This window comes from Miniopterus schreibersii, assembly GCF_964146895.1.
Source record: "Miniopterus schreibersii genome assembly, chromosome: 19".
Lineage (NCBI taxonomy): Eukaryota > Metazoa > Chordata > Mammalia > Chiroptera > Miniopteridae > Miniopterus > Miniopterus schreibersii.
Window position 1 is genome coordinate 2168416 of NC_138119.1, and position 247570 is coordinate 2415985.

The following is a 247570-nucleotide window of genomic DNA, read 5'->3' on the forward strand; positions in this document are numbered from 1 at the left end:
CTCATCTCTAACCATTTGGATTGAAACACTCCCCAGCCACAGGGCTGCACTAATTGAATGAGATATATGGGGGGAAACGCCTTACTGCACGCTTGACACATAGTAGGTCCTCGGCAAATACTGATGCTCTCCTCTCAGAGGCAACCTGAGCCGCCCTAACCCCCGCCTTAGGCTCTAAGCGGCGCTGTTGACGCTGCTGATTTTGAGTCACTGGTGAGTCTCCGTTGCTTTTCAGTTCTCCATTCACGAGGCCCCCGGTTCCCCGGCCTCCGTTCTCTCGGGGAAGATGACGGGGGGGCCAGAGTTTTCTGACGAAACGTCGGAGTCAGGAAGAGCAAGAACGTCCGTGTTCCCAGCAGGTTCCGTCTTCTGAATTCCAGGCCCCGTAGAGGAAACGAGCTCATTTGTGGTCCATCAAAACCGAAAGAGAAAAGACGACTTCCCCTGGTCACTGCTAAGAAATCTCCTTAACTGTTCTGCAAGGGCTTCCAGAATCGAGACGAAAAAGGAGAGGAAAAACACGGTGTTTCCACACGTCTCACGTCAATAGAAGGATGCTGACCCCGTGCTCGTAAACAGGGTAAGGAAGCAAAGGCCTCGTTGGAGCCTAATTGTTTCATAATTAAGGGACTGGAAGCGGATGCTGTCAGCGGTTTGCTGCAGAGAGGTTGGAGGCTTGAACTAACTCAATTATTTGCCAGACCTCCTTAAAATATATATAGCAGGCACCAAAAACATTTTCATTTTTTAATATTGCCAGGACTGCTCTAACGTCTAATAAATAGTAAAGGTGTGATTTTTTTTTCTTTTTGTGGATATTACATTTATTTAGTATGTTTCAGTTAAGGTAACTAAAATCAAAACGACTTGTGTAGATAAGTCAATGTAACATTGTATCCACAAGCAATATGTGTACACATGATACACCATGTAAAAAACAAGATCAGGGTACACGCCCGGCTTGTGGGCTCGATCCCTATAGGGGGCGTGCAGGAGGCAGCCGACTGATGTTTCCCTCTCACATCAACGTTTCTCTCTCCCTCTTCCTTGCGCTCTCTGTAAAAAAAAATTAAAATAAAATAAATCAGAAATAAAAAGGTTAGGATGCAAACTAGAACATGGTATATGCTCAAGATCATTGCAGAACTCGTCCTTCTGTGAAAACACACACCCCTGGGTGATTAAGACTTTAAGGATTTCTTAAGTCTCCTGCCCTCGGACCATCTTCTGCTTGGCCGAGTTGCCATGGACGGTTCCCACTGAGTTACATCCCGGCTGGACAGTGCAAAGGGGTTGAGGCCGGACTCCAGCACACAGGTTGCTTCCACTAGGAAGACCCTTATCAAAGTGCTTGGAAATGAAGAAAAGGAGACGGCGGAAGTGAATCAGGAACAACCGTCACCCACAGTTTTTCACGAGCTGGCCCAGTGGCCTCCCCAAGTCCTAGAAAGCGGCACCTCTCCCTTGGGCTGACGGCTCTGGGTCTCACCTTCTGCTCCCTGTTTAATAGAAACAAGAAGAGAGTTTTTCCATCTAAGTTTTGCTTATAAATCTTTACTTCTCCTTGGGAAAAAATTATTTTTTTTTTTAAATTTCTCATCATTGCTAGAAACACAAAACAATGTGGTTTTCTCCACTGGAAAAAAATATGAATCTTTCAATGTCTCTCTATTGAGGAAATCAGGCTAAAAGATTGTTTCACGCCATTACCATCACCAAGCGATGTAACCGAACTCCAGAAGGACCCCTTCACAGATGACATTCAGTGTCAAGTTTGTTCAGAGCCATTTATAACGAAGTTTCAGTGGATGAAGGTCATAAGTAAACAATCCAGATGCTTAAGCAAATTCCAGCGTCAGCACTCACCCTGCCAGGGTCTCATATGCATTGAGACTTTGACTCAATGGCTCCCTTTGTGTGGGCCGGTTGTTGACACTGGCCCGCGACAGGCGATGGCATTGCGCAAGAGGCCAGTGTGCCAAGGTGCGCGGCCTGAGAGCCAGCCCTCTCAACCGCCCTCAAAAAACCTAATTCTCTAAAACCAGTTCAAACGTTAGCTAGTCCAGTAAGGTTCTGACCTGGAGCCACAGAAGGTCCATTTCAGTCTACTCTGCAAACCTGTCCATGTCTAACGTGGCTCTGTATTGCTTCCCAGAAAAAAGACATCACCTTACTACTTAAGGAACCCGGTTTCCCCTTCAAATCGTCATTGAATTTTAGACTCAGTACCTTTGGAATTATCTCACCCACCCATTTTGTGTTCCCGTCCAGAAAACTGAGCCCAGAGCATTTACGTGACTTACTGAAACCGTGCAGCATGTTCACTGCAGACCTGGGGCCAGAACTGGACTCCCGGGTCTCATGTTCTCTTCATTAGGAGCCGAAGTCGCTCTGAAGCCCGTCACACCTGTCTGTGCCCTTTACTAAAAGCTGCCTCTTGCTCACTCACATCAGGAATCTACTCGGCGTGTCAGAGAAGCGAGAGGCCCACATGAGGGTGAGAGCCTTGGCCCGACGAGAGTATGTGTTCTTATTGTATCTGCAGATGCTTGTCCACATTCGGCTGGAGGTCGCAACACTGATATTTTTGAACGGTCAAAACGTCCCCCGTGGATCTGCAGCACTGACAGGGCACCGTGTGTCTGAACACCAGCGGAGAGCGAGGCCAGGGCCTGGCGGCAGCTGCCACAAACATGAAACAGCCTCACGGCAAAGCAGTTCCCAGATGGCCGCAGGCCGGCAGGATCTGAACTTTTCCCCACGGCTCCACCGTCTCGTCAAGGGTCCGGCTGTGCATTCATTCAAGTTTGGTTTCTTTGTTTGGTTTTTCTGCCCATTCCAAAATACACATGGAGTAGTCTGGAGATCCTCCTAGAAACCGGTAACGCCAGCCCCGGCTGCCGCAGGGTGTGTGACACCACTAAGGCTCGAGAGACCCACCAAATGTCTAAAACGCAGTGTCTCTCCCCAAAACCCACTGTTACCACAGTGCGGTGCTCAGCCCTCCCCGGTTCCATCCCCATGCCCCATCCCAACTCTCCGCGGAGGACCTTTGCCGCCCAGCATCACATGGGAACTCCTGAGAAGCACAAGCTTGTGGTCCACCCAGACCCACAGAGTCGGACACACCGGGGGTGGGCCCGCATCTCCCTTCTTAAGGAGGCCTCCAGCTGAGTCTCGATCACACCGAGGTCTGAGGACCACCAGGCTGGCCCACACCCTTCACTTTATCGTAGGTAACACCAGAAGCGTGGGGCCTTAGGGGTTGATGAGATTAAAAAAAAGTCTAAAACAGCCGCTGTGAGGAATGCAAGGGATGCTCTGAAGAGAGGTAATCGTTTTAATGGAGAAGTTTGAAGTCTAAGTATCCTGGGATGTTCTGTCATCCCTAACAAAGGGACTGACACAGCATGAAAGTATGGCTGTGGTGGCAAATATTCATTGGAAAGGATTTTATGAGCGAACATCCTTACTCGTTTACAAGCGTCTGGTGCCTCCTCGCTTCTTTCCCATGCCTCATGTGTGGACGTCCCACAGTCACCCAGGGAGCCGGCGACCACTAATTCCATTTTATGGATGAAGAAGCTGAGGTTTGAAGGGTTGCCCAAGGTCACAATTAGAAAGTAGCAGCGCCAGGATTAAAATTCGGGTTTCTGATCCAATGCACAGCTGTTCTTTCTACCAAAGGTGCCCTGAGGAGGGCACAGGAGACATGGCAAGTCCCGTAGCTCTACTGTCTCCAAACGTCAAGCTGTGTTAGGAGAAAAGATGTAAATATACAGAGTAGGTGATTCGTGATAACAAGCACTTTGAGAATAAAGGGAGCCGCGTGTAGAGCAAATGCAGCAGGAATTTAGAGAAGAGATTCGCATGCGCTGAAGAACAGCCTCGTGGAAGGCACGGGGGATTTAGTAGAAGAAAAAGGCAATTTGGACGGTGGGTGGGGAAGAGTTGCTCCTCCCAGAGGCTGCAGGATAAATCGGGAGCAAAGCTTTCGTTACGTCAGGAAGCACGGCTTCTTCAGGAAGCAGGAATGAGACTAGGTCCAGCAGGAGATCCACAACGGGCCCCCCAGGAGCGAGAGCTGAGGCCCACCGGAGGCCAGCGCGAGGAGCCTGAGCTTGCGCGTGACCCAAGGCTAAGGTGCCACCCATCCTGGGCCAGGCCACAGCCACGGCCCCACTCGCCAGTCAAGCTTATTTCACTCTCACAGGCTCAGCCGTTGTCCCCCGAACACACCCTCAGGCCAGGGCTGCTGGATCCAGCCTCCCTGCTTTACCTCGGGGTGCACGTGTTGAACCCAGATCACCAGCCGCGAGCCCTTCCCCTGCGCTGGTGTAGGAGGACTTGCCCCACCGGGCTGTTCTGGAAACTGAGTGTGTCCATGTGTGTAAAGAATTTACACTACCTGGCGCCTGGCAAGTTCTCCCTCAGTGTTATTATCGCTATTATTTGACATTTGAGAAGGCAGATCGAGTGGTGGGAAACTTCTCAGGGATAGAGCAGAGGCGTATTGTTGTTTTCAAAATGATTTCTAGCGCCGAGAACCAAAAGTTGGTGACCGTCCCTTTGCCGCAGCCAGCTGAGCGCTGTCGGGAGAAAAGGCCGGTGCGCGGTCGTTACTAGCGGGGAGGGCGGCTGAGTCAGGATTTCCAGTCCGCTGAGCTGCACGTGTTCTCAACAGGCCCTGAGCAAGCCGGGGCAGGGCAAGCTTCGTGACGCGGGGAGAGAAACGGTTGTGGGAAAACAAACCCTGGTGGTGCAGAGTGAGGGATGCGAGCCACTGGCTGACGACGGGCGAGGGCCGGTCATGCAGCGTGTGGGTCCCCTGTACCGACTGTAACGGCAGGTCCCTCCCCTCCCGACCCCCAGGCGTCACTCAGTTCTGCACACTCGTGTCCACCAATGAAACTCCGAGGGGTATGTTCCTAGCAGCACAGTTTACAATAGCTAAGATCTGGAAACAGCCCAAGTGCCCATCGGTAGCTGAGTGGACAAAAAAGCTGTGGGACATTCACACCATGGATACTACGCAGCTGTAATGAAGAATCTCGTACCCTTTGGGACAGCATGGAGGGACCTGGAGAATATTATGCTGAGTGAAATGAGCCAGGCAGCCAAAGAAAAATATCACATGATCTCGCTTATACGTGGAATCTAAAGGACTTAACAAACTGCTGAACAGAACAGATTCAATGACGTGGAAGCATAGATGAGACTGACGAATGTCAGAGGGATGGAGGAGAGCGTGTGGGTGGAGGGGGAGAGAGTAACCGAAGAATTTATATGGATATATGCACAACCCAAGGACACGGACCATGGTGGGGAGAGGGACTGGGGAGGAGGAAGGAACGGGGTGGAACGGGTCATTGGGGAGAAAAAGGGACATCTGTAATATTTTAAACAATAATAAAACTTTAAAAAAAAAAAAGAAGAAGAAGAAGCTCCGAGGGTCACAACAGGCCGAGTACCGGTGCCGCTGAGAACCATGCGGGTGGTCATCTCAGTGGCACTGTCCACCACCGGCTGTCACAGCCGCGGTAATCGTCCCAACCAGGCTGCTTCCGGAGGATCAATCGTTTGAAGGCGGGGGGATTTGGGGAGCTTTTGGCTCCTCCCCCTCCCCGCTCAGGAAGGCCAGCCCTTTGCCGCTGTCACCCAAGCAGAGGCGGCCAGGGTCCCAGTGCTGATTGACCGCAGCTCCCCGCTTTTCCACGTGCCGAGTAGTTGAACGGCACAGCACCGGCCCAGATGCTCCCCGGGCTCCCCGGGCTCCCCAGTCTGTGGTGCATCACACACACACACACACACACACACACACACACACAGCAGTATTAGTGTTGGGAGACCTTGATCTGAGTCATCACTTTTATGAAGAATGTCCCTCCCTTCACGGGGCTCCTGTTTTCTTTAGGGGATCGCACCGGGTTTCAGGAATAGCGCTGCCTTGGTAACGAAGGAGGCGATCGTCCAACCGAGTGCGGCCGTGGGTGTCTGCCCCGCGCCCCGGAGCAAAGAGGAAAGCTCCGGGAAATAACACGAAACTCGACGCGCCCCCTCTGCGGGTAGCTCGCCCGCGTTCCGCTGGGAGACCACTGTCCTGCCTGTGCCCTGGGCGCCAGCACCCGCCCCCCCCCCGGGTGGCTCCTCGGGGCTCACTGAGGATTCACGCGTCTGACCAGCGACACAGTGGGGTAACTGCAAAGAATGGGAGGTGTTTTAAATTCCAGGGAAATGTCTGAGCTGGAAAGGAAACCTGGGGGGCAGGGCAGGGCCTGCGGAGCAGCTGACCACACTGATGTCATCGCTGTGGCGTGTCACCCCGGCGAGAGCGCTGGAACGGCTGGACTCCCTGGAACCGCAGGGTCAGGTCCAGGCAGAGCGAGCTCCGCGTTTCATCAGGGTAATAGCTGTAATCTCTGCAGTCCCCAGGGAGCTCTATAGTCAAGGATCTTGGGGAGCATCTGCCAACGGTTCGTCTTGGCAGAGGCCTGCGCGTTGCAGGGTGGACAATCTGCTTCTTTCTAACCCGCGCTGTGCTCTCGCTCAGAGCTGCTGCAAGGGCTGTGCCTATCAAGCCATGCGCAGAAATAGTGCCCTCTTTAATATTAAATATTAAATCGTGCATTTATTTTAAAAAGAGAAGTTTGAAGCGGCATGATTAGCTTCGTGTTCTGGAATTTGGCGTTGAGGCCTCCCCGGAATTCTCCGGCCGCTGGAGACCGAGCTGGGAGCTAAGAATAACGCAGGACGTGAACTTGGTCCCCTCTGTGGTCCAGGCCACGTCCCCGAGCGGAGGAGCGTGTGGCAGAGCTGGCCTAAAGCAATGCCTTTACCAAGAGTGGGAAACGCTCCGGCCTGTGGCCAACCCAACGACCCGTCAGTCCCAGGCGGGAACTCGAAATCCAAACATCCAGAAATGGGGTTTGAGACAGACCTGTCTTCTGCAAAAGGTGCTATAAGCAGAATGCTGTCTTAGGTCCCTATGATATTTCTGTGACTACCAGAGAGAGGGAGGGGGCAGGGTGCTTCCACCAGCATGGTGAAAATGGCATCGTTTTCCCAGGAAAGTTTATAATCAGTAGTTTTCATTTTGCCCAGAAAAGAGATAGAATCACGAGATTTTAGAGCAGGAAGGGGTATGGGGTAGCAGCTGAACCAATCTCCGTATTTTACAAGAATAAAAATGTAGACAAACATGTTCCCCCCCAGCAGTCAGCCCGTTAGGAACAGGTTTCCACGGAAGGGGCAGAAGCTGGGTAGAGCAAGGGCATAGCCCTTCCTGAGGAGGGTGGAGCTCTTGCTGTCCCAGGACCAAACTGGACCCCAGGACCAAGATCCTAAAAGGGGAAACAAGGAAGCTGGTGGGGCACAGAAGGAAACCAGACCAGCATCCGTCCGTGACCCAGATCATACGCCTTTACTTGAATCTACCCTGCAAGGTTGCAAACAAAAAGTGTGGAACCCAGGTCTAAAATGAGTTCAAAAAGTTATAATCTGATGCCCAACAAGATTCCACGTGCGTCTCTGGGAGCCTCAGAAGTGCTCCTATAAAACGTGGCAGTGAAAGTGCCTTTCGCCGAACACGGGCCTCTGCCCTGGGCTCTCCCATCCTAACGTGAGACGGGACAGGAATGAATGGAGAGAATGGATGAAACCAAGAGGAAGCGCCCTACAGGCTTTTCCGTTTGAATCTAGAACAGTAAAATACTGTTAAAAATATGGGTTTTTTTGACAATGAAAGAACGCCACTTCCCCAACTCTCAGACAGAGCTGCAGTCTCACACTGGCGCTAAAAATTCCCCTCGCAGCTGCTGCTACCCAAGTTCACGTCCTGCGCTATTCTTAGCTCCGGCTCGGTCTCCAGCAGCCGGAGAATTCCGGGGAATCCTCAACGCCAAATTCCAGGACACGAGGCTGATGACGCCGCTTCAGACTTCTCTTTTTAAAATAAATGCCTGGTTTAATATTCTCCCTACAGACTGTAATAACAAGATCCAAGAGAAAATAAATACGTAAAATAAAAAATAAAATAATTGCTTGATTTTAGATTTTAGTTATTGAAAGAATGCTGCTTTTAAATATACTGTAGGCTAAAACAGAGATTTTTTTCTATAGCAAACTCTTAAAATAATGAAAGTTTATAATAGGGATGACAATGGGGCTGATATACATAAATGTATATACTTATAAATCTTTTTTAAAGAAGCATCAGATATATATGCTTATTCCAGTACCAAATATATGATTCCAGTACCAAACTTCCTACCCCCCCCCAAAAAAATTAACATTTCACCTAGTAAAGCAACTTGATCAATAAATATGACAGGCGATACTGAGTGCATTTTTCAATTTCAGATCAACTAGTTACTTTGATCAAATGTTTATTAAGCACCTTCTCTGGGCCAGCACTAAGTGCTTGTGAACAAAACAGACAAAAATCCCAGGCTTCATGAGGTTTACATCCTAGTAGGGAGAGACAGAAAACACGAAATAGGCGTGAAAAAAATAAAGAAATTTCATCGCGTCTCCACATTTACACTGAGGGTCGTGAGCAGAGTAGTGACGTGATGGGACCCAGGCTTTCCAGCAGGGAGCCGGTTGGGGGGTTAGAGGTGATAAGCGGTGGGCTGTGCTGGGGAGCTCGACCCGCATCGATCGGATAACCCGCCGACGAAAGGCGGGCGCGTGAGGTTTCCTGACCGATGGGCTGCGGAGCGTGAGAGAAAGAGGAGACCCGGGTGCCCCCAGGAATCTGGCTCTGAGCGAGGAAAGGGCCGTGTGCCAGCCCCTGCACCCGAGACGCGTGGGGAAGACGCAAGTACAGAGGCCGTTTCCGATCTGTGCGTGAAGCTTGAGCCACCGGTGAGCTCGTCGGGTGGGGCCTCAAGAAGGCCGTGGACAGAGGCGCTGTTCCCAAGAGCTTCGCTGCACAGGGAAGCCAAGAAGTGGGGGGCACCTGTGCAGGGGGGAGGGGACGCTCTGAGTAGAGAAATGGAAAGACAGGGATAGGAAACTGTGAGGAGCCTTCAGAAGAGCCGAAAAGCGGAAACGACCCAAGTACCCATCAGCGGACGACTAGATAAATAAAATGTGACATATCCACACAATGCAATGCTATATGGCAATAAAAATATATGAAGTCTCGATATGGGCTACAACACGGACGGACTTTGAAAAACATTATTCCAGGTAAAAGAAGTCAGAGACCAAAGGCCATCTGTTGTATGAAATGCCCAGAGCAGGCAAATCTAGCGACAGAAAGCAGACCAGTGCTGGCCGGGGCTGTGCCGCGGGGAGGCTGGGCGTGATGGCAGGGGTGTGGGTTTCCTTTTGCAGTAATAACAATGTTCTATAATTGACTGCGGAAAAGCTGCGCAGCTCTGAAAAACCCTAATGGATGAATTGTGTAGTATGTGAATTATAGCTCAATAAAGCTGATCTTTTAAAAAAGAAACTTTGTGTGAGTCTGGGTGGGCTTTGGCCACCGGGCGGGATATGTTTTCTGAGCCTTGTAGCCTTACCACAGGTGGGAATTACCTGAATTCCATCTCTGTTCACACAGCTAAATGCTCCAAAGATGTCTTTGCTTGAAAGCCATGGAAAAGGCGTGCCTCCCACGCCAAGAATGCCGGGATGGGTTTAAATGTATAGAATTACTAAGAGCACAGTCACTTTCCATTAGGAAAAAAAACCGATTCTCTCTCAAATAACCATGCTCACAGCGAAAGCCTGGCTATTAAACTCACGCGGCTATTTTATTTTTAACAGCACCACCCATTACCTGGAGGCAGTTTGCCTTGGTTGAGACACTCACTCCGTTTCTTATAGGAAGCAGGCATCTCCCCTGTGCTCAATTCGCAAGCTCATTAAATGTTTATGTGGCAAACGCACAAACGCCTGGTTCGCTTAGGAGGAGCAAATAAAAACCGAATACGTCTTTAGCTAAATGCCACAGGTCCAGAGACGTGAAAGGAGAAATTTAATTCAGAAAGCTCCCCGAGTTTTCGGTTCAAACATTTTCTCCCGGGAGAGGCCTCCCTTGGCTGCTCAAACTGCAGCAGCTACACGCCCACGGCCTCCACCACCCCAACCAGCAACTCCCCTGAAAGCCCCGATTTGTTTCCTCCGCAGCACCGAACACTGTCGGAAACCGGGCTGATGTGTTTGCTTTTCTCGTATTGGTTTCTCGCAGCTGAAATCTAAGATCCAGGAGAGCAGTCACGGTGTCCACAGGGCTCAGGACCCCAGCGCCAGCCCCGGGTGCAGTGGCCTGGTCCGTGGTAAACACACAGAAATGCCATTTGCAAGCGTGAAGGCCACCGTGCCACGCAATCGTTTCTTTAGGGTGCACGGCACTGAAAAGGCTCACGCTGTGAACAGAGGCTCCGACCTCAGGAGACGTTCAGTCATCGCTGGATTCCTCACAACAGGTTTGAAACCAAGATGTTGTCACTCGAGTGAGTCATCCTTTCCAACCAACCCCACGGGCACCGACACCTCACCGGCCGGCACGCAGGTGAAATGAGGCTGTAATTCCCACCGTGGGCCGGCGGAGTCCACGCCAGTTCCTCAGGGAAGGGATCCTTCTCTTACGTGAGTTGACCGCTCAGTGAAGCATGAGCTTCGGCTCACGTTCCATTGACACTACGGGAAATGTTTTCACCCCGAAATCTACCGTCCAGATCGACCTGAATACTTGGAGGGGTGGTCGATTAGCTAGTCACTTAGGTGTGTTTTACCTGAGAGTAACAATTCTGTGACTGTAGGAAGGAAGGAGAAAAGGGGGAGGGAGGGGCGAGATGGGGGCCCGGCAGGTAGTGAGGGTGCAGGTGGGAACCAAGACCTCCGTGCCCACTTGGGTGAGAGCGGGAATAAAACAGGCCGTGGCGTGGGATTAATTGCCAGAGCCGGCCACGAGCTCCAAATGTACCAGCACTAACAGCTCTGGCAGAAAGAGCCAGGAGCTCTAGACAGAGGTTGGAGCGTGAGCGGCCATAATATCGCTGTTCAAGCAAGGATTCTCAACTGAGATTCCAATACCTTATCGCAGGGACTTTAGAAATATCTCTTTTCATGGTGCTGAATTTACACTTTGATGATGGAATAGCCACTGTGTGTTGAAAGCTCTTCCCTGGGCCACACCAGTCCCAGAGAGCCAGGGACACCGTCCAGGAGACCGTGGCAATTGCAATTAGCTTTGTCTCTTGAGCGCTCAGCCTTGAGGGTGGTCCACTCCTAAAAGTCAAGTTTGTTTCCATTCCTGTAGATCCCAAGGGCCACCCCCCCCCCCCAAACACACTCCCACCCTGTGCTAGAATCCCCTGCTCTTCCTCGGGTGGCCTTGTCTACAGCAGCCGCTGATTCGGTCATGCTGGGGCCTCCTGCGGACTCTTCTCTGCCCAGCTTGGGGCTGGGTCCTCTCCAGTCTTCAGCGTTGGGAAGTCACCGTTTCTCCTCTCTATAAACGATGTGGCATTTGGGGGCTGCCATTCGCCATGGCCTCTCTGTACGTCTCCCCTGTTGTGAAATCTGCCCACCACGTGTCCGCATTCCGTCGTTCAGCCCGTGAGTCTGCACTGGGGAGACGTGTGGGAAAGCCGGGAAGGCCCCCGGTCACACAAAGCTCAGCAAGGGCTGAAAGCGTGAGCACGCCCGCTGGCCCCGCACCGACTGCCTTCCATAGCCCCGCGAGACGTAATCCGCACTCAGCCGTCCATCCTATAAGCGCATTTCGATCCTTTCTTACACGCTCAGATTTGGTCAGCTCAAAGAAAGGAAAATGGATCTGCCCCACACCCTAAAAGGGTCTGATTTTTATTTCATTCCTACCCATTCCCAAAAGAGATGTGCCAATAAAGGCGGGAGTGAGAATATAGTGTGATAAAAATCAAATGTCGAATGGGCCAACCGTAGTAAGTTAATAAAGCCTTGGACAAAATTAACCAGAGATAGTCATCTGGCCTGACCTTTCCTTCCCAACTGAATTACTATTGTTCTCCTGGCCAGCGGCCGCCTTTTGAGGGCCGGGCACCATAGCGGGGCCATAATGGCTTAGGGTTTCGTCTTCGAGAAAGCCAAGGTCCACGAGCAACCGAGCAGACTGCTCTTCGGAATTTCGCTTAGAAGGAAATTTTCATTTAAATTGTGTGTGTTTTTAAAATTTCTCTTCTGAAAGCATTTTTCTGTTACATGATTAAAATCAGGTATGTGCAAAATCGGATATTTTTGTTGCCGAGAGTTTTGAAAATGAGCGATGGACAACCGGCGTGGGTATGAAGTGTGGCTCTCTCTGCACGGTCAGGACTGGACCCCAGACCCTCCATCTCACGGGAAATCGGGCTCTAATTGGCCTCTGGCTCAAGGGAGTTCCTGCAGATCCGTTGTGGCAACTGTATTTCTTGGAACGTAGTGTTCCCTTCAGTTCTCACCCCACCCACGCCACTGCCTGACTGTGAAATACAATTCGCTCAGCCTCTGCCCTGGGCAGACATGAGGCAATCCAACTCCTACATTAGGCTCTCACCAGAGAGGAGGGAGGGGAGGGGAGGGGAGGGGAGGGGAGGGGAGGGGAGGGGAGGGGAGGGGAGGGGAGGGGAGGGGAGGGGAGGGGAGGGGAGGGGGGAGGGGAGGGGAGGGGAGGGGGGAGGGGAGGGGAGGGGAGGGGAGGGGGAGGGGAGGGGAGGGGAGGGGGGAGGGGAGGGGAGGGGGAGGGGAGATGGAGAGGGGAGGGGAGGGGGAGGGGATAGGGGGGAGGGGAGATGGGGAGGGGAGGGAGGAGGGGGAGAGATGGGGAGGGGAGATGGAGAGGGGAGGAGGGGAGATGGAGAGGGGAGGGGAGGGGGAGGGGATATGGGGGAGGGGAGATGGGGAGGGGAGGGAGGAGGGGGAGGGGATGGGGAGGGGAGATGGAGAGGGGAGGAGGGGAGATGGGGAGGGGAGATGGGGAGGGGAGATGGGGAGGGGAGATGGGGAGGGGAGATGGGGAGGGGAGGGGAGAGGAGGGTGGGGGAGGGAGGGAGAGGATACAGTGATAAGAAAGGTTTTTCACACTATACTAAAATAAAGTAAAACTTCTAAATAAAAGTTTGGCAGTTTTGCTTTCCTCCCTTTTTTATTTATTTTATTTACCTTCTGTGCTAGGTTTCTTTTTAAAGCCCTGCCGGAGGCACGCCATCATCCCTGCACCCACCTCTCCAAAGGGAGACCCATTAAATATTTTAGAAGTCAGCTTTCGGCCGGCATCTCTCAAAACGCACACTCACTTCCCCAGATCTTCAGGCGAGAATTGCAACGGCCTGAGACCCAGTCTGCCGGACGCCCGCCGAGCCTTCGCCCTGCAGTGGGCTGGGCTGAAGGGCGGGCTCCCTGCAGCTGCCCCTTCGGGCTCCGCCCTGTGAGTCCACTTGAACGCAGCCGGGGCCCAGCCTGGCTTTCAGAGGGATGGCTCTGCCCAGAAGCCGACCTAATGAATATTTTACTGATTTCCATCATGACAAAGAGCCAGACCAAGCCTCCCAAGAGCGCCATAGCCAGCCTCACGGAAAGACTGCCAGACAGAGAATGTTTCCATTAAAAGAATTGCTCTCTCTGTTCAAGTTGGTCTGTCTATGCCTCAGTTTCCCCATGTTGGAAACGGACACACCTGATCGCTTCTTGGTCCGCAGAGAAAGATGGGACTCTGAACAAGTCACTTACAGTATTGGGTTATACATGTTGAAAGATACATTCAGCAAATGTGAAAGTCCTGAAAGAACTAATAATATGCCCCCAACATTTCACAGCCCTTTCTAAGGACTTGGCCTGTACAATAAGGTAATAAATAATAATAATAATAGTTGCCATTTATTCAGGAACTGTTATGCTCCATGACCATCCTGACCTAATGTCATTTAACCTTGATCAGAAAATTTTATGAGCACTGTTGTCAGTCTCAGTTTCTCTGAACCATTAAGTGACTTTTCAAAGTCCATCTACCCAGCACATGGAAAAGTTGGAATATAAGCCCACGTCTCTCTCTGATTCCAAAACCACCCACATTTATTCAATCCCTAATGGTGGAGTTTCAAGATTTCAATGTATGTGAACTGGTTAAGGGTCATTAATACACATATAGTGAGAAATACATAGCATGCGTGTACATACATGTAGATACGCAAAGCCTTTGAGTACCGCGTGTCTTACACAATACGCTGGGGATTTCTAAGCCTGCGCTGGACGATTTGGTACGTGTGTCCTTCTGTCATCTGCTGAGGAGTCTGTACCTGGGAAGATTAATCAGTTTGCCTTTAATGATTTAGAAAATGATTTCTATATGATTTCCCTTCGCTTCCCTACCCCCACCCTGACCCATTCTGTCTGCTAACTAACCCATGGTTGGTTGTCCGGCTCTACAAGACTCAAATACCCCGCTCAGCTGAGCATCCCATCTGCCGGGATAACTTGGCAGAACTGAGGCCCTCGCTCTGCCCTGAGCCTGGCTCTGGTGACTCAGCACTTGCACACAGTGTTTACTTGTCTCCTGTTTACCTCCTGGCTTCACCGCTAACAAGAGTTCATTGTCTCGTCCGTCTGTCCCTAGCACACAGCACCCTGCCGGTCACACAGGCAGCAGATGTTCGTGGAGAGATGAATGAGCACATGGCCAGGGCTCCCACTTAGGAGTGACACCCGCTTACAGGTCCCTGTCCAGGTACCAGAGGGCATTCCCGTGGTGGCCTGAGCTGTTCTCTGGGCCTTCTTAGGGAATGCAGGTATATTTGAGATCTAGATATTAGAGCTAGGAACCTCCGTGTCGACCTTCAGGAATCTAGCATGACTCTGGGATCAGTGACTTCTTTCTGGGGAGCACAGCTCCTCAACGATCAGCCTCCACTCCTCTGTTTGCGTGTGTGGTCCCAGTACCGATGCAAGCGTATTTGTCCTGCTATCCCAACAAGAAACTGAGATTCAAACTTAAGGAGAAAGTACCAGGGGATGCAAACATTTCAGTAACCAGAAGGGGCCTCACTCGGTATTTCTTTGTGGAAACCTAGGGCAAAACCTTCCAGCTGCTCAACTGTTAAATCTTGCAATCAGTTACTCTTGCAACTAAAATCACCAGCGTGGGCAGGAATAGAAGAAATAATTTTTCAAAACAAAAAGCAGAGCAAGCTCATCCATAAGGTTCCTTTAAGAAATTCTGCTTTTTAAAAAACATGTACTGTGCCAAGAGGGGTGACTTCGACTTCTATTCCACGTTAGTGGGTAGTCACTCTATATTTGCAGGATCTTTAAAATAAGTACATTTTTAAATGAACTAAAACAAATAAAGGCACAACTGAAAACTGTAAAAAAAAAAAAAAAAAGCAAAGCGAGCTCAACATTTTCAGGTTGAGGGAGCAGCTGAGTCCACACGGGAAGCAGGCCGGACAATTTAAACCTCCAGCTTGCATGTGCTGTCGCAGACAGGGACACCGGTCCAGATACCCCCGAGCTCAGGCACATTCTTGGGTCCAGATATTTTAAATATCACCTTGAATCGGCCGGCTGAAAATGAAAGCGTCCAGGGAAGGCAGCAGCGAGGACCAGCCTTTCTGAAAACACCCGAAACCCGAAAACAATGCAGAGGAAGCTTCCTTGCCCAGCCAACAAAGGAAGGGAAGTGAGTCAGGGAAATGAGCGCCCACAAACGCTCGGACCCAAACCAGACGCGCTCGATGGGCCGCGATGCTCCTGTGGGCTCCGCCCGGCACGAGCGGGCCCCACGCGGTGGAGGGTGAAGGGCCCAGCGCCTGGGCCACCCGCCGTCCTTGCTCTGGGGCAACGGCCCACGTGGAGGTTCAGCCTCTGCCTTTCCCGGTTTACCGCAAAGCTCACGCGCTTCGTGATGCTGTTTCCACGGGCACCTGCCCGGTGAGGCAGAGGAAACCCAAGTCCAAGCCCCGGAGAGGCTCCACGTTATTTCTCCAGCTGTGCGCACAGGAGGGAAATCAGTCACCGGACGCTTTCATTTTGTTTGATGGGTGTTGGGGGGGTTACTTTGCTATGTGTGTTTGGTTTGTTAATAGGGTTTTTTTGGGTTTTTTTATCTGTGGCTATTTCTATAGGCTACTGGATACCTGAGGCTGTGTCCAGGAAACAGCTGACTCCTTTATCTCCAAAAGGCCCCATCGGTTCCGCTAAATATTCTTTTCAGTAAATGCAGCAGTTGTCGGAATTCTAGGAAACTGAAACTGCAAAAAAGCTGTGTGGTGTTCAGAGAAAGCAGCGTGATTAACACGCACATGTGCTGTCTGCTGGAGGAATTCTTTAGGGGGGCGGGGGGCTAATGGTGTACCCCCGAAATGCCTCACTCACAGAAAAGTTACAGTCTTTAAACAAATTCCCAAGGGGAAAAAAAGGGGAAAAAAACCTATTAACCCACCCCACAAGTCATCAGAATGATCACGCTTGTGTTCGCACATCAGGTACCATTCATGGCAGGTCGTGATGGGTGTCGTTGAACCTTGTGCTGTGGTGTCTCCCTACAACTAGGCAAAAATAGGGGTCAGGTGGCGTATGGGGACCAGAAAGTCCTAGGTTTAATCCTGGTTCCCTGCTCACTGGATCTGAAGCCCCTCCATAGGTTATTTACTCTTTCCGAGCGTTGATGTTGGCGAAGTAGGTCTACAAAGCACCTGGCACAACACTGGAAAAGCAAATAGGTAAAAACCATCATCATTCAACAACTATTCACTGAGTGTCCACTGGGCACCGGGACTGTTGCGAGCACCTGGAATACAAACAAAACCACGTGGAACGGCACCCACTTTCCTCCCTCAACCGATGGCAGCTTCCATCTGCTCAGCCCAAGAGTCTTAGCGTTACCGTGAATCCTCTCTTTTCTCAAACCCCGTATCTAACCTCAGGAAATCCTGTTGATTTTACTTTAAAATACACCCACGGTGCCCCCCTGCTACCACCTTGGCTCAAGCTGACGTCATCTCTCAACTGGGTTACGGCCACAGCCTCCCACCCGGGCGCCCTGCCCCATCCTTGCAAAGCATGCTAAGTCGTGCCACCTCTCTGCTCCAAACACCTCGCTGCCCTCTTACCCGACACGGAGGAAAAGCCAAAGTCCTTACGACGGCCGACAAGCCCCTGCCTGAGCTGAAACCTGTTACATTTCCCGCCGCATCACCTGTTGACATTCCCTTCGTTCCTCCTGGTCTAATCAACCCTGTCCTTGCTCCTAACACACGCCAGATATAGTCCACCTCAGGGCCTTTGCGCAGGTGTTTCCTGATATGCTCCTTCCATTGGTATCCTCGTGGCCAACGCCCACGGGCCCTTCCAGGCTTTGTTATTCAAATGCTCCCTTCTCCTTGAGGCCACCGGATGGCCCAGTTCTACAATGCAACTTGTCGCCCGTTTGTAGTCCTTGCTCTGTTTTCTTTCCATAGCAGTTATCACCAGGGCTGTCCTGAGAATGTGCCTCTCAGGCATCCAGCTCCAGGAGCATAACTGGCCAAGGGTCCCAGCTGTCAGCTGTGAGCTTCATCCCTGTATGTGCATCCAGACCCTTCCTCTCCTGGGCTGCTCCGCGCCAGTGACTGAGTAATGGCCAGCACCCTAACGCAGGCTCGTTCCTGGGACACACTGGACTCTCTGGCGGCTGACATGGGCGCCAAGACTCCGTGGCGTCGGCCACCTCCCTTAGCCGGCTGTTTCCTCGTGGCTCAGCCTCCCTCTCTCCTTCCTTCACTCGGTCAGACTTGCCCCAGGGCCTGACCACTCCCCGGGCTTCCCCAGCTCCAGAGTCTTCCTGCCACCTCCCTTTCTCTCGGACGGTCATTCTGCTAATAAATCCAACACATTTACCCCGTCCTGGCATTGCTTTCTTAGAGGACTCAGACGTACTCAGCTTCTCACCTCCTATATTTTGCTTGCTTATGATATTTATCTTCTATTGTCTACTAAATATATAAGAAATGTTATTTATCCGCGTATCCCGAACGCCTGGCAGACTGCCTGACGCATCATAGGTGCTCAGTAAATACATGCAGAATAAATGTATAACATCTGCTTTAAATAACAGCAACGATCACTATTATCAACTAAATAAATGGATGAACACACGACGCCACCCATCGGTGGTCCCAACTCTGCTCCCTCCCCAATTCCTGATATTCCCCTTCTCTAGAAGCCCTTTGAGTCTTCCCAGCAGAAAGGAGATCTGAGAGGTAAGTTGTTCTTAGGAAAAGATCCAGACTGATAACTGGATGGAGGCCCATCTGCTCTGGGCAGCAGATACACAGTTCTGTCTGAGATGTTTATCGCCACTGCCCTCCTGTCCTTAATTGCAGCCAGAATCTGCAGATAAACAAAATCAAAAGCTTTGAAAGTTTGATTTTTTTTTTAAGCTTGAATATCCATCCAATAGTAATCGAAGCTGGCCCACACCTCACCAAGTCCCCTGTTCTCTGGTCTCCCTAAGCATCTTCTGAGGATGTGGGAGCAAGGACAGTCCACCCTCAGTTACGATTTCAGACTGGACACTGGTGGGTTTCGCCTTAGGCTCTAAGGCTGGGGGCTCCCGATGACAACCTGCAGAAACCTTTTCTCACAAGGGCCACTGACTTTATCCAGAGGGGAATCCCACAGGGTTCTGGCCAAGGTTCTGAGAACCCCATGGAGCAGGAGGCTGGGGGTCCAGCTGTTTCTCCCAAAGCCCAGTCCAGCCTTCAGCCTGTCCTCACCTTCCCTGTTGCCCTGGGGGGGCCTGAGGAGTGGCTGTTACGGAGCCAGACCATCCGGGTTCCAATCCCAGCCTTGCTACTTATTAGCTGTGCAAAATTGCCTCTCTGAGCCTGTTTCCTCATTTGTAAAACAGGACCAATAGCATCTGTCTCCCAGCACCTTGCAAGATAAACAGGACATAAAGCATTGCATGTGGAGAGTACTGAACAAATATCAGCTATTAGTATCACTGACAGGGACGCTGCAGAGGAAATTAAACTGCGTGTTCAATGCTAAGGTCGGCCTTTAAGCTCTTCGGCTGAATGTTGATAGGAAGGTGTCTGACAGCCCGGCCGGCATGGCTCAGTGGTTGAGCGTCCACCTATGAACCAGGAGGTCGCGATTCGATTCCCGGTCGGGGCACGTGCCTGGGTTTCGGGCTCGATCCCCGGTCGGGGGCATGTGGGAGGCAGCCGATCAATGACTCTCTCTCATCATTGAGGTTTCTCTCTCTCTCCCTCTCCCTTCCTCTCTCAAAAATCAATAAAAACATATTTTTTTAAAAAGAAAATAAAGGCGTCTGATAGGGTCCAAACACATAGCGATGAGGGCGACGGTGGTAAGGATTCACCGCTTCAAAACTGAATCGAAGACGCGGCCGGGGAGAGAAACCGCAGCCCACGGTCAGGCTCCCAGCCTCGGCTCGGCGCTCAGCGTGTCACTGGGCCTGGCTTCTCTTGGCTAAAGGGCAAAGGCACGGCCAGGGCCGGACCGCGTGAGCCACGGAACGTCTCTCCGGGCCCCCGAAGCCTCTCCCCTTCTTGCACAACCGGCGAGGTCAACGCGGGCACCTTCCTGAAAGCCAAGTGTCATTTCTGAACCAGGTCCAAGAAGGACCTGCATTCCACCGAGATCCAGGCCGAGAAGTCACGGGGTGGTACTTGCGGCTGGCACTGCACCCAACGCGGCTGGGGGGCCAGGAACTCCGCGGAGCCCCGCTAACACCTGTGGCTTCTCCGTGACCTAGAGATCCCAAAGTCCCAAACAGACTGCTGAGCGGGAGGGGGGGCGGGAGGGGAGGGGGACGGCAGGCCTGCCCCGGGTCAGTCAGTTCGCCGCTGCAGCAAGTTCTACAGCACCACCGGATCTTATATGACTATCTATAGCCAATCAGAGGAAGGCAGGCAGCAGGGCCTTGCCGGGGCAAGGGGAGGCCCCGTTTTCACACGGCCTGGAGGGGAGGGCAGGTGACCCCACTTTATACAAACACAGGCAGATCCCACCGCAGGGGCGGCTGGGGGTGGCCGGAGCCGGGGCTGATGGAAGCCCGGGCGTGGGCTCCCGGTGCCAGTCCCGGGAAACGCCGGCCGGCGTGGGGAAGGAACAGTTAATCAGAAATGCGCCTTGCTGTCTGTGCACATTACAACAAAGGGCTGGCAGCTCCTGGAGGAAAGGGCTTGGGAGCTGCCGCTCAGACTTGTCAGTCAGCTGGAGCCAGCAGCCGCACCGCCTGCCCAGCACACCCTCATTACATGTGTCTGTCTGGCCTGATCTGGACGTGCATCTGCTCCCCGGCCGGCCGGCCGGCGCTGCTCCTCCCCACCGGCGCCCCGGGCGGATCTCTCCTGCTCCCCCGTCGCCCCTGCCCCTCTCCCCGGGGAGGCTGCTGATCTATGGTCGCTGGGGACTCCCGCACCGTCGGCCCGTGCCCGGTCCCTGACTTCTAGGATGGAAGAAACGGAGCTGCTGAAGGAGAGGCTCCAGGCCATCACAGTAAGTCTGCGCGCTCGCGGCTCCCGGGCGGCTGCTTCCCGGGGCGGCGCTGCGAGCCGGCCCTGCCCGGGAGCCGGGCCCGCGCGTGGAAGACCAGAGCTGTCATCCTCAGGGACGCGCCCCGCCGCTCTCCTAACCCCCGTGACCCCTCTCAGCCCCGGGCTTCTGAACCCGAGAGCGGGGTAAATGGGCTTGATTTCTGTAAAACGCAGGAAGCTTTTGAGGCAGTTTCGTTGCTCTTCTATTCGCTTAGAAACACAGTTTTTCCTGAACTTTACATGTGACAGGCATGAGACCAAAAGGCAGGTTCCCGGCTTGGAGGCTGTTTAAATTAGTACAGAAAAAGTTAACATCTCTGACAGAGGAGGAGAGGAGAAATGAAACAAACAACTGGAAACTTTTTCTCTGTGGCGTGGTGGTATGTTCCAGAAAGCCTGGCAAACTGAAAATGAATGTTGTTCGTAAGCTGAGCGTTAAACAGGAGAAAACTGGGCAGAAGCACGTATCAGATTAGGTCTCAGATATCGGCTTCCAGCGAGTCGCACACTGGATAAGCCCCCGGCCGAGGAATGCGGGGCGGGCGGGGCAGTGGATTTGGAAAATATTTCCTTAATACCGGGAAGGAAAATAATGCGTTTTTTTATGTTTGTTCTGGGAAGGAGTCGAAGCAAGAAATGAATTACTTTCCTTAAATAATCCGGCTTTTTTAAATTTAATTTTATTAAATCCTGTTTGGCAGTAACCGGGGATTCTGCAGCACCATTTATCATTAGCTACCACTTAGGAGATATGTTTTTATAAAGAGAAGAAACTTTGGAGACTGGCACCCCAGGGTCTCAGCATTTTCTGCCACTGTTGGGGAGAAATGGGTGCTTCTTAAAAACTGATGCTAAATCCGGGGCTGGGGGGAGGTACTTTTCTTTGCTCTTCAAATTCTCCCGGCATAAATAATAACAATAATAACGCGAAACCCAGCTGGGGGTTTTATTAAATGGATACAGTGTCTCAGGTCCACCCAGAGAGGACCCAGTAAGTTGAAACATTTTCTCAGCCAATGGTAAGGAGCCATTGGGTGAGGCTGGCACTTTTCCATAAGATGACGCTGGTGAAATGTCTAACTTCTAATTAGTGCAATTCCCTTTCTTCGGAAAACTTCGGTGTGGACGGTTGCTTGTTTTGGTTTGTTCTTTCTCCGTTGTCAGCCCCGGCCTCCGGCCCGGCTGCCCCCCACGAGGGACAGGAACCGGGCCGCTGTGTTGGTTTTGGCCGGGGCCTCTGGCACCGCAGCTGCTGTCTACAGGGTGCTTGGTGAGACCGCGTGAGCTGCGTGGGCACAGGCTCCGCTTCCCCGAGCGTCTGTCTCCTGATTAACTAGATGAAACGGCCGATCCTACGAAACACACCGGCAGCCCCTCGCTCCGCAGTCTCCTCGCCGCGCCCTGGCTCCCTCCATCGCGCCCTGTGGCTCTCACTGACCGGCGCTGGTTCTAGACGGGGGACTGCGGACGGGTCTTGGGGGGGGGACTTTTCACCGAGGTGCCGGACGCAGGTGGGGCAAGACTCCCTGTGCCTCCCAAGCAGACAAGAGAGTAGGTAGACCCCTCAACATACTGGCATGCGCTTTGGGGGACGATTAAAAAAAAACAGGACTTTTTCGGCTATTCCGTTAGCCTCAGCACATCCCATTAGAAAGGATTAAGCAAGTCTCCAAAGTAAGGCGGTAAGGAGGGCTGTCTGGGAAGGAATAGGTTTGCATAAAGGTCGCAGGGAAAAAACTGAGGAAAGTTTACGGGAACCAATTTCCACTAGCCGAGTCCAGTCACCAGGCTAAGCGCAGGCACATTTGTCACCACCTAGGGGAAAACTGGAGCAGTGCTGTATCCATGGAAACAACACAGGCACTCGCCTCCCTCCCCACACCCTGGGAAAGCCAGCTTTCTGCACCCGCCTCACCCAGGAAGCCACCGCGGCTGTGCCCCTGCCCCTGGAAAAACGCATGCGTGCGCGCACACACACACACGCACACACACGTATGCGCATGCACACACAAACACACATGCACACACATGCACATATACCCATGTGCTTGCACACACACAAATGCACATGCGCACACACAGTATCCAGGGAGTCTGCAAGGATTGCTTCCCTTTGGGAAGTACTTCAACTCTTCAAAACCTCTGACCCAGGGACCCTCTTCTCATTTTAACTCTTTCCCTCCTGTTTCCCGACACACCAGAACCATTTTTAGGTACATGCTTCAAGAACAAAATCATAAGACAATCGCTGGATGTTTCCAAGCACAGCAACTCCTAGATGTTACTTTGTTACAAAGAGGGGAAAATCTTTTTACAGTTTAAAATCTATTTGATGTTTACATTGAAATGTTTTCCTCCCATTCCTGGCCGCGAAAGGAAACAGTCTCCACCCCCGAAGGTATCCCACCTGGTTTTGGGAACCCAAAGTCATTATTCCCACTGCAGGGAACCCCAGCCCGTCACTGGGCTGAACCACGGGGCAGTCTTCATGTTCCTCTTAGAACAACAAAGATTAAACACAGCAAGGAGGTGGAATGTGGCACCGGGGCTCTCGGCCCGAAAACCCAGTCGCCCTGAGGGTGCCATCCGTTGCCCGTCTCAGGAAATCCAGTCTCAGATTCTCACAGAAAGCGAAGGCGGCGCGGCTTCTGTTTCGCCGGCTGCGGGCGCGCACATCCCCCTTTTGCTACTTTCTCCCCGCGCCCGCTCTTCCTGCGGCCGTGGCCAGGGGACCTCTCAGCCTCGGAGCTCAGCTTTCAGCCAGAGCTGCTTCAAACTGATTAAGCAGCAAGTCCTCTGATTTAAAAGTCTCTTGAGGCTCAAGTCAGTACGTAGTTTAACAAGTGGCTGATTTTTATACAGAAGGAGAGCTACCGAGGGAGACTAGTAACTGAAATTGACTTGGACGCGAATGGAACAGGGACTGCGGGCACCCAGGTCCCCAGTGCTCTCAGGAGCAGAGAGGTGAAGACTCACAGGGGTTCCTCTCTGCAAGCACAGGTGGCCCCACTAAAGAACAGGGAGCCCTGGCCGGGCGGCTCCGTCGGTCGAAGGGTCGTCCCCATACACCAAAAGGTTGCAGGTTCGAGTCCCAGTCGGGGCACATACCTAGGCTGCTGGCGATCCCACGACCGGGCGGGGGGGGGGGGGCAACGGATAGATGTTTCTCCCTCACAGCTGTATTTCTCTTTCTCTCTCTCTCCCTTCCTCTCTCTCTAAAGTCAATAAACATATCCTCGGATGAAGCTAAAAAAAACCCAAAAAACCAGGGAAAGGGCCCCAGGTGAATTCCCCTCAGAAATAAAAGATCCCGTAAGCATTAGTCATATCCTGCAAGCTCTTAACATCTTCCTGCTCAAGGAACACACAGTCTTATCTCCACTCCGACCCGGGTGTTAGAAAATACTGTTACTGAGTGATATGGGAAGGCGCGAACAGGAAAACCCCGGGACCCCAAGCTGGCCTCCCAAAACAGGTGCCGGTGGGGGGCCGGCCAGAAGAACTGAGCTCGTGAATGAGTTTGCAGAGGAGAGACCAGCTGGGGAGAGGGGCCGGAACGTGGCCCAGGTTTCATTCTCATCAAGGCTTCCCTGGAGCCGGGAAGATGTGAGCTCTCAAGCCGTTCTCTCGCTCCCTATTCACTGCACGGCTGCTGAGCACCGGCTCCGTCCGAGGCCTTCTGCGTGTAAACGTGCAGAGGAATTAATGGATCCGGGGCTGGGTTGTTATTCAAGGTAGAGCCGCCGGGAGGGGCCTCAGAGAGACCACGATTGTCGGTCAAAACGCAGACAATCGTGATCATCACGGGAGCGAGCGCCCGCCCAGCGCCGGGTCCACCGGGAAAGGGGCCCCAGAAAGTTCTGACCGCGGAACCTGAGCTCCCAGAGCCAGCCCCGCGGCCCGGCTGCTGGTGACGCCCGGTAATGAGGAGCTATCACATTTCCCGGGGCCACTCCCTGCCGCTTCCCACTCCCAAGGAATCCGTCCTAGGCTTGTAAACACAGGACTCTCGGAGGCGCGAAGTTGTTACATGAAACAGAAATCTGCCCGATGCCAAGCGCAGTGTTAAAACAGTAACCTCGGCACAGCAGGTTCGAGATGTTTCTTTAGCACGAGTGGCCCTGTCACTGGGCCCTCCAGCTCGGCTCATTTCCTTTTGGTCACTCTCTGGGGGGATCTTCTAGCAGTTAAGACGGTTCACGACCTCCCAGCAGGACCTGCTGCATCCCCTGTGGCCAGGACACAGGGAAAGTGTGGGGACCGTGGCTCAAAAAGCATTCAGAGTTTCAAGATAGCAGCCGCAGAGCGTTAAACGAAACGCTGGGCCCCTCGGAGCGGGGAGCCTTGTGGGACGTCACAGGTCACCCGCCCCAGAAGCTGGCCCTGCTTCCGTCTCCCAGGCCGGCCGCACACACCTTCCCCTGGTCGTCCTGCCTGTGCCAACCAGAGAGTGGGAACGAGAGCAAGCCTGGCTGACTGCTGACTAAAGGGAGGCACAGAGTGCATTTGGACCATTGCACGGTTTAGCGTTGTCAGAACTTTTTTTAATATGTTTTTACTAATTTAGAGAGAGAGGAAGGGAAAGGGAGAGATAGAAACATCAATCGGCTGCGTCCTGCACGCCCCTTACTGGGGATCGAGCCTGGAACCCGGGCATGTGCCCTGACCAGGAATCGAACGAGAGACCTCTTGGTTCCTGGGTCGACACTCAGCCACCGAGCCCCTCCAGCGGGGCTGGAAGGACTTGTTAAAGCAATAGCTGCTCAAAGAAGGCATCCGGCACCTCTGCCCAGGGTCAAGACAGTTACAGGGCAAACTCCCAATCTGTCAGGAGCATCGGAAGACATTCACACAAAGGTGGCCCGTGGAGATGTGGGAACGTCCTACGTGGAGAAGGCCTGGGCCAGGATGTTTGAACAATGAGGCCTCCGCACAGTTTTCCACGGCACTGTCCTGGGATGACACGCTCCTCCCAGGGAAGGAAAAGTTTCTTCAAACACACAGGCCCTGGGCACCTCTGCCAAGCACAACAGCCCACCCCAAAGGAGACCACGTGATGGGGAGCCTGACTGTGAGCTCATTAAGGAAACGGCTCTTTGATAACAGGGTAGGTTTTCCCGTGTGCCGCGGGGTGATAGTGCTGCTCCGAGGAGCCCGGGGCCGATGATGGGGCCCCAGGACCGTCCAGAGGGAGAGCCGCTGCTGGGGAAACTCTCAGAGAAACCAGCCAGCTGGGCGCCCAAGTTTAACCAGCATCTGAGCGGGGGACACTTGGCTTCGTGCAAAAACTCCTGATCCCAGCCTCAAAGGGCAGAGCTTCTCTTAAAATCAAATAAGAATATTTAACTTTACCTAGAACTTTATTTTATTTTTTTACCCTCACGAGAGGGTATTTTTTCCATTGCTTTTTAGAGTGTGGGAGGGAGGGGTGGAGAGAGAGAGAAACATCAATGTGAGAGAGAGACATAGACTAATTGCCTCCAGCACATGCCCCAACCAGGGCCGGGGATCGAGCCTGCAACCCAAGTACATGCCTTTGGCCGGAATCAAACCCGGGACCTTTCAGTTCACGGGATCACGCTCTAACCGCTGAGCCACACCAGCTAGGGCTGAGAATATTTTAATAAAGTAGTAAATAAGTCTATAAATTGTCCTCCTCCCTCAAATGAAGCCCCTCCGAGTCTGAGCAGCTCTGTTTTGGGTTCTCTGTTTCCTCTTGGGCCTCGATTTCCCCGGAACAACATTTGTTCAACCCTCTCCAGGATCAAGATTATGCTCCTTAATTAACAACACGGAAGAAAATAGGAGTGGAAAAGTTCATTCATCTGTTGCATTAACATTGCTCCGCGTATCCCAACAGGGGTCTAATTAATGCCTTTATCTTTTTCTCCGGACAAAACTTCACCTTACATGTTTACTGACACGCACGTCCATGTGCCCCCGGTGTTTTCCCATCTCCCCCGACGGTTACCTCATTTAACTTGTTCAATTAGGTCGCACCTCCGTCTCTTCCCTCTGGCTTCAGTGAGCTCATCGGGACACTCCCAGTGACAGGAGACGATTCGGTTTGGTCTTGTTAGTAGCTGTGCTCTTTCCTTCTTATCTGAGATCATTTGCAATTGTGAAACCATTTCCACGTGTAAATAAAGGGCCCGTGCTTCACCATCTGCCTTCCCTCTTGAAATGTTCAAGTTTTCAAGATTTTCCCCCCAATAATTTTTAAGATCTGTGTTCATCGAGATCTAGTAAACCTCTAAGTCCGCCCAGATCCTTTCCTGGGAATGTAGTGTTAGCACGTCCCTGCCATTCAAGGTTATTCCATCATGTTCACAGCTCCAGGGAGCTGCAAGGTTGGTAGTATTTAAATGCAAGTAAGAGCTTCTAGTATGGCTCTTTCGGCACCTTAAACAATAAAAAGTGTCAGTCAAGCCAGCTATAAAGTTGTGAGAGTCGGCTTCTAGCAGAATGAGTTTGAAACCATTCGACTAATTGATTCGGCTCAATTCACCAAGTGCTATTGGAAATAATAGTTGATAATAGCTGATTGGTCCCAACACAAGAGTCCCTGTGGGTTCCCTCCCTCACGAAGGAGCTTCGTGAAGGTTACGTCTTTAACTCTCCCTTTCTTTTCATAAAAACGTCCCCTGCCACGCTCGGACAGTCTCCTGGCCTCAGCTCTCCCTTCCCAAACTCCCGCGTCTTTATCTCGAGCTCTGACCCCTCTTCTCGTCTCTGTCCGCCCAACATTCCAACTGCCTGCCCCAAAGACACGCCACCTCACTGTCCCAAAGACACCTCACGCCTGGTGTGGACCCACCAGCTCCCTCCCAAACTTTCTTCCTTCCCCAACGTCCTGCTTGATTAGTGAGTCCGCTCTCCTACGCCCTCTCCTGCATCCATTTGTCATCAGTCGCCAGGTCCTGCCAATTTAACTCCTTGCACCTCTGACCTCCACACCCTCTGCTGCCTCTTGTTCAAGCGTTCAAGGCCTACGCGTGAGCTGTAGCCTAACTGACGATCCCCCGGGTCCCCCTCCCTCCTGCAATACCTACGGCACAGTGAGGGACACTAACTTCTTAAAACGTGGTCTTCACCCTATCGCTCCTCTCCCTCTGACACCCTTCGTTTCTCCCAGTGTCCGTACATAAATTCCAAACCCCTTGCCCTGCCATTCGACCGTCTCTATTGAGGACCTAGCCTCAGAATGGCAACCTGGATTTCAGACTTGCTGCCCCAAATAATGCCCCACTTTTCTTCCAGGCCTTTGCCCACATTGAGCCCTTGACGTGAACCCCCGTTCTCCCCTATCCCCAGCTCCACAGGGACTGCCCAACCCACCGCGCTGAGGCTCCCGCAAAGCCTCTCCTGAGCAGGGCCACCAGAGGCAACCCCTCAGGCCTCCCAGCGCCTGCGTGTGCCTCAGTAATGACACGGATCCCTTCGTTTCTTAGGCTATAGCTACTTGTACAGATGACTTGCTTTCTTCGTGAGGGTGTAAGCTCCTCAGCGGAAGCATCTACTTCTAAGTAATTTTCAAACATTGCATAACTCCTAACGTGATCTCGAACATAGCATTTGTACTTAAATATTGGATAAACTAATAATTAAATAACTCAGGACCGGTCCTGCCTTCTCAACAGCTTTAGGCATTTTATAATATTGGCTCCATCAATATCAATAACATCTCTAAGATACATTTCTGAGTATCATGCTTACTTTGATCAAGTATGGGATTGAGTAATATCATTGATTCACTGATGGTCACAATAGCTTTATAGTTGTACAAGGTAAATAAATGTTCAGAATAATTAAGAGGTGGCCTTTTCCAGAACAGGAATTTGAGGGTGTTGACTGCTAAAATAGTCTTAAGTCAGACAACTCAAAATCTAGGCAATTGTTCTTTGAATGAAAAACCTTTGTTAGTTGACTTAGAAGTAAACAGAAACACAAGTTGTTCATAATGGTTGACACTGATGACCATCGGATGTGCCAGGTGCCTACAGAGATGCTCAAGCTTGCGGGGGAATTTGGGGAGGCAGCTGGCATTTCACATCTACGTGTCTCATGATGACTGGGGAAGGAATTAGCTGACGTGGTAACTTTTGGCGTAACTAGCAGTAGAGCCAGGCATATAACTCAAAGTTGACTTAGAGTATATTTCACCACATTATTTTCAATAATGCTCATATTCCTATGAAACCTGGCAGAAGGATAATGCCTTGCTGTTGATGAATATCTCGTGAGGAAAAGGAGCTCCTTTCTTAGAGTAGAATCACACCTACAACCTTATAAAATTACCTTCCTAGCTACCTGGGTGATAGGAGCGGGCATGGCCTTACTGCTGAGCGACAAAACACTGGATTCCTTAGCAACCCTCCTGCAAGCCCGGTGTTGCCAAAACACCAGAGACGCCCTGCCCTGCCTCCAGCCACGACCTTCGTTACCTTACTCCCAGCCCCGAGATGAAACCAGCCCAAGCCCACTGTCGCAGGGCTGGGGAGGCTTTGCTGGGGCCAGCAGCCACTGGTGCACACACTAGGTGCTCTTCTCTGCGGGCCGTCCACGGAGAGTGGAGTGTGGCTGCCCACCAGCACGCAGGGAGCTGAACGGTGCCCCCCTCCGAGGAGAGGCCCCTCCTGCTGCTGGCGGGCGTTCCCCAGCGGAGAGGGCGACGAGGGAAGCTGTGAGGAGCCGCGCTAATGTGGCACCTAGAACTCAGAGACCGGGGATTCTGCTCAAACCCTGCAAAAGCTGCAGAGGACAGCACCCAGCAGACCACCAAGAATTGTCTGTCCCCAAATATTAACAGTGCCAAGGCGGAGACACTGTGGTGTGCAAGATATCTTAATATACGAATCTCTGAAAGAAAGACTATGACCATCTATCTCCATGATAATTACGACGCCTATAATCATTATTTAAAGTAAGAACAAACTTTTAAGTGTACAGACTGGGCACAGGGGAGGAAGATGCCTTCCTGATGAGTGTGCTCCTGAGAAAAGGCAGGAGGCTGGGTGAGGGGGGGGACAGACACCTTTGATGAAGCAATGATTCAGCATGTGGGTGCTGCCAGCTAAGGAGAGGGGGCCCCTGCAGGCCTGCCAGCTGGGTGGCCAGAGGTGACCTGGCAGCCAGGGGGTGGGAGGTGACCTGGTGGTGTCCCTGACTCATGCAGGGGACGAGCAGCGCTCACCAGGGTACAAGATTATGGGTTTCAGTCTCGGTAGGTGGAGGCCGCAGGGCCTTTTCTAACAGGGCACAGTGGTGACGTCAGGCCCCAAGTTCTCTGGCTGAGGCTGTGACAGTGTGGCCGGGGCTGGTGGTGTCCTGGCCGGGGGGTGGGCAGAGCACAGGGAAGGCGCCCCGAGGGTGGCGGCAGGGTCCTCCTCTCTGCACTGAAGCACCCAGAGCAGAGGCCCGGGCCTGGGCACGAGGGGAAGGCTGGCTCCGTTTCTCAGGATGGGCTCGAAGGCAGACGGCCCAGGCCCGGGGCTCTGCCTGCTCTTCTCCGTGTCCCGGGTCTCAAACCAGAGCGGCCCGTCGAACTTCGCTTGTCCTTTCTTGCATCGGCGGAGGGCCTCCAGCACGGTCTCCTTGGCACAGGGGTCGGGGCGCTCTTGGGGGCGCGGACACGAGTAAAGGTGCCCACTGCGCGCAGGTGGAGCGATGGTGATGGTCACCCGGCTCTGCGTGCGTCGGGGGTGGCGGGCATTCATCACCCTCCCCCAAGGGCAGGAACTACCCAGCCCCGGGGGGGTCGGGGGCAGTGGCCGGCTGGGAAGGCGCCTCCAAGCTTCGGGCATCTTCTGGCTGCAGAATCTGGCGTAGCCCGGGCCGGGCAGGGGCTGGGTCCCGACGCAGCGCTTCGGGTGGGCGCAGGAGACGGAGCCGCGCTCCCGGCCCCGCGGGCGAGGGGCGAGCCTGGGCTGCGGCAGCCGGTGCCCCCGGGCGGGGCGCCGCGGCGGGGCGGGGGCGGGGCCGAGGGACCTGCCCAGGTGGCCGCTCAGGTAGCTGCCCATGATCGCGGGGCGGCGGGGCGTCCAGGGGCGGTTCTCTCCCAGATGGTCCTGCCGCTTGGAGATTCCAGGCGGGTAGGGCCCGGCTGGCCGTTGGCGGCGGGGCGCAATGTCGGCGCGTGGGGCGCAAAGTCGGCGCGTGGGGCGCAAGGTCGGCGCGTGGGGCGCAAGGACGGCGCGTGGGGCGCAAGGACAGCGAGTGGGGCGCAAGGTCAGCGCGTGGGGCGCAAGGACGGCGAGTGGGGCGCAAGGTCGGAGCGTGGGGCGCAAGGACGGCGAGTGGGGCGCAAGGACGGCGCGTGGGGCGCAAGGGCGGCGCGTGGGGCGCAAGGGCGGCGCGTGGGGCGCAAGGGCGGCGCGTGGGGCCTGGCGCCCGGCCACCTGCTGTGTGTGCGGGTCCTGCGCGCACCTGGAGCTCGCGGGGCGCACGGCTCTCTGAGGCCAGGGGGACCCCCAGCTTCGCGCTGCTGCTGGGCGGGGGCGCTGGGCGCTGGGCTCTGGGCGCTGGGCAGAGGGGCCTGGGAGGCCTTGACTTCTGTACTTGACGTTGAAAGGGAGAAAATACCACCGTTTCTGCCAGGTTCTGTAAAAAAGTACAGACGATTGGCAGGCGGGCACCTTGTTTCATTATCGAGAAAACGGGCATCGCAGGCTGGAATGCTCTTCTCAGGCGCAGCCACGGGTTTCCCTCCAGTGGTGAGGATTCACCCCTCTGCGCCCCCGCTCCTGCCGCGCTTCGCAGCGCCGCCCGTGGGGAAGTGGTGACGTTCACTCGGGGTTTTATGTTTCAGCACCGACAGCGTGGGTTTAACGTGGCCTCTCACGTGATTTCCCGTGTTCACCCATCCACAGGGAGACGGTGTTCTCTCTGAAGGCCAAGGCCGCTCCTCGCCTTCCTTTCCCGCTGGTAACGCAGGGGTAGAGTGGGATTCCTACTGGTAACGTTGGATGGAGTGAGATTCCTACTGGTAACGCGGGGGTAGACTGGGATTCCTGCTGGTAACGCGGGGGTAGACTGGGATTCCTGCTGGTAACACGGGGGTAGACTGGGATTCCTGCTGGTAACACGGGGGTAGAGTGGGATTCCCGCTGGTAACGCAGGGGTAGAGTGGGATTCCTACTGGTAACACGGGGGTAGAGTGGGATTCCTACTGGTAACACGGGGGTAGAGTGGGATTCCTACTGGTAACACGGGGGTAGAGTGGGATTCCTACTGGTAACACGGGGGTAGAGTGGGATTCCTACTGGTATCGCTGGAGTAGAGTGGGATTCCTACTGGTAACATTGGATGGAGTGAGATTCCTACTGGTAACGTTGGATGGAGTGAGATTCCTACTGGTAACACGGGGGTAGAGTGGGATTCCTACTGGTAACGTTGGATGGAGTGAGGCACATTGTCCATTGTCATTGAAAACATCCAAGTTCAAAAGCAAAGCAGGGAAGATGCGGGAACTGACTGTAGATAGCGCTTAGGTTTGGGGGTTGGTTCAAGGGGCCGTCATCAATCTCTTCTTGTGAAAGTTCCCCTCGGGAGCCCACGCAGGAGGCAGCTGTTGGGCGGCCCCACGGCTGGGATGGGGGTGGGCAGGAAGGAAAAGCCCGGTATCGTCAAACCCAAGAGTGGGCAGCAGGCGCCACCCGGACCCGAGAGGTGGAGAGCGGAGTGGCGCGGACACGAACAGGCCTTGGTGAGAACAGCAGGTCCCCGAGGTCGGAGAGAGGCTAATGGTCTCGGGACGCAGGGCGCTGGGCAGCCGGTGGGTATGCGGAACGACATCCTGCCACTCTCCACTCACGGACGGATGTTTTTTATTTCATTTTTTGCCAATTCCTTATTGAAGGAATGATTCCCAGTATCCTATTTTCTTCTTAGGACATTTTTCAGGCTAGAACGACTCTCTGTAGATATCTAACTTATCCCTTAAGGTGGTAACAGCATCAGATTGAAGGGTCCAACGCCACTGGGTATGGATTTCTTACACTGTATTTTCTCCCAGTGGCTACAGAATTTCCCACATCCTATCTGCAATATATGACACCCAGTGGGTGTCATTCTGCTTGAGGCTAGTGACCCTCCGACAAACCGGCTTTCTGCTGGTAAATCAACATGTTCATTAGTTAAAACCCGTTTCCATGGCCAGTGAAGACATCTGTCTCTCTCGCACCACCGCGTAACGGATTTCGCTGGTCAGCCGATTTCGGAGATTAGCGAGTATCGGGGAGCTCAGCCAGGGTGCGCTCGTGGTGGACACCAAGGGACGACTAGAGACGTTACTGGTCGTCACTTCTCGGGGTAGCACCCAATGCGTAGAGGCCAGGGATGCTGTTAAACATCCGGCCACAGGACAGCCCCACAGCATAACCCTCGTGACGTTTCTGGGGCCACGTAACGTTTATGGAGAGTAAACAGTTCGTGGAAAATAACAACTTAAGGGGAACCGACATTAACGACATCTACGATGGCTTCCGAGTCCTTGACGTACGCATTTGACTAGTTCTCGCTTATTGTGTCACTTAGGGATGTTTTACAGTTTCCTGTTGACGTGTTAAGTTCATTCCAAGGTATTTTAGTTTCTTCATTTCCATTATAAGTAGGGTTCTTTCTTCCCTTATACCCTCTAATTGTGAAGTTTTTTAATATGTCAAATGAATTGGCTTCTATAAATTAACATGGGACTCCACTAATTATTTCTCTAATCTCCTTTCTCTTTTTTCATCTAACTTTATTGGCTACTACTGGAATTTAATTCAATTTAATATTTAAAATGCTAATAACGGTGGAGTTAGTAGATACCCTTTCCACACTAGGCATACTATTTACTTTTGAGCTGAGATTAATCTAGTTTATCAAGTTAGGGAATTCTCCTTTCATTTCTGTTATATTAAAATTAAAACAAAAACAAAAAAAACAGATGGTGAATTTTTTTCAAATGCCTTTTGGGAATCTGTGGAAATGAAAATATGAGTTTTCCCTTTAGATTTGCTGAAGGGATGAAGTGTGTTAATCATACCTGTATGGTTCCTAATACTGAACCATCCTCGAGATACTGAAAAAACTCTACACTTGGACAAAGTCCATATTTCTTCTGATTACTCTGCATTCTGTTTCTAATATTTTATTTAGCTTTCTTTTTTCCTAAATATTCTTGAGAGATATTGGCCCATTGTTTACTTTGGGGGAGGTCCCAATTTTTGGTGGGTTTTGGTTTCATTACCTTGCCTCCAAAAAAAAGGAATTTGGGAGCTTTTGTTCTCGTGAAAAAAAATTTAATCAATAAAAATCCAATGTAAACAGGTAAAAACAGTTATTGTACTTTAGTTTATTAAACAGGGTTTTGTGTATTGATGTAGTAACCACCAACTTATCCTTAATTTCTAAAGGAGAAACAAATGCCAAGTCTAAACTCCTAACTTAGAATAAAATTCCTATTTAGGCAAAAAAGAAAAAAATCCTGGTGCTGCCACTTATTAGTGTGAGAGCTTGGATTAGTTAGTTAACCCCCTAAACTTGCTTTTCCTCTCCTGTGAAAGAAAAACTATTACAATGGCTCTTTGTAACCATGACTATGCGGTGAAATATTACAGTAGATCTTGTTATTACAACCATTGAGTGAAACGGTGCCCATAGAAACTTACCAAAATGTCTGGCACGCCAAATTTAAAATATTGCTGGTACTTGCTCAGTCACAGCCTGGAGATACAGTGGAGAACTGACTCATGAGTTTTCAGAGATTTTATCCAAGGAAAAGAAGCAGCCTACCCATTGTTTTTCCAAAAAAGCAGCTTACGGAATTTAAAAAACAACACTGGTGAAGTCATATTTTCTTCTTACACACAAAGACGGACATGACACAAAGTTGGAGAGCAACGTGTTGATTTTCTCCAACAAATATACCTGAGTTTATACATCAAAGAAGAGCTCTTATCTTCAAAGGGGCCACACCAGGAAGCCGAGCCCTGGTTTCAACAAGGCTGCCAAGAATTTTTGGAGCCCTTCCTTCTAAACCACCCTCTGAGCCTGCTTCAGGTTCTTGGAGGTGTCTTCGCCGGCAGCACCCTTTTATACTTTGGGAGCTCTCGCTTTTGAAAGCAGATTTTAAAACCAACTTTTTTTTTTTTAATGTATCTTTATTATTGAAAGTATTACAGCCCCCACTGATCCCCTCCACCCCGCATCCGTTCCACCCCCAGGCCTTCCCTGTACTATTGGCTGTGTCCGAGGTAAAACCAACTCTTGTCAATAAGACGGACACTAACGTCACAGCTGGTAAAAAAATTAACAATAATAAGTGAAAATAAGGAAACAAGGGCCCTTTTGCATAGCTTGTAAAATGCCTCAAACAATTCCAGAGCAGGAATCTCTAAAACATTTCACACTGACAGGACTGTGTGGCTGCCTTCTGGGCGGTTAACAGGCTGTGTGTTTATTTGGTGAATTTTGTTAAACAGACACTTACAGAGCCCTGTGTGTCAATCCCTGTCCGAGGAGCCTTCGCACCTATCGGCTCATTTAATGCGCCTGTCATAGGAGGGAGATGGTTTTATTACCCACATTGTATAGATGAGGTGAACTGAGGCCCAGAGAGCTTAAGGATTTTGTCCCAGGACACAGAGCTTGTAGGTGGCGGAGCCAGAGGCTGAACCCAGGCTAGTTAGTATATGTGCTACTTTTTCTAAAGAGTACAGGCCATGTGCCTTACCCGCTATGTTCCTGGGTTTCTCGAGGTGGTGCAATTTAAACTTGGTGGACGACACTGCCTCTCTCCATGAATTTCTTTAACCTCTGTGTTGACAGCCGTGACCCAGCCCCTTTCTCTCCATCCGCCCATAGCAAGTTCCACAGGGAGGAAAGGCCCCGGCCTTTCCCGCCGCGGGAGCCTGTCCTGTTCTCCCGCAGACACAGACCGCTTTCCTCCCGCTCTCTCCGGGACCCGGCTCTCTCCTCACAAGGTTCCTCGTGCCCAGTTCAAAACTCCCCCCTTAAAGTCCCGGTCCCCGTCGCACCGCTCGGCAGCTCAATCTTTTTTTTTTTTTTTCCTTTCGTGATTATCAATTTTTGTAAAAGTTGTCAATTACAGTTCACACCCAGTACCGTCCTGCCTGTGTCAGGCGCTCAGCAGCGGCCACACAGCCCTGCACGTCACGAAGTGGCCCCTGAGACCTCCGGCACCCGCCCGGCCCCTCACTGTCCCCACAGTCCCTGGGCTGCGACCCCTGTCCCTGTGGCTGTTCTCAGCCGGTGCTCCGTAGCTCGGCCTTGCTGGGCTCCCGGGGAAGACAGAACAGAGAGGGTAAGGAAAGGCGTTGGGCATGAGAGCCTTGCTGAGCTCTTTCTAGAAAAGCAGTGTATTGCTCTCCGTGGGCAAAACACATAACCACATAAAACACAGATAACACATAAAACACAGATAACACACAAAACACAGATAACACATAAGCTACCAAGCGTCACGCGCTCCGACTCGCTCGCTTGGCTCCCCTTCGCCTTGAGATGGGAGTTTCCAAAGCAGCTCACACCGATGCCCACAGGCCCCGCTGGCCAGCCGCTCGGTAACGACACCCCGAGGAAACAGATTTAAGCAAACTGAAAAGATGACGCCGGAACTTTTTCCTTTCAGGATAAAAGAAAAATACAGGAAGAAATCTCCCAGAAGCGCCTGCAGATAGAAGAAGAGAAGCTAACCCACCAGCATTTGAAGGTAACTTATGTCTTTAATTTCGTTCCAACGACTCTGTGTTCAGATATCCTCATGGCGCTTGACTGTCAACAGGAAATACGCTTTAGGAAGGAAAATGTCCCAGCGCAGTCCCACTGACACCCCAATAACCACAGGGGAGGCCGACAGGCCAGCGATGCCTGCCTGTGAGATGAATCCGTTTGAGCAGAGACAGGGGGAATAGGAATTACGGTATTATTATGACTTGTTACACTTTATTCCTGAATTTCTTCATTTTCTTGGATGGACGTGAGACTTCAGCCTGACGGTCCGGCCCAGGCAGAGCACAGTCTTGCCTAACCTCCCAGGGGGCGGGTCCCGCTAGGAAGTCCCTTTTGAAATCAGTGAAAGGCCCGGTTTCCCCCGGGGTCTCAGGACAGACACCGTCTGGGGAGGACGCTGGATTCGAAAGCTCGGCGCAGCGGGTCCCGTGTTGCCTGGGTGCGGGTTAGGGTTTTTGTTTTATTTTGTTTTGACAGAACATGAGATCATAACCAGAAATAAAGCTCCGTTTTAAAATCAGACTTCACATCTTCCATGGGTGTGGTCGCCTTGTCATTAACGAACACCCAGTATCAGCGTCTTGTTACGTGGCTTAGTCCCAGGACCTGGGTGACAGACAGGAGCTCCCTGGGAACAGGGCCCAGCTGCGCAGGGTGGCTGGGCTGCCATCCGCCACGTGATGAGCCCTCGGGGAAACCTTGCCCACGCTCGTGCGGCCCACAGACCCGGGTCAAAGCGGCCGAGCTTGGCCAAGCCCATCTGTCTGCTGGACGGGGAGCCGCCTCAGAGCAGGAATGTCATGCGATTCCAGCGGCCCTCGCTCTCGGGGTCTGTCTGTGCCTTTCTTTGCTCCTGCATGAACTGAGATGTTTCCGATGTCTGACGGGTCGTTTCAAAGCCCGGCTGGCCCGCCATCCTTACCATGTCACACTGAGTTTGCTTGAGGGGTAGACACAGCCAAGAATGCCGTGTGTACGCCCGGGGGGAAAAAAAATCGATGAAATGGAAACAAACTTTACAAAGGTGCTTCAGCGCAACTCGACTGAAGTCAAAAGTCAAATTTACAACAGTTTTTGAGACAGGCCATTTCTAACTCCAGAATCAGTGCTGCGGTCCCGCCTTCCCTCCCTCCCCACCTCTCTCACACACACATTTACACACAATTTGGCCTCACAGTGAACGAATTACTGCTTCTCAGTAAAAGGCTCACTCGCCAGCATCCAGCAATTCGTAGCGTTTCGGAGCAGCAGTGGAGACCAGGTGTGCACTGCTCAGAGACACCTGGCGGGGGGGCTGCTGGGGCCCTGCCCCTCCCGGTGGCACCAGGCGCCCTGGCCCAGGGCTGAGGGTGCTGTCGCCGCCTCAAGTGCGCACTGACCCAACGGGGCGGGATGGGGAACTGCCCTTTCTCCCCATCTGCAGTGGCCCCAGAGCGCTAACTTACGTAGGTGCACACAGGGCCTTTCCGTCAATAAATATTTCTCTCATTTTATGTTTCTATTGATTTCTTAGAGGAAGAGAGAGAAAAAAACATCGAAGCGAAAGAGAAGCATCGATTGGTTGCCTCCCCGATGCACCTCGACCAGGGACTGAACCCACAACCCGGGCGTGTGCCCTGACCAGGAATCCAACCGGCAAACTTTCAGTGCACAGGACACTGCTCTCCCCACTGAGCCACCCCAGCCAGGACAATAAGTACTTCTTAAGCACCTGATATGTGCAAGGTGCTAAGCAGGACACTAAAAATATAAAGTCCTATCTGTGTCCTCAAAATGGTAGCTGACACTTAAACCCATAACGAGACTTATACCACAATGAACACTGCCTGCGAGGCCGAGGGGACACCGGGGAAAGGGCATCTGTTTCAATAAGGGGACATTCTCCCAGCTCTGCAGAAAGGGTTGGCCGTACCAAACAGCAACAAGGCCCCCTGCCAGAACACACTGCAAAAAAGGGGACAAGCATTTTAAAAATCGCTTCCGAAATGCGTGCTCCAAGCCGAGAAAGCGGCCTCGGCCTCTGCGGTTACCAGCATCCCTTCCATGTTCCTGCTCACCCACCTGTCCCCAAACATTCACCAGGTGTTCCTCCCGTAGCAGGAGCTCACGCATCTCGTAGAGTTGCGGTCACTCACGCGAAGCTCCTTCAGCTCCAGATCCCGCCATCGCACCGACGACGTGCCAGGCGGGGCACGTTTCCCAGGACGTTGGTAGCATTCGGACCCTCAGGGGTGTCTGAGATGTGTGCCCTGTGGGTCATCATGGTCCCTGTCCCAAGCCACCGAGAAACATGAAATACATTCAAACCTAGAAAACTTTTCTTTCCTGCCAGAACTTTAATTCATGGCGGATACCTCACGTCTACTGAGCTGGTGTGTAGAAGGTAGAAGGGCTTCGGGAACCTTTCCTCTTTAGAGGAAAAAAACTGCCCAAAGTAACTAGAAAATATAAATAAATATATATATACTTTAAAAACTGCCAAAAGGGCCCAGCCTGTGTGGCCCAGTGGGTATAGCATCGTCCTGTGCACCGACCGGAAGGTTGTGGGTTCAATTCCTGGTCAAGGGCACACACCTGGATTGCAGGTTAGATCCCCAGGGCTGGTGCAGGAGGCATCCAATCCATGTGTCTCTCTCACGTCGATGTTTCTCTCTCCCCCCTCTCCCTTCCACTCTCTCTGAAATCAATGGAAAAAAATATCCTTGAGTGAAGATTAAAAACAATAATAATAATAACAAAATAAACTACCAAAATGTCTGTGACTCACACGTCACTTATATTTTCATTTAGCTAATCTGGCCTTTGATTCCAAATGTCACTGTTGTGAAATAGAGCCTATTATGTCCATTAACCTCATATACTTAAGTCTACATCGTGACATAAAAGCAAAATAGCTGTGTTTTGATTACTGTAATATTGAACCGTATCATTTTGATTGCACATCCAAATTACAGGTTTTACACTTAGATGCAAGGGGTAAATGACAATTTGTGGATGAAGGACAAAGTTTTATAAGGCTCAGATGAAAATTACTCTCATTCCCAACCAGACTGAGAACCACAAATGCGGCCCCAACTTAACATAATCATGTCACGAGACTCATTCTCTGTCCACAATTCAGCATCTTGGACCAGCCCAGCCAAATGACTCTTTCAGTGACAGGGGTGTCAGTGACCAAAACTCTCCCTCCAGGTGGCTCTAAGGGCTGTAAGTCCTTTGATAGGTATCACCTGTCTCCTTTACTATTCATCAGCTATCATCACCATCCATCAAACAAAAATAAATTAAAATCAAGGTAAATTCTTAAACTGCTGACACCCTGAGATTCTCTTGGCATCTCTGACCTTGGGAGATGAGTTTGACCTTTGGGAATAGTATTCACTGTGTCTGTGAGAAAGCATTTCTACAGACAGCTCAGCAGCTATAATTAGAGGTTAGAGAGCTCGGGATAGACGCTCTGGCTGCAAACTGCTCTCATGGGCCTGTTGGCCACATGCACCTGCTTGACCTCTGAGAGGCCAACGCCAACGCGATGACCTGGGAGGAGGTCGTTACTCAGTCCGGTGGTTTCCAAACGGTGTTCTGTGCACTCACGGAAATGCCAGATGCAGCGAGAAAGAATAATTTCTCTTCAATGTCCATGAATGCCCGGCCGGCGTGGCTCAGTGGTTGAGCATCGATCCATGAACCAGGAGGTCAGGGGGTCAATTCCCAGTCAGGGTGCATGCTCGGGCTGCGGGCTTGATCCCCAGTAGGGGGCGTACAGGAGGCAGCCAATCAATGTTTCTCTCTCTCCCTCTCCCTTCTCTCTCTAAAAAAAATCAATAAAAACATATTTTTAAAAAAAAAACCAGGGTAAGTAGGCTTTTAATTTATACACACACACACACACACGTATACATTCATGCTTGAAACCCTGTACTTGAGAGCACCAGGAGATCCTGGGGTTGTGGACTGGGTTAAGCAAACATTTTTCTGTTTCCCGACATCAGAAAAAGGCCCTGCGGGAGAGATGGCTTCTGGATGGAGTGAGCAGCGGGAAGGAGCAGGAAGAGATGAAGAGGCAGAACCAGCAGGACCAGCGCCAGATCCAGGTCCTGGAGCAGAGCATCCTCAGGTACGGCCCCCGCTGCGAGGCTCCCACCCACCCGTATTCTGCCTTCGTCCCGTGTTGCATGTACAGGAGCCACACGCCCTGACGGTCAGGGGATGGAACCTGCAACCCAGGTCCATGCCCTTGACCGGGAATTGAACCCGAGAGCCTTCGGCCCGCTGGCCAACACTCTAGCCACTGAGCCACACCAGCCGGGGCTCGGGTCTCCTGAAACGACCTGCTCAGGAAGCTGCTCTTGCCAACTCCACACAGCACCACGTTTTCTGGTTGGCTCTGCCTGGCCCCCGAGCCCACGAGCAGGCTCAGCCCCTCTCCTCCCCCAAACCCGGAGCGTCGTCTGTCACCTGACTTAGGTGTCTGCCCGGGGGCCTGGCGGACGGCAGATCTTATCCTCGCGTTTAGGGACACACCCACGTCTCTCTCCCCCTCCCTCCCTCCCACTCTCTCTAAAAGTCAATGGAAAAAGTATCCTCAGGTGACGATTAACAACAAAAAATCAAAATCAAAAGGAACCCCAGGCACCGATGCAGAAATAGAAAGGCTGACGGGTTTGTTGCTGGTTACGGTTCCTCAAAGTCTAACTCGGCCTCGTCCCTGCCCACGTGGAGCCCCCGCGAACGCTCCCATCCCCGTGCGCGAGACACTTGTCCCCCAGAGGAGCAGACGTCTCCTCAGACAGAGAGGCAGCTGCTCGGAAGCCCCCGGACCCGCCGGCCGCGTCCAGCGTCTCACGGCAGCGACGCGGACAAGCTGCTCTTTTGTGACGACATAAGAGGGAAGAAAAAGGGGGAAAAAGGGAAAAGGGGAGGGAAAAAACCACCATTTGTTTCTTCTTAAATTCGCCGTTGCCTAGAAACACTCGAGAAATTAATCTGCTGTTGCCTAGAAACCCGCGAGACGTTACCCCGAGGCAGGCCCGGAGGCACGGCGTCCCCAGCGTGTTCCGCGCCCTCCGTGGTGAGCTCGTGGGTTCGCCGGATTAGCAACAGTCCATCTGTTGTTGTTCTTAACTTCCCAGATACTCTGATTATTTAGGAGCTTTTTTAATTCAACGGAAGGAGCTAAGTAAACCAAACTTCCAGGAAAGAGGGGGAAGAAACCTACCCACCAGTGCCGCCCCCCAAAAATGCCCAATACGGTGCCTACCACACAGTGGGATATGTGACTACACAGCTTAATAAATGAATGAATGAAAAAAGTAGATGATGGACGGACGGACGGATGGATGGATGGGCTTGAAAACACCACTGGTTTAAGGGGACCAGGTAGATATAGACTAGACAGTGGCTTAAACATTAATGAACTAAAAAGAAAAGTCTTGAAATTCTTTATAAAATTAAAACAAAGAATAATCACCCAACTATCTGAGTCAAGGGCAAAGTCACAAGGCAGGGGATGCCCCTGGCTTGGGGGCAATTGTTGCTGACACGTTCGAGCACCGACCTTCCATTCCATTATCCCTGCCGCCCAGCAGTCTCTCTTGCCCGCACCTGCCAACCTCACCTGCGTGCCAGTAGAAATAGCTTGAGTTGGTTTGCTGTGGCTCAGCGGTTGAGCATCGCCTTGTGCACCAAGAGGTCGCTGGTTCGATTCCCGGTCAGGACACCCGCCCAGGTTTCTGGCTGGATCCCCAGTAGGGGGCAGGCAGGAGGCAGCCAATCAGTGACTCTCGTTCATCATTGATGTTTCTCTCTCTCCCGCCCTCTCCCTTTCTCTCTCTGAAATCAATAAAAATATTAAAAAAAAAAAAAAAAGTGAGTTCAAGGGCAGAGACCCGTTGTGTGGAAGGAGGGCGCAGGCTGGCTCATTCCCCAGGAGAGTCCGTGGCCCCATCCACCAGCTCAGAAGACGTCCACACCGCCCTGGTCATGCATCTCGTCTACCAGGAGGCAAACGTCACCCAGTTCATTTAGACCCCCCGGGGCCAAGCGGCCCTTGTGGGTTATCGCTGTTACATTAGGTTTGGACTCGGTCTTCAAATAATAGAGTCCTGTTCTTGGTGTCCAATGTGAACAATTGACACTGGAAGCCAAGCTGAGATGAAGGGGGTGGAAAGGAGAGAACACAGTGGCTGCTCTGTAACCCTGTCGGAGAAAAATGCGAAGGGTTATAAGGCACAAAGCTGGTAATTATGTCCGATAGAGAGTCAATGGCCAGAGGCGTCCCTGAATATGTTTCATCGTTTCATTATATGATTACAAGTAGTTTATTCACTAAAAATATTTTTCCCCTACGACTTATTAGTTTTTAAATATGTCTTTATTGATTTCAGAGAGAGGAAGGGAGAGGGAGAGAGAGATAGAAACATCAATGATGAGAGTCACTGATCGGCTGCCTCCTGCACGGCCTCCACTGGGGATCGAGCCTGCAACCCAGGCACGTGCCCTGACCGGGAATCGAACCACGATCTCCTGGATCTGAGGTCAATGCTCAACTGCTGAGCCATGCCCAGCAGGGCACAACTTATTTTTTTAAAAAGCTTTCCAAATTCAAGGATAAGAGCATCTGGAGTCAGCTTGCCATGTCCTGGCTACGACAGTGCTTGAAGGTCACTTGGGAAACTCAAGTCACCTCCGTAGAGGGCAACCTGAATGATCATTACAACCATTTAGCTCTATTAAGTGTGGGGCATGTCCTCCGCGGTTCTCTGCAGGCCCTAATTAAAAGCCGCACACCCAGCCTCCGCCCGCCAGAGCGCGTGAGAGGCCCCTAAGCGACCGAGTCGCCGCGTCACGCCAACCTCCAGGGTGTGCGTCTACTTGCATCTGTTTGAAAATTGTTTGTCCCTTGCACCTGAAAGTACCCGAGTCCCTGCAAACCAGTTGGGCGCCCGCATTGTCATGGCCAAGGAAACCCTTCACTCACAAAATATTGTTCCGATTACAAGGGTTTGCTTTTCCCTTAAATCATTCTTTCCTGGCATTACCTGCCTGCAACACTTTCCAGTCACGACGACATGACCTGCCCATGAGGCAATTACTAATGTCCACAGCATTGCATGTGGTGACGAGAGTCCCCGTGCGGAAGCTCCTCCCGTGTCACTGTGAATTATTCAGCTTTTCTAACACCTGCTCTGTTGCCGGTGGTCAGAGCCCACTCGCTTGTTCAGTGTCATTGGTGGCTTCTGGCCACCCTGAGGCCGCTGTGTTTTCTGTCCTGCTCCTGTGTTCAGGGGTAGGCGCAGCGGGTCTGGCTCAGGGCGAACCTGGCGCTGGCTGTTCGCAAGTGCCCTTTGCGTCTCCGGCCACTCTCCCGCGCAGGTGGCCGTGTGCGCCCTGGGTCCGATCTTCCGTGTTATTGCTACACACGTGCCTTTGGCAAGGGCTGGCTGTAAGGCGATTCTCGCGCTTCATCCATGCAGAGAAGTATTCTTTTTGTCTTTTCTGAAATTTGATCTCAGCTGGTGAATAAAATGTGCCTGTCGTGTAGTAAGTGCTCAATAAAAGCCACTCCATATGAACTAGCTCATGTCAACACAAACCATGTCGGATTGGACAGGCCACTTAGAGACTTGTAAATTCTCTGCCCACCAGGAGCAAAGGCTGATTTTTTTTTTTCCTGTTTTTACTGGCTAACTACCCAAAAATGCAAGATACCAATGAGTAATTCTGCAAACCAGTGGGGGGGAAATGATGAAAAAGCTCATAAAATCGGTCACACTGAGATTCATCCCCAAGAGGTTACGCAGTAGTTGGGATGCTGGTTTGATGTTTTACGAGACTCCAGGACAGCAGTGGCCTGAACAAGATGAGAAAGGTTCACTCCTGTCACACACATGACAATCCTGGCTGGGAGTCATCCAAGGGGACGCGGGCGGCCTCGTCACGGGAGATAAGTGAGACAGAGTCTCTGTCTGTCCTGTCACTGTGCCCCTCCCAAGCGATGCCCTTGGCCGTATGGTCCCCGATAGCTCCCGCCACCACCTCCAAATTCCAGCCTAGGAAGGGAAGATAAATGGAGCACAAACAGCTCTATTTTAAGGATATGACCTGAAAACTGCAGAGGTCACTTCTGCTAATACTCCATTAGCCAGACTTTAGTCACATGGCACCATTTAAATGCAAGGGGGCTGGGAAATGTAGTCCGTGGCAGGATAGCCGGGGGGACACAGGAAACCCAGGGACTTCTGTTAGTGAAGAGAACCGGAGAAATGGGTGGGGGGAGGGTTGTCAACACAGACTAACATATTTTTCATTTATCAAGTAAATAACATTTATGAAACAAACACCAGCCCCATAAACATTTAAAAAATTTTGACGATGCTGGGGTGAGGCTTTGGTTTTCTGTCTAGAACAGGGTTTTCAAGGACAGCGAGTCCCTGAACTATGTTAGCAACTGCTTGTTCTAAAATCACTGATATTAAAATGGAAAATCATTGGAGCTTCATCCCCATACACCAAGGCTGTGGGTTCGATCCCCGGTCAGGGCACATACAAGAATCACCAATGAGAGTATCCATAAGTGGAACAGCAGATCCATATTTCCATCTTTCTCTCTCTCCCCCCCTCCTCTCTCTCTAAAATAAATAAACTTTTATTAAATTTATTTTTTTAATTGGAGATCCAATCCCCAGATGGCGGGTAGGTTTTCTCCCTCCCTGGGGCTTTCAGAGCCGGCCCGCCCTCCCGAGCAGGCTGGGAAGCGAAGGGACAGCCAGTCATTATTGAGAAATACCTTTTTTGTCACACCCTGTGCCAGAGGCTTACAAACATGACCTCATCTGTCTCCTCAAGAAAACCCTCTGTGAATACTATTATCCCCCAAATGAGGAAACTAAGGCTTGGAGAGAGGGGTTCAATAACTAAGCCAAGCTGCCAGCTTGGATGGGCTCACTTTCCATTTCCATGGGTAGAGCTGGGAGGGGGGAAAAAAGTGGAACTTCACAGAAAAAATCATAAAACATAGGTAAGCCACCAGCCACTCCCCGGTCTCCACGATTCCTGGGGAAGAAGGGAAAGCAGGTCCTTAGCCCAGAGGAGGGTCAGGGTCACCGCTGCTCAGCACTCCGCCCGGGTCCAGCACCTGCTGGAGGCAAACGCGTCTGAGAGCCTGTGGGTCCCAAAGACTCTGCCTCCTCTCTGTCTAGCTTGGGGGGGGGGGGTCACCTTAGCAATTCCATCACCTGGTCTCAGAGGCACCTGGGCAGTGGCACAGCCCGGGTCTAATGCCCGCTGACTCAGGCCACCCCAGAGACGGCCGTGGGCCCCGTCTGGGTGGAGCCTTCGTTCTAATGAGAGAGCTCGGGCTCCCAGGACACAAATAATGCGTCAGTCCTTTCAAAGTCTGCAGTGAAACCACCATAAACGCCATTTCAAAGACAGCGCTGGTGATTACATCCAACGGCACGATTATATCAAATCGCACCAGCCAGCTCCCTGTTTCACCCCTAAAGCGTCCACCACTCGGAACGACAGTCACGGCTGAAGCAAAGAGCCTCCTGCAAAGCAGCCCCAGCTTAGGAAACCCAGGCTCCCCGAAGGAGGCTGCTCGAGGCGCCCGTCAAATCCAGGCCCCAGCAGCCCAGGAAGGACACGGACAGAGCCTGGACTCTAACCCTGACCAGGCGACTAGGCCGCCAAGCAGGGAAATCCCTCGTCTGACAAAATCCCCCTAAATAAGGCACAGACAGAAATATTCGCTTTATAGGTGATGAGTCTGCACTTTTACATGTGGGTGGACGCCCCCCCACACACCCAGCATTTCAATCCCTGCTTTCCGGTGCCCTCCCTGGGGCCTGGCGTTGCTCATCCGTCGAACGGGAGAGCGGCGCTCGTGGGCTCATCGCGAGGACCGAGCAGGCAGGTGCCTGGGACAGGGTGACGCTCTGTACCTGTTACCCGCGGCTCTGAAGGCTGACAGGTGTCGCCGTGACATAGGACATACGCTTTTGGATTTTTCCTGGACTGGCCTGAGTTCCAGTCTGTTTGGCCCCTAACGGCAAACTCCGCCGGGCCGTGCTGGCCCCTGTTGAACTCCAAAATGGAAAGAGAGAAGGGGACCCTGGGGCAGCAGAAAGGCCGCCTTCCAAAGTTACCCCTTCTGGGCGCGTCCCGCGTTTATGTTCTGTCTTTTTTCTGGGACAAAAAAATGTCACGCTGCAGTTGGACTGGGGACATTGTCTGGTTATGAGTGAGAGAGGTTTGGGGACATTATTTCCTGATGACTAAAGGGGGGTTATTACTAGACCAGAGCACGAAATGAAAGCTACCTGCTTTCACCTGGGGAACTCTCAAAAATAACCCTCTTTTCCCCAGCAAATAGCCAAGGAGAAGGAAGATCGCATTAATGGACAGCACTACGAATCCTTTCTCATGTCCTCTGATGATCTAAACTGTCACCTGACACCCGCCCACCACTGGGAGGGGCTCACTCATCCTTGGGGCCCTCCTGGCGGCCCGGAGGCACCCAGGAGGACAGTCCCCTTTCTCTGCCGCCTGGTTCTCGCCAGACTGAGTCAGCATCCCCAAGAACTCAATTCCCGTTCGGAAAGGTAACACCTTCCGAAGATGGGGACGGTGGCACTTAGGGAAATTCTACCCCGTCTGCCGAGAGATAAGCATGTGAAGGTTAGAGAGCCACCCCCAGCGGCCTCCCCAAAAGCTCCCACATAAAAACAATTTGAGTTTTAGATATATACCCATACACATACATATGCTAAACTTTTTAACTATACACACATATGAATATGAGCGTGTGCATGTGCATGTGTATATGGATGTATATAGATACGCGTGTGTGTAGAGACACATACACAGAGATATACGTCTACACACACGCAGGAGATGGAAAACTATCGCCCAGGATCAGATCTAGCCCAATGTTTGGCCTGTTTTCGTAGAGCCACAAGCTAGGAATTACTTTCACATTCGTGAAAAGTGGTAAAAGGAAAATAAAAAAGTTGAAAGCACCACAGAAACCGAGTGTGACGGTGGGTGGGAGGCTATGCTCCCAGGCACTTGCCCACAGCAGCCCGAGGAAAGCTGACGCGAGGGGGAGAGATGCTGGAGAGCGATGCCCAGGCACTGTCTTAAGCAGTAAAAAGTACATCTTTTTGTTACCAGACTTGAAAAAGAGATCCAAGACCTCGAAAGGGCTGAACTGCGAATCTCGACCAACGAGGAGGCAATTCTGAAGAAACTAAAATCCGTCGAGAGGACAACGGAAGACATCATACGGGTGAGCCTCAACTGGTCCTAAAGCCCGGTTCCTTCTCGGCGCGAGTCCCCCAGAGGGGACGCAGTCCTCCGAGGGCCCGCCGTCCGCGTTCGCTCGGCCGACTGTATCCATCACACAGATTTCTTTTCTCTTCTAGTCCGTGAAGGCGGAACGGGAAGCGCCGTCGGGAGGTACGTTTCTGAGCATTCTTATGGGCATCTCCTTGGGACGTTTGCTGATAAGCCTCTGCAGCTTTTCTGTGATTATAAACATACTGTAGATGTACTTTGAACTAATATTAATTTTCCAGAGTCGATTGAAGACATCTATGCTAATATCCCCGACCTTCCAAAATCCTACGTACCTTCCCGGTTGAGGAAGGAAAGAAATGACGGACTAGAAGAGGATGAACACAGTAGAAAAGGTACCCGGGGACCCTGTCTCCCAAGGCAGGCTCTCAGGTTCAGATCTTACAACGTCAAACAGCAGCAGCTCCCTGTGACAGCCTGCTCCCAGGCTAAGCAGTGGCCCCCTTACAGTCCCCCATGAGGTGCGTGGGTCACCCCGCAGGCAGGGAACCGGTCACGGTGCTCACTCCACGCACTGCATTTCCTGGCAGACGAGGTCAGGACAGAGAAGACAGGGGCCGAAGGAAGCGGGCAGCTCTTAAAGCAGAGCCCCCTGCCCAAAATCCCTCTCCCGGCTTATTCCATCCAGTACACGCTCTCTCACGTCACTGGGGTCCTCCACGAAAATGAAAATATTCCCCTTGGGAAGCCTAGGCAGGGGCGTTGTTTACCCCCTCGGGGGCTGATTTTCATAAAGCAGCACCTCAGCGCCTCTGGGGAAACCAAGGCTAAGGTGGCGGCAGAGAGGGACCTTCGCCTTTTAGACCAGAAAGGGCCACACGGTGTCCCCGGGCACCGGCCACGCGCTCACTCGCTCAGCAGCTATGGGGCGAACGCGCTGTTTGCCCAGCTCGGCCTCACCCCCAGGCAGCCGTGAGTGAACCGTTAGGAAAAGCAGTGACACGTATCACACGAGGGGTGACGGTGCTGGGGAGAGAATGAAGCAGAGCCGCTGGGGGTGAGGGCGAGGGCTCCCCGATTTTAGCGGGGTGCCCAAGGCCAAGAGCCTTGGGGCGAGGAGGGAGAGAGGAAGCGGGGGGATGGCTCAAAGGGAAGGTGGGGGACACGCAGCCGGCATGGCCCTCGTCTCACGGTCATTTTGCCCATGATCCTATTAGCTTGACGATACCGGTTGAAATCCCAGCCGAGGGGGCCTTGCCTGGGCCGCGTGACACAGCCCTCGGCTCCCCGCATCGCGGGCTCTCTGCAGCCCCGGCTTCGGGACAGCTGAGAGCCCTGTTTTCAGCCCTTTCTCTACTTGAAGGCAGCCGTGGAAATGAAAAGCGACATCAGACAGGAGGAGAGGCCTGTGAGCCCAGGCTCGCCCCAGCTCCGGTGCCAGTTTGACACTGGAGCCGCCTCCCCCCTGAGAACGTTAGGGGCGCCCCCTGGTTGCACCTGTCGGCGAGGACGGTGCTCAGGAAAACGCGTGGGCCGCGCTAGGCCTTCGCCTCCGGTGACGCGCAGTGTGACACAGCCTTCCTAAGGAGGGAGAAGGCCCGACTCCCCCCGCCCCCAGTCACGTAAATGAGTGAAATGTGCCTCGTTGGGTTTATTGATTAGAAAGAACCTGTCTTTGGGTCCCGGGTGAAAAGCCTCGCTGTTCGAAACCATCCCCCCTCTCCTCCGGCCCTGCCCAGTTTCACTCATTTCCCACGAAAGCCTGTGTCACTACGGTCTGGGTCGCTGGGTAGTTGGTGAGTAGAATCGGGAATCAAAGACCCAGGCCTCCCCCGTGAGAGCCACCAAGGGGGCAGGTGTACTGTAGAGAGAAAGGGTGAACAGGCAGGCTAGTGACAGGGAACGTTCCCTAAACCAGTGCTCGGATCTGTCTCTCCAGCCTTGTACGCCATGGAAATTAAAGTCGAGAGAGACCTGAAGACCGGAGAAAGCACAGTGCTCTCTTCCATCCCTCTGCCGTCCGATGACTTCACGGGCGCCGGGGTAAAAGTCTACGACGACGGGAGGAAGTCAGTGTACGCGGTGGGCTCTGACCGCGGGCCGGCGCTCAACGGCACCGACGGGCTGGCCCCCGTGGAGGTGGAGGACCTCCTAAGACAAGCTTCGGAGAGAAACTCTCGGTCCCCGACGGAGTACCACGAGCCCGTCTACGCCAACCCGTTCTGCAGGCCCGCCACCCCGCAGAGAGAGCGCGCCGTCCCCGGACCAAACTTCCAGGACAGGATCAAGACGAGAGCGAACGGGCTGGGAAGCGACAGGAACGACTCCGTCCACCACGCGGACAACGGGCTTTCGGACGACAGGGGCAACAGCTTGAATCGAGGCAGCCCCGCCCGGCCCACCCCTCACCCCCGATCCACGACCACCCCGAGGGCAGAGGAGACGCCCCACGCCCCGCACAAGAGGCCGCCGGCTCCTTGGGGGGGCTCGGAGGGGATGCAGGAGGAGCGCTCGCCCTCCCCGAAGGCGAGGCCCAGCCCCCGAGGCCGGGGCCCTTCCCCGGCCCGCCCCGAGGACGAGGACGAGGGAGACGTGAGATACAACATCATGCATTCCCTGCCTCCTGACGCGGATGGCGCGGGACCCGTGACCATGATTTTCATGGGGTACCAGCAGGCAGACGACTACGAGAAGGGGCCGCTGGCGGGGTACGACGGGGTCATCCACGCCGAGCTGGTGGTCATTGACGAGGAGGCGGAGGCGGAGAGAGACGCCGGGAAGCCCTCCCCGCACCCGACGGCCAGACCCATGCCGCTTCCCAGGACAAGGACCGAGGCCAACGCCCGCGAGAACACCCGCCACCCCTGCCCGCACAAGAACTCCATGTCCCTGAGAGAGCAAGAAGAGAGCCTGGGCGGCCCCGCCCGCCACGCGCCCCGCGGCCCGCAGGTGGCCGGGGACGGCACGGAGGACCCGTCCCTAACAGGTAATAAAAATGACAGAGCCTGCAAGTGCTGTCTACTCATGTGACAGCCGGGTCCCCGCGTTGTTAACAAACCCTCTCGCGCTCCGCTTTTCTGGCCGCCCCTAGACTAACAGACACTAAGATTTATTATTAACCCTGATTCCATTGTCACCGTAAGGGAGTCGGTCAATTCGAAAGACAAGGAAAAATTTTTTTTTAATCGTGGCCTTATTGGGATATCGCATTGACTGATGTGAGCAACTTGAAATTCACCTGCAGTCGGGGTGCGGCCCTGCGTGTGAATGTATTTCGCTCCCTAAGAAGCTGGATCATCAGTATCTTACCTTTTCCCTGCAGAGCCTCACGCCCAGCCACGTGCGTGTGCCTCTCTGTGCTTTCAGCTTCCCACTTAAGCTAACTAATTGCCTTACTTTTGCGAGAAGGAACCAGAAACAAACTTTATTTTCGGTGTGATATTTTATTGCATTGCTCTATCTTGTTTCTACTTTTGTCGTTTTATTAACTTTATTTCCTTAATTTTTCTATATTTTAAAATAGGATGGCGATTTATCTGCCGTGCATTATCTGCAACATTTTATTTTGCACAGTCTTCCCTAACTCAGCAAATGTATTTTTTCTATTTTCCATATATTTGCACTTATAGTCTCTGTCAAGTTTTATGGCTGTCTAGCTTCCTTAGTATTGAGTGGAAAACACGGCTATTTTTCTACAGAAGTGGCAGCTCTTCGATTTTAGATTCCTCGTTAGCACTTGAACAGTGTGTTCTACTCATCACTTATAAAGACGAAATAAGAATCTGACAAAATCCATCATAAAAGCGGTAGTTGCTTTGCTGAAGACATAGTCAACGTACCCAGACATACAGGCACTGGAGATATGAAAGGGACAGTCATTTAAAATGTCTCTAATAGAAGAATTCTCATTAAAAAGCAATAACTATGGAGCCCCAGCTAGCCTAGCAAGCAGGCCTGGCGATTCCACAGAAGTGCACCAGTGCCTGTGTAATTTAGGAGGGTTTCTTCCTCGCACCCCATAAACCCAGTAATACAACGAGGCAGATCTCTCGCCATCTTTTGCGTAGTTAAATAAGGCTCGCCGACTGTAGTTTAAACGCTGACATCTTCCTAAATCCGAGCTCAGTGGCGTGTCCCCCCCAGTGGAAACCTGCTAAAACGGAACGTTCCTCTCCGTTTAGAGAATGAGCTTTGCCTGCTGAGCAAACTGTGTACCTTAAATTCATTTTTAAAACAGCATGGGAGACAGAATGAGGGGAGCCTGCTGTGCACCGTCGGGAGCTGGGACACGGCCCGCCCCAAAGCCTCCCGCTTTTTAATGTGGGCCTTAGCTCCCCCTGAACACCCCGACCCCCCTCCCCGACCGCGTCAACACATTGACCTCATAGAAAAAGGCAGGACGTGACTCATGTTTCCAGACAACACTAATCACGGCACTGAGCTAAAATAATGAAAACAGGAAGACATATTCCAGACCGAGTAACAATGCAAGGTTCCTCACTATCGGTCCAAGCATCTTATAAACAGAATGCTCCAAATTCCTTGCCTCCCATCACCATATTGTCTTAGGTTGTTTTCTGATTCAGCGCATGGGTTACGGAGCTGATACGTTTCGATGGGGGGTTTTCAGGAAGCGTGATCATATTGACATAGGCCCTCGGGGGCATCCGCAGACATAGACTGTACAGCCCTATGCTCCTCGACGTCACAAGCACCGAGTAGGCTGAGCTGCTCCTCCCAGCCCCCCAAAATGCTGTTGTTGGTACCTGAAAATTCACTACTTCAATCACTCCCTTTATTTATGGAATAGCCCCCCTACTAAATACCAACATTTCCGGGAGGGACTGTTGCTTTTCTCTTAGTGTGAATGTAGCTATGAAAGCCTTAGCTAACAGCAGTTTTTAACATGGGAAAGAGCACAGAGGAGGAATAGAAATGGACAAAGGTGGAGGCTGGAGACCCTACAGACCATAGTTTTCACTCAAACCTTTGAACAGGGTTATGTCTGCCTGCTGGTGTAAACGCAGCAGGATCATGATGGAAGATACAGCTCAGTGCTGGACCTCCCACCAGCGAGGGGCCCCAGCGAGCATTTACGGGCGCTTCACTACTGTCCCCACCACCTGGACGGCTGGCTTTCTCTGGTACCCTCACCAACGTGTCCTTGTACCTCTTCTAGCTCTGTTCTCCCCTCTTAGGGATGTCAGAGGCATTTCAGGGTGAAGAGATGGGGGACTCAGCACCAGGGATTCGCATGCTATCGCTGCCAATACTGCCAACCTGTGGCAACCGTTAGGAGCCAAGGGATGCTGGGAGTAAGGAGGCAAGCTTTCCTCCACCAAGTCCAACCAGCCAAGACTTTGAGTCTGAATTGCTATGGGGAAGGGAGGTAGGGTTCAGAGAAGTACAGAAAGAAATAAAACGGAGAGGTGATAGCCCGGGTTGGTTAGCTGTGCACCTCAGGGCCTTCCCATGGCCTACACGCTCTGGCCCCGCACCTCTACTTGACACTCACTCCACCTATTGCCACAGGAGTGGAGAAAGGAATTGGCACACTCTAACAATATAGGACTCTTTTCCCCTTAAGAAATGGGATAGTGAGAAATGGGACTGAATTACCCCATTCCCGAGGATGCACAGGTCAAAGAGGTCCTTTAAGAATTTCGTTGGCTGTCACATATGCTGTGTTCACTCTTCTCATTTTTCCCATCTTTATAGAAATAGGTTCCTTCTAGCTCTGAACCTGCTTCTGTCCTAAGTTAATCATAGCTTATTATTTCTACTATCTTTTTATGCTACTAAAACAATGCTCACACTGGTGGACAAAATCATCTGAGGTATGTTTCAAACTTTCCTGCATTCTATGAAATGGTCATTAGAGTGAAAACTAAGGCTTTTTTTTAATAACTTTTTTTTCCCCTTTAATTTGCAGCTTTAAGGATGAGAATGGCAAAGCTGGGGAAAAAAGTCATCTGAGAGGTGTACCATCTACGTAAACATCCTTTGGAGAAGAAACTAAGAAGTGTTTGCAACTTTCTCTCCTGGATATTTTGTTTCTATTTTTTCGCGATCCAAAAAATTTATAATTATACCCATATTAAGCCATGTGAATAAGCAGTAGTCATTATTTGGAAAAAAAATTGCAAAAAAGCTGGGAAAATGAACACTTAACTTTTCCAGTTACTTGACATGATTCAGTGGGGGTAAAAACCAGCATATTTTTATTGTATCGATACCAAAGCATTTCTAATAAGAGCTTGTTAAATTTAAGAATAAAGTTATTTAAAATAGCCTGATTATGTTCTATTCACTGGTATTGTAATTTTGCTAATACAAATGAGAGATCACAAGAGGCCACTGTCCCTCATCACAGAAACGTTCATCTTTAACTATGACAAGGAAACATGTCACCTCAACCCCACGAGGCTTTAAGACAACCACACCCTCCTGCTAAGGACCAGGTCGGCTGACTCGGTAGAGACTTCAACTCTTGGCATACATCCTATTACCCCACAAAGCAATGCAGATACGTGTCTGTGTGTGTTTTGCTTTAAACAGACATATTTATTATAAAGAATTTAAATAGGAAAATTCCAAAACAGGGTTTCATATTGAGCAATTACTTGCGGCTCTGAGTGCTCTTTACTCCTGTGGGGGTCCAGGTACCCGCTTAGCATCACTTCTCTTCATCATGAGGAATTCCGTTTTGTGTCCCTCACGGTGCATATGCCCCAATGACGAATCCTTAGATGCCTCCCACCCAAAAAGTCTTCATAGGAGCCCTCATTCTTGAAGGGCATTTTTTTGTTCGTGTAGAATTTTTGTCAACTGCGTTCTCCGTCAGCACTTGCAGGATGTTAGTCACTCTCGCTCTCTGGCCTCCACAGAGGCCTATGAGAAGTCAGACCTTGGAACGTAACGTTTGGATATAATGTTTCCCTTTTCTCTCTCCTTTCAAGATGGGCTCTGTGTGTTTTTTTAATACATCTTTATTGATTTCAGAGAGAGGAAGAGAGAGGGAGAGAAACATCAGTGATGAGTCATTGACCGGCTGCCTCCTGCACGCCCCCTGCTGGGGATCGAGCCCAAAACCGGGGCATGTGCCCTGACCCGGCCGAGAATCTCCTGGATCCTAGGTTGATGCTCAACTGCTGAGCCACACCAGCTGGGCACTCTGTATTTTTTTAATTTGTTAAAAGTATTACAGATGTCGCCTATTTCATTGATCCCCTCCACCAGGGATCTGCCCCACCCCCGGCCCCCAGGCCTTCTCCACACTATTGCCTGTGTCCAGGGTTATGCACTTTTTACTATCTCCCGTGCTCTGTATTTTTTGCTTCCAAGGGTTCAACTATGACTTGCATAAGCCTGTCTTCAGATTTATGAACCAGTAACATTATCAAATTTCATCAAGTTTGGGGATTTTCTATCTATTAGATCCAGAGAGTCTCCTCTCCTGAGATAATACCAAAGATGTTATCATTTAGCAGGTCCCTGACGTCCAATTATTTTCCAAGATTTTGTCCTCTCTTCAAATAGATCATTTCTATTAATCTACCTTCAGATCCACTGGCTCTTTTTTCTGCCATCTCCATTCTAATATTAATTCTATCCAGTGAATTTCTTCAAATACTTTTTTCAGCTCTTCAATTCTATACGGTCCTATTGCATCGATTCCATGTCTATGCATCTGTTCATTTGTAGCAAGCATATGGCTCAGTCAACCAGAGCTGTGGCCAACCAAGACTTGGGGTCCCCTCTCTAGCGTTCTCCTTCCCGGAACCCCTCCCCTCCTGACAGGTGGCCCAGCCAGCAGTCCACGCCCGAGACTATAGCCCCTGCCACCCGGCAGGCACCACACACGGTTCACTGCAGCTGCTCTGAAGCTAAAACCGTGAAAACAGGGAGCTTCAAGCAACCGGCCTCCTGCACGCGGACTCTGCACCAGGGTCTCCCACTCCTGCTCACTCTCCGGGGATTTCGGGCAGCTGCTTTTTTAAACTTTAGAGTTTTCTGGAGGAGAGTCCATCTGACAAGATCTTCGCCTTTATTAGGTTCAGGAAATTCCCCAGAGTTTGATTTCCGTACACTTGTGTCTGACAGGGAATCCAAAACATTCGCTTAGCGCCCTACAGGAAACACAGACTGCAAGACAGTTTCTTTTGCACGTGACTAAGACGACATATGAAGAAGATGTACGTCTAAAGCTATACTCCCCCTAAACCAGAGGTATGTGACCAGGCATAACATGTAATTACATTCACTTCTTTGATAATAAAATAAGAAATTAAACTGATAAGTTTAGGACCAACAATTCCGCCGATCTTTCCACCCACAGGTATAACAATCCAAGAGGAGTAATAGGACCAATATTTGTTTTATTGAGGTGAAATTCACATAACAAAAAACAAGTTTACAGTGAACAATTCAGTGGCATTTCTTACACTCACGGTGTTGTACAACTAGCTGTGAATGTCCAAAACATTTCATCACCCCGAATAAAACGTTACACCCGTTACGCAATCACCCGCATTCCCTCCCCCCCGCAGCGCGAGGCCCTGGCAGCCCCCTTGCTGGCTTCCCCCGATTCCTCACAGCTGCCCTGTGGGAGGCTGCACCGGCGAAGGGATGGTCTCGGAGAAGGTGACCTGCCCACGGACCGGCAGCTTCTCAACCTGCAGGGTGGTCGGAACAGGATGGGGGGGAACGAGAGGGAGACAGGGAAGGCTCCGAGGACGAAGGTAATCCTGAGCCAGAACTTGATAGGCTAGCCTTTGCCAGAACAAGAGGAACCGAAAGGGCATTCGGGCACAGGGAGGAGCCGGGTGGGGGCTGGGCAAGGAGGAAAGAGGCAGGACCGGGCCCGGGCCAGTGTGGATCCCGCCCAGGCTGAGCGCTCAGGAGAAGCCTTCCTTTCATTGATGATCCCGCCTGGAGCGGATCATCTTAAACAAGGGCCCCTGTTCTCTCCTTCCTGTTTCAGCGGAGTCTACCCCAGTCACAATTCCCTAGAACCTGGTTCATCTTTTTCCCAGGAAAACATATTTATTTTTATTTTAGACAAGAACCCATCTTTAAGACAAACACTTATGATTCTGCTCACTGCTTGGACGACAGTGCTAAAGATATAAAGGCATTTAGTTTAATAATCACTCCTACCGAAAGAAATTTGTTTTTAAAAAAATAAACACCCGGGTTGTTTATGACAAAAGGGAAAGAAAAACTGAGAAAAATGAAGACTAGGCATTTTCAATGTGTGGATATCAACCACTCCTAAGCAGAAGAACATTAACTTGGTATTTCTGAAAAGGTTTGGTCTTTTAAGATTAAATGACAAAGGCCCCACTGGGCATCGCTACACCAATTGATGATGTATCCAAATACATCATCGGTAGAAGGAACAGTTAAATTATCTCAGCCTGCAAATCAGCAGGTTCACGTATTCAAGAACCAAACAAACTGAGGTCCAGCTTCTCCTCCCAAGAATTTGTCCTTGGCAGATATAGGATATAATTTATCAACAGAAATGTATTAGCCTTTAAGCCCCTTATAACTGAAAACTGGAGGAAACTATCTTAGCATACATTTAATTTTCTATGTTAAAAAAACTTTTTAAACGTACATTCAAAAGGAAAGTTGGGACTGTAAGTAGCCTGGTACTTATAGAATATGAAGAGAAAACGCACATTTCAACCCTAAGCTGCTTATGATAAAGTCTAACATAAGGAAGGAAAACAAACTTGCATTTCATTTCACCCAAAGACACAGGATACCAGGCTGAGGCTGTTATTTACGCCCTCAGGTTCTTGGGCCAACCGGAAACTGTAACATAATAATAGCGCCTAAAAAAGTAAAAGAGGCCTCCCCACACTTTTTGTTTTATTTTAAGAACGTCCACTTTTGCTTGTTTCCTGTGCCTAAGCCAGTTGCATTCATTTGCGACAGGGTCAGAGGATGGAAAGGGAAACATAAAGTTACTGTGATAAATAATCACAGTTACAAAACAAACAAATCGAATGTAAAAATAACGACGGACCTTAATTTCAGTTTCTAACCCGTAAACCCGACCCTCCCCCACCAAAAAAAAAAAAAAAGGCAGAATTTTTTCAGATAAAGATTAAGTCGGTGGGTTTTAAGGAAAATGCCATCCCAGGAGCCTCAGCCTGGAACAGGAACGAAGCCGGACTTGGTGTTACGGCGCCACCCACTGGCCGGGAGTCCCCAGAGCAGCCGTGAGAGACGCGAGGTCACCGCGGGAGGAAGAAACACCGATTATTCTAATTCATTAGAGCCCCGGGAGCTTTTGGCAGCACAGAACCACCCATGTCGCTTTATTACAAGGAAAGACAGTAACTTAGATACGTTCACAAGGACCTTATTCACTTTGAAATGCAAGTCTACAGCCTCCAAGGGCTGTCGGACTCAAATCTTAATGTCAAAGCGAGGAGCAAATAAAACGCCACCTCAGCTCTGTTGCTGAATCCACGAAGGCAGTTTTTAAGCAGAAGATGCGCACTTACGTTTCATAGCTAAGAAAGAAATTATAATATTCATAATAGATTTCAATGTCAACAAAACCTACAATGGGGTCAGCCCCATCTCCACCTTTACCAGGGAAGAAACGAGATACACAGAGCAAGGGATGTATCCCCCAAACTGGACTGAGAAACGCAGTTTCCCAAAAAGCCCTAGAAAATAGCAAAATTACGGGCTGTTCCCCAGAAAATGTCTACACGCTTTGAATAATTATGAAGGCAGTGTTTATTAAAATAGAGTTCATTTTCAAATGTAATAGAATCAGCTGTTAAAGTGTGTATACATTTGGGGGGGCTCCCTATAGATACTGTCTTAAAAGAACCACAGCACTTCTGTAGCTCAAAATATACTGTTCCTTTCTTTGTTTCCAAATAGTTCTTGTTTACTTTCTTAAACGCTAACACTCTTAAAATCTCAGCATAGAAATATTTGGGGGGAGGGGGGCTGGGAGGAGGTAGAAGAGGGTAAGGCGGGTAAATGGTGATGGAAAGAGACTTGACCTGGGGTGGTGAACACACAATACAGTGACCAGTTGATGTGAAATTGTGCACCTGAAATCTGTATAATTTTGTTTACCAGCATCACCCCAATACATTCAATAAAAAGGAGAGAAAAGAGAAATATCTAAGGGTCACTTCTCCTCGACCTTCTCGCACATAAAGGCTAGACATCGCGTCATAGTCCACGGGACCCTGCTGCTTGGTCACCTGAAGGCCAGAGGTCAGAATGCCTCTGTGTGCACGGCCTGGTCTCCACCTGGCGTCCACGTGAGAATCCACGGCCGCGCCCCAGGCTGTCAGTACAGGCCTCGGGTCTCCTGGGCTCCACGGGAACTGTTACCTGGTGGCAACGGCGAGGCCTCTGCTCACAGCCGGTTGATAGCAGATAAGAATATGATGAGGAAAGTCACGTTCCCACAGACATACACCGCTAACACCGCCTTTTTAAAAGCATGGCCCTGGAAGAAAAACCAACACATGGGAGAAAGAAACTTCCTGTCTTGAAGGCTTTGTCAAAGAATAAAAATAGGACTTACTTCTGCCTCAGCCATGGCAAATGGCTGCATAATCTGAATTCTAGTATCATCCAGTATTTCAACTGTCAAGAGCAGAAACAGACGTTGGTCAGGCGGGGGGGTGCAGGCGAACGCTCTCAGAACAAACCCCGACTGGCGGTGTTGGCTGGTTGTTTTCTCCCATTTCCAGCTCCCAAATATTGCAAACTTCCCAAATATTTAAGACTCTCACAAACTGGGACAAACACGTAAAATATGCTCTTTTTTCTAGTCAATAAACACCATATCAAACCCCTAACAATACAAGTTTAAGTACAAATGGTCTATAAACAGCAAGCCACAGCTCGGTGGTCATCAAAAGCCCCACATACGGATTCCTATCAAGAACCAAAAACTGGCAGGACTAACCAGCTCCCCAAAGCCACCGGCTCCTAAATTCAGAACATACACACTAGACAACAATGAGGTTTTTGTTTTTCGAAGGCCACCTTTATTCAACATTTGGGGAGGGTGGCGGCTGAAATCTAGACAGGACACAAAGGACACTTAGCCCAGAATCTGAGCTAGTTGAGCATCTCACCCGTTCTCTACTGATTCCTGCAGTCCTCATGGCCACAGGTCCAGCGCCCCGCCTGGGACTGAGACCAAATGGACCTCGCACTAGGCGGCTGGGCAAAGTGAGCACGTCCCCTCTGGCTCACTAAGTATGTGACGTGTAAGGCACCCTCAGTGGTAGCACAGGTCAGCTGGCCAGACGGGTAACATCTGTGGGCAGCTCTGCCCGTGTGGACTTTGGGCACCTCCACTTCCTCCATCCCAGGGGTCTCGGGTCCCGGCATTCGGGGCTCTGTGGACACCGGGCGGAGCCAGACCAGCGTGCACAGCCAAAGCTCTCACAAAGAAGACTTTCCCCCTAAAGCCCACAATTGCTCCCCTATATTTTACTCAAATTCTTACTACTAACAAATATGAACAAGAAAGGCAGGGAATTTCCACCCTTTCTCCCATTGACTAATCACAACAGAAATGTTTCACAAGCTGCTATGAATAGCGAACCATTAGAATCAAGAAATAATTATATTCCCCGCGTTTATATAAAAGCGATTCTACGTGACGGGGCTCCGTGAGCGGGTTACCTTTTTGAGAGAGCCGGTAAGCATGCACCTCCAGGACAATCTCGGCCCCCACGTGCCAGGCGACAAACCCAATCATCGTGTAGGTTTTCCACGGGCCGGGAAAGTTCAGTCCCGGTAAATCCATGCCCAGAAACATCGCTGCCACTACGCATATAACAAAACATACCTATATGTTTAAATGTCGTCGCCACTGAGAGGGAATTGTCTCTGTGTTTTTTAGTCTTATTATGAGACTAGAAAGAGTAAGATGAGAAATTACAATTATAATCTACCGGTTCTTAAAAAAGAAGCATTGAAACTTTGCAAAGAGTTTTAAGTCTGCGCTGTGGGAAGGGAGCCGAGCATGGAAACCAGTGAGGGCGGGGCTCCCCTCTCCCCCAAGAACCCCGCCGACTATGGAAATGCCCGGGGAGGAGGCCCCGGCTCAGGCAGTCCCCACACAAGGCATCAAAATCTAAAGTCAAACGCGACCTCTGCCAACCACCCTTCCTGGGAGGCACCATCGCATGGGAGGGACCTGGAGACAAAAGGCCAGGAACCCTGCCCCAGCCCAGCGCAGCCCAGCTCGCCGATGACCTTCAACTTGAGCTGCTAAAATGGTTGGCTGCCAGCAGAGTGTATTCTGCTTGCAGAGGCAAATGCTTTAAAAAAGTCTTACAAGGAGAGTTTTAAAGTCATTTTCAGAATCTTTTAAGTTTAAAACTGAAATAATGACTTAAATAGTCACCTCTAGAAATTACTTTCTAGATTCAATCTTTAAGGCTGATTTCTCCTCAACAACCAATTCCTCCAATTACCAATGCATCTAAAAATCATTTACGCCCAATTACAACTCACAGCGCGGACAACCAGCAATTATATATGAATGAGCGGCACCGCAGCGACTTACCTGCTATTATTCTAGCAGCTGTGCCCATCCCCCAGTGGGTCCAGTTGAACAGGTGCCTTCTGCCAAAATAAAGAAAAGCCGTCAGGATGCTTAAAAGGGCCGGATGACAATTAGCCCCCGAGAGAACAGAAAGCGTGCCATTTCCCTTATTGCCCAGGAATGACATATCCGAAGTCCATTGTCAAGCCTTTTAAGTAAATAGAATTTATCACTGAATTTTATAAAATGCAAAGTAAAAGAAAATAAAAAAATCAAATAAATAAAACGCAAAGTGCTTCCTCTTGAAGAGGGATTTGTTTGCGACTAACGATTCCGCAGGAGGAGCGCTTGCGTACCTGGGGTGGTGTAAAGGTGGTCTCAAGGCGGCCAGGAGGGGCTGCAGGACCGCCAACGTCAGCACCAGGCAGCCGAGGTAGGGGTGGTAACCTGCGCGCTGAGCAGAGCGACATCGCGAATTAGTGCTCCCGCTCCCGCCACCGATTCAAACACCCAAGTTAGAAACGATACACATCTAAGCATCCTTCATGGTCTCCTGTAGCCTTAAACAGTGATGGTGATGATGATGGTGATGATGATGGTGATGGTGATGGTGATGGCGATGGTGATGGCGATGGCGATGGCGATGGCGATGGTGATGGTGATGATAATGGTGATGTGATGATGGTGATGGTGATGGTGGTGGTGATGATGGTGGTGATGATGGTGATGGTGATGATGATGGTGATGATGATGGTGATGATGATGGTGATGATGATGGTGATGGTGATATGATGATGGTGATGGTGATGGTGATGTGATGGTGATGGTGGTGGTGATGATGGTGGTGGTGATGGTGATGGTGATGTGATGGTGATGTGATGGTGGTGGTGATGATGGTGGTGGTGATGGTGATGGTGATGTGATGGTGATGTGATGATGGTGATGGTAGTGGTGATGGTGGTGGTGATGGTGATGTGATGGTGATGTGATGATGGTGATGGTGGTGGTGGTGGTGATGATGGTGATGGTGATGGTGAGGTGATGGTGATGGTGAGGTGATGGTGATGGTGATGTGATGATGGTGATGGTGATGGTGATGATGATGGTGATGTGATGATGGTGATGTGATGGTGATGGTGGTGGTGATGATGGTGGTGGTGATGGTGATGTGATGGTGATGGTGGTGGTGATGGTGATGGTGGTGGTGACGGTGGTGACGACAGGCACCAATCACTGGGTGTCTACTTCATACCAGGCACATACCACGCACACTTTTACGCTCCACACTTGGTTATAAATAACCCACTTTTACAAATGGGGGAACTGAGGACCAGAGAAGCCAGTAACCATCCAAAGCCACCCCGTGTCAATGTGGCTGTGAGAGTCCATGCTCGGGCCGCTGCTTCTCCTCCGTCAGGGTGTCGGTCCACCGAGGACCAGGGCCTGTCGCGAGCACCCACCCCGACATATTGCAGCGATCGGGAGGAAAGGTCAGGAACCCCACTTTGGACACGTGAAGCCTGAGAATCTCGGACAGGTGAGTTCACGCCCTGAGTACACAGCTGAATGTAAGTCTCAAGCCAGGGGTGAGGTCTGAGCCGGAGATGAGCGTGTGGGACTAAGCCTCAGTTTCCCCATCTGTGACATGGGATTATTATAACTACTTCCTTTGAGGTTTTAAGTCCGATAATAACCGTGCAAAGCACGTAGCTGGTCACAGTGCGGGAACGCAGCGAATGGCAGGTCAGCGGTGATCGTGTTCACTAGAGACGACCACCTACGTGTGCGTGTGCCTTAAACGTCACGCTCTGAGTTTCCACCCCTCGATGGTGAGAAAGCTCACGAAGGACAGAGAGAGCATCTCTCCGTAACATTTGACACAGCCTAAAAACACGTTCCATTACCAAGGAGTCTGCAGACACGCTCACGCCACCCCTCACCCCCAACCAGGGGAAGGAGTCACCAGATGATTTTTTAAAAAGAGAAAAAGAGGCACATGCAGAAATATCTTTTTGCCCTTCATTTGAGAACCAACAGCAATCTCCTAGCGAATTTATAGAAAAACGCCCAGGTTAGGGTGCACTTACCCAGCTCCAGCCTCCCCGGTAGATGAAAGGCAGGGTGAAAGCGATGCAGGTGAGGGCGCAGGTGGTGAGCATGAGCGCGCGGTGCACCTGGGGGGAAGGACCGCGAGGGGAGAGGGACCCGTGTCAGGGGAGTCGGCGTTACCATGGGGACGGGATCAGGGGGTGAGGGTCCCTGAGGGCCGGCCCTGATGGGCACCTGGCGCGTGACACACGAAAGATAAGGTGTGTCCCGCTGTTCTGAGGGGCGCTGAGCGACTCGCTCAGGTTTCTATTGAGAGGCTGCCCCTCACCCCAGGCAAAGGGGCGACGTGGAAAGAAACGCTTCTCATTTCCAGTCCCACAGGCAGAGGAGACAGGTGACCCGACTGGTGAGTTAGGGATGGCCGGGCATTGACCGGCCCGGCACCCAGAGAGCAGACGCCGGCCTGGAACCGCAGTGAGCGCCCAGGACTCCTCGCTGCGCTCCCGCCTTCCTTGACCATCTGCACTCGGCGCTTAGTCACGCCGGTCAGGGTCATCTGGGCCCAAAGCCTGTGTTACGCGGGGTGCCCGCGGCCCGGGCGCGTTCGCCAGCCCAGCCTGACCCTTCCTACAGCTCGCTCTACTCCGATCTCTCTGGAGGATCCCACATCTGTTCTCAATTGGTTAGGAAGCTATTAGGCTTCCCAAACCACAACGATACCACCCACAAAAAGGGAAAGAAACCCGCGTGCTCGGCGTCTTTTCACGTAGCAACGTAAAATAGTACGGAAATCGCATTAAACTTTCCCTCCCGCCTACCTGAAACCACACTGATTCACCGAAGAAAGGCCTTGACAACACCGGCTTGAAGAACCGGGCGACGATTACGCCTATGCTGACGGTCGTCATCCACGCCACCAGCATCAAGACCCCTGCGGGTGAGACGACACAACAGGTGACACCACAGACGGGTCCGGCTGTTTCCCAATGACCCGGCCAAAGGCTCAGAAAAGACAAACAACCAGCAAAGTGCATTCAACTGACAGCATAACCTCAAAGCGCCCCGAATATCAAAGCTTTCCCTATCGCCACGGCGACTTCTGACAGCCGACGCTTCCACAGCCCTACTATGTGCGAGGCACTGTCTCCACAGTGTTCTCCGTGTACCAACCTAATTGATCTTTACAGCAATCCTGAGAAGCGGTTACAATGATTATCATTCCGGTTTTGCTGGACGGGGAAACTAAGGCACAGGCAAGTCCTGTAACCCGCCCAGAGTTACAAGGTCGGGATTTGAGCCCCATCTGACTTGAGCAATTGTGCTCTTACCACTGTACTGATAATACAGCCTGCGGTCACCTGGGACCCTCCTCACCTCTCGCTCCAAAAGACAATGAAAAACTAATAGGTGTCCCCGCCGGGTGGCTCCGCGGGTCAGAGGGTCGTCCTGGCAACCAAAAGGCCGCAGGCTCGGTTTCCCCGTCAGGGCCCGTGCCTGGGCCGCAGGCTCCATCCCTGGTGGGGGGTGCGGGAGGCAGCCCATCAATGTTTCTATCTCTCTCTCTCCCTTTCTCTCTCTCTAAAATCAATAAAAATATATTAAAAATAAATAAATGTTAAAAAAAAAAAATACTGCTACCTACAGGTGTTAATGGCCACACGGACACTTCAGAACACTCGCCGAGCCGTGTTCACCACCGCGCCCCGCCCGCCAGCGCCGAGCCCCGAGGCCCCGAGGCCGGGAAATCCCTTCCAGAGCTCACCGTGGGCCCTCAGAAGGGGCGGGGCCCGCGACGCGCCCGCGTCCCTCAGGTCATCTGCGACGGCGTGCTTTTCATAGGTGACCAGAGGCTGCTGGGAGTGCCTATAAATCCGACCTGAAATTATCAAAAGGAGGGAGAACAAAGGTGAAGAAGAATTAGTTCCCAGGAGTGAAGGAACAGAAAGGCCGCGTGAGACACGGAAGCGAAACTTCCTAAAATAATAGAAAACAAATTATCAACGGAGACGCCATTCCGATGCAAAAGCAACGCAATGCAGATGCCAGGTCACGTGGCCTCACAGAAAAAAATTAAAGAAACAATTCAGCCGACGGAGAGCGAGGGCTGGGGGCATGGAAGTCGTGCTGAGAGGCCCGTGAACAATGTTTAGTCACAATAATCACCGTCGATACGACCACAGATGATTGAAAGTGTCAAGCACAATCCTTGAGAGAGAACATGTGTAAACCGTAATCGAGAATCCTCGATTAAACGGACAGAATTGGGCCTGTGGGGAAGACAAACACATTGTGACACTGCCATGGGGCATGTGGGAGGTTGGGGCTGGGTTTGACTAAAACCAAACTCCCGGAGAAAAGTGATGCCAGCCGTCTGCGAGTGGATCATTACATTACTATTTATTATGCGCAGATTTGAACACATGGACGTACAGAGCTGCTCCAATGAGCTCGTACCTGTGAGCACGTAAGGGAGCGAGTTCATTCATTCTGAGGATCTACCCTGCGGAAACGCTCACCTTCTACCCAAAGATGTACGTACAGGAATGTTCACAGAAACTTTTTTAGGCCAAAAAAAATTGTAAACAAGCTCAGTGGTCATCATTAGGGGGATAAGTAAATAAATTATAAAAGATACATTATTTTTAGAACACAATGCGTGTCCAAAAGAATAGAAATAGTTAAGAAATTTGATATATTACAGGTATATATATGTGTGTGTGTGTATATGTGTGTGTGTATATGTGTGTGTGTGTGTGTGTGTGTATATATATATATATTTACACATGAATCTTTGTCCCAAACAAAAATATGTATTAGACCACAGGCTACAAGGTGGTAATTTCCAGAAAGAAATAACTTTACAGGAAACAAGCTATCCTATCTCTCAAAAATGCAACAAAACCAAAACTTAACAACAATAAGCTAGAAAAACAAATGGTCCACCTAGATATTTATAAAACTGCTTTTCTAAATAACCCTTGGGTTAAACAGGAAGCCAAATTAAATCACAAGCCTTCTTGAAAATGAGTGAAAGGAAGACACTTCGGATCAAAGCCCACGTGATGCAATCAAGGTTCTATTCAGAAGCTTTTATCTCTAAAAGCATTTCTTCAAAAAAAAAATAATAATAAGGCTTAAAGCACTGAAGTAGTCATTTCACTCAAGATGCATTTAAACCAACAACACATAACCTGGGAGATCAGAAAGAGGGACTGATTAAAAACAAAGGTAGAAATAAACAAACGAGTAAGTCTGAGTCTAAAACTCAGAAAAATCAAGTCGGCAAAAAGCCAATAAAATCGACTGAGTTTTTGACAAGTCTGACCACAAGATAAAAAAAAAAAAAAAATCACAAACAATATTAGAAATGAAAGGGGAGACATAGCTGCCAACCCAGAAGATAGTCTTTAAAATTACATGAAAATGCTACAGACGCTACTTAAGTCAGCTAAAAATATTTCGAAATCTAAATAAAATGGATGAATTTTGGGGAAAATCCAGAATTACAAAAATTGATCAAAGAAGTAGCAGTAACTCAGATCCCAGGGGAAAGATTTGCTCTCGGCAGGTTATCCCACGGGAGCCAGTATCCCCGGCAACACCCCAAAGTCACTGCCTCCAGCGTCCCTGCGTGGGCTCTGCCCCTGTCACTGGGGAGGCCCGAAGGTGCGGCTTCTTACCAAGTATTTATAGTTCTCCCTGGTCCAAATGCTGTTTACCAGCCAGAAATCACTCTTATCATGAGCATGTAGCCTCATCACATAGCCGACTCTACCTTTACCTAGTTTCCAGGGAAGCAAGGCTTGAAGGTCAACCAAGGTCAAACGGAAGATAAAAATGGAAAACGGTTTCGATAACTCTTTACCCACAAGTGTATATAGCTTAAAAATGAGCAGTTACAGTCGTCTCTCAAAAAAGGGTGGGGGAAGGAAGAACAGAGAGAAGAAAATATATCGAAAAGGTGGTTTTTATCATTACTCAGTACTGACCATCACTAGCTGCACCAGTTGCTAGGAATATGTAGTAGCTTGTGTTCAGATCAAATCTGTTCTTCACCCCAGGAAGGGTGATGTTTCTTCTGAAAGAACATTGCATAACACCGTCCTCCAGCCTCCAGGCCATGTCCTCGAGCGTGTCCTACAAACACACATAGGGGCCTCCTCAGTTCCAAAGGTTTGCTAAAAACAAGATGTGATCAGAATCCTTCCCCATCAGTTTCCTCTCTCGAAGGCCCTCGGTGCGTGTTTCGCCTGCATTGCCATTGTTTCTCCGCTTCCCCTTTGAAGGGTCCGGCAAACGTCGTCTCCCAGTTTATTTGTGTTTATCCCACTTGGCAAAAACATTATTTTTACTTTGAGTCCAAACCCCACAATTCCTCTCCCCAGGTGAGAAACTTGGGCAGATGTCAAACTCCATCTGGCCGCTCACACACACAAGAGAAAACATTAAAGAAACAATATAATTAGCAAGTAAAACCCCAGTGGCCACAATGCACCGGGCGGCCTCGGAGACGTTCCAGCCCAGCTGAGGGACTCAAACCCGGGGAAGCTGAGCAGAGAACAGGCCACCTCATCGGGCGGCAGCTCCTGGTCACTCGGAGCTCGTGCGCTGGTCAGCTGCCCTGAGAGGGAAACTTCCTACCTGCATAGGCCACCTTGGCACAGACGCGGGCAAGGGCCACCGAAGACGACTAACTGCCCAGGGCACTGAGCCCCTCTACCAGAAATGCTCCTCTTTGTCACTGGTCAAGAAACTCTTTGTAGCCTGGCCAGTGTGGCTCAGCGGTTGGGCATTGACCTCCGAACCAGGAGGTCGCGGTTTGATTCCCGGTGAGGCCCACTCGCGGGTTTCGGGCTCCATCCCCAGCAGGGGGCCTGCAGGAGGCAGCCGGTCAATGACTCTCTCCTCACTGACATTTCTATCTCTCTCCCTCTCCCTTCCTCTCTCTGAAATCAATAAAAATGTATTTTATAAAAAGAAGAAAGTCTTTGTGTCACTAACATAAACCTCTTCTTAAAAACCCGCCTGTAAGCTGTTGAGAAGGGTCGATGCTTTGACCTTCTCAACAAACCACAAAGCGTTTTTCTGTAAGAGGCGATCAAAAAGATTTAAGGGACAGGCAGGAACTCCATCTTCTCCTGCGAGAGAAGGCGTCTTGTGCTCCCTAACGCGCAGAAAGGGGGCCTGCTGGCCGGGGGCGGAGCTGCGGTTAGGAGACGGACAGGCCCAGAGGCGCGTGGGCAGCGCAGTGACCCGGTCAGTAAAACCGCACGAGTGCTGGGGATCTGCTCCCAGAGCCCGCGGCAGTGCTCTCGCTGCAAAAATAGGCCGAGCCTGAGAGACGGAGATGCCACCTGGGTGACTCCAGTCAGCATGTCACTGTCTGTGTATCAAAACATCACGGTGCACGCCTTCAATATATAAAATATAAAATAAATAAAATAAAATAAAATAAATAAAATAATAAAATAAATAAAATAATAAAATAAAATAAAATAAATAAAATAATAAAATAAAATAATAAAATAAAATAAAATAATAAAATAAAATAAAATAATAAAATAAAATAAATAAAATAAAATAATAAAATTAAATTAAATTAAATTAAATTAAAATAAAATAAAATAAAATAATAAAATAAAATATAAAATAATAAAATAAAATAAAATATAAAATATAAAATAAAATATAAAATAAAATAAAGTATAAAATAAAATAATAATAAAATAAAATAAAATAAATAAAATAATAAAATAATAAAATAAAATATAAAATAAAATAATAATAAAATAAAATAATAAAATAAAGGGCAGGAAAGTTTTCCCCAGAGTCTCATAGGACAGGAGCCTGGTGGTGAGGCCCCTGCTCGGGCTCTGCTACTACCGGCGGGTTCGAGGCGACCTTGCCGCACAGACACGAGGTGGACAGGCCAGGTGGGCAGAGGTTCCCCAACTTTCACACCTACCCGGGAGTCCAGCATGGGGTGGCTCCGCCCGGTCAGGTAGGAGGGACGAATGTGCACCGTCTGGTCCTCCCGGATACACAGGTAAGCATCATCGTCGCCCTGGGGGACAGCGGCAAAGGAAAAAAACTTAAAGGAATTTCAACATTTTATTTTTTTTAAGTCCTTAATAAAATTCAAATAGTATTTGATATTTTTAAAACATAATTTAATGGCAGTCTTAAATGATACTACGGATTCTAGAGAACTGGCTGTCTGATTTAATAATCAAAATGATTGTTATACTACGAAAGCAACACAATTTCAGTATTAAAACACAGGCTAAAGTAGACACACGTTTATCTGGCCGTAAACCCATCCCCAACTGAACACCACTCTTGATGTTTTCATGGATGTTCATCCAAATCTATTTGTATTTATACCTATGTTTTCTCTCCAAATAGAAAACCATTTGCTGATCTCTGGTTTAAACAAACAACGTGTGCTTCCTAGAATGTCCGTCATCCGTGAGCCATAAGAATTATTTTCTATACACCTCAGAAGTCAACCTATAGACACGCACACACTCGGAAAGAGACAGACAGAGAGAGACAGACAGAGAGAGACAGACGGACCAAGTGGCAGCTGCAGGTGAAGGGCTTACAGGTGTTAGTTGTATTCTTTCAACTTCCATGTAAATTTAAAATTTTTCAAAATAAAAGTTGGGGGTGGGGGGGAGGAAGAAGGACCCGAGAGGCGAATAAATTCCCCTGAACACCGGGGAAGACGGGGGCCGTGACCAGTGACACAGTCCACAGGTGGCCCGGGACAGCCGCCGACGGGAAGCAAGAAACGGGTCGCGGCCGGGGCCCGAAGCTGCTTGGCCGAGACGCTGCTCTAAGGCCCCCGCCCGGCCCTGCCGACTCCGGGACAAACAGCCGAACCTCGGTGGCCTGGGGCTCCCCCCGGCGACGGATCTCACTGCCGCGTGCGCGCGTGAGCGTGACCGGTACCCACCATCCACCTGTCGTGGGACAGCGCGAAGGACAGGTAGCCCTTGCCGGGGCCGCTCATCTCCACCAGCACGGCCGGGCCGTCTCGCCTGAAGGACAGAAAGAGGCAGGGGCGCTGCTCCGGGGCGCAGGCCGCAGGGCTCCGCACGCACAACTTGCGGCTCCCACAGTCTGAGGCGCTGAACTGGAAAATGACCGGGGGGGGGGTCTTAATTATCCAACAAGCAGGTCATCCCCAAAGACAGAGGAGCCCTCCCCCAGGCACAGGTTGTCCCGAGGCCACCTTTTCATAACAGGGTTCAATAAGGGTTCAGAAGACTTGTCCCGAATTAGAAACGACCTGGCAGTGGTTTCAGGTCGTGAACTTTTAAACTTAATTAGTTTTAATTAAAATTTGGAAGGCAGGTGAGCTGGACTGTAATTGTGCGCGATTATTAAATTCCCTTGAACAAAGAGAATATTTCACATGAGTGACGTTCCCCAGCAAAGTCTCCAGAAAATTCCGAGACATTGCTCAGGGAATATTTACGTCCACGCTGACGTTCTTGCCCAGAGGGTCTCCTCGAGCTTTCAGAGGTGGAATTTTAAAACAGCAACCACGCAAAACCTTCGCAAATGTTTGTGCTTAGATCCTGGGCTCTGCGTCGAGCATTCGGTTTGAATTTGGTATTAAAATAATAGAAGAGCCCTGGCCGGCGTGGCTCAGTGGCTGAGCAGTGTCCCAGGCACCGAGAGGTCGCGCGCAAAGCAGACGAGACAGGATTGGGGCCCTGGCGTATGTTCCTTCGTCTCTAGCACCCCGCTTGGAGGCAGCTTTCATCACACCCCCTCCCGGAACGAGAAGCCTCATTTATCGGAGCTGCCTTCGGTCAGACCCTCTGCCTAACGCGCGCTCCCCTCGGCGAGACACGTTTTCCCGCCCGTAATTCTCGGAACCGGGGCCTGCAGGGGATCCCAGCGGGTGAGCTGGCGGAGTTTCCGAGCTCCAGGGCCAAGAACCCCCCAGGACTCGGTGGCCTTCGTGCAACAAAATCCAAGAGCTACGCCGCTGCTTCCAGACTGTGCTCCAAATCCCGCCCGAATGCAGCTTAAGCTTTAAGCTCCCACCCCACACGTTTGATGTTTGGGGGTAGAAAGAAAAGGGAGAGAGAAAGGAAAGGAAAGGAGAGGAGAGGGAGGGAGGGAGGGGAGGGAGGGGGAGGGGAAAGGGACAGGGACAGAGTTCGTTGCTGCCAGTCCACCAATTTTCGGAGAAAAAGTGCCCACTGCTGGCACAGCTGTGTGTCAGTGTCGTGACCACGCCTGGAACGTGCAGGGTCTGGCACGCGCTTTATTCTGACCCGCAGGTCGCAGGGTTGCAGTGAAGGCTCCCTCAGTTCCCGCTGAGATCCCAAAACGAAAACACAGCCCCCACTGCTCAGCGCGGCTACTTCTCCCCCGCGTCCCGCGTCCCCGTCGCCCAGCTCGGGCCCAACCATTCCCGAGGAAGCTGCCCTTTGAGGCTGCACCTGGTGGAACCACGAGAGGCCACTTACTGGTCCGGTTAAGTGGGAGACGGGAGGTGAGGTTGACGCAGGCGCCAGCGTAGCTTCGGGTGTCGAAAAAGGAGGTGCTTTCGGCTGTGAGATGACAGGACTAGGAATCTTCACCCAGTAGGTTTTATACTTCTCGACAACCGTGGCCCTGGAATGTCGAACCGGGGAGGTTAGCGGAGCCCCGACGGCGGCCCAGCACCATCAGACCCAGACACTAAAGGGAAAAAGGAACGCCGTGGGGACACGCGACAGGAGGGCCACCAGGCCTCTGATGACGCCCTCTCCTCCTCTCCTCTCCGACTTGTCTGGGGGGCACCTATTCCCGATGCCAGGCCCAGAGACTAAACGGCACGAATTCCCCGGCTTGCAGACTACACAGGTAAAGACGATGCTACACTCGTCCCACGGGGCTGTCAGAGGGCGCGTGCAGCAGCCGCCAGAGCTAGGAGCACGAGGCTGCAGGAGCAACCCAACTATCAGCTGTGAGTGAGGTGACACCCCCCTCCCACGCCATGCCACGCCACGCCACGTCATGCCACGCCACGTCATGCCACGCCACGCCACACACGGGTGCCAAGCCGTGTGGCTGTGTGCCAGGCCTTGTGCACACAGTGGAGACAGGTCAGGGGGGCAGTTCTACCCTGAACATGCGCGTCCACCACACCACTCAGGACCCCCTCATCGCCCGACACGATGGCTCCTAGGAGTAGGGGGCAGGTCTTCTACCATCTAATCTGCAATTTGTAACACTGCAGAAAAAGTCATCCAAACTTCAGGGCTGGTATTTTTGTCCCCCCATATTCTCACACCAAATCTATAAAAGTCTTAGCCCAACAGGGGACAGACGCAAGGAGTACTGAGGGCTCCGGTTAGCGGCAAAGCTTCATTCACTCAACAAATGCCTAATAAACCCGTTGGGAGGCGGGCCCTGCGCTGGCTGCTGGGTGTAGGCCGGTGGAAAAACAAACAAACAAGCGGCAGGACTGCCTGCGTCGCGAGGCGCTGTGACCACTGCCCCAAACCGCTCCTCGCGGGCGGCTGTCCTTCAGGGAGCGTGAGAAACGACCCCGGCCATCCCCGCGTCGGGTACACGGGGTACGGAGCTGCTGCGTCTCGTCCATACTCACAGAAACCGGATGTGACTCGGGGCGCTGCTCGGGGCGTCCCAGAAGACTTTAATTTCTGTTTTCTTGTGCGCGTTTGTGTGGCTCACGGCCGACCCCTGAAAGAAATGGGAAAGACCTACCCGCCAGCCGCTCGCGAGCTCAGCGCGGCTGGAGCTAGTCGTGATCACACCTGAGCCATTCCTTCCTCCTGAACAGCCTTATTTCCCACTTTCCTTCACCCCGCGAATCCTACTCACCCTTTGGGCCCAGCTTTGGGTCAGCTCCTCCCAGGAGCCCTCTCTCCATTCCCTCGAGCCAGGTGCGGCACCCCAGGTATGCCCCCCCACCCGTGGGTGCTTCGACCCTGCATCTTCACATTGTTCTGCTCACGTGCCTGCCCCGCATCCGTGCTCTACCCATGTGCTACATGCCACACGTCCACACGCCGAACTCAGGTCTAAGGCTATGAGCTCTTCAGGAGCCAGGAGGAAGCCTTGGCCCTGGCTGGCGTGGCTCAGCCGGTTGAGCAGCCGTCTGGGCGCCTGAAGGTTCGACTTCCCGTCAGGGCCTGATCCCCAGCAGGGGGCGAGCAAGAGGCAGCCGATCGGCGTTAAACTCTCACCTCAGTGTTTCTCTCTCCCTCTCACTTCCTCTCTCTAAAAAATCATTTAAAAAAACATATTAAAAAAAAATAGAGTTATGTCTTGTTCACCCCCGTATCCCTCGTACCCAGGACGTTCCTGGTGTAATAAATGCTTACCTCTCTAGAACTCTACCTTCCACATTTACACCACCCGAAAACCAATAAAATAAGAGTCAATATTATATAAAATATCAAGAGCTATACACTCTTCAAGCTACTGCCCTCCCTTTCTTAAGACGCTGGTGTATAAAATATATTGCCGGTAGTAAAATTAAGGGGGGACAGATGGGTCACTGTGAATCTGTTTAGACGCCTGCAGTACGCGGGGGATCTCGTTTATCTTGCAAACGCCGCCCTGTTGTGAGGAGACCCGGGAAACGTACGGAAACCGGTTCCCCACGAGGCACAAACCTGTTTATCTCCACAAGTCAGAAGCTGGGACACCTGACTGTCGTTCAGCGTGAAGGAGCCGACGGGGGGGCCGTTCACGTCCTCGGCATCACGGGCCTCTAGGAGGAAGCCTTTAAATTCCGGCCCCGACAGAGTAACTGAGAAACAGACAGAGGGACAGGGGAGGGGCGTTAGCAGCACCCCCACGGGAAACTGTTCAGGGGAGGCGCGTGGGAGGCGCGTGGGACGTGGAATCCCGTGGTCACGGCCACGCTGCCCCGGAGAGGACACAGCAGAAATCGTCCCCCAGACCAAGTTCTAAACTGGGTTCCACGGGACGCTGATCCCGAGATGCGACCGGCATCCCCGTGGGAAAAGGTAGGCGACAGTCAGGCCCTGCGGCCAGACTCGTTTGGAAAGCGCCGGATGAAAGTAAACACTCGTTTCTTTCCTGTAACCTTCCCGGTCCTGCCGGGCGGCATGAGACTCCGAGAGCTATCACTGAACACGTAGCACAGAGCCTGTTAGCAGTTTGCATTTCTAGAGTTGCAGAAAATGGAGTCTGCAAGGCGCTATTCTAGACGCACCTTTAACAGCCAGCCTGCGCTTTGCGGAACGACCGAGGCACTGTGAGGTCACGTTTACCAAGAAGGAGTCGGGGAAAGGGGGAGAAAAGGTAAAGGTTTATTATGTCTTAAGCCAGATAAAATAAACTGTATTTGCCCTTCCTGGTGAGATAGTAGTATTGTTAATGAAGACGTTAAATATGATAAAAGCATATTTTAGAACCTGTCCTGAGCGGGGGGGGGGCACGTTACCCGAGCCACAGAGTCATCCGCAGCAGCTAAACGCAAAATCGGGAGGCGCGGGTTAGGGTGATGGCATCTTACCAAGATCGACGGTGAAGGGATTCCCCTGAAACTGAGAAACTCCAGTGGTAATAAAAATTCGATGTACACGAAAAGGACGAAACCCAAAACGTAAACCGCGAAGCCCAGCGAGGTACCTTCGATCCGGTCCCCCGGCGAGAACGTCGTCTGAGTCGCGGAAATGCGGTGAACGGGAGGATCGGGGCGGGCGTCGTGGTTGTGCTTAGGCGTCATGTCCTGGCAGGACACCGCCACTCTCCCGTCGGGGTAAGCAGCCACCCAACAGACATGCGACAGGAGCAGGAAGGCACCGAGGGCGAGTCCGGGGGCCGCCATCTCCAAAGCAAGGTTAAAGCGCCTTATTTTCTGATGTAATGAAAATGAAAGATGTGAGCTTCCGCACCACAGGACAGTAATTCTAGAGAACTACTTGCTTTCAAGAATCGGCTAACCGCCCGGCCGGTTGTTCAGTGGTTAGAGCGTCGGCCCACGGACTGAAGGGTCCCGGGTTCGATTCCGGCCACGGGCACTCCTGGCCCCAGTCGGGCAAGTGCAGGAGGCAACCAACCAATATTTCTCTCCCTCTCTCTCTCTCTCCCCCCCTCACTTCTACTCTCTCTGAAAAGCAACGTAAAAAAATGTCCTCAGGTGACGATTAAAAAATAATAATAATAAAAATAACCAGCTAACCAAAGTCTCAGAAAACGTAATACAGTAGAAGGGAGATGCTGCTGACGTCTGGCCAGGGCTGGAATCCCAGCTCCACTACCCGAAGGCCCTGAAAGCCTCGGCCCCGCTTTCTCTTAGGTCGGCTTCAACTCAACCGCACGTCCTTTCACGCTGACCGGGTCCCTTCCCGGGACATCTCAGCGTGAGACCCTAAATCTGACGCCAACATTCGCGTCCTGTTCACGCGACATCATGGCCCCCTCCGTGGACAGGGCAGGACGTGGAAGGGGAGCGAGTCTGGGGGGGACCCACGTCTCACGGTGATCGGTGTGAGTGGGGGCCAGCGGCGACCAAAGCTGACGTCTACATTCGCCGGATTCAGGATGTCGAGCCCGCCGGCCGGGCCGGGAAGCAAGGCGGAGGCTCCTTTCCTGGAAGCAGAGCTGCTGAAAGCAGGGAGGTTCGACTCCTAGACCGCGACTGCGCTCGGCAGAGCACTGCAAGGGGCCGATACATTGTAGCTGCCTTTACTTGCTGTCGCTACTAAGTTCCCACATCCCCAGCGGGCTGATGTCACCTGAACACTGCTGTGGTCAGACACCTGGAATTTTCACGTCGTGTTTCCTTCGGCCTCGAGTAATTTGTTCAAGCCTTCTCAAATAGTTCAGAAAAACTTGCTCCCCGGTTTTCCGGCGATTTATCTTGACCTTCATAGCAAACTTCTGTATCAAGAATCGAATTGAGTTTGATCGCTGAAGCTCAAATGACAGGGAAACTGAAAAACAGGTCAGTGTTTCCACTTCCCCCGACGGAAATGTTTCCAGCTCCATTGTCACAGTGGGAAGCGAAGGGAAAGATTTTTTTTAAAAAATTAATAACTGGATTTGTCAGGGCGGAAAAATAATGTTCCTTCTGCCCTTCGAAGTTCTTCCAGCTGGACTAATAATGAAATTAACAGGAGACGGATTCGCAGGAGGAAGACAAATGAAACTGCTGTACACACGGGAGAGATCCAGGGGCGCTGGGTAGCCGGTCATTTTGGTGGAAGCCGTCACCCTAAATACCAGCTAAAGACAAAAGACCTGCCCTGAGCCTGTCCATTGTCCTTCTGCACCTACAACAGCATACCTGGGAATGTCAGAGTGACCCCTCTTTTTCCAGACCCCTCAGGGCACAGCCTCCCACCGGTCAGACCGAGGAACCCCTCACTGTTACCTTGTTCTCTGTGTCCTGGGGACAAAAGGGGGCCACACGCGAACCTGACAAGCTCAGGGGAGGCCTGCGTGGCGGCCTTGCAAACCCAGAGACCTAAAGTAACCACAGAGGATGGTCGGAAATTAAAACTTTTTAACTAAAAGCAGTTTATGGCAGTTACTCTTGTCCTAGGCTGGTGTCTTCCCTCACAAAGGTCAATCTTTACCTGGACAGGGCCTGTCTATGGTCTTTTGCGTCAACATAACATTCTTTAGGAAGGTCTGGGCCAATTCCCTTTTCCGGACCCCTCGGGGCACGACCAACGCACTGGGGCAGAGACCACAAATCCTCTCATTGATATTTTTATCATGTTAATTGCTGACTACTAACTATCCCGTACTCACCGGCGTAAAAGATGTATCACTTCACTTTTTACCGAATCCCAGAGGCTTTCCCCCGCCTCCCTAATCTACCACCAGTGGGCTCCGTGTAACCCCCCTTACGTCTCCTCCTTGGATTTAAACGTACAAAATAAACTGCAAAACTGCCGTCCTCTGGAGCATTTTCTCAAATCTGTTGAGACTCTGCTTCCCGGCAACTGTCAGTTCGGCTCAAATAAACTCATAAAATTTCTTTACAGGTTTGCATGTGTCTTAGGTTGACTATCTAAAATGCCATCAACTGCTGTGCCCTGTGAGACAGTGAACAGTGTGGGCGAAGAAATCACAGATTCGGGCTGAACCCAGCCGGCCACCCCCCCCCCCCCGAAACCTCCGCTCAGTGCCCACCACAAGCAGGTCTTCCGTTGAAGGTCGACCTGAAGTCTCCCCTAATCCCACCAGCCCGATGGAACCACCCTCTTCTCAGAGACCCCCCTGCCCCCCCAAAATGCTTTGCTTTTTGCCAGTAAAGAATCTTCTCCCACTTTTCTCCCACAACCGGCAATGTGTCTTGGTGGCTTTGGGCAAGTTCCTGGAGGCGGCAAATGTATCCTGCACCCGATCCCATTTCACAACCGCCAGCAGACCGCCGGGAAGCAGCGCTGGAGCGACTGGTAGAGCTCACCACAGACCGTCCGCAAAAGCCTGGCTCGTGCGGTCGATCCAACCGGCCAAATTTTACTCCCCCCCCCCCCCCCCCGCACTACTCAAGCGCAGTCCTAGTGTCTCTCCACTTCTTTTTTTAATTCAGAGGGAATAGAAATAAAGAAATACTCCCGACAACTCATTTACAAATTGAAAAACTCCCACTGCCCCAGGGCAGCACGTCAGGGCGCAGAAAAATCAAGGGCGGAGGTTCAGCCTGGCACCCAGGAGGCCCCGGGAAAGTCGGAAGGCACACCAGGGGCGGGGGCGGGGGGAAGCCAAAAGTTCTACGTTAAAAGACTCTCTAAAAAGCGAGGCTCTAAGGCACCTTCGCACAGGTAATTATGTCATTAGGTGTAAATATAAAGGAGAGTTCCCGTCGTTTAAAATCAGAAGAGAAAAATTAAAAAGTGCATGAAAAAAGCCGCTGCCTTTTAGGATCCCAAACACGGTTCTACCCAGAGTCGCCCTTTCCTGGGGATCAAAGCTCGTTAGTCAGAGTCACGGGGACACGTTTTAACCGAGCTCGTCAGGGAGCCCTGGGGAGCTCAGCGCAAGCTCCAGGCACAGCCTGTTCGCAGGGCACCCGGCCCGGGTCCCCCTGCCCCCGGCCGCCCGGCCCTGTCACCTCGCTGCACCGAGTTTGCAAACGCTTTGCAAAGAGCTGGGACTCGAGCGAGTAAAGAGACACTTACCTTGAGAGGCCGGGCGGCCGGGCCGGCTTCCGGCTCTGCTACAGCTCGCGGCTCCCTTGGGCGGCTGGGCGGAGCCGGTTTACCCGGCGACCAGGGCGCCCCTCCCGGGCGGGGCTGCAGAACTGGATCGGCGGGACGGGCGCGGGGTAGGCTCCGCCACCGGACTGGGACGTTCTAGTTTATGCAAAGAAGCTTTTTTTTTTTTTTTTTTTTGCCAACTGGTCATTGTGTTTCTGAGGGAATTAGGCTTTTGTCTGTAACTACGAAAGCATTTGAAAATATGCCCTCGAATGCTAAGACACACAGAAGAGCCTCCTTGGCGTTAGCAGGGTTGCCAGATCCAGCAAATTAAAATATAAGACACTTGATTAATGTTGCGTTTCAGACAGCCAGTCGTTCTTTGGTGCACGTGCTGACCTATGCAATATTTGGTGCTAATTATACTAAAAAAAAAAAAAAAAAAAGACGACTCGTGGTTTTTCTGAAATTCCCATTTACCCTGGGTAACCCTGTATCTTATCTGGCAGCCCTGCCTGGGAAATAACAGTAAATGGCAAACTCTTTCAATTAAACTACAAAAGACATAAAGGAGTCTGATTGCAAAGAACTGAAACCTCTGGAAGTGTGAATGATTGAGAGCAAAAGCATTGTTTTATTTTGGAAAACTTACCCAGAAGTGGAGGAGTTTTGTTTCTTTTTAAGCCTTTAATCTTGTTGCTCACAAGACTCTTTTGCAAAAATAAGGGAGGGGCCCCGAGGGGACAACGTATCGGAAAGTATTAAACGCCAGCCTCAGGCCGCGACCAGCTCGTGCCGACTGGAAAGCAGACGGTCACAGGCGCCTTGGTCTGCGATGGCGGGCTGACGACCCACAATCCTGAACTCTCCAGGGCCATTTTCAGAGGAGATGAAGAGAGGGGGGACACACCATCACTTCAGCTGAAGAACGCGTCACAGTTAACGAAAGCCCCCCCTCTGCGGGATTTTAGAGAAGGGCTTTGAATAGAGATGACCCGGAGCCTGTTTTCTACCCACAGCCGCTTGGAAGGCAAAGGGAGGAAACCAGGTCAGCTGACCTTCAGCGCGACCTTGGGAAGCCTCAGGTGGCGCAGCTCCTGCGCTTATAATCAGGCCCCAGAGCCCGGACACTGTGAGTGTGGGGGCGGGGGGGGCGCCCATAAAACAAATAATCCTCACAACACGTTGTCACAGTCTCGGGTGGCACGTGGAAGCGGCTGAATTACGGGGCCCAGCACCGTCCAAAACCACCCGCTCCGGGCTTATCACTTCCCCGAAAGCCCCCGGCTCTGCTTCCCCTTATCGCTCCCTCCCAGAAGTTCACTTCCACCAGGCTCCGTCTTCACCGGCTACCGTCAGCTGTGACGGAGGAAACCAAACGGACTAAAATGTCCAGCGGAGCCTGGACTCGTGAAAAGCAGACCCTCCTGGGTCCCACATGAGGGCCTCGAAATTAGCCCTTCTCAGACATTTGACTTCAGAACCCCTTCAGGGCTCTAAAAAATTACTGTGAACCCCCCCCCCCGCCCCCAGAGACTTTTGTTTATGTGGGTAATATATACCAATACCCACTGTATTGAAAATTAAAAGAGAAGTATTTAAATATGTATTCACAAATTCGCTTTGAAATGAACAATGAACTCACTGCATGGTAACATAAAATGTTTCACTGTTGCTTTTGTGATTGTTTTAAAAAAAAAAAATAAGAGCTTAGTGATGAGTAGCGTTGTTTAAATTTTTGCAGATCTCTCTGTAGCCTGGCTTCACCTACGGCGGCTGAACTCCCAGAGCTGCTTCCTTCCTCCATCTGCTGCGACATCGTATAAAGCACGTAGCCCGTGGAAAAACCCCACCGCGCAGAAGGCAAATGCGCCCCGCGAATGAGGCACTGCAAGGGCGACCATCCGCCGAGCACCTCGGCCAAGGCACGGTGCCGTCCTAAGTCTCACAATGACCCCAAGCGGAAGGTGTTACGGGGGATCCTATGGCTGCGAATGCTACCGGGGGCAGGACATGGCCCAAAGCCGGCAGGGAAAGGTGGTGGACGGGCTCTAAGCCGGATCCGCTCACCTCCATCCTGAACCTCGCTGCCAAGGCTGCCTGAGGCCCGACGGACCAGACTTACCAACCTTCCTGTTACCCAGCACTTGGTGAAGGACCACATTACAGTCGGACCTCTCCGCCTGAGTGGACCTGCCTCACCTCCCTAAGCCCAAACCCGACATCTACGCTGGACTCGCCCTCGCGGGGCCTTCAATTAGGTCCATCTCGGCCAAACAGCCAAACGCATCCCCGCTGCTCCATCCTCCTGGCCCACTTCCCACCTGGGCTGTGGCTATTGTCCGCTAAGCGCCTCCGGTGTCCCGTCGGCCTAACCAGCCGCTGTGTTCATCCTTCCAAAGTACACATCACGTGACGCCCACTCGGAAAACCATCCCTTACTGCTTATCACCGAAGGAGCGAGTGTCCAGACTCCAGACGGGGGGTCAAACGGAACAATATCTGAAAGGCACAAGGCGCTGCCCAAAGGTAAGTATTTAATAAATGGTAGTTGAAAGCAAAAAAAAAAAAAATTGTAAGCATTGCTTTGTAAATCAAAGGCCCTGTCTCTCCAGCGCTATAAATAATAAATGGTTCCAAAATTGCCCATAGGCTTCTAACCAAACGCTGTTCACGAAACCCATCTCTCCCGTGTTCTCTGACACGGCCGTCCTCACAGTCCTCTCGCCCACCAGTTCAAGGTCACCTCACATAACGCTCCCTAAGTGAAGGGCGTAGAACTTCCCTCATAACCTTGTGTGGGGATCGCCTGAGATGACGTGTGGAGGGTGGTCGCTCCCCTGCCTGAAATTCTCCGGTAAGGGAGGGGATGCGCTGTGACGACCGATGCTCCTCCCTTCCCCTCGTGACCCTGTGGATCCTGCCGACAGTCCGGGTCGGAGCAGGCTTCCCGGAGCGTCGCTTTCATCAGCGTGCGCCGTGAGTCGCCGTTGCCTACAGCGTGAAACCCGCACTCTCCCTCGCCTGGCCGCGCCCTCGGCCTTCTCTCTGCTGCCCAGCAGGTGCCGGGACTCAGTCAGCTCCTCCGGGACAAGTAAAAGGGCCGTGTTCTCGGAAGTCAGACCTGCTTGGGCTGAAGTCCCAGCTCTGTTCTTTGGTAGCTGGTTGACTCGGGGAGTCGCTTCCCCTGCTAATCTCAGTTTCTTGGTTTGAAGGAAGGAGATAAGGGTATGTACGCGGGGCTATTGTGATGTTTCCATGAGATAATATCACCTCACACCGGCACCTTGAATGTCTTTAATGCCTTAACGCAAGGAGAGCAAACCCAAACTCCGTCTTAATGGAACTCGTTGGGAAATGCGAGCTGAAACGTGTGCCCAGAATACGGGACCCCAAAAACGACAGTGGACAGGGGTGGGGGGCAGTGGACGGGTGGAGCACTGATTGGATGAGTCTGGATGGAGCACAGAGCCTCCAGCGACTTCTGCGAGAGGGGCTGGCCCAGGCGCCTGGGGCCGCCTGGTGGGCCAAATGCCACCAACTCCACCCACTCCCTGAGGGCTCCCCAGGCTCCCCGGGAAATGCCTCCTCCCCTCGGCCGCCTCCCGTCGGTTACACTCCAGTCCCAGGTCCCACCCGCACTTGGGGTGTGGGGATACACCAGGCATCAGTACCAGGAGACAGAGACCCTTTTGGACCGTTCGGGAGTCTCTTCCTCAAACTGACTTATCAAAAACCAAGTCATTGGGGCCCCGGCAGGGCGGCTCCCGCGCTGGTTTAACAGAGGGCAGTGCGAGCGAGAAGCATATTTAATAACCGAGCCCCACGGGGGTCTGAATGCGCCGGGAGCCTGGAGGGGACGCAGGGGACAACCTGAGGCCGGCCTAAAATCCTCCGTGTCTGGCTGGGGACCGGCCCTGACAGGAAGCTCGCGTTTGACGCCAGTAACTGTGAACCTCCACCTGGGGGCAGCAGATGCCGGGAAACTGAGCACCACCCACCAGGCCGCGGAGGGCACATTTATCTTCCCGGGTGGCGGCCCATGTTTTTTTCTGTCTGATTATTGGAAGGAGAGGGAGGTAACTGGTGTCTTTCCACCCACCCGAAGCGCTCCCCACGCGGGTCACTGTGTTCCTCCCGCAATTCCTAGGTCAGGGAGGGTCTTAGGCGTCTCCTATCAAGTTCTAGCTGACGACCTTTCCGAGCAACATTAAATTACAACAGTGTCACACCTGGGCTGGTGCAAAGTCAGTCTAGTTCAGAGTTGGCACCATTGGGGGAAATCCCAGGGGGCGAGACAGTGTCAGATAAAAGGGGGAATGTTTTGTGTACAAACAAGAGATATTAAGGAGAAAGGCTTAGTGCCACAGGCACCCGTCTACAACACACTCCTATATCCACATGGGTACTGAACACAGGGTCAGAGTTAGCACGACCCTGAGGGGAGCTGTGTCCACTATAAATGCCGGTAGCCTCAATTATGTTTTCTAAACACTAGGGTTTGAAAAGAAGGTTTCACAACTGGAGGTAAGTGGGCCAACGGGGTGTTCTTCCACACCCGGGGCGGCCTCCACCACCTGACACAGCTGTCTGCTGAAATCTGCCAACGGGACGGTTAAAAATAAACAGGGACACCCTTAAGGGAGCCGAATGATGGACATAGCCTTCCGTACTCATTTGTCTAGATCAGCTGTCTCCAAACGTTTTTGCTCATGAGCCCTTAACAGAAATTTGAAATACTATGTATCCTTCACGAATTTTGTAAGAGGAGAGCCTAATATTTTTTAACACATTTAAAAGTTTATTTATCTGTGGGTTAATCTTACATTAGTGCTAGTGTGAGTCAGGGTTCGGCTATGCCCATTTTTCATTTATATTTATAGCACTAAAACACTTTGTTCTTATATATAAGTAGATGACAATGAAAGTTTTGTTAGGAAAACTTCAAATATATCAGGTTGGGGAACAATCTGAGAGATAAAAGGAATATCCTGAGAATGTTATTGGAGGCAAAAAAGAAGTGTTTCAAGGAGGGAGAGGGTAGCGATGTTGGGTGCCACTGAGACATCGAGTAAGGCAGGAAAAGAGATTTAGCATCCTGATGGTCACTGGCAACCTTAACAGGGGTCAGGGATGGGTACAGAGCAGCGATTCTCAACTGGAGGCAGCTTTGCCCAGCAGGGGTCATTGGGCAACGTCTGAAGACATTTTTTGGTTGTCACAGCTGGTTGCAGTCCTTAGCAGATGCCACAAAGGGGACAGAAGGGGAGGGAATTTAGGGTGCTAGCAGCAGTACTATTGAGCAACACATCATAGAACCTTAGCTGGGCAAGGAGGGGCGTGAATAAGGCAGACAGGCGAGAAGACAAAGCACGAGTTAACAAACATACTATGTAGGATAAAATTTTATCCAAGGCAAAATACAGATAGGGCCAGTGACTCCAATCTATGTTACAAATATGCGAGCTAAGATAGGAGATGTCCCAGAGTAGGGCATGCAGAACAAAGCTTTATCATCAATAAATGTGTAATAAGGGTCCCTTTGTGGTGGGCATCTGAGTTCAACCAGAGCTCAGGGTGAATTTTACAATGTTGTAGGGGTAGGGTTGAAAAATAGGCTTCACTGAGGAAACTCAAGGGGTCAGCAACAAGAACAATCACAGGTCCTGTGACTCTCTCATTTTCCCGATAAAGAAGCATGCGGGAGCCTGGGCCACCTGACGGACACTCCGCCCAATACTCGAGGGAAGAGGCCCGCCTGCTGTTGCTCTCCTGTCTTAGAGGGCAGGCAGGGCAGCCCCCTTATTAGATCCCAGACAACGTGAATGGCAGGCGGTCTGGATGGCATGCTGTTTGTTTAGGGGACATGATTGTGAAAGCTGGCTGGCCAGCACCTGAGGACAGACAGCAGAGACCACAGGAAGTCGTGGTTCCTGCGAGGGGGTAAAATGACGCCATCAGTCTAACAGGAAGCTGAGTCCAAGTGTGGCTTCTCCCTCAACTGAAGGGTGATTCCTGGTTCCCAATGGCCCTTTGGTTTAGGAAATCGAGAATGAGCTCTTGGGGTTGCTTTCGGACAATCTTGCTTCTTATGCCATGAAAGTCTAGCTACCGTTCAATAAATAACATTTAGGATAGCTTGTTGTAAGTGTATTTCAACAGGCTTCTCTCGCTTTATTTCTTCACCATCCTGTGTGGTTTTAAGAGAAAAGAACAGAGAACACGGTTTCGAAGTGAAGGGGGGGTCTTAGGAAACAGACCGTAATGCTGTTGGCACTTGCCAACTAACAACTTGCAAGTGTAACTTACAGAGACTATTTCTAGATGTGGCTTCCGATACAGAAGCCAAAACAGCCTGTACATAAGCACCTAAATTTCAGAATGGCAGCATATGCCATGAGGGTTTTTTCCTTAGGATGGGAAAAAAGTAGAAAACAGAGAGGAGAGAGAAGAGAAAATGTCCAATAAAGACTTTCCCCTTGGTTGGTTCAGGGTTCTAGAGTAAGATAATAGGAAACCTATGGAGCTGCTGCTGGGAAAGATGAAGGCCAGGATTCCTATAACGCTGTGAAAAGCCATACAAAACAGAAAGTTGAATGTGGCAGAGAAAGCTATCGAGTAGTCCTTTTTTTTTTTTAATATGTTTTTATTGATTTTAGGCAGGAAGGGAGGAGAGACAGAAACATTGACCAGCTGCCTCCTGCATGCCCCTTGCTGAGGACCTGAGCCTGCAACCTGGGCGTGTGCCCTGAGCGGGAATGGAACAGAGGACATCCTGGTACCTGGGACGATGTTCGACCAATTGAGCCGCAGCAGCCGGGCGGGGTTTTATTTTTAAACGTACTCCAAAGCTACCCAAACATATGCAACACTGAAATGAATGGCAACTCCTCTTTCTGACAGAACGCAACAATAGGTGCTGTGTCCACTACCTGGGGTCCAAGTTCCCCCCGGGAACAAGGATCTGCCGCTTGACTGAAAGTGTTGTAGTTAAGGGTATTGTGACCGCGTTTCACCCATTCGGACTGAATCTTTACCTAGTGATGCCAACCTGGAAGGGATCCCAGGCCATCTCTGAAACTGTGCTGTTTTATTCTACAAAAAAATTAGTTGTACGGCCTCATCTGTCCCCCTTGTCTCTGTGTAATCCGTAACACCTGGCGGCCACGCCTGGAGATGAATTAACCCTAGAAACTAGTTCCCCTCTACTACCAGTATTTTCTCTGTAACCAAAGAAGCCATCCTTCGCCTTGAAAGAACATGTAACCTGTGCTCATGGAATAAACTTTCCAAAGTGCTGATTCATTCCGTGTAACCTTCAAGTTTCGCCGATTATCCACTAGGCTGCATCCACAATATTCAGACCCCGTATCGCTGCGTGAGCAGGAAAACGATTCCCACGGCCACTGTAAACTGAGAAGAGGGCTTTTTTTAAACCTCAGGCAATTAAAATAGATTGGCCTTTGCAGTCACACCCCTGACCTTCCTCTGAGTTCACTCGATCGGCAGTGACACACGTCAGTCAAGTGTTCTGGTAAATGGGGTTGTGCTGGTCACTAAGCTGAGAGTTGACAGAGCAAGTACCACTCCTAGATGATGCGCCATCCGAGTTTATTTCCCCACAATGCACTGTGCGATGCCCTGTGGCATAAATACCCACGCTGAGGATTAGCCAGAGTACCTGCGTTTTCAGTTCTGGCTTCGTATTACCGCTTGAACACCTACCCCCAGGAGGGAGACCCACTTAGCTGCTGAGAACTGAATAATGCCTGAGTCTATAGAGCTTTGAAACAAGAAAGCAACCAGTAATGACGCGGTAAGACTGTAGCCCTGTCTCAACATCATTTAAATACTGTAATTCAGCCACACTGAGTCAAAGGGCACAACGGCTCACTTTAGCACTATTTCCAGAACGCCTCCATAGTCCTACTTCACAGTAAGTTAGGTCCAAAACTACACGAGAGTTACTGAGTTTGATGCAGTATCTCTTGGGGAAAGGAGAGGGGAGAACCGTTGTTGTTTGTCTCCCAAGATGTTCCATGAAGGGCTTGCTACACACCAGGCCAGCACCTCCAGTTCCAGGGCCTGGGGATCAAGGGGGAAAGATACACTTTCCCCTGGAGGAGCTCAGAGTCCGGTAGGAGAGGCAGACCTGCAACTGTTACTATCCTGTGACTGTTACTATCCTGTGACTGTTACTATCCTGTGACTGTTACTATCCTGTGGCTGTTACTATCCTGTGGCTGTTACTATCCTGTGGCTGTTACTATCCTGTGGCTGTTACTATCCTGTGGCTGTTACTATCCTGTGGCTGTTACTCTCCTGTGACTGTTGTCAGCGTATCTGATGCATCCTTCCACCTGGAAGGCTTTGTTTTGAGAGTGGTTTGTTTTCCACCATTTGGAGCTGGGTGAGACTCCCCCAAAGTCAGCTACCCAGTCAACTCCTGGCCATAACTGACTTAGAGCCCAGAAGGGGCTGAGTGACGCACAGACCCCGAGGAGAAGGCCTTTCCCTGACTCTGTCCCTAACAGCGCTCCTTCCCTGCACAAACTCCTGGCTGCGTTCCCGGAGGCGGTGGCTCGCCTGGTTGCTAAACTTCGGAAGGAGAACTGGGTGCGCTTGGCTCCCCGTCCTTCCTCCTGGGAGTCACCCTGCGCTAACCTGACTTCCCCGGTCCTGTGCCGGGGAGGCCGGTGGGCCCGGGCTTGAGGTTCAGCAAGCTCGCCGGGCGGGCAGGTCCAAGGTGGCCTGTCCAGCCGGACTTTCTTGGGGGCGGGGCGGGCAAGTTTGTTCGCTGCGTGTTCTGGGTGCGACTCATCACCCCGCCTGGAGACGGGAAGCCCTGAGGGGTCGAGAAGCCTCTCTCCGGGCGGTCAGCGGGGCCAGGTTCCCAACTTCTGGCCTCCAGTGTGCGCAGCTGAGGCAGCAGCCATCCTCGATCTCACGCGACTTTGCACCTTCGGGGCAGCCCCGTGGACACGGGTGGGCGCGGCCCGGGTGGCTGTGACCTGGCCGCCCCGCCCCGCCCCCTCGCGAGGTGGCCCCGGGTGGCACTAGAGGCGCCGGGGTGCGTGCGCGGGGCTGCACCAGGCCCCGCGTTTGAGACTCGGGGGAACCAAGGCTCAGACGCCTTAGGCCAGGGACACTTAGGCCACGAGAAACATAAAGATAAAAACCAAAACGAAGGCACAAAACACCTGGTGGGCCCGGCCCAGGAAGCCGGGTCGCCTGCCCCCTCCCCCGGTGCACCAGGCGACCGTGCCGCGGGCGGCCCGGGCTGGCTCCGCCGCGCTCAGCAGCTCGCGGGCCGCGACCCGAGGACACCGGGCGGCCCCGCACCTGCCCCGCGGGGACGGAAGAGCCGCAGCCCGGCTGGGCCTGCACCACGCTCTCGCGAGACTAGCGGCGCGGCGCCCCCGGAAGTGGGCGAGAAAAAGCTGTCCGCCGCCACCGGGGGCGCGGTTCTCAGAGGTCCCGGGGCTCGAGGGTCCCCGCGGGGACCAGCGCGAGGCGGAGTCCCGGTGGGGGGAAGCTCTAGGCCACGCCCACAGGGCCGGGCCACGCCCACCGAGCCTGGTCACGCCCACGACGGCCTGCTCCCCGCCCCCGCCCTCCCCGCGCCCTCCCCGCCCGCAGCCCCGGGGCGCCGGGCCCCGCAGCGCCCCAGGAGCCGCACGTCCAGCCCGCTCGGAGTAAGCGCGGGGCGGGCGGCGCGGGGGGGAAGCCGCTTTCTATCTATAGCCCGGCCGCGCGTCCCATGTCCGGCGCCGCTATTCCGGGGCAGCAACTGCCGCCCGGGCCCCCCGCCCCCACTGGCGGCGCGACCCGGGCCGGGGAGCGGGCGCGCCCCACCTGTTCCCCGGACGGGCCTCGCGGCCGCAGACGCGCCGCCCGGAGCCGCCGAGCCCGGGCCTGGGGCTCCGCCGCCCGCCCGCTTCCAAAGCGCGTTGCCCTGGGCTTTGCTTTTTAGGGGGGGCTTGTTTTTTAATCGTAAGAATCTATAAAACTATTTTTGCTTCGGTCGTCTGTGTTTCTGGAGCGCAAAGCCCTCTGTCACTGGCCTCCCCTGGCCTGGGCGGCCCCCCGTTGCTCCGCTAGGGTGACAATAGCTCAGGACATGTAAGTGCGGCCGCCGGGCCGGGCAGGGGGGCGGCTGTTCTTTATCCTGACTTTCCTCGGGCGCGTTTCTTCCAGGGGTCACCCGCCCGAGCCCGGAGCTCTTTTCATTCTGCTGGGAGACCTCAGATCCCGTAGACGCCAAAATGGGGCACAGTAAGCAGGTCAGGATTTTACTGCTGAACGAAATGGAGAAGCTGGAGAAGACCCTCTTCAGGCTTGAGCAAGGTCAGTCGCAGTGGCTGGGTCAGCTCCGCGTCTTTAGGATCTTTTAATTCGTTGTCATACTACGTGTGTTTTTTAACTTTAAGACGGGTATCGTTTCCAAGGGCCCTTCGAAACTTGATTTCTGCACAGGCCGGGCTGGGTTCTAAGAGGATCAGTCATGAAAGCTGATTTCAGTTGAGAATATTTTGTATCAGTCGCGTTGAAACAGGGATTAAACGGTCCATTTTTCTTTGCATGCTGACTCCCGCTTCACACAGGAGTTGGTAAATTGGTTTATATGTCATTTTAATTTGGCTACAGCTGCAGTGTTGCTTATTTATAGCTCCTACTCTTTTCCTTTATTGGAATTTTGAATTCGTAAAATAGATCACAGCAAGAAAGCAAACTGTTATTTATGTTTATCAAAAGCCTCTCAAATGTGGAAAAGGTAAAAGCTGAAAATATTTTTTTGCCAAATAAAAAGTGAAATAACTGATAGGATCATGTTGAATTGTATTTGAGCCTTTTAAAAGATCCAGTTTTATTTCCATAAGGCCGACTCAGTAGCTGTTTTATTTTCCTAGACTTTTTAATTTTTTTCAGCGTCGAAAAGCATTTCACCCTTACTTCTGTCAATGTAGTTTGGGAAGCAGAAGTTTCATGTATGGGAAATAAAATGCGACCCCTTTTATTTACCAAATGGATGTTGTTACTGGTAAACATTTTGAAGGAATCTTGCCCCCAATATCTTGAGTTAAATTTTTGAAAAACTGTCAACCATCGAATGCGTTCCCTCCACACCAAGCCTTCACCTTCCTTTTTGGCTGTTAAAATCACCAAGCACTCCATTTTCGGCTGCCTGACTGCACTTTTCTGGCTTTGATTTTCTCCTGCCTCGAGTGCTCTTTTCCTCTTGGTGGTGTCTCTTGCTGTGCTCTTTTCTCCCACATTTCTCTTAGTTATACATACGTACTGGCAAGGAGTCCTTTTTCATTTTTCTGTTCTCCTGCCCTCGAAGAGTTATCCATCCTCATGCTCTCGCTGTGCCCTCCACATCCGTGACTCCCTTTGGAAGATGGGCCTTCCCCGGGCGAGAGTGTGTCTCGTTGTTCCCCGTGATTGGTGCCCTACATTTTTGCAGTTCCCTTGTTAATCGCCTCCCCCCGGGGCCTTTTCTCATGCTGGTTCCTACACTTCCACTCACTGAGATCCCTTTCCCGTCACTCTGTGTGCTCCCTACCTCCCAGCCCTCAGCTGGAGCCCCACCTCCTCCGGGAAGTCTGCACGGTTTCCTACCGTTCTCTGTGATTTCTGGTTACACGGTGGGGCTGAACCGCGAGGCAGTGTCTAAAAGCTTGTTATTCTTGGAGTGTCGGACTAGAGTCGACGATCTGACAGTACTACAGACCCCACGGACAACAGTTAATGAGTCTCTGCGGATCGACTGCCGAACCGTTTTTCAAGCGAGCAAAAACTGTAAATCCAGCCAAGCTACTTGCAGAGGGGACTGGGGAGGTTTATAAACTAAGAGCCATGTGGTTGACTCTTAGTCTAGTTAAAACCAGTAAATTCATCCCAGTGGTATAAATGGGAACATAGCCAGTGTTTTTGTGCTATACGGATGTGATCATAGTGTTTTACAAGGTCGTCGTAACGTGGAAAGTGAAGAGAAGGGGCACCGGGCACCGGAAATCACTGAGAAAACATGCCCGGGGAAGGAGGGGGGTTTAACTCCACCAGAGGAGAGAAAGGGGGGGCAGAGTGTGAGACGTTTTCACAGTGTTAGGACTCGGCAACCAGTTAAGTACGGGAGAAAAAAGCAAAGCTGGCAATTTTTGGTTCCTTCATGTTTAACCGGTTACCAAGCCTTTCTTCACTTTTTCTTTCCTTTTCGCTTTTCCCTGAAAAAGGGTTCCTCCTCATTGATAAGGCTAATATCTCTGTAGATTCCTCTAATTCAACAAGTCCAAGACCAAGCAACTGTCTTTTCTGGCCGGATCAGAGCCTTTCCCTGTTTTTCTGTCTCACTTAGTGGCAGAGCAGTGAACAGAATCCGTGTTCCCCACACCTGGACTCCCTCCATCCCTCACACAGGTCGGTCAAAGTTCGGTTTTTAGTTTTTGTGAAGAAACTATTTATAAAGGTTCCTCGGTTCGGAGCTCGAGTCTGTGTAAGCGGAGTGGAGGGAACGCGGTGGAAAACTTAGCTGACAACGGGAGTTGCATCGGTCATCCTGCCAGCTGCCCGCAGGAGGGGCCCTGGTGTGCGGAACAGGACGAGCACACCGTGTGCTGCTGGGGCCCAAGCTAATTTTAGCAAACCCTGCGACTCGTCATGGAATCCGACATACCCTGAGTATTCCAGTGCTTCATTTACTGTACGGAAGAATTTCGGTTTCAGGAGCTGGGATTGGAGCCTGCGGAGTGGCTCTGTACCCTTGGGGAATGTCCTGATCTGTCGGGACATAGAAAGAAACTCGAGGATTCATCTTTCTTTTCTTCCGTCTTTTTCCTTTCTCTCTCTCCCCCTGTCTACCTATCTATATTTATTTTTTAAAAGTAACTCAAGCCCTGGCCAGCGTGGCTGGGTTGGTCGGATCATCGTCCTGTGCACCCAAAGGTTGCGGGTTCGATCCCCAGTCGGGGCACATACAGGAGGCAGCTGATGGAAGGTTCTCTCTCAGATCAGTGTTTCTCCCTTTCTCTCCTTTCCTTTCTCAAATCAATAAAAACGTATCCTCAGGTGAGGATTGACGTGAAAAGTAATTCCATTTTGCTGGTACTTGAGCTGACGATGGTAATTTCAGTTTGTGTGTCAGGAGGCCGTAGGTCTGGAAGTGGCTCAGGCTCTCACCGTCACTGGTGCGCTTGCCGTGTGTTGCCACAGATTAATTATACTTTACCCGAGCCGGGTACTATCCCGAGCCGAGGCGTTGTACTATCCTAAGTGGTAGAGTCTTTTTGTAAAGATACAAAAGGTTGCGTCGTGAGGGCGACGAATTGTGCAAGTTACGGTAGAAGAGCTCCTTCCGTTTGGGCTTGGGTATCTCTGCGTGGTGTTTTTTCAAATCTGGGGCCATTAAACCAAGTTCCAAAATAAACAGAACTTGGAGTCTTTAAATTACTTTATCACAAGATGTTTAAAATGAATGAAATGTATTTAATCACACTCCTTTCACAGACCGATATGGTCCATATTAAATTTTAGTGAGAGTTAAAAGATTATTCCATCCGTTAATAAATAAAATTAGTTATGAAAATAGTGTTTATCTTATTTACATCTTACCCCTATTTTGGTGTTTTATAATTTACACAATCTATTCAAGCATCGGGCATTACATTGCATGAAAAACTAAATATGCACATTTGGAGAATGCTTTCCTGAATATAGACCACTGGTCCAAATGCCGCTTTAGAGTATTTGGATGTCTTGACCTTTGTACCCCGAATCCTTGTGTAATTATAAAAACAATATTTGCATAAACTGAGTGGGGACAGGTTGTTTAAATATGCTCAGGCCGCTCACCTTGTACCTGTTCGGAACGACACGGTTTCCTCTGTGACGGATTTAGTCGTTCTTGCAGGGATGTAGATATTTCACGGCCACCGAGCATGGAAACCTTAGATTTTAATTCTTCAGACAATCATTTCTCAGTCTTTGACTTCCTAAGTGTAGTGTGGACACTGAACTGCGAGGAGTGGGGGTGCAGGCGGGGGCTTGCTGGAGCCATTCGAGGGGCTCTGAGAGCCGAGGGTGCCTGTTCCCCATTCAGTGATGTCCTGGTAGCTTGAGCTGGGCCGTGGCCAGACTGGTTGCACCTGGCGGTCAGCGAACTGCAAACCGGAGCTCCTGGTCACCCAGCCCCGCTCCCCACCCAGCCACCTACTGACCCCTTGTTCCCACTCCTTGGGATTGGAGCAGAAATCAGCCGGCCCCGGGGGCTCAGAGGCCCCTAGAACTCCTGCTAGACCCTGGCTTCTGCCTCCCTAGAGGTGGGCTCCTCTCAGGAGACTGGCTCCCTCCAGACGGCGAGAGAGCTGTCCCGTGACGCCTCCGTGTTTTACAGACGGTCACATACTCTAACCCCACAGAGAAACTCGCTTCTCTGTTGCAGTTTAAAAAATACTAGCCAAGGCCTCTGGTGACATGGCCGGTGCTGGGCAGCCAGTTCCGGGTGGGGGTGGGAGCCAGAAGGGGCCAGGGGAAGTGGGCGGGACAGGAGAGAGCACACAGTTATACCATGTGTACTGTATGTTAAAATACAAAACCCAGCCGAACCGGAGGCAGAGTAGTTCCCCAGACGGCATTGCGTATGTGGAGTTTTGTTAAACGTAGCTGGGAGGTCATAGCTCTTGTGATACCTTAACTGAAACATCAGTTTTGTTAATGAGGTCGTTTAAGTCCCACAATGAAAGTCTATGAAAATGTGCTTTTTGTTCAGGGTTTGAACTGCAGTTTCGGTTGGGCCCGACGCTACAGGGAAAAGCAGTTACCGTGCATACAAATTACCCGCTTCCCGGGCAAACATTTCATCGAGAAAAATTCCGCTCCCTGCAATGGGAACACCCATCGGGAAGAGAAGACGATTCTGATAAGCACTGTGCCCTTCACCTTCAACAGGCCGGGTCCTTTCAGTACCACTTCCTTCAGGGGTAAGCCCCCGCTCAGGTGTGAAGAGGGAACTTACTTTAGAATATCGTTTAAGGTAATCCAGTTTGTGACAAGTTACCATATCAGCCAGGGCGATGCAGCTGTTACAGGAATATCCTGAGATGTTAAACAGAATGCGGTTCGAGGAGGTGATTGGAGGGCTCATTCTAGATTCAAAGTATTTTTTTTTATAATTTTTTTAAATTATGTTTTTATTCATTTTAGAGAGAGAGAAAGGAGAGGGAGGGAGAGATAGAAACGGCGATGAGAAGAGTCATTGATGGGCCGCCTTCTGCACGCCCCTAGTGGGGATGGAGCCCGCACCCCAGCATGTGCCCCGACGGGGAGTCGAACCGCCGACCTCTCGGCGCACAGGATGACGCCCCGCCAACTGAGCCACACCGGCCGGGCATTATTATTATTTTTTAAACAACAGCTTAAATACTGTAGTCTTTCCACGCAACCTGATTCTAGGATGCTGCATATTTGGGAGCCCTTGTTCCTACCGAGGGATTTTAGCGCGCTTATTTTTTCTTAAAGCGCCATTAGTGGGCATCATGTGTTATGTTACTATGAAAAGGTTGGAAAGGGAGACAATGTGCTTTTTTTGTTGCATTTTGTTACAACTTTTTCAGTGATTTCATGTGCTTAGAAATGTAGCTGAGAATGAGCCAGGCTGCTAGGGGAGGGTGTTTCCCTGTCGCTGATGGAGAGGCTTTTGCTTTGTGTTCTTTCCTTAGGAATGAGAAGAGCGGTGAGGGTTACATAGTTGTGGATCCCATTTTACGTGTGGGCGCTGATGACCAGGTGTTGCCCTTGGACTGCGTTACTCTCCAGACCTTTTTAGCCAAGTGTCTGGGGCCCTTTGACGAATGGGAAAGCCGGCTTCGGGTTGCCAAAGAGTCAGGTAATGTCAACTTCCTTTCTTTTCTCCTTTTAAAAGAGAAACGTCATTTTATTGTTCATGATACAGATTTCAAAGGCTTTGGTTCTCCTTTTAACTTTGTTTCTTAGTATATTTAGTAATATGAAGAGATGGAACTATATGAAATTGTTGATACCTGACCATATTTAACCTAGAAAAATGACAGATTATAGATATGGTTCAACTTAAATGAAGTACAAAGTAAGATCATTATTGTTTCTAAGACTTTACTTTGACATATAAAGATTAGCAGTACACTATTAAAGTGTGTTGGAAAATGTATTACCGTTATATATAACTTTAATTCAACAAGTACTGTCTTCCGTGTGGAAGGCACGCTTGGAAGGCTGCCATACATACCAAGAGTAAAATGAAACTTAAGTTGTATTTTAAGCTTCAATAAAGGGTCACATTAATTTTCTACTTTCAAGCTGAATATGGTGTGAAGAAATAAATGAGAGGTTCAAAGTCATAACCAAAACAGAATACAAGTATTGTGGAACATTGAAAGCAAGAGAAAGACATGCTTATAAAGACATGCTATATACTTGCATGGCATGTATTTTCTCCTTGCAAATGTATCCATTCAACAAATATACATTGAACCTTTAATAGACACTGGACACTGTGTGTGATTTTTTTTTCAAATACATCATCTCATTATCTCTGTCTTGTGTATGAAGACACTGATGTCCTGGAAGATTTAGGGGGACGTGCTTGAAGTCACCTGTGGTACGGCTCGAGCCTGAACCAAGTCTTTGACTCCTCTCTAGCACCACAGTTGCCTTCCTGTTTAGAATTAGTTAAGGAAGTTGTATTTTGCCTAGTTTTAGGTGTTGTGTTTGATTTTAACAGTGATTTTTGTTCATTTTCTTGCATTGCAGGTTACAACATGATTCACTTTACCCCCTTGCAGGCCCTCGGGCAGTCGCGGTCATGCTACTCCCTTGCAGACCAGCTGGCATTAAATCCTGACTTTTCAAGACCTAATAAAAAGTATACCTGGGATGACGTTGGGCAGCTGGTGGAAAAACTAAAAAAGGAATGGAATATTCTTTGTATTACCGATGTTGTCTACAATCACACTGGTATGAGCTTTGTGAACTGCCATTTTGACAAAAATATTATATTCCAATTTTTTCATTCCTTGAAGTTTCATATAACATTGGAAACACAAATGATGCTTAGGTGCCCTTCAATTTAAAAATCACCTTATGTAATATCACTTTTTTCTTTGAAAGAAAACTAAAGTGTTCGTTGAATATGTTATCAGTATGTAAGTATTTGCATGTAAATCAAGGAAGGGGGATTTTGTCAATCAAGGAGGGACTGATAGGAATGGTGAATGTTGCAGAGGTTGGAACAGTAGAGATGAGATCGTGACACTAAGTTTCATGGTGGTTACAACGGTGTTAGTAAACCAGTGTTGCATCCTATCTGCTGTCAATTAAAGATTCCTGCAACAGAAGGACAGTGGGTGGTGAAGCGGGTGATGGGACACCATGACCCAAATGCTTTTTCATAGGACAATATCATTATAAAATACTGACGTCTAATACATAAGAAAACGAGCCGTCGATGGTGACTTTTGATTTCACCTTTAAACTTAACGTACGTACTAACTTCAGTTTGCTGCAAGACCACTCCCCTTATGTTTCCTTCTTCTTGAAGCTGCGAATAGTAAATGGATCCAGAAACATCCAGAAAGTGCCTATAACCTCGTGAATTCTCCGCACCTGAAACCCGCCTGGGTCCTAGACCGAGCCCTGTGGCACCTCTCCTGCGACGTGGCAGACGGGAAATACAAGGAGAAAGGGGTGCCCGCTCTGATCGAAAACGACCACCAGATGCATGTCAGTATGTATAGAGGACGACCACACTAGCACACGATAACACGCTAGCACACAGTAACACGCTAGCACACGGTAACACACTAGCACATGGTAACACGCCAGCACACGGTAACACGCCAGCACACGGTAACACGCTAACACACGATAACCACACTTCTCAAGTACAGATTAAATGCGTGGTTGAAAGTTATTTACAATCTGCCTTTTGATTTGCAAAATAATATTTTAGTACAGAGATTTAAAAATATAAACCTATGTTTTAACTATTGAAATTTTCAGTGCATTCGGAAAATAATTTGGGAGGATGTTTTCCCAAAGATTCAGCTCTGGGAATTTTTCCAAGTGGACACCGACAAAGCGGTTGAGCAGTTTCGAGGACTCCTCACAGCAGGTAAAGGGGGTGCACAAGGAATTTAATGTTACTCTTCCTTTCTCTTGGTTAACCCGTTATGAAGTTTGTCATTATGTGACGCTTGTGTTGTGTTGATACTATATAACTGCTTTTGAAGCTCCCTGATAGTTAGCAGAGACAATGGGAGGGCAGGTCATAACATAGAACCTAATAATTTCCCTTGGGGACTGTTTCTTTCTCTTGGTTCCTTAGTACAGTGCTCAGAATACAGTAACAAGATTTTGAGAATCTGTATTCTATCTTGTTTTGTTTGTGCTTTTATAAGCCATTTCTACGTCTCTTTAGAACAAGCCAGGGGAAGCCATCGGGCATAACACCGGATTAATTAGGAGCATGTTGCAGAAAAGGAATGAAAATTCACCCCACAGGACATTTACTTACTTTTACAATTTTTTATGCTTGTTAGTGAAAAAGAAAAAGTATAAACACAAGCCTGTGTGCTTCTTTCAGGGGCTGCAGAGAAAGGTTGCACTGGGACGTGCTGTGGAGTAGAGAGCAGCCTTTGGGACAGAGAGCCCCTGGGGTTAGCGTTTGGTGTAGAGCATGGAAAAAATTCATACCAACCTCCTCATTGCCCTAAAAAACGTCCAGGATGAGTGCGTCCCGACTGAGGCCGGGCGGGCCTGGGCTGGCCCGGGCGTCCCTGCGTTTCTCCCTCAGGGCTCCTCCCTCTCGGTGTCTCTCCCCCCCCCCCCCCCCGTGGGTGTGCTGGGTGGGGTGCAGGAGGGTGGGCAGGGGGCAGGAAGGATGCTTGTGAAATAAACATTTGTTCTACTTTCTGTGAACAAATTACAAACTTAAAATTTGGAACCAGTAACATTTACCGCCGCCGGTGGATGTTTGCCTCTGCGACACCACCTTTCCTTCCTTTCAGGGGGCAGGAAAGTGCCGGCCACGCCCGATCCCCAGCGACACCTGGGGATCGTCCAGGACCCCGAGTACCGGCGGCTTGGCTGCTCCGTGGACATGAGCATCGCCCTGGCCACCTTCGTCCCGCACGAGTACGTTCATGTTCGGGGAATAAAGAATGACACCACTTCGAAGCCTTCAGGGCTGGTGTTATTTTCATACCGTTTATTAAGCGTTTGAATAGCAATGAAGTCAAGTCATTCACCCTGACTCCACTGCCGCCGGTGCCGGCGTCTCCCCCGCTCCGTGTGCTGGTCCTGGCTCCCGCACGTGGGTGTAAAACTGTTTACAGTCACAAGACTTCAGCTGTAACTCAGATCCTGATGAATATATTTAAAGAATCGATGACCCTTGTTAGAAAGTTTTTTTTCATTTCATTAAAAAAATTTTTTATTTTAATTTTTTATTTTTCAATTTCAGTTGATATACAATATTACATTAGCTTCAGCTGTACAGCCCTCTGATTAGACATTTATATAACTTACTAAGTGATCAACCCGATAAATCTAGTTAGTGCCCACCCGGCACATACATAGTTATTACGATATTATTGACTATATTCCCTGTGCTGTGCTTTACATCCCCGTGATAATTCCGTGTCTACCAATCTATACTTCTTAAATCCCTTCGTGTTTCTCACTCATCCCCTAGAAAGTTTTTAAAGGTAGAATTTGTAAATATCAAGCATTAAATAATAGTTTGTGTTGCTGTGTCTGCTCTAGCAACGGGCCAGCCGCGGTTGAGGAATGCTGCAACTGGTTCCGAAAGAGAATTGAGGAATTAAATTCAGAGAAACGTCAGCTTGTGAACTCTCATCAGGAACAGGTCTTACCTACCTTTCAACGGCTGTTTTCCCCTGAATCTTAATACTGCCTATTGTTGTTATTGACATAATTTAATGTTTTTTAGGCAGTTAATTGCATTTTGGGAAATGTGTTTTATGAACGACTGGCTGGCCATGGTCCCAAACTAGGACCTGTCACTAGGAAAGACCCTCTGGTTACCAGGTATTCCATTTCTGTTTTCTCATTAAAGGTTAAACATTGTATTTAGCTTTTCAAATTAGCCTAAGTGTTTCCTTTAATGTGTGACTTGCAGTGCATCTCTTAAAGGGAAGTAGAAGTTCTGATTTGGTAACTAGGCTTGCTACTGGTTAATTTTGTTAGGCAGATCTTTAGTTAGAGAGACTGCCATCCGGGTGAACCACTCTATAATTGTTTACATCACTGTCTCTGGAGGACTGAATACTTAGCGATAATTTCAGTGTCGACCAGTTGTGTGTTATAATGCTACCTCTCCATTCCTCAGATTGTGCTGAATTTACTCAAAAAGTCTACTGACGATTTTTGCCCTGTATTGAAATTTCTTTCCTATGAGTGGGGTCAGACTTGTCTTACTCTGTCCACTGGGGAGGGAATTTAACTTTGACGGCGCTCGCAGGCTCTCTCCGGAGAGTTTCTCTGCATGCATTGAATAAGTGATTGTGTCTCCACAGGTATTTTACTTTCCCGTTTGAAGAAATGACCCTCCCCGAAGAAGAATCTGTGATTCATCTCCCAAATAAAGCGTGTTTTCTGATGGCGCATAACGGATGGGTCATGGGGGACGATCCCCTCCGAAACTTCGCTGAGCCCGGTACCTGCGTCATTTCTGTTATTTCTGTGTGGACAGGGAAACAAAGTTCACGGCAGCTGGAAAATATAAACCACTTAATTCAGGTTTTTCCCCACTAGTCTAGTGCTTTGTGTTTCTTTTATATGTTTGTATTGACTTTCGAGAGAGGGAGAGGGAAAGAGAGATAGAAACATCGATGAGAGAGAAACGTAGGTCGGCCGCCTCCCGCACGCCCCTGCTGGGGATCGAGCCCGGAACCCAGGAATCGAACTGGGCCTCCGGGTGCAGGGCAGCTCAGCCGCTGAGCCACCCCGGCCGGCCAGCTGGTGGTTTTTAACCTGTTTCTTCGCAGAGGTACCAGAGGCGCATACAGGTTGAGAGAAAAGACTCACAAAAGGAGGGAGTTCCTCTCCCCTCCCGCCCTCCCCGCCCCTCCGCTCCTCCCGCAGAACGGTTTTCATAGATCTGGTTTTCCCTGTGGTTGGGCATAAGATTGTATTTTTGCAAAAATTTATTCTTTTTTTCAATGTTTCAGAACTAGTTATCTGTTTTAATGACAATTTAATTTAAAAATCTCATTTTTTTAAAAAAAGAATGTAACTCTGGGATTAAGTATCTCTACCCTCTCCTTTCTGGTCACTTAAATGGAAAAAAAAAAAAAAGCATTCTACTCTGTGTCATGGATTTAATGTCACCTGTTGCTGAAAATGGGTGGGAATTGGGGATGGAGCTTTGTATGTTTTGTGGAACTATAGCTTTAAAGGGCCAATGATACCGCTATTACTGTTTTCTTTAAGAAGCAACTTGAATTTGTGACATGAAGCACGTATTTTTAGAAGCGACTACGAGCTAGAATTTTTGCAAAACAGATGAGATATAGGTTAATACTAATTTTTAAACACTTTATCCCAAACCATTTCAGATCTAATTTTAACCAGTCTGTATATGGCTTGTGGGAGAAACCGTCCATTTGATTTAAAGCCAACAGCGTGTCCTGGGAGTAGTTTTTCCCGTTTAATTTCTTGCGTCACTGAAAGCAGGCCCCTTCCTCGCCAGGCTCAGCCGTTTACCTCCGGAGGGAGCTCGTTTGCTGGGGAGACAGCGTGAAGCTGCGCTACGGGAACGGGCCCGAGGACTGCCCTTACCTCTGGGCCCACATGAGAAAGTACACGGAAATCACCGCCACCCATTTCCAGGGCGTGCGGCTGGACAACTGCCACTCCACGCCGCTGCACGTGGCCGAGGTACGGCGCCGGGCGCCCCTCGGGGAAGGACCCGCGCGTCCCCCCCGGTCCCCGAGAGCGGGCACGCACCTGCCCGCCGCCGCTGGGCCCGGCCGGTCCGCTGGCTGCGTTGCAGACAGTCCCGTCCGGTCCTTGCCGCATCTGCGTGCTCACAGGGTCTTTGTCAGTCACCGCCTCCTCCACGGCCTGGGCGTTGGAGGGACTAAGGCGACACGCAGGACAGGGCCTCGCCGGCTGCCGTGCTGGGCGTCGCATTTTTAACACGACGCTCGCGTCCTTCCTTTTCATCCTTTTTCCCGTTTGTGTCCCTATCGTCTTGGCAAAATCCTCACCCCCCTTTGCACTCTTTCCTTCTCTTTATATGTCCTCCTGCTTACTGTGCGTATCGGCCTGTTGCATTCGTTTTCCTTTGCGTGCGCACGACTACGCTGACTTGGAAATTCTCCTTGGATGACTCCGTCGGGTCCCGCTGCTTGGTGCCCTCCCGTCGCGTCCACGCCCGGTCTCGCCCCCTGATCCGTCCCTGACTCTGCTTGTTCCAGTACATGCTGGACGCTGCTAGGAAACTGCAGCCCAATTTGTATGTCGTGGCGGAACTGTTCACGGGAAGCGAGGACCTGGACAATATCTTCGTCACCAGGCTGGGCATCAGCTCCTTAATAAGAGGTAGGCGCGCTCCAGCGAATCTCCCACCCCAAACTCTGGCTTTCGCTTAGGAGGATTAAAAGGCGTTTCATGGCTCTGTGTATAATGTTTATTAATTTTCAACACAGTTAATGTTCTTTTAAATGTTCTCCATAAGATTTCCTAATATAACTCAGTCTGGGTTTTTTTCCAGTAAAAATTTGCACCGGAGGGTAAAATATCTCATTTTAAATCGAAAGACCAGGGGGATGAGTTGATGACTCATGAACAAAACCATTTTTTTTGCTGTTGAAAATACACAAATCTGTTTTTCATCTTGACTACCTAGATGTACAATATAATCTTTGGATGTTTATCTAACCACCATCCTAATAAACAACACACGTTCACTTTCACCTGCATAAGCCATTTTCCTGGTTAAATTATAGACAGATTTTTTTTTTTGGTCACTTAAGCTAGTGGGTATTTGTTTAAATGTTGAAAGCAGTTTTATTTGTGATAATATTCAACCTGTTCTTGGACGTTAATAATGAAGATTAAAATATCCCGTGTGCTTTGCAGAGGCAATGAGTGCGCACAACAGTCACGAAGAGGGCAGGCTAGTTTACCGCTACGGCGGCGAGCCCGTCGGGTCCTTCGTTCAGCCCTGTCTGAGGCCTCTGATGCCGGCCATCGCCCATGCCCTGTTCATGGACGTCACCCACGACAACGAGTGTCCCATCGTGGTAAGCGTCCAGTCTCGTCTTGTATCTACTTGTTTTGCTACATGTTTTGATACTTAGTTCTCTGATATTTAGTGACAGTAATACCCACAGACTTCAGAATAGTGAGTTACATTTATAAGTGATCGTGGAGTGTAGTTTGGAATGTTTTGTGATTTGTTCTAAAGCAAAGTGATGTATCTTACAGAATATATCTCTGATGTGCCTTATAGAATGTGTCTCTGATGTGCCTTATAGGATGTGTGTCTGACCTTATAGAACGTATCTCTGACCTTATAGGATGTATCTCTGATGTGCCTTATAGGATGTATCTCTGACCTTATAGAACGTATCTCTGACCTTATAGGATGTATCTCTGATGTGCCTTATAGGATGTGTGTCTGACCTTATAGAACGTATCTCTGACCTTATAGGATGTATCTCTGATGTGCCTTATAGGATGTATCTCTGACCTTATAGAACGTATCTCTGACCTTATAGGATGTATCTCTGATGTACCTTATAGAATGTATCTCTGACCTTATAGGATGTATCTCTGATGTGCCTTATAGGATGTATCTCTGACCTTATAGGATGTATCTCTGATGTGCCTTATAGGATGTATCTCTGACCTTATAGAACGTATCTCTGACCTTATAGGATGTATCTCTGATGTGCCTTATAGGATGTATCTCTGACCTTATAGAACGTATCTCTGACCTTATAGAATGTATCTCTGATGTGCCTTATAGGATGTATCTCTGACCTTATAGAATGTATCTCTGACCTTATAGGATGTATCTCTGATGTGCCTTATAGAATGTATCTCTGATGTGCCTTATAGAATGTATCTCTGATGTGCCTTATAGAATGTATCTCTGATGTACTTTATAGAACCTATCTCTGTAATTATTCTTTTACTCCATGCTGCTGTTGGCCGGCACTGTGCACTGGAAGGAAAAGTAACTTTGGGTTTTGTTTGTTTTCCAGCACAGATCCGCCTATGACGCCCTCCCAAGCTCCACGATTGTCTCCATGGCGTGCTGTGCGAGTGGCAGTACCAGGGGCTATGATGAATTAGTACCCCATCAGGTTGGTTTACATGCTTTTTTTTTTTTTTAATGTTTTTATTGGTTTCAGAGAGAGGGAGAGATAGAAATATCGATGAGAGAGAAACATCGATCGGCTGCCTCCTGCCCACCCCTCCTTGGAATCAAGTCTGGAACCCAGGCATGTGCCTGGACCAGGAATTGAACCAGCGACCTCCTGGTGCGCGGGACGGGGCTCAGTCGCTGAGCCGAGCCACCCCAGCCGGGCTGCGTGCTGTCTTTTAAAATCCACGTGGCCAGCAGCTTTGAGCATTTTCACCCAAAATTCTCGCTGCAGTGAAAGTGTACACACTTTCTAAGTCTTCGCTCTGTCCAGATTTCAGTGGTTTCTGAAGAACGGTTGTACACGAAGTGGAACCCCGGAGCATCGCCGTCGAACACAGGCGACGTCAATCTCCAAAGTGGAATCATCGCGGCCAGGCGCGCAGTCAACAGGCTCCACCGCGAGCTCGGGGCCAGCGGCTTTATCCAGGCGAGAAGCTGACTCTCCCGAGTCCCTTCCGAGGGTCGGTGTCAGAGTCTCTCCGGGTGGAGCGCTGACGGGCTTGCTCTGTCTGTCCCTCAGGTGTACGTGGATCAGGTGGACCAGGACATCGTGGCGGTGACGAGACACTCCCCTAGCAGCCACCAGTCAATCGTGGCTGTGTCGAGAACCGCTTTCCGGAACCCCAAGACCTCATTCTACAGCAAGGAAGTGCCCCAAATGTGCATCCCCGGTAACGCAGTCTGAAACCGTGTCTGTGGCCGTGTGCTGCTGCGTTAGCGTGTACTGCGCGATGTTAAGTTGCTGTCGTATAGCATGTGCACTAAAACACAGTGCACGTGGGGATGTGGTCGAGAAGAAGAATTAGAAATCTTGGTCCCCTATATTTTCACTGCGCGGAACAAAACCCAGACAGAAACGTTCTCAAGCGTTAGCAGCTTCTGAGTTGTGCAGTTTTGTTTTTCAACCCCTTTAGCAATTCCTAATTTCAGATGGTTTACTATGAAATTCTGTTAACATTTTTATGTGTTCCTAGGTAAGGTAGAAGAAGTAGTTCTTGAAGCTAGGACCGTGGAAAGAAACACAAAACCTTACAAGCGGGATGAAAGTTCAATCAACGGGATGCCCAATATCACAGTAGAGATGAGAGAACACATTCAGGTATTCGGTGCTCGCTGTACTACTGAAGGTTTAACATTTCAAGGACATTCTAATTATTCACTGAATGGTCTTCTCTCTTTTCAAGCTTAACGAAAGTAAAATTGTTAAACAAGCTGGAATTACCACAAAGGGGCCCAATGAATATATTCAAGAGATAGAATTTGAAAACTTGTCTCCAGGAAGCGTTATTGTATTCAGGTGCAGTAGCCTTCAAACCGTTGACTTGCCTTATACTGAAAATAGTTTACGTTAATTTTAAATAAACGACTCTTAGAAATTAACCCGTTTGCAATGTGTGTTTTCAGAGTCAGCCTTGACCCCCATGCCCAGGTCGCTGTTGGGATTCTGCGGAACCATCTCACACAGTTCAGTCCTCACTTTAAGTCTGGGAGCCTCGTGGTCGACAACTCAGACCCCATATTGAAAGTTCCTTTTGCCTCGTAAGTGCGCCTGGTTGCATGGAGATTTGCCTCCTCAATAACCGATGAGTGACCGGCAGTGACCGGATGCTGAGGAAGGCAGTGCTCAGGGCTCCTGTGTCCTCGCTACTCAGAGGGTGGCCCGAGGACCAGCGGCCTCAGCGTCGCCGACCGTCACCGTCCCCCGAGTGCCTGCTCGTTCGCGTCCCTCCCCCCACGTCCTTACCGATACTGAGTGTGTGTTACTATAACGTAGTGTTTTAGGAGCACAGAGTCTAGGACCAGGCTACCTGGGGTGAATCCAACTTCAGACTCTTACCAGCTGTAAGAAGTGGGGCTTCTAGTGAATACGGTTTCGCACTGGGCTGTTTCCTTGGTTTGGAAGAAGTGTTAGGTCGGGTGGACCTTTCCCCACGTTTTGCCCTTTAATTACTATTTATAACGTATACTGATTATAACGCATATCATAGCGACGAGTTCCTAAAGCACACGCTGCTAACGCGTTTTAGAGTTATGATTCAGGTTTTCTCCTTAATTTTTATTGACAGCGAGCGAAATGTCTCTTTATTTTTCAGCATTGCCTCCAAATTAACCCTGGCCGACCTGAACCAGGTGCTCTACCGATGCGAGTCGGAGGAACGGGAGGACGGGGGCGGGTGCTACGACATCCCCCGCTGGTCGCCGCTCAAGTACGCAGGCCTTCAAGGTAGGCGAGTGTAAGGAGAGGTAGGCATTTGGGGGGTTTTTTGAGAGTCTTATGGTGTCTTTTTAATAAGACTAGGAGGACGGGCTCAGAGCTGGACGGCTTGGGTTCGGATTTTGGCTGTGCTGCCTGCTCGGCCTCGGGCAGATAGCTTCTCTCGGCCCCAGCGTCTGCCCTCTAAGGTGTTAATATTGTCTAGGTGCAGGCTCTTCTGAGGGCTGAAAGGGGCGATTCGCTGAAATGACAGAATGTGCTCCGTGTGCGCGGGAATCCTCGTGCTCCCCTGTGAGGGTCCCGGGCGGACACGCCAGACGCCTCCCTCCCTCTGCCCCTCCGTTGAGCCCAAGCGTCTCTCACAGGGTTTCCCGAGCAGGCTCTGCTCTTAGCGCCACAGGTGACGCCCTTGGCCTCAGAGCCAGGCCTCTCACTCCCTTCATCTTGCCCGAGTAAGAATGAATCTGCCGCTTGTCAACACAGAGAGACGCGGCAGCTCCTTCCCGGGACGCCGCGGGGCCGAGAAGCCTGCTGTTCCTCTGAGTGTTAGAACGTCCGGTCCAAGGAGAACGGGCCGGTCGGAGGAGGCGGGGGTCTTGGGAAGCTCTGCACAGCTCCTGGGACAGGCGTCCCCTTCCCTGCGGCCTCGTAGCCGTGCATCCTTGTAGCCGTGCGGCCTCGTAGCCGTGCGTCCTCGTAGCCGTGTGTCCTCGTAGCCGTGCGTCCTCGTAGCCGTGTGTCCTCGTAGCCGTGCGGCCCCGTAGCCGTGCGGCCCTGTAGCCGTGCGGCCCCGTAGCCGTGTGTCCCCGTAGCTGGTTCAAGCCTGTGTTGCCACACTTACGCCCAAGCACGGCGACTGCCGCCGTGGACCACGCAGCCCCGCGCCTGCCTCGGCGTTCACCTCAAATCCTCAGACGCCAGCAGCAGCCAGGCTCTGGACCCCGTTGCCCTCGTGACATTTCTCTGAATTTCAGGGTTAATGTCCGTACTGGCCGAAATACGACCGAAGAACGACTTGGGGCACCCCTTCTGTGATAACTTGCGATCCGGGGATTGGATGATCGACTACGTGAGCAACCGGCTCATTTCCCGGTCGGGGGCCGTTGCCGAGGTGAGCGCAGCTGGACTGTCGTCCGGAGGAGCGAGGGCGGCCGAGAACTGCGTTATGTATAATACTTACCGCGTCTGCCAGCCCGAGACACTTCCCCTCCTTTTTCGTTGTCGCTCGGTTCTGCTAAGTGGTCATCTAGCGGGTGCTTCACGGCCTGGGCGCCGCAGGTTCGGGTTTGCCTGTGGGAGGCCGCGCCCGCAGACGCACCGGCTCACCCTAAGTCGCCTTTGACAGGTCGGTAGGTGGCTGCAGGCCATGTTCTTCTACCTGAAGCAGATCCCCCGCTACCTCATCCCCTGTTACTTCGACGCTGTGCTGATCGGCGTCTACACCACCCTGCTGGATGCGGCGTGGAAGCAGATGTCCAGGTACCCAGGGGCCGGGCCACAGCTTGGTGGGGCCGGGCGCAGGTCCGCCTGCACGCGCCCTGAGGGGACCCGCGCGTGCCCGCCGGTCGCGGGCGCGCGGAGCTGAGCGCGGCTGTAAGTGGACAGTAAGGTGCTCGCTTCTCGCACGGAACATACACGGCGTAGACATCGACAGCTGTCCACAAAGCCAAAGAAGCGCGTTGCCGGGAAATGCACATTGTTTTCCCCTATTTCCACTTAGTCCCTGACTTGGAATAAGCCCACAGCAGGCCCGGGACTTAAGCCAGAGAGACCAGCGGGCAAAGTGAAAGCAGTTAGAAAATCTACCCCACCTGAAAACGCCCTGCAGACGGTATTGCCCTTGCTGCCCACTGGCAGAGAGGGATTATCTGGGGAAAGAAACCACGTGAACCAGCACAGCTGCAGGGCTCCGGGGCGTGGGTGGGATGTGTGGTGACTGTGCGGACGGCCCGGGCGGCGCTGTGCCGGACACTGGAGGCCTGTGCAGGGCGTTTGCCGCAGTAAAATGCTTTTAAAATAAGCAAATAATAAAATGCTTGTCGTTCTACAAATAACACTTTGAACCCTGTCCCTTTACTGCAGCTTTGTCCAGAACGGTTCTACCTTCGTGAAGCACCTGTCCCTGGGCTCGGTCCAGCTGTGTGGGGTGGGGAGGTGCCCCTCCCTGCCCCGCCTCTCCCCGGCCCTGGAGGACGCCCCCTACAGGCTGAACGAGCTCACCAAGGAGAGGGAGCAGTGCTGCGTGACTCTGGCCGCAGGTGGGACGTGGCGGCGAGCAAGCGAGGACGTGTCCGTCCCAGTGTTATTCAGAGCTGTGGGGGGATGATTATTTTTTTTAAAAAAAACAACCTCATGACGTTGTCCAAGATTTTGCGTTCCTGCTGAGCAGCATTCCACCGATGGGCGCCCGTGGAAGTCACAGCTGTGCTTCCTGTAACCGCCACGGTGCCGCGGGCAGGGAGCGTTACGGGCGGTTTTTGCTGTGGCTGGTGAATCGTCGTCTTTGCATGTTTCTATGTTTTCAACTCTTGACGTTTTATATATTGTTTTTATCAGATTTGTTTTACTGCCTTTGTTCCGTTAGATGACACTTCTTTCCCGATTTTTAAAAGTCACCCAGCCCTGTCGTGGAAGGCCCTGCGCAAGCTGCAGGCGCCCCCTGAGAGCTGTTACGCGTCTAACCGCCTCGGGGGCTTTGGCTCCGTTACTTTCGCTCTTTCCCGCAAGGGCACTGGAGCCTGGGCCAGTTACAGTTTCTGCGCCAGATACACCCTGGTGACAAGACGGAGGGGCTTCCGTTACCTTGGGTCCCGTTTTCTGTTGAGGAGAGAAAGTCCCCCCTCAACGAGCCTGAAGGCAAAGCAACAGGACAGCGTGGGTTAACGTGGGGCCGTTGTGTTTCTCGCAGGCTTGCCTCACTTCTCCTCCGGCATTTTCCGCTGCTGGGGACGGGACACTTTCATCGCGCTCAGAGGCCTCCTGCTGATCACCGGGCGCTACCTGGAGGCCAGGTAGGGGGGCGCGGAGAGCGCCCGTCTCCATCGAAGGGCTCGCCCCTGCTCTTCAAACTTCCCTTCGCTTCCGCCTGTCCTCCACATTCGGGAGGGTGAGGGTTGGGTTTCCTTCAGGTGGGTTTTTTGTTGTTGTTTTTAAGAATTTTTTTTTAATATGTTTTTATTGATTATTTAGAGAGAGGAAGGGAGAGGGGGAGAGAGAAACGTCTGTGAGGGAGAAACAGAAACACCATCAGTCGGCTGCCTCCTGCGCGCCCCCTGCTGGGGATCCGCCCGCAGCGCAGGCTTGAGCCCGGCCGGGAATCGAACCCGATCGCCTGGATCCTAGGTCGACGCTCAACCGCTGAGCCGCCGGCCAGGCCGGGCTCGTTTTAGAAAGCCATGCTGCCCGCCTGACGCTTCCAAAGATAAAGTGTCTTTTACCGGTTTTTGAAAGTCAGTCATGTTTTTCTACATCAGCTTTATCAACATCAGCTTTACCCATTTACCTTCTTACACGTTGGCTTTGCTCTCGGTAGCTGCTGTTTAGAACAACAGTGTGTGTTAAATCTGAAATACCAGCGATCTCAGCAGGGGAATCTATAGCTCAAAGATCACCCGACCCCACGCCTAATTCTAGAAAAGGGAAACCGCCAGCCGCACAGATCGTCAGAGAAAAGGCCAGGGCCACGAGCCAGCTTCCTGACTTGTGGCTCATGCCTGTTCTCTGTGACGACCACTTTCTGTGCGAGAAACCCGAGGAATCAGGGCAGGAAAGAAAGCGCCCCCGAGACCGCCGGCGCCCAGGGTGGCCCTTTGTCCCTAACTCCGTTGCTTCCCTGCCCGACGCCCGTCTCGCTGTTTCAGGAACATCATCCTGGCCTTCGCGGGCGCCCTGCGGCACGGGCTCATCCCCAACCTCCTGGGGGAGGGGACGCACGCCAGGTACAACTGCCGGGACGCCGTGTGGTGGTGGCTGCAGTGTGTGCAGGACTACTGCCGCCTGGCGCCCGGCGGCCTGGGCATCCTCCGGTGCCCCGTGTCCAGGATGTACCCCACGGACGACTCCGCCCCCTTGCCGGCCGGCGCAGCGGTAAAAACCCCTTTCTCTCCATCTCTTTTCCTGAAAGGTGACCCGGCTCCTCATGTAGACGTGTAGTAATCAGGGACCGTTCAGGCGGCACCGTTTGTCCACTTAGCGCCCGCTGGCACTGGGGGCGCGGAGGCGAGACCCGCTCCCTCCTCGGGCTGGCGCGGGGGGGGGGGGGGGGCGGGGGGGGGCAGCGGTCACCGCGCGGAGGTGGACGTCACCCAGGGACGGGGCACCTGTCTCGTGTGGCCGCAGGGAGGCTCTAGAAACTGAAATTTCCAGAGCTGGGGGGGGCCGTGCCGCCCGCCGGGAGCTCAGGGCTCGTCCCGGGCAGTCAGCGGAGCCATTGACCGTCTGAGCAAGTCGCTCCCGTGGGGACTGTACAAGCTCCCGAGACTCCTTCCCACGTGTCAGCAAGATTATAAGTTATGTCATGTCCCAGACGCGAGCAGAGGACAATATGTTACGTATTCACCGGCCAGAGGGCGACTGTTCCCCCCCAGCCCCACCCGGACCCCGTCTCCCTCCCGAGGAAAGCAGGCGTGTCCCTGCGACTCGAGGTGCGGGGCCGGGGAGGTGAGGAAGGGCGTCCCCGACCAGGCCGCCGTGGCTGTCCCGCAGGACCAGCCGCTGTTCGAGGTGATCCAGGAGGCCATGCAGAGGCACGCACAGGGCATCCGGTTCCGGGAGAGGAACGCGGGGCCGCAGATCGACCGCAACATGAAGGACGAAGGTACCTCCCGGGGGCGGCTGAGGCCGGCGCGGCCCACGGACCGGACGAGCCTCTGCTCTGGGCTCCCTCGGAGGCGGGCGCGGCCCGGCCCGCTCGCGGGGCTCGCCCGTGTTAGCTTCTTGAGGAGAGATGGCAGTGTGTGCCCTTGTCAGCCGGTGTGGAAGGCAGTTTGGCGGCTGCCTTTATAGTCACACTAATAATTGCTAATAACTGAGCGTTCCCTGTGCGCCGGGCACTGCGCTAACCGCGCGGCGTGTCGATGCCGTTCAGCGCTCCCGGTAACACCGGGTGAGTCCCGTCCTTGCCGATACGATGACTGGAGTGCGGTAGTTTTGTTACGGTAACAGGACTACGGCCTTTTTTTTTTTTTTGAAAGATTTTGTATTGATTTTTAGAGAGAGGAAGGGAAAGGGGGGGGGGAGAGAGAAACATTGACGTGAGAGCAAAACACCGATCGGCTGCCTCCTGCGAAGTGACCACCTTCCAGCGCCCGGGGCGACGCTCAGCCCACTGAGCCACACCAGCCAGGGAGCTCTTTCCTTAAACTCTGTTGTTTTTAATATAAAATGATGAGCTTTTTAAGTGATCTACTCCGGATATTTCAGCTAACTCACTAACTCACTGGAAAATTTTGATACACACTCAAGAATCTAAATTTCCTTGTATGTTATAAATTATATTTTAAACAGTAAGTAAACCCTGTTTAGCTAACTTACTGTTCGTAGTGGTAACATACACGTTTTATACCCAGCTGAGCTGGTAAGAATCACCGAGAACGTTTTTCTGTTCTCCACTAAGCGAGCTAAGTAGAGTCAGATTTTATATGTGAAGAACATTTTTTGTGATCTCTGAAATTATTTTAATTTTAATTATGAAGCATTTCAGTGCACAAAAAATAACCTAAATGTCACCTTTGAACCTGGAAGCTGGAACTATTGTTAGACAGATACTAACATTGGCCATGTTTTCTTTAGCTCTTTCCTTTTTGTTTTGAAAAGAAATGCACCCTGACAGGCATGTCTAAGGGTTCCTCGCTCTCTGTCTTCCTTCCCTCTCCTGTGTGTTTTTGTGCTTTATGTGCTTATGTGTGTTTGAGTATGTGCAAATTACATGACATATGTTATGTAGTATATTCCATACATTATGTAGAATATATTCAGTATATTGTCGTATAGTGAGTTTTGTCTTATATAATCACAGAAGACGTAGCCACACGCACGTACGTGATTGTCTATATTAATATTGCCCATCATTTAAATGTTTACAAAAAAGGTATCTTATGCAAATCCTCTTGCAACTGGTTCACTCAGTTGTTGTTTTTTGAGGATTTGTGCACTTATGAGTCATGTAAATCCAGCCCATTCGGTGCCGTAAGGAGCTTTCCGTTGTATGAATAAGGCCGGTGCTCGTCCAGTCCTGCACCCGCGGGTGCTCACTTCTGCGCACACGGGCAGTGCCGCAGGGACAGCCCGCAGGGGTCTCCGCGCCCGTGGGACGGGCTCCTCGGGGCCTGAGTCCGGGAACGAGGCGGCCACGTGGCGTAATCAGCCCGTCCCCAGCTCGCGGTCCCCCCGCCTGCCGGAGTCCTGCGTCCGTCACACGCCTTTTACATTTCGTGTCTCGTTTGGCTCCTTAGGTTTTAACATAACTGCAGGAGTGGACGAGGAAACGGGGTTTGTTTACGGAGGAAATCGCTTTAACTGCGGCACCTGGATGGACAAGATGGGAGAGAGCGACAGGGCGCGGAACAGAGGCATCCCCGCCACCCCCAGGCACGGCCGGCCGTCGAACCCGCCCTTGCTAACCGCGTGCTTGGGGCCTTCACCTTAAAGCAGGGAGAGGCCCCGTCCCCTCCCGCCCCCCCCCCGGGCACAGACAGGGCCCCTTGAGTGAGTCGGGCGAGGCACCTGTCCCTCGGGGAGCTCCCGCGGGTGGCCTTGCCGCCCGCACCTCCTCGCCCCGTGCCCGTGGTGAAGGCGTCTCCTAACGGGAAGTGCTTGCCCGTAAACGTGTCGCGATGCCGTCTTCTGTAAACACAGGAAACAACCAGCTTCCCATCCTTGACGGAATCCTTTCACCTTCTGAACCTTTATTCCCCCTAATTTTTTAAATCTTTCGTCCCGTCTCTTCTTTTTATGATTCAAACACTGGATACAGTACCAGGCCCGAGAGACTGTTTTCTTATTGTAGGTTTTACCTTCAGTCAGAATTGTCACACAAAAAATAAGTAAAAAGTCACTTCACAGTGGCTGTTTTCACGTGCTCTGCGGAGTCTTCTAAACCTGCTCAGCCTGGTGCATTAGGGGCTCTGGTGCTTCCCTTTTGTTTAACTTGGGGCCGCGCCGGGTTCGGCCGTGCGCCCTCCCGGCCTGGCCTTCCCAGCCCGGCCCCCGCGGCCGCCTTTTCTCGGGGGCTCCGTTTCCATGGTCTCTGGTTCCTCGCTCCCCCCTTTCCAGGCCGGCTCCTTTTCTCCATGATCCCCGTCCCGCTGCATAGAATCTTTAAAACTGCGCCAGGAAGGTGTGCGCGGGCACCCGGCGGGAGAGACCCCTCGGGCAGTCCCACGGCGCGGGGTTCCTCGTAGACAGTTATTCTCTAACCCGCGGGGGCCGTAGTCCATCGCGGCCGTTCCTCGGAGGCCCCTCAGGCCACGCGTACACGGCTGCAGCCGAAGAATAAAGTTTGTCTTTGATTCTAGAGACGGGTCCGCCGTCGAGATTGTGGGTCTGAGCAAGTCCGCCGTCCGATGGCTGCTGGACTTGTCCCAAAAGAACATCTTCCCCTACCGCGAAGTCACGGTGGAAAGACACGGTGAGCTGCTCCGGTGCTCACGGGGAGCGCGGGCGTGCTTCCGAGCGCGTGTTCTCGCCCGCGCCGGCACCCGCGGGCTCCGGGCACTTGCATCAGGGAGCCCTTGCGGCTAAGGGGAGAGAAACCGCTCGTTTACGAACAAACCTGGCTGCTCGCCACGTTCTCACGTCAACTTTGAGCTGAGAGGTGAAAAGCGGCGTCACCGCTGCCTCCCCCCCTCCCGGGCCCCGGGTGGCTGTGAGCAAGTCGTGGTTCTCCGAACAATTACGAAAACGTCACGTCTCCTTCTCCAGCCCTGCTCTGTCCCCTGGGAATCTAACTAAATTACCCACGTTAAAAAACTGAAAAGAGAGAGGTAACATGAACTGTGACAGTAAATTTCATTCGCTCCGTCAACGCCAAGGACTGTTTTGACGTGTGACCGGTGTGATCCCCGCGACCTGTTTTACAGTCCCGGGGGGGGGTGACTGCGCCTGGAAACCCAGCGGCTGCTCTGCCCTCCGACAGGCCTCAGCCCGGCCCCTTGTCAAGTGCTCAGTGAAGGTAACTCCTCCTAGCACAGGGGTGCCCCGCCCGGCTGGCGCGGCCGGTTGGCTGAGGATCCTCGGGCACGGAAAGGGCTCTGGTTCCATCCCCGTCGGGGCCCAGGCCCCAGGAGAGGGTGTGCAGGGCGCAGCCAGTTGATTTTCTCTCTCACGTCTGTGTTTCTCTCTCTCCCTCTCCCTCTCTCTCTAAAAATCAATAAAAAATAATTTTTTTTTTTTTTTTTTTAAAAAAGGAAGAGTGATCTAAACAAAAGCAAATCAGGGAACATTTGCCGGAGTCTAATTCTTTCTTGGTGATGTCATGAAAGATCATTTTTAATTCCTGGCTAGTGCCCTTCAGCAGACCCTGGGGCTTTCAGAAAGTGGATAACTTATTGCCTGACTATCACTCCCCGGCTGTAGCTAAGTGCCCGGGTTCCTCTGGAGGCCGCAGGCCACCGAGCCCCTTTCTCCTGTTTCAGGAAAGGTCGTGAAAGTCTCCTACGAGGAGTGGAACAGGAAAATACAGGACAACTTTGAGAAGCTGTTTTACGTGTCCGAAGACCCGTCGGACGTGAGCGAGAAGAACCCCAGCCTGGTGCACAAGCGGGGCGTGTACAAGGACAGCTTCGGGGCGTCCAGCCCGTGGTGCGACTACCAGCTCCGGCCCAACTTCACCATCGCCATGGTCGTGGTGAGGGTTTGCCTCTTACCCTCGGTCACGGGCTGTTGGAGGGCACGTCCTTCTGTGGTTTACCCCGGCCCCAGAAGGAAGCGACTGTAAGCCTAAGGGTGAATCAGAGCCCAGCCAGCGTGGCTCAGCGGTTGGCCGCTGACCTTCGAACCCGGAGGTCAGGGTTCAGTTCCCGCCAGGGCCCAGGCCGGGGTTTCGGGCTCGATCCCCAGCGGGGGGCGCGGGGGCAGCCGATCGATGGCTCTCATCACTGATGTTTCTGTCTCGCCCTCTCCCTTCCTCTCTCTGAAATCAATAAAAACATATTTAAAACACAATAATAATTATAAAAAAATAAAATAGCTTTCCTGCTTTTCCCAGTTCATAACTGGCTTATGTTCCACCACGAGTGGAAGCTAATTCTTCAGCGATCTCAAAGATTTTGCACATTTGTTTTTGACACCCCGCAGGCCCCTGAGCTCTTCACTGCAGAAAAGGCTTGGAAAGCTTTGGAGATGGCGGAAAAAAAATTGCTTGGTCCCCTTGGCATGAAAACTTTGGATCCGGAGTAAGTTACAATATGAGTATTTAGACTGTAGTTCGTATTCTGTTTAGTGTATAATTATATTTCATCGTGGCACGAACACCTGGATCCAGATGAAGCTGGAGCGTAAGTTCTCAGGAGTCGTCGGCGCCGTGTTACGTTCACCGCAGTTGTTTTGCTGGCAAATAAAACCTCTAACATCGCATTCAAACTGAGCTTTTAAAAATACCGTCTGTGTCTTCGATAAACATCAGTGTTGAAAGTGCCTTTGCTTGTCCTAAGTTCAGACACCAGTAAAAGAGTTTTTAAGTTTATAAAACTAAAACATGTCATGAATATTTGCTGACGCCCCTTTTTTCTGATTCATTTGCTGTAACCAGTACTCGTGTCAGGGCGACTCCTTGAAGGCAAGAGACCCGCCGAGTGCTTTATATTTCGTGTGTTCGCCGGTATTTGTCAGTCTTCCCCTAACAGATTATTCACGTGCTCTGGACTCAGGATTTACTGGTTTAAGGTTCAATGGATGATGCTCTTCTATAGATTGAGAGAAAAAATAATACGATCATTTGTCCGACCTTTGCTATTGAAAATATTTCCCAGTGCTGCCTGTGTGAGGCTGGCCTCCTTTTGACCTGAGGCTCGTTTGTTTTCCAGCGACATGGTTTACTGCGGAGTTTACGACAACGCCTTAGACAACGACAACTACAACCTCGCCAAGGGCTTCAATTACCACCAAGGGCCTGTAAGAATTTCACCTCTTTTCTGCGTTTTCAGGTTTTCTTCAAATAACGTTGGACACTCACAACTCTCTCTTCTCTTTATGATTAAATCACCTTTTCTAGGAGTGGCTGTGGCCCGTTGGGTATTTCCTTCGTGCAAAATTACACTTTTCCAAGTTGATGGGGCCAGAGGCCCACGCGAAGACCATATGTCTGGTTAAAAATGTCCTTTCTCGGCATTACGTTCATCTTGAGCGGTGAGTCATTCCAGGCGCGCAGCTCCCGTGACTAGCGTAGGGCCAGCTAGGTGGGTGACATTTCCTTGGAACAACGCTGTATTCTGATCGCAAGATCACAACAAATTATTACCTCCTATAAACCTCTGTAAGTAGGAATGCCAGTGCTGCCTGTCTCGTAGGGTTTCTATGAGCATTAAAATGAGATAATGTGTATAACGCAGTTAGCGTAAGAACGTAATAAACGCACAGTAAATACCAACTGTATCCTTCAGCAGAACGAGACAGTAGAATAGAAATCCCTGTTGCTTTAATTGCCACTCTTCCCCTAATCATAACTGTGTCTCTTCATTGTTTCATGTTAGTTTTACAATTTTGTCAAGATCAAACTTCACATGCATAAGTGACTATAACTCGAGTGTCATAAACTTGCTCCGAAAGGGGTAACGTTGGGCCCGAGATACTCGCCTCCCGTCTATATAGCGCTTGGGACGGTGGCTTCTCCTAGGTGTTTAATACCTACAGGGATTCCGGGGCATTTGAAAGTCTTAAAGCCCAAAGACTGAATATCAGGAATAGCGTCAGCCCGGACTCTTTACACGCACGTCTGTAGGACGTCCTGTTTCCTAGCAAACGACTGCGGACGATTGTTTTCTATAAAAGGGCACGGTCACCCGGTCTCTTGCCTGTGTTGTTAATCCAGCAAGAACATGTGTTCGATTACGTCTCATAAAACGTCGTCTCTCTTTAAGATCCCCGTGGAAAGGACTCCCGGAGCTGACCAACGAGAACGGCCAGCACTGCCCCTTCAGCTGCGAGACCCAGGCCTGGTCCATCGCGACCGTGCTCGAGACGCTCTATGACCTGTAGCCGCCTGGGCGGGGCTTGTCAGGCTGTCACCCGGGAGCTGTGGGATGGCGGGACACAAGGTCACTGCTTTAGACGCACCCGCGGGGGTCACGTTGAAAGTCTCGCTCATATAATATTGATGCTCAATTAGGAAAGGGCTGTAAAAGCGTCAGTTTTTCTTTCTTTTTATTTTAATGTACAGAGGTAGCTTTTGAGTCAGAGAGAAAATCATCATTGCCAGTGGAATGTTTTTCTTTCTACTTCAGTAAGTGGTCTTCGGATGCCTACAAAGAATGAGCTTGAAATCCCGAGTTTGGATAAAGAGAAATCATGTAAAAGTCTACTTGTACATAAGTGAAAATGAAATATGAGAATGTGGTGATGAAAAAACGGAGAAGTATTTTTAAATCGTGGGATGTATTTTCTGCAGTGACAGGAGGTACCGAACAGGCCTCACCTCCGCTGGCTGTTCCCGCGCCTCCCCCCGCGTCCCAGCCGCTGTGCAGTGGGTGCTGAGCCGTGGAGGTGTCTGCCTGCAGCGCACCTTCCTACGGGGCACACAGGGGCACGTGGGCTTTTATTTTTTCACTGATACATTGATGTGTTTTATCATAATAAATACCAACGGTATATTGAAGATAATGTACTTGTGCTAATGACGCATAGGGTGTATTAAAAAACACAAAGCATTAAGGAATTTATTTCCTAAAAACAGTTTCATAAAGTTAGTCTCGAGTTTCAGTTTCCTACTATGAGATGGTTTACATTTTTAAAATGCAAAATGTTGGGCATATTTATGAGAACTTTAAAGAAGAAATGCTATATTAATTTTCTAAAACTTAATAACTTTTTAGTTTGTGTGTGAGTGTTGATAGGTCATAGTAGATTCTGGTTTCCTATGAACCATAACCTACCATTGACAGGTGTGGCACTGAGAATAATCTTAATACAACAAAAATAGAGATATAAATTCAGTAGTTATCTTTAATTCAGTAAAATCACTTGAAGAGTTTTTCATATTACTTTAAGATACCTTAAGTCTGAAAAAGTCATGAAAGAAAACAGGTTTTTTAAACATTTATGTGATCTGATGTTTTTGAATAGTACTTGTTTTCTAGGTGGATTTTAATTTCTTTTTTTTTTTTTCTTTTTTTTTACCACTTTACTGTTTTTGTCTGAAGAAAACAGTTAACATAGATTGTAATACTTATAGTTGCAAGCAAATAGTTGCGAAAGTCCTCTCATTACTGTATAATATTATTCAGCGGTACATAGAGTATCGGGATAGTAACACTTCCTCAGTTAGAGGTCACACAGCCGACCCCCTCAGGTATGACCAAGAGGCAAAAATAAGAAAAACATGTAAATTAAAAGTTCTGGGCAGTAAAAACATGTGAATGCTTCCGATGTCAGCCCCCCACGTGCGGCAGGGCTCCCCGGCTCCCCAGCCCAAAGCCGGGTGGTCCCTGCGCACCTGAGGCCGGGTAGGCCCTGCGCACCTGGGGCCGGGTGGTCCCTGTGCACCTGAGGCCGGGTGGTCCCTGTGCACCTGAGGCCGGGTGGTCCCTGTGCACCTGAGGCCGGGTGGTCCCTGCGCACCTGAGGCCAGCTGTGATGATCAGCTGGCTGTCGTCTGCAAGCGCCTTGGTTCCCAAGGTTTCCTTCCTCCTTGGCGCTCAGAGCGCACCTTTCTCTAACCTGCGGTGGGAGGAACGACCCTCCCGAGGGGGGAGAGGGGCAGTGGGCTCAGGGCTCTTCCCCTCCTTTAGCTTCCACAGCACAGGTGGGAGAAAAGTAACGAAACCAGCGCGTTTGCCAAAAGCAAGAAGTACCGGCTGGCAGGTAAATGTGACAAATAATAGGTTAGTTACGTAGTTCATAATAAATAATGAGTTGGCCATGATTAAAACATGGCCATGTTGGGTTCTCTAGTAGGGCAAATACTCACCTTGGTAAAATTTAAGACATCATGTTCTTGCGCCAGAAAATTAAGCGGGTGTATCTCTAGTACGGAATATTAATGGAAGAAACTCGTAATCTGCACGGTCCACGTAACGTTTCAGAAGGCACGGCCCCATCACCTCATCCAAGGCAATGAAGTAACAGTGTCAGACTTTGGACGGACGGGTGTCACTCGGCTGAGAGACACTGGCACAGACGCTTCGCTCCTGACCGATGCTGGGCGAGGTGCCCGGGTTCCAGCCGGTCGGTCTCGCTCTTTAACATGAGAAGTGTGTGCGCGTGTAACCAGGACGCTGTGATGACTTACCAAGACGCAGGTCCCTGAGGAACCCTGAGACCTGTCCTCCCTCTGGGCCGCGTAACCCGTGAACTGTAACCCATTTCTGACGCGTCTTCACCTGTTCCACCTGGTAGGCAAGTGCCGTTTTTGTGTCTGTGCCAAGAAAATAAACATCTTTTCTAAAGGTCTATTTTTTTCTGCCTTTCCATTATTTACCACTGAACTGATTTGCTGCTGCTGACCACGACTACGTAGTTAAGGCTCGTATTTGGGGCCCTTACCTTTTTGGAAGATGTGGGGGCACAGAGAGAAGGAAGAATTTTAGGCTGTTTGGTAATTTATTTAATTAGCCTTGTTGACATTCGGAACAAAATAAACTTTTGATGTATAAATAGATCTGTTGGCAACTCTACCCTCCTCTGGTATTTCTCAAAACCTGGTTCAGGGCTGATACACTGGTCTTGGTCATCAGGAACCCAGGCCAGCATCTAGTGACAAAGAATATCCTGTAACTTTCCAGGCAATGTCGACTCATTGCCTCCTAGACTCTGTGAGCAGAGATGTTCGATAATCTAGTCGCTTGTGGCGGCAAATTTTATTCCTTGGTTAAAATGAGACCAAATTGTGTAATTCATCACTCTATGTTTACACTTTAAAAATTCATATGTTATACTCACATTAAATTTTAAAGAAGCAAAGTAGCTATTATTGACATCCATAATAAGGCAAGATAGAATTCTGTGCAGACTTTTGTGGGTTTTTTTGGTTTAATTCTATTTTGGTTTTTCTCGTCATTGGACGAAGGGGGAAAAAGTATATTTCAGCAAACAAATAAGTGAGGTGGTTTGGAATAAATACTGAGAGTATGATTGTTAAACAGACTTAGTCCTTCCTTGTTTCTGTGTCTTTAGAAAACACGCTTTTCTTTAAAAAAAAAGTAACTTCAAAGCACTAACTCTACGACCTGGAGAAACTTTCTATTAAGCGAAACTGAGGCTCATTAGACCTGCTGGAATCCCGCGCTGCTTCCTCAGAAACGACTGTGGGGCTCCCCACAGAGGGTCTTCATTTCTGTGCGTTTCCCATAATGTTCATTATTTAACTTTCAAGTTATTGCAGGTGACAGTTTTATCAAATATTCCGGTAGAACAGAGATGATCATTTTTCCAGCTTGCTTTACCCTAAACTAATGCCACAAAAGTCAGGTTTTTGTTAAAACACACCCCATCTCTGGCCATCAGTTTCTGTATTCGTCAACATATGCTGGGTTTTGTGAAAATCTTAACGACATACAGCAACAAAGTTTATTCCGTCTATGCTGTCTGCCTACTGCGGGGTGCTGGGGCCTCCACTCCGCATCTCCTCCCTCTAGGATACAGGCCGATAGAGCAGGCACCAGGCTCGAAAGCAGAGAGAGTTGCAGAGGGTCACAAGTTGGCAATTCAGTGCTATGGCCCTGAATGACGCACACAATCTTACAGCCGGTCGTGTGGTCCCACTCAACCAAGAAGGGCAACCTACCCTGTGCTCCGCAGGCAGAGAGCGGGAAATACTTGGTAAACAGCAGAATCCAACTGCCTATGAAATGTATAATGCAATGCACTCCAGCACCAGTGCACAGAGACCCTGCCACTAGAATCGCAACCTGCCGTCGCCTGTTCCCAGACGTAAGAGGCCCCTGACCAGCTCTAACAGCACAAGTACATGCTACGTGCCTTTCTCCTAGTCGCCCACAAAGGCAGCTGTGGGGACTTGGTCAGGTCACCGTACCAGGTAAAGGGGAATGTCCAAAACCCATTTACAATTTACCTTGACTCTGAGATAAAAAGCAATTCCTGGATGCCCAGCCCACCAAGCGAGGACGGCGCTCTGAGCAGAACCGGCGAGCTCCACGGGGCAGCAATCCTCCAGGGCAGTTCCCCTGGTTCTGAAGGTGTAGAGAGAGCAGATGGCCCACTCCTGTGAAACCACCCCGGACTCAAAGACTAAGCAAGTGCATTTAGTAGGAAAAGCCTCATAGAAATCCCTCCTGACCGATGGATGAAATGAAAAGTTCATTTCAAACCAGTGAGGCGAATGCTCTGTAGAGTATTAAACTCCACGGGCCTCTCTCCAAGCAAAAGGATCACTTGGCTGACTGCTGTTGATGACATGGACGTCACCTCCGAGAAGTCCTATTAAATGGACAAGTACATAATCTTTGTTTGCCCGGAATAACTAACAACGTGCCAGATTCGACAAATTAATTTGGCAGCTTGAAGGAACCAACTGGTTTTTCTCCTTCAAGAGCTGAGATTTCAAGTCAATAGTTTCAAGAACCTAATTGTATAGGAACAAAGCGTGAGTGACACGTGGAAACCTGAAGTTAATTCTCTGAACACTGACTTTTATATTTTCACTGTTTTCAAGAGAGACCTTTTCAAAAATATCGCCATAGTCCCCACTGTTTTTTTTTCTTACTGAGTTTTGTTTTTTTTTTTAACCAGAGTGTATTGATTTTTAAAGAGAGGAAGGGAGAGAAGAGAGAAACATCTATGTGAGAGCCTAAGCTCAACCGGCTGCCTCCTGCGCGCCCCTTGTTGGGGATGGAGCCCGAAACCAGGGCCTGTGCCCTGACCAGGAATCAAACCGGGGACAGTTTTGGTGGACAGAGTGATGCCCAACCCACCAGCCACACAGGCCGGGGCCTTACTGGGTCTTAGGCCATCCAAGTCCCTAACCCACCTGCCCGAGGACACTGACCAGGACCTGTGACCTCGTGCATGACGCTGGCGGTGCCGACCGCTCCAGTGAGACTGGGTCTTAACCTCCCCAGGGTGCCCCTGGGAGCCTGTTACTGTGCAGTGTTGTGACAATGCAATATTGTTACAATGCAACGTTGTTACAATGCAACGTTATTACAATGCAACGTTGTTACAATGCAACGTTTTACAATGCAACGTTGTTACAATGCCACGTTGTTACAATGCCACGTTGTTACAATGCGCTCGTGCTGCCAGCAGGGCCGCCGGGTTCTACGGCTGAATTCGGGCCGCCCAGCTCCGGCGCGTTCCTGACGAGCACTCGCTAGTGTGAGGCCCCCGGTGCTGCACCAACGTCCCTGCGCCCCCAGGTCAGGTTCACGGGGGCCCCAATGTTGCCGGGGACCCTTCGCAGCTGCCGCTGGCCCGCGGCGTCCTGTCCGGCTCTGGCCGCCCTCGGTTTGTTCCTGTTTGTCTTCCTGGCGCCGGCGTTTTCCCTCCGAGACCAGTTTCACGCGGGGGCAGAGCCGGCCTGTGCCGGCCCCAGGTCGCCGCCTCCCCTCCGGGGCCACGTGCTTTCGCCGGCGCCTCTCGCCCTCGGCCCGGTTCGCCGCCTGGGCTCCGGGCTCCGGGCCGCGCTCCGTCCGGCTCCGCAGGTGCTGCTCCCGGGGCCGCCGCAGGGCCAGGGGGAGCCCGCGGACGCCCCGCACGGAGGGGCCCGGGGCCGGGCTCGGGGCCGAGCGGGCGGCGCGCTCCCGGCGGACCCGCCTCCCCGGCAGACTTTGCCCCCGGACCCGCCTCCCTCCCGCGGAGCACAGCCGGCGGGCGGCGGGGACGCGAGCAGCGGGGCCTCCGCCCAGCACAGCCGGCGGGCGGCTGGGAGGCAGCCGGCGGGCGGCGGGCCGCACGGAGCCGGAACGGCGGGGCGCGGGCCGCGGCGGAAGCCGGAGCGTCTGGGGGGCGGGACCGCGGGACCCGGAAGCGCCGGCCGCTCCGCGCTGGCGGCGGCGGGGGCAGCGGGCGACGCCGCGCGGCGGGGGCAGCGGGGGACCCGGCGGGCAGGGCGGCCCCGGGCGCCCGGCGGAGCGGAGCCGCCGCCCCCCGAGCGCGCGGCCGGCGGAGCTGCGGGGCAGGTGAGCGGCGCGGGCGGCTGGAGACGCGGGGCGGGGCGGGAGCCGGACGGCGCGGGGACCGGAGCCCGAGCGCGGCCGGGACGGGGGCGCGAGAGACGGGCCGTCGCTCCCGGAGGACGTGCGGAATGTGCCGGGCGGGGGGGGAAGGGAGCCCGCGGGCAGGGGCGTGGCGGCCGCCGGAGACCGTTGGGGAGCCCGGGGCGGGCGCAGCGGGGCGCAGGGCGGGCCGGGCGGGGGCGTTCCCGGTGACCCCCTGACCCCCGCGACTCCTGGTGGCCCCACCCACCGCCCCGGCTCCGCGCCGGGAGCCGCCGGGACTGCAGGACATGGTGAGGCTGGGCGCAGGCCAGTGGGACCCGGCCAGGTGGGACCCCCGCCAGGTGGGACCCCCCCCCGCCAGGTGGGACCCCGGCCAGGTGGGACCCCTGCCAGGTGGGACCCCCCCCCGCCAGGTGGGACCCCGGCCAGGTGGGACCCCGGCCAGGTGGGACCCCCCCCTCGCCAGGTCGGACCCTGCCAGGTGGGACCCGGCCAGGTGGGATCCCCTCCAGGTGGGACCCCCCCCCCCGCCAGGTGGGACCCCCCCCCCCCCGCCAGGTGGGACCCCAGCCAGATGGGGGCTGCGGGCTGGGGAGCGGGGTGTGAAGCGGCTCAGCCTCGGGCTGCAGCTGAAGCGCCCTCCAGAAGGTCGGTTCCAGGACGAAACAAGGGTCTTAAACACAGTAACGGGCCCTGCTTCGCAAACGCGTTTCCTTCCTTCAGAGGAGGAGACTGTGTTCTGTTCCGAGCAGTGTTTGAAAGTGGAATCAGAGTTAAGTTTTTCGTTTCTGGATTCAACCTTCAACTTTGGTAAAGATGAAATTTGGTGCAGTTTCTCTCTTGGTGCCCTAACTTCCCTTCGCCGGTAAGCTCGGGTTGTTTCCTTTCAAGGGAATGGCTTCCAGATTCCCATTTCTGGCCCTGACTTTCCTCCGAGCTGTGGTTTCACCTCTTGGAGTCTTGGTGGTTCTTCTTGGGCGACTCCCGTTTAGTTCTCCCACGTCCCACTCCCACCGCCTCTGCGCTGGGCCTGGCTCTTCTGTCGTCTTACCCGCTCAGGAGCAGTGGATGCAAACCAGACTCGCCGCCCTCCGCCTGTCCCCTTGCGGTCACCCCACCTCCAGTTGCTTCTTGAAGCCAGAGGTCTTGTGCATTATTTGGCCACTCTTTCCTCAGAATGCTCAGTGACTGCTGGCTGTGGGGTAAACTCAGATTAGTAAGGGTGGCATTCGAAGCCCTTCAAAATTAGGAGCTGTCCATGGCTCCAGTAAGATCAGTAAGTCCTTTCTTTTTTGTTTTTGAGCTATTTTATCTCACATAGCCTAATTTTTAGCCGCACTGGACTAGTCACTTTGGAATGTAATTTCTGATCATGCTGTCCGCCTGCCCGCCCGCCTTGGTCTTTGCTCACAGCCTTTCTTCCGACAGGAAGGCCTTCCTCACCACCTTGCAGAAATTCTTATTCTTTAGTGCCTGTACGCCACCTCCTTGGGCGGCGTTCTGAAGTCTACCATTAGTTCAAGACATTCTTTTCCTCTTGTGTGTTGGGCTTTATAAATCTTATACTTGTTAAATTTGCATTGTACTGTGGCTGTTTGAGAAATTTATCCCTATTCGAATGTAAGCCCTTTTTAAAAGAAGCGATTGTCTTTTAAATTTCTTCAGCACTTTAGTCCCTGAGCACAGTATTAGAGATATATTAGGCTCAATAAATAATTGCTACATTACAATTAAATGAAGCAGGCAAGCTCTTGTAGTGCTTCTGGAGGCCAGGAGAACTCCGTGTTGCAGTGCAACCTGATTTCAGACTTTTGTTAATCACCTATTTGAAAGTGCTTTTCTAGTCTATGTTTTAGTACTTCATTTGATCCTAGTCATAAATTTTTGAGGTAATACGATTATTCTTACCCCTTTAGGGGAGGGAAAATAATTCTCTCTCTACTCTCTGAGTTACTAGCTGAGATCCCCTATAATAAAAGGCAGATTAGCAAGAGAAAAACAGAAGTTTGTAAACAAGTATACTTAAGATCAATATGAATTGGTAGCTTAATGATAGATTTCAACCCTTTAAAAAGCACGTATATCCTAAGTCTTCTGTCCCAGTTCTGGAGTCCAGAGACTCACATTAACATCTCGGGGCTGACATCACAGTGTCCACGAGGCCTCGCTTCCTCTGGAGGCTCCAGGGGAGAATCCACTTCTCTCCTCTTCCAGCCTCGGGTGCTCCCGGCACTCAGTCGTGGCTGCGTCACTGCCGTCTTCAAGGCCAGCGTCCGCAACATCTCTGCTCCCTCTTCACAGTTCCCTCTCCGCTTGTGTATCTGTATTTTCCTCTTGTGTCTCTTACAGGGACACTTGTGTTGGCATTTAGAGCTCACTTGGCTCACTCATGATAATCTTCCCGTCTCAAGATCCTTAATTTCATCTGCAGAGTCCCCTTTTCCAAAAAAGGTAGCATTTGTAGGTTTCAGGGAATAAGACCTGATACTATGGATAATGCTGAAGCTTATGTATTTAATATCTGGTTGTCCACTAGGATATAGAGGTTGTACAGACACAGAGAATATAGGGCCCTGAGACCTTGTGAAGCTGTAAACTGTTTCCCTTTTATTTCAGCCACCACTGGATCAGACCCTGGATTTGGTTTTCAGGATTGTTGATTTTGCAGCTTCAAGGAGATGTTTGTCTTAGGGCAGTCACAGAAGGGTTCCAGCTCCTTACTTGGACCTGGGGCTGTCAATTTGGGCCTCAAGTTCATTTTTTTCTCTACCAAGTTTTCTGCCTGACTTAGAAGCAACCAGTGAACACCATTATATGCCCATTTCCAATGAAATGTGGCAGCGACTTGCTCAATCTCGATTTCAGGTGACAATTTAAGGGTTATTTCCCCTGGTGTGATGAACTACCTGTGTCTCCTTTGCCACTGGTAGTAGGTCATTGCCGTCTTTATATCTCGTTGGATCAGAAAGCCAATTCCAGATTCCTGTCATTATGGTCCTGGAACCTCATTTGGTACCAGCTGTATCCGTCAGGGTTCAACAGAGAAACAGAACCCTTCACTTTATGGAATAAGGGCTTTATAACAGGAATAGGACCTTTTACAACTGTGGGAGAAGCCGGGGGTAAAGGTCAGAGAAGAGGGTGTTGAAGTGCAGACTGGCTGTTGGAGAGCAGCCGTAGGAGGTCAAGTCAGCAGTACTGCGATGACCTGCATGGGGCCGGGTGCGCCTGGGACTCTCGGGGATCCCTGAAGTATGTGCGTGTCCAACCACTGCGCTGCACACCTGAAACTAATACAGAATAACACCGAAAGTCAACTGTAATTGAAAAATAAAATTTAAATTAAAAAGCAAAGGAGAGTGTTGCAGGGTTGCTGAGCAGTGACCAAGTGGCCTTCCCGAAAGACTCGTGTGGGTGGACAGGTCAGAGCTTCCAGAGGATCTAGGGAGCAGCCGTGTCCTGCGGCCAGACGGCACCGCGCCCTCGAGCTGGTGGGGGAGTCACGGGAAGCGCCCCCGCCGCTTCCTTTCTGTGTCCCCAGTCGGGTGCGGTGGCACTGCCCGGGCCACCTGCTGCCGCCGGCAGTTAGCGCTGGGAGGGCCGGCCCTGGGCACCCTCCCGAGTCACGGCCCTGGGCACCGCCCCGAGTCACGGCCCGCTCCCCCCGCCTGCGGGTCCTGTGCCTGCTCTCCCCCGGCACCTCCCTGAAGGGGTTTGGGGGGTGTGTGAGTGCAGCTGAGTGCCCCGGCTCCCTGTGGCGTTTTCCCGTGGCCCCGCCGTCCGCGCCCGGCTCTTCCTGCAGTTGCCGGGGCGGCGTGTCTCCCACGCGGGGGGATGAGCCCGGGAGGGAGTGGATTCTGCCTGGTTCCTCGCTGTGCTGGTCCCCCCGCGCCGACCCGCAGGACGTGCCTATGAGGTGCTGACGGCCGGTCGCGTGACACGTTCGCTGGTCACCTCTCAGGCCCCGGCCTTTGCTGGCGGCGAGTGCCCCGGACGCCTCCGGCTCTTTGGGGAGCACGGGGAGTCCTGGCCTGGCTGCGCCTGGCAGGGAGCGGCGCCGAGGGCGCAGGCGGGGCCGGGCCGCCGGCGGGCTCTGTCTCCCCATCATCGCCTTGACGGAGAGGGCAGCAATACCGACGCTTTTTAATCTAAAACTTAAAATGTTTACAAGTTATATATTTATGTAGTTGAAGAAATATTTATTTTACCTGAATGTGGTGATGGAAATTGTGCAGACTGTATGTTTATTTTACCTGAATGTGGTGATGGAAATTTCTACCAGGGTAAAAATTAACTCTCAGAAAGCTGCGATTATCTTATATAAAGAGTCACCTGACGCCTTCAGGAAGCAAGGGAAGGGGGAACAATGAAAGGCTGTCTCCTCGGCTGGAACGGGGCGGACCCGGAAAGCTCAGCGCCGGGGGTGATTCTGCAGAACTGCGCTTCAAGTGCTTCAGAGCGAACTAACTTAATGGACGTTACCATCTCTAGCGTAGAAAGAAAATTGAATAGACTGATAGTGTAAATGACCTGACTCATGTTTGTTTCATTTTTATAAAACTGTAAGGTTTGGGGGTTTTCCACAGGGTCGTGGATTTCAGCTGCAGTGTATGCTTGCTGCCTTTTGAGAATGCTGTGCTATAGTTTGAAAAGAAGATGTACAAACGCACAGAAGTAAAGCCACGTGTGATGAACTTTGTCGTTAGGTCGCGTACAGTTAGTTACAGGTTGAGTCTAAAACGATTTCCAGGGCGTGTGTAATCGCTTGTTGTCAGTGGTGTGTGTTTATGGTGCATCTTTAAAATTCGGGTTGTAATTCCAGCGCCTGTGTCAGCTGTTACTGTCGCTGTCCTCTCTTTGTAGTTGAGATTTTTTTCCTGCTTTTTGTATGGTGAATACTCATTTTTGGATTGTATCATGGACATTTTTTATAATATGTTTGTATTGATTTTAGAGAGAGAGGAAGGGAGTAGGATAGAGAGATGGAAACACTGATGAGAGAGAAGCATCAGCATCGCTGCCTCCTGCCCGGCCCTGCTGAGCACGGAGCCTGCGTCCCGGGATGGGCCCCGACCGGGGATCACGCCAGCGCTCTCCTGGTTCGTGGGTCTGTGCTCAGCCACTGGGCCGCACTGGCCAGGCTCTTCCTGGCTTTTAACATATTAGTTTATGTCTTTTCTAATTTTGTTTACTTGTCCTGTTTATTTTGTTTTTCAGGCAGATACAGATAAAACAATGTCTGCCAACCTGAAATATCTTTCCTTGGGAATCTTGGTCTTCCAGACGACCAGTTTGGTTCTAACAATGCGCTATTCCAGGACCTTGAAGGAGGAAGGACCTCGCTATCTGTCTTCCACAGCAGTGGTTGTGGCTGAAATCCTGAAGATAATGGCCTGCATTTTATTAGTCTACAAAGATAGCCGTAGGTATCTAGGTTTTTGTTTTTAAGTCACTGAAATTTATTTGTTTGGTATTATTTATATCTAACATATGTAAATATATGTTGGTAACTACACATTTGAACACTACATTATCTAATGCCCTAGTATTTCAGTATTTTTCATTAAGACAGTTTGGTTTTTTTAAAGATTTTTTAAAATTGATTTTTTTTAGAGAGAGGAGAAGGGAGAGAGAGAAACATTGATGTGAGAGCAAAACATTAATCAGCTGCCTCCTGCACCCCTTCGACCCCCTACTGGGGATCAAGCCTGAGACCTGGGCATGTGCCCTGACCTGGAATCTAACTGGCAACCTTTTCATGCACAAGACGGTGCCCAACCAGCAGAGCCACACTGGCCAGGGCACCAAATAAAAGAATATAAGGATGATGCTATTCTTAACATGCTACCTTATAATATTTAACATTTGAAAAGTTAGCATCATTAAAGGTATAGTTTGTCAAGTGTCTTAACATGTAGCTCAATTTCCTTTGTTTACAGGCGAGGAAACAGGCCTTGGGAGAGGGTACGCAGCTCAGTCAGAGCTACTTAATGACCGCGTTGGCCCTTTTCATGTTTTCCTAGAATGTAGCCTGAGAGCCCTGAATCGGACACTACGTGATGAAATCCTCAATAAGCCTATGGAGACGGTTAAACTCGCTATTCCATCAGGGATATATACTCTTCAGAATAACCTGCTCTACGTGGCGCTGTCAAATCTAGACGCGGCTACCTACCAGGTACTGAAACTACATGTCCAGTCCTTTTAAGAAACAGACCCACAGCCTGGCCAGACATGGCTCAGCGGTTGAGCGTCGACATAGGATCCAGGTGATCGGGGTTCGATTCCTGGTCAGGGCACAGGCCCAGGTTGCGGGCTTGATCCCCAGTCGGGGGCGTGCAGGAGGCAGCCGATCCATGACTCTCATCATTGATGTTTCTCTCTCTCTCTCCCTCTCCCTTCCTCTCTCTGAAATCAATAAAGATATATTAAAAAAAAAAAAGAAAAGAAAAGAAACAGACCCACAGCCATGAGTAATAGTCGCTGTTTTCTTTTCCAGGTCACCTATCAGTTGAAAATTCTTACGACGGCACTGTTTTCTGTGTCTATGCTTAGTAAAAAATTAGGTGTGTACCAGTGGCTCTCCCTGGTGATTCTGATGACTGGAGTGGCTTTTGTACAGGTAACTATTCAAGATAAGTATACCTCTCACTGCATTACAGGCTCAAAACCTTGTGTACTGTGGTGGACAATATGGTTCTATTGTCTGCTGAAGCAAATACATGCTTATTCTCACAACTGAGATATTTTTTGAGGGCTTCCTTTGAGCAAGATACTATACTGGGACTGTAACTGATGCTAAGAGGTGTGTAAAGATCAAATTGTCTGACATGAAGAAATGAACCATTTAGTCACCACTGTGATCTGCCTAAAACCAAGTCCAGTCCCATCTATTTCCTGCCATTCAGAGCCTCTCATCACTGTCCCGAGAGTATAGTACGTATACAGGGTGTCCCCCAAATGTATATACACTGAATAATTATAAAGTAGTGTTGATGAAAATAATTTCATTTTCAAAATTGAGCTATCAGCTGTTAAAGTGTGTATACATTTTGGGGGACACCATGTATATCCTGAATAAATATTTTAAATGAGTATTAGAAAAATATAACGGGCATATCAAGCCCTTATTTTCATAGATATTGCTTAGAATAGTCTGAAATAGGTATCACCTTTTAAAAAGAGATCTTTTAAATTAAAATACCAAGTAATGAATAGTCCTGGTGGAACATGGATTTGACAAACACCGTGAAGTGTTAGCCAAGTAACTGGTGTCGGGAGCGCTGTTGGGCAGGATGCAGCCGAGGTGGCGGGCAGGCCCGAGCAGGGCAGCCCAGGTGGCGGGCAGGCCCGAGCAGGGCAGCCCAGGTGGCGGGCAGGCCCGAGCAGGGCAGCCCAGGTGGCGGGCAGGCCCGAGCAGGGCAGCCCAGGTGGCGGGCAGGCCCGAGCAGGGCAGCCGCCGCCCGCCCCACACTCCCCTCTCTGCGGCCAGGGTGGTTAGAGGCTTCTCCGCGCCCCTCTCTGCGCAGTCAGTCTTCTTTCTCCTGTTGGGGCAGGTTTTGAGATGATTAGTCAGCAGTAATGTTACTGTGGGGGAAATAAAACGCGGCTAAGGCGTCTTTCCAAAGCCCTCCTCTGCGCCCCCGTCCAGCGCTGGCGGCATTTCCGTGCTCGGGCCTGAGCGGGCACTGAGCACGCACCGTGAAGTCCTGCGGGATTAACCTGTGCCGTGTTCCGCTTTGTCAGTGGCCCTCCGATTCTCAGGAGCTGGACTCGAAGGCGCTCTCGGCCGGCTCGCAGTTTGTGGGTCTCATGGCCGTTCTCACCGCGTGCTTTTCAAGTGGCTTTGCTGGCGTTTACTTCGAGAAAATCTTGAAAGAGACCAAGCAGTCGGTGTGGATCAGGAACATTCAGCTGGGTAAGTGTGAGATGTTTTCTAATGTTATTTTTCAGAGTGGTGATGATGTTATATTTATCTAAAAATAGGAAGGCACAAGATGCTTTGAAATACACCCAAAGTGAGCATTTCCCAAGTATTTGAAGGGACAGCAATGTTGTTCTGTAATTTCTGCATTATATTTTGTTAATGCTCGAAGGTTAGTAATCACTGTTCTTTTTCATATTTTCATGGCTTTGTCTTACATTCATAGTACTAAGTATACTTTTGTTAAATTTATATAAATATCCAAGTAGAAAATTTGAAAAGTAGCCAGATTTTATCCAAAAAAAAATATCACCTGGCTGGCGTGGCTCAGTGGTTGAGCGTCCGCCTATGAACCAGGAGGTTGGGGTTCAATTCCCGGTCAGGTCACATGCCCAGGTTGTGGGCTTGATCCCCAGTGGGGGGTGTAGGAGGCAACCGATTAATGACTCTCATCATTGATGTTTCTATTTCCCCCTCCCTCTCCTTTCCTCTCTCTGAAATCAATAAAAACATTAAAAACAAAAAAGTATCAAATTATTTGGAATGCCAATGGACAAATCTCCTTCCAACACATGACATAAACTTTCCATTTTTTAGGTTTCTTTGGGAGTATATTTGGACTGATGGGTGTATACGTTTATGATGGAGAATTGGTATCCAAGAATGGTTTTTTTCAGGGATACAACCGACTGACCTGGATAGTTGTTGCTCTTCAGGTAGAACATTTACTTTTCTATTTAATGCTAATGCACTTTATTTTAATTTAGAGAATCACAGTAGCTTCTGATGTGCTGCTGGGAGGAGAGGTTGTCCTGACCGCCCTCATTGCCTCTGGTTTATTCCGGGAAGTGAAAGTAGCACTGGTCTTGATGCCACCATGAAAACTCGCTTTGAAGAGGGGACGTGAGGGACTCCGTGGCCCTTCAGTTTAACATGAAAATGTAAATGTAAGGAGAGAAGAGTTGAAGCTGAGGGCAGATATAACTTCCGATTTTCTGCACTAGGCCTTATATAGGAAGTCAGCGGTCAGCCCACTCAGGCTCAGGAAGCAGCTCCAGAGATTTAATCTGTGACAGCTTTCAGCCCAGGCTGATCTGTCTTTAAGATGAGAGAAAAGCAGACAGGATGAGTGAAAATTCAGAGAAAATTTGCAGTAGAGATAGGATAAGTCAGGAGAGGTTATTGATGGCTTTTATCTTACCAAGGAGGGGAGCCCGCTTCCCTTAGGACGTGTCTGAAGACAGTGAAAGGGTTTGGAACCGGTGGTAGGAGGGAGTGAACAGGAGTAGGCGGGCGAGTGAGAACATCGCAGGGGGCGCCGGAGCTCCAGCGTCCACTGCAGTGGGCCGGTGGCCCAATTCATGGCTTTCCCTGCGAAGCTGTCCCTGGAGGCGGCGCAGGGAACGCTGTCGAGGTGGCTGACCCAGACGGGGGAGCTGCCAGGCAGGACTGGCAGGAAAGAACGAGTGTGGTCAGACCCCATTATTTAAGCAGCCACAGTGGCGTTTGAGAGGGACTCGGTGGAAAGCTCTCTCTACTCTGCCGAGAAACGAGGAAGCCCGTGGAGGTAGGAGGCTGTCCAAAGGCTGGTGAAATTACTCTCCTTACCTCATTGCTAGTCAAGAGTAAAAACAGTTCACTAATTGGTGACCAGTGTTCCCACATTTTCTGAACTGTGATGTTTATACTAAATTGGATGGGGCTAGATATTTTATTCATAATATGATCAGACTTCATTGTAACAAACTGCAGGTTATGCTGGTAGTTACTGCATCAGACACCTTTTGAAATAAGAGGCTATTGAGCAAAAGCTAGAAGGTGACTGGTTATGAGGGATGTTTAATGAATATCATTTGCCATAATGGATTAAGTTTATAGGCCAAAAGCTTAAAACTTCATTGAGTAATGACACTGTTCTGAAAAGCAGTTTATGTGTTTGTTTTTAAAAATAATCTTTTAAAACTTCTGCAGGCACTTGGAGGACTTGTAATAGCTGCTGTTATCAAGTATGCAGATAATATTTTAAAAGGATTTGCAACCTCTTTATCTATAATATTATCAACACTGATATCCTATTTTTGGCTACAAGATTTTGTGCCAACCAGGTAATATCTTCTTTTCTTTAAATCTCCAAAAGGATATAGAAAAATAAGGATTTTTCTTAAGATTTGGTTTGAAAAATTCTGTTCTATTACAACTTTTGAAGAATCATGGAAATGTAATAAAAGGTCCATTTAGCTAGCTGTCTTTTAAAAAAAGTTTCAAATTAAATGCACAAAAAAATCTTCCACTGGAAAATTTTTTTATACAAATTTGGCTGGCCAGAAGTTTCCCAATAGATCTGAATGGGGTTTTCCCCCAAAGTAAAAAGTCATATTAAAAAGTTTATTAGTCTTATAAAGTCATAAAATAAGCCATATAATATTTTTAATTTTTTGTAGGTTTCATTTTTTAAAGAATATACATGTCAAAAGTTAAGTCAGTATTCTAGTTTATGTCCAGCTTAAGTTCCAATACCAGTTTAAGTTCATTTCCAGTTTATAGTAAGGGACCATATTTATAGATAAAATAAAGAAGAAACCAAGTTTCCCTGCTTTTAACCTTCCTTTTAAAAAGCATCCTAAAAAATTGCTTATTACTACCTTGGATTTTAAACTGAAATTTACTTTGGTTTGAAAAGAATGTAGATTTCCCTTTATGTTTTAAATAAAGCTGAGACCTGTTCACTGCACTGCAGGGAAGAGGGGTATTAAGATGAACTGCGTTTAAAACGTCTTGCCCTGGGAGACAGGATGGTGGGGCGGATGAGAGGCTGCAGCGGACAGACGTGGCTTTCAGTCGCCTTCCGCTTAGAGTTGTGGGGCTGGACGCAAGTTACCGCAGCTCTGGCACAGATCCTCACGCAGTAAAAAGTGAAAACCAAACGACCGCCTCCTCGCGGGTGGCCGTGGGAACCAGAGCGCACGGCTTTGTCAGCCCCGTCCCGGGACACTTCCCCGGCTAGACTTGCTCTAGTAAAGAAACAGAAGGAATCGTTCCGCTTTTCCTCTGATTTTGTCTTTATTTTTCCTTGTCTGTTTAGTGTCTTTTTTCTTGGAGCCATCCTTGTAATAGCAGCTACTTTCCTATACGGTTACGACCCCAAACCCGCAGGAAATCCCACCAAAGCTTAGAGGAGTGCTCTCGTGGCCATCACGGTGCCCGGGCTCGCGGCGTTCCCCTGGCAGAGGGTTCCGCAGATCCGAGAAGGTGCCGCCCGACTCTCATCACACTGGCCAAGTGGTTGGAAAACACAGACGTTCAAGGATACAGCATGTGTATATGTAACAAAATGCCTGTCGCCTCTAGAAATCCAAACTTGAACGTATCGCCAGGGATTGGAATCGTTGCAGGAAACCTGAATCTGCGTGTAGAGAGTTTGCCTCTCTGGTTGCTGCAGAAATGGCCTGTGCATTCTGCAAGGGCCCACGCAGCACGGGCCAGAGGTCGGTTTCTGCACACAGCTGTTTAATCCTACTTAATGTTTTTATCTTACTCTTTCTGTACAGATACATCAAATCATATGGAATAGCCAGAGTTTGACAATTATAATTATAATTATTATAATTACCTGTAAAGCTGTGAAGAGATAGAAGTATGACCTGAAAAACATTTTCACGTATCTGAGATTTCTATATTTATACAAAAGATTGGTAAACAAAAGATTGCTAAATGTTATTTGTTCAACTACATAAAAATTGATGAAGTAACATTCTGGGTCTGATTTGTCAGAATAAAATCATAGTCACATTTAAGTATCATGTAGAGAAATATACACGCGTATTTCTCCATCTACCTTGTAGGTCTCTTCATGCTCCGAAAGCGTCCAGTGGCTCCGTGCTAGGTGGGACCCGGGGACCCTGACGCTAATGGAGTATGACCATCTTGACTGCGTTTCTTTTCATAAACCACATAAATCTTTAATAGTCCTTCAAGTTAAATTTCTGTGTGTTCCATTAAAGTTTTAATATGTAATTTAAAGGGATTACATACTCATTTAATAATTTAAAATAAAATAATTATTACCTAATATCTCCATTTGGAGAGTGTTGAACTATCAGAGCATGCACTGTACGCAATTAGAATGTTTTTAATGAGTATTTTACTCATTGATCTGTAAACTCTACAACTGTTGACAAAAACAACCACCAAAAAAATAGAACTGGTATCAAGGAGTTGAGACCAAAAGGACTTTTCTTGGGACATTCCAGGTCACCACGACGCCACGTTATTTCAAGTGGCACTGTACCTGTAAATCCAAGGCCGCCCAGCACTTCCCAGGCCTCCCACACCCGCCGTCCCGGGACCCCAGCACACGCTGGGAGGCGGCCAGTTCCCTGTGCCGCTGTGGCTTCCCTTCCGTCTTGACGGCACCGCAGGGCAGGTGCACGTTACCTGCGCTGTTCGGTCAGTCGGTGGGAGACGGCGGCAGAAGTGGGAAGGTGAATGTGGGCAAAAATACTTGCTAAGTTGGAGCGTGGGTGTAATTACTGACTAGACAGAACTACCACTGAATAAAAGAAGTGTTTTACTTTTTTTTTTCATTCATACTTAATATATTTTTTAAAAGTTTCCTGCTCTAATAGTATAAAAACTGTAAAATGTAAATATTTTTATATCATTCTAATGGGTTTCGTTGAACAGAATTTGGCTCAAAAATACTATTTTCCAAACTTGGGTACTTTTTGCTAATTAGGATTGGCTGTTACTTTGTGATACAAACCTTGCCTCTACAGGACACAGGCCTAATTTATTTCATGCAGTTTAAATGTGTTTAAAATGACAAAATACTTTAAATGATTTTGCTGGTGATTCCAAATCGGCACCAAGCAAATTTTCTGGAAGTCTGACTTGTGATTTTCAGTCACCAAGTGAAAATACCTTTTAGAGTGTTTGTTTAATGACTAGCACATTCAAGCATGGTGCTTCTAGCTAACAACATGCAGACTTGCATCTCATTACCTCCTGCGATGTGAAATCTAAGTCCTGCAAGTGCAAGTGCACAGAACTCGAGGCTGAATGTAAAGATTTATGTCCAGACCACAAGAAGTCCTGGTTGCGTAACTATGCATTAATTCCATATGCACTCAAAATTAACTGTTAATTCAGGTTTATTCTGTCTCTATTTTAAACTTCCAAAAATAATACAAGAGCATGATTGCGTATCAGATATGTTAGTTACAATGATGTATTTTCAGGTGTCCAATATAACACAATTTTCAAGATTCCCAACAAAGTTTATAAAATTATAATCAAGAGTTGTGAGAAAGGAGAAAATAGTCTAAAGTGTATTTTCAAAGCAATTTTTTATCATATTTTGCTTTTCTAGTCAGTTTGAAAACATTATTAGAGATTGGGTTGTGCAGTTTATATGTTTTAATTCATAAAGGAATCGTCACCTTTGAGAAGGTGGACCTGTGTTGCAGATCATGTCGTGTACACAGGATGTGCCACTTTCTTGGCTGTGGTATGTGTGGGATGACCTCAAAGGCCTTATGGAATCACCTTTCATAATGACGGCTCTTTGGTCACTTAAATTCTTACACTTTTAAAATTTGCTTATCTCTCGGCTACTTTGTTCATTATAAAAGCATGCTCATTCGTAGGAGAAAAGTGCCAGTTGATGGTTCTATGAAAAATTGAGAACATAGTATTTGGGAATAAAAGTCTGAAATGCCACGTGAAGATGTTTCCACGTAGTAATAGTATCAGTTCTGTAACAAGTGATTCAGAGACGTCATAGGCTATTTTTATGGTGGAAAATGTAGTTTAGAGATGCAGGATTTAAATGTTTACATCAGTTTATATTGAATGTCACAGTTTCATAGGAGGAAGGGTAGTGTGATATTTAAACTAGATTCTAAGGAGACAAACCCAAAAGGAAACTAATTAATGCTGACTGTTCTTAAGAATTGATGCACTTTTCCTGCAAATTATTGAACTTTTAAAATGTCATCATATAGTCATTCAACTGAGTTTCTTTTAAAAACAGGGTTTAGCATTACTCATTTTACTTACACTTTCGTTGTCATAATATTTAATTACACATGGATGCTTTATGTAAGGAAAAGTTTATAGAAGTTATTTATCTCTATTGAAAGTCATTTTAAGAATCTCAAGGATATGTAGCATATTTAAAGTAATTTTAGGACCAAAGGAAAAGCACCTTTATCGAAAGCTGGTCCTGTGTGCCTTGATCCACCCGACCCCGACTTTGTTCCTGGAGGCTATTCCTATAACTCACAGCTCGGGACACTTTGGCAAAATTAGGACATTTTAAGAATAACTATAATTCAGTGTTTTGGTTGTTTTAACATTTGCTCTTTAAGTTCATTAGCTAACAGAATATTAAGATAGGTATACTGTACAAGCCTTAGTGGGTAGAAGGTATTTAAATAACGTGGGGCACCAGTCCTCCATCATTGAGCTTTTCATACTTTAACAATTTTATGTAACTGTCATGTTTTTCGTTTTATTTTTTATTATGAGGTGTAATTTACTGTGATTTAAACAAAATTTTTTAATGATTTGGGTTCTGAATCTGTCTATATGTCTATGTATTTTATTTGTTTAGAAAGATTCTTTTTGGCTTGGGAATGTAATTTGTATATTTAAATTTTTTATGACATAATTCAAAGAAATATATAAACTGGTCTTTTGTCAAATGGCTTTTTAAAATTGATCGATTTCATTGTCATTTTTTGGTATCCAGTTACCTACCTAGATTTATGAAAATTATTTTCATAATTAACTTTATACATTTCCTCCTATATTCCCTTGTTTCCCTACTCGCCTGTGGTGGACCTGACCCAAGTTAGTCTCCTCTTTAATATAAAAAATGACCCACGGATCTTTTCCCTGCTCCTCTCATTCCCTGTGTCACATACGACCCTTTTCTAGCTTATGCTCAAGCATCAAAGACGGTATCATTTACACTAATCAGAGTTTCTCCACCTGTATGATGACAGCCTAAAATTTTGTTTTAAATTATCCCTTTGCTGGCTTCAAGGTTAGGCAATTATTTATACGCTGTCCCTTTTAATTTCAGAAATGTCAGATGCTTCTGAACACAGCGTGACTTGGGCAGAGGAGCGTGGCTGGGGCGAGGCTCTGCGCTAGGTGGCACACGGCCTTCGTTCATTTTCAGCCCCGCCGTGCAGTGACGGCTTCGTTAAGTGCGGGAGTGGTTTAAATGGTGCAGTTGGTAAGCCTTTAGTCCATGCTGTATGTTAATGTGCACTCAGCGAATTTTAAATGACCATGAACCGTCACTGTTTCACAGAAGAGGTCATGGTCCCGCTGGCTCACAGTAGGGCTTCAGGGCTGATAGGTCCGCGTTCTGCTCGTCCTTTCCCAGGGCTGAGCGTCAGCCCCGCGTTGGGCCTGTTCAGTTTCTCTCTTACGCAGTGACTTACACTTATTCATTCTAATATGTTAAAATAACCTCTTTAAAACAGATAGCGTGGCATTCCTTTGGAAATCGTTTACCCAAGATACACACTTCTGCGCTTTTTAAAGTAGATCTCACTGAAGGTTTAAACGAGCGATGAATGTTACCGAGTTTTTGGGAAAAGTTGTGCCACCGCAGTGTGGGCCAGTGTCATTGTCTAGATGTCGGGCTCCCCTTGGCCCTCCCCCCTTTGGAAATGTTAACTTTGTGGGTTTTTACCCAGGGGCCCAGATCATTGTTTTCCGTATCATTTTTCCTCTGAACCTTTTTTTGTCTTTTGTTTCTTATAGCTGATTTATTCAACTCCATTTTCTCATTTTACCTTCACTTGTAATTCTGTTGGATGCCCTGTAATTTGGTTTTCTTTTTTTAAATGAATTTTATTTTTATTGAACCTATTGGGGTGACATTGGTAATAGTTCTATAGGTTTCAGGTGTACAGTCCTATAATGCATCATTGTGTATTTCCCGCCACCCCAAGTCTAGTCCCCTTCCATCGCTGTTCATCCCCGTTACCCTCTCGTCTCCCCCAGCCCCCTTGTGGTTTTCATTCTTTAGATGATTGTATGGTTTCAGCATATTGCCCGAGTTTGATCACCTCTCCTTTCAGATCGCCCTGTTGTAAAATGTTCTGTCCCGCACCTCTTGCGCCTGCGCCTGCGGCGCTCCTGCGCGTCCCCCCCCCCCCCCCCCCCCCCCCCGCTCGCCTGCGGCCCGTTTCCCCGGCGCTGCGGGAGCCCCCGCGGCCCGCGCTCGGCCGGGCGCCGCCCGGAGTCGGGGGAGGCCCGCGGCCGCCTGGGGGGAGCCAGCCAGTTACACCTTTCTTTTTTTTGTCAGATTGGCAAAAAAATACATTTTTTGGTGTGTCGTGGAATTTTGGTACTCAGTTTCTGTGCCGGGAGAGGAAAGGCCGGGAACGGCTGCCCTGGAGCTCGCGCTGCTCACCGGGAAGCCTTCGGTTCCTGCCCCGGGCCCGCGGAGGGCGCTGGGCGGTTCTGCCCGGGCGGAGGGGTGGCTTCCCGGTCCGGGCTGGCGGTGCCCGCGGCCGCCGTCGGAAGGACACCCGCCGCGTGGGCGTGGCCGCAGCTGCCTCCGCGGGCCCGGGTTGGGTCCGGGATCGTCCCGGTTCTTTAGGGGCGGCCCCTCCCAGCCGCCGCCCTTCCGCGGGCCCGGGTTGGGTCCGGGATCGTCCCGGTTCTTTAGGGGCGGCCCCTCCCAGCCGCGGCCCTTCCGGCCCCGCCCGGCTCTCGGCCTCCTCGGGCGTCTCGGGGACTCGGGCACCCTCCCAGGGGCTCCCCTTTGCTTGTTAGCCCTGCTGCTCCTGCTGACCGCACCCCAAGACCCGGCAGGCCGCCTTCCTGGGACCGTGAACCTCACCCGAGGGCAGGGCCGCGAGCCCGGGAGCGTGGGGACCGGACCGGCTCCGTCTCCATCGCGACGCCTCCAGGCAGCGCCTCCCGCGGAGCCTCCCGCGCACCCGAGGCTCCTCTTGTGACGTCGCCGCCCACAGCGGCATCCCCGTGCTTCCAGGGGCCTTCCCAGCACCGCGCCCCGCCGACCGGGTCCCGCCGTCCCCGTGTCCTGGAGGACCGGCAGCCATCCGTCAGGGCAAGCCCGGGGCGCCGAGGAAGCCCGGCCGGGCGCAGGGTCAGCCGGGGCCTGGGCGCCCGGGTGTGCAGCCGCCCCGCCCAGACGTGTCCGCCGGAGAACTGTTTCCAACTCATGCGCTTACCTACCCGGGGTATCTGTCGGGCTAAAATGCCTTTTTCCTTCCGTGGAAATTTGGTGGGTTCCTGTTTCTACTCAGTTACCGAAACAGACCAGAAAACTCAACCGCATTTATTTTCCGAGTCTACTTTGAAACACTTTCAAACTTGCAGGCGTCGCCCCGCCGCGCAGAGCGCGCCCCCTGCCGCCCGCGCTGGGTGGCGCCCCGGGCGCAGGCTTCCCGCGGGAGCTGCGGGCGCCTCTGGGTGGGAAGCGGGGGCCCCAGCGCAGGGCCGGGGCGGCGGGGCGGCGGGGCGGCGGGCGACACCCTCGGCGGGCAGGCGGCCTCGGCCCCGGGCCCCGGCGCCTCCGGGCTCTGAGCGGCCGAGCTGGGGCGCGGGCTCCTCGGCCCGGCGAGCGGAGGCGGCGGGAGCGGCCGCCCCCGGGACCCGCCCCTGCTGCTCCCATCGGAGCGCGAAGCGCCCGCGCAGCCCCTCGCGGGGGGTCCTGAGCGCCGCCAGAGGGCGCCCCGAAGCCGCCGCGCCGGGGCCCGGCATCAGGGCGGGGCCCGGCCGGCCGGTCGCAGGCGGCAGTCCCGCCCCCCAGCGCCCCGAGGCAGCGGCCCGCAGACCCGCTCGGACGGAACCTCGCCTCCGCCCCCCGCCCCCAGCCGAGCGGTCCGCAGCGTGGCCGCCGCTCCTGCGGCCGCGCCCAGGACGAGCCGGGACGAGCGCCGCCGCTCCCCGCCGCGCGGGCTGCCCGGGGCCTAGAGGCGGGGGCGGGGCGCAGGGCGCGGGGCGGTCCCCTCTGCCCCGCCCCCAGGCCCCCGCCCCGCCCCCCAGGCCCCCGCCCCGCCCGCTCAGCGCCGCGGCTCGGGGGGCGGGGCGCCGGCGTCACGTGGGGAGCGCGCGTCCGGGCGGCGTCGCGGGCGGGGCGGGGCCGGGCGCTCGTCGCCGATCGCGCGACGTGACGCGCCGCCCGAGGCAGGCCGGGCCCTGAAGATGGCGGCGGGCACCCCGAGCGGCGCGGCCCGGCAGTAGCGGCGGGACGGACTCGCCGCGGGGGCGGGCGCCCCGGGAGTGGCAGCAGCGGCGCCCGGACTCGAGGATGGTAAAATGACCCAGGGCAAGAAGAAGAAACGGGCCGCGAACCGCAGTATCATGCTGGCCAAGAAGATCATCATTAAGGACGGAGGCACGGTGAGCGGCCCGCCCCGGGGCCCAGCCGCCCCCGCCCCGCCCGCCCGCCCGGCCGCGGCCGCCGTCTCGGGCCCCGACCCCCGGCCCCTCGCCCCCCGCGCGCTCCCCGCCCGGCCCGGCCCGCGGCCTCCGGGGCCCGCGCTCGGGGAGGAGCCGCCGCCTTGTCCCCACCCGCCGCCCTCCCCGCCGGGCCCCCCGGGGCCTGCGCCCGGGCCCACGTGCGCCTCCGCGGGGGGCTGCGGGGTGGGGGGCCGGGGGGCCGGGGCCGCGCCGCCGAGGGCCCGGGAGCGGCGCCCGCCCGGCCATATGCTGCGCCCCGCGGCCCCCGCGCCCCCTCCCCGCGGCGCCCGCCCCCGGCTGCCGGGCCGGGGAGCCGCGGGCCGAGGGGGGCTGTGGGCTCCCCCCGAGCGGGCGCCGCGGCGGGCACGGGCCTGGGCGGGCGGAGCAGTGGCCGCGTCGTTCCCAGACCCCTGGCGCCTTAGGAACCAGCTGCTAAGTGGGACCGTGCCGCCCAGGCCGCGGGCAGGGGAAAGTTTTGCTTTTTAGAAACAGTTGCCGGCACAGTGAACTCGACGCGGTGCGCCGCGGTCAGCCGGCGGGGTCGGGGGGCCTCGCTGGAGATGCGTCGCCCGGACGCCCCGGCCGCAGCCCCCCGCTGCCCGCTGCGGCCGACGGGCCGGCCGAGCCCGCGCCCCTCCTGCGAGTGGCCCGGCTCCCTGCCCCCGCCGCGGGCGCCGCGGAGGGCTCGCCGAATTCATTTGAAATAAATATATATATGTTTTTTGACATTTCAGAATACGGCCAGTCAGTATGCTAACATTTAGAAAGCTTGGGACGTACGTGACAATTTCAGAGTATAATTTTAGTTAGCTGTCAAGTTTCTTAGGTGTCATAGATTTGACATTTGGTGAAAAAAGAAACTGCAGTTCAAGCCCTCAGATCCTGTTGTACTTGAATGAAAGCATCGCTCTGGCTGAATCAGGTGTCGATGGCCCTGGCTCCTTTGAGCAAGTTGGTAAAAAGTGCCTGGTGGAAAGAGACATCGCTTGAAAGAATACTGGACGCCTTTGTCCACCATGGGGACTTGATGTGTTAAAGTCTTAAAAACCTACACATAGAAGCAGCACAGGGTTGTATTTTATAAAAGCAAGCGATAGGTAAGGTCCGTGTGCTTTGTAGATGGCCTGATGAAGCTGATCAAGGAAGGCACCTTCCTTTCCTGGTAAAGTCAGTTTTGTTTCCTCTCTTTCTAGATTTGACTCACTCAACAGATGCTTTCATTGCTCATCCTTCGAGATTTGAGATTCTTTATCTTTTTTTATCTTGCTATTTATCAAAGTTGTAGTGAATTCATAGCTTGCTTTTGGACACAACTCACGACATTTTTAAGGGCACAGAATAAAGCTTTTGGAGGGCTGTGGACCTGAGGATATTACCACTTACCCTCTTGATGCAGTTAGGTTGCACTTTCCCCTCACAGAGCGCTGGAGAGCCCTGTAGAATAGAGGCTCTGTGTAGGCTGTGAATCCTGCAGGGTCTAGTATGTGAATTTAAAGTGGTAAAAACACATTTAAAGTTTTAGATAAAAAAATATGTGTGCCAACACAGTCCTACATTATTTTGCTATAATTTTATTTATTCCTATATATGATCAGGAGATATTTCTATCAGGAGATATTTCTGTAAGTGTCAGGGTAATTTTTTGCAGAGTTTGTATTTTAATCCACTGGAGTTTTAAATGAAAGAAAAAAAAAAAAAACAACATTAAAAGTAAAACTTTTGTCCTGGCCCGTGTGGCTCAGTCTGTTGGGCTATGTCCTGTGCACCCAAAGGTTGCTGGTTCAATTCCTGCTCAGGGTGCGCGCCCACATTTCAGGCTCAATCCCAGGTGGGGGCCTGCAGGAGGTGGCCCATTGATGTTTTGCTCTCACATCGATGTTTCTCTTTCCCTCTCCCTTCATCTCTCTCTCTAAAAATCAATTTTAAAAATAAATAAATTATAAAAATAAGTGAAACTTTTATAATATCATAGATACGACTTTAAAATGGCATTTGCTTGTTGGCCTCTACTTGGAATTGGTCAGACTACCACTATTACAAACATTTTTTAAGAAAGGGAGTAAAATTGCCATTTGATACTGTTTAGTTCTTCCTGTGTGTGTGTGAGTTGCACCAGTGGGTGGATTCATTCAAAGCTAAGTGTCTGAGGATGTGGTTGTGCAGGACAGGCTCTCAACAGTGGATCACGGTACTACTCTCACCCCTTCAGTTTTTTTGCTAGTGTTCAGCAGTGTTAATAAAGTTATTTTGCTTTGTTCTCTGCTGATGTCATTTTGGTAAGCCTGATCAGCCAATTTTAACATTCATCAACAGGACTTGTAATGAGCTGTTGATGATTTGTCAGAAAGTTATAACAGTGTTTAACAATTGAAAGTGAGCCCTTCAAAATGAACCAGGTTAATCATAAGTTCCTGTATTTCATTTGGCTTTGCAGCCAGGGTAGAGCTACCACTAGGTCGCCTGTTTTGAGTTGTACATAGTTAAGGTAAAGGGCATGAAGATGTGTGATTCTATAGGGTGGCGCAAAGGGGGTTTACAGTTGTTCATGGAAAATAATACAAAAATAAATAATAATAAAAGAATAAACTTTCACGTAATTACAACTGTAAACCTATTTTTGCCCACCCTGTATATCAGGAGTTCTTTCTTGGGTCTGCTCACCTTGAACTTGTTTGCACAATTTTCCTTGACTTACATTTCTCTAGGGAGGTTCCCAGAAGGGTCCATACTTCCTGGAAGGTTAAGAACAGTTGTTCAGTTCGAAAACACCATAATTCAGTATAGAAAAATTCCACAGGTTAAATTCAGCAAATATTTCATCATCTGTGCATCATTTCACTGATGAAAGTATTGCGATATTATCGCATTATCATAAATTTGCTTTCTGCAGTATCCAATATGTAGAAATAAGTGTTTTTAGTTAAAATCTTAACGTATGTAACATTTTGATATATCTCTTATTCAGTGTGGACCATTAAGGACAGATGAATTAAAAAGTGCATTCTGACATTTTAGAATACTTTCAGTTTTGGGGGGGAGATTAACTGCTTAAAAATATTTTAAATGTATCTTTCAATTACAGGTGACATACGATATTGTATTAGTTTCAGATGTACAGCAGGGATTAGACAGTCATGTACCTTACAAAGTGCTCACCCCAGTAAGTCTAGCACCCATCTGGCACTGTACATCATTAGTATATTATTGACTATATTCCCTGTGCTGTACTTTACATCCCCATGACTATTTTTATAACTGGCAATTTGTACTTCTCAATCCCCTCATCTTTTTTACCCAACCCCCTAGCACCCCTCCCATCTGGCAACCATCTGTCTGTTCTCTGTATCTATGAGTTTGTTTCTGTTTTGTTCATTTATTTTGTTTTTTAGATTCCACATATAAGCTAAATCATATGGTATTTGTCTTTCTTTGTCTGACTTAGTTCACTCAGCATAACACCCTCTAGGTCCCTCCATGTTGTCACAGCTGGTAAGATTCCCTTTTTACGGCAGCGTAATATTCCATTGTGTGTACATATGTGCCACACCTTCCTTATCCATTCGCCTGTCAGTGGACACTTAGGTTGCTTTGGCATCTTGGCTTTTGTAAATAAGGCTGCAGTGAACACAGGGGTGAGGGGTACATAATATCTTTGCAAATTAGCATTTTGGGTTTCTTTGGATAAACACCTAGAAGTGGAATTGTTGGGTCATATGGTAGTTGTAGTTTTAGTTTTTTGAGGAACCTGCACTCTGTTTTGCACAGAGGCTGCCCCAGTCTGCATTCCCACCAGCAGTTCCCTTTTCTCCACACCCTCCCCAGCACTTGTTTGTTGACTTATCCGTGACAGTTATTCTGACAGGTGTGAGGTGATCTCTCTGTGGTTTTAATTTGCATCCCTCAGATCTTTTCCTGTGTCCTGCTTGGAGAAGTGTCTGTTCAGGTCTGCCCATTTTTTAATCGAATTGTTTGTCCTTTTGTGTAAAGTTGTATGAGTTTCGTATGTTTTGGGTGTTAACCCTTACCAGATACGTCACTGGCAAATACGTTCTCCCCTTCTGTAGGTTTTCTTGGTGTTTTGTTGATGGTTAGATTATTTTCATGTATGACCAGGTTGTGTGTGAGCCTTCCTGGTGGAGGCTAAGCTCCAGAGTTACATTTATATCTTATCAAAAATAGAATTTCCCTTACAAGTTCTCTTAACTCTGCTTTTTTATATGCCCTTTGTTGTTTTATGACACAGCTGTGGGACTGCGGTGGCTCTGACAAAGTAAAGAATGCACAGATTTTCCCATGCAAGTTGGTAAAATGATTTTAACGAGGAGATAGAGGGCAAGGTGTGAGCTGCTTGGTTGAAAATAAAAACTGAGCAAAATGAAATATGCCCAGAGAGGCAGAGCCCCAGGTTCTTACTCCTGGTACTTCGGATGTTATGCACCATTAACTTGTTCAAAATCTGTTTTTCTAGCCTCAAGGAATAGGCTCTCCTAGTGTGTATCACGCGGTTATCGTCATCTTTTTGGAATTTTTTGCTTGGGGATTATTGACGGCACCCACGCTGGTGGTAAGTAATCTTTTATCACTTACTTTAAATCTCTTTCTCTGAAGTTCCTGGGTGGGGAGTGAGGCAGCCCGTTTCCATTCCCCTGGTTTATTCTCCCTCTCCTGCTGTCACCGTCCAGTACTGGAGCTGACTGCTGCAGTTGTCTCGTTCAGCCCCTCCATCTCCCTTGCCGTTTGGGGGCTTGGCAGAGTGATTTTGGGGGGGAGCATGTTTAAGCAGGGGCTCCACCACTGGGCTTGGCAAGGGTGGAAAGGGTTCTGACACCGAGGGGCTTAGGCGTCATTCTGCAGGACTGTTTGGAGATTCATTCATGTAGATGCATTTTCCACGTACAAATTTCTTTTAGTTTAAGCTCAGGATCTAGAGGTAATCATGTAGAAAGGTGATTCTTTTCACAGGCCTGAGCTGATTTTACCCAAACATTCCCAGCTTGGAACCTTAGAAAACACCTCCTTGCCAGACTGAGCAAGTAACATGCTAGCTAGTGTTCTGCCGGTGTAGACGAGGGAACTGGAAGGAGGAAGGAGTTAGTGTAGACGAGGGGTGTCACCGGAAGTCTTATCCAAGATGTGTAATTAGGGGAACCGTACAGTTTACCAAATCCCAGGAGAACAGACTTCCAAGGAAGTATACTTCCTTATGTTTTCCTGAGCTTGTCCATTGTTACACAGAAAAAGTTTCTTCAAAAAGGTTAATAAATAAATTGGATGATCGCATAAGTAGATTGAAGTTGTCTAAGAAAATTATGTTCCCTATTTCTTGGCATGTTTATTATATGACCACGCAGTCAGTACTGTATCTACACAAAATGTGGATCTCTAAGTTATGTTGAATATACAGGGCATGTGGATGAGTGCTGCTACAGCAGGATTGGGAAGAAAAGAGAATCTCAAATAAATAAATTCTTTCTGTAGTGAACCATGCATTCATTGCAGGTTAGACTCACTCCCTGAACTGGAACCTTGTCTGACATGGTCTGTAAGAGAGTCGATGTGTGTCTGGGTTGTGATTCTTTCCACGGCTCATTTACCTGGAGTGGGTACCAGTTTTACATAAATGGGTTTTCAAAATACTTGAAAGTGGGCTTTCAAAATTGATCTTTCTTGTTGAATGATTCTGATGGGAATCTTTTCAACGTGAATTTACACCTTTCCTCCCCAATAGTCCAAGTTCACTGCTTTGGAGCTTCGTTGGCTGAGAGGAGTTCACTGTGACACTGGCAGCTTCACTGTGTTGTAATGAGCTGAGGTCAAGGGCCCGGGTGCTGCCCCAGCTGGTTGCACACTTTTACACTAGCTCCAGGGCACACGTTTGTAATCTCCCAGCGCAAGGTGGAAACTGTCTGTGGTTTGAAATCCCTGAGCTCTGTAATAGCAACCAGTCCACGTGTTTACATTATCACAGCCCCGGCACAGCCCTGAGCACTTTAATGCATTATCATGTTTAATCCTCAGCACCACCTTCGAGCAGTGGGGTATTTAGACGCCTGATATGAGAAAACGAAGGCTCAAGAGTTAAGCGTTTGCTGCCTACTGAGATAGTGAACTATGGTTGTGGTTGGCGTTTGGACCCAGCCTTCCTGTGCCAGGGCTCAGGCATGGGGTGCCAGTGGAGCGGTTCCGTGTTGCAGGCCATGGGTCTGGGCCCAGCTGCTGGCCTGGTAGATTCAGTGTTGGCCAAGCTGCCAGCGGCCCTCGAAGAGGTGGGTTTCGGGGAGGAAGGCACTGAGTCCTGGCACTCGGATCTGTTTTCTGAAGCTGATTCTAGACACTGTGCGCTAGAGTCACAGCAGAGTTTAAGTTTCAGTGTTTTAAGTTGCAAAGATAGTTCTTAATTCATTTAATGGACAGCCAGTCTTAAGACATATTAATTATAATGTTTGGTTTGGAATTTATGATAGCCTTAGTTTTTAGAATAAATGTGAAGTTAATCACTCAATTTCTACTTCATGTGGTTGCTGTTATCTTTGTCTTAAAGCCCATAGAGCTTGTAGAAAGCTGGCCCTCGTGGCATGCAGACCAGAGGCAGCGTCTGAGTGCAGGGCCTGCCCTGGGAGGATGACGGCCTCCCAACATGAGGTTTATGTTAGCGACAGAAGGACTTTATACTGGAAAACGTTTTGAAGAGCTGAAGTGTAATACTTTGAGAGGTTATGACCATAGGTGTTGAGTCAGCGATTAGTGACTGGATTAAATAACACACTCCATAAGGAGAACTACTGAGAGCAGGTCTAAGGCTCCGTAATGCTGAGAAGTCGCTTCCCTGTGACCGACCTGCAGTTCTGGAGACCCCAGACCAGTGTTTGCTGGTCCCAGCTACTTGCTGCAGGCAGCCCTCAGGCACTTAGTATTTGTGGACTATTTACTCCACTCTCAATTTTTTTAAGTTCTTATAACGTTTCATTTCTAGTTTTCTTTATTTTTACATGTGAGTTAATTGTGGAATTTCAAGTTAATGGCAGCAGTAGAGGAACTGGAAAGGGAAGGGGCATTCGATCTCTTGTGAAAGTTTTTCTGGCAAGATGTCAGGAAGCACACTCAGCAGTTTTCTGCCCAAGGAGAGTCCCCACCCTTCTGGCCTCCTCTGCTGTCTTACTGAGGGACAGTGTGGCACAGGGAGGAGCCTTGGTCCAGCAGGAGCTCAGTTGTCCGTCTGTAAAGTGGTGACCTTACCTACTGCAGAGTGGTTACAGTGAAGTAGAGAGCAGGGACAGCCTCTGGCACAGGCAGGGAAACGTAGCTGCCGCTTCGTAGTTCCCGGTTACCGTTCCTCCAGCTGCTCTTTGGGCCATGGCTTCCCGGTGGTTCCCCGCTACCTAGGGAGCAAACCGTGCCCGGGGGTCTGACAGCTGGCCTGAGAGGCCAGAGTAACTCACTAGACATTTTCACAGGTTGGGATCTTTTCTCTTATTTATGAATCTTTCTAGATCCACTTCTTGGCAATTAAAATTTCCCCGTTACTCCGTTACTCCCCCAGTCTTCTGTCTTAGATATCTGATCATCTGTACCCGTCCGTAAGGGAGTGACAGCAGCCGGTTCTGTGTGGGAGGCAGACCGGCGAGGTGATGACACAGCCTGGGCTCGCAACCTGACTTCCTGTGCTCAGTGTCAGCTTTGACACTTCCTGTGTAGCCTGCACAGGACGTTTGACCCCGTGTTACCTCACAGGGCCCTTGTGAGGGATTAAAGAACACGATGTGTGTCCAGTGCCCACATTGGTGCCTCGGGCTCAGTGAGTGCCCATACGTGTTTGGTGGTGTCAGACAGAGCTGAACGTTTATGTGAAATAAAATGAGGTTGTGTTACGAGGGGATGTTTTAAAATGTAAATATAGAGGTGGTACTGAGACTAAAATGCAGCATGAGATTTTCCGTGATTTTTTACTCTTCAGGTGTTACATGAGACCTTCCCGAAACACACATTCCTGATGAACGGCCTCATTCAAGGAGTAAAGGTACATGAGTCGTACATTCGCATTCGTACACCTGTGTGCACACACATGCAGTTAATGTACTGGCACTGTCTGTGGTCCTGCCAGTATGTTAAGTTGGTTAATTGAGTGACCCACTAAGTGTTAATTGTCACAGTTGGAGTATATGTTGGGGGATTACTTAAGTGTTTAAACTAACTGGGTTTTAAATCTAACTTGACTCAAATGTAGCCAACTGTGTACACTGATAAATCCCATCATACCAGATTCCCCATATGTTGGCATTTTTATTGCAGAGATCTGAGTGCTTTTGTAAACTACCAGTAGGAATATAAATGGAAGAGAAAAGAACTATTTTAGAAATGTAGAAATATTAAACTTTACCAGGCTGCATGTTCTTTATTCTAGATTTCATTTAACCAACAAATTTTGTAAACAGGTAAATAGCTTATGAGAATAAAAACATGTAATTAATACAGTATTCTTTCTGGAACCCTGATGTGGCATTACTGGCGTTGAGAAATCACTGAGGCGTTTCATATTTAATACACAACCAGACCCTGCGGTAATTCTAGAGTCCTGGGAAACCCTAAAATTACAGATAAGAAATAAGTTGTCCATCTACGATGGTTGATATACTTATTTCAGAATTAAACTTGTTTAAAATTCTCCTCATAGTAAAATGATTCACTTTTGGCTCATCGTATGCGTCATGTACACTTGCTTTCATCTGCCTTCTGTCAGGGTTTGCTGTCGTTCCTCAGTGCCCCCCTTATTGGTGCTCTCTCTGACGTCTGGGGCCGGAAGTCCTTCTTGCTGCTAACAGTGTTTTTCACGTGCGCCCCCATCCCGCTGATGAAGATCAGCCCATGGTATGTGCGTTGTCAGGCTGTAGGATTAAAGAGCACTTTCTGCTCATTATTTCCGAATGTCCCCTATTTATTTCACTTTTGGGTTACCCTATTTAGGTAGGTTTTAATTGCATTCTTTTAATTTAGTCTTTGACACAGGTAAGTGGAGTAGCACGTAGGTCATAAGGTCTCAGGACTCGAAGCTGCGAAGGCAGTGATACTTCAAAAGTTCAGATGCTCACACGTGATTTTAAAAACTAAACAGCAGCATGACACAGAAACTTCTTGTTTGGAATCATAGTTTTTTAAAATACCTGGTTCACGCTTTATGGTAACGCTTCTCAGTTGTAATGTGAGTGCTGCCATGGTTGTTGCTATGTGAAGACTGAGTTACTTGTGTGGCCAACATTTAAGGAGCTAAAGAGAACGTGGAGGAGCATCTAGTTTCTATATAGAGGCTCGGTAAACACAGGTTTATTTACTGTTTTGTGTTAGTGCTGTGGGCGGTAGTGAAGGTTGAATTGTAATAGGCTCTGTTGCTGTTTTAAGTAGAATTAACAAAGCCATTTAAAAATTCAAGTTTGGTAAAAGATTGACCTGAAGACACTGATTTTAAGTTTCCTGCCCAGCAGCTGAGTTGATGTTTTCGTAGTATCTATAGAGGAATCAAACTGCCCCGTGAGCTGTTGACGGCAGTGAGCCGTCCTTCGTCTCAGTCACTGTGGGAACACAGGCAGGGGAGGCCATAGGAACTGTTCTCATCATCTCCTGTCCTTGTCTTTCAATCCAGGTGGTACTTTGCTGTCATCTCTGTTTCTGGGGTTTTTGCAGTGACTTTCTCCGTGGTGTTCGCATACGTGGCGGACATAACCCAAGAACATGAAAGAAGCATGGCCTACGGGCAGGTGTGTGTGCGTGTCTTCTACCTGCATGTCTGCTGGGAAGCCCCTGGCTTGTTTCTAGGACAGGGAGTGCACGTCTTTGCGTGACAAGGGTATTTCCACATAAATCACATTTCATAATAAAATCATCCCTTTAGACTATGTTAAACATTTTTTTCAGTACAGGGCCTTGTAAGTTTCGATAGTAGTCACACGTCAGATTTGAAATGACAGTAGAATATTTTTACATTGTTGAAGTTCTTTTGAACGTTATACTACAACTAAGGAGTTACTTAAATATGTCATGAGTCAATTACTGATATTCAGTGGCTGGTCTAAAATCAGCAGGCTAACACCCAGCTCCGAGACCAGCAGACCTGTCTGTGACTGGGTGGCCCTGTGTCATCCCTCACGTTCTTTAGCCTTTGCGTTGTGTGTGTTCACAACTCTGAAAATGCAGGAACCACGTGCCAGCTAGATTAGGCCACAGGTGATAGAGTTTTTAGCTAAGACTCTGATCCTTTTCCTTCCTGCAGGAGAGTATGTGAGGCACTGGGCAGGTGGGGGGGGCAGCAGGGGCTGACACCAGTTAGTCTGGTCACAGTGTCCTGACACGTCTCACCTTTGACCTTGCCTTGCTCCAGGTGTCGGCAACATTTGCCGCGAGCTTGGTGATCAGCCCAGCCATCGGAGCGTACCTTGGACGCGTGTACGGGGACAGCCTGGTGGTGGTCCTGGCGACAGCGATCGCGCTGCTGGACATTTGCTTCATCCTTGTGGCTGTGCCCGAGTCTCTGCCTGAGAAGATGCGGCCGGCGTCCTGGGGGGCGCCCATCTCCTGGGAGCAGGCTGACCCCTTCGCGGCAAGTTCGCCCTCTCCCTTCTCTTTGGCAGAAAGTGAATGCGAGTTGGCAGCAGAGATGCCGTGTGACTCTCTTTGGGGAAAATAATCTGAGCTCCTTGTGAGGCTACTTTGGGGGGGGTGGTGAAGTAAACTAACGAAAAAGACATCTGGGTGTCTGTCTGGGCGCTGCCCAGATACCTCCGCACGGTCTCAGCGGCGGTTCAGCACTTGGGTACAAAGGCTCACCCGTGTCTCTCTCGCTCTAGTCCTTGAAGAAGGTGGGCCAGGACTCCATCGTGCTGCTCATCTGCATCACGGTGTTCCTCTCCTACCTCCCGGAGGCGGGCCAGTACTCCAGCTTCTTCCTGTACCTCAGACAGGTGAGCCCTGTCCCCGGGCGGCTCCCTCACTGTTCAGCAGCATTCATCCAAGGGAGCTGCACTGGCGGAGGCCTTTAGCAACAAGTCCCCTGTGCACACCCGCCCACTGGCATTGCTTCCGTGCCACACGGTCAGGGTGGTTAGAGTCTGTTGCTTTCTTGCTCCTGCGGGTGATGGGCTAGAGCTTCAGGCCACTTGGAGACGGTCTCTGATCTGGTGCATGTGTTAGCAACACGGCTGCCCAGGGAGCGGTAGTTTCCCTCCTGCACCAATCTCACTGGCAGAGAAAAACTCTACTTGTGAAATGGATTCTGAGTGCTGGACAGCTGTCTCCAGGTTCATAAATGGAAACAAAGGGATTTAGATTATTTAACCTGAATTAAGTAGGTATTATGTTTAGCACATTAACACGTTATAAATCCTGGTTCTCAGTGAAAGCGGATCCTTTCAGAAGAATCCTTTGGTTATAAATGAGTAGTTTGGTTTTATTCTGGCCCATCTAATGTTAATGGACAAGAGCTGCATTAGTGTGGTGTTTACTGTACTTTATTTACTAATGTAACTTTTCCTGGAAACTTCTAGATAATGAAGTTTTCACCAGAAAGTGTGGCCGCCTTTATAGCAGTTCTCGGCATTCTCTCCATTATTGCCCAGGTGAGTTTCTCTTGGACAGAGTGATGTCATAGAGGGTGGAGCCTGGCTGGCCAGCCAGATGGGCCTCCAGTGATGCTCGGGGGATGGGGTCTCGGTAGAGTCACCCTGTCAGGCTCTGTGGGTTACAGGTTCAGAAACTTAAATCTTGTCCGGTAGCTAACATTGATCAGATTTTGGGGACTGACATATCAACATACGATGTATAAGTCAGATTATTGATTTACACCAGGGTATATACCTATATAAAATGAGGAATTTTATATTTTTTGTTGACTCATTCATTCAGCAAATATTTACCATATGGCAATGAACTTACTAAGTCCCTGCAACCAGAATAAAATCTAGACCTGACATGGCCTCACTTCTGTCTCCGTGTGGCGTGCACTAGGCCATGCCCTCCACGCTGCCCCTCTCCTCCCACCTTCCTCCTCCTCTGGCTGTCCCCTGAGGTGCTGCCTCAGAAAGGCTGTCCCTGCCCATCTGGGGTCAGGCAGCACCCGTCACTACCCTGCTTGCTTTTCTTCATGGCAGCACAGCCTGGGACTGTCTCGTGAAGTGTGCTTGTGTCCGTCTTCTCTCCACCAGGAGGTAACCTTTGGCTGGCCAGCACTTTTCCCTGTTCATTGACCCACACAGGTCGCTGCCCTCGGGCCCAGAGTACAGTTGGTCATAGTAGGTCCTTGGCAGATATTTGCCTGACTGGCCAGTGCTGGCGTCAGTTAACTATTAGCTGTTATCTTGGTTACATCATAAATCATTTAATCTGTCTTCAAAATGAGTTACACTAGATGGCAGGACACTACATCTTTTTTCTTTGCACACCATATACACTAAGTGGTATGTCCCATTATCGTTGAGAACATTATGACATTTAAAATCACACGTGCTTTTCATAAACACTTAAGAACTCATGCTGGGTGCTGGGGATACAAAGATGAGAGAGAAGTCCCTGTCCTCGAGGAGAGAACCAGCATCCCGAGCAGCGTGCCTGTGAGCAGGAGGTTCCGCGCTGCCTCCTCTGCGTGGCTCCCCTGTGGCTCTAGTTGGAGACTCAGTCCTCTGGAGCTCAGTCTTGTGCTCCCCTGATTGAAGGGAGAGTCTCAGAGGAGAGAATGCTGAATCCTAATCGTTCAGGAATCCTTTGCTTCCTACTAACTTGTGATTAAATCTGATTAAACTCATTTGTAAATAACTGTCTCATTTCAAGGAATTTTACACTTGGTGATTGTGAGTTTCAGATGTCAGCCAGTCATCAAGTAGTGATTTCCTGATTGTCTCCATTTCTTCTTTGATGGACTTACTAAGCTCTCTTGTGCGGTACATGTAATACCTTAATTAGAATAGCAAAAATATTTTCCAAATCACTGCAGAATTTGTTCACTTTGAAGGAAAATGAGAAACAGGAAAACCCATCAACTCACAATAGTGTCTATTAAATGCTTGCTCTGTGCCAGGCACGGTGCCGAGCACATGATGTGGGCAGGACAGTTGGAAGTGGGTGCCGTGACTGCCATTTGGAAGGGACACTGCAAGAGACAGTGTCAGGGTGGAGTGACCTGCCAGGGCCACACCACCAGCCAGGGTCCTGACGCAGGCTCTTCGCCCAGAGGCTCCGTCTGTGGTCACTGTACCGTCCTCCCAAACCTGCTTGTCAGCTGGCTGGCTGAGCGCACAGCACCACGGTGTCAGCAGTGGATGACCTGAGGCGAATGCTACACCAGTGACTGCAGTTCAGGTTTTTCTTACTCGGGAATAAGCATTTCAGAGTAACTTGGACCTGTAACTTTTCATAGTTAGTACATGATAGGGATCCCCGAGTCATTGGTTAGAACCCTTTGACCCCCTACTTTAACCTCTCATTTGAGGGGTGCTCAATAGCAATGTACAGAATGAAGCTCACCTTTCTATTTCAGTTTCCCAAGTTTCCCTGGCTCTGGATCTGCCAGCAGAGGGCCCGCGTCTCTGCTGCTGTGACCTGGGGGGATGGTCAGATACCTTCAGGGCAACTGTTGCTGGAAAGGCAAATGTAGGAACATGTGCTAATCCTCTTGATATAGGTTGAAAGTCACCAAAAATGTTTCCTTTTTAAAGTTACTGTATTCTGACAAACCATTTTGGTCTTTCTTTTCCCAGACCATAGTCTTGAGTTTACTTATGAGATCAATTGGAAATAAGAACACCATCTTATTGGGCCTGGGATTTCAAATACTGCAGCTGGCGTGGTATGGCTTCGGTTCAGAACCTTGGTAGGTGTAATTATCTTAATTTTCTTAAAAATGTTGGTGTTTGCCTCTTTTGTATTTCTTTTCACTTTGAGATATATTTGAGTTTTTGTAGTTTTTTATTTGCTTCTCAACTGGAGCTTAGACTTCAGTCTCCTCCAGTGCTTTTTCTCTCTCAAACTGTGTATAATACACATCTCTTCCTGTGTGTTAATATCCTAGGATGTGAGGACAGAAAGGTGACATTTTATAGCTGAATCACAGGTTTTTGAGATTACTGAGCCTTTGAATCTAATGAGCATTTAATGCCTCAGTGAGTTTGTGTCATTAGGAAAAAAGCACATAATCCCATAGCAGCAGGGCCCTGAAAGTTAGTGTTACCTTTTCCATTTCTCTGGTTAGAAGTCAAGTAGCCCCAGTGATAACACCGATGGCAAACCAGGAGTCTGGGAGGAACATCCAGCAGTTCTGGACCAGCTTCCTGCAGAGATACGTCTGCCCTGGTTGCCAGGCTGGCTCCCTGGGGAGGGGAGGGGAAGAGGAGGGGGATGCCCACGTCCACCTGTCCTCAGGTGTCAGGACTGAACTCCAGTTTGCACCAATGTTCCACAAACGCAACACCTCTTTGGACTTGGTGTGCTGTCTAGTCTAGCTTTTAGGAGCTGTTCAGTTTATCTAAAACATTTTAAACATCAAACCAGGAGCATCCAAAGTTTTGATCAAATCCGTGACACCTCCGCTGAATCAGAAGTTAGTGGGAGCCTGCGGGAAGTACTGACTTCACGAGTTTGGAAGCATTTCGTGTTTGTTTTTCCCCCCACGTCCGAGGGAGGGAGAATCTTTCCGGGACCTAGTGACAGGTTTCCCAGCACACAGAGCTCATGTGGTGCCGGGCAGGTGGGGAGCAGGGTGTCAGCTTTGCCGCTCTGCCCGCAGGATGATGTGGGCCGCGGGGGCCGTGGCCGCCATGTCCAGCATCACCTTTCCCGCCGTCAGTGCGCTTGTGTCCCGAACTGCTGACGCCGATCAACAAGGTGAGCTGCTGGGAGAGAGCTGTGAGCACAGAATGTTCCAACCCTGTGTCCTCTGCTGGGGTGGAGACAGAGCCTTGTCTCTCACTGTGACCCCCTTATATCCGACGGTCAGTTTTGTTTGCTCTGATGCACTAGACACCGGGGACCCTCACAACCCTGTGCAAGTCTCACGGGTTCAGTGATCTAATAAGCACACAGGGCAGACATTTCTGTTGTCTCAGCTTTGTGGTGGGAACATTTAATTCCTGAAGGCTAGTAATTCTTTGCAAAGGCCAGTAGTCATGGAACAGGGGTCTTACAAGCGGCAGTGGCCACTTGGTTGGTAAATGAGGAAGGAAAGCAAGTCGCAGTTTAAACGAGAACAGCTCAGGGACAGATAGGTAGGAATGTATGTCCCCTCTGATTAAATGGGAACACAGCTGCCCGGGACACAGTGACAGTCGTGCTGGTGAACTCATGCCTGGTTCTTAGCCTGGGAGCTGTCACAGAGGACTAGAGCTGCTGCCCACTTGGTCCTGCGCCACCCCCACCCCGAGCTCCCCTCTGCACAGCTGGTCCCTGCACTTGCTGTGCCATCAGTCAACCGCAGCCTCTGGGGAAAGCTCTGGGTTTTGGTCATTGGTGCTAGTCTAGAGCAGCCGGGAATCTGTGGTGCACTAAGCGATCCACTGTTCCAACCATCTAGGTGTCGTCCAGGGAATGATAACAGGAATTCGAGGGCTGTGCAACGGTCTCGGACCAGCTCTGTACGGGTTCATTTTCTATATATTCCACGTGGAACTGAAAGAGCTGCCGATGACAGGAGCGGACTTGGGTACAAACACCAGCCCACAGCACCACTTTGAACAGGTAAAGATAGTTCATTCAGCTGCTCATAAAGGCTGTGTGACATTCTCACTATTTGAGATTGACTAAAACACTTAAAAACCAAAGCCTGATTGGCTGTGCATACTTTAGCCAACATAGACTGCTCATCAGTTTCCTTGCTTTAGCAGAATTCTTCACTCATCTTGTCACCAGCTCAGACTGGTTTTAAGTTAATAAAGTGGTGGTTTGTGGGTAATCCCACGGGTAGGACTGGCAGTGTGAGTTCTGGCTAAAACAAAGGCCTGTTTGCGTCTTCTCATGGCCACAGCACTTTCTGTTCCCCACACTTGAAGTCACTCAAAAAATGCTCACTGGTTCTGCCCCTGCGGTCAGTAGTTTTGAGATCTCTGCTGTTTTCTTCTTGAAGGGAAGACGCAAAGAATGTGTCCAGCTTTTGTGCTCCAAGTGATGGTATTTCTGCACAGGCTGTTTCCTTGGGTCAGGTGTCCCCCAAATTTCATATTGAGACTCTGATAGTGCCCCTTTCTCCTGGAAAGGGGATGCTTTTTCTAACTGGCTTTAATGCTGAGAGGAGCAGCGGCTTATAATTTAGTAATCCATTATTACTGAAAGATAATCATCTCTTCTTATGGGCAAAGATGTTTATGCAAAAATGCTAATAGTTTTCTTTCTTCCCCAGAATTCCATCATCCCGGGCCCCCCCTTTCTCTTTGGAGCCTGTTCGGTGCTGCTGGCTCTGCTGGTGGCCTTGTTCATCCCGGAACACACCAACCTGAGCTTGCGGTCCAGCAGCTGGAGGAAGCACTGTGGTGGCCACAGCCATCCACACAGCACACAGGCACCAGGAGAGGCCAAAGAACCCTTACTCCAGGACACGAACGTGTGACATGTGGTGGCCGCAGTTGCACCTGTGGGACTGATGTACATTCCACTTCCGTCTGTGACACGCTTTGAGGGTGTCTAAGAAACGTATCTGCATGGACTCCTGGGAACTCGAGAACGAACTGGACGGTTTTCCAAAGATGTTACAATTTCTTTTGAAAAGAAACCTTTTGTTTATTAGCACCACTTTCTTGCCACTAAGCTGTTTGTTTTATTATATACACCCTTCCATTAAAAGCTCTATATGTGACTTCTTAGATACTAGCAGCGTCTCTGCTGTCATTTCTCCAGGGTTGAGCTTTAGCTGTTTGTGCCAACTCGCAGCACAGATCAGGAAGTGTGGCTGTGGACCTGTTCGTTTCTAACTGTAAAGCCCTGAGTCAGGTGGTTCTATTGCAAAACCATGGGTCAAATAATTCAAAGCCTTAATGCAGATGCACTAAAGAAAGGTAGAGGAATTGTTTGCATTAAACAAAACTTAAGAAAAGTGTACTAAATCTGAATCACGTTTCAGGCCTGTTTTGTGTGATTTCATTTTAAACATCCTTCACTGGTTTTAAATAAAATCTCAGCCATGTAGTTCATTCAGTTGCGTGTTTTGAGCCTGTAATCTACATGTTGGCTCAAAGCTGTCCTCAGCTGCTTACACCACTATCCTTTCCTGTCTGCATAATCATAACCTCAACACTTGAACACATAACCTAAAATATATAGTAAAGCTGGTAGCCTTGAAATGTCAACGTGATACCTATACGTAGATAAGTATATATAGTGGCCTTTCAGGACTGTCACAGTAACACTTTATTTACAGAGCTAACGTTTGTCCTAAATTTTCAGGACCCTAGAGGAGAGCTTTATACAATTACTGATGTGAATTTCTCTAAAGTGTATATTTTTGTGTCCAGTTATATTATTTAAAAAAGTGTTACTTTGTAAAAATTGTACATAAAGTATTGTATAGTTTACACTGTTTTCATCTTGTGTGTGATTATTGCTTAATGCTTTTTAAACTTGGAACATTCACTTATGGTTCAATAAGGTCTTAAGAGAAATGTAAATATTCTGTTAATAAAATTAAATATTTTAATGATTTTTTTTAAAGAAAGTCTCGATCTGTGATTCCCTCTAGGGTCTCTTTGGCTTTGTCACCATAGTATTTCTACAGGAACAAATCACAGCTTTGTACCTTTTCTGAATCCATTTCTTTCCCTTCACTATGAAATACTTTTGTAGGAAGGACAAGAAGTGAGAACAGTCCGTAAGTTAAAGCAACTTTCTAAGCCGAGATGCTGCAGATCGGTCCTTTTTCTGTTTTTATATACTTTTTACATGTCCTACTCCCAAAATATTAATACTAACCAAGGTCAAACAGTTCACAGAAATACATCAAGTGCAACATTCTCATTATTAACATGTCTACTTTGCAAACAACTTCAAGTTTAAGAGGTAGAGCAAAGAATTAGCACATCAAAAGCCTGTGCATGAACGCCTATTATAAAATCTTGGGCACATCTATCTTCCGGGAATTCTACTTTCCATGTGTGCATATGGAAAAGGGTGGACAGACATATTTAAAGCTACTGTGTGTCAGCCCACCCGACCCTGTCCGTAAACTTCCTCCCTCTATCACACAGTATTTACAAGGAAGCAGACGGAACATGGCCAAGAGCTGCCTTCCAGGTTACCTGTGCTTCCAAGTTACTGTGACCAAGTTGTTCCTAGTAACGGAGCATGCGTCGAGGAAGGACTGGCGTGAAAGTCACTGCCTAATGGTTACTGTGTGTGTGAGGTAAGTTCCCTAGCTCAGAGCACCTGGTAACGGCCAGCAGTTTCAAAGTGTCATCAGGCTCAATATGGCTTCATTCAATTAGCAACGATTCTTTGTCTTACCCTGGAACTGTTGATATGTCAGTAATATATGGAAGTGTTTCCTCATCTATATAATATGGTCCTTGAGAAAAATTTTTAAAAGATTAAGTGAACATTAGCAATATTTGTAAGTAAAAATTGATTTACATGCTGCTTAAGAGAATGCTACTCCACTGACTGGATGGTTGTCAATAAGAAAAGGATGGGCCCTACAATTCTGGGTTAATTTTTTAAAATCACCCAATTTTTCCCAAGGAACTATTCTTGAAACTTACACCAACAGAAATTTGCCTACTTTATTAAAGCAAACATTAAAAGAAACCCATTTTGAAATTAAAAGCAGGTACAATGAATATTCATGATGCTCTTTTGTATAGTACTGATTTTTAAAACAAAATTCCACTAATACAAATTTAACTGCATAAAAAAACAAAACTCCAAATGAAAGTAAAATTGGACAAGTATAGACTTTCAGGAAGCAATAAAATTCTGTAAACTGCAGCTCAAATGACTAAAGCACTTTATACCTAATCTAGTCATGTAAATACACATCCAAGTTATTTTTATAATAAATTTATCAGAATTACTTAATAGACTTATTCAATACCTAACTGAAAGGTTTCAAGGAAAACACTTGCTGTGAGGGATTAATTCAACTGTAGGACTTTTCCCTTTACTGCAAATTATCAGTAATACAGGTATCTTAGGAGATAATCATTTTTCCTCATAATTCTTAGCAAATTTAAGCTTTTATTTTACCAAGGAAAATGATGAAACAAATGACCAGCATTCTCTGGCTCCCCATTACATCTGCAGAGTTTCACTTTGCCCAAATGGTCCTTATGATTAGAATGTCCCTTACATAGATCCACTCTTGCCTTGGAATTTGTAAGAAGTTCTAAGGCCGAGTTTAATAGAAGTCACGCTGTTGTTCTGTAAAGCACCGTGGTCACACACTAAAGCGTGGCACTGACTCAGAGCCTCCAGTCCCCAAGCACAATCTCCTCTGAGCGGTCCGCCGGCAGTGACACGCACAAGCTGCTGCCCGGGGCAGTGGGCTCAGACACTGCTCGCGGGGTGTCCCCTGTGCTGCTCACTGCAGGCCACCTGACGCTACCGTCTCAGGGGCAGCGCGGCACTGGACTAGCTGTGTGGCAGCTGCCCGGGGAAGTACGCTGAGGAGGAGGGCACCGCGGTGGGTTTGCAGGACGTCTGCAGTGCTCCTAACATGCCCTCTTTCTGATGGTCTGCAAAGAACGACAGGAGAGAGGGTTCGCATTCCCTGCAGCCTCCCGTCTCCACCTACACACACTGGCCGCCGCCTTGGGGAAGGGCCTCACCCGAATTACTGAAGAGGTTCTGGCTGAGCCCGCGCAGAGGAATGCTGTCCTCCCTTTTCTTCAGGTATTTGGATTCTAACCCTAAATTTTCACCACTTAAAAGGAAAATAGTAGTTATTTACTTTGACAAACTCCGATTTTCTCTTTTGTAGTTAATTTTGAATGTTCATCTAATCTATACACAAGATATATTTACAGTTTTTTTCAAAACCAATCCCATTCTTTACTGATTTCTTAAGCAAATACTGTATCTACACACAAGCTGAGGGCCCTCTTCCCGGTACAGAGTAAACTACAGGAAGGGAAACAAAATCCTAAGAGCTGGGGAGGACTGTGGGAGAAATGAGCATTCTGTGAGCACTGACCTGTACGTGCATCCCTGAGAACACCGGTATTATCTAGGATTTCCTATCTCATCCTGTATCTAAAATGAATGCTTTCTTCTTTAACCAAAAGCTCTTTAAAACGTGTGCTTCAAAGTTGTCATTATTACATATTAATGCACAGCCTAACAATAAGGAATTCTGGTTAGATTATTTCAAAGAGGAGACTGTCTATGCTTGTATTTCCCCTTCCTACCACTGTATTCCTTCCTTCCCAATCTGTCTGGTGTTAACAGCTTCTCTAGTCATATACTTGTAATAAGAAAGTAAAACCGCTTGCAAAACGACATTATATAACCTTAAAATTAAAGGATGGTCTTTTCCCAATTTTCAGAAAAGAATTAAGTAGGTGAATAGGTTTTTGTTTTTTTTTTCAATTTTAACGTTTTTTTCTTTAACCTTCGATACTCACGGCCACTATTTATTAACTGACAATAAAAAAAAAAAAAGCTAACCCATTTTAAACAAAAAAAAAACAAATAGTTGACCAATTTTAAGGGCACAATTTGTTTTTGTTCTGTAAATATGATTGCCACAGGTTCTACAAATAAGCTGACCTCTGGCGTGTGTGACACCACCGATAGAGGAACAAGAGGCTCACAAGCACTATTTCAATATCTGTCCTGGTGGCAGCTTTAGGGCACCCAAGGAATATAGGCCAGGAAGCTGGGATAAGAAGCCTCTGTCCCATGTTGTCACTTAAGTCTGAGTACACTAGAGGGTGACCACTCACGAGGACCAGGGCCAGCAGGTGGCCCTTAAAGCCATTACATTTTAACAAGGAAACAACGGTAAGAAAACCATGTTATAAACACGAAGACTTCCTGAGAGACAAGTATGCATAGGTGAGCTGTTCAATTCAGCTACAACTCACCGACTCAACAAAAGTCACTGTGAAAACCTGTTTCAGATCCAAGAAACAGGAGGGAACCTGAGCAGGCACAAGGAGTCACGAACCGACATTAAAGCTTATTTATGTTCGCTACGGGACCTCATACGATAGGCAGGCGGCGCATAGGGTAATAAAACCAGAAGAGCTGAATACGAGGAATTAAAAAGATTTCTAGCTACCTGCCCAAGAATATTCGAAAGGGGATCTTCAGTTATGTAGAAAAATTCCTCTCAAAAAATAAAAGGTTACTATATATCTAACTGTATCCTACAGTTTGAAAACATTTATAGCTGGAGGAACTGAACTTAAGTTCAACTGACTATCAACCTAGAAAGTCACAGGTAAACGAGCAGGCCCTGGAGCCTGTCGAGCAGAGAGGCTTCCCAGGCCGCCCTCCAGGAGGGCAAACGCTGCGCTGTCACCAGGTACTTACTTTTCCTTGTCCGCCGAGCACGGCACACTGACAGCCGTTCCTGCCTGAGCATCTAGTGACGGATTCGGTTTGGTGAACTGCAAGTTAAACTGAACCTGCGGGGCGAGAAAACGGCTCGTGACTAACCTGGTGAGGACGGGACAATTCTATACGGCGACAGGCGGTTAATTTTTTCTGATAATCTGGACCACAGAGGTCGGGGTTCGACGTAGAGCTCGTAACACACACATTTTATTGAGAAGACTGAAAAGTTCCTGTCACACAAGCAAGATGAACGGCGGAAACACAGCAGGACACTGATGCATTTAAATGAGTGTTACGGTGCTACAAAAACAAGTTCTGCAACAACACATCCTCAAGAAGTTCCACAGCCTACGCTGGATCTGTTTAAGGGTCCTGAGCGAGGGCTAGGAATTCGAGTTTTGAAATAACCGGAAGTAATCCAAGAATGCATGTAACAGCCCAAACCAAAGTATCGGCGTGAAGACACGCAAGTATATTTAAAGTAACAGCAACTGTGACTGAGGGGGTCTCACACCAGAGTGTGGGAACGGGTCAATGTTAGGGAACCCACAAACACAAATCCCCACACTAATAGACCAAAGGAGAAAACAATACCTATTTTTGGTAAAAACTCCGGATAAAATCGGCAGGGACAGACACTAGCATGACAGCACCCTTACAAACGAGAGGGGTGAGGCCGCTGTCCCTGGCCATCAAGGTTGACACTCTAAAGATACAGCTTTCCCAGCATCGAGCTACATGTTTAACACGACAGCAGTAAACACAAATAGGATTTTTTAAAGGCAAGATGATTTTAATATTCCTTATAAAAAATTAACATGCAAAAGAAATAGGGAATATGGAGAGTATTGGATATTAAATACGTAATATAATTTCTGACCTCCAGTCATAACCAGAAAAACTGGACAAAATAAACAAAAAGAATGTCCTCAAACACTGGACAACAGTTGGTGCGGGACGTGAGTGGTAGACTCACTTCGGAAAAGTTGGGCAGTTTCTTAAAAATTATATATATGCCGCCAGTCATTCTATTTGTAGGCATTCACCCCAGAGAAGTACAAAGGCTGTACCCCAATGTTCACAGCAGCTCTATTTGTGACAGCCCCAAACTGAACATGACACAAATGTCCATCAAATGGCAAACGCAGGAAGAAATGTGGCCCATGCACACAGGGAGCAGCACCGAGCAATTAGAAATGAACTGCTGACCCCACCACAGGGTCAATCTCAAACACACGGTGCTGAGCGAAGATGACAAGGAAACACCACACTGCGCGACTAGGGGAGGAGTGTGGATCAGCTGCAAACAGCACGAGGAAACCTTGCAGGAAAACAGAAATGCTCTAAAACTGGACTGTTGTGGTGGATTCACAACTCTATAAATTGACTAAAATTATTAAACTGTAAACTTAACAATGGGAGAATTTTATGGTATGTAAATTATACCTTAGTAAAGTTTTAAATTAAAAAAAAAGGCACAATAAAGAGAATAGAAAGACAAGTCCAAAATATGGAAAGGATGACAGCGAATATATAAAACCAACAGCTAATGTCTGGAACATACAAGGACATTTATGACATCACTTAATAAGGAGTAAATATCCCAAACAAAGATGAATAAAACTGAAAAACAGAAGTTTTACAGAAGACATATAACCCATATATATGTAAAAAGATGTTCCTCACTTCATTACCAGGGAAACGCCACATAGGCCAAAATGCCTGTGACCCATTTACTTCCTAGAATTCACCCTACACGGGGACTGCGTAAGGCCCACACGCCCTGCTGAAGCTCCGGGTGGGCACCGAAAGCGCGGTGCAAGCGGCCCGATGACGCAGCAGGGCGCCAGCTGCTGGAGGAGCACAGGCTTCTGGCAGCAGACGCCGGCGCAAGGCCACCCAGGCCAGGGGTCTCCAAAGCAGGCGGTGATCGCAACCGTCCACGGAGTAGGAGAAGAAAATCCTAATTTTGACTTGTATACATTCCTTTTAATCCTTACTAGAAGACGTTTATTGATTTTAGAGAGAGAGGAACATTGATGTGAGGGAGCCACATCAATTGCCTCCAGTATGGGTGACAACCAAGTATGGAACCTGCAACCGGGGTATACGCCTTGGCCGGGAATCGAACCTGCACTCTTCCAGTGCACAGGACAATCCTCCCACTGAGCCACACCGGCCAGCGTGACTTATGCACATTTTTAATCTCATTCTTTAATGTCTATTTTTGAGTACATTTTATTATGAGTAACAAGAGATGACATTTATGGAGTAGTTATCCTGTACCAAGTCATATTCTAAGCAAATACATCATCTCGCTTGACCCCACAGTAATCCAGCGAGGTGCCTAAAACCCCGCTCTGCTTTACAAGGACAACTGAAGCGTGAGTTGGGTGCTGTTTCGTTTGTTTGTTTCACATTGACAGAGGCAGCGCAGCAGCCCGAGAGCAACTCGAGGAGGAGTTCCTAACAGCACTCTCAAAGCCCTCTGCTGTACCTTTTATAAAGTAATCTTTTAAAAAATGTTTGTCTCCATAATGTAGAAAAAAATGAACAGGACCTGAGTTAGGAATGAAAATAAAAGCAGTGGCTGGTCTGGGTGGATTAGATCATTGTGAAGTTAAAATAATACACATGAAAACAACATACAAATTTAGGACGCTGGCGATGACAACGACCTCAAACGGGTGAAAAAAGACCTAGCGAGTTGCCCGAGGTCTGGAGGGACTGCTGAGCATGTGCCAGCTGAGACGACACTGGAACCAGGTTTCAGAACCTGCTCTTGGCCTGCCCTCTAGACCTGTCAGCCCTGGCACTGGAATCCAGAACAGCTGCCACAGCTACCATCCCCACGGTAGGAAGGCAGGAATTGCAGTTAGGCTCGGGAGTGTAGGGATGTAAGTAGAACGGATAAAAAGAGAGGTCGAACAGGAAGAGACACAGCTTAAGCGAACTGACGTCGACTGTTATACCCCCCGCGACTCAAGACATACACCACACAGTGCACACAGCACTTCCTGTGCGCACACATCGACAGTCCGTAACGTATTCATCCCACGTTACCTAAGACTCACAACTGATCACAGCACACAGTTTTTATTTAAAGATAAAAAGTATTTTCCTACCTTTGGTGCTGAAACTGGGTGGATGGCATTTCTGGCAGGCACGGGAGGAAAGGTGCTCTGGAAAGCAAACGCAGAGGAGACGGGGTAACCGATTCCACAAGTCGGGTAAGTGAGTCTACCATCCACCTAAAAAAAACACACAAAACATTCAAGGATTAGCTCTAAATGGTATTTGCTGATCCAAGAGGCAGGAGCATCTGTTACAGTAACTGAGTAACTGAGTTAACAGGCCCAGTCTGTTGATAACAACAAACTCTGATTTATCACAGAGCACGAGGTAGGGTAGCTCAGCTTTCCGAGGGGCTGTGCAAGCTCAACTAACCAATCACTGGGCCTACCTCCAACTATTAACACAAAGACCCTGAAGCACCTTGGTTCGCTCTAGCCCCCCATTCCTAAAAAGGGGGACAAGGGGGTAGAGTCACACATCAATGAACCAGTCAGGGATTTTAAAACAAATTTGACAGAAACAAGATCATCAGTGTTCTTAAACTGAGACAACTGTTTGCTCTGCCAATGACTTTCATTAGTAACACCATTAAACGATGTCATGGAGTTTATTTAATAAGAGGCCAACTTAAACACAAATCTTAAGAAAGCTGTTTATCATCAGTCCTTCAAACTTCATAATCCAGTATCAGGCACTTCTTTCCACACCTTTTCCAAAGCAGCCGAAATCCTTTCCCTTCTTTAAGCACCAAGGGCTCTGATTTACTGGAGCAGATTAAAATTCAATTAGGCATTTGAGTTTCAAGTCCTCTACCGATGCACCCGGCCTGTGACTGCACAAACGGATCTACAGGTGCACATGCTGGGCTGACTGTTGCTCCATGCATCGAGGGAGGCCACACACGAGGAACCCCAGGTGTCTTAGTCCTAGGCGGATAAAGGGACTTATTCACTGGACTTACAGCCACATGCTAGATGACTTAGGGATGGTTTAAGACAGCAGGGCTTTGCTATGGATGGGATGCTATGAGGAGGTGAGGATAACAGTCTGTCCAGGTACCCTTGTAAATCTCACCTAAAGGCAGGAGAAATGTATCAAGGCCAAAACTGTGGCTGGGAACGAAGCACGCATGTTGACCAAGTGTAAAATGGTTGCCCACTTTTGTGGTTTGGCAATGTTTGTATTTTTCTCTGTGTTCAGAAATGATTATGGAGTGGTCTTTTTTTTTTTTTAATTCTCATCTGAGAATATGTTTATTGATTATATATACACACACATATACTTTTTTTGAGACAGAGAGAAACATTGATGTGAGAAACATCAACTGGTTGCCTCCTGTATACGCCACAACCGGGGATTGAACCCACAACCTTTTGGTGTATGGGACAACGCTCCAACCAAACAAGCCACCCAGCCAGTAGTAGTCTCATTTGTCTTGACCCAGCAGTAAGAGTAAGCTTATCTGATGCTAACACTGTGTGAAATGTTTAGGTTCCACAGGAGCCCGAGGCCTAGCTGGGGTGTGTGTCCAGCTCCTAGCAACACCCAGGCCTCATTTCTTGCAAGGAAATAGCAAGAGATCTGGTCCTGGAAGCTAGAATGCTTCTATCTCATAGCCAATTTTTTCTAGAACCTAGAGCTGGCAAGCCTGGTAACAGGGCTTCTCTCTGATAGAATTCTGTTCAGGTTCCTTCCACCACAGTTCCAAACGTGAGCCCAATCCCTGTTCTCCCTTCTTGAGGCCTCCTAAATCGCGTATGTGTGTGTGGGTAAGTTTTCAGCATATCTGGAACCACTTTAGTTAATACTGAATGATTTCTACATCTATTGAAGTCTTACAAGAAGTATGCCCTTGAAATACAGCCTCTCTGGAAAGAGCAAGTACACCTGTATGCTCCACCTCTGGCAACTTAAACTCTCCTCAGTGCTAGTAACTGTAGACTCCAGTCTATCAGTACCAGCCCCTCACGCCATGGAGACTTCCTAACAACCTGGGGACACTTTTTGTCTTCATGTAAATCTTACCACATTAGGGTTAGGAGAGATTCCACTTCTGATCGTGCTGCCAGAACGTACAAGCGGAGTGGCCGAAGGTCCCAGCGTGTCCTGCTTCCTCACTAGCTGATTGTCATTTAGTTCTTTATTTAACCATGTGATTACTTATAAAACGAGAAACAAGGGAAATAGATTTTAGACTATTCTTATTTTCCTAATAATTTTAAATATCTAAAAGTTATATTGAGGTTTCTAAAATTTTAAGTTTTTAAAACTACCTTACATCACAGGAATACACTGTAGGTTAACTTAAATTTCTGTCATTAAAGAGTCTTAGTTTAGCTATTGCCACGTAGGACTCCTTCTTCCATCACTACCCGAGTGGGTACGTCTGCAGGCAGCGATCACCCTCAAGGCTTTCATTGTACAGTTTACAGTTCACACTCATATCTGACAACCAACACCAGGAACTCAGAAAAATGTAAGTTAAAGGCTTAACTTTATATTTTAGTTTCAAATAATTCATATTATCACTATCAGGTAAATACAGCAATTAAGAAAGAATTTTAAAAGTAAATCATAGTTAATATTTTCAGCACTCTGGGTTACTGATATGTGTGATATCGGGTTTTTTGGTGATGATGGTAGTTGTTTCACAGGGCAGGTGATATACCTTACTATAGCGAAGACAGTAAGTGTGTATTTCAAGCAGAAATTAGTTGTATATAGCAATATTCTGATTTTCCTAGACTTTTATGAATTCTAACATAATACTCAGGTTAAGAATAAAACTATGAATTTCATTTACATAAATAGATAACATACTTACACTTTTCATTATTTTTTAGAAGCTGTTTGCTTTCCTCAAGTTTTTGAACTGTAGCTTCTAACTGTTCTTGTAATTTGCATACCTGAAATATGTCAATCCTCATAAGTATAACAAAGACTAAAATAGAAACTGAAGAAATGTACTGCTATTAATTAAAGTGTTTGTTACTCTTAATGATTAGTAAATAATGAAGAAATTAGCTCACCTACGTAGGAAAATATTTGTGTGTACACACACACGAGCACACAAACACTAAAGGTATGTGAATAACTTTTCAAACAAAAATAAGTTATTAACATCTGTTGAATCTAGTCATGCTCTTTGAAAAACAAAAAAAAGGGCCAAAGCCATTCTCTAGTATAACAAAGTAGAAATTAAACTATACATCTGAGGAAATTTATTATCCTTTACAAATGATCACTCTCAGAAGTATAAAATATTAACCACCTCCTGCTCTTTATTTTGGAGAGACTGTGCAACATCTTGTAATTCCTTTCGTTCTTTTTGCAGTTTTTCTTCCTTTTCAGCCAAGAGTTTCTCCTGCTGAATGGTAACTGTATTCTTCAGTTTCAATTTACCCATTAAAGTTTTCAGATCTCCTTGTAACTTCTTGATAATTTCATTTGCCTGTAAAAGAGCTTCATATGTATATTCCTAATAATCTCACACAATATTAATGTTCTATTAAACTTTTACAGACAAACCTTAAGCAGTTCTGCTGATAATGACTTTATGGTTGCTTCAAGTTTTCCTATTTGCACCTGATTTTTTTCACCATGTTCTTCTAAAGCCACCTGATTTATTTTTAAAACAGGAATAATTAGGGCACTTGCTTAGGAAAAGTATCACTATAAATATCATCAGTTTGTTTACAAAATTTTAAAATAAACCTTTTGTTCCTGGATTGTATCAAATGCTTCTTTTGTTCTGAGAACAAGCTGGTCCTTATCCTTGATTTCCTGTTCTAAAACAGCCACTTTTGTTTGTAGCTGATTAATATGCTTTTCTTTTTCGTGGCATTCAGCATCTAGCGTAGAATTCTCTCTTCGCAAAGACAGGACTTCTTGCTTAGCCCGCTGGAGCTCCTGGAGGAGGTAAAAAAATGATGCACTGCGGAAAAGCGAAGTTGGCTGATCAGATCACCTATAATTAAGATGCTTCAATATAAAAAGTCTTCAATAATTTTAAAGTTCTAGCACTGATGTTTTTTTGAAGGACATGAAAGTCTAAGTGTATACATAACTTGTAGATCTGGAGTACAGCCATAAAATAAGCTAAAAACTAATCCAATCACAACAAGGGAAGACAAAACAATCCTAATTTATGAATAAATTACCACAACTTGAGCAGTAGCTCTCAAACTAATCTGTATATTGAACTCTCTTAAGTTTTAAAAACCACTGTACTCGCTTTATTGGGGTGGTCTGGAACCCAACCCAAAACATCTCTAAGGTGTGCCTGTCCTGACGCCTGGCACCATCCCCAAGGGATTCCGATTAGTTAGTATGCGGCGTGGCCTGCGCACCAGGACAGTTAGATCTCTCCAGCTGATTCTAAGGAGAGCCAAGGGGCAGAGCCATCACCTAGTTAACAGTCCTCTCTGCTGCGCATGCATTCTCTACATCAGGGAAAAGAACCAGACCGAACGTTCAGTACCTCCTCAGCTCCAGACAGTTTTGCTTTAAGCTCTCTGACAGTGGAGTCCCCTTTGTACTTCCTTTCGGCGAGGTCTTTGTTGGCTGCCTCTAACTCGGACAGCCTGCCCTGCAGCTGCTGGGTGCTTCGCTGATAGAGGATTTCTAAATCTTTCTTCTGCTGCTCATGCTGCTGTTGGCACTGAACCTGCACCTATTATACAATAAAATGTAGTACCACGGGCAAGGAAAATAAAACCAGAAACACAAATACGGGAAAACTTGAAGAAAAGAACAATCTCAGTTATTCTTCTATATAATTATAAGATTTCCCTGTTCTGAAGAGGATCTGTTGTCAATTATGGACTTCCTGCAGGAGAAAGGACAACAAATGCTCTAACCTCAGTCGTAACTTCTGCCTCTCCTAAGCCCACATGTGTTTAGATGTAATGGTCTTCAAGTTCAGGGAAGTTGCTTAAGTAAAAAAGCAAACTGCAAGACAGTATATATAGTGTAAACCTATTTGTTTAAGGAAAAAAATGAGTGGGTACATAAGGAACTTTCAGTATTTGCTTCAAACACCATTATATTGATATTTCCTTTTTTTTTTTATCAAGTATATATGCTTTATAATGAAAAAACACCACCTAAACTTGTGAAATCAGCAAAGTATTGTGCACTAGTACATTAGTTCAATGCTACATTCAGTAGTTACATTTTACCAAAAATAAAATCTGAATATGGTATTAACTGTGTAATCTCCAGTGCCTGTTTGAATCATACCACAAACATAACATAGTAATTTCTGTTGATGAATACTATCAAATCCTAATGACCTTTTAAAAATAAAGTATACTTTTCTGGTTATGAAAGTTATACATGCTCTTAAAGGCACAAAGAAAGAAATCACAAGTAACCAAGAATCTCATCCAGGGAGTCACTCTAAAGATTTAGGAATATTCCCTCCCAGGCATTTATATTTAAATTAACATCACCCATACATACAAAATATACATATTTAAATTTAACAAATTAGGACCAAGCTATATATACTCACATCATTAAAAAACTCTGTAAACATGTTAGTAGCTGCATAACATTCCACCCACAGCTGTACCTTCATTCATTTAATCTCTGCCCTACTGTGGACGCTGAGTTTCCAATTTTTCACAATTACAAATAAAATGATTCCTATTATTGTACACAGACATACATCCAAAATTCACATTATTTCCTTTTGATCAATTATAGGCCAAAGAATGCAAATAAATAGAGCTTTGTTTGATACAAATGATACAAATTCTAAAACTGCATTCCAGCATATTCTCTCTCTTCCCCTCCAAGTTCCAAGGGCCCTTCTTCTGCCTCTGTAATTTGCTTCCTGAACCCACACAACTCAGCTGGCTCACTTCTTCTACCTCTGTGACTTTCTAAATAAAGTTCTGCTTATAATAAATATATAAATAAGACTGCATTCCATAAAAGTTATTCCCATTCAAAAATTCCTACCAGAAGTGTAGGAAAGTATCTCTTTCATAAAATACTTTGGAAATGTTACTACTTTATGAATTCCCTCATTTCTGAAAATTGGAATGGAAATAAGAAAGGAGCAATAAAGACAAAACAGGAAAAAATCCATATAAAACTGGAAGTGCAATCTCGGAAGACAACACTGAAGGAGCAATCCAGAAAAAAATAACACCAACAGCATGTGGTGAAGGTGCCGCCGTCACTCTCTAAGGGGGTAGCAAACACACTCAAGGCAACAGAGGCCAAAGGCAGTAAGAGGAGGAAAATGGTTTAAAAAACAAAAGGTGAGGTACAAAATTACATCATTTACATTTTCTACTTTATTTCAAGTGATTCTGATATACATTAAAGTTTTAAAATGACTGCCTCATAGAATATCTACCAGCAAGAGGAGAACAGAGTGGCCTGGTTTTAAAGCCTCAAAGGACTGACTCACAACCTATCAGAAAATGCATCAAGGAAGAGTTTATGTGGGTATATGCAATCTCGCTCCTAGGAACAAGGAACCTACAGTATTATTTGCAATAAACAAAAAATTGAAAATGTCCACCAGTTGGGTAAGCAGTCAAATAATGTTATACCCCAACAATAAATGCTCTGCAGCCACTGAAAAGGAGTATCTGAACCAATAAAGAACAATGCCAACAATGCCACATGAGGCCAACATACCCAGATCTCATTAGCACAGGACAAAACCCAAACCCAGTGTGTGTGCACAGTCCAAATTTTACAAACATAAACAAATATTTATAAATTACATATTATTTACAAGTATGGAGAAAAGTCTGAATGAACCATGAGATATTTACAGATTATCTCTGGGCAGTAAGACTTTGAAAGAGAGACCATTTTTATGGACTCTGTCATATCTGGACATTTTAAAACAAGCACATATTACTTTCATAATGAGCAATATGACTAAGAGCCATAACGAAACGTTTTCCCAGTTTCTTCTGATGTCCATACCTGCAAGGCCTTTTCCCTCTCACTGGTCAGCTCCTGAGAGTGCTTACTCGACAGTGCAGCTGTGTGAGATGCCCATTCATTCCGTAACTTATCCAATTCTTGGATTTTTTCTGATAATGTCTGCATTAGAGTTCAGTATAAAATAGTAAGTGTCTCCTGAATAGGTTATTCGGTTAGAACATGCCAATATTTACAAGGATATTAAAGAAAATGGAATCGTGGCTTTTTCAGACATACTCAAAGATTTTTTGAATTTGAGGAAAAAGGCAACTTTAGATCTACAACAGTCAAGTTTATCCATTTTTAGCCCTTTAGTTGAATATGGCTTGCCCCCCCTCCCCCCCCCAGCATGAGAAGTAAATACATGCAGGCTGGAGCCAGGCAGTCATACGGAGTAGCTCACTTAACACACAAAGCCCAGTAACTTGGGTTTCCTGATGGGCTGGGCTGTGCAGAGTATCGATTATCAGACATTGTGGTCCTCAGTTTCAAGTACTGGGGGCAAAAAGGTAGTACAATGACTGGAATGATAGATCTATCAGAGAAATTCATTCTAAACGTAATAGAAGGAAGGGAAAGCTTCCCGAGGCAGGAACTGCGAGGCCATTTCAGACAAGAGGAGTGAGGTAAACAAGAGGAGCAGAGAACGAACACGTGACATGATCATATTTAGTGAAGACCTGGCGGGAACATGTCGTATGTTGGGGAAACAAAAATGTGCGGATGGAATGAAATATCAGAGAGAGAAAGCATCAGATTAAGATGGCTAACTGGTGGGGAAAGTGGGGAAGAAGGAATCCTTGGTATAGGCTTTGAAAAATACACAAAAGCCTGGATGGGATTCAAGAGGCAAAGCAGAGCCAATGTTTGGATGACTTACAAAGAAAAAACCTGAATTACCTTCTGTGTGAAATTCAGTTGCCTAGTAACATCCTCTAGTGATTGTGTCAATGATAATTTTTCTTCCTGTTTATAAAAATAGAATTATGTAGCTTACCATTTAATCATCCATGGCTGTATTACTCAAATTGTAGCAAAGTACAGCTTCAGCATCATGCTGGAGTTTGTTAGAAATGCAGCATCACAGGAAAAAAGAAAAAAGCAAGGCAGAACTGCAGGCCCTACCCTAATCAGACCTTCTGAGTCAGAATCTGTGTGGCAAGATCCTCAGAAGACTTGTGTGCCATTAAATTTTGAGATGCACTGATCTATAGCATTTGACTAAGGAGACTTTCTGAAAGCTCTTACGAGGCCTCCCAATGTTGTTCTAGGGCACTTGTATATATTTTATTTCATCCAATTTAAAACAGGCTAGATATTTCCACACATATCTATAAGCTGAAGAAATCAGGACACCCAGAGTTTAAACGACCTGCCCAAGATGGCAGAAAATTAGTAAAAACTCTGGGACCTAACTTTCTCAATTCCTGATCCAGTCCTATCCTTGTACCCTGAGTAAATGAAAAATAAAATAAACTCTACATGTTATAAAATTTTCCTGGACATCTTTATTCAGAAAATCAAAACTAAAAGCAATATAGCTCTTCAGTGATTTGTTGGAGGCCTTTGGTAGTTATTTTAAAAGAGTAACTTCAATTGAAATCTTACCTTGCTACATTTCAAACAGCCTGCTAGAAACTTCTTTATTTCCACATCATTTCCAGGTAAAAGTTTTAGTGAGAGGTGTGTAAGATGCTTAAAAGGATTTGTCTCTACCACATTTAAAAGGGCAGGAGAGTTATCCAAAACAGCTGCTGGAGAAGCTAACTGCAACAGAAACCTTGGGAAAGAAAGCATCACATTATCAGACCTTTACAAGGTGGTGAAAATCTCCCGCTGAGCCGTGAACCCTGTTGCACCAGGCTCCACGACTCAATGGATCATTGATAATTAGAAGGATCAGGAAAAGGGGCACACTGGAATCACAGGGGCCAACATGAAAGGACTCCCAATGGTAAAATGGGACAAAGTGGGGTAATCGGTATAAACTGAACAAGAAAAACAACTGACTGAAACATAACGAATATATAAATGTCCACGAGTTCATGATGACAGATGAGATAGCAAAAAAATAAAATTAAAAACCCCACTGAAACCACAAAAATAACTAGAGTTACAACTTCTTACTCTAAAAATTGACAATTTAAAAGAACCGAGCATTTATCCTTTCCTGTATGAATTTTCAGAATCAAATTGCCCTAGCTGATGAGGGAAAGTTCGTTACAGAAGAATTATACCTAATAAATATAGAAAAGCATAATTCGTAGTCCCTAATGACATAAATGATTCCACCAACCACCATCAGGTGAGGAACCAACAGAAGAAGGCTGGTGAATCTCACAATGAAAGGATCAGGCATCAGCACCTCATGACTACCAGTCCCCACAAAGCTGCTTCTCTCCTTTTCCAAGCTCAGTATAAAAACATACTTGATGCTCTTAAATGTTTCAGATACTTTTAATGGCTTTGTCAACACATGAAAATTAAGGGTAAATATTTCTGATTTTCATGGTGAGATTAATTAAATTTACAATCTGGTGGATCCCTGGAATCCCAGTTTCTCAGACAGACAGGGATACTTCAATATACAGAGAAAACTGAGCGATCAACTGGTCCTACAAAAAAGGGCTCGTCTTGGGAGAAGGTCAACAACACGGTATTCTCATGAGACTCACCTTGGGATTTCCTTGGCATGTTCCTGAGTACACTGCTGGAGCAGATCTATAAATTTCTGCGGGAAAGCTAAGAAGTCTACCAGAAGACCTTGCTGGAATTTTAAACTACACAGAAAATAGGAAAAGATATTTTAAAAAAATTTAACTACTATCTTTATAATTAACACCCTGGAAGATTATTTTTTATTTACTAAACACTCATAATCAAGATTTAATAAACCAGGAAACTTTTGATTTTTTATAAAATTTATTCAATGGGAGGAAAAAGGTCAATAAATTTAGCTAAAGATCCAAATTTCTGAGCTATTGTAAGCAGGACTCTAATAATCTATGAAATACTTACTTCAAAAGCATTCTGACTAATTATAGTCTAAATAGACTCCTGTTCCCAAAATACTGAATGTTCCTAATAGGTATGTGTTTCAAAGAGAATAGTACCAATACATGCATAAAACTTGAAAACTTACTATGCCTAGATTAAATATAAGGCCAGAAAAGTAAATCTAGTTACCTCTGAAAATCTTCCTCAGATATAACAAGGTTATAGAGGAAAAATGGATCAGTGTCATCGGTCAGACGGATAACTAAATCCTAAAAGAAAGATTATTTTTTAATGTGTTTAGTAGCTGTAGCTTTCAGAGTAATAAGCACATCATCCGACAACATCAATGTACCAACATCATGCTTCAGCTGGAACCAGTTTCCTAGTGCTGCTGGCTTACAGACTTAGATCTTAAACAGAGGTACTTACTCTGCTTGTTAAGAGCCACAGGGGGATCTGAGGAGTTAATTAACCACGAGGAATTTGAAGTTTAGGAATGTCACCCTGGCAGAGGCTTAGGAAAGTCCAGGCCCAGCCCTGGCTGCACTATGACACCACAGCAACAATGTTCTTCACCACTGACAACATCGCATTCAATTATATTTTGGTTTCCGGCAAACTGATTGCCTGGTATTTCAAAAGTGGCAAATACATCAGCAGAAATGACAATCACCCACCCTGGAAAAAAAGGGAGCATTTGTCCTTTGGGCAGAGGACAGGGTATCAGGTGGCATGCTGCCAGGGCTTCCTCCTCAGGGCCCACCACTCCGCTCCAGACGGCCACAGATGTGGAGCCCATCTGTCCTTAGTTTCAAAGGAAGTCGACACTTTTCATCAAGACCTCCTTCCAGGTAAAGTTTACTGTGTGCCAGCTCATCACAGCAGCTAAAGCTGACAGCAAAGCACACTGAAATTAGGGACTTCAGAGAACATCGGTATAAGGAAAATGGGCAGAGCAACAAGATGAAGGACAATAAAGAAACAAGCACTTGGGTTAAGAACAAGGTTCCACTTGAAACAAAATCTCCTTGAGCTGCTGAGGAACTGTTAGGGGTCCTAGAAAAACCTAAACCACTTATGAGTAAGCTAGAGAATGAAGAGGCACGCATAGAGTAACAGGTAGGAAGCATAAAATATAATCTCTTCCCAAAAATTAGCAATCTAGGCATTTACTTTGCCCCAGAATGCCCTGTTCTTCAAGCAACTGCTACTGAAGTCCTTCCTGATATCCCCCCAAGATGCTGTACAAAACTGAAGCTGCTGCTAATACTCCCAGGTCCCTGAATATTTTAGAGAAAGCTGTGGCAGAGAACAGATACTGTACCTCTCAGTCCTCTGGCCTGCACCCATATCTGCTAATGACTCATACTTCCGAAGATCACATAGGACTGACGCTCTAAATGCCTCTCTTCAAAAGCAAAGTAAAAGATCCAAGAATTTCTCCCTGCCAAGATTCATTCATTCTCTTCTCATATGTATACCATGAAATGCCAACTCCACAGCCTAGCAATAGATAGTCTAGCATCATCAGTGTACTGGGTGTACCTAAGGAATCTAGTCTTCCAACCCCCATTTTTGTATGCTTTAGAAATATATGGTACCATAATCTCTCAGCTGTGATCGTGGTAGATTCTACCACTCCAGACCTGCCAGTTACAAAACGGCCCCAAATTAAAAGCAAGATGGGAGTAAAGATCTCATTCTTCAAGAACAAGACAATGATCTATAATGTAACAGAAGTTATCACAGGTCAAAAATGAAGTGCATACCGACCTTTCTGTGAACCGGGTTAGAAACCGCTTGCAGCTCAATGCTCACTCTAACACTGCCTCTCCTGTGTGAAAAGACAAGCCCACCATCAGAAGCAGTCCCAGGACACCAGTCATCGCTCACTCCTACCAGCCACAGGAGCCCCACAGCTGTTCCTAACTTGTGGGAGGCTGGGCAAGCACACTGGGTTTGTAGCTGAAATTCCTGTTCTCCCAGAGTAAGTAGTAATTGGGTCTGTAACCTGAGGCTAAACTTTTCTCTCCTGTGAAATGGAGTTGTCGTGAGAACTGAGAGAGATAAACAATGGAGAATGCCTAGTACTAGCCTGGAACATAACCTGACCGTCCTGATTCTAAAATAGCACCTATTGAAAGATACACCATCAATTTAATAACTCTTTACATTAAAAAAGTTACCAATTCAAACCATCAAATGATTTATGAGATTCCATTTGAAAAAATTTAAAATGTGAAGTAGTATTAAAATACTGGAATGTCGAGTCAAGGATAAGATAACATGTTCCCTCCCCTTATTTGCAGAAAATGTTCCTGCATAGAGGATGCTGAGCAGATGTGCTTTGTGGAAAGCACATCTGCTCAGCATCCTCTATGCAGTACATCCATAGAAGCACAGCCAGCAGGTTATCATCACCTATCTTACCCTAGAGTAACTTGAAGCCCTAAAAGAAAACAAGCTAGCTTTCTACACACTATACTGCACCCTGCAGAATCCAGCATCGAACAGAGGCATAAAAATAAAGGTGCTCATAACAATCAAATTGAATAAAGATGTTTAAGTAATTAGGAAATAAAAGGGAAAAACTGGTGAAAAAATATCTCTAACTACCCTGCTAGAATTAAATAATTATGTAAGAACAGAAAGGGAAAGAAAACAACTTGTCCAATCTTAAGTTATTCTTCCAAAGGTATTTTAAACCTTTCCCACGTTCTACCACTACTTATCTGCTACAGAAATAAAAAATGTAGACAGAGCAACTGAGTATTGATGGGAAAACCTGGTAATAGTTGAGTGAGGCCAGACTGAAGTGTTTGGATTTTTTTATGCTGACTAATTTTACATTGGATTAAAATCTTAGTTCATATGATGAGATTACCATATCTTTTGTCTGTTATCTGAAAAGAAACAGCAGCACAGGTGAACACCACAAAAACAGGAAGAGTTATCTTTAAAACCAGAAAATGTTTTGATTCTATTTTTCTAGTATCTAGAGCAATATATGTGAAACAGATCAGATTCCTACTTCAATTCCACTTAAATTAAGCGTTCTTATGGGGGAAAACCTTTCCACTTCCAAATTTGTAAGATAAGTGGACTGAGTTAGGTTTGTGACATAATGATGTCATTATGTTTGGTTTTCTTCTTTGAAGTGCTGTTCTAGCACATATTGCCATGGTGGTGTGACACTGTGGCTGATAGCTTGTTTCAGAAGTCCTGCTGTACTTGATAGTTTTCCAATCGCATGAATGATGTTGCATATATTCCAAATGCTTGTATGCATTAGATGCTGGGAGAAAAGAGGAGGAAAGGCCCAGAGACGAAACCTATTCCCCATGTTTACTTCAACCCCACTTCCCAAAATATCTTGTAGAAAAAATCTGTGCTGTCAGAGGATATACTGTCTAAAATCAGAAATCTTACTTTCTCCATTGTAATGGTTTGATGTCATAGGAACCATATAAACAAGTCAATAAAACACAATAAAAATTCTAGTTCTCAAAATCAATGTCACATTCTGAACAATGCCTATATCTACATAACATCTTGGCTGTCGGGTAACTTTGGCATTAGCAGACCTGGATTCTAGCCCACCTCGCCACCTAGAAGCTGTGACAAACTCTCAATGCAAACAAATGAAAGCTACTCTAAGCCAGGTACTGTGCTGGGTGCTAGGGATACAAACAGAAATAAACATGGTCTGAGTCCTCAAACTGAGATCAGATTAAATGACTTTACCCCAGATCTGCTTCTGATTTTATTTTAGGGCTCCAAGAGAGGAGAGGGAGGGGCCACTAACCCTTACTGACACCTACACTACTGAGTACCTGCCAGACCCTTTAAATAATCATCTTATTTAACAAGAGTAATCTTTTAAGTAAACATTTCTGCCTCACAAAGGAAGAACGCGAGGTGCAGTTAGTTACAAGCCTGCTAAGGTCACATCGCAGAGCCCAAACTAGAGCTCAGATTTTTTTACCTACACTATGCTCTCTAATAAATGACTAAGGTCAATTAACTTCAATGTCAGCAACTCTGAACAGATCCTTACGTTGACAGGATTTCAGACAGACCTTGAAGGTTATGAGAGAAAAAGCACTGGCAGCAGAGGGAAGAGCAGGGCTAGAGGCAGGCTACCGAGAGGGAAGTAGTGCATTCGGAGGACAAGGAGCTAGTGTGACTAGTATATTGGGGAGATGAACTCAGGAAATAAAAATGAAAAAGCAGGTTGGTGTCAAATCACGGGCTTCAAACTTTTCCATCGCTTCCCTCAAGACAGTTCTCTGAGCATTGCCACTGTCTTCCACTAAATTGCCTTCCTCTCTGAGGTCAGTACATGTATAAACTTTATGCGTCAATCACACTTCAATAGCTAACACTTAGTAATGTGTACTATGCTCCAGACACTGTTATAAGCACTTTAATATGTATTAACTCACTTCATGTTCATAAAAATCCCTTGAGGCAGATACTTTAATCATCAATTTAAAGATGGGCACATTCAGTAAAACAAAACACCTGTACAAAATCAAACTGTAAGCAAGTGGCAGAACTGGGAGTTAAACTCAATTTGACTTAAGAGCCTGAAATCCTAACCTGTGCTAGGCTGCGTCTCCGAGAAAAACCTTTTGTTTCCCCTATTAGAGTTCCCTGAGGACCAGAATGAAAACCGGGGTTTTCTGTTGTTGTTGGGGGTGAGGAAACAGGAAGCTCTCTATTCTTAGTACCTAGGACAGTTCCCGGTACATAGTAGGCATTCATAAATTTATCTGCAGAGCTAAACTGGCCTTCTTTTGTTTAAGAGTCTGCACTGTTGTTCCCATAGGTCAGGAGTCAGCAAACTTTTTCTGTAAAGAGCCAGAAAGTAAATATTTTACGCTCTGCGGGCCATAGGTCTCTGTCACAATTACTCATCTCTGCCCTTAGAGCAAAAAAGCAGCCACAGAGATTCCTTAACAAATGAGAATGGCTGTGCTCCAATAAAACTTTATTCATAAAAACAGGCAGTGGGCCACCTGGCCCATGGGCTCTAGTTTGCTGACTGCTGCTACAGGTAACAGGAAAGGTTTCTAAACAGGAGGGGAAAAGGTGAAACTGTATTTTAAGATAACTGTGATGATAATGTTGACAAAATATTCTGAGATGTTCTCAATTATTAAATGACAGCAGCAGGAGAGTGAGAGAAACAGACAGGAATAATTAACCAGTTATTAGCTGTGGGCCAGCTGACAAAAGACTGCTCACATTCCTGTAAGTCTGCCGGAATTTTGGACTAACTTCCAGGTGGCTGTTTCCGCGATTAGCTGAGAGAGAACAGCCAGGCGCCGTCCAAGCCCAGGAGCCTCAGTTTCTGGCTTACACGTGAACTTCCCACTCTGCTGCCCACAGCTAATCCACAGTGAGGACGCCTCCTTGGGGACTGTGTACCCAGCCCAGAACTAGCCCTCCTCACCTTCTCCCACCACTTTATCTAGAGCCCCTGTAATTCCTTTCTCACACATACACACCCCCCTTGACGTAAAGAAACACTCCAGGACCGCTTTTCCACCTGGCAAAGCTGCTGGTAGTTTAGGTTTCATGCCCCAGACAGACCTGGTTGCCTTTTTTTTTTTTTTGCTATCAACGGGCCAATAAATGCTTAAAGACTTTAAGCAAAGATGCTTAAAGACTTTCAGCTGTAGAAGTTACATTTTTTACTTAACAATGTAATGAGATAGAGAAGAGCTAGGAGTTTTGATGTTGGAATCAGGAATTATGCCTCTACCATTCATCTTTCTATAACTGTTCTAGAAGGATGCTGTGTCAGACAGAGAAAGAATGGAGGCCACACATATTAGCGACGTATGTAATTTAAAATTTTCTAGAAACCACATTTTTAAAAATGAAAAGAAACAGGTACATTAACTTCAGCAACATTTTATTTAACCCAATATGCCCCTCAAATTGTCATCTTAACATATATAATCAATACACTATAGTATATGTAATCAAGATATTTTACATTATTTTTTTTCATATTGAGTCTTCAAAGTCCAGTGTGCACTGTACTCTCCCAGCACATCAATTCGATGAGCTCCAATTCAAATGCCCAGTAACCCCACGCGGCTGGCATACTGGGAAACAGAAACAGCCCCTGGGGCTCCATAGGCGGCTGCTGGTGCGGGGCCTCTCCCTGCCCCGCTCGCCAACTGATTTTGGACCTATAATTAAACTCTACGCTGGTTTCATGTTACTCAATAAATCACTGTCCTCCTTGTCTATGCCACATTTTCACACCTGACCCTGCTAACAATCAACGTGGGCAGGCACGTTACGCCGGTTTTACACACCGGGAGCTAAGAGACAGTTAATGAGCGGAGACCGAACTGCAATCCCCTGGGGTGGGGGACGGAGCAGAGGGCACAGGGGGGACACAAGGCGACGCAAGGAGGCTTGACTTGGGGGGGTGTGGTGTGACGCACAATGCAATAGACAGGTGATGTTACAGAACTGTACCCCTGAAACCTATGATTTTATGAACCACTGTCACCCCAATAAACTCAATAAAAAAGTGGGGGGGAGACTGCCATCTCCTGACGCCTGGTCCAAGCTCTACTCAAGCGCCGCCGCCCTGGCGAACGCGGTGGCTGCATCTGCTTATGAGACGGGCCTTTACCTCCCACCCGGGCCTTTACCTCCCACCCGGGCCTTTACCTCCCACCCGGGCTTTTACCTCCCACCCGGGCCTTTACCTCCCACCTGGGGCCTCTCCGCCCCACGGGGACACCGTGGCCCCGGCGCCCGGCCGGGCGCTTCGCGTGTCGGCGACGGCTGTCGGATGGATAAACGAATGAATGGAATTCCTAGCTGTCCCCAAGTGTTTTTAGCCGATTAAACGTCACTTAATGTTTCGTAAACATGTTTAGTAACCCGGCAAACACGCCACAAAACTGACTGTTCTGAAGGTGAAGCTTACCTGCGCCTCCAACAGGGCCCCGAGGCCGGGAGCCCAGGCCCGAGCCCCAGGCCGACCCTCGCCGGGCCCGGCCCAGGTGTCAAAGCGGAGACCCGGGGCGCCGACCCCCACGGCTCCACCTCGGGGCGGGCCGGCCCCCCGCGTCCTCACCCGCCTCCCTCCGCGTCCTCGGCAACGGCCGCTCGGCGAGACAGGCGGCCCTGCGTCCCAGCGGAGGCCCCCTCCGCGTCCCGGGGACGCCAGCCCGACACCCCGCCGCGGGCCCGAGCCCACCGGCCCGAGCCGCCATCTTCCCCTCGGCCCGCCCCCAACCGCCACCCGCCGGGCAGGGAACGCGGGCTTACCGCTCCTCGCAGTCTCTGCTCTTCACCTGCAGCGGGACGAGCTGCTGGAACAGAATCTGGCTCATGCTGGCCCGCGGCCCCGCCGCCGTGCGCAGCGCCCCGCAGGCCCGGGCGCCGGGTCCCGGCCTCCGCCGCGTCCGGGTCCCGCTCAGGTTTGAGTTTGGCGCTCGACTTCCGCTGAGGGGGCGGGGCGAAGAGATGCAATAGACGGAAGACGAAGGAGGTTTGGACCTCGCCGGCCACCATCCGCTCCTTCCGGTTCGGCAGGGGCGGGGCAAAGAGAGCGGTAGTTCCGGGTATCGGCCAGCGCAGCGGGACCCGAGGCGGCCATCTTTGATCAGGGAAGAGGCCGGGCGGGGCGTTGACAATTTTCCCTGCCTTCCCCTGATGCTTGCCCCAAACTATGGCGGCTTCCGCGCCGACGCAGCGCGCCACCAGCTTCCCCGCCGACGGTCGGTGCGGTTTCTACGTGGCAAAGAAAAAGAGGTTCTGCAGGATGGTGGTGGCAGCCGGGAAAAGGTTCTGCGGCGAGCACGCTGGCGCCGCGGAGGTCTGGTACCGCCCTGCCCCGCCGGGAGCCTCGGGGAATCCGTTTCCCGGCCCCGCCCCTCCCCTCTCGCCGCGGCTGCAGCTTCTGCCCGCCGGCTTTCCAGCCCCTTTCTGGCCCTCGGCGCGGTTCGGTGCCCCCCGCGAGCGAGGGGGACCGGCGATTGGTGCAGGACTGCGGGTCTCAGTTTCCTCCGCTCGGGGATCCCCGATCCCACTTGTGTCCGGGGGGTTGGGGGTCCGCGACCGCCTCTGGTCCCGGCGGCGGAGAGAGACTTTTTCAAGAAGTGTACCTGGGCCTAAGCCACACCCACGGAGCCGGGGAGGGGAAGAGTCTCCTTGTCTCCCCGACACCGGAGCCCCCCGAGGATGGGCGCGCCCGCCCGAGCTCTTTGAGGGGCTACTTTGTGTTTTCCGCTCCCAGTGGACACGGTTATTACCTCAGCCGCAGGCGCACAGCCCGGGGACTCGGCCTTCACGTGACCTGCCGTGTGACACCCCCCCCCCCGACTAGGTCCCAGCCGGCCCCGCGCGCAGTTGCTACATTGTTACCGGCTGTTCCGGGCGCTGTTCCCTGCGTCCCGGTGCCTGTTCCCCTGCTCGTAGCACTGCTCAGCGGGGAGGGAAGGTTTGAAAGCACGCGAGAGTCGGCTCTCCCTTTAAAAGGGAAAGCAGGTAACGATGGATTTCGTCCCCGGTACAGCGGCACCGTCTGCGTTCTCATGGACGTGTATCTCTAGGACACAGATGAGCGGAAAATAAGTCCGAGCGAGAGAGCGCTCCCCGTGCTCGCGGGGAAACCCCGCTGGGCAGGCTTTAGACGGATTACACCCGGCACGCGGGTGTCCGGTTCTCGCCTTCCCAGCGTCCAGGGTTGTCTGCTCGCTCTGGGTCGCCCGAGCTAGAGCCCAGCTCCGCACCTCCGCCTCCTGGCCTGTCGCATGCAGGTTCCTGTGACGGTTGGGTGGAACTGCCATCACTGTTCACGCCCTCCCGTTTCCTGGGGCACGCAGTCAGACCCGTGTAACTTAGAAACAAACGGGACATAACTCTGCTCTTCCCACGAGGTGCGAGGCCCGTGGAGTTTGGCCACCTGGCAAATGGTTAAAATGCCGTATTTCATGGTTTCTAAGACACTTCCTTTTAACGTCTCTGAAACCAGAATGTATCATGAAACCAGTGCCATCAATATTGAACGGCAGTATTTTTTCTTTCCTGGTGCCTGAAATAATAGTGCGTATTTGAGTCAGTGCTATCACAGGTTCAGAATTTCATACTAGGCCTTCTCGGTAACCTGTTTGAAGCTACAGGCTCTGGTTGTCCAAAGCAGTACGTGCTCATTTAGGTAAACCAGCTGCACAGGACGCTTGGTGTTGAACCCTATGACACAGTTGGACCAGTGTTTTATTAATGGCTTTGGAAGGCGTCCTTGCCTTGTTTTGGGAACGCATAGACTTATGGTTACACTGAGGTAGAATCTAGTACCTGTAAGCAGTGAATTTCATATTTTATTCAAATAAATCTTACCTTTTTTCTTTACTAGGAAGAAGATACTCGGAAAAGAATCCTGTGTCCTTTAGATCCGAAACAGTAAGTACGGGGTCAGATAAGGGTTTTTCTGTGCTGGAAACAGTCATTGTCACAAGTCTTATTTTAAATAATTTTCTTTTTAAACGTAGCACAGTATACGAAGATCAACTAGCAAAGCATTTGAAAAAATGTAACTCAAGAGAGAAGCCAAAACCTGTGAGTAATTGATGAGTGAAGGGGACGAAAGGAGGTACAGACATGGGAAGGAGGAAAGGGGCAGTTTCTCAGCCTAGTTCCTGTGAGGTCTTCACATTAATAACAGTATTTTTGTGGTTCATTTTGTTTTTCTTAAGGACTTCTTTATTCAAGATATTAACGCAGGCTTAAAAGATGAGACAGAAATACCTGAGCAATTAGTAAGTACTTGACTTAATATTTTAAAATAGCATTTATAAGCTGTCTCCACATTGTGAATAAGCTGTGTTCCAATTTTTGTTTGAAATAAGTTAATTTTTTAGAATTTAGAATGCATTTTCCTATAGAACTGATATTCTTAATGATCAGCTCGTGCCTCATTTTTGTATTTAGGTTCCAATTTCTTCTCTCTCTGAAGAGCAGTTGGAAATTTTAATTAAGAAGTTGAAAAAAGCAAGTGAAGGTAAGTCTGCCTAAAGTTGCAAGTTCAAGATTTTTAAGAACAATGAGGTGGTATGTGAACTGATGCCAGTGTGGTTTAAAAAGATGTTACTACCATTGTTCAGTGCCCTATGGTTTCGTGTTTGGTTGCTTAAGCAATTATGCTTATATTTGGCACAGGTTTGAACTCTACACTTAAAGATCAAATTATGTCCCATCCAGCATTGCATGATGCCCTTAATGACCCTAAAAATGGTGATTCTGCAACCAAACACCTGAAACAACAGGTATGTTCAGGCCACGGTAACTCTACTAAAAATGGCCTTGTGTTCGTTTGTCAAAAGCTAACATTCTGTTCTTTCTAAATATATTTATTAATGAGATTACATTAGTTTCCCTTTTGGGTACACAATCCTTCTGTTTCAAAAAATATGCATAAACATATATTACAGAATTTTGGCATTGGTATGGTTCTGAGCATTGTGTATTAAATATTTAAAAGCAAAGAGAAACAAATTTAAAGCCAAACAGAAGTTTTCCATGTGAACATGCTGCCTCATTACGTAGACATCACCTTGCTGTTTCCCATTTGAGCCAAATGTGTTTGCTCTTGTTTCTAAAATAATCTTGTGAAGTGTGCAGGCTTCTATTTTAGGTAACATTGAGAAATTAAAGTTACTTGGACCAAGAAGATGCTTTGTTGAGTTTGGAGCAGGAAAGGGAAAATTATCTCATTGGGTTGATATTGCCTTAAAAGATGCTGAAAAAGTTCACTTCATTCTCGTGGAGAAGGTGACCACGAGGTTCAAGGTGAGCGAAGCCACGCGGTATGTTAGTCACCAAACTCTTATGTTCACACTTCCTTCCAAAAACAGACCATGTCTCTTAAAGAAAGTGGACTTTTTTGTGTGTTTATTTGATTAAAGCTTTTTATTCTAATTATCTTGGTAACAACCTGAAGATAAGTTTTTTAATCCAACATTTGATAGTCCATTGATCTGAGTTCTTAAAACTATTTGCAGAGATAAGAAAATAAGTGGAAAGAGGCAAGCTCAAGCTAGGAGCTAGAAGTGTTGGGTCCTCTGGCAGTTAGTAGCTCTTCATTCAGTGAAGAGCATGTACTGCGTGTACTGCCAGGCACCCTGGTAGACGTTGGGTAGGTAGAGTCAAATAAGACAAGGTCCCTACCTCTGTCACGTACACATAGAAAGGAGAGACAGACAAATCAATAAATGATCATAGAAAAGTATTAAAATACAAAAAGTCTGCATGGAAGTCAGTGTGGGTCAAGAGGAGGGAATGACAAGTTTTCTGAAGGGAAGGGATGGCACTGACTACACAGACAAGGTGGTAACTGAAGCGTGTCCTGAAAGCTGAATTAGTGTTTGCTAGAAAGAGGGTCTGAGAAGCACTCTAGGAAACAACAGTAACACAGAGACATTTCTGTGTGATGGGAGGAGATGGGCCCCAGTGAGTTCAGCAGGGGCAGAGGGCAGGAGGGCTGGGCTACGGTCCGGCTTCATCCTGCTCCAGGGTGGGGACACAGCTCCTGTCTTCAAGACACTCACATCTAGTGGGGCAGCCTCACAAATATTGTGGTTTAGTTTGCTAAGTGTCTTATGATAAGGGTAAGAACCAGATGCTATCAGAGCAGGAAGACAGAACAGCAGCCTCAGTCTAATGTGGGTCACGAAGATTTCCTGGAGAAGTGACAGCTGAGAGGAGACCGAAGAATATATAAGAGTTGGTGAAGTAAATAAAAGAAGGGTTTTTAAAACTACCATTCAAGCTGATCAAAGAGTGTGAAACTTGAAGCAGGGAGGTTAACTATAAGACCATTATTATCCAATAATCCAAATGACAGATGGACCAGAGCTCAAGCTGTGCCCGGGGATGGAGAGGAGGGGAGGAGATGAGCAATGTTCAGATGTTGGAAGCCAGGGACTTGGTGATGTGTGTCTGGTGCTCAGGAGAGCTCTGGACCACAGTGCAGCTTGTAAGTCCTAGGCACGTGCGTATGGATCGGACTGGTGGTGATCTCTCCGGGAGAGTAAGGGGAGGAGTGAGCCAAAAATAACGTTATTAAGGGCCGACAGAGAGAAAGGAGCGGGCAGGTGAGCTCGGTGACCCTTGGTTCCTTTGTCAGTGAACTGGGAGTTTTTAGAGTTAAAGGACATAAGGCATACATGATAATTTATAAAGCCTTCAAGCCTTATAAACATGTACAATGATATTATTTTGGAGTTTTTACCAAAGAACTTAAAATCTTAAGTGTTTTATATTAATGATTCTCTTTTTTAAAGACTAAAAAATAAGATGAAAACTTATTTGCTCTGAATATTAAAAACAAATAGAATTTATTTTCACAAAGCTTTTTTTAAACATAAAAAGCCATTGTTACGATAATGTTCTGTTTGTGCAGGTAGATGGCAAACACAGAAAGAAAAACTCAGTGTTTGAGAGACTTCAGATTGACATTCAACACTTGTGTCTGAGTAAGTTGCGTAACTTTCCGTTGTCTCCCACAAATCATAGAGGTTTCCAACTCTGGGGGTTGCTTAGAAGTTTGGTCGTGCAGAAAGTGCCTCAGGGCAAACAAGGGAGAGGCCTGGGTCGGTGCAGGGGAAGCAGCCTCGGCCTGCAGTCAAGAAACTGTCACTTTCCATGGCTCAGTGGCCACCTGTTACTTGTCAAGTCGCTGCGTCTTTGAGCCACTTGTTTCTAAACTTCAGCCCTAAATTCAAAGGTTCTCATTCGTTCTCTGTTTGGGGAGGCACATTAAGGCCTCACCCCACGAGGGAGCTAACTTGGTTCTCGTGTCCTTGTATTTCAGACAGGATTCCTGTGCTGAGCAGAGAAAAACTGCCTGTGGTGGGAATCGGGAAGCACCTGTGTGGTGTGGCCACAGGTGAGAAAGCTGCCCATCGTGTCTGGGTGCACACATGACGTCTCGGGGCACTGTGACCCCAGCCGTTTCCGTGGTCTCTCCAGAAGAGCTTACATCACTATGTTCAGAGCTTGTTAATCTTCCTGGCAGCCATGGCAGATCTCTGCTCCTCCGGCCATTTTATAGGATGAATTAAGGGTTTTATGTGTAAATATTCCGTCATATGGGACCTTAAAGTTCTTTGGGTTGTATTTCAACCGAAAAGTAAACGGATCATTTATGGAAACTGTATGATTTTGCCCCAAAGGCTACTGGTTTCTTTAGAAGAGTTGCTTGGGAAGGACTCTGAAACCCCTCCCACTAGAAGGTGATTGTGTACCAGGAGTCTTGGGGGAAAGAAAAAGAAATGTTAGGAAAGAAATCTGTGCTGTCTTAGCACCTCGCTCCACCGACTCTAGCAGGTGCCGTGGAAAGAGTGTGGGCTTTGAAATCAGATAGTCCAGGGTTCTGCTCTGCTGTGTGACCCAGGCAGATTACCCAGCCTTCCTGAGCTGGGGTTATCGTGTGTAGTTTACCACATTACACATAGGGTGTCTGGCACATGTCAGTGTTCAGTTAAGGTTAACTGTTGTTACATCTCCCTGGCTCCTGCCACCTCACCAGCCACCCGTTTGGGGACCTGGCTGGAAGTGGCTCTGAGTGTCAGTTTTTGGATGGTTTTCATGCACTTACCCCTTTGACCCCCGTCAAGCCTTCTGTCTGGGAGGAGAAGAGCTCATCCGTTACCCGGCCACCTAACCGGGTTTCTCAGTAGCAGAGCCTCTGTCGCCACTTGTCGGTCACGCGTTTCCCCTCGACTCACCGCCTGGCCTGTCCCTTCACACGCCGTCAGCGTCCTATTGGAGAGCCTGCCGCAGCCGCTGCCCTCGGCTCCGTGGCCGCCTCCTGTCCGGCTGTCCCCTCCTTCCCTCCGCCTCTCCTTCCAGGACTGACACCTGCCGTCGGCCTGGGCCGATGCTTTTCCTCTTCGTTCCGATTTACTGGGCAGTAGACTTGACTCAGAATAAATCATTAGAGAGAGCGAGACTGTAATGAGAGAAGAGCAAACATGAACAGAGTCGATCACTCACAAAAGAATTATTACGGGCAGAAAGCGATGTAGGTTCGTTCCTTCGGTTTGGGGTTTGTAGAGACCATGGTGCTGACTGCATTTTAAAGACGCTGTCGCCGGGGCGCGTGGTTGTGTTTGCAGATCTTGCGTTACGCTGTTTGGTTGAGACCTATGGTGCCAGTTGTGAGGAAAGGAGTGAAGAACCTTTAGCCAAACGCGTAAAGAGTGATAAAGCAGCCCAGGAAAGTAACGCTGTGGCCGAGGAAGGAAGTGAGAGGAAGGTCCCCGAGACGCGCACCCCCGTGGCCGGCATTGTTATTGCACTCTGTTGTCACCACAGGTGTGACTGGCGACATTATGTGGGCAAAGAATATTTCAGGGCCCTGGGCCTGGGCGCTGTGGAATTCCACTATTTCCAGCGGATGAGTAGCTGGGCGACTTGTGGGATGCGGACAAGTTGTGTGGAAGCCTCGAGAGGAGAAGATGGGAGTGAGGACAGTGAGGAGCATGCTGGGGGCCCCGGCCTCCCCGACGAGCGCGCTGGGAGTTTGCCCGGGTGAGTGACTGAAGTGCACAGCTCTGGGGCAGGAATGTTTTCATCGCTGTTCTTTCCTTTCCAATGAATATTGTCAAAATTTATTCACGAAAATGTATTTTACCGTCTAACTTTAGAATAGGTTAAAATACGATTTTATTGTGGTCGTCAGTAAAACGTGTCTTAGGAGCATGGGACACACACAGCCCACAGTATTTGGTGGGTTATCGAGCTGCTCCTCAGTAAATAGAAATGATAAAATAGCTTTTTATAAACTCTGACAACATTTTAACCTTGTTTTATGTGCGTTTGTTCGACGTAGGTTTCTTGCTGTTGAGGAAAAGAAGAAACTAGGGCATCTCTGTAAGCTGCTGATTGACCAAGGCCGGGTCGAGTACTTGCAGCAGAAGGGGTTCCGGCCCGCGCTGCAGTACTACACAGACCCCGCGGTGTCCTTGGAGAACGTGCTGTTGACGGCGTTGCCGACCCCCTCAGCAGCACAAGCCACTGCTTAACGGAAAAGGAATTGTGAACCTCTGTCTTCCACCAAAAGACACACAAACCGCATTTTAAATTGTATTTTTGTCACAAACCGCATTTTAAATTGTATTTTTGTATTCACGAAAATAGCATTTAAATAGCAGATAATATGAATTTTAAAAAACGTGGCCTCCTTGAGCTTTGGTAATAGCTTTGTTTTTACTCAAGAAGTCTAACTTGAGAGAATTCACCAGATTCCCAGAGTGACCTTCAGTAGGGCGTCCTGAGTTCCATTAGCCGTCGGGGTTTGCAGAGACTGGAGAAGTGGTCCCACCGCTGACCGGGTCATCTGAAACACACCACAGGTTGCTGTGTGACTGGACAGTAACTGTCTTTTGGCATTAATTTTGGAAGTTCATTTTCCTTTGGTCTTTAATACTATTTCTCAAGTTCAAGACATAATGACCAATTGTCAGTTTCTAACAAGGGCCACTCAGGATTTGGCTCCTGTGTGGCTGTTTCTTCCCATGCAGATCTGATTTTCTCCTATGCAAACATTCAGAGATGTTTACAATCAATCCACCTTCAGGTTTCCAGGGTCATACCTGTATTTATATGTTACCAGAATTTGTCTATGCAAACTCCAAAACCGAAGAGATATTTTCGGGGGCGGGGGGAACTACTTCATTTTACCGCATAAGTATGTAGTTAGAATTTCCAAAAAACGCTTATAAGCCCGCTTCACAAATTGAGTTGAAATTTGCAAATAACTTTTAAACTTAATAATATCTTTTAACAGGCCATTTTTACATGTATAAATACAAATGTAAGTATATTCTCGTTTGGGAAAATAATTTGGAGTAAAATGGATATTAGATAGTGAAACCAAAAACCTGCCTTTTAGGCCTCCTGTAACTCATAAACAGTTTCTGTGCACTAGCAAGTCTTAAACCAAACCTATGGTGCGACTGTTACACATCTTACCCTCGAGTTGTTCTGCCTCTGTTTGTAAAAATGTGTTAATCATTGGTACATTTGCCAAGACGAAGATTCAGAATTACTGATTTTTGGATATTACAATGATATTCGTAGGTAACTTTTTATCTTGTAGGTCTATGATTATATGAATTGTAAATTAAACACCTAGTCTATTTTTAATTCCTGAGCTTTCTATTTTAGTTTACTCTCATGTTTTATGAAACTGCCTGGGTTCAAATCCCAACCCTATGACCTTCCAGCTGTATGACCTTGGGCAAGCTCCCTATGACCTCTCAGCTGTGTGACCTTGGGCAAGCTACTTAATCTCTTTGTGCCTCAATTTCCTCTTAAAATGGGGGTGGTGACAATGACAAAACCTACCTCACAAGGTCGTGAACATCAGATGAGATTATAAATATAAATGTGTAGAACAGTTCAGAGCACAGAGTGTGTACTCAAATATTAACTGTTATGAATACTGCTAATTCATGAATCTATTTTTAATAAACAATAAGCAGACTTGGTTCTATTGCCTCTGTTGTAACCTTTTTCTTGTTATAAGTTTTATATCAAATATTATTAAAGTAAGGTAGTTTGATTATATTTTAACTTAGTTACTCACATTTGTCATCCCTGGGCAAAACCTGTTTTGCTCTTTTGTGAAATGTAGACAAAGTGGAAATGGCAGCGGTGGAGCATTCACAAGAGGGAATTGACATACACGACAAACGGATAGAACAAGAGAGCGAAGCTCTTAAGGGTCGCATCTTCACCTGGTCGTGCTCCAAGTGCTTGGCCAAAGAAACGTATTTCCTCCCTGCACCTGAAAGACTGAACCTGTACAGCCTTAGTCAAAACCGACTGGACGTTCGCTCTTCCTCCCGCCATGTTGGCCCAGGGACCAGAATGTGAGGAGCAGTAAGACAGGCGGAGGACCCACGCAGGAGGCGACGTGTGTACACTCCGCGAGGAACGCGGCCTGTGTGGCGTGCCCGCCTCGTACCTGCTCTGCCCCGGGCCTCCTGGAGGTAGGCGAGCATGAACTGCAGGCCGAACAGCTCCTGCTCCTCTTCCTCTGTGCTCTCGTGGGCCAGTGTGACTTCCAGTCTCAGTGGGTTGTCTCGGAAGTTGACAAACCTGGCAGTTAACAAAAAACAACAACACGGTTTTTATAGGTGCTGTAGAAGTGCACACCATCCCTGGAGACATCGCAGTGATAATATGCTAAATGACCTTTTGAACTGCTTTCAGTAACTGAACATCTTGGTGAGATATGAAACATCCCAAGAATCTTTTCTTCCCTAGAAGAAAAAAATACTAGCTTGAGACAGCTTATTTTCAAAGCTTGTAAAAGTAACTGTGAGCCCTGCCAGTGTGGTTCAGTGGTTTGGACATATCCATGCACCAAAGGGTCACTGGTTCACCCCTGTCCGGGCACAGGCCGGGGTTGAGGACTCCCTCCCTGTAGGGGCAGGCAGGAGGCAGCTGACTGGATGTTTCTCACATCAATGTTTCTCTGCCTCTCCTTTCCTCTCTCTCAACATCAATAAAAACATTTAAAAAACAAAAGCAGCTGCTAGTCCACAGCACCTATAGGGTGTCCCCCAAAAATGTATACACACTTTGAATAATTATTAATTCCTATGGGTTAAGTCAGTTGAGCTGTATCCGCTATTAGGTGTGTATACATTTTTGGGGACACCCTATATTTAACGTGGTACAGTTGAACTTCCAAGGGCAATTCTAATGCATCTCAAATACACAAAATGCTCTTCGACTTAACAATGGGGTTAGGTCCCAATGGACCCATCGTAACTTGAAAGGAAGTGGAAAACTCATGTAATACGTTGAAGCCACCGACTGTGGTAGCTTCCCCTGGTCTACCTTACACCTGCTCAGAACGCTCATTAGCTACAGTTGGGCCAAGCCTCTAACACAAAGCCTGCTTTATAACAAAGGGTCGAAAGTCCAGGGGCTGTCTGTACAATGAATGCAAGGAACTTAAAGCCTGCACACTTTATAGACTTGAACCTTTTTATCACCGTAGCTTTACCCTCTGGCACAGACCTTAGTAGTTGCTGAATAAGTGAGTGAATGAATGAATGATTTTGTTATGGATGTTGTGGGGTCTGGTGTGAATTCTCACATCTGATGTTCACTGTCAAGAAGTTAAATTTTGGAAGGAAGATACCAAAGGAGTTTTCACAGTAATTAGATGGTTTTTATGAAAATGCCACCAACAGAGGGCGTTTGACGCTGGTAAACCCAGCACTGCTTTCGTTCGATGGACTGACTGGCTCTCCGATAACAGACCAGTACAATGAACCCTGTTCCTAACGTGCAGCGTTTCCGAGCCGGAGGAGATGCGCGAGCAGGGACCGAGCCGCTACCTCAGGCTGGGCATGTCCCCCAGGCGCGCCGGGATGTCCCGCAGCTTGTTGTTGCAGAGCACGAGCGTGCCCAGGTTCCTCATGTTGCTGATGGAGTCGGGCAGGCACGTCAGTTCGTTCCGCTGCAGCCATAATGTGTGTAGATTCTGCATTCTGCAGGATTAGGAGAGGTTTCTGCGATGAGTCAGTCACACAGATTATGAAAACCCTGGTTCTTAGGAACTTAAGAAGAAATGTCACCTTTTGTAGCATCTGCACTGACCCGCCTGCCTACTGGCCTAACTGGCCTCGGCCCACCCGCCTCTCAGGGGAACCGCACAGCCCTCCTGGCGCGGTGGCGGAAACGCGGCCGCTGGGCGCTGGAATTCTTCTAAAGAAGGACTGCGGTCAGCGTGACCTAATCTGAATTAGTCTTACAAGAAAAATCAGAAATTACGAATATGCCCATCGAGGGCGACTAGGATGCACACGGTTAACCGCGTGGACTCCGGGGCCAGGCTGCCTGGGTTCACACCCCGCCTGCACACTCGCTACGACCTGAGCAACTCGGCTAAGGCTCTGCGCCCCGGTCTCTGCAGAGGGCAGGGGAGCGTGGCGCGCTGAGCGCTGCTCCCGCCGGGGCGGGGGCGTGTTCACTTGTGGGGGTCAGTAGCCAGGTCTCTCACTTTCTCTGGAGTAAATGCAAATATTCTATTAAAGGAGCACGGTGAGAGCTGGGAGCATCTGTTGCGGTGGCCCTGCTCGGGGTCCCCTTCGTTCCGTTCGCTAGGTGGCCTGGGCGCCCCCGGGCAGCGCCCGGGCGGCTGTACCTGTCTATGGCGTCGGGAAGCTGCTGCAGCTGGTTGCTCCCCAGGTCGAGCCACTCGAGGGCGGGCATGCCCAGCACGGCGGGGGGCATGGCCGTGAAGCTGTTCATGCTCAGGTCGAGGTGCGTGAGCTTCGTGAGCCCGCTGAGCTGAGGAGGAAGCGAGGGTTCCCGGGTGAGGGCGCGGGGTGAGCCGGCACCCGCACGTCCGTGAGGGAGACGCCGCGTCGAGGGATGTTCCCGCATGCTCGGCTCCAGGTCGCCCAGGCGTCCCCAACACGCTCGAAATCAAAATAAACCTGAGGAACCTCCAGGCGCGTGAAAAAGTCTCGCTAGAAAGGCACGTACCCCTCCACCTCCCTAGGCTTCTATCTTGCAGAGTCCTCGTTCTCCAGGCGCAGCGCCGAGGGGACTCCCCCTGCGATGCTAAGAGCACCAGACACGTCTGAAAAGCAGCGAATGTCTACCTCTCTAGGGCCAGCGACCGGCGTGCCTTTTACCAATAACGGGACATCGGAATGACAGCCAATCAGAGTCTGAAGGCTTTCCAAGCCCATGACTTCGCTTTTACTTGATGGTTGGAGCCTAGGAACCTACTTTTCCTGAAAAGGAAACACCTATTTATTATCAACTCCAACCCAGGCTGTGCCTTCAACTCAGAATAGAAATAAAAGACTCGCTCTGGCCTCCAGGGAGACACAGTCGCGTCAATGAAGGCTGTTGGTACTGTGACAATACCAAGTATCTTTTAAGATAAACACAGCTTTCTCCTATTCAAACAGTGCATTTTACTTAAAATAACAGGAAACGGCTCTCACTAAATATTTCCTGAAGTTAACATTTATAGCGTTTCTGCTTTAGCCAGTTCCGCTCAGTGGTTAGAGCGTCACCCCATGGACTGAAGGGTCCCGGGTTCAATTCCGGCCAAGGGCACGCAACTTGGTTGCAGGCTCCGGCCCCTGGCCACGTGTGGGAGGCAACCAATCGATGTCTCTCTCACATTGATGTTTCTCTCTCTTTCTCTCTCTCTCTCCCCCACTGTCTCTGAAAAGCAATGGAAAAAATATCCTCAGGTGAGGGTTAAGTCAAAAACAAAACAATTGATAGCGTTTCTTTACTGGTGTTATTTTTAACGATCACACCATCGAGAGAAGCAAGCCACTAGCAGGCGGGACATGCAGTTGCGGCATTTGTGTGTCTCTGACCTCCTGTGGAAGATCACATATGTCTCTGTTGACAGCGAGTTCCAGTTTCTCCAAGCTGGCGCAGTGGCCCAGTTCCTTGGGGACAGTCTTGATTTTGTTGTAACTAAGAATCAGTTCCTGAAGTCTAGTAAGCAGCCCTACAAAAAAGAAAGCACAGGAGGGAGCAGGTGGGTAGGAAATAATGTTTCCAGTTATGAAGCGTTAGGGCACTAAGGCCTCGCCCGCCTCGTGTGGATGAATCCGCACTCGGGCTCTTGGCCCTTCCCGGCGAGGGCCGGCCTGTCAGTGCTTTGCGGCTGGTTTCATCTGCCGTGTGCTCACCCACGTCCCACCTGAGGATTTCTTTTCTCCGTTCTAATTTTCTTTCCTGCCTTCAACCTGTCCCCTTCAAGGAGGAACATCCGAACCAGCAATATCAGCTTTAGAATCTATACAATGACGTTTCCAACGAGACTTTTCTTGCACTGATATCTCATCCTTAATAACCTCAGTACAAATCCAGAAGCTTGGGTCCCCCAGACTGTCAATGTAGACCAGACGTTTAAAATTTTCTCAAGACTCAGGGCTATGGAACAGTGAGATCTTTATCCCATGTAGCAAACAAAAATGTTTTCTTTTAGTGTAAGTTTTTTAAATTTGAGAGAAACATCGATGCATTCATTGGTTGATCCCTGTATGTGCCCTGATGCTACCCACAACCTTGGTGTATCGGGACGACACCCAAACCAAATGAGCTACCCGGCCAGGGCCTCAAACAAAAATCTTAGTGAAAAGCACACCCGCAGGCAGATAAAATAGCACAGGGATAAAAGCAGTCTTCCTTACCTATCCCTCGAGGTATCTCTGAAATTGTGTTTCGAGATAAATCTAACACAATGAGGTTCTGGAATCTCCCGATGAATTCAGGGATTTTCAACAAGCCAGTTCTGTGCAGTTGCCACTCCTGTAGCTGATTCAGTTTCAGTAGAGAAGCGGGAAGGGTCTGAGCCAAGGAGAAGGAAGGACAGTCACCGCATTAGTGTCATGGGCACTGAGGTGTGGTGGTAGAGCTATTACCTGATGTGTAAAAGAACTTGGAATATTTTTTTCTCAGTGGGTTGTGTTTCCAAGTGCTTTATGTTATTCACTTCTTCTTTTGGCTGTGTGTGTGCGTGCATGCATGTGTGTGCCTGTGCGTGCATGCCCGCGCGTGCCTGTGTGTGCATGCACGTGTGTGCCTGTGTGTGCATGCACGTGTGTGCCTGTGCGTGCATGCACGTGTGTGCCTGTGCGTGCATGCACGTGTGTGCCTGTGCGTGCATGCACGTGTGTGCCTGTGTGTGCATGCATGTGTGTGCCTGTGTGTGCGTGCACGTGTGTGCCTATGTGTGCGTGCCCGCACGTGCCTGTGTGTGCATGCATGTGTGTGCCTGTGTCCATGTGCACATGTGTGCCTGTGTGTGAGAGAGAGAGAGGATACGCATCAGGTGGTGGACCTAATAAAATAATAATCCATTTCCATTTTGTTAAGTTTTAACTGAATATTTGCTTTGGAAAAAGCTACGTGATTTTTCATTAGGCAGCTGGTCATCTTTTTATGGAAAATGAGAAATTACTTATTAAAAGGATTAGTAGGAGAAAAATTACAAATGACTTAAGTTTAGGCGGAGTAGAAGCAAACTGAATTTTTTGCAACAAAAAAAAAGGTGACAAGTTTCTTTTCAGTTGTCTAAATTCATTGGGGTATATTATTAACATTAGAATTTCTAATTATTCCAGTCTCAGTGGCACAGTCTCAGAACCATTCTCTCAGCTCTCCTGCAAAAAGCAAAATGTAGAACGTCAAATATTACTTGCAAAGCCTACCTTCCATTCCTCTTGTTCTATCTTCAAAATAACTCTTCCGTTTTCCCTGGTGACCCTGTCTTTCAGCCTGGAGAAGTTCACTCTTTCTTCCCAGATCCGCAGAACCCTGGGACACCAGGAGGTCACGTTAGCGCCCAGATGATACAGGCAGCACTCACTTTTATATTAAACTGATCAGAGCAGATATTACACTTGATTTTAGCCAAAAGGCGGAGAAGCGATAGCATTCACTTTTATATAAAAAAAAAAAAAAAGGACCATCGAAAACAACCACTTGATCAATAGTATCTGAAAATCAAACAACTTATTTTGTAAAAATTTTAAATCTGATCGGTATCACAAATGCCCTGTTTTGACGTCTTTGAAAAGTCTCATAACTCTCCATAAATTTGTTTATAACAACAGCTTTAGTTTTATTGAGATATAACTTACATGCCATAAAACTAATCCTTTTACAGTATATGATTCAGTGGTTTGGGTATATTCACAGAGCTGTGCAACCATCTAATCCAAAACATAAGCAGTCATCAAAGAACGTTAAGTTTAGTTCATTTTAATATTTATTTGCTAAAATCTGTTGAAATCTGGGAGGTAACATACATTCTTAACAGTTTTGCCTATTAACTGATCTTCACTGAGGATTTTATTTTAATGGACAGAAACCCAGATCTCTCTAAAAGTGTAATATTTGCTCTCTATATGTTTGTGTTTGCAAAATATTTCAAAATGTTTTCATCTGCTACTTGCCTAAAATTTAACGACTCTGCTAACAAGGGGTTGCTGATACATGTGGCCTTCTACGCTGAACAGCTAAGCTTCTGATTGACAATGAAATTGTTTTAGAATTAAGGAAAGATTACATTTCGCAAATTCCAAGTAAAAATTCTAGAGCTAAAAACTGATTTTGGTCTAGGTTTTAAAAAAAAAAACAAACGATACGTTCCCCCACCCCCACCCCCACTAAATTTCTCAAATGATCTCTGACTTTTTTCCTAAAGATTATCAGAAAACTCTTAATACAGCATATACTAATTATAGCTGTTAGCATAGGTCTTGTCTGTAACCCCGAGGGCAGAATCTGGGGATGGTTTACCCTTAGTGCTCCCTGCTGCTCACAGCCGGCAAACGTCAATCTGCTGCATGAATGAGTGTCCCAAGGGGCTGACCTAGGCCCCAGAGCTAAATAGGCAGAGTCTAGACCTAATCTTAATGATCGTGAGGGTGTGTGCAACTTAATTTTTGGAATTCACATTTTACTAACAGTCAGTCCTTCCTCCCAATCACAATTTAGTCATGAAGCCAAAAAAAAAAAAAAAAAAAGCAATAGGGCAAATAATGCACACTCCTTACTTTTGTACAGAGAGAACTCAGAGCTGCTGAAATAAAATACTCCTTCACTAGGCGTATGTAATAGGGGAAATTCAAAAGTTTAGAACCAAGCCGTGATTCCTGCCACTGTCTTAAAAACAAGTAGCATTTGTTAAAGTCAAATTTATCATCACTGTGTACTGTAAACATAATAGGTTTCATAAAAGTAGCTCTCTCGAGACAGAGCCAACCTCGGGACATGGAAGACCCGAGGTCAAGGTAATGCTCAGGGCGTCAGATGGCCGGAGTGTGAACACCGGCTCCACGTTTCTTAGCAATGTGATCTTTGACGAGGCTCTGCGGCCTGTCTCCGGGGCTTTCCATCTTGAAAACGGAGAAAATAATAACCCACTTGGGTGGCGGAGTATCTGTCATCCCCATATCTGCTAATCCTCAGCATCCTCAGTAACAGATCCTCTAAATTTAAGTGGGCACAAGATGTCATTTAGCCACCCCCCCCCCCCTGCAGCTAAATATGGGTCATGGGGAGCCTCGGCCAACGGGATGCTGGCAGAAGTAGCGTGTGCATGTTCCTGCTGGCTGGAGTCAAGTCCAAGAAGGCAGCGGAAACGAGAGCCAGCCTATTTAAATGCAGCCCAAATCGAGGAATCGGCCAGTCCCAGGGGCGCTGGCTGGAACTCACAGCTATTCCAATGGGTGAGAGTCTAGGGAGCCTCCTGCCAGGCGTCGTTTTAGATCCTGGGGGATATGAAGTGGCGCATACTCACTGAGCAGCAGACTAAATGCCGTTCATCAGACGGCGAGGAACGTCAAGCAGAGTCCTCTGAGGGCCTAGGGTAACTACGGTTTTCACAGAGAGACACTTGTGTTTTCGGAGCCCCCATCACATGGCCACACTTAACCGAGTCAGGTGTTTCCTTTGGGTGTATATTGACTTTCCAATAAATAAAAAAATCTCTATCCAATTCAATAATAAGGCATTTAACAAATGCTCCTTTCTATAACGCTGCTACGAATTTTCACTCGCTCGGAAGAATGAACACGGTTTGGCTTACTTCTGTCGAAATTCCTTCTCCCGCCTCAGGTCTTCATTGAGAACCTGGATTCTTTTTTCCCACACTTCCTTCACGGCATTGACGGCCCCCGTACAAACCACGTTTTCTGACATGACTTCTCCACATTGTCACAGAGTCCCCAACGTCATTAGGTTCTAAATCGGGGAGTCACAGAGGCCGTCTCAGAAAGGACCTAGTTGTTCCAGAGGAAAAAACAAAGTTTCAGGGTGTTCATTGAGTACCATCATGATCATAACAGCTTCTAAGTATTGAACACTTTTCATGTTCCCCAAATTATTTATACACATGCCATATCCCACCCAATGATCCTCATAAAAACACTATGTCACAGGTACTCCTACTGTCCCTAAAATACAGACGGGTCCTAATATAGGGCGACGGGAGAAGATCTGACTTTGGGTGTTGGGCACACAGTGCAGTGTACAGACCTTGTAACACAGAAACTCATACCCGAAACCTATACGATCCTATTAACCAACGATTAACTGCCTTTGGGGGGAAAAAATATGGAAATAACCACTGAAAACTAAATCCTGAAATAGTTAAAATGTTACTTCTAGGGTGATGGGGAGAAATGGGGTAAAAAACATTGCTTTTCATTATTAATCTCCTCTAAATTACTGATTCCTTTAAAGTAGAGGTACGCAGTGTGTGTGATGAGAGAGAGGCCAAGACAGACAAAGAGGGAGAAGAAACACATTAGAGGGAAAGCGTCGGAAACTTCAGGACTGATACAGAATTGCCAACGCCCAGAAAATCCTTAGAGAGGGTCCCTGTTTCTCGGCGACGCGTGGGGAAGCCACAGGGACAGCTCGCGAGACCCCGCTCCTTCAGAAACCCTGGGATACCAATGCGGATGAAGCCCGGCCGGACCTGGGCATATCCCAGCCCACCTGCTCTATGTCCCAGAGTTTAGCAAGTCTGACTCATTTGTGGCTCAAACAACCACGTACTTTTTAAAATCCCAAGTAGACACAGATGGGCTGGTTCATTCCCTCATCTGCCGTTAAACTCCGGGCAGCCTTCGGTTTTCCGGTAGCAGCGCCCAGGGTCCCTTCGAGGGAACCTACTGGCCAGTAACAGCCACGGATCACGGCCTCTCCCTTGATTGTTACCTTGACAGACAAGCACGTGGCCCAGCCGGGAAAGTCAGCTTCCCAACGTCAAAACGAAGAAACACAACCTCAAGACCGACGCTTCTGAACTTTCAGGGCCACCGGTCTTCCAGGGAAGGACAATTAACCCCCAAAGAGACGTTTGAATCCAACTCCAAGTTTTGTTGTACGTCCCAGCAAATACAGACTCAGTAAAAGCACCAGCAGCAGTCTAGTTATATGTGACAAATGGGAACAAGACAGAAAACAAAACTTACCATCGTTGGTGGCCGCAGAAGCCGACATGCCCAAGGTTAGCGGTTATCAGCTACGAGTGTATTGTTTCCAGCGTGGCTCCAAGTGAGTCAAATCCTCGGTCAGACTGTGACCAAGTGAAAGGCAATGTCAGCCTGCTTCTAAATTTAGTTCATGGACGGAGCTGAGAATAGCAGGGACCACGTGGAGCGCCCGCGGGAAGACCAGCTGGTGACGTCTTGGGTGTGCTCCGTGCGGGTCCAATGCTGAGCCGCAGGCACCGTAGAGCTACAGGCAGGCGCCTCTCCCTGCGCTCCTGGAAAATAACTCCTCCGGAAGCCCTTCCTCTTTTCCTGACTTCCACATTTGCAGTGTTTAATGTAATTTTTAAAAAATATGTTTTTATTGATTTCAGAGAGAGGAAGGGAGAGGCAAAGAGATAGAAACATCCATGATGAGAGTCATGGATCGGCCGCCTCCTGCACGCCCCCGACTGGGGATCCGGCCCACAGCCCGGGCTTGTGCCCTGACCGGGAACCGAACTGCCATCTCCTGGTTCATAGGTCGATGCTCAGTGACTGAGCCATGCCAGCCGAGCTATTTAATAAAGTTTAATGACTCTGTTGGAAGCAGAGAAACTTGGAAATATGAGGCTGTACGCCGTAACAAAACCCTGCCTCGTAAACCACAGATCGTTAACCACTTAGACTAAAGGCACAGGTGCTTCACAGAAAAAGAAAAATGAAGGTGTTGGTAAGTTAGTGGGGGACAGGAGCCCCAAGCTCCTCCTGCACCCGGACTTCAAGTTAATTACCTCTCAACCTTTATCTCCTCAGCCTCACATAGGCAGGAGTGAAGTCCTGGTTCATTAAAAAAAAAAAAAAGTGTATTTAGTTTTTGAATTGGTAATATGTGCACGTGGAACAAAATTCCAAAGAGAGTGAAGGTCCCACCTCCAGCAGGTCAATTCTCTTCCCTGAAGACAATGGCCACTGCCAGTTACTCCTGTGCCCTTCCAAAGATGGTGTGTGAATTGACACAGAAGAGTAAATTGCCATTTTGTATAGACACACACGCACACACGCACACACACCCCATTTCCCTAAACCAATCAACAGCGGAGACACGAATCAATATCACATGAAAACACTCACCCTCTAGCTTACTGGGAATTGGCCAGAAATGGGAAGCTCATTGGCAGTGATTTTAAAATCTTCATTGGAGAAAAGCACGCTGTGAGTCCAAGTAACCAATATGCCTTTTAGCAAGCGAAAAATTAAAAAATGAACAAAACATAACTTCTCTCACGAACATAAGTGGTTCCGTAGGCCTTCCCGTTATCTAAAGACAGTTCTCACAGGAACTATGGAATCTAAATGGTAATAATCAGAATATTACACAACCTCCCGGGGCGATTTAAACCTAAACTCGTACGAACATTGGATAAAAGCCATTATAGTTTTGCTTCGAGAGAAAAGGAAAAGCAGTGCCTGTGGCACACTCACAAATCAGGACACAACATTGCACTGGCTTCCTACGCGTCAAGAGGTGTTTCTGTCCACGTAACAACTTAAAAAGTTCTACTCCTCCTGCTTTTATTTTTATGCACTATTTTTTAGTTCTATAGAAATAAAAGCTACACTGAATTCTAAACTCTTCCACTGGATAATGCTTTGTTTCTAGGACACGGACCCAGCCTTTGAGGACAGATTGTGTACATTTCCAAAGGCACCTACAAAAATTGCTTTTATTCTCACGTCCACAAAGCACTATGCAGAACCCTTGATATCTATAACGATGGAATTGTGAAAATTGATTGTATTTAGAAAGTAAGACAGGCAGTGCCCTCGATGGTCCCCAGATCTGTCTCTCCCTTCGACAGTGTTCGGGTGGCACAGACCCACGGACGCCCCTCTTCCAGCCTCCGGCCACCCTCCACCGTCTTTTCCAGCCTCCGACACCAGCCAACACCGTTTTTTGAGTTTAACTCCTACTGCTGAGCAGCCATGAGCTCCCAAGTTCGTCAGAATTACGCCACCGAGATGGAGGCCCGTCACCCGCCTGGCCACCCTGCGTTGCGGGCCTCCCCACTCACCTCTCCCTGGAGTCGGCCCAGAAGCCGGCGGGCCACGGGCGTCTCTTAAAGATGCAAAACCAATGCGGTGGCGACGTTCTCTCCTGGGATGTGCTGAAGCCTCCCCAAGATGAGCGGGGTGACACCCAGGACGCCACGGAAGCCACCGCGGCCACGCAGAGGGGCCCAGGGTCTGCGGGCCCTGGGCTCCGCCCGCACAGACCTCCGCTCTGGTTCCTGCAGGACCACTTCCGGGGTGAGCGGGTGAAACTCACCAAGAAGATGGGCGCCACCTGCCACCTGCCTCCCCTCCGCGGGCGGGCGCAGGCCGCGGCCCCCGGGCTGGGCTGGGCGGCCCGTGTCTCCTCGCCAGGCTCACCCTCACGCACCGCCAGAGGCCTCTGGGGCCCCGAGGCCTTCCAGGGGCTCCTCTGCACCCCCGGTGTCTGGCTCCTGCCTGAGCCTCTCCCTGCAACCACTCGGCATCCTGTTAACCACCCCGGAGCCTCTCCCATGCACTGGACCAAATGGAAACAATAAAGCTTTTTGCAGCAAAAATTAAAATAAAATTAAAATAAATAAAATAAAATAAATAAAATAAAATAAAATAAAATAAAGGACACCTGTGGAAACAATTCGGTTCTGTTAACATTGGAGTGCCTTGCATTTACATGTCAGTACTTCTAGCATTCACCAGCTTCTCAGGGGAACAGTGCTGTAAATGACAGTGGTGGTTTTAAAAAAAATTATGCCACCTCCTGCTCTGTCCAAGTAACACACGAACCAACTCGGCCCTTCTAATCTCCTGCCAGGAACACGAGGAGGCCACGGCCAGGTCCACGTGCAATCCGTGGAGCCCTCGGTTTGCCGCGCTGTTAGTGTGGTGGCCCAGTCCCTGGCCTCCTCTCTGTCCCATGCCAATATCTAATGTTCCCAATCGTTAGGCAAGGTCCGATTTATATTCATCCCCGCAGTTCCCGTGAACTCGGTTACACGTGCCATCAACATCACGCGCCCCTGTTCCCGCGGTTGGCACTCTGGCTGCATTTTTCCAGGAAATTAAATCACCAGGTTTTTCCAGACGGTTGCACTCTTGCGAATTCTGTACAGACTTTGTAACCTTGATTTTTTTTTTTTTAATGTTCCTTTTTTTAATCACATTTTTAGAGCTACTATCCTACTTAGGACTTCCTTCTTTCTCCAAGTTTTTTAGAACTATTTACTCCAAATGAAAAGGTATTTAGAAGCTTCTTGCCCCAAACTTCAAGTTAGGCAGGGATGGAGAGAGAGTCTCACACCGTGGGGAACAGGGGTCGGGGGAGCACGGGTGCTTCCTCCTCCTGGGCCTGAGATGAGCGTGAGCCCATCTTTGACTGTCCCCCGATATCTAACCTAAATTCTGCCCCCCTTTCGCATGGCTCCCGTCCTTGCTGTCAAGACACAGCAGCCGGCCCCATGCTTTGCCTGGGGACAATGCACGCGGAGCTCAGGGAAAGCCCAATATAGAAGGAAGGTCTCTCCGTAACAGAAGTGCAGCTGTTCTTGTCACACTCCTGTGTCTCTGTGGCTCTGCTCTGGACTGGCTCCAGCTCTCCCGCTCGGTGATGGAGCTGGCCTGGAGGAGAGCTGGCCTGGCATTCTCTCCCAAAGGCTGGCCAGCTCATGTGTCAGCTTGGGGTTCGAGCCCTTTGCTCGGTCCTGGGACCACCTCGTGATGTATCCATTCCCATTTAATTCCGGGCTCGCAACATCAGGGTGTCACGCTACCTTTGGTGTTCGCTTAGATGGTGATGCGTCAGGTGACATAGAAGAGCCCGTGGTTACGTTGATGGGCAAACAACGATAACAGGGACCATCTCAGGTCTAGCATAAAAGTTCAGAGTTGACCTGGTCTGTTCTGAGGTCACTGAAATGCGTAGTGACCTTGAGATGCTAAGATGAAAACAAGCGTCTAGAGCTCGGGAGAGAAGCAGATCCAAAGAGAACTGCTCAGGAGACCTCTGGAGGAGGGTGCGGGCCAGACCCCTGCCAGGGACACTGGGGTCGCACGTGAGCAGAGGAGAAAGAAGCCGACGACAAGGGGTGGTCAGAGCAGCTTCCAGAATCCTCCTGGAGACAAGTGCCACCTTTGCCCTCCATCCCGCCTTGTGGTCAGCACAGAGACCCATCCACTTTGTGCCCAAACAAGCCTGGGAGCTCCCTGGACAAAGACTGTCCCCGGCACCCTCTTCTTCCTACCTGACCACTTCTTGGAGTGTGTGAACAAATCTCCAGTTACTTTATTTCCGGGAACTTAAACCTGATGGTCAAAGGGACTCATGTACATTTCACCTTTGCATGGGGCCGAGTGTCAGGAGATCCAAAGCCATGCAGCCAGGACATAAAGGACGGGAAGGGAACGTGGTGTGCTCTAACGAGCATTTTGACCTCTGAGGTGGGAATTAATACCCACTCTGGATCCGTCCTTCCAGCTTCCTTCCCTGCTCGGTTTCCTTTCCAGGTCAGAGGAGCACTCTACTCAGTGAATGGAAGGAACCTTGGTCTTCACTGAGTTTTCTGGCTTCTCCCCTTTAATGTGAACCTTGAGGAACACAGCGAAAGCCTTGCGGGGCCACTGCCCACCCCATGGTGTGTGGAGCCCTGTGCATCCGCTCAGCACAGAGGACTGTGCTCCTGGCCCCTCGGTCCCCAGGGAATCCTCCTAGCCTAAGGGTCCTACACGGTGGGAAACACATCTCTTCCCGAATTCTCAGTGGCTGAGACTAAAGACAAGATGGCAAAAGGACAGAGCCGACAGCTCAGCGGTGACTTGGGAATATAAAGAACATCCTGAACCAGTGATCTTGCACCTCTGGGGGAGTATATTATGTGCTCACTTCGGGACTCCTGTTCCCCTAGTTTGCACAGTCTTTAAGTGAGGGGGAAATTTTTACATCATGTCATTCTTCACTTAAAATTCTGCAAATGCTGTCGATAGGGCATTGGTTAAATGTTGGTATGTCCATCTCCTGAGCCTCCCGACAGGCTCGGTAACCTCTATGAGATGTTCTCGTAGCACCCTGCTTTTTCCTATTGGGGTGTAATTGCATTTTTATGATAATTTAGTATCTGTCTCCTCCACTTGAATGTAAGCCCAGTGAAGGCAGGGACCACGACAGAGGGTGGACATTGTGGCCCAGTGCTTGGCACCGAGCCTGGTATACAGCAGACGTTTAATATTTAAATGTATGATAAATACACACAATAGAATACTTTGCAGCCATTTAAATGTACAATAATATAGAATTGTTTATTGACATCTAAAGTTACTCATATGTTAAATTTAAAAAAAATTATAAAATAGTATGACCTCATTTTTATAAAAAGAATTGCTATGTATATAGATACATTGATCACCATGTTAATAGTGGTAAGATTATGGATGATTTATTTTCTTTGCAACTCTTCATATTATCTGAATTTAAGAAATAACATTCAGTTGATCCATTATTTTCTTTATTATTTATTGATTTTGAGAGAAACACAGGAAGGGAGAGAGAGAGAAACATCAATTTGTTGTTCCACTGATCTATGCCCCTGACTGGGGATCGAACCCACGACCTTGGCATATGGGGGCGACACTCCAACCGAGCCACCCGGCCAGGGCCAATCCATTGTTTTCTAATTTAAACATTATTTCCATTATTAAAACAATCAAGTACATATTAAAACAACTTTTTTTCTATCATAAAACTTTAAGTTTTTTAGACAATATTTGAAACAACCGAATTTATGAATCACATCAGAATGTTGGATGGGATTCATCTTGATGCTATTTCTTGTTAAAGTTGGGCCTCTACCAAAATGACTACAATCTCTTCATTTCTATACAAAATTTGTTATTTTATTTTAATGTCCATAATCACCCATTCCACTCATCTCTCTCCTTTACTGGTTATAAAACTGTACCTGGGCATTAAGATATGCGTATAATTCCCCTTTTTAAAAGAGATTAATTTACATAAATAAGGCATTTACAGCTGATGACCTCTGCAGAGTAACATACCCCTGGGTATCTTAAGTCCTAAGTATAATTGCACTTAGTTTATACTGCAATTGGCATTATTGTGGGAAAATGGAAACTATTCTTGAATATAGTAACTTCTCCCAGCTTAGTGTAATCGAAGAGTTTTATTAAGTCAGTTTAAGATATGAAAAAGAAATAGGGCAAATCCTGTGTATGGCTACCTGTCTTTTAGTAACACGCATTTTCTTGTTCTTGGCGGTTTCAATCTGTCAACACAGAGACCTCAGGACGAGATTAAGAAACACCACCATGACCTATAGAATGAGACAGCCTCGGAGAACTAGTACCCGGCTACTCAGTTTCTTAGAGAGGGCATCAGAACCGTGATCAACGTGGTGCCTGAGAACTTTAATCACCCAACACAAATACTTATGATACCAATCGTCACATGTGCGAGCACAGCTAGGCACTACGTTTTCTTTGGAAGCTCAAACAGTTCGGGAACGTCACAGTCTTCATTTCAGATCTAGCAGCATGAAAGCTGGATTTTCCAAGTAGGACTTCCACAGATTGGAGAAGCGCGACACCGTGGCGCCATCAATGATCCTGTGATCAGCTGACCAGCTCACGTTCATGATCTGCGCCTTGTATATCTCCCCTTTCTGGTTGAATCGAGGAAGGGCCTAGAAATACAGAAAAGAGCAAGAGTCAGCCTTCACCGTGCAAAGCAGCAGATCTAGCAACTGCGCTGCCGAGAGACTGGGCAGGTCCCCTGCGAACGCAGGAGAGAGGCCGGCCCCAAACGACTTCTGAGAAGCCAGTTCCTACTTGCTTCACCTCTGAGCAGGTGCCTCCAGCTCTGTTTCTCCCAGGTAGTTACGGTTCCTGTACAATTTCCATATGAACAGTGAATTTCATCTGTTTCAGTTATTTAATGAATGTTTATTGAGCACCTCTGCTATGTGCCAGGTGCTCTTCTAGATGGGGGATGAAGCAGTGAGCAGAACAAATGACCCTTCCCTCTTGGAGTTGACACTTTCATTCATTCATTATATTTTAATTATCTTTGTTGTTGAAAGTATTACAGATGTCCCCTTGGAGTTAAATCTTAATGGACAAAGACAATTAAATAAGTAAAATACATAGTGTGTCAGATTGTGTAAAGTGCAAAAGACAAAGATGTAGCAGGTGGCAGGGGACAGCCTGCAGAGAAGCAGAGGGCAGGTGTCCCACTGAAGGTGAGAACACAAGCCATGTGGCCGCCCAGACACAGAGACAGAGGGGAGGGCAGGGGCGGGTCCACAGGGCAGCGCATGGGGGGGGCGCAGGGGTACGGGGAGGACCCACGCGGGAACAGTCAGGTGTCCACTGCTCCCTGCAGAGGCCGCCAGGCGCTGCTGGCCCAGGGCTCAGGAAGAAACCCCGGGCTCACCGAGCCAAACGCTGCACTCGAACCCGCAGCGCGGGGAACCTCAGGGATGGTGCCTCCTCCCGTGTCACGCTCCCGATTTGCTTACGCTCTTTTCTAAGTGTCTCGTCCAAGTACCTTAATGGACCCCAGGGCCCCAATGGCTACTTCGGGCGGCAGTATCACGGCTTTGGCGTAGGTGCCTCCGATCTGGAAGAGACAGAGCAGGAGGGGCCGTGAGGCTCGCGGCGGGCGCGCACCCTGCGCCCGCGGGCCCGCCCAGCCTCACCGAGCCGATGTTGGAGAGCGTGAAGGTGCCCCCCGCCAGCTCCGCCGTGCCCAGCTGGCCCCCCGCGCCCAGCTGCTGCAGCCGGTTCAGCTCCGCCGCCACCTCCAGCACCGAGCGCGCCTGCACGTCCTTCACGTTGGGCACGATCAGCCCCTGCTCCGTGTCCATGGCGACCCCGATGTTGTGCGACGCCTGGGAACGAAATCCCACGGTCGGCCCTCGGTAAGCTCCCGGTAAGGGACGGTAAGGGACGCCTGCGCTGCCGGGAAGGCCCCCAAAGCTGCTTCCCCGGGGGGCCCCACTTAAAGGAATGACTCCAAGGATTTCAAAAGGTTTTTTGAAAAGATAGTTTTTTGTAGGGAAGACACACATCGTTAGTGGAAATGTTCGCCGACACAGGCTTTCTGGTGAGCATTTAACAATTCGTACCAACAGTTACAAACATCTGTGCCACGGAGAGAAACACAGGTAGGTAGAGACACACAGGGATGCTGCGCTCAGACTGTGCAAGTCTGAGACACTGCAACAACATGTTTACAACAGGTCACTGGCTAAATAAATGATAACCAAGTATTTGCAGACTTGGAACGATGTCCATAACATTAAATGAAAAAGAAAGTCAAAAGAAAAGTTTTATGAAGTTCAAAGTTAAATAAGCAATATGGATAATTCCACATAGATATGTATTTGATGTATGTAAAAATAAAATCCTGGAAGGATGCACAACTCAACATAAATAACAGGATCATGAACTGAAGATAAACATCATTATTTTCATGTCTGAATTTTCTGCAACCAGCATCTCCTTCATCAGGAAACTATCAGTCGTATGGGAAGGTTTTAGATGCGACCCCTGAGACTATCTAAGCTCACTTCCTGCTTGGAGGGCTCTAGTGAGAACTATAAGTAAGAACTGGCATCCCCAAGAGTTCTCTCAATAAACTTTCACTCCAAACAGAAGAGTTCACTCAAATGGAATTTAAACTTTCCTTACTTTTCTCATTTAAATTATTCTTGTTTTAAAATCACAGGAATTCTGTTTGAGAGGCTGTTCTTTTTGAGGGAAGGGTATATGGGATGGATGTTCCTATCTCCCTCCCTCCCTCCGTAAAATCAATAAAAAAAAAATATTTAAAAAAATTACTTTAAAAATGGAAATCTGTATAACTGAACAGTTTCATTATTAACCAGTAAAACCAGTAATGACACCAAATTATACTTCAGTTTAATGTTTTCTCCCCTACCTTTGATTCTAGTCTAAAAAGGACCATGATTTGAGGTGTGACAGACGCCTCTCTGACAAGCACATTTGCACGTTCTGTTTAGAACAAGAACATTCTCATAACACACAGCCAACCTTGTATGTGACCTTCTGGCAGTTCTCATCCACCGAGGCGTTGAGGATGGGAAACTGCAGCAATCCCAAGGAAGCGGCCTGCTCAATAGAGAGAGCGATGTTACCACTGTAACCCAGAAAGGGGAAGTGTGAAGGGGGGGACACTCACTCCAGGTCTGCACGTGCCCAGGCATGTTACTGTCCTGCAATGTGGAAGGAGGTCACTCAAAATTTTCATAAGTGAAAAAATTTTATTTTTATTTTAAAAAGATTTTTCAAAATACAGGGTGGGGCCAACAGGTTTACAGTTGCTTGTATAAAAAATACTACAATAATTAATAAATAATACAAGAGTAAACTGTGTTTTGCATGCTCACAACTGTTAACCTACTTTGCCCCACCCTGTATACAGGATGGCCAAATTTCGGATTTCCCCAACTGTCCCCAAAATGATGTCTATAGCTGTCTTTCTGCCCATCAGGATCTAATCAAGGCTCATGCATTTGGTTGTCGTGCCTTGTATTAAATTTAAAGATTAGAAAACAAAAATGCTTAGGATTGTCCTTAAAAAGAATTGCCCTGCCCCTGCCTCTAGTCCCACTAAGACGCTGTTATATGTTGTGTTACGTGTTTTTCTGTCTGTGGGTGAGTGGTCTTGACCGAAAAAAAAATCATCCTGAACTAGTGAGTAAAGCAAAGTATTATCAAGCATTTGATAACTGTAACTTTAATCTTTATATAAAAGTTGTAACTAAGGGTTAAAGTGTCATGCATAAAAAAAGTACTTTGAGTATAATTCAAATTCACTTGCTGGTGAGGGCAGTTGCTAAAAAGATGGAGATAAAGAGGAACAGTCTGCCAAATGAGGTCAGCATCCATTGAAAAGACAACTGAGTCAACACTTGCAACACTCGGAGATACAGTCCAACGGGAAACAGAAGGTCATTGAACTCAAATTGTGACAGCCACAGAAGGCTGACGGAGGACATACCTGAACAAAATCGGATACTAAGGATGCGCAAGTATTTGGCCAAGGTGGGAGGGCACGTGGCAGGTGGAGCTGTGTATTCCAGCCACTGTGCGTAGCTCTGTCTGACTAGAACAGAGGGAGTGACTGAAAGCTAGGACTGAAGAGGTGGCAGCAGAGTCTCATGGTCATATTTAAATGCCACACTGTTTAGAAACCATCCTGAAGGCAATGAAGAGGAGCCACTGAAAAGAATCAGGGAATAATAAAATAATTTGATCTATGGAAGATCAGTCTTGGTGCAGTATGGGGGAAGAGCTGATGGGAAGCCACACTGGAGTTAGAGACAATGTATGCATTTTGAGTAAAACAGACTGGAACAGGCAACTTAGGATCTCCCTGATCCCCTTCTCTGGGCCCCAATTTCCTTAAATGGAAAGTGGGGGATGGCAGGGTTATTCTGAGAATTAAAAGAGCTCCCGTATGTAGCATGCTTGGTATGGTGTCTAACACGTGTAACAACTTCGTAAGTGGTGGTTCATGTGAGACTGTGAGCTGCTCAAGGTCAGCGGACGGACTCATTCCATTTTATACTTGTCCTAAGGCCTAGGACTAGAAACAATTCCTAGAAGTTTCAAAATAAGTTTGTTGAATGAATGGAAGTAAGCCCTGGCCAGTGTGGTTCAACTGGTTGAGTGTTGTCCTGTGCATCAGAAGGTCACCGGTCCCATTCCTGGTTGAGGCACATGCCCGGGTTAAGGGTTCAGTCCCTGGTTGGAGGCGTGCAGGAGGCAGCTGATTGCTGGTTCTCTCTCATAGGTGTTTCTCTCCCTCTCCCTTCCTCTCTAAAATCAATAAAAGCACATTTTTTAAAAAATGGAAATAAATATATGTCAGCAATACACCAGATTAATACCAAGTCTCACTTTTGTTTAAATCAGCTCTTTGTTAGAGTGATCCTTACAGAACTAAAGGCTTCTCCTAGCTGACAGCTCAGTTCTCACCTGGCTCAAAGAGGTAAGTGCATAAAAATACAATACAAACATTTCAATTTTATATGGAACCAAGAAAGCGAGTCCTTGTGCATTCTTCTATGTGAGATGGTGAGAAGTGGTATTTTTATTCAAATCCATAGTTACCACGTTGACTATTTGGAAAACACAATTTAAATGCCCCACTCAACCCTTGCTGGAAGCGGATGAGCCCTCACCTTGATGAAGAAAGGCATGAAGGAGAGTCTGACTCCGCGGGCAGCAGCGATGGGCTTCAGCTCTTCCCGCAGCCTCACCAGCTCGGTGAGGTCAATCTCATCACAGTACCCAAAGTGGGGGATCTTCAGGGCTGCAGTCATGGTCTTGACCATTGCCTTCTGAAAGCCTGGAACACATTATATTTTACATCTGAAACCCTTTTTATTTTTAACCTGAAATAGAAGGTTCTGTAATGTTGTTTACTCTCAATTGAATTCTTCCTCTGGGAGCTCCCGTCGTTACATAACCTGAAAGCATGAATTTCAAAGCTGAGGCCCTGACTGGTGCACAACCCAGTGCCAAGTTCAACACAACAGGTGGCTGTTTTCAAGGCTGTGCGTGCAAAAAACTCTACAGGCTGCAAGCCAAGTATCCATCCGGTGGCCTTCCTGCAGTATCGCTCCTCAGGAGGTGACCATCCTACGCATTCATAAGTACTAAGTCAGAGCAGTGATTTTGAGAGCCAACTAAGGAAAATGGACATTTAAATTATTTTGAGTCTTCAAACAACAATTATTCATATGCATGTTTGTATTCCAAGAAACCTAACACGATACTCTTCAGAAATTAACAGTATAAATTAAGTTTTCCTGGAAAAACTGTTATTTCATCATTAAAAAGAAATTATATGCTGAATTTGAACTTGCTCTTCAGTAAGAATTAAAAATACCATATTATTAAAAATAAAAGGCCAGGCCGGTGTGGCTCAGCGGCTGAACATCAACCTGTGATCCAGGAGATTGCAGCTCGGTTCCGGTCAGGGCACAGGCCCGGGTGGCAGGCTCGGCCCCCAGTAGGGGGCGTGCAGGAGGCAGCCGATCAATGACTCTCATCACGGATGTTTCTCCCTCTCTCTCCCTCTCTCTGAGATCAATAATCAATCAATCAATCAATCACACCATATTATGCGCCTGGACCTATGGAGATAGCTTCCCCCCAAATAAATTACACTGTTACCTGCAGAACTGCTGTCATTACCTGTTAAGGGTTCTGTCCTGTCTTTGCCTGTGAATACCACAGGCCTTCCTACTGGTGTAGGAACAGTTCTGTCTTTTGGTTTTGGTGGAGGTGGCATAATTTCGACTTTTGGTGAAGGAGGTAATATAGCTCCTGTCTGCTTTTCCAAAAAGTTGAGAATATCTTCTTTAAGTATTCTGCCATCTTTTCCCGAGCCAACAACTTCACTCAGCTTAATCTAAAGAAATGACAAGTTTTAATGTGAAAAAAAAAAACCTCCCTGAAAATAATGAAATCCATCGTTAAGGTCTCTAAAAGGAATTTAATGAATGGCAGAAATACCTCTGCCCAGTAAGTTAGTACAAGGAAATAACATTTTCATTAACTTAACAGAGCGCTGTAAACAACAGCTCCTTCCCCAAGCAATCATGCTACTTGTGTACATACTGCTCATTTGCCTGTGTGGTAACAACATGGTATCTACGTTGTAGATAATCCATACTTATTTATGAAAACTCACATTTTTTAAACAGTCAACTATATTTATATTTCTTGCATAATTCTTATTTGTTTTTTTTTTGCTATTTTTGAAAACCACATAAGAAGAACTGAGAGTTTAAAGAAGAGTGAAATAGTACAACAAAAGTAGACCAACATTTCTGACCTTGGCCACCAGTAAACCGTCATAGTTAAAATAATCATCATACAAAAGTCTCTCAAGTTGGTGTTTTCCTGATAGTTCTTTCAGAAAGATCAGTACAAAACAAAGAAAGCAATTTTTTTGAAGCATATTTGTGAGTTTTCAGTCCAAGTTAATGGTCAAATACATAAGTTTTATTATTGTTTTCTACACAATAAACAATAGATGACAGATCCCATTTTCCACTAGGCACTCACGGGACTTTTCGGAAACATATATGATGTTGCTTTATTTAATCACTTTCTATGTTTGGTTATGGAGATAAAAGATTCTCACTACACTTAATTCTACTTAAAGCTTGGACGGTACCCTGATGCCTAGTGCGTATTAGTTAATTTCTCAGGAGTAAGTCCTGCTTCCTCGTATTAGTGCTTCTCTAAGGATGACTTCAAGTTAATACAGGACTTTCTATGTCACACATTCCGTCGTTAACAAATGAACTCTGAGAATTTAAACAAATAACTTTTTATGTAATTACAAACAACTATAAATGCCATTGGTTTTTCATTTTAATCACTCAATTAATATGCAAATCACAAATAAAGAAAAAAGTGATTTATAATAATAAATCTACTATTTGATGTCTAGTAATTATACAGATACTCTAGTTATTGTACACATCTTTGGGAAGTGGTATAGGAAAGCCAAATCATGTACTGTTACAGGTAGTCTCTCTATATAATGAAAAACATTGGTAAATGCTCTATAGCTTTCAAAGCAATATACAAGGTCTTCTGATGCTCTTAACAATCCAGTGTCCCATATTATTAATTCTATTCTTTGTTATGCTAAATGGTCTTCATATTTGAACACGTTTAATAGCTAAAAAATTGTCATTAAGGGTTTGTACCATAATTTATGTAAGCATTTCCCTGATTTTGAACATGTGTGCTTTCTAAATTTTGGCTATAAAGTACTTGGAAGGATGTACCCTAGGTTATTTCCTTGGTATAGTTTCTGGAACAGTGGTCGGATGACTGGCTGAAGGAATATGAACATTTTAATGACTCATAACATACTTCCAAAATGTAAACATCTGTTTTTCCCCACACTGCAACTTTATTACTTCTCTCAAAAACAGACAAACAAAAAACCTGCACTGTGGGCATACTGGAAAGAACCCAGGCTCCAGAACCTGACAGATTTGTGTTCAAATCCCCAGATCAGCTACCTACTTGATTTCAGGCAACTTAATCCCCTTCTCTGCCTTCCCACATCTGCAAAATGGGGATAATCCAAACCACCTCTCGGGGCTGCTGTGAGGGTCAGTGAGAGCACGCGCCACGTCTGGCACAGAAGTCTATAATCACGAAAGCAGTCACTGGAGTCCTGGAGACTGACTTCAGAATCCTGGCTCCACCATAGCTGTGTGACCTTGGGCCAGTCCCTTGACCTCTTCACATCTTATCTCACAGAGTTGTGAAGGTTAAATGAAATACCATGTAAATACTTGTCCCCTGCCTGGGAGCCACCTTCCCTTCCCCTCGAGGTTAAGCACCAAGGACTGGTGGTAAGAGGAACTGGAAAGGCCAACCTCCTTGACTCAAGTCAGCAGGGTTCTAGGTTTCTCCCCACCTCCCCCAGAGCAGGTCACATCCTAGAGACCACGGCCTTGCCTGGCCCATTTCCTGTCACTCCCAGTAAAGGTGCTCACTCAGCCAACCAGTCAATCACATGTACCCAACCCTCTCAATCTGTGCTCCTAGGGCACCTGATCAGACACGAGTATTTATAAGTGAACAGTGGCAGTTGTCAGACTCTATGAAAGAACAACAAAATCACACTCCTCCATCAGCAGAAGTAATAAGTTCACAGTGCTTTTCTCATTTCTCATGAGGACCTTTAGGCAACTATCACTTTTCGGTCACAGACATTTTCATGTTTCTTTCACCCCAACTCGAGCCGCCTCATCAGGGGACAGTTGGCTCCCTTTCCAGATGCAAACATACACTTTCCACGTGATCTGACGCTTAACAACGTACGTTGTTTTCCATGGCCAGGCGGCGCACTGCGGGGGTGGCCAGGGTCTTCTGGCCTTTGATCTCTTGGTGAGTGTGTTCGTCGTGGGACACAGCGGGAGTCTCAACCACGTCTTCCTCTGAATCTGGTGACAAGGTAAATGTTTACTCTTCAGTTGAGAATATTAAAAAAAAAAAAAAAAAAGCTTAGTGGTATATAATATGTAAGTGTTACTGAACTTTATAGTCAAAAGGCGTAACAGTTGGGCTACTTCAGAATGGAAAAACAAACGGGTAGAGCATGCAGCGTACTGGTACCTGGTATTGTTTCATGACTGTTATTACCTGGTGTTTCCTTCATTTCTGTTAAAATCACAGAGCAAGCTACCAGTTAAAAAATGAGAGCTTCTTCCATAAATTTTGAAATATGTAGCATTTTAAACTTTCCTAATAAATCTCATGTAAGTAGCATGACAGAAGGATCAAATGCGCGGTAAATCATGCGGTGTCATGTAAAATCCGACACATCTGACCTCCCTAAGGTAGCACAGCCTTTGAAACTGTGCTCTGCTTTGAACACGGCTAAGGAGTGCTGGGGAAGCCTTCATTCCCGGCTAAGCTGCCTGGGCTGCTCTCTAACTTTAGAGCACTGACCTAAGAAACCCACCTAGGGCTCTTAGCACAGACTTTCGCAAGAGGACAGAAAACAAGGTCTGAAAGCACTTAACTGTCAAAGTCTGATGCTGTGTGGCAGACTCTCTGGGGAATTAGTGGAGACCAAACCTCAGAGAACCAGCAGGCAACTGGGTTTGCATTAACATTTGATCCTAAGCAAATAAAGGCCCATTATCTTTCCTAAACGTCGTCTGCCGTCCCCTAAGAGGCCTGCGTTTCCCCTCCCGGTCTCCATGAAGACGGTATCTAAGCCTGAGTACTAAGCCTCCTCTTGGAGGGACTTTCCCTGCCTGTCTCCCATGTACATGAGACATATGTATTAATAAACTTGTTTTCCTCTTGTTAATCTGTCTTTTATTACAGGGGTCTCAGTTAAGAACTCAGAGGATTCATGGTCCTAGTCAATTTTCTTTCTGGTCAAATCACCCAGCCTTTTTAGGTTAGGTTTCGTTTCTTCATCTGCTCAACTGAAATACTCACATGTAAGGATAAAAAAATAATAAATCTGAAACATTTGGTAGATTGTAAAGTGTGATTATGATGTTAGTTGTTACACTGTTGTACAGACTGCAGAGTCTCCGTGACTCAGACTTTCTAGACTTCTGAATCTCACTGCGGAACAGAAACCTCTGAACCTCAGCACTTCCTACAGACTGATCCTTCCCCAGCCTCCGATAACAAAGCTGCTTCCAACAAGACATAACTCTGTGCCTTCGGGGCAGAGAGCCAGCTGTCTAGGCCGCTGGAGCAGCCCAGGCTGTTTTCCTGTAACTTTCTCATCACGAATTCCTTTGCTGGGACGTGCCCTGGCTGTAAGACCCAGGGTGGCTGCTTCTTTGGAGAGCTGTTCTCTTCACTCTTCATGCTGGTTTTCCTTCCTTTCTCTTCTGCGTCTCTTCAGGAAGGCTGGCTTTTGGAGCCATCACCACGAAAGCGCTGCTTGGTTCTGTATCCGTGGCAAACAGAGCCATCCCATCATGCACACTACACCTTCTGTTATTAGTGACCACTGCCCCGAATCTTTCTGTGGCCACTGTGGTTTCCAGAAGCCTGGCCACCAGATCATTGTTACCATGGTAACTGGTCAAAAGATAAGCATGCGCCACAAAGGACCTTTCTTATTTTCCTGATTTCCTGTGCGTTATTAAAAGTAAACATCACCTTTGATTGGTACCCAATGACAAAAGGAAAGCAGCGATCAACTTGGCAAATAGGGAAACACATTTACAGTACCTTTCAAAGCTTCCGTTTCTATGTCTACTAATGGCTTCCCCACATAGGCAGTATCCTCTATATTATAGTACAGTTTTTTAATGACTCCATCGTAACGACTGGTGATAGTTACAGAAGCTTTATCACTTTGAACTTCACAGATGCTATCAAACTGAGACACTGTATCTCCTTCTTTCACATACCTATAAGAGAAAGATGTAAGACCCCGCTACGTGACCAATGATAAGTACATTAGGTCAGCATCCATCCAGTCCAGGATTTAGTCCCGGATGGTGCACCAAAGAATGTTCCAGAAAAGACTATAACGGCTCCCAGAATCTCCAATACCCACATTTTTAAAACCATTCATAGATCTGTAACCTAAAAATTTAATTAAACTTTCAGTTTTTCTGTTCCACCCACTCCTTGAGAAAAGTTCTAAGGAAGTATTTTAAGTGTGCTTCTTTCCCTTTCACTGTCTTATATTAGCCTGTATCAAACTTTAAGGGATGGTTTTTATTTCTAGAATTAGACTGAAAAATTGATATCCCCAATACACATCCTTTGTAATTTCATGAAATTTGGTTTGAGTTCTCTGGCTTTCTTTCTAGAATCATTTTAGCATGTTCTTGTATATCAATCCCTTTCTCCTGTAATCATTTTAGGTATGCTTTACCAGACAAACAGGAGGAACGAAACCAACCTCATCTACTATGTGTAATTTCGAGTCTAATACATTCTCGACATATCCAGCACATTTCTGGCTTATCATCAATTCTTCATTCATGTATTGTTCAGTCATTTTTTAAAAATGTCTTTATTGATTTCAGAGAGAGGACGGGAGAGGGAGAGATAGAAATATCAATGATGAGAGAGTCACTGACAGGCTGCTTCCTACACCCCCCCACTGGGGATCGAACCCGCAACCGGGCGTGTGCCCTGACCAGGAATTGAACCGCGAGCTCCTGGATCCTAGGTCGATGCTCAATTGCTGAGCTATGCTGGCCGGCAGTTCAGTCACTCTTATCCCTTGTCTTCCTGTCTTAACCAGTTCTCAGTCCATGATAATACATCATGACATGGAATTGAGGTTTAAAAGAATTTATGGGGCCCTGGCCGGTGTGGCTCCATGGTTAGAGCGTTGGCCCACACGCCAAAGGGTCGCTGGTTGGATTCTAGGTCAAGGGCACGTACCTGGGTTGCAGGTTCGATTCCCTGGCCCCGGTTGGGGCGGGAGGAAACCAATCGACGTGTCTCTCTCACATTGATGTTTCTCACTGTCTCCCCACCCCCTCCTCTTCTGCTCCCTCTAAAAAAAAAAAAAAAAAAAATCAATGGAAAAAATATCCTCAGGTGAGGATTAACCAAAACAAAACAAAACACAACACTATGGGAATAGTGTCTTATTCCGGAATAGAATAAGACCTCTGGATTCTGCTCCTCTGGAAAAGCAACAAGTACACTGACCAACGTCATCTCTTAGAGGTTAATTTCTCTTCTTTTAGCTGAAATGAGGGGTGGGCAGTGAAACGAGTTCTTAAAAAGAGGGAAAAATGATCCTTAATAAATCACATGGGATAAAACGCCATGATTTATGAACTGTGTCACCAGCATACTGACAACACAAACTAGTTTTATCTACTTTTTTAAAAAGCACTGTATGTTATAGAACGAAGTTTCCCCATTTAAGTAGAGTCCTACCTATTTTTACTCTCATTATTTTAAGGTAGACCTGAACTTCTTTCACAATAACTTACCATTCTTTAACAGTTACTTCTCTGATGCCTTCTCCGATGTCTGAGAGTTTGAACTGAACAATCTGTCCCTGTTGACCTTCAGAGACAAGTGAGAAGTGACCTTGTTAAATATGTCACATGTTGCTGAGAGACGCTTTTACACCTAAAGTTAGAAAATATTCTCAAGCAGGGGCAGAAATTATTTCATTTGACAGATAAAAAAGCATTTAATAATTTTTAACAGCATAATCATCATTCATAACTGTTAAAGATTTAAATAAGTTCATCAATGACACAGGCCCATGGTCACTGCCACAGAACTGGCATCTTCCAACTTCCAAAATAAGGTCCTTTTACAAGGAGACAGAAGGCCTCTGACAAATGAGATTTGGGAACAATTATAATGAACAAACTATAAAACGTGGTATTGTACTAAGGGAGACTCCAGTGAATCCCTTGCTCCGTCTTACGAAACTGTAATAACCATCAGCAGCCTGCTTTCAGATCTTTTCTGACTTCATACTCTCATTCTTAGTGGCTAAAGATCAGGCAGATCCCTACGTAGAAAATGCGATGGAAAATTCTTACTTGCCCAAACTATGTTCTGCCAGCTTATTAAATCTGAGTCTTCCTTACTTTTTCCACTTTTTACCCCTTTTCAAAATTTCTACCCACTTTTTATAACACTCAGATGCCAATGATACTTTATGGGCATTATCCAAGAAAGTAAGCACTTTTGGTTAACAAATGGCTCTGAGCTGATTCAAGTGTGCCTCTATTTTTAGACTGCTAATAATTACAATTGCTCATGAAATACACAAACAAGCTGATTAAGGCAGTACATTTTTCTTTAATAGATATGAGCAGATAAGTTAGTAGTCAAGAATTACAAACTATATCTTTGATATGGAGGTGCTAGAAATCTCTTGCTTCCTTTCTAGTAAGTTGGGCCCTCTCATGGCCTGCTGCTCATAGTATAAACTGGAACCCTTCCAAAAAAATAGTTTGGTATTAAGTATTAAAAGCCTATAAAAAAAAAAAAAAGCCCATAACTTGGAGTCAGCAATTCTAGTTTTAAGTCTTTTTTGCCTGAGGACATAGAGAGGCATGCTGAGGTTAGTGCTCAAGAACAATCACTGTGGAGTTATGATGAAGAACTGGAACCAACCTAAGCAACTAAAAAGTGACACGATGACACCTCTATACAACGCAAGATTATGCAAGGGACATATGGGCCAACAGTGTGTGCAAGATCGTGGAACAGACAGTGTACAGCATGGTCAGGGAATGGCCCAACAGTTCTATGTGGCTGAAGCCAGGATATGTGGCGAGAAATCAGCCCAGACTTAAAAATAAAAAGGCTTTGTCGCCACGCTGAAGTGAGCTGTTTGGAATTTATCCTAAAGGTAATCAAGGGCCAGTGAGGTAGAGTCAATTTCACACTCCTTAAATCTGTGCTGGCCTGTGACTTGCTTCTATTCACCAATAGAATATAGCAGAAGTGAAAGTGTACACAGGCAGGACAAGGGCACTCACTATTGTATCAAACTACCACTATTGAGATTAAATTTATCTCGACTGAGAGTGTCTGTCCATGTTGACTGTTGCATCCAGATGAGTAAGGTAAACTACAGATGGCCCAAGACAGTGCATGCCCAACATTATGAAGACACAGATATCAAGGAAAGTGTGTGAAAGGGAACTAGGGTAGAGGTAGGGTGCAAAGAAAATGAAAAATGAGTAAATGTGGGGAGAGCAAGGAGGGTCAGGCTAGAAATCAAAGGTCCCCCCCATTTTTTTTAACTTTGATAAGTCTACAATCAAAATACAAAGTTCTGAGTAAGATACAAGACGTTACTTTATGTTGGCTCTTTAGATCATACTCACCCGCGGTTGTTTTCAGCAGCCGATGCGGGTGACTATACCTGAAGGAAGGACGACTGAAGACACGCACATATTTTGGCTTCAAAGCATGAACGTTACCACACGTTTGGAAGTAGCGAACGCAAACCTAGAGGCGACAACACCCAAGTGTAAACGCTTGGATACAGGATCTGAACGGCTTACCTCTGTAGGTACATATGGAATTTCAAGTCTGTTCTAAACGTAGAATGACGGCTATTGCTGTGTAAACCATATGAAATTATCTAGGCCCAGGTCGGAGCACCTGACACCCAGTGACACGAGGGAGGGTCTCAGGAAGCTTTGGTGTCCCACCAGCCGAGGACCCAGCGCTCTCAAAGAAGGGGGGCCAGTGCCCAGCAAGGCGCCTGCTTCTCCTGGTTCCCTCCTATTTCTCTTTCTCAAATCTCAAGTTACACAGCATCTCTGGGAGCTCCATCTGAACCCCGAGAGCCCCTCCCATGGGCTCCTGCAGCTGGATGACCTGTCCCATCGACCTGTCCCATCGCAGCATTTCTTAAGCCGGGCTGTCCCTGCTCCTCTAGTGCCTGCCTGTCTCTGTTTCCGTCGGTAACTAACCACCCCTGGGTGCTCGGGGGTGGTGTCTGTCCTGTCGATCGGTGCACCCCGGTGCCCGCACAATCCCTGGGGCCTGGGGCCAGCTCCTGAAGGCCTGGAAAGACCAGGGGTGGCCACTAGGAAAGGGGGGGTCGGGGGGGGTGTAAAGCGCGCTATACACGCCGGGTGAAGCGCTGACCACGGGAGGCCGGCGGCTTGGTGCTGAGGGCGACTCTGCGGCCGCGAGGAGGTCAGCGGGGGGGGGAGGGCAGCGGGGGGGGGGGGCAGCGCGGGGGGCCCTGGGGGGCGCGGCGGCGGTTTGGAGAAGGTGCGGGGACCCTGGTGCAGACCCGGGAGCCGAGCGCGCCGGGGGAGGAACCGGGGCCGGGCCCCCGCCGCTCGGGGCCGGCTCGGGGGGGGGTGTCTCTTCGTCGCCAGCCGGTGAGGTCCCGGGGGGCCGGGGTCGCGCGCGGGGGCTCCGCGGACGCCGAGCGAGCGTGCGCCCCCCATCGTCACGCCGCCCGGCACCCCGACGCCGCTCCATGACAGGCCGCTGGCCTCGGGGTGCCGGCGGAGCGGGAGGGCGCCCGAGGCAAGCCCGGGCGCGCCCGGAGGGGGTCTCCAGGCGGGTCGGCGCGCCACCTTCCGTGCCCTTCGCTCGGCGCAGGTCCGTCCCTCCGCCTCCCTCTCCCGCGCGCCCGGTACGCGCCACCCTCGAGGACGAACGAACACACCTCTCCCGCTCGGCTGGGGTCAACTCGCTCCTGCCCGACCTCGCACCTGCCGCCGCCTGCTTACCAGCCTCCGGGCGCTCTGGCTCCCGGTCCTCAGCACGCGCGCCGCCGCCATCTTACTCCGGAAACCACTGCGGCGCCGCGGCTGGGGGCGTGGCCTCTGCCCGGCCCCTTATTGGGAGCCGGGAAACGCACCTCCCTGGAGCGGCCAATGAAGGCGAAGGAGCGGCCCACCGGACAGCCAATGAGGGGGCGGGGCGGGGCGGGGCGGGAGCGACACCGCCCCCCCCCCCCCCACCGCGCGGGCTGCCCCACCCGGAGGCCAAGAGCTGGAGCCGCGGGAACAAGTGGGAGCCGAGCAGCCCACGTTCAGTTTCGGGGACAAGGTCGGACGGGCGCGCCCACGGGCGTCTTTGTAGTCCGTGCAATTGAGGGGAAAGAGTGTTAGGGGGACACAAAGGAGAGGCTCCGACCTGGAGAGCGTCCCGTGACGTCAGCCCCGAGGGTGCGTAGGAAACACCTGCTGCGCTCAGCTGGTCTGCAGCCGTGGTCTGCAGCCGCTGGACCACCCCGCACCCCCGATGCAGTCACAAGTCTGTACCGAAACGGCCCTGCGTACTCCCGTGGAGTATTCTGGACTATTTGAACTGGCTTTTCCTCTTTTTTCTTTCTTACTTTTTTTTTTTTTTTTTGCATAGAAGATGGACAAGGTTACCCTGATGTCTAAAATAATCATGTTACTAACATGTTCTTTCCTTAGAGAGCGTTGTCACCTGCAGCCGCCCAGCACATGCACTGTATGTCAGAGACAAATGATTTGCCTTTTGGGAAATGTCAAACTTAGAACCAGTAAAGATAAGATCAGAGCTTACATATAGCCTATTTTCTGGATGACATGTGTCTGTTCTTGCCTCTTTTCGAGAATGAAAATCTGCTCAGTTGTCCAAAGAGCCGCAGAGAAGAAAACTGGAACAAAGAGAACATTGTAAATCCTCCGCTGCGAGGATTAGTGGCTGAGAAAGGACATCTCAGGTATTTCACAAATATTATCCAAACTCACCCTTTTTTTTTTTTTTTTTGCCTTATTTACCTTTCGGTGTATTTCACACGCACATACTACTGTAAGCCATAAATCTAAATCATTATAAGAAAATCTGGGAAAGTGAAAACTTTTTTTTTTTTTTTACTTTCCCACTCACAAAACATTTGATAAGCACTGTTAATATATTTATTAATACTGCATGCAAGTGTTTATATAAAAAGATGAAGAAGCTGTACCTTTGAAGTGAATTATTTTTCTTCCTCGGGTCCCTCTACCACCTATTTCCCTCTCAATGTTCCCTTTAGCTCTATCTGCCTCCTCCTAAGAAAATATCTAGTTTATCTCCTTTCTTTTATCTTCTTTGGATTACTGCTTCCAAATTAGGTATTATATTTCCCTATCTTTCCTTCCAAAATCAAGAGACTTGCCACCTACTCACTCGTTAATCCTTTCACGCAAAAGAAACGAAGAACCCATTTCTCATCTTTTAAATTCATAAAAATGATTGTGACCCAGCAATTCCACTCCTAGGTGTCTGCCCAAGAAAATGAGAGCATGTCTACACAAAGGCCAGTCCAAGAGTGATCATCACAGCATTGTTCCTAAGAGCCCCAAACTAGAAACACCCCAAATTTCCCTCAACAGGCGACCGGATCAACAAAATGCGGTCCATCCATACGGTGTAATATTATTCGTCCTTAACGAAGACAGAAGCACTGACACATGCCTGAGCCTCAAATTTCCCCCCAAATATATTTGGATGGATTTTAGGGACAGAGGAAGGGAGAGGTAGCGAGAAATATCGAAAGATGCGAGAGAGAAACACGGGTGGGCTGCCTCCTGCACGCCCCCTGCCGGGGACCCGGCCGCCACCCGGGAATGCACCTGGCCGGGAACCGAACCCGCGGTGCCGGTGACCTTTGGGCGCTTGGGCCGCGCGCAGCCTCCCGAGGCCCCCGGGCCGGCTGCTGTGCACGTTCTTCGCCTGTGCACGAGTTTCTCCAGGGCAGGTTTCTTAACTGGGGACCTTGTTAGCAGGCGCGCTTCCATGCAATCGATCGGGGCAGGACCTGAGACTCTGCATTCCTCACATTGGAGTAACCAGGCGAGAATGTGCGCCTAAACGTGGAAGCGTTGAGACGCGGCTCAGACGGTTCTTTAACCGAGGTAACGAGGAACTGCCAGGCTATTTTTCAAAAAGCGGCTGCACCCCCTTTACACGCATCTCGGGGGAGAAAAAGAAGGCATGCTCCTGCCGCACCCCGGGGCGCACGCACTGGGGGGACAGGCAGCGAGCGGAGAAGGCACACGGACCCGGAGAGGGGGTCGCGGCACGCAGGGCGCGGGCCTTCTCCCGCTCGGGGGACGGCGGGGCCGTGGGGAGCGCAGACAGAGCGCGGGGTCCACGCCAGGGTGACCCAGGTCTTCTGCACCCCGCGGGCATTGCTGCTTGTGTCCCGGGCGCCCGCGGTCAACACCCATATCCTGGAGCGCTTGGGGACCCCGCCCGGCCGTCACCCCGCCCCCGCCCCGCCGTGGCCCCGGATTTGCTGGAATTCGGTCCGCGCGGCGCGCAGGCGCACTGGCTGCTGGGCGTGCGCACCGGTCTCCAGGCGCTGAGAGTCCGGGGGCCGTTTTGGGGGGTTTGTGGGGTTTTTTTTGCGGGATCGGGTCTCCGGGAGCCGCAGCCCCTTCCCTGTCCGCCCGGTCCCCGCGTCCCCGAGCGGGCACCCCGTCCGGAGCTGCGGGGCGGGAGCCAGCGCGCCCTCCTCGCTGCGCTCGGGCGGCGGCTGTGCGTCTGCGGGCCGGGCCCCGGCGCGCCCTCCATGGCGGGGCCGCGCGTGGAGGTGGACGGCGCGCTCCTGGAAGGGGTGAGCGCGGAGCCGGGGGCCGCGGGGTGGGGCTCGGGGGGGGGGGGGTTCCGGGGTCTCACGCTCCCTCTTCTCTCCGCCGCGCGCCCGGCGCAGGGCGGCCAGATCCTGCGGGTGTCCACGGCCCTGAGCTGCCTCCTGGGCCTCCCCTTGCGGGTGCAGAAGATCCGCGCCGGCCGCAGCACGCCTGGCCTGCGGTAATCGGGGCGCTGCGGGCGTGGGGTACAGGCCGTGGGGCCGGAGGGGGGCAGGGCGGGCCGCGGGGCCTAGGACCTGGGGTGCGTGTTTGTAGCTGAGGGTCTGGAAGGGTCCCTTAAAGTGCTGCCCGCCGGCAGGGCGGTCGTCCAGGAGCCTAAACCCCCCGGGAAGCTCTCACGGCAGCGCCCGTGGAAAGGCCTCGCCGCCTTCTCGCCACGCAGTTTGACCCCTGGGCCGTGAGCGCGGGGGTGCGCGCGGGCGCGGGGATGCGCGCGCTCTGACGCCGCGGTGTGACCCGAAGGCCTCAGCACTTGTCGGGACTGCAAGTGATCCGAGACCTGTGCGACGGGCAGCTGGAGGGGGCGGAGATCGGCTCCACGGAGATCCTGTTCACCCCCGGGAAGATCAGAGGCGGCACCCACGCGGCGGACACCAAGACGGCGGGGTACGCGGCCCTTCTCTCCACCTAGGGCCAGGTCAGACCTGGATTCAGGCGCAGCCCTACCCCCCCCCCCCCAGAAGTGGCTGAACCTCTCCGAGCTTCAGTTTCCTTACATTTTAAAACGGAGATAAGACACTTATCTTTTAGGGTTAGAGAGTTTGGGGTACTTAGTTGTTTATTAATTTTAGCGATTGCTACATCTAGAATTTTCTCATGTGTAAGGTATAGCCTATCTGTTTCCTTACTTTTTATTATTAGAAATGGAGTATCTGAAAACCACTGTTTTCATGCTTTATAGTCATCTTAGTCTTTGCATTGTAGTGTATTTCCTTCTTGACTTACAGCTAATTGTGAACCATAGTTTATTAGTCTGGGCGTGATCTTGGTTTTCTTTTTTTTCCCCATTGGAAAAATGGATATATAACCATTAAATGTAAGGCCGGTGTTTTGTGGTTTTTTTGCTATGAAATACTGTCTTTAAGACTAAGGATTTTATCATTTGGTCACTGAAGTGTTTTTTAACTTTAAACTTGAGGGCATGTACCCGCCTTCCCAGTGGTCCCTGCTTCCTCCCAAGGTGATGTGTATCACTTTCGTGTGACCTCAGAAGGAAAGTGCAGCTAAGCCTGTTCTGCCTTCCCCTCAGGAGCGTGTGCCTCTTGCTGCAGGTGTCCCTGCCCTGTGTCCTGTTCGCTGCGTCTCCATCAGAACTGCGTCTGAGAGGCGGGACTAATGCCGAGATGGCACCGCAGATCGATTACACGGCCATGGTGAGGGCTTCCACACTGTTGGCAAACCTAGGTGACCTGTGTGTGCTCTATTTAAATATATCCTGAGTTGCTTCGTGTACACACCTGTGTATTTCTTCACGGCGGCATTATGTTTACCTTAGATTTAGCATCGTATCTTAGATGTGTTCATGGTGAATCCTTTAGAAACCTCAAGTGTAATTGCTATATGAATTATATTGCTTATCACATTAATCAGTTATTTTTATAAATGCAGGAGATAACCTAAATGTCCATTATATTTAAGAAAAAAAGAGAAGGTGAAATAGAATCCTGTTCACCAACCCCCCTGATTTCTTACAGTGCATTTATTGAGAAGGGTTAGGATACAGTGGCCTCTGGGGTAAAATGACCATTGGGGTCAAGTATCCTGAGTTGCGATTTTTATTTTCATCACACAGACTTGCACGGTCCTGATTAATTAAATGTTAAACTTTTAATTTCAGCTTGGTGTCACTTATTTTATTTGAAAGCTGGAACTAGCCTACACATTTTTGTGTCACTGCTTATAGTGCCTCCTTACAGCTCAGCGCAGAGCACTCGTGTCTAATAAATACGCTGCTGAGTCAGTGACTGTTGGTTGTTAAGGTAACAACGATCTCATTTTTCAGGTCTTCAAGCCAATTGCTGAAAAATTTGGTTTCAAATTAAATTGTGACATTAAAATGAGGTAAGTTACTTATTTCTTTGCCGTTTGACTTACTACTTGTGGTAAAAACCATGGAGAAGTTAGACCGGAGAGAGCCATCATTCTGGAAGCTACTTCCCTTGTATTTCCTGTAGGAAGTAACTGCGCTCTGTGGTTTGCAAACAGCAAGCAGCAGGAGGGGCGGCGGGGGGGGCTTGGAAGCAGCTGCCAGGGATATTTGCTCGTTTGCAGGGAGAGAGATTTTAAGGGAATTCTGCACGGAGCCACCTCCCTATCTAGTGGGATCCACGCTCGGTGCAGATGGGATGCCCACGGTGTGCTGGCAGCCGGGTGAGGCCTGCAGGGTTGGGAGAGGGATTCCCTCCCGCTCTGCAGTGAGGATGGTTTTCCTAAGAGAAAGGCCAGATTTCTGCTGTGCCTCCTAAGTGCGTTGCCCTCTTGTTCCAGCGTTCCTTTCTGGCTTCAGCGTTCCCCTGTTCCTGTCAACATCCCACATGTTCCAACTGTGTGATTGTCACATGCTTGTCACACGTTCATGTCATTCTTCAAGTTTTCCTCCCTGCTCTCCTAAAAGTTGGAAATCCTATATTTTTTCCAAGCGAAACTTGTCATTTCTTGTGTGACTTGTCCTTGAGTTCATATCCGCACCTCTGATGTGGGCCTCACAGCCTGACTCGTGCTCTGGTAGGTTGTGTGTGGGGCCATCAGGTGAGGAGCTCCCCGTGGACAGGAGCACTGCATTCTCACCTGCGTGTTCTCAGTGTCTTCTGTAGAATCAGTTTTATTAGTGTTCGGCTACTGAGCTACTCATCTTATGTATTGAGCACCTACTACGTGCCAGGCATTGTTTTAGGCACTAGAATGTGGCAGGAACAAAATAGACAAGGTCCTACATCAAAGAGCTTTTATTTGAAACAACCCCATCAACTAGCGCTTCCTGTGATGAGGGAAACATCCCCTATCTGTCCCCCCGTCTGTCCAGGGTGGTGGTCACTTGCCCATATGACAGTTGAACACGTGGAATGTGGCTGGTGGGACTGGGGAGCTGAGTTTCACATTTTCTTCTATTTAAATAGTCACTTGGTGATTGAGGCTCCACCCTGTTGGACAGCACAGATCTAAAAGATGATTTGGAAGTTTTAGACATTTTGTGGTTGGATATCATTCACATGTTACTTTATGGTAAATATTGAGCTTTACTTTTGTTGTGCAATCAGTTTATGTTTGTCATACTTTTTTACAGGGGCTACTACCCGAAAGGGGGTGGTGAAGTGATTGTCCAGGTCTCACCAGTCAAACAACTGAACCCGATAAATATAACTGAACGTGGCTCTGTGACTAAGATATATGGGAGAGCTTTCGTTGCTGGTGTTTTGCCATTTAAAGTAAGTTGTCTAGAGGTGCTTAGAAGTGTATGTAGGTCCAGATAACTATTATATCAACTAAAGTTGGAAATTATTGGAAGAACTTAATTTTTTCATAAATATTTTCATTAAAATTTTTTCTTAAAATTCTGTGCTCTCTAATCATGAAAATCAAGTTTTTATATAATGCACGTAAAAGTTACTTTATTTGTCTTTGAAGCCATGAAGACGACTGGCAAGATAATCATTAACTTATTTTACTCTGTTTTTCTGTTTTGCCAAAATAGGTGGCGAAGGAGATGGCGGCCGCGGCTGTGAGGAGCATCAGGAAGGAGTTCAGGGATCTGTACGTGAACGTCCAGCCCGTCCAGGAGCCGAGAGACCAAGCCTTTGGCAATGGCAGTGGAATCATGTACGACTGTATACTTTCTCCTAGACTTTGGCCGAGAGCCCCGAATTATTATCGTATTTAAATATAAGATTTGGAGGTGTGGGTTTTTTTGTTTAAATTAATAGTTTTAAGAAGATACATTTTAAAGGGCATTTACACCTAAAACAGCTATCCAATGAGTTAAGATGGTTACTTTATTCCAAATTGTTTTCTGAGCATGGTTTGCCTTTATTACATTGTAAGAGCCCTTTGTCTATACAGTGAACTTCGGCATTAACCCTAATCAGAAGTTAGCCCCTTAAACTGACCCGAGAGACATATTTCCAGTTGCTTTTCTGTACCTCAACACGAAGTCAGTTTACAAGCTAATATTTGGTATGGCCAACATCTTTTAGGAAAGAAATATAACCACTATTTTAATCCAATTAGGAGTTAGTGATGTAAGTGTTATAAAAATGCTTTAATCGCTATTTCTGAAGTATAAAAGTATCTTTTGTGGATATTTAAATGTTAAAGTCTCTTTTTCAGAGTTTCTGCTAAAGGAGTTAAAGTAAACGCATGCTCTCCGTAGGAGAATACTTTCTGAAGCCTATAAAACAAAAACAGGCATCTCTGTAGAAAGACCTCTTCATTTAAAATCCTCATAAAATGCTTTATAGTGCAGTGTGGCTGTGACGTGGTAGCACTTAGTGCTGGGCAGAACTCCCGGGGGGGGCCGCTCCCTACCTCGAGTGGATTAGGATCTAGGGAGAGGGGCACTAATGCCTCAGGGAAGATGGAGAAGGCCCATCGTGCCGCTCCCTGGGTGAAGAACTTCACTTTTGCAACACACTGACCAGATCTGACCCCTCGTGTTTAACAGTCACCGTCCTGCTATGTCCTATTTGCGTGTAAGGCTGGGATATTTGTGGCACAGGCAATGACACTTCCTTCTTCTGTAGCATTGTTGCTGAGACGTCCACGGGCTGCCTGCTGGCTGGGTCATCGCTTGGCAAACGAGGTACAGACACGGGAAGGGGCCTCCTGTGCCCAGCGCCGGGGTACAATTCTCTGATGCTCCTTCGGGATGAGAATGGTAGAGTGATGGGTGGCAAGTTGGAAAGGGCGTGGTTGGCTGATTCTGTTTTGGAGTCCATTAAATTTTCAGTCTTTCTCCCAACTTTGAAAGATCTCAAACCCTTGGGAAAGTTGAATGACTAGTGGTCCATACAGTTCTCCCTGATCCACGAATCATGGACATTGAGCTACAGGTTGTGTGTGTTTCTGGAGCATTCTGTGTAAGTGGCAGGAACACTGAAGATGCAACATGTATGTACAAAGGACAACACCTGTATAATCACAACGCCATTCTTTCCCCCAGAGAATGTGTCTGTCATCTTCCGACATAACCAGGAGCCTCCAAAATAGTCTTTAGAGCAATATGGATTTTTTTTTTTTTTTTTTAGCACACACAGCCTTTGGTCATCATGTCTGTCCAGTTTCTTTTTACTACAGAACAGTCTCTTTACCTTTTTATCCCCCTTTTATAATATGACATTTTGAAAAATCCAAGCCTTTTTCTCATAAGATTTCCCACCATTTGGGCTTGCTTAGTTGTCTCGTGATTCAATATAATATTTGCATATGCCGAGTGCTCATAAGATTAAATATATGGAGAGCTTTTGTCCTAAAAGTTGCTCTGGATGAGTTGAGAGGCCTAAAACATGTTGTGTCCTTGCTAACAGGGATATATGAATTCAAGTTTTTGCCTCTTAATTTTTTTTTTTTTTTACGTTCCCATCGCAGGTGTAAATGCAGACAAGGTTGGAATCGAAGCTGCCGAAATGCTCTTAGCAAACCTTAGACACGGTGGTGCCGTGGATGAGTATCTGCAAGACCAGGTATCGACGCTTCCAGGTGGAGCCTTTGAGCCTGTTAGATTCGAATATTTGGGAGCTGCACTGAATATAAGTTTTAATTGTTGACTTTCAGACACCGATCGGCGTGTTGCAGTTGAGTTAGTTATTAAAATACTCTGGGCTTTATATTCCCCAGACTCCAGACCTCCCCTTATATGACCCGGCCCCAGTATTCACATGGCTGCCGATACACTATTATCTTTCTGTCTCACCGGCATCTGTTCTAGTCTCTTTGCTAGTTTGTCATTGTTTCCTCATTTACTCAACTTCTAACTGTTGGAGAGCCCGAGGCTCGGGCTCCACCTCTTTCCTGTGTCTGTTTTCGCTCCTTCGCTTACTCTGTCCTGTCTCCGGCGTTAAGTACCTGCCCATACACTGACAGTCCTCAGATCTCTACACAAGCCCAGACCTCTCTCCGGACCAGCCTCTCAGGCCCGCAGCATCTCCACTCGGAAGCGTCAGAGGCCTCTCAACCCCGGCACGCCTGCTCACACTGAGAAATGCTAGTGAATATTTCCAAGTAACATCTTTTCAGGTCCTCTGTCTCGATAAATTTTTCTTTCTGCCACACTTTTCTGTTCTTGATCTCAAGTCAGCATTCTACATTTAGAAAGGTATTCCTCAAGGTTTCTTAACCAGTTTCTTAAGACAGTTTTCCTTATTTCTAATCCCTTCCTTCTTGCCCAGGTCTACTCTACGCTCATCGTAATTCTGAATTAGTGTATTGATTTACCTGTTAAAAGGTTGTAATTTTAGAGAGGGGAAGAAGCTTGTCATATTACGTATACCAGCCTGTACAGATAGCTGATCTGATTAAATACGTCAACTTTCAACTCTCTATGTTATTTTTAAACATTAACTTTAAAAAATAAAAAAATCTATATTGAGGACTGCTGGTGAGCATGTCTGCACCACACGACAGACTTTGGGCGACACAGGTTTTCTGTCATCTTCTTAGGACTTCCAGAAGCCTGAAGAGATAGAAATTCTTCTAGCTATTTTGATTTCTAGTATTTTTATGTGGAAAGAAATAGAGTTTTAACTCTGAGTGTTGGTGAATGTGTGACATGTTTTTTCTTTATTCCTTTTCAATAGCTGATCATTTTCATGGCCTTGGCCAGCGGAGTTTCCAGAATAAAGACGGGGCCAGTTACACTCCACACACAAACGGCTATCCATTTCGCTGAACAGCTAGCCAAGGTGAGTATTCCGTCAAAAAAGCAATTGATTTTTATTGTAGCCAATTTGGGGTCAAAATGGAACAAACAGAAACCTAGCAGTGGTCATGATTGCTGTCGCTCCTGAGTACTCCCTGTGGGGCAGACGCGGAGCTAGCTCAGCAGGTATCTGAATCCTGGCCACTTTAGGCAGCTGGCTGTTCCTATTCTCATTTCACATACGAGTAGACTGCGGCCGAGGGGGTAAAGTAACGGCTGGGACCACACGGTTTCTTGGTGGCAGAGCTGGCTTTGGGCAAACCCAGGAAAGCGTACGCTGAAGCCCCGGTGTGGCGCTGCTCTGTCCAGGAGGTGACGATGTTTCCGTGGGAACCAGGAAATCAGATCACGGGCATTTGTCACTGGCCATCAGCTTATTAACTCTCCACCTATTGAAGCTGGAGCTATGGCTCTTCTCTCTCTGCCTCTACCCCTCCTCCCATCACTTATACACTAAATACTCTTGATTTCAGGCTAAATTTACTGTGAAGAAGTCAGAAGAAGAAGAAGACGCCTCTAAAGACGCTTACATTATCGAGTGCCAAGGGATCGGGGTGACAAATCCACATCTGTAGGGTGCTGCCTTTTGAATGACACCTCAGTCATCTGTTGTACTAACTCATTTCGTAAATGCTACAAACTATGATTAAGCGGTAACTTATTAAAGGACCCGACGTGCACCCGGAGGCGGGGTGCGGGGTGTTCTGGATTCCCTGAGCGCACGTCATCACGTGCGCCTGACTCCGGATGTCTCCTGGCACGTGGACAGTGAGGTACACGCGTTGGCGGCTGTGTCCGACAGCTGATTTCAGTAGGAGAGTATCGATATAAAGTATTCTTTTCCCCTGAAGTGAGTGCGCTTTTCTTTTTTATGGAATAAATTAAGTCAGGGGTGTCGAGTGGACCGTGATTTCTGTGTCGTTCGGATCACTTTGCCGCAGTCTCCTGTGAAGTGTGGACGAGACGACTTCATGCTCACGCCCAGCTGTGTCAGCAAGTCAGTGAGCATTTTCTCATTTTGACTCCACGCACCTTTGCCCTCATTGGGCACTTGCTAAAAATATCGATTTTGAATCTGTTGACTCTTGTGAAAGCCAGACAAGGAGAATTGCAAACCGTGAGCCCAGTCCTGTCATTGTCTGGCTTGCAGTGAACTGACCAAGTGTCTTAGAGCAGTGTGCCTGCCATGGCTCTGGATTATCTCACCCTGGCGCTTCCACACACATTACTTCCTACCCCGTGGGCAGCAGAAACCAGTTTGGTGTATGAGCTAAATATGCCCAACTGCAGTACAGTGAGGAATTCATTCAACCTTGGTTCTGTCCGGGACTTCACCCCGTGATGATTAAAACAGTCCAAAATGTGGCTGAGTGGTTGAGTGTCGACCCTTGAACCAAGAGGTCACCTGTTGGACTCCTGGTCAGGGCACACGCCCAGGTTGCAGGCTCAGTCCCCAGTACAGGGTGTGCAGGAGGGAGCTGATCGATGGTGTTTCTCGTCGATGTTTCTATCTCTGTCTCCCTCTCCTTTCCTCTCTCTAAAATTGATAAAATATATATATATATAAAAAAACCCACAAAAGAAGAAAGTGCTGAGCTCGTCCATATAGAACCGCTGAATGAAGACAATTACTTTTGTGTACAGAATCGTGATTCTGGTTGGTGATTTCTGTGGCCTTGGACACTTTGGTTCAACTTGCTTTGAAGATGAGAGTGACAGTATTGCTGCTACACTGTAGATAAATTTTATAATTCTATTGCTATAACAAATGAGATAAATACATTTCTATGTTAGAGTAAAACTACACTTTTAGTATGTTTAGAGGAGTTGTGATAAATTTGGGGTCTCCAGACTCGTGATCCTGAAAGCTTCTGACAGGCTGTGCAGCGTGGGGAAGAGGTGGGCAGGGTACAGAGGCTGGGGACTTTGGAGTGAGAGAGTCAAGGTCAGCGGTGTACACGAGTTCGTGATTAATCTCGGCTTGGGTGTGTCCCCCTTGTTCAGTTTCAGTTTAAGTAAAGTGAAGGTGAGCGACCCGTCCAGGGCTCAAGATTATTAAAATCTTCAGTCCCAAAGGGTCTGCATCTCAGTGGTCTGTCTTTAAGGTGTTGCTGTAGTTTTGCCTTGACTTCTATTACTGGATCTGAGAGTACTCAAAGGTACTCAGGGGATCCCTTGGGCTCTAGACCCAGTCCTCCCTGCTTCCATTGTCACAGCACCACTCAGTTACCCTTAGTCATTGGGAGCAATTGCCCCGGTGAAAACAAGGACCCCAGCTTAGTTATTCCAACGGCACCAGGACTCAGCTTGGCCAGTGGGAGGCTCATCTTCCGGTTCATTGGAGCCATTGCTGTAGTGCCGTCTAGTGGAAGCTTCTCTGCTTTGAGAATTAACTGCTCTAAACCAATGGTGGTCAAAGTTGCAGGGGCCGGAAACAAAATTTGGGGGGTTGTAATTAATTGCCCTGGTCCATGTGTTCTGGCTGTGGGAGGTGACTCTGTTGGTCTCCGGTCCCTGGAAGAGCCCACACCCTATAGGAAGTGCCCTGACCTTCCAGAGTGGTCCCCAAAGGCACCATAGCCGAATCTTCAGCAGGCTGTTTTATCGACTCAGCTGCTGCCGAGGGAAGTCATACCTGGCAAGACCCGTAAAGGATGGGCATGAGCTCAGCGGTACCCTTCTTTAGTTGAGAAATGAGTTCCTTAAGCAGAAGCAGTATTGTGTGGAACCACCGTATAAGTCCGCAGGGAGTCATGACATTGTCTGTTGCTGCAAAACAGCTTCAGAACTTAGCAGCTTAACACACGTTCATTATGTCACACTTTCTGTTGGTCAGGAGTACAGGACCTGCCGAGCTGGCTGGTTCTGGCTCAGGGCATCCCAGGAGGCTGCCCTCAAGCCAAGCCACTGGGTGGAGCTGCAGGCATCTCGAGACCAGTGGGGCTGAAGGATCCACTTCCAGTCTCACTGTGGTGGTGACAGGCTTCAGTTCCTCCCAGGCTGACCAACCGTGGGCTTTTCCGTAGGGCTTTTGACAACCAGGCAACTTGCTTTGGTTTCCTTAGTGTGAGTAAACAGAGAGCACCCCCAAAATGGAACCTATAGTCCTTTTATAACCTAATCTCTGCAGTGATTTCCTATCATTTCTGCTGTATTCTGTTAACTAGAAGCATCCAGTGGCCCAGCTCCTACCCAAGGGGATGGGATTACTCAAGGGCATGAACAACAGGAGGTGGGATTTTTGGGGGTCATTTTAGGGCTTCCTACAACAGTCACACTAGCAGAAACAGACCATCAGGGTTTTGGAGTAGGTAACTTCAGAAACAGCTCTTGGTTTGCTAGACCCTGGTAGAGACTGAACTTCTGATCACATGACCTGAGCTTCCCATGATGAACTGAATGTTTTCTGACCCAGCACGATCCAGGTTGGGTGAAGGATTCAGCAATCCAACATCCAGTGGAAATGGTAGAAATGAGATTAGGCACAGGGAGCCCCCAAAGATACAAGATGTTGATGGGGGCGGCACAGTCTCCTGCAGGGCCTCTCCTGATAACTGCTGTCTCCACCGTCTTATGGCCCTATGGGGGTGTCCCCATCACCCGTTGACTTGGCAGAAAGAGCTAAGGCCTAGTTTGCAGGTGGCATTGTGTGTGTGAGCATCACCTGGCGGCAGACTCGGCAGCAGGACCACCCCATTCACTCGGGTGGGACAGCGGGTGGGGAATCCTTCCAGTGACCAGAACCAGAGGATGTGTTTGTCCACTGTGTCTGGGCTGAGAGATGGTCAGGATGCAAATACACCAATTCAAGGACAGTGACTGGCAGTCTGTCTGAAATGATGTCGACTCAGAGAAAAAATGTCTGGCAGATGGGTGACAAAGGATGAGGGGAGAGGTCAATGTCATTTCTCCGTCATCTCAGGGATTCTCCAACATCAGCGTACGTAACCTTCTCCGGGGGGAGTTATAAAGAAGCAGACTCCCCATCCCCACCCACCCCTGACCCTAGAATTCTGACCGGGTAACTCCAGGGGGGACCCGGGGATCTGTATGGTTTTAGACGGACCCCCAAGCGAGCAACTGGTTTGGATTGTCCCCATAACACCTTTTAAGGAACACCGGCTGACAGGAGGCTCCTGGGCTTGGGAAAAGCTACAAGAGCTCAAGTAAGACTTGGGAAGAAACAGGCGCAGGTTGGCTTGTTATTTGTTGTCAATAGGATCAGGTTCCAGAAACTCAAGTAGAAAGACAACCCCAAATCCTTTTTGCCTCTGCTCAGCGTTGATTCAGAGTGGACACGTCACCGCGCTCACGTTACCGCCGAGGCGTGCGGAGGGTCCTATCTGCATGAGAAAGGCGCCCCGCATAAAGGGCCGCTATCCGGTGGCTCTCTCCCGACCCTATCTCTGCGGCCTGCAAAGCCCGCGGAGACAAGGAGCTGTGGGTCTGAATACCTGCCCCACCCCTGTCTAGCCGTCAGCTTCGGGAGAGCTAACCCAGCCCTCGCAGCCTCGGGTGTTTCGGGGGAATCATAGTTTTGATCTCGGACAGAAGTATGACTTGGGTTGAAACAGTCTTTCTAGACCTCTGTTCTTTCATAAAATAAAGAGGGCTAGAATCTCCGATGCACTTTCCAGCTCCACCATTCTTTGTATATTCTACCAGGATCCTGTTTCTATTATAAACTATTTCTATTATAAACCAGTCTACCAGGATCCTGTTTCTATTATAAGTGGGAAACATTCAGGTCTTTGCAGAAAACATAAAATCACAATGTTGAGATATAAAAAGCCATTGAGATCATTCTGCTCCCTTGGGCAGAGAGTTTTGTAATAGCCAGTCTGTTCCTCCCCGGGACACGCCGTGATGACTACGGGTGAAACGAGACCACCTGGAGGGGCTGGTGGAGATCTGCCCCCTAAGTGCCGCCTTATCGGACGAACTCTGTGAATGTCCTCGCCGGACTTTCTGTCTTGGGAAAAAGAGTGTCCACTGACGAGAAACCCAGGCTCCACGACGCCGATGCTGAGTGGACAAGCGGCGGCCCCAACGTGGGCTGTACTAAGGAAGAAAGACGCCGGATTCCTTTCGGCTGGAATAGGGAAACAGGGCTTCTCATCTCGCTTGGGTCCTGGCTCAGGTCTCACCCCCTCGGTCCCCCCCCCCCCCCCCCCCCGAGGACACAAAGGGGAAAGGTTTTCCTGTCAAAGACCTGGAGCCTGGAATCCTGCCCTTTCCCACTTTCTCTCCCTTCCCGGCCCCGCCTTGTCCACCCGGACACGCAGCTACGTAGACAACTGACCCTGATGGCATAGTGGGCGTCTGAGGCACAGAGGCTTGCAGGTGAGGGTTTCTTCTCAAGTGCATTTCACATCTCCCAGTTGGCTTTGCACAGCTATCGAATCTCCCAGTTGTGCGTTCTTTTATTTTATTTATGATTTTAAAGACAGAGAGAGAGAGATTTGTTTTCCACTTATTTAAGCATTCATTGGCTGATTCTTGTATGTGCCCTGACCAGGGACCAAAACCACAGCCTTGGCGTATCGGAACGACGCTCTAACCAACCGAGCTACCCGACCCGGGCCCAGTTATGGGCTCTTGCCGCGGGAGCCTGCAGGTCTGAAGTACGGAACAGGTACCCTTGCTGGCATTCCACTCGGCTCTGAGGTCCCCAAAAGGACCTCACTCTCCAGAGTTTGGTCACTCTGATGGCCCGTCCCCCCTTTCCATCCTGTGGGCCTTTCTGTTTCCTGGAGGACTTACCCTCGCCCTGAGAAGCGGCATCATTCAATCAAGAGGAACAGAGTAGTCAGTGAACCAGGCTCAGGGGAGCCACCGACAGGGCCAGGAACGAATCACAACAGAAAACAGAAGGGCTCCTCCAGGCCACAGTGGGAGAAAGTTCGCCAGTGTCGGGGGTCATGGACCAGCTACAGGAGGGCACCAGGAACCCAGGAGGAGGTGCAGAGCCCCACCGGCAAGACCGCGCACCTGAGCTGAGGTCCCCTGCAGAGAGGGAGCGCCGGGCAGTGTCCTCGCCGTCTGGATGAAATCCTGCTGCCCGAGGGGCCCAGGGGCCCTGCTTCCCCCACCGGCCAGCGCAATGCTGACGGGCCTCTCCCCACCGGAGGCCTCGCTTCCTTCTCGCTCCCCATGCACATGCCGCTGTGGGGAAAAGCCGCCCCTGGTGGGTATTTCCTCCTGGGCTTGGCTGGGGTACCTTCCCGTCTCCCACGCCGGAGATGCTGTTTTCTCTGCCGCCCCCGTGTTATCCGGAAAGTTCCTGGGTAATCCACGTCCCCACGCCCTCACCGTCGGTCTTTCGGACGCAGCGATGCTCTTTGGACTCTCCTGTGGGGTGTCTCTTTCCTCCGTTCTCACCTCCGCCGTCCTTAGTGGATCCTGTCGCACTCACTTCTCCGGCCTGTCCTCGTAGAGCCCCACTTGCCCCTTGCAGCCCATCACAGCTGCGCCTCCGTCCTCCGGGGATGGCCGCCTGAGGTGAAGCAGACGCAGTCGCTCAGGCGCTCGCCCGCCTCACGCACATCCCCGGCCTCCTCTGCGTGGTGCCCGGCTGCCGGGCTTCACTGTCCCGCGTTGGGAGCGCGGTGTTTATCAGACCGTAGGGTCTACACCAGAATTTAGAAAAATTTGTTTCCCCCATTCGGCGATTATTTTAAAAATTAATACAAGCATATTCAGGATCTTCTGTGCGCTCATATTTATGGCCAGATACTGCCACGAAATTTCAGCATTCACAGTTGCACATGTAATTGCCCAGAGACCGAAGAGAACAGGGGAGACTCAGCATATAACCGACATGTCTGAACAGTGTGGAGGCTGAATGACATCATGGGACACTGTACAGGTGAATGTTTTTAAGCGACTTAAATACAGAGGACTAATGGGAGCCAAACGGAAACAAGCCTGTGGGGAGCAACAACTACCGTGCCTAGTGTAAGCCAAATCACGTCTTCAGTCACCCTAATGTGTTCGCTAAAACACTGTTATTCATTTGAATGAATGCTATTAATTTTTGGATTTTACTATAATTGAATTATAAAAATTTTAAACTCTTTAGTTGTATAAGAGTTTTATATATATATGTATATATATATATATACACACACACACACACACACATATATATATGGGATTTGTAACTATTTTTTTTTTTATTTGAGGATATTTCCATGACATTATAATAGACACAATTTGTCAGGTTTCTGTTTCCAGCCAGGATGAGTAATAGGCACTAGATTTACCCTCCTGCCTGAGACATACTTAAAAAGAGAAGAAAAGATATGGAACAATAATGCTAGATATGAAACATCGGGCAATAGACGAGTGTTGTCTGAGAGATGGAAAACAGACGCAGGGGCCCCGTGGTTGCCCCGGTTGCCTGCAAGGAGAAGGCCTCCAGGCCACGGCACAGGGAGGGGAGGCCCAGGTGGAGCCTGGTGAACTCTCTGAGTTGAGGGTGCTGAGAACGTTATACTATTTGACTGATTACTAAGGGGGATCCTGCCTCTCGTAAGGTCATTTACATAACATAAAGATTTAAATCATTGTCTTATTTTTTTTATACCTTGCCTCATTTCACAAAATATTTGAAGTGACTTATAATAAACACATACCATGCAATGAAGAGCTACAAATAAGAAATTAAAAACCGGGCCCAGAGAAATTGAAACTAAAGTAGAAAGTCATGTCCAGGTATAAAAGTAGAACAGAAATGAACCGCTAGAGTTGGATTTCAGGTTTGGTCTAGGATTCCTGGCGAAGTAAAAAGGGACAGGTGATATGTTGCTAGTTGTCCCTCCCCCTTCCCTCATTGCCCCCCAAAGCCCTCTATTTCCTTAAGGGAGGTATAGAGCTTTTCCTAACCCATGACCCTATAAGCTTTATATATTATCACCAGAGACTACATACCTTTGTGTAATAAAAGGCACAGAGCCAAAAAGAATATCAATTTAAGCTGAATTAAAATCGGGTGGTTACCCTGTCATTGGGCAATGAAGGAAACAATAGGTATAGGTGATGACTTTGAGAGGGCTGTGTATCTGTTTACCAATTTACATCTCAGTAGCAAATAGCTAGGGATTTAGGAATCCTCATTTGTGCACCTCAGAAACATCACCCAATCCCCCTGATACAGTTGCATCATTTTTTATTCTTTTATTATTAATATTTTTTAGTTCATATGAAAATAGCTGAGGTGATAGTCCCTTGAAAATTCCATTTGCTGAACTTGGTGATTCTTGTGTTATTGTATAGCATATTTAAGTTGTTTTCGACACAATTAAACCTTTCTCCTTAACGGGCCACTGGGGAAATAATCGTAGTTTCCAAGGGAAAGTCTTGTTCAGTGTGTTTATCATCGATAAGGAGGAAGAGACGGGATACTGACGGAAGCTGTGATGGGCATGAAGCTGGCAGGTTAATTCAGACAACACATGTCTCGTTCTGCCTTGGGCCCTTTAAATGACCATGTCCCAAATTGTATGAAACATGTCCAAGTCCAGCCCAAAGTGCTCCTGCCTGTTTATGGGATTTCCCGAGCTGCTGTTACTTGCTGTGCTGGGACTCACCGGCTCAGCCCCTCTCCCAGGATTTGCGGCAGGTCTCCTTGCTCACTGACCCATTTGGCTCCACTCCTGCGGCTGGGCCCTTGGCGGTGTTTCCTGGGGTGATCTGGTGTTCAGCCTTGGGCCCTGTGCCCTGAAGGCTGTGGAAAGGGTGCTCCTGCCGTCCTCAGCTCCTGCGAGCTGGACCCAGCTAGTCGCAGCCACTCTGTGTCGCCTCGTCATTTGTGAGCGTGTGATCAGTGCTTTGCGTGTTGACTGGCGTTAAAGATGAGGACTGGAAGAAACCTAACCACTATTCAGAGCTGTTTAACAACATGAAAAAGCTTGTGTTCATTCACTCACCATCCATTCATCCATCCATCCATCCATCCATCCATCCATCCATTATCCACTCACCCATCCATCCATCCATCCACTATCCACTCATCTAACTATCCATTCATTCATTCATCATCTATCCACCCATCCATCCACCCATCCATTCATTCACTCATTACCCATCCATTCATTCATTCACTGTTCACTGTGTGCCAGGCACTGAAAACACTTAGGTAAAAATGACAGGCATTGTCCACCTTCACAGAGTTGAATTAACAGCAGGGGAGAAAGTAATTTTAAGGCATCTTTCTGAGTGTATGATTTATGTATCATTTAGTTACATAGTGGATATAGTTGATGGGACGTTTAGGCAAGAGTGATAGGACAACAATGGTGTCCTTAACCTCAGCTATTGATGGATCCAGCACAGTGGTTCTCAGGCGGGGTGACCTTGCCTCTGCCCCTGCCCCAGAGGCACTGGGCAATTCTGGAGACATTTTGGATGTCACAGCTGGGATGGTGTATGTAGTGGTTCCATGTCAGAGATGCTATCGAGTCTAAAATGCCAACAGTACTGCAGTTGAGAATCCCTGGACAGTGTGTGCATCAACCCTTGTGTTTCTGAGAAAGCAACTATCAGGAAAGCTTCCTTGAGTCTGGTGTTTATTATTATAATTAATGGCTGACATTTATTATTATTAGCTCTATTCTACAGATAGACTTGCCCAAGGTGTCATTCCTAGCAAGTGGCAGAGCAGGGAGTTGAACCCAGACAGTCTGGCCCTTCCCTCTTCACCACCACAAAGGGGTGGCATCTCTAACTCAGAGGCCAGCCCTCCCTTCGGCTGGTCCTCAGCTCACCACAGAATGCTTGAGTGACAGCGCTCTCTGGGTCATGGGCTTCTGTCGGCAGCCCAAGGGCAAGGAGAGCCCAACACAACCATGTGTAACTCACCCCCAGTTTGGAAAAAGAGAATTTAACATCGCATCACGCCTCGGCCTGCAGGTTATGGTGAACGGCTCTCCCACGCGGGCTCGCGGCTGCCCCTTTACTCTGACCCGGTTCAGCAGAATCGACAGAAACTCTTAGTCACGTCCGCTTCAGCTCTGATTGCGTGGCCACGGGGGCACCCACGACGCTGTGCAGGCCGAATGGGGCTCACGGGCCCCGGTGCACGCGGCCTGCCTTGTCTCACGCCTCGGCTCTCCTGAGCGCTTCTGGGCGGTTTGGGGTGAAATCTTAGGATCAGACGGCACTCCTCAGTGCGGCGTCTTCCGAGGGCCAGGCCTCACGCCCTGTCATCCACACCTGCGCTTGCATTACGATGCCTGCCACCCCTCGGCTGTAACCGGACCTCGTCCCTCCACCCTGCAATCTAACTGAGAGCAGGTAACCCAACTCCACGCCGGCCCATGTGATAGGGCCGAATTCTCCTGTCTTCTCACCTGAGGACAACAGGCTCATGCCACCCAGAAGAATGAAAAGGTAACTCGGAATATGTGGGGTCCCTACAGCCCAGGCGGATATCCGTATGAAGAAGAGGGAGCATGGGCCCTGCAAATCGCAGGTGAGTGTGGCGTGAGTGTGCTTTGGCCCCAGGGAGTTTCTGAAATGACGCGCTCGGGGAGGCATGTGTGTGTGTGGCCGTGGACCTGGCTGCTTCGTTTCGAGGTCCCTGGGGGATGGGTACAGGCATCTTTCACGTGCCCTGGTTGATTTTGCAAAGAGTAACTTCCCTAGAATTTGTATCTGCTTGGCTGACTCAGGGCCAGTGAAAGCTTCTGGCGGGTCCGATGTCAAGGCTGCTGGTTGTCTTTTTTACTATGTCTGTAGTCTGGGCTGTTGTCATGTAAAGGCGAGGCTGGCACGCGATCTTTGGTGGGTAGGCACCTTTCCCCTGCTTGGTACCTACACCGGTATCATCTCTCTCCTAAGGGACTCAACAGGTCTCCCAATTTCATGAGTCGCCTCTCTGGATTCCTGGGGTATGGCTGCCTGGTGTTTATATTTTTCCTGTCCTTTAGAAGTTGAAGAGAGGTTAAGTATCTTAATGTGACGATGAGAGTGATAACAGCATCTACCATTTATTGACTGCAATGTGCCAGGCACGGTCTGACCCCTTAATTGCTCTATCTTACTCCATAAGAGACCTTTTATTCGTTCATTCCCACTTTGCAGAAGGGGAAAGTGACGCTGATAGTAAGTGATACAGGTTGGGTTAAGTGACCAAGCGGGTGAGAAAGCAGCTAGGCCGGGATTTGAACGCAGGTGGGCGGACACCAAGGTCCACGTGATTAGCAGGTTTCCTGCCCTGGGGACTCTTCCCAGGCTCAGGGGTGACCTGAAGGATTGCAGAGCACAGTGAGTAAGAAGTGAAAGAACAGAAGGGGGTGGAGGACCGGAACTTTCCCCCAGGAGACCGATTGGATATTTGTTTCTGACTTTTCTCAGCCAGGCCTTGCTCTTATGACTCCCAACGGTTCTAAAAGTGGCAAACTGTTTTATGAAAAACCGAAGTCACTTTCCAGATAGACAATACAATATTTCATGAACTTCACTTTTAAGGGCACACACTTAAAACATCTTCCCAGTGTTATAGATCTCAGCCTGAATTCAGGTACACTTTCCTGCGCTGCTCTTTTCCTGTTAAGGGGCAAGTTAAAGCAGTCATTAACTGTAGCCATTTGATCAGAGAAGTAATATGCTGAGTTATAATTTCTACCCAAATTCTGCTTTTGGAGGGACGTTTCTCAATAGTTTAGCTGTGCACAGACCAGAAACCTGAAGGGTAAAATCAGAACTGTAGATTCTTCTTGAATGCTTTCCAGTACTCCTGGACTTTCACCTGCTTTTGATTCCGCGGCTATAACCTGCAAAAATGTCACCCGATTCACCGCCACGAAGGCTGTGGAGGTGGTAGCTAGGTAAGCTGCGCTTTCACTGTCCCTCGCAACCGGTACTAAGGCACTTTGCGCCGTGTCCTGTCGTTTCATACTCACAACCCACTATGTAGGTGCTGGTGTCTCCCCCATTTAACAGATGATAAAACTGAGCCGGAGAGAGGCTTGGAAACTAGCTCAGATCTCACAGAGCTTAAACTCAATCGTAAGTCTAATTTCCAAGGCCGTCACTTCAGTTTTGCCTCAACAGCGTCTGGGCTTCAGACCAACGAAGGTGAAGCCTGAGAGTAAGGGCACTGGTCCTTTTTCTTCTCTGCTAACAATCCTATCGCTCCGTTTTTCAACCCCAACCCAGACTTACGGCTTTACAAACACACACACAGGATAAGCCTTATTTACCATAAATGGAAGGCGAAGGAATCGGGGCGCCCAGGTTGTGTCGCAACATTCCCAAGGCCGCAGCCGGGTGCTAGAAACTCCCAATTATTCTCTAGTTTTATATCCCGAGCTTCCTCTCAGGCTCCCTTTGCTCCAGCCACTTGAGATCACTGATCGTATCCCGGACGGGCGTCACCTTCCTATGTGAGGAACCTGTCCAGGATTTAATACGGGCAAGGCACCGCTTACGTTTGGGGAAATCGAGAGCATAGTCATTCCACAGTCTATGGGGACGGCAGTCAAGGTCCGAGACGGCAGATCTTAGCATGATAAACACCCCCAAAGAGAGGGACAGGAAAATCTCTGTGGGAGCACAGGAGAGGGGATGACTGAGTCAGACAAAAGATACCATTTGAGGAAAGATTGTTGGTATTAGAGCAGATAATGAATGCTAGTCTTGTTTCTACCACCCGTCAGCTATGTGACTTTGGAAAACCAATTTCCCACTATGGACCTCAGTTTCTTCTCTTTTCTTCCCTCCATTTTATCACATAATCTATTACAAATGAAATACATTAAATAGGCAAAACCTGGTCAGGTGGGGCCTCTGCTACGTTGGGCTCCATGGAGTCTGATTGAAAATTGGAACAAGCTGACCTCCCAGGTCCCTCCTGGTTCCTGTCTTTGATGCTGGTTTGGAATTCTTAAACGCGTCGGTGATTGGTGAGATGCTTCTGGAAGATGGGTGGGGTAGGCCAAGGTCTTAGCAGCTGTGGGCAGCTGTATCGCGAGCCACACTGTCTACATATTTTTGGTATTTTTCTTGTAACCGTAATAAGTTTTTATACATATATTTTACTAAAAACTGCTTTAAATTCGTGGCATCAGGCAGGGAATTAATGATCAAACATTCAAACAATTCAAATGACTTTGAATTTCAAATTACTCCGCAGTGCAGGCTTCTGCTGTTCTTGTTTCATCGTTAAACTGAAAATTAATTTTAAAAAGAATTCGAAGTATGTATTCTCTGTTTTCTTTTATTTGTCTGGATAACATCATGAAGACATGAACTGAAAGTGCATATTCTAATGACACATTCTAAGAAATGATAATTTTTTTAAAAAGGCAGTATATCACAGCTGCCAGGCCTCTGACCATCCTGGGCAACTTTTTCTCACCCTGTTCAGATAAGAAGATCTTTTCTTGTTTTCTTGCAGCTAAATGATAAAATTAGTTCTCTTATGTTTTTTATTGCTTCTGTTCCCATCTGAATCTCCCATCGGTGCTGTCTTCTGATATCAGAGCCGGCCACACCAGGCCACCACGGGCCTACATTCAGGTCTGGGACACACTTAGAGAGAGATCTAGACAAATTCGAGAGGAGAATTACCAGGCAGCAAGGGGGCTTGAAGCCACGGAATTGCAGAAAAGACTGAAAAGAAAGTGTGTGTGGGGGTTAATCTGGGAAAGACTGAGGGGAAGAGGTGGCCCGAGGGAGCTGCTTTTGCATTTTTGAGGGGTGGTTACGTTCAGGAGTGACTAAGGGTGTTCAGTACCCTCGAGGGGCAGAATTAGAACCTGGGGTGGAGACACGGTTTGCAGCTGCCTTTAGCCGTGAGGTTTGCAGCTCTGTGGGACACACGCAAAGGTGAGGGACTGTCTCTCGGCGTCGGAGGCAGGATCCAAAGGCTGTTTGCGGAGTCAGGCCGAATGCTGTCGTTTTCAAGTCTGAGTCACTTCTCCACTGTTAAATTTCTATGTAGAACACTGCCTCCTTTTCGGCAGTTGAGTGACATCTTAAATTCTCTCACCTTTACTTTTGTTTAAAAGTGAATCCCTAACATTTCGTTAAGTTGGGAGATGGGAAAGGAGCTCCTTCCATTGTCTTCCTCCGTAGACTGTGACCTCATGACTTCATTATGAAACTACAACCACTAAGAACTTGGACTTCACGACGATTGAGAGTGAAGTGTTTTGTGATCTCATTGGAACCTTGATGTGTTTGGGGGCTGGTTTTTCTTGTAGAATTTTCTGTACCGCTTAGATTCCGCAGATTTTGCCTGAGAACTTTGATTATACTGACACATATTTCTCTTTCACGCAAACTTTTAAAACTTACTTCGAGCCTTCGACATAAAGATTGTAACTTTAAAAATTTGATAATATTTATATTGTGAATGTACCAAGGGAAAAATAAACCGTTGCATCTTGAGGGCTTAATCTTAAGGACTTCTGTTTGTTCAGGTCATAATTCACTTCTCATGACCCAAATTTCTAAGCAGGAGAGTTACAGGAATAAAAATATTTTCTGTAAATTCAGTTCAAAAAAATAACAAAAGGGTGTTGGACAAGGAAGCCCGCGGCCTCCGAAAGTGTAGCTTTCAGAGTTCTTTTCATCGTTAGACCATCTCCTTTGAGAAATTTGAAGCTCATGCATTGAATGAGAACTCTGACTTTTCTAACGCGATGTTTCTATTACAAAACTGGGGTGAAAAATTGTCAAGAAATTTGGTTAAGTGAATTTAGAGTCTACGCGAATTTTAAATGAGCAAATTTGGATA

At 48.7% G+C, this 247570-nt stretch overlaps 9 protein-coding genes across 27 annotated transcripts; 6 read left to right on the top strand and 3 right to left on the bottom strand.

Annotated features, from left to right (window-relative positions):
* The first annotated feature begins 19923 nt into the window (after positions 1 to 19923).
* PALMD (palmdelphin) lies at positions 19924 to 53833 on the top strand. Its single transcript, XM_081121696.1, has 8 exons — positions 19924 to 20472; positions 36145 to 36225; positions 40238 to 40362; positions 47421 to 47535; positions 47672 to 47705; positions 47825 to 47938; positions 49483 to 50529; positions 53476 to 53833. Exons 1-8 carry the CDS (start codon positions 20428 to 20430, stop codon positions 53517 to 53519), a joined length of 1605 nt encoding a protein of 534 aa, XP_080977822.1. The 5' UTR covers positions 19924 to 20427; the 3' UTR covers positions 53520 to 53833.
* Positions 53834 to 55903: 2070 nt separating this feature from the next.
* On the bottom strand, positions 55904 to 182663 carry LOC308549519 (spindle assembly abnormal protein 6 homolog). Of its 3 annotated transcripts, XM_081122195.1 has the most exons (29): positions 182501 to 182660; positions 176969 to 177029; positions 175385 to 175464; positions 174874 to 174978; positions 173807 to 173978; positions 173099 to 173164; positions 172199 to 172318; positions 169725 to 169916; positions 168959 to 169153; positions 168773 to 168862; positions 168516 to 168695; positions 168069 to 168150; positions 167270 to 167403; positions 165295 to 165420; positions 74782 to 75010; positions 73797 to 73933; positions 72764 to 72858; positions 71637 to 71784; positions 70106 to 70285; positions 69113 to 69211; positions 67137 to 67284; positions 64910 to 65023; positions 63966 to 64078; positions 63186 to 63272; positions 61455 to 61552; positions 61120 to 61178; positions 60231 to 60374; positions 59116 to 59177; positions 58287 to 59037 (listed from the first exon to the last, which is right to left on the bottom strand). In XM_081122195.1, exons 1-29 carry the CDS (start codon positions 182563 to 182565, stop codon positions 58945 to 58947), a joined length of 3474 nt encoding a protein of 1157 aa, XP_080978321.1. In that variant the 5' UTR covers positions 182566 to 182660; the 3' UTR covers positions 58287 to 58944. The 3 variants fall into 3 exon arrangements, with proteins under 3 accessions (XP_080978323.1, XP_080978321.1, XP_080978322.1); XM_081122196.1 differs by lacking the exons at positions 58287 to 59037; positions 59116 to 59177; positions 60231 to 60374; ... (10 more) ...; positions 73797 to 73933; positions 74782 to 75010 and adding exons at positions 159374 to 160344; positions 160438 to 160532; positions 162146 to 162240 and having other exon boundaries at positions 182501 to 182663; XM_081122197.1 differs by lacking the exons at positions 165295 to 165420; positions 167270 to 167403; positions 168069 to 168150; ... (9 more) ...; positions 176969 to 177029; positions 182501 to 182660 and adding an exon at positions 78288 to 78368 and having other exon boundaries at positions 55904 to 59037.
* AGL (amylo-alpha-1,6-glucosidase and 4-alpha-glucanotransferase) lies at positions 87943 to 118555 on the top strand. Of its 2 annotated transcripts, none has more exons than XM_081122194.1 (34): positions 87943 to 88000; positions 88503 to 88652; positions 93073 to 93283; positions 94022 to 94188; positions 95091 to 95294; positions 95878 to 96059; positions 96339 to 96450; positions 97346 to 97472; positions 98103 to 98205; positions 98290 to 98387; positions 98876 to 99015; positions 100051 to 100238; positions 100781 to 100904; positions 101445 to 101608; positions 102575 to 102676; positions 103010 to 103165; positions 103259 to 103409; positions 103713 to 103837; positions 103923 to 104035; positions 104143 to 104277; positions 104832 to 104962; positions 105928 to 106064; positions 106299 to 106432; positions 107036 to 107211; positions 107862 to 107964; positions 108814 to 109039; positions 109658 to 109769; positions 111406 to 111541; positions 112468 to 112580; positions 113587 to 113798; positions 114248 to 114345; positions 114976 to 115063; positions 115164 to 115297; positions 116029 to 118555. In XM_081122194.1, the coding sequence occupies exons 2-34, from the start codon at positions 88571 to 88573 to the stop codon at positions 116144 to 116146; spliced, it is 4602 nt and encodes a 1533-aa protein (XP_080978320.1). In that variant the 5' UTR covers positions 87943 to 88000; positions 88503 to 88570; the 3' UTR covers positions 116147 to 118555. The 2 variants fall into 2 exon arrangements, with proteins under 2 accessions (XP_080978320.1, XP_080978319.1); XM_081122193.1 differs by lacking the exon at positions 87943 to 88000 and adding an exon at positions 88120 to 88427.
* Positions 121396 to 136928, top strand: SLC35A3 (solute carrier family 35 member A3). 2 transcript variants are annotated; one of them, XM_081122223.1, is made up of 8 exons: positions 121396 to 121479; positions 127498 to 127702; positions 128304 to 128458; positions 128780 to 128902; positions 130027 to 130198; positions 130802 to 130920; positions 132176 to 132309; positions 133287 to 136928. In XM_081122223.1, the coding sequence occupies exons 2-8, from the start codon at positions 127516 to 127518 to the stop codon at positions 133375 to 133377; spliced, it is 981 nt and encodes a 326-aa protein (XP_080978349.1). In that variant the 5' UTR covers positions 121396 to 121479; positions 127498 to 127515; the 3' UTR covers positions 133378 to 136928. The 2 variants fall into 2 exon arrangements, with proteins under 2 accessions (XP_080978349.1, XP_080978350.1); XM_081122224.1 differs by lacking the exon at positions 121396 to 121479 and adding an exon at positions 122122 to 122241.
* On the top strand, positions 140372 to 158193 carry MFSD14A (major facilitator superfamily domain containing 14A). Of its 2 annotated transcripts, XM_081122220.1 has the most exons (12): positions 140377 to 140599; positions 145128 to 145223; positions 148614 to 148676; positions 149397 to 149524; positions 150294 to 150408; positions 151029 to 151247; positions 151495 to 151608; positions 152191 to 152262; positions 154396 to 154508; positions 155421 to 155518; positions 156204 to 156367; positions 157026 to 158193. In XM_081122220.1, the coding sequence occupies exons 1-12, from the start codon at positions 140516 to 140518 to the stop codon at positions 157230 to 157232; spliced, it is 1473 nt and encodes a 490-aa protein (XP_080978346.1). In that variant the 5' UTR covers positions 140377 to 140515; the 3' UTR covers positions 157233 to 158193. The 2 variants fall into 2 exon arrangements, with proteins under 2 accessions (XP_080978347.1, XP_080978346.1); XM_081122221.1 differs by lacking the exon at positions 156204 to 156367 and having other exon boundaries at positions 140372 to 140599.
* Positions 182664 to 182813: 150 nt separating the features above from the next.
* TRMT13 (tRNA methyltransferase 13 homolog) lies at positions 182814 to 191728 on the top strand. Of its 6 annotated transcripts, none has more exons than XR_013997627.1 (11): positions 182814 to 183050; positions 184590 to 184636; positions 184726 to 184792; positions 184930 to 184992; positions 185165 to 185234; positions 185393 to 185499; positions 185855 to 186022; positions 187635 to 187707; positions 188046 to 188120; positions 189551 to 189766; positions 190068 to 191728. XR_013997627.1 is itself a non-coding variant. In XM_081120213.1 (11 exons), exons 1-11 carry the CDS (start codon positions 182904 to 182906, stop codon positions 190258 to 190260), a joined length of 1425 nt encoding a protein of 474 aa, XP_080976339.1. In that variant the 5' UTR covers positions 182830 to 182903; the 3' UTR covers positions 190261 to 191728. The 6 variants fall into 6 exon arrangements, 5 of the variants coding, with proteins under 5 accessions (XP_080976339.1, XP_080976342.1, XP_080976343.1 ...); XM_081120213.1 differs by having other exon boundaries at positions 182830 to 183050; positions 189352 to 189766; XM_081120216.1 differs by having other exon boundaries at positions 182830 to 183050; positions 189580 to 189766.
* On the bottom strand, positions 190302 to 202277 carry LRRC39 (leucine rich repeat containing 39). Of its 5 annotated transcripts, XM_081120218.1 has the most exons (12): positions 202156 to 202277; positions 202017 to 202062; positions 201226 to 201329; positions 199833 to 200025; positions 197449 to 197554; positions 196429 to 196585; positions 195604 to 195740; positions 194403 to 194548; positions 193594 to 193746; positions 192207 to 192340; positions 191826 to 192026; positions 190302 to 190574 (listed from the first exon to the last, which is right to left on the bottom strand). In XM_081120218.1, the coding sequence occupies exons 4-12, from the start codon at positions 199943 to 199945 to the stop codon at positions 190519 to 190521; spliced, it is 1203 nt and encodes a 400-aa protein (XP_080976344.1). In that variant the 5' UTR covers positions 199946 to 200025; positions 201226 to 201329; positions 202017 to 202062; positions 202156 to 202277; the 3' UTR covers positions 190302 to 190518. The 5 variants fall into 5 exon arrangements, with proteins under 5 accessions (XP_080976344.1, XP_080976347.1, XP_080976346.1 ...); XM_081120221.1 differs by lacking the exons at positions 191826 to 192026; positions 202017 to 202062; positions 202156 to 202277 and having other exon boundaries at positions 194403 to 194543; positions 201226 to 201991; XM_081120220.1 differs by lacking the exons at positions 191826 to 192026; positions 202017 to 202062; positions 202156 to 202277 and having other exon boundaries at positions 201226 to 201990.
* A 5100-nt stretch (positions 202278 to 207377) lies between these two features.
* DBT (dihydrolipoamide branched chain transacylase E2) lies at positions 207378 to 223111 on the bottom strand. Of its 5 annotated transcripts, XM_081122322.1 has the most exons (12): positions 223029 to 223102; positions 221658 to 221781; positions 219792 to 219867; positions 219229 to 219343; positions 218056 to 218237; positions 216172 to 216293; positions 213511 to 213727; positions 212493 to 212659; positions 210337 to 210414; positions 208980 to 209171; positions 208829 to 208900; positions 207378 to 207965 (listed from the first exon to the last, which is right to left on the bottom strand). In XM_081122322.1, exons 6-12 carry the CDS (start codon positions 216181 to 216183, stop codon positions 207798 to 207800), a joined length of 906 nt encoding a protein of 301 aa, XP_080978448.1. In that variant the 5' UTR covers positions 216184 to 216293; positions 218056 to 218237; positions 219229 to 219343; positions 219792 to 219867; positions 221658 to 221781; positions 223029 to 223102; the 3' UTR covers positions 207378 to 207797. The 5 variants fall into 5 exon arrangements, with proteins under 5 accessions (XP_080978448.1, XP_080978447.1, XP_080978445.1 ...); XM_081122321.1 differs by lacking the exon at positions 218056 to 218237 and having other exon boundaries at positions 223029 to 223111; XM_081122319.1 differs by lacking the exon at positions 219229 to 219343 and having other exon boundaries at positions 223029 to 223105.
* A 2496-nt stretch (positions 223112 to 225607) lies between these two features.
* RTCA (RNA 3'-terminal phosphate cyclase) lies at positions 225608 to 233723 on the top strand. The gene is made up of 11 exons (XM_081120878.1): positions 225608 to 225877; positions 225974 to 226074; positions 226377 to 226520; positions 227164 to 227287; positions 227917 to 227975; positions 229198 to 229339; positions 229606 to 229730; positions 230651 to 230709; positions 231495 to 231589; positions 232703 to 232807; positions 233298 to 233723. Exons 1-11 carry the CDS (start codon positions 225833 to 225835, stop codon positions 233397 to 233399), a joined length of 1101 nt encoding a protein of 366 aa, XP_080977004.1. The 5' UTR covers positions 225608 to 225832; the 3' UTR covers positions 233400 to 233723.
* Positions 233724 to 247570: the final 13847 nt, after the last annotated feature.

Excerpts from the sequence above, each read along its gene's own strand:
- LOC308549519 (XM_081122195.1), bottom strand. The coding sequence starts at position 182,565 with ATGAGCCAGATTCTGTTCCAGCAGCTCGTCCCGCTGCAGGTGAAGAGC. Across the intron at positions 169,917-172,198 it reads AGAGGGAAAAGGCCTTGCAG|GTGCAGGTTCAGTGCCAACA; the intron begins GTATGGACATCA and ends ATTGTATAATAG. Across the intron at positions 168,863-168,958 it reads ATACAATCCAGGAACAAAAG|GTGGCTTTAGAAGAACATGG; the intron begins GTTTATTTTAAA and ends AAAATAAATCAG.
- RTCA (XM_081120878.1), top strand. The coding sequence starts at position 225,833 with ATGGCGGGGCCGCGCGTGGAGGTGGACGGCGCGCTCCTGGAAGGG. Across the intron at positions 227,976-229,197 it reads AATTGTGACATTAAAATGAG|GGGCTACTACCCGAAAGGGG; the intron begins GTAAGTTACTTA and ends ACTTTTTTACAG. Across the intron at positions 232,808-233,297 it reads TCGCTGAACAGCTAGCCAAG|GCTAAATTTACTGTGAAGAA; the intron begins GTGAGTATTCCG and ends TCTTGATTTCAG.
- MFSD14A (XM_081122220.1), top strand. The coding sequence starts at position 140,516 with ATGACCCAGGGCAAGAAGAAGAAACGGGCCGCGAACCGCAGTATCATG. Across the intron at positions 152,263-154,395 it reads TTCTCTCCATTATTGCCCAG|ACCATAGTCTTGAGTTTACT; the intron begins GTGAGTTTCTCT and ends TTCTTTTCCCAG. Across the intron at positions 155,519-156,203 it reads TGCTGACGCCGATCAACAAG|GTGTCGTCCAGGGAATGATA; the intron begins GTGAGCTGCTGG and ends CCAACCATCTAG.
- TRMT13 (XM_081120213.1), top strand. The coding sequence starts at position 182,904 with ATGGCGGCTTCCGCGCCGACGCAGCGCGCCACCAGCTTCCCCGCCGAC. Across the intron at positions 184,637-184,725 it reads TGTCCTTTAGATCCGAAACA|CACAGTATACGAAGATCAAC; the intron begins GTAAGTACGGGG and ends TTTTAAACGTAG. Across the intron at positions 185,500-185,854 it reads CCAAACACCTGAAACAACAG|GCTTCTATTTTAGGTAACAT; the intron begins GTATGTTCAGGC and ends TGAAGTGTGCAG.
- AGL (XM_081122194.1), top strand. The coding sequence starts at position 88,571 with ATGGGGCACAGTAAGCAGGTCAGGATTTTACTGCTGAACGAAATGGAG. Across the intron at positions 100,239-100,780 it reads CGCCGCTGCACGTGGCCGAG|TACATGCTGGACGCTGCTAG; the intron begins GTACGGCGCCGG and ends TGCTTGTTCCAG. Across the intron at positions 115,298-116,028 it reads CATTACGTTCATCTTGAGCG|ATCCCCGTGGAAAGGACTCC; the intron begins GTGAGTCATTCC and ends TCTCTCTTTAAG.
- DBT (XM_081122319.1), bottom strand. The coding sequence starts at position 223,079 with ATGGCGGCGGCGCGCGTGCTGAGGACCGGGAGCCAGAGCGCCCGGAGG. Across the intron at positions 219,868-221,657 it reads GCTGCTGAAAACAACCGCGG|GTCAACAGGGACAGATTGTT; the intron begins GTGAGTATGATC and ends TTGTCTCTGAAG. Across the intron at positions 218,238-219,791 it reads GAAGTAACTGTTAAAGAATG|GTATGTGAAAGAAGGAGATA; the intron begins GTAAGTTATTGT and ends TTTCTCTTATAG.
- LRRC39 (XM_081120218.1), bottom strand. The coding sequence starts at position 199,945 with ATGTCAGAAAACGTGGTTTGTACGGGGGCCGTCAATGCCGTGAAGGAA. Across the intron at positions 192,341-193,593 it reads GGGGACATGCCCAGCCTGAG|GTTTGTCAACTTCCGAGACA; the intron begins GTAGCGGCTCGG and ends GTTAACTGCCAG. Across the intron at positions 192,027-192,206 it reads GGAGGCCCGGGGCAGAGCAG|GTGCAGGGAGGAAATACGTT; the intron begins GTACGAGGCGGG and ends TCAGTCTTTCAG.
- SLC35A3 (XM_081122223.1), top strand. The coding sequence starts at position 127,516 with ATGTCTGCCAACCTGAAATATCTTTCCTTGGGAATCTTGGTCTTCCAG. Across the intron at positions 128,459-128,779 it reads TAGACGCGGCTACCTACCAG|GTCACCTATCAGTTGAAAAT; the intron begins GTACTGAAACTA and ends TTTCTTTTCCAG. Across the intron at positions 130,921-132,175 it reads GGATAGTTGTTGCTCTTCAG|GCACTTGGAGGACTTGTAAT; the intron begins GTAGAACATTTA and ends AAACTTCTGCAG.
- PALMD (XM_081121696.1), top strand. The coding sequence starts at position 20,428 with ATGGAAGAAACGGAGCTGCTGAAGGAGAGGCTCCAGGCCATCACA. Across the intron at positions 20,473-36,144 it reads AGAGGCTCCAGGCCATCACA|GATAAAAGAAAAATACAGGA; the intron begins GTAAGTCTGCGC and ends TTTTCCTTTCAG. Across the intron at positions 47,536-47,671 it reads CAACGGAAGACATCATACGG|TCCGTGAAGGCGGAACGGGA; the intron begins GTGAGCCTCAAC and ends TTTCTCTTCTAG.